The 288358-nt window shown below is 44.5% G+C and overlaps 1 protein-coding gene and 3 long non-coding RNA genes across 6 annotated transcripts; 2 read left to right on the top strand and 2 right to left on the bottom strand.

Annotated features, from left to right (window-relative positions):
* Positions 1-45614: 45614 nt before the first annotated feature.
* ASRGL1 (asparaginase and isoaspartyl peptidase 1) lies at positions 45615-136032 on the bottom strand. Of its 3 annotated transcripts, XM_029595636.1 has the most exons (8): positions 135339-135521; positions 134287-134371; positions 124456-124677; positions 90446-90588; positions 81623-81777; positions 71177-71295; positions 62387-62497; positions 45615-46393 (listed from the first exon to the last, which is right to left on the bottom strand). In XM_029595636.1, the coding sequence occupies exons 2-8, from the start codon at positions 134351-134353 to the stop codon at positions 46170-46172; spliced, it is 1041 nt and encodes a 346-aa protein (XP_029451496.1). In that variant the 5' UTR covers positions 134354-134371; positions 135339-135521; the 3' UTR covers positions 45615-46169. The 3 variants fall into 3 exon arrangements, with proteins under 3 accessions (XP_029451496.1, XP_029451498.1, XP_029451497.1); XM_029595638.1 differs by lacking the exons at positions 134287-134371; positions 135339-135521 and adding an exon at positions 135878-136032; XM_029595637.1 differs by lacking the exon at positions 134287-134371.
* On the bottom strand, positions 76103-77191 carry LOC115087908. The gene is made up of 5 exons (XR_003855655.1): positions 77162-77191; positions 76909-77073; positions 76730-76810; positions 76467-76570; positions 76103-76272 (listed from the first exon to the last, which is right to left on the bottom strand). It is a non-coding gene; the product is annotated as an uncharacterized LOC115087908 (long non-coding RNA).
* On the top strand, positions 77301-77953 carry LOC115087909. The gene is made up of 4 exons (XR_003855656.1): positions 77301-77330; positions 77419-77583; positions 77682-77762; positions 77922-77953. It is a non-coding gene; the product is annotated as an uncharacterized LOC115087909 (long non-coding RNA).
* On the top strand, positions 135625-284494 carry LOC115087910. Its single transcript, XR_003855657.1, has 3 exons — positions 135625-135826; positions 255480-255779; positions 283974-284494. It is a non-coding gene; the product is annotated as an uncharacterized LOC115087910 (long non-coding RNA).
* The last annotated feature ends 3864 nt before the right edge of the window (positions 284495-288358 follow it).

Here is a 288358-nt window from a genome sequence, read left to right as displayed (position 1 = left end):
GTCCGACGCCAGGACTCAAAATGGCGCCGATAGCCTTTGCCCATACTATGTCACAGGGGCTACCGGTGCCATTGGTCAGCCCCTGTCACATGGTAGGAGCACAAGATGGCGCCAATGGCCATGTGACAGGGGCTGACCAATGGCACTGTAGCCCCTGTGACAAAGGCTATCGGCGCCATTATGAAACTAGCACCGAGGGTCTGAGTGAGTTCCCGGACCCCACCGCTGGACCACCAGGGAGTTTTGGTAAGTCTTGGGGGGGTCAGGAGGGTGGGGGGGGTTTAAATTTATATTTAGGCCGAATAAAATAGAAATCTGTTTAATACATGGGGAGTCGCGATGCGTTTCGCCTCCCCACGTATTTAACAGATAGCAAAAAATAAGTTGCGGATTACAAATACGTGGAAAACGGATGCACACCTCTATGCAGAGCCCTCTCCCCTGGATGTGAGTGGGGTTTAGGAAAGAAAGTAGGCAAAACTATGGATTGATTTAAATGGAACTCAGAGACAACTTTTGGTAAAAATTTAGGATGAGTGCGAAGGACCACCCGATCATGAAGGAATTTCAAGTAAGGTGGGGGGGGGGGGGGGGGTAAGTAACCAGCACTTGTAGCTCACTGATCCTGCGAGTGGATGTCAAGGCAAGAAGGAAGAGCCCTTCCAAGTGAGATGCCGTAACTCGCAGGAGTGCAGAGGTTCAAATGGAGGTTTCATGAGTCGCGCTAATACCACATTAAGGTCCCAAGCAGGGGCTGGTGGACGGAGAGGGGGTTTGAGGTGAAGCAAGACCTTCATAAAGCGCACTACTAAGAGTTGCGTTGAAATAGAGACATCCCTTATACCCTTATGGAAGGTGGCCACTGCACTGACATGTACTCTAATGGAGGAAGTTTAGACCTGACTCCGAGAGATGCCAGAGGTAGTCTAGAAACTTTGTTGTGGGGCAGGTAAAGGGATCTAAGTCCTTTGAAGTGCACCATAATGAAAACCGTTTCCATTTAGAATGATAAGATCTTCTAGCAGAAGGCTTTTGTGAAGCTACTAAGACCTGGGATACAGAATCTGAGAGGTTGAGAGGCCGTAAAATTAGCCTTTCAACATCCAAGCTGTCAGTGCCAGAGCCTGGAGGTTTGGATGGCGCAGGAGCCCGGCGTTCTGGTGGTGTGCTTCTGCTACAGACCAGGTTCCCTGAGTTTGCAGGTTGTTGATATGTGCTCCCCACCCTAGAGTAGAAGCATCTGCGCCCACCCTAGAGTAGAAGGATCTGCGCCCAGGCGAATGTGCGGCCGGACTGAGGTTGTGAAGGATGGGGAAACCACACCTGTTGCGGCCAGTATGGGGCTTTGAGAATCATGAGACCCTTGTCCCGACATAACTTCACGAGAGCTTTGCTTATGAGCGGAAGCAGGGGATAGGCAATGGGCATGCAGTCGTACATTTCAGCCCCACCATTCGTGGGGCTGAAATGTATGACTGAGTTTGTCTGCTAGTACATTGTCCACGCCTGCCAGATAAGCTGCTCTCAGTAGCATGGAATGAAGTAGAGCCAGAGCCCAGATCTGCGCTACCTCCTGACATAGTAGGTAGGAGCCGGTTCCACCCTGCTTGTTGATATACCACATTGCTACCTGATTGTCTGTTTGGATTAGGATTGCCCTGTTGGATAAGCAGTTCCTGAAGGCTAGAAGGGCATACCTGATAGCCCTGAGCTCCAGAAGGTTTATCTGGTGGTGTGCTTCTGCTATAGACCAGGTTCCCTGAGTTTGCAGGTTGTTGATATGTGCTCCCCACCCTAGAGTAGAAGCATCTGTTGTGAGAATTATCTGAGGTTCTGGAGCTTGGAAAGGTAACCCGCTGAATAGGTTGGACTCTTAGATCCACCAAGCCAGTGAGAGACGAAGCTGCCTGGTGACATGGACAATGTTGGGACATTGGATGGTGGGCCTGAGATCACTGGGATTTTAATGTCCACTGTGTTACTCGCATGGCAAGTCGAGCCTTCGGTGTAACATGGACCAAGGATGCCATGTGGCCCAACAAGATGAGAATACAACAAGCGTATGTGCTAGTTCCCTGGGAAGAAAAGCTTTTGCTTGGATTGTGTCGAGAACTGGTCCAAAGAAGAAGAGGGATTGGGAAACAGGATGCTGGGCTTGATGGACCCTTGGTCTGACCCAGTATGGCATTTTCTTATGTTCTTATGTTCTTGGATTTTTGATAATTGTCTAGAAATCCCAAGGTCAGTAGTAGTCACAAGGTGAGATGGAGGAATTGAAGAATCACCTCTGCAGACTGAGCCCTTAATAGCCAGTCATCTAGATAAGGGTAGACGTGAGTGCCTAGTCACCTCAAGTATGTGGCTACTACTGCCAAGCATTTTGTGAAGACTCGAGGGGCTGATGCCAGGCCGAACGGAAGCACTCGGTACTGGAAGTGCTGGTTTCCAACGAGGAACCGGAGGTATTTCCTGTGAGATGGGGTAATTACTATGTGCATGTACACATCTTTTAGATCTAGAGAGCAAAGCCAATCTCCCTGTTGGAGCAGAAGGAGGAAAGAGCCCAAGGTTACCATTCTGAACTTTTCCCTTCGAAGATGTTTGTTTAGAGCACGAAGATCTAATATCGGTCAAACCCCTCCCGACTTTTTTTGGTATTAAGAAGTATCGGGAGTAGAAGCCTTTTCCTCTTTGCAGAGGGGGAACTTGTTCTATGGCATTGACCTGAAGAAGGGATGTGATTTCTTCTAGAAGGGAAGAGTGATCGGTGGAACTCCACGTCGGATGAGGTGGAGAGTCTGTCGGGATTGAAAGAAAGTTGACATGGTAACCTTGAGATATCACCGATAGGACCCACTGATCTGTGGTGAGGGTGTACCAGGTGCTGATGAAGTGGCCGAGTTGGCCGCCCACTGGTAGATGTGGTAGTGGCGGAGGTGGACATTTGCTCTCTAGTGGGCAGTCAAAAACCGGAAGAAGGACCAGGCTGTGGAGGAGGCTGCATCTTCTGAGGCCTAGGCTGGTGAGGTTGAGACTTTTGATATGGTCTAGACGAGTGAGACAGAGTCTGGGGTGGGTAGTATCTGCGTGCCTTAAAGGTGGTTTGTTTAGCCTCCCTTCTGAATGGGTGTTTAGAAGAGGTGGAGAACTCTATATGCCCAGCCGAGAGTTGCCGCAACATCTCGTTATGATCTTAAGTTGGGCTACAGTCTCCTGAATTTTCTCACCGAAGAGGTTATCTCCTGTACAGGGGAGGTCCACCAACCTCTCCTGAACCTCTGAACACAGAACCGAAGATTTAAGCCAGGCCCATCTCCCAGCACTTATTCCAGCTGCTGACACCCTGGTGGTAGTGTCAAAGATATCATAAGCAGAGCACACGTCATGCTTACTAGCATCTAGACCTTTCTTAAGAATGATATTGAGCTGGTCCTGGAACAGGTCAGGAAGGGAATCAGAAAGATCCTGGAGCTGCTTGAATAGGTTCCTGTTGTATTGCGAGATGTAGAGTTGGTAAGCTACAATACGGGAGATTAGCATGGCCCCATGGAAGACCCTACGACCAAAAGCGTCGAGGAATTTCTGCTCCTTTCCAGGAGGCGCGGATGAATGAGGTCGTGGTCTTCTGACTTTCTTCTGGGTGGACTCAACAATAACTGAATGGTGGGATAGTTGAGTTTTGTGGAAGCCAGGTGCTGCTTGGACTAAATACGTAGCATCAGTCTTACGGTTAATCTGGATGCTCCCAGTTGCATTGAAGAAGGTCAAGGAGGACCTCATGGACAGATATGGACATTACCTCCTTAGGTGCATCGACAAACTGAAGGACTTCTAACATTTTGTATCTGGAGTCTTCTTCAGTCTGGAGAGTGAATGGTATAGTCTCAGACATCTCTTTAATGAAATTTATAAAAGAGAGGTCCTCTGGCGGAGACTTCCTCCTCTCCTCTGGAGGGAAAGGCTCAGATGGGATATCACTGGTGTCTTGGGAATCCGAAGAGTTATCAGACCAAGGCTGATAGGGCTGATCTCCAGCAACCAACGGTTCTCAAGAAGGTAAAAACGGACCTCCTCTGGCCGGAGGAGGTTGGGGCACAGAGGGCATCGGTGGCGGAACCGGTAGCACCGGCATCGATATCGGGGGAGGTCAATGTGGCATCAGTGGCAAAAGCGGTCCCAAAGGGCTCGGTGACCTCGGTGGATGCCTCAGTGGTAACACTCCAGAAGGGCCTGGCATCGGTGTTTCCCCTTCCTCTGAGGAGAGATGGATGGGTGTTGATGGACCAGGAGGAAACGGCGTTTTCCTCGGTGCCGAAGGCAAAGCACCAATGAGGTCATCGAGCCTGTCAAGTAGCGGTGCGAGCATCGATGGCATCGGATCCGGTGTTGGAATCAGACTTGGTATCGGTGCCGATGGAACCGGCTGTCCATGGAGAGCCTGCACCACCACCTCTTGAACCATCCAGTTCAATTCCTCATGGAACGCTGGTGTTAAGGCCAGGTCAGGAGTGGGAGGCTGGATGGGTGCTGCCGGAATGACCACCGGTATAGGTGGAGTCTCGGCCGCTGCTCCCACTGAGGACGCGGAACGCCTCGGTGTACCCGGCATGGAGGAGATTTGGGGCTCCTCAGCACGGGCCTTCTTCCTCGGTGGCTCAATGGGAGTGGAAGTTGAGGCCACCAGTGCACCTGGATCGGACGGCAAAGCTTTCCGATGTTGATGGCTATGTTTTTCACGATGCTCACCTTTACTTGTGTCCGTGCTGAAGAAGTAGAAGCTGAAGTCTTCAATGTGGATCGAGAGTCATCGGTATCTGACCGATGATGGGACTTGGCTGGTGACGGAGTCGATTACTTTGAAGATTTAGCTGTTTGAAATGAAACAATAAAGCCATCTTTTCCAAATGAGCCCGACACCCCTTAGGGGTCATTTGGGCACAGTTGGTACATGTATCCACATCATGGGAGGGCCCAGGCACAACACACAAACCTGGTGAGGGTCGGTGATGGACATTGTCCGAGGACAATCCGGGCACCTACGAAAACCCGTCGTTATCGTTGAAAATTTAGGCCATGACGCAGTCAGTGATCTCCGGGCCTAAAACTTGGAACCATCGGTAACCATCCGAAAAGTTAGTAAAACTTACCGAATGGACATGGGTATCGACAGTGTACAAAGGGGACCCCAGCCGGGGTGAACATTTTTTCAAAATTCAAAACTATTTCCTGAAGAAAAATTTCCTGTCAGGAAACCATGGGAGAGCTCCTCACTCCGCATGGCAAAAGCTGCACGGAAAAAAAAGAGACTGAAGGCAGACCCCTGCTGGATGCAGAGTTGGTGGCATGCTTAGTAGTGCCAGTCAAAGTTCTAGAAACTTTGACAAAAGTGTTCCATGATTGGGCTCCATCCTGATGATGTCACCCATATGTGAGGACTACCATCCTGCTTGTCTTGTGAGAATCATTATTACCTCATTGTCCTGCACCCTGAAATTCCAAAGGCTGCCAGGGCTGTAGTACAAGTATGCTGCTCCTGGTGGCAACAGTTGTTGCCTTGACAGCAATGCTGATAACATAAGCTATCAGCATTGCTATATGATTATTACTCCTACAGCAATGCTGGTAGTTTATGCTGCGAGCGTTGCTGTCAAGATAATGACTGATAGATGTGCTATTATGGATGTGCTTCTGTAATCTGCATTAGAATCAATTAATATGTGTTAGGCAGAACACAAATCATTTTAAATAAATAAATAAGATGGTCCTCACTACTTAAAAGAACTGTTGGTTGCTCATCTCCCTTTCCGACAATTGTGTTCAGCAGAGAAGATGTTATTGGTGGTTCCCTCTTTTAAAACTTGCAGATATCAATCCACATGGAGGCATGCATTTTTTGTTATGAGGACTGTACAGTGGAATGTGCTTCCACAGGATCTTAAGGAGGAGTGGGTCCTGGCAGTTTTTAGGAAGAAGCTGAAAACCTATTTGTTTAAACAGGCATACTCTTCTTTGAGTTGATCTGGTCATGTTATGAAATATGGTCTTCTTGTGTCAGGGGATTTTATTATTTCTGTTTTTATATGATCATTATTGTGTGTGTTTGTATGTTTTTGTTTTCAGTGTTTTGTGATTTCATATATTGATCAAAAAATAAGATTTAATTATTTGGGATCCACTCAAAACAACTATTATTGAATTGAACAGAATATAAATCTTTTAAATAAATTAGGACATTCCAATCCAGTGGACATCAAAATGTCAGGATGCATTCAATACTCTCATTGTAAAATAAACTTCGGTACCAGTATTGGCCTATCACATTTTTTAGTTGCCTTTCATTTTGACTACTAATGCAAGCTCAGAGGATTGGGAGCATTGATAAGCCAGGTACAAGGACAAGTGAGAGTAATCTCATATGCCAGCTGTGTCTTAAGAAAATCAGAGTGGAATGACCAAAAACTATAGCACCTTTAAACTGGAACTTCTGACACCGAAGTGGGCAGCCATGGAGAGATTTAAAGAAGACCTGATGAATAAAACATTTACTGTCTGCACAGATCTTCTTAAATATTGAGAAACTGCCAATATTCAAGCTGTTGTGCAGGGGTGGGGGGAAATCATTGTTTTGGTTTGTTTTTTCATGTCAGTGGTGGATGGTATTTGGGTTTTGGTTTGATTATTGATAATTCTTTTCTGTTTATTTGCTGAACTAAAATAAATATTAAATTAAAAAAAAACTGAATCTGAGCCTCCCTGGGTACCCCTACCACTGCCTCAAAGCAGGCCCCTCTGCTCTCCCATCCCGATTCACAATAACATAGCCCAACTTAGCTCTCCACTGCCTCCTTGCCTTCCCCTCCCCTCCACCACAGCCCTAACCTTCCCTTCCTCCTGGTATCTTGCAAATCTAAATCCACTGCCCGGATTGTGGTATGCTGATACTGTGAACTAGCAATTCTAGCATTGCTATATGAGCAACGCTGGCCGTGTAAGCAGTGGAAGAAGCCAGACTGCTGTACATCATTTCTTCAGGCAATTTGCCTTTGTTACTTTTCTACAGGATTGCCTAGACCAATTTATGCTTTCCTTATCATTTTTTATATAAAGTCCTTCACTCAATTAATTTTCACTTTTGGATGTTACAGGACATGCTAATGGCTTATTTCCAACAGCTGAGCTATTCATTTCACTATGTGCTCTTAATAAATATGCATCAGATGCATTTGCATACAAATGGTCAAAGAATAAAACTGATTTGCTTAAAGTGATTACCTAAGAAACAAATTTGTTTGCAGCCTTGAACATGGCATTGAGAACCCTGATCTAACCTAGAAGGTAGAAGATCAGTGGAAGGCAGAGCATCCCCTTGAATGTTTGAGAGAGAGAGAGAGAGAGAGAGAGATCTGCAATTATAAAATTAGACATTAGGTGTCACTGCAGAGTTGAAATGGGCTGATCTGATTTTCTTAATTTGCAATAAATATATTGTGTTCTGGGGTCCTAGTGACTTCTCTGAATTCTTTTGATTTGGCTCTCAGATCACAGAATAGTACAAAACATAATGAATCATAATTCACATCTGAGACATAGAAGTACTAAATTATATAACAGGGTTAATCCTACTTTAATAGATAGAGACAAATATATCAAGCCTGTTCAGCTACTAACCAGGCATGAGAAGAAGTAAAGCTACTGGTATTGCAACCCATCTTCTGAAGCAGACAAAATGATGACGTGCTTATAAAAGCTGGGACTGATGTTTCTCACTATGGTTAAATGTCGTTTCATCTTTCAATACAAAGATAGTAACACAGCAAATGACCACAGATAAAGAGCAATCCTGAATGCTCAGTTGTCTTCTTCTCTGGTTTTCTACCACTTTGGATAGATAAAAATGGGAAGGACAATTTTCAAAGCCATTTAAGCATATAAAAAGTAATATAAAAAAAATATACACATGCAAATCAATTGCCTGGAAATCATCGTCCCTCCGTGCAGCTAAAAGTACATGGATTATTACACACAAGCCTGGTACTTAAGTCGCATTAAGAGGACTCATTCCAGAGAAGTGTTTTGGTCAGGGAAGGAAAGTAATATGCCTAGATTACATTTTCAAATGTATGCTTGTTAATTTCAATGAAAAAAGGACCCCACAGAAAAAGCAGGAGCACAGGTCTAGGAACCCAAGGCAAGTTTCAAAGTGAAAGTACATGCATACTTTTACTTTGAAAATTGGAGAAAATTCTGTGGATAAAAAGGATGTGTGGTCTTTCTTCCAATGTGCAGAGTTTGAAAATGGCACCCTAAAGAGGGCAATTTTCAAAGGAATTTGCCTAATTAACAAACCACTTACCTGGGTAAATTCCCTAAGCTGAAAATTGCCCCCATCCCCAGCAGCCAAAAGCATAAGTGGTCAGAAACAGTATGCATACTTTTCACAGGCTAGGCTCTCACTAAAGGGATCAAGGCAGGATGTGCTTCTCCTGATGACATCACTGCCTTGGGCCTTTAAAAGTCCATTTCTCCAGTTCCTCGTGGCCTTCCCAATCTGTTGTGAATGATGTGAGCGCGAGTCCCTCTTGCTGCAGTGCACCTGGTGCAACCTCGAGGGCAGGCCCTAAGGTTTGCGCTGATGGCAGGTGAGCATATCCAGGCATGGGCTAGGCTGAAGTGAAGAATGGAGACTTAGAACAGGCTGAAGACTCAAGCCAGCCTCTGTTCCTTGGGCTTCAGAGTCTTCAGCCTTTTTCATGTCCTCAGTGTTCAGAGTCCTCAGCCTTCATCTGTCCTACGCAAGCCATTCCTAAATGGTAGTCTAAAAGGGCTTTCAGAGTGGCTGGAGGGATACCCCAGAGATCAGCATGGGTTGCTGGTTCTCATCTGAAGTTTCCTAGTTCCTGGTTCGTCTGCAAGTGTTTCTGTTCTGGGTCTTCGGCTCTGCTTGAACCATCAGCCTATTCTATGTCTCCAGTCTTTGCTTCAGCCTAGCCCATGCCTGGATACACTCGCCCGTTATCGGTGCAAAATTTGGAGTCTGCCCACGAGGTTGCACCAGGTGTCCATATGGGGCTCTCATAAGAACATAAAATATACCATGCTGGGTCAGACCAAGGGTAAATCAAGCCTAGTTTCCTGTCTCCAACAGTGGACAATCCAAGTCACAAGTACCTGGCAAGTACCTAAACATTAAAAAGATTCCATGCTACTAATGCCGGCAACAGGCAGTGGCTATTCCCTATTAATTAATAGCAGTTTATGGACTTCTCCTCCAGGAACTTAATATCTAAACCTTTTGTAAACCAAGCTACACTAGCTGCCTTAACCACATCCTCTTCTGGCAATGAATTCCAGAGCTTAATTGTGCATTGAGTGAAAAATAATTGTCTCCAATTTGTTTTAAATGCACTACTTGTTAATTCATAGGGTGCTCCCTATTCCTTGTATGACCCAAACAAGTAAATAACCATTTTACAAATGTCAGCAGCGGAGCTGCCAGTACTTGTCTAAGTTCTTTTAATACTCTTGGATATATCCCGACTGGCCCCATTGCTTTATCTACTTTTAGATTAGCTAGCTCCACAGTCTTTTGAAAATCGTTTGTAGTTTACTATTCCTATTTGTCTCTGTTTTCTGTGGTCCTACTCCTGGCCCTTCCTCAGTGAACACCATACAGAAATATTTGTTATCCAATTTTGTTTCTTCCTCATCAGCCTCTACATATTCTCTCCCTTCACTTAGGAGTCTCACAAGGTCACTTTTGCACTTGCTTCTATCATTAACATGTCTGACTCTCCCCCTCCCCCTTTCTACACTATTAGCTATTTTGGAGTCTAAACACAAGCAGACCTCAAACATGTATAGAAATTTGGGGCTTCCCAGATATATATGGCCTCTCAGCATTTTTTTTTCCATTTCAGGGTATGGTTAAATTTATTTACTGATTTGCCAGAATATTTTCTAAGACCCAAGCAGCAATGAATCAACCCCTATCATCATGTATAATTCCAAATGCTGTACCATATATTAAACTCGTGCTATTTAATGAATTCAAATCATGCTTCATCTTTATATATTAAATCATAAGTAACACAGGACTACTTTGAAATTCTGAATTTTTGTTTAAAAAGATACTGGCATGTAAAGCACCAAACTGGCCATTCAAGTCACCAAAGACCCTATTTACTTAACATTTTTTCCCACAGACTGTAAAATGGGAGAAACCTTTTAGTAAATAGGACATTTCTAGTTTTTTTTTTTTGTTGCTTTGACATTTGTCAAAAGAATATTTCTTCCTTCTCCAGTGATGGTCTAAAGCTCTTCTGAGTTAATCAAGGGATCAGCTTTCTTTTCCATTGGTTTCCTGATAGGCCTTTCGTGAGGTTAGAGCACAGCCAATCCACTGACATCCTGAAGACAGCCACAAATTAGTAGATACATTTTCTGTCTTTAAGCTTGTACAGTGGTATATTCTAGAATCTAGTGCTAGAAACACTCAAGCTCTGTTTCAACCCAGCAGGCTTGTTGAGATGCTTTATTTGAAATTTCTCTTTAAAATGATGACTGAACTTTTTTTTTATTTTGAATGAGTGCCTCTCTCCCCCTTTCATTCAAACTCATTGTCTGTGTCCTGACTTGTTCTCTCTTGTCACCCTTCGAAACCTAATACTTTCTGTCCAGTGTCTTTTAAAGGCCCAATATTTAGAGAACCTGCAGATCCATAGCTATTTATTGGGTAGCAGATCAGATGTAGAAAGAATACTTGAAGAAGTAGGTTGTGCTCCGCAGCAATGGGTGAATGAAAGCACAACCAGCAACAAGAAAGAGAACAGCAGAGAGAGAGATTGTGCTGTGTGTGCTCCATCACCCATAGATCCAGTGGTGATTTTCTTTACAAAAAAAAAAAGATATTGGGGCAGGGATAGTGGTCACCTCTACTTTCCAATCTGGTTGGAGTGGGGGAAGGAAGCAATTTGCTGCAGTTCAGAAAAGTTCCAACCAGATTGGTGACCTGGGATGACCCTAGTCGAAAACCAGTGCTGCCCAGGCTGCTATAACATGAGTGCTACACAGGGATGGGGCAGGCAGACCCACGGTTAATAGTTTACAGATAGAAAGCTCACAGATGCTGGTGATTGCAGGTTGCAGATCAAATCAAGTCTGTCCATGATCTCTCTCACAAAGTTCTCTGTGGTTGGAGTGAACCTTCACATTTTTTTAATTTACTTCCCAATGTTTTATTTTTATAAAGTACTTACCTTTATTTGCTTACTTTAAAGCTGTCAGATAAATAGCATGAGTGGAACTGTGGAATTCCTTAGTTTATCCGCTAAGTTTTGTAATTGTTTTTCTTCTCAATACAATACTAGCTGCTTTAAGAGACCAGAGTGCTATACCATCTCACAGCTGGTCAAGGATAAAGGGTTGCCAGCTGGCTCCAGATTTTCAGGACAGGTTGATCCAGTCCTGGTTTTAAACCTCTGCATGCAGGTACTTGTAGTCTTGCTTTTCTTAGGGAATGCAATAGGGAAAGCATAAGTCCCAGCATGCAACGGGGCAAAACCAGGACTGCATCAACCTGTCCTGAAAATCCGGAGCCAGTTGGGAACCCTATGCCAGGGATAGTGCTGTCAATGCATGATTAACGCCATTAATTTCAGTGGCTTGCCATTTCCGTGGGTTACCCGTGAAATGCTGATGATGTGCAGTGACAGACACGTTTAAGCTTCCCCTCACTTCCCATTCTCCACACCCCTCTACACCTAAAATGCTATCTCTTGTGACGCAGCGTGTTCGCAAACCTATGTCTTGCTTGCCTCAAGTGGCACTCATGTGCCATTTCTAACGGGGGGGGGGGGGTGTCAAGAGGCATAGTTTGCAACTGACAGTGAAGCGGCTCCTGCAATCATGATTGTTCTAGATATTTGGAACTTTTGTGGTAGCTCAGTTTACAAAAGTTCATGCTATCCTTGCAAAGAGTTGCTGGAAAGATTGTAAAGAGATGCTGCAGAGATGAGAACCAGTCTGAAAAAAAAAATGCCATGGTCAAAATATGAATGTTCATTTTTTTTAACCAAGTGAAATATACAAAAATGATCCCAAATTTCTCAGCAGAAAATACCAATATTATGCATCATGGTAGGGGTCTTCAACACAGTTTTTGAGGAGTAAAATAATACAGAGTGAAATTAACTGAAACCTTGCTCAAAGCACAGTCAACTACAGGTTAAAGGAAAAAAGTCACAGCCAAAGCACATTTTCATCCTCTCATTGCCTGCAGATTTCAGGAAGTAGCTGTCAGTCACGGACAAACATGAATCTTGTCTCATATATACAAACACGGTCATTTGGGAATCGGTGTCAGAGGAAGAGACTGAGACTGATGAGCGCCATCAAGGTTTAAGTTTAGTTTGGCAGTTTCGATGCATGGGAGGAGAGTGGAAACTTGGAAGGCGCTTTCAGTTTGGCTGTTTTGAAGCACTTCCTCCTGGAGGAAGCCTAGAGTATCTTTTCCATGTTCAAAATGTAAATTCAAATAAACACAAACATCAATTTAATACATTCTGGTTTGGTGAGAAAACCTTTTAAAGGCTGGACTGGCTTTAATCGCGTCCTTTCCCGCCTCTTGTTCTAGCTCAAATCAAAACAGCTCAGTTTGGATTTTGCTCCCCATTTTCAGAGCTCGGATCGCAATAGTTATTTTGACCTTGCTTGGCTTGGGGGGTAGGTTGGAAGAAGCAGCAAACATGTGGGGCTGAGTAAAGGTGGTTTTAGCTTTTTGCATTTCAGCCCGAGAGCAGGAGTTTTGTGCAAATTTAAAGATTGGAGAATAGCCCAAAGAAGAGAAGAGTTTTTGTGCTAATTTCCTTTAACTCTCCTGTCGGTATCCTTTTCCTGTTTATCTATGCCAGTCTCTGGTCTGTGCCTCTCTGTGGTGACCAACAACTTAGTCACAGGCAAACAGTGGCAGCAGCTTCTGGGGAGGTTTTCATCTGCCAAGGAGTGTTTTGACTTTTTCAGAGGTTATACTCAGTGGTCAGAAGAGGAAGTTCTGGTGAGCAATAGCAGTTTTGTACCAGTACAGGTGGAGTAGCAGAGCATGAGGAAGGCAGTCATAAAGGCACAAAGGAAACTGAGGTAATGTTCATACCTGAGAACACTTGAAGATTCCAGGATTTCGATGAAATCACTGAGTGGGAAATCTCTGGTTGCTGCCCTGCGAGCTAGAGGGAAGAATTTAGAGCAATCAGCCATGTGGGCTGACGAGTGGTGGAGACAATGGCCAGGAAGGAAGGCAAAGGCAGCAACCTACATGGGTTAGGAGGAGGGCAAAGACCAGCTCATGCAGACTAGAAGCAGGGCAAAGACATTGCTGAATGTGGATCAGGGGGAGGGAGAAAGCAGCAGTGGTGATAGGGACTGAATTGGCCTGTGTGGGCTGGAGGAAACAGTGGCAGTGACTGAATCATCAAGGAGAGCTAGCTACAGGTGAGTTTCTGAGGTGGGTTAGAGGCTGGAGAGGTCCGGCCTGGGATGAAAGGGAGGGATATGTTGGGGTCTGACATAAGAGGAAAAGTAGAGAGGACTGGAGAGTGCCGGAGTCCTGCCTTGTTAGGGATACTGACCAGAGGAAGGGGGAAGAGGGCTGGGATCCAGACTGGGAAGGGGAGAGTGTTGGACTGGGGAAAGGGGCAAATGCTGGGACCAAACCTGTAGGGTGGGGGAGTGTTAGAAAATAAGAACATAAGAACATAAGAAAATGCCATACTGGGTCAGACCAAGGGTCCATCAAGCCCAGCATCCTGTTTCCAACAGTGGCCAATCCAGGCCATAAGAACCTGGCAAGTACCCAAAAACTAAGTCTATTCCATGTTACCATTGCTAATGGCAGTGGCTATTCTCTAAGTGAACTTAATAGCAGGTAATGGACTTCTTCTCCAAGAACTTATCCAATCCTTTTTTAAACACAGCTATACTAACTGCACTAACCACATCCTCTGGCAACAAATTCCAGAGTTTAATTGTGCGTTGAGTAAAAAAGAACTTTCTCCGATTAGTTTTAAATGTGCCCCATGCTAACTTCATGGAGTGCCCCCTAGTCTTTCTACTATCCGAAAGAGTAAATAACCGATTCACATCTACCCGTTCTAGACCTCTCATGATTTTAAACACCTCTATCATATCCCCCCTCAGTCATCTCTTCTCCAAGCTGAAAAGTCCTAACCTCTTTAGTCTTTCCTCATAGGGGAGTTGTTCCATTCCCCTTATCATTTTGGTAGCCCTTCTCTGTACCTTCTCCATCGCAATTATATTTTTTTTGAGATGCGGCGACCAGAATTGTACACAGTATTCAAGGTGTGGTCTCACCATGGAGCGATACAGAGGCATTATGACATTTTCTGTTTTATTCACCATTCCTTTTCTAATAATTCCCAATATTCTGTTTGCTTTTTTGACTGCCGCAGCACACATGTGTGAATGTATGAGTTCATGGTGGGTCAAGGAGGGAGAAAAAGTTCATGCCCTTCACCCCCTCCCAATCTTGGAACTGAAATGTTCCCAGGTATGGTAATGTTGTTAGATGAAGATTTGGATAAGATGGAGAGAAAGAAAAGCATGTGGTATTGAAAAAAAACCTCTTCATTCATGCTGGAATGTTCCTTGTGGTAGAGGATACCAAGTCTTTGGTCACTGTTCATTTTGAGGTGAATATTAAAAGCCTGGGGTGTGCCAAAATTGGGAGATATGCGTTGCTGTAGCATATGCACACGCCCAGCAGATTTTAAAAGCCACCTAGATGCACTCGCATCTCCCGATGCACAAATATCTCATTCTGATTCAAAAAAGGGTGTGGTGCGGAAGTGGTTTGAACAAGGCATGGGCGTTCCAGGGTGGGGCCAAGAGATGTGTGTGCAAATACTTACATGCCAGGTCCAGTACTGCGTAACTTTACTTCTGCTATGGAAGAGGTGTAAGTTTTAAAAACAAAAACAAAAAAAACCCCTCAGCTATCTCTGAAAGGATTGGATGCGTGCCGGTTATAAAATTCCTCCACTTGCATGGCTCATACCCAGATGTGCACAGATGTCATGCCCAGTTGTAAAATAGGGCATACACACACGCATGCCCAGGCGACTTTATAACATACTCTGTCCTCTATTGATCATATTGTAGAGACGGGTCTCTATCAGCTTCCTCATTTCTAGGGAAGCTAGATTCTTGCGTCCCAGTTATCCTCAAACACCAGTCTTTTATTTATTGTCAAAGATTCATAAAATTGTCAATAATCCTCCAGGAAGACCTAGTGTATCCAGTCATGGTTCTTTACTAGAACTGCTTTCTCAAACTGTAGACAAATTTTTGGTTCCACAGTTTCCATCATATGCAGAGACTCTCAGGCTCTGATTAATATTTTAAATGAATTTACCAACACTGCAGATGTTACTTATCTTGTCCCTTTGAATGTTGAAGCTTTAGATTCCAATATTTCCCAACAACGAGTATTAGAGATTATAGAACGACATCTAGATATGAGAACATATCCACATCGGATTCCCTTGCAATTTTTATGTTCATTAACAGAGAATGCTCTAACCCAAAATGTTTTGCATTCCACGGGCAGTTCTATCAACAAATCTGTGGCACTGCGATGTGTGCCACAATGGCCCCAGATGTCGCAAATTTCTATGTGGATGATTTTCAGTCTAATTGGATTTGGGATGGTCCATACTCCTTATCTTTCCATCTATGGAGAAGATATATAGATGACATCTTCATCCTTTGGGGGAGATACTCGGACACGTTTAGATTCATTTATAGTTTGGATTAATCAATGTGATCCATAATTACGGTTTACTGCCACCAATCATGACTCTAGGATTTCTTTTTTAGATATGGTTATTTTAAAAACACCTAGAGGTTTTCACATAACATTTTATAGAAAACTCATGGATACAAATTCTTATCTTCATTATACTAGTGCACATCCTTTCAACTTGCATAAGAATTTACCAATGGGACAATTTTTTCATCTCTGATGGATTTGCATGGATTTGGAACAATTTAAGACTTAAACCACTGTTTTGACTACATGTTTTATCTCACATGGATACCCACGGTCGCATATCCAAAAAGCCTATTTACATGCCAGGTTTTCTCAAAGAGAATGGCTTTTGACTCCATGAGAAAAGGAACCTTTAGATTCAGACTGTTTAACTTGTGTAATTCCATTTTTTCTGGGGATCGGGACCGCCTGTAAGATAATTTGGAAATATTGGTATTTATTACAACTGTACCCAGCTTTTAAGGAGTTACCCCGGTTTACTTCCACATGGGGGAGAAATCTTCGCGACCATTTGGTTCATTCTGATTTCCAACAAGAAACCCCACGAGCCCAGACTTCTACACCTGGGTATACACCATGTGGGCATTGCTCAGTATGCCCTATGTCAATGAATATGGCTACTTTGGAAGTGCCCTATACAGACCGAGTGTTTCAACTTCGTTATAGCTCTACCTGTCAATCTCAGGGGAAAGTACATTTAATCAAATGCCCATGTGAAAAATTTGATGTTGGTAAAACTACTCACAAACTTTGTAACCGCATGATTGAACATCACATTTGCTTGAAGAAGAACTGTCTTTCTGCACCTTTAGTTGAACACTGTTCAGCGTTAGGACATGCTTTTGAAGATCTCCGCTTTTGTGCACTTGTTCAATTAACTGAATCATGCTGGTGGGGGGGAGGGGGACTGGAGCAAAAACGGATCTATCTCTTACAAACTCTAGCACCCACAGGATTAAATTCAGAACTGGAGTTTACAGTTTTTCTCTAATGTTTTCTTTAATATGTTTTCTGGCTATGCTTCTCACTTATTGTCCTTGTTAATAAAGTTTTTTTTGTTGGAGGTCTGTCGTCATATGTAAGATACAGCATCTCTGTACATTGGCACCAACTTTAAACTCTAGTTCGGGACTGGATTGGATTTATGCCATTTTTAGAAAAGAAGAAGGAGATCGGAAGATCCTATCAAAGCGCGCTTCACTATAATTGAAGACTTCATTATCAGATAAGTCCACCCCAATGCAGGGAAACCAAAACATCGGCTGATGTCGGGGTTTGCTCTGTTCTCCACAGAGCATTTTCTGTTATAACAACATGGGGCTTGGTTACAAATGCTGGGGCTATTTTGTTGAATGATTGATTAGGATTTGTTTATACATACAAGTTAAAAATTGTTAAAAAGAATACTTTTTGTTGTACATTTCTAGACATTTCGTTGGGTGGATGATTGAAGGGACCGGGCAACCACCCTAGTGGTGGTCTTACACTAGCTTCCTGGCTTGCTGACACCCTTTATTAGACAAAAAATTCATGCACTTTCGATAGATGTGGTGATTTGGTGTCTTGTTTGGGTTTGTTGGGACATTTTTTGACACAGGATCATTTGGGATTTGTAGTTCTTAACTCAAAAGTTATCCAGGTACATATTCAGAGGCACAGCCGTACTGCTGAATGTTAGCAGGATAAGTTTATTTGGCTATCTTCCCTAGCAGGCGAAGTTTTTCATATCTACTTTTTAAAATTTAATTTACTCCTCACGAACACACTTTTCTGAAAATTGATTGAGATTCATTCAGTTTCAATCCTATTTGTGTTATCTGGTCCTGCGCCTTTGCCCTTCCACAGTGAACACCAAACAAAAATATTTGTTAAGCAATTTTGCTTTTTCTTTGTTAGTCTCTATATATTCCTCTCTTTCACCTCTTACAATGCCACTTTTGAACTTCTTCTTATTAACATATCTAAAAAAAGGTCTTATCCCCCCGACTTACCATATTTCCTACTGTTTTTTCCATTTTCTTCTTTTCATTCCTACTTTCCCAGCTTCTTTTAGCTTTTCCAGATAGATGCCTGTCTTCCTCTTTCTGTAATTTCTTGTAGTTTATGAACGCTAACCTTTTTTCCTTAGATTTTCATCAGCTTCTTTAGAAAATCATAGTGAACTCTTTTTTTTCTCTTTCCTTTATTTTCCTAACAGAAAGGTTAGTTGCCCTTATAAACCTTATTTTTTGTTTTACCCAGTGCTCTTCTACTTCTCATAGATTCTCCCTTCCAGCTGGCTCCTCGAAGTCAGCTGGATGAAATTAATTTTCTTGAAGTCTAGGACACTTGCCTTTGAGTGAACCTTCATTTCGTCTGCTCTAATAGTGAACCACACCATCTGGTGTTCAATGGATCCCAAATGATCATCCACTACAACATCAGAAGCACTGTCCCCATTGGTAAGCACCAAGACCAGTATCGCCCCCTCCCATGTGGATTCCTTTACCAGTTGATGGAACAGTTCTCCCCATAGAAAATCTAAGATCTCCCTTTTTCTAGAAGACACCACAATCGGGATGTCCAGGGCAACATCAGGCAGATTGAAATCCCCTTTCATAGCAATTTTGTGAATATCCTTCATTAAAACTCTATCCATTTCTTCTGTCTATGATAGAGATATGTATATTACACCAATATAATAGATGCTCCATTCCCTCTTTCCAAAATGCCTCCTCCATATTTCATAAGCTCAGAAATTCTGTTGTTTTATTATTTTTTTTATATAGTGCCACTCCTTCTCCCTTTGTATCCATCTGGTAATTTCTTATTAGATTGTAGCCCAATATAACTATATCCCAGTCATGGTTTTCCACATACCACATCTTCGTAACAGCCACTACATCCAAGTCAGCTTCTTCCATGACTACCTCATGTTTCGCCTGTTGGTCACAGATGGCTGCGACCTCTCATGCTCACCTTTTTTTTCCCCGCTCCATCAAGACTAGGAAGAATGGCGGTGTCTGCCAGTTCACGCCAACCTCCCCGGCATTCCCGGGACAGCATGGGCGCTGCCAGCTGCCATCTTGGTCCCGGAGTTACCTAGGCACGTGCACGCACGCAAGGGCCTTATTTGGGGGCGTCCCCACCCGATGACATCGTATTTAATCGAACCAGCCCTTGCCTTCCTTGAGTTAGCAAGGAGTTCTGTCTTGTTGTACTCTGCTCATTCAAGGACTTCCTGTTCCTGATTCAGCTTTGGCAATTGGACGCTCTGAGTACCCGCTCCTCGGGGGCTCCTCTGCATTCCTGGCTATCCGCTCCTCGGAGGGCCTTCCTGCCTGTCTGCTGCTGGATCTGCTTCTCAGATCTTACCCTGCTCCAGGAACCATCAATTGTGAGTACCTCTACAGACATCTTCATTTCTGAACTACACTGAGGAGCCTACGTGGTGTACCCAGATCCTCAGGCCACTACCGCCTTTCTTTAGTGAGAGCCTTTCATCATTCCTGCTCTACAGTATTCCTGCTCACCATCTGCACAGAATCACTTCCGGGTTTGGTCTTGCTACCAATATCAACTGTACAGATTTCCTCGGCATACCCCGCTCCGCGGGCCACCACCGGATCTGTATCCTGAGATGCCTACTCTCGCCAGAGGGGATCCACGGCGTACCCCGCTCCATGGGCACTACTGGATCTTCTCCACTGTGTCTCATTCTGGGTAATTCCCATTGCCCAGGACTGTACTTCCATATTGCTAATAATGTGGACATTACTTTCCTTCCTATATAATAAAGCCTCTTCCTCTAGCTGTGTGCCACGCCACTGAGACAGTGCCTGCTGACGGTGAGGCTCACAGGGCTCCTCCCTATAGGCGGAGACATCACTTATCTCAGCCCAGGGGTTCACATTCTTCCTTACACATAACACCTCAAGATCTGGGAATTTTTTTCCCCATATAATGAACATTAGTGTACATAGCTTTTCAGACATTGCTTTTGTTTCCCATGTCTATACAAGCATACAATGTTTTATGTACCTGAGACCTTTCTCTTACCTTAGGGCTTTGTTCACCATTCTCCAATGATCCTAGTTTAAAGCCCCTCTTAGTAGGTTTGCCAGTCTGTGCTGGAAGATGCTGTGCCCCTTCTTTGACAGGTGGGACCCATCTCTGCTCAGCAGTCCTTGAAACATCATCCCATAATCCCGGAAGCTGAAACCTTCTCGTTGGCACCATTTATGCAGCCATTCATTCATCTCCAGAATTTGAGCTTACTTGCCTGGGCAGGGAAATTAATTCTATTTCTGCCAACTGTGGAACAGGCACAGCTACAGACTTCGGAAAGACATCCAGATCTTTGTCAGCATATGGTTAGGCACATATGCAGGTGGAACCCTTTGTATAAATATGAGAATCTTCTAGAGGAACATCACTCCATCCAGGAATTATATCATAATATTTTTTGGGTTTGACTTGAAAAAAAAAAAAAAGATCTTTGAGAGGAGAAACACTGACTGCTTGATCTGTCCATTCCAACCTCACCTCTTTCCTTTCTGTTCTTTTCAGGACAGAAGGGGAGGTAAGGAGCAACAGGAGGGGAAAGATGGATTAAGGAGTAGGATGGCTGACTCTGCTCTGTGCCAGCCTCAGCCTTCCCATCTCGTCTCCCCGCTTACTACCTGGGAGGGGAGGGGCTGGAGACTGAAGCAGAGAGATTCCTTGCAAGCCTGAGGCAGAAGGCCCATGTTGAATCCACCCTCTAGGCACTGTTTAGCTTCGTGAAGTTGATTGAATTTGGGATTGGGTAGCTTTATGTCTGTTAATTATGAGACAGATTGTAAATTGTGTAGCAACAGGCAAATTATTTATTTAATGTACTTGTAACCTGAAAATTCCAATTACAAATTGATCAATGTGCATAACAATACAAATGTTCATAAATGAACAATCCACAATCCTACCCACAATCATAAAATAACAAAAACATTTCACAAATCAACATCATAAACTTATTTGAAAAAGATAGATTTAAGTTGCTTTCTAAAGATTTAATTATGCTGTTTCTCCACAGAGCTGTGGAGTCTGGGAGCACTGCATATAGCAAAGCACCTCTGTTTATGATCAGTCATTCAAAGCATGCGCCTTGCTAGTCAATACGGATCATGCTCATTATTAGCATCGTATCTGCACCTATTCATTAGCTCAGCTATGTCTTCTGCTAATGAGCAATTCCTTTGTTCTTATATTAAAAAAAACCAAAACAAACCAATCTTTGCTTCTTAAGGCTGCAGGAAGCAACATGTATCTGCTTTTGCTGCCCAAGGCTACTTCTTTGTATTTGAACAGCATGGATAAGCACAGCTCAGAAATGACCTTTGAATAACTGTTCAGAACTGGACTTACTTATACTAACAGGGCTTTCCTTTTGTACCAGTTTGTGAAATATGGACAATAATCTTACAATAAAATTACGCAATCAACCCATACCTGCACAACTCTACTTATGTGTATAGTACATTATGTAATATAAGCTACAATTGGAACAGGTTTCCTTTTTAATAAAGATCTATTCCTTTCTATATATTGAATACAGAGAAGGTACATTAGAATTTGTTTTGGGGTCAGCACTTTTGCAGAACTGGCTATAGATGCAGGGTTTCTTTTTGTCTTGCCCTTAATGTGGGCATGCAGGACTCCCATAGTATTCCTGCCCTCTCCCCCTGAACAAAATATACACCACACTGTAAAAGGATTTAACCAAGGCCATGGTTTATTCACAATATACCTAACCCGAGCCAAATCTTAACAGAAATAGGAAAATAGCCCCCCATTGCTCCCCCCTTTATCTCCCCCCCAACCCTCCTTGCAGGATGACTTCTGACCACCACTGCTCCCCAGTAGTGGCCCACCCTGCACTTCCTTCCCCTTCCCCTCTTCTGCTACCAGCATGGGCCTCTAAGCCAGTTCCCAGTCGTAGGGACCCAGCAGTGCAAGTGGTGAGCTCATGCCATCCAACATCCCGTGCAGCAGCCCCCGCAACTTTCTCACTTTCTCCACCAGCAGATGGCATTCCATGTCTGACACATATAACTCAATGCCCAAAAACGTGAGCCTCAATACCAGGCCCTCTGTTTTGCTGTGCACAATCAGGACCCCAAAATCTCCTGCCACCTCCAGAAAATCTTGCAAGAGCTCCTGGCAATTCCTCCCGCTCCTGGGCCCCACAAATAAAAAATTGTCCAAGCAATGCAACATGGAATCCCACCCCAAATCCTGGACCATCACCCAATGAATGAATGAGCTAAAAGCCTTGAAAAACACAAACGATGCAGCACAACCCATTGGCAAGCAATGGTTCACAAAAACCTGACCCTGAAAAACAAAACCCAGCATGGAAAAACTGTCCAGATGAATTGGAAACAGCTAAAAAGCGGATTTGATATCTGCTTTGCCAGAAGGACACCACGTCCTGCCTTCCTCACCAAAGCGACTGCTTCGTCAAAACATGCATACCGCACTGAACACTGCTGTTTGGGCACAGTCTTTAACTGATGAACCCGAAGGAGCAGACAAGTTCACAATCAGCCTAAATTTGCCTGCTTCTTTCTTAGGGACAAATGCATGACCTCAAAAGGCGGGGCTGCAAAGGGCCCACAATCCTCCCCAAACCCAATTCCGATGCTACCTTCTCCTGAACCCCCCCCCCCCCCCCCCCCCCCCCCCCGAAAATGACTAGCTGACCTAGCATTCCTCACCCCTCCCCTAAAGTCAGGAACCTCATAAGGGATCCGCAAACCTTTATCGAATCCCTCCCTGAAAAATACCGCTGCTGCAGTATTAGGATATCTTCACAGCCACTTAATCATCCTGTCCAACTTGACCAGCATGGGAGCCCTACTGCACAAAACTTCCCTATTTAACATCCTCATCGGCTTTCCCTCCAACCCTGTTACCATACTTGGAAGCTGAATGTGTTCCACCACATACTGAACAAGCATGGCAGAACCTGCAGTCCGGGAACAAGGAGGAAGACTTATTGAATCTCCAGTAAACATCCAAACTGATCTGGGATTTTCCCTGAGTTCCTGTTTTGAAACCCAATTCTCTTGAGGCAAGTCATTGCACTCCTGGCTCACAAAAGGAACTGCCCTGCTGCCCCGAACCCCCTGCCTTATCGCTCCCACAGGGAGCTTTGTTAGTCATCTGGGTTAACTAGAGATTAATGTCCTGAGTGCCCCAAGACATGAATTGGTTCTCTTCCATCTTGTCCCAGAGCCGTTCATCATAGTTCAAACATGTCCACCATTCATAATCCTTGAGCGCGCCTATGATAATATCCCCATATGCCAGCAAAGCTCTGTACTGAGATGGATCGAAGTGCCCTACATACTAGCCAATCACAAAAAACAACGAACGCAATTAGCGATATTTCTTGGCAGTCTTTTATGTGCAGAACCCTCCTTCACTCTGCTCTTCTTCCTCTTCCTACCCCCTTTCTTGCCCCCCATCCTCCCTTCCAAAAGCTTAAAAATGTCCAAGTACCTAATCCTCCTTCTCAAACACTGTGGCACCCACTCCCATAATTCTGTTAAAGCCACCAAAGCGGGATGCCTCATGTCTTGCCCCGGGCCACTCTCCCCTGACCACCTTAGATCCCCCTCGACTGGTCAGAGGAAGAAGATGAAGAGGAGGAAGAAGACAATGCACTACTCACCCTAGACTCTTTCTCTTCCCCTTTTTTTCCCTTTCCTGACCCTCCTGACTCACCTTGTGCTGGACCAGGCACCAATCATTCACAGAAGAGTTTGCAGTTGAAAGTGCTGCCCTAAAGAGAACACTTAAAAAAATGCGGCAAATCTATATATATATATATCATGCTCATCACAATCCCAAAAATAAAAAGTGATATAATGTTCCCATATAACCTTTACTATTATTTATATAAAGAAAATTATTTAATTATTTTGGAGTAAATGGGATTTTTTTCTCCACTGTTTAAGATATGTTTTTGTATTTTGTTTTACTTGTTATATAATTTTAATATGTATCATCTTGAGACCACATCTAAATCAGAAATAGAATCCCTCTTAAAGAAACTCAAACCTGCCACACACCCAGCTGACTCCATCCCCTTCAAACTTTTATTAACCATCCCGGACGTAATAGCAAAACCCCTTGCCAACATCCTCAATTGCTCCCTCACTGCTGGCAAAGTCCCCACCACACTAAAACAAGCAATCGTTAAACCCATTCTTAAAAATGCAAACCTCGACCCTGCTGAACTTGCTAATTATCGCCCAATATCCAACTTGCCTTTTCTAGCCAAGATCATGGAAAAGGTTGTCAACATCCGTCTCTCTGATCACCTAGAGCAACATAAAATACTATCCTCGTCCCAATTTGGTTTCCGAAAATACTATAACACTGAAACACTCTTAATCACCCTCTTAGACACCCTACGCAAAGGCATGGACAAAGGACAATCTTACATCCTAGCCATGCTCGACATCTCAGCTGCATTTGACACTATTAACCATGAAATTATGCTACACCAACTAAAAAATATTAGGATCTCTGGAACTGCCCTGAGCTGGTTCAATTCATACCTTGAAAATACACAATTTCCAAGTTTAATCTTGAATTGTCTATCAGACTCCCTCAACTCAGCCAGAGGAGTCCCCCGAGGCTTATCTCTATCCTCCACCTTGTTCAACATTTATATGTTACCCATCTGCCAGCTCCTAACCGACCTAGGCCTCACTCATTTCATTTATGTGGACGATGTCCAAATTCTTTTCCCTGTAACGGACTCCCTCCCTAATGCATTAAAAATGTGGGACAACTGCCTCACATCAATTAACATCCTCCTCACGACTCTTATTCTTGCCCTCAACACCGCAAAAACCGAGCTCGTCCTCATATCACACAACTTATCAACTCCCTCACAAACACAACCTCTAACCCCAATGCACCCCATTTCTCCCAAAATTCACGAAACCTGGGAGTCATCATAGATAATCAGCTTAACTTAAAAATTCATAAATACCTCCACTAAAGAATGTTTCCACAAACTTCATGAAACTCAGACCCCTCCTCTACTTCAATGACTTCCGCACTGTTCTCCAGGCCCTCATCTTCTCAAAAACCGACTATTGTAGCTCCCTCCTGCTAGGCCTCCCCAACTCGTCCATCAAACCACTCCAAATGCTACAGAATGCCACAGCCAGAATCCTCACCAATACACGCAAAATGGACCATATCACTCCCATCCTAAAAGACCTCCACTGGCTCCCCATCTCGTTTAGAATCCTCTACAAAAGTTTCACTATCATTCACAAAACCCTGTACAACCAGGACCTCAACTGGATGAATGGCTCTCTCTTTTTTCACTCCTCCAACAGACCTACCAGGTCTGCCTACAAAGGGACCATACATACACCTACACCCAAACTCATACACCTCGGCTCCACAAAAGATCGGGCGCTGTCTATTGCAGGACCCACAATTTGGAACTCAATGCCTCCTAATTTACGTTTGGAACCAAACTCACATATGTTCAAAAAATGATTAAAGACCTGGCTCTTCCAACACGCATTTAACTAGCTTCCAAATTTCCCCCCTCCCTCTCTCCTCAATCAGCTTTTTTCCATGTATACTGAATGCCTGCTTTACCACTTGCCGCCACCTCAAGCTACTTAAAATATTGATATATGACCTGTAATTAGTTTTGCACTGTTATGTTTCTCCCACTTTATTTCTTTGTATTAGTTCTATGATAACTTACTTATGCCTCTATTCCTTTCCATTATGCATATTACGTTCGCATCTCCCAGTTTTCTGCTCCCTGTTTTTTGTAACTGATTTCTCTATGTTGTTCCCCCTTGTTCGATGTAAACCGACATGATGTCCCTGACGAATGTCGGTAAAGAAAAGCCTTAAATAAATAAATAAATAAATGTATGGTATTCTTGTAAACTGCTACAATGGCTTGAGTAGCGGTATGGAAATCTTTTTTTAAATAAATAAATAAACAATCCGGATCCCATCTCTCCCATCACTGCAGTTGTCAAAAGCCTCAGCTCGAGATCATCAACTTGCAGCTTCATACCCTTTCTCTTTCCCGAACTACTTCCCCGACATCTACTGCTTGCTGACGCTGATCTCCATCCTGCACTGTACTTCTCGACACACCTCTCGACACTTCCTAGTTGATCATCTGCCTCAGTGACACCTGCAAAAGCTGAAGGGAGAATAGCCAAAACCCTCCAAGTTCCCTCCCCTTCCGATGAGACCCAAGAAGAGGTCTAACAGAGCCAGCCCTACCCCGACTGCCCAGAGGTCCATACCTCCCTCCCTCTGCCCACACCCCAATCTCACTCGCCTGATGACCCACCCTGCCCCACACTTGGACCCTCTCGCTCCCAATCAACACCCTCCGAACAACCTGGAGTAGATGGGCCCACAAGCCCCCACCCCCAGGCCCACCCCATCCCAGCATGGTCGATCCAAAACCTGGATGGCATGACCCTGCAAATCTAGTTTGATCCCTCATCCCCCTAGGGGCCCCACACGCTAGTGAAAGACCCCTGAGATTGCCCTTCTGAACCACTTGGTGCTGCCAGCACAATGGGGGAAAAATGCTGGAAAAACAGGAGGGATCAAGATGGGCCCCTCCCCTGCAGCCTCACTATCCCCAACTACTGCTGCTCTGATGCCATCCACATGTGCAAGCAATCCCTTGGGGAGCTTTAGATGTGGATTTGCCCTCACCTTTGCCTCCTATCGATGACCCTTTGGATTTACCTTTGTTTGAACTTCCCCTTGCCACTCCCATTAAAGCTTCCTCCCCCTGACCTTCAGCCCTCTAACCCACCATAGAAGAGGCTCCAGCTGATGAGCTGCCTACAACCTGAGCCTGAGCCACAGGAGCTTCCTGGACCCCAACTGCATGGGCCGGCACAGACAGGTCAGGGCCCGCCTCAAACTTACCCAAGATCAGTGACGCAGTGCACCACTCCTCCCCATCACTCGAAGTGCCCATTTCAGAGCCCGCCTTGATGAAAGCAGAGCCCCTTCCTTCCTCCCTAGCCCGCAAGAACTCCAGGCCCCGAACCTCTGGAGGGGGGCGAACCCACCTAAGGCACACTGACAGGATGGCAGCGATTGGGCCTGAATGCCGACCCCAACGATGCATGCATATCACTCCCACCCGACGCCACTGAGAGTGGACACAAGTCACTGCTAGCCCACCCAGCACCTGGGGGACATAACTACAGCCCAACCTAAAGAGGAGACCCCCCTGCCATGAAAAAAAACCACAAAAAAGAAGAACCTCAGCCCAGAGGACCCAGCCATAACAAGAACGGGGAAAAACCGGGGAAGCAGAACCTACCCAACTGCAGTCCCTGAAGATCTGAGGTATCCTTCAACAGAGACCCTTACCGCCAGAGTTCCTGCCTAACACTGGTTCAGCTGGCATGGCCAATCAGGTGGCATCATTTAAAACTATGTTGCCCTGGGAACCCTCACTACTCCCGATGTACTCCCCCCTCCCATTCAGGCAATGAGGGAATTATCGCTCCGTCACCAAGTTAAGGGCGGCAGATTGAACAAGCCACCCTGCCTTAAACAAATTATCACTTAGTGATAGCTGTTAGGCTATTAGAAGAAGGCTGGACTTAATGGATCCAGAGTCTTCTTTCAATCTAACCAACACTGTAAAAAAATGATTTGCCAGTACCCATGTACCTATATAACAACAGGCTGACATAAGAACCAACTCATTAACACTTCATTTTCACTCATAGTACTAACAATGGGGCCGATGCAATAATTGTGCGCAGAAAACTGGCGCTTAGTGTTCAGCACCCATTTTCTAGCACACGCCCAGCACCTCTCCTGAGCACATGATCCAATATTTAAATGGGTCACGCTAAGAAGGAGATGCTATTGACAAATGTGCGTCCCTAGTGCCTCCTCAGCATCGGGCATAGAGGAGAGATGGCTATCAAGCGGGCTATCAAGCAGGGTGGGAAAACAGATGCTCAGTCCACGAGTATCTGTTTTCTCCCGCTCCCAGCTTATATACACACACACAAGATACATGGCTTGAACTGTGTACCTTGTATGTGTATATTGGATGTCCAGAATTTTTTTTTCAAAGACTTTTTTTTTTTTTTAAGTAAATACTGCTTTATTTGATTCCACTTATTTATTTATTTATTTATTTATTTAGGTTTTTTATATACCGGCATTCATGATAAAATCACATCATGCCGGTTTACATTTGAACAAGGGGTGCAGGATAACATAAAACTGAAACTCGTGTATAGGAAATGAAGTTACAATGAACAAGGGTAATAGAACTAGGAGAAGAGAGAGAAAGACATGAGTAGGATTAACATCATGGTTAATTATTTACAGTGCCGCTAGTATCGCTATGATACTATTAGGAGGAATCACAGAAAAATGATTTATCTTTTTTTTTCAAAGCACCCTTGAACGTGGCATACCTTTACGCCAGTCCTGGGGTGGCATAAAATTTGCCACACTGCAAGGGTACATTGGCTGCGCAGAAAATCTATTGGATTGTGGGGATTAGCTAATAGGCTCATCTATGAATTTCCATGTGATGAGCATATAGCGCTATTGGCTACACGGTGATTTGGACGTGAGTTTTGGACGCGCTAATCTCCGTTTTGGATCAGGGGTTATGGATGTGCATCCAATTGCGTGCTAAGCCATGTGCAGCAGCTAGCACATGGTATTGCATCAGCCCCAAGGAATCATTTGCTATTTTACAACAAGAAAAGACTTTAGTCATTATCCCACAGTAGGATTATAATTTGGATACATAATCCATACAGTATACAATGGACATGCCAATAAAAATAATTTTTTAAAATACCCTATTCAACAGTTTAGAAAGCAAGGGAGAAAACCCTATTACAATCTACATCCATCAACTTTACTTGTGCAAATATATCTAGAGTTTATGAGTTTCAGGGAGGTTTAACACTCATAGTCCAGCCACCGAAATGACTGAGCTACAATAGCTACCGGTACCAAAAGATAATCCGCACTGTTAGCAGCTTGGAGACCCTGCCTTACAAAATAAAAATCCCCCCTCCCCCTAGATGTAACCTACTTAAAATGTAAAAACACATTGTAATGTTGTTGTACTGACAAAAACTGTGGATTATTATTTTAATTACAATTTGCACATTAAAAAGTTTGTTTCAAGTCAGTAATAAGCAGCAGATTCTACTTCTTATGAACTAGCAACATGAGTCTTTTCATCATGAAGAGTTAATGAAGTTTAACATATGAGTTATATGCTCAAGTCAAATCCAGTTAAACAATAAAAACAATCACTTCTCTTGGATGGTTAGTGAATGATAAACTAATTTCATGGAACAAGTAATTTGAGGGTCACTTACTTGAAAAAGAATAAGTGGAATGAACACGAGATGAAATATACTGCCTTATTCTTTTCTTAGTTTTGGGACTAGTCATTTTAATTCTATGGCTTTGGTGAATAATAAAATAAAGTTTAAAAATACCGATTGAATTCTTCCCCGATTCGGTTTACATTTTTCTCTCTTCACTTAGTCTCCCATTCTCTGACAGCAGAGGATCCTTCAGCTTGCTCTCTCTTAGAATGACGTAATAAGACGCGCTGCTAACCCAGGTATGTAATATGGGTTTAGTGCTGAAAAAAAAACCGCATAAAGAAACCTGCGTATGATTATCATGGGTATATGCAAATCCCATGAAATGAAGGCATTAGCTATTACAGGGCTACGCAGGGAGCTGCATTACCGGGGAAACATTTTAGCACATGTTTTTTTAACAAGGAAAATTTAAAAACACCTGGGTCAGGGCAGGAGTAAAAGTTAATCCACATTTCTGGTGGCCATTTTAATCTATTGTGTGTCCCTATGGTTATGTGTATAGATGCTTCTCTGTGGAAATATAGATTGTATACTTTTTTTTTTTTTGATGGATTAGTACATTTTCCATGTGAGTCGAAGGATTACTATGGCAAATGCTGAAGGACAAAGAAGAGAGGTAAAGAAAACAGTTTATTGCTGAAGAAGAAAGGAGGGTCCAAGAGGAGCAGGCTGTCCTGGCTCAAATTGTCCAGGCATCGGATATTTCACCTGAGAAAAATACTGCTGGGGTTACTGGAGACAGATGTGGCCTGGACATAGAGACTGAACTCCAGGCAATTATTTCTCTCCATGAACAAATCAGAGATGATATTGACCCCGTAACCAATTGCGACATGGTGTTCCAGGCTTGGTCAAGCTTCTCAATGCTTGGGCCACTTGAACAGTGCCAGCTTGGCATTGGCAGCTGCTCTGGTGTCCTGCCAGTGATGCTTCAGCTGAACTGCTGTCCTGGTCATCACTGACAAGCTGCTGACATCCTTGGCGATGCCCTTCCAGATCTACCTCTTGATCTTCGAGGATGTCTTCTGACCGAGTGCACTGTGCTTCTCATAGACCCACCACACCAGAAGGTGCTTCTCTTCCTCCATGAAGTGCTCATCATGTTTTGTTTTTTTTAATACTCTTTATTCTGCATCTGCACAATGCAGTAACACATGAAGTGTATCAGTATACCAACACTGTACATATCATAATATATTGATGCCGCTTCTCGTCCAGCTGTTGGATGCTGGTTCCCACCTGCTCATTGCTCTCAGATGATGAGTAGTGTGAGTCCCAACGTCCCTGAGCGCTAGTCCCACTCTCTGCTCTCCTGCCACCCTACTCCTCCTGCTCTAACATCTCCACCCACTTTCTTTTCTCCCCCCACTTCTAACTGCACCCTCTTGCTGCTTTTCCAGACCAGTCCTTGCTCCCTGTCTGCCCTCCCTCTCCTCCTCCTGAATGACACTCTCCTGTCACACCATCTCCCTTCCTTGGCTTCACTAAACTAACCCCCCACCATAATCCTCTTATCCTCTCTGTCACCACACACCCTCCTGCACATTTGCTCCCTCACTCACACCTCCTCTATCACGCTTCATTCCCTCCACAGCCACAAACACCTACTCAGCTCTTTCAGGAACATTAAAAAAAAAAGTGGACAAAAAGGCAGAAAATCACAGACCAACAATGAGAGGCACTCAAGAACACAAAGATAAAAAGATGGGGAAAGAGCATGGGAAAAACAAGCACAAATGACACCAATCAGCAATCGAAACTGAATAAACACCACCACCATCTCCGACATCTAAACCTCCAACTCCCTCGTCCAGAGCTCGCCTAACACCACCCAGCACTGACAAAATGGCCTTGGGAGAAGCTGCCTTTTATTACCCTGAATGGACATCTGTGCACCACCAATTCCACCACAGATCTACCTAGGTCATTTATATCAACCATAGGGAACACTGCAGCATTACTCAAACTTAGGGGGTTATTTTCCAAGTCACGTTATGGCCTTTTCGCATGCGAAAAACACCATAACGCATGGTGTGATGCTAATTTGGAAAAGGGGGAGGAGTTTGAGGCAGGATTTCTGTCCAAGTTGGCTGGGTAACATCAAGCTAGGTTGAGAGAACATTGTACAAATTTCATCTTTGTGAAAATGGCTCCAAACATTAAGTTGACAGTATTGGGAGAAAAAAAAAATGTATATCATCAGCATATAATCGGTATTCCTCCCAAAGCCCAGCCATCAGTTTACACAGAGGGGCCATGGAGATATTAAAAAGAGTGGTGGAAAGGACTGAGTCTGTGGAGATACCAGTTTTCAAAGGATGCCAAGAAGATCAATTTCAAAATTCCTGATCCTGCAGAGTTTCTGTAAAATGCAGTGAAGGGCCCACCCCCAGCTTCCCTCCATGTGGAGTGTTAGCGTTTTGAGGTGTTGGTGGATTCTTGGGTACTGCGGTGATGACCACGCCCACGGGGAGGAGCCCCATGAGGAACCGCACTACTAGGCTAGACTCTATACACGCAGACACAGAGAATTTGTATTTATTATACAGCTTGATGGTACTGCCCGGGGCGGGCAGCAGTGAAGGTAACCCAGTAGAAGCAGTCCAGGGGTCCTCAGCAGAGGAGACCAATCTCACACTCAGGTAGATGATAGACAGTGCAGGGTAGCAGAGGCAGGTCCCAGATGTAGACTCCGAGCGCTGAAGCTGAAGGTGAGACAGACTGAAAGGGTTAGTACTCACTGAAGTAGAAAGCTGTATTGATGGAGATCCTGGCAGGCAGAAGCAGTTCAGATGCAGGCACCAGAGTAGGGAGTGCAGGCCCTCGAGGAGCGAGTACCCGGTTTCCCAGATAGGTATCTGAAAGAGAGCAGAAGGGCCCCTGAGGAGCAGGTACCCAAGTTAGCGATGAATTATCCCGAAGGGCAGAGAGAGAGAGCGCTTCCTGCAGCAGCAGAGAAGCGGTAGAGCAGCTTAGACCGGAGGCAGTCCATTCCAATCCAATCCTTGCTAACTCAGTTTGTTAGCAAACGAAGGGCAGGCTAAATACCAGGATGTGATGATGTCACTCGGAGGGGACGCCCCCGAGGTTCCCACCATGACGTGGATATAGACGTGGGTGGCGTGCGCACCCTAGGAGGCCCTCAGGAAAATCATGGCGAACACCGTTGCTGATCCGGGGACGCTGGAGAGAGCGGCATGAAGACGCGACAGCAGCCATCTTCCCAAGGCTTGAGGAGAGAGAAGGAAGAAAGATGAGGCACAGAGGTCAAAGCCATCTGAGACCGACGGACGGAACATGGAGATACCTTAGGTCTCCTCACCACTGAATCCTGTGGGTGTCAGGATACAGTACTTCTCTGACAATAATACACTCTCCTATGAGCTCTCTTCCTGTAACCTTTCTTTTTGTACTCTCATTCTTTTTATTTATAGTGAATATAGGGCTATGGTGATGGCACAAAAGCAGCAGTGAAGAGATAGGACCAGACAAAGTTTTCTTTGAGACTCAGACATGAAGGGAATCCATAGTCACTGTCACAGGATGGGGACAGTTGAGGGATTACAAAATGGGGAAGGGTAAAGAGCTTACAAAGGTTTTGGACTGACTGCATTGGACTCTGCGGTATGCCATTTATTCACAGAACAAGTACAGCATAGGAAGTGATTGGTTTGAGCTTCTCCCACACAGCCTTGCCACTACGTCTCACCCTTGCTGTTAAGAAACCATCACCAAGAATCAGAAGGAAATTCAGTCTTCTTGCCTGTCCAGGCTTTGGTCTCTCAGCTGCAGATGCACATTGAAGAGACCATTTTCAGAATGAAATGTATTTCTCATTTGCAAACAACATTTAATGCAGTAGGAGCAACAATGCTCATGATATAACTTGCCTGACTGAAAACTAATTTGAATGATGAAGATTTATTCTTAGGTCTTGAAGCAACAAAGAAGCTGCTAATACACAGCAAAAAATCAAGGAATAGGAAATGATTCCATTGGCTGGATTCTGCGGATTAGCCAAGCACTAATGAATATATATATATATATATATATATATTCCTATTCTTAGCACTTCGGCAACCAAAGTGTAAAATAGAAACACTGATCTAAATTGAGAGTAAAGAAATGATGCTGTACATCAATGAATCAATTCTTTAAATGCTGACTTAATGATGCTGATTTATTCCAGGCACAGGATTTGTTTTTTTACACATCAGTTTTTAATAATTTCATCTACGGCACTATTTGTCATACAAATAAATAACATATACCATTAAAATTCTAAAAATCATAGCTTTCCCTGGTGAGTTAAATAATTCCAGAGGTACAACTGTTAAACATGGTTAGAATCTTTTATTCTAGGTATCTTGGCCTCAATTATACAAAATTCTAAGATGTGCAAAAAAAAAAAAAAAATACACAAGGGTAAAATTCTGCAGCACAAACACGCATGTCTTGAGCTGACCTAGCCATCTCATTTTTGGCATTAAAAAAAAGTCTATGGGGGTCATTTTGTAACGCTTATCACGTGCGATAAGTCGCTATCGCACGCAAAAAGTCCATTTTCGCGTGCGATAGCTTGCTAGGGGTGGAGTCAGGGCAGCGAAAGGAGGAGTCGGGGTGGCGAGGAGGCAGACTCCGCGATGTCTTTGCTGGCGGCGATAAGGTAAGCCGCTTTATTGTCGTCAGTGGCGCTATTGGGTGCGAAAGCCGGCAGTGAAAACACCGTGGTGGTGTGATGGCTGCCGGCTTTCGCAGGCCTGCCTTCCCTTTGCCCCCCCCCCGCCCCCGCTTTTGCTGGCTTCACCATTCTGTGATAGAATGATAAATCCAGGCCTATGTGACTTATGTCTTTAGATACTTGGCAGTTTACAAGGCTCAGAAATTTAGAAGCTGTTGTAGTTAAAGGGATTAAATTACTTGACAGTTATTATTGTCCTGGGTTCAGAAAAAATCTTTTTTGCTTTACTTATTTATATGCTACTTAGCTTAGAGCTGGATGAGAATTATTAAATTACAGTAAAGCAAACATCCTAGACAGATATTTTAAGTTCTATTGATTGTAATAACATGATTATTAACAAACTTACAAAATAATAACAAATAGTAACCAAATTACTGTCCATATGGATAGACATGACTTAATGGGGAAGAGCCAACATGGATTTAACAAAGGGAAGACTTGCCTTATACCAACTGACTACATTTTTTTAAAGGTATTAATAAATATGTAGATAGAGTGAGCTGGTTGATATAGTGTATCTGGATTTTCCAAAGGCATTTGACAAAATCCCTCATGAGATTCCTCAGGAAATTATAAAACCATTGGATAGGAGGCAATATCCAACTGGGAACTGATAACTTATTAAAAGACAGGAAACAGAGTGAAGGATCATTGTTGTCCCAATAGAGAAAAGTGAATAGTGGTGTGCCCCAAAAATCTGTACTGGGACTTATGCTGTTTAACATAATTTTTTTAATGATCTGGACAAGGGGGCAGTGAGGTGATCAAATTTTCAGACAGCACACACTCAATCAACGTTTTTAGAATATGAGCAGATTGTGAGGAATTACAGAAGGAGCTTGCATGACTGGGGAACTGGGCATCTCTATGGCAGATGACATTTAATGTAGACAAGTGTAAAGTGATGCACATAAGGGAAACTTAATCCCAACTATAGGTACACAATGCTGGGTTCTGGAGTCGCCACCAAGATAAAGGATCTTGGACTCACAGTGGACAATATGTTGAAATCCTCAGCTCAGAGTATGGTGATGGTAAAAAATGCAAATGGAATGTTAGGAGTGATTCGGAAAGGAATGGAGAATATCATAATGCCTCTGTATCGATCCATCGTGCAACCGCACCTTGGGGTAGATCTTTAAAAAATACGCGATCGCGTACTTTTGTTTGCGCACCAGGCGCGAACAAAAGTACGCTGGATTTTATAAGATACGCGCGTAGCCGCGCGTATCTTATAAAATCCAGGGTCGGCGCGCGCAAGGGGGTGCACATTTGTGCAACCTGCGCGCGCCGAGTCCAGCGCGCGCTGCCTGTTCCCTCCGAGGCCGCTCCGATTTTGGAGCGGCCTCGGAGGGAACTTTTCTTCGCCCTCCCCCCACCTTCCCCTCCCTTCCCCTACCTAACCCACCCCCCCCTTACCTTTGCGTGCGTCGCCGGCAGCCCCGCTCCGTCCTCCAGTCCCGGGGGCTGGTCCGGAGGCCTCGACCACGCCCCCGGGCCGGCACCACGCCCCCGGGCCCGCCCCCAAAACGCCACGGCACACCCCCGAAATGCCGCGTCATTTCGGGAACACCCCCGGACACATCCCCTCCTGCCCCTTTTCGAAAGCCCCGGGACTTACGTGCGTCCCGGGGCTTTAGGCGCGCAGGGCTTTTAAAATCCGCCCCCCTTGAGTTTTGTGTACAGTTCTAGTCACCCCCAAATCAAAAAAGATGAAGCATAACTAGAAAAGGTACAGAGAAGGACAACGCCAATGATAAATGGGATGGAATAGCTCCCTTATGAAAAAAAGCTAAACAGGTTAGGGCTCCTCAACTTGGAGAAGAGGCAACTGAGAGGACAGATCAGAGGTTATAAATTCATGAGTTAAACAGGGAATGGTTATTTATACTCTTACAAATACCACCAAGACTAGGGGACATGCTATGAAACTAACAGGTAGCAGATTTAAAACAGAGAATACTTTTTTTTTTTTTTTAATTTTCACACAATCAAGACTAAGGGAAATTTGTTGCTGGAGGATGTGGTTAAGACATCTTACATAGCTTGAGTTTAAAAGGGGTTTGGGCAAGTTAGTGGAGGAAACGTTTATAAACAATGGTTCCACTTATCCCTGGGAGTGAGCAAGGAATGGATCTACTCTTTGGGATCTACTAGGTAACTGGATTCCAGACTGGTCACTACTGGAGACAGTATGGTTGGTTCAATTACCATTTGGTCTGACTCAGCATGACATGCAGTATCTTATGCTCTTAGGGGCGGATTTTCAGAGCCCTGCTCGCGTAAATCCGCCCAAAACCGGGCGGATTTACGCGAGCAGGGCCCTGCGCGCCGGGAAGCCTATCTTACATAGGCCTCCCGGCGCGCGCAGAGCCCCGGGACTCGCGTAAGTCCCGGGGTTCTCAGAGGGGGGCGTGTCGGGGGCGTGCCCGGTCGTCGCGGCGTTTCGGGGGCGTGTCGGCAGCATTTTGGGGGCGGGTACGGGGGCGTGGCTACGGCCCAGGGCGGTCCGGGGGCATGGCCACGCCCTCCGTACCCGCCCCCAGGTCGCGGCCCGGCGCGCAGGAGGCCCGCTCGTGCGCGGGGATTTACGCCTCCCTCTGGGAGGCGTAAATCCCCCGACAAAGGTAAGGGGGGGTTTTAGACAGGGCCGGGTGGGTGGGTTAGGTAGGGGAAGGGAGGGGAAGGTGAGGGGAGGGCAAAGGAAAGTTCCCTCCGAGGCCGCTCCGATTTCGGAGCGGCCTTGGAGAGAACGGGGGTAGGCTGCGCGGCTCGGCGCGCGCTGGCTATACAAAATCCATAGCCTTGCGCGCGCCAATCCAGGTTTTTAGCAGATACGCGCGGCTCCGCGCGTATCTACTAAAATCCAGCTTACTTTTGTTTGCGCCTGGAGCGCAAACAAAAGTAGGCTATTCGCGCGCCTTTTAAAATCCGCCCCTTATTGTATTGCTTCAGGCATACCTAGGTTACCTCCACAGTTTTGCTTTATATTTTTTACATTTTTATTGAATTAATGTGTTTGCTATTAATCCACTAGGATATGTAGAAAGAAAGGTCAAGAAGCAAGTTGTGAGTGATACCTTTTTATTGAGCTAAAACACTTTTCACTAGTTTTTAAGACCTATGCTATCTCCATCAAGTCAATGCAGAATGTGTTAAGGATGGTTGCAGGCTAGATTACAGAATACAAAACATTATCCCCTTGGTAAAAGCCAGACCGAGCATTACCACATTTAAAAAAACAAAACAAACTACTGTCCACCTCTCTTGACATGGTCAGACCATCAACAGTGAAGGTGAGGAGAGGGAGATGGAGAGGAACCTGGGGGGAGGAGGGAGGGATGATAGACAGGATCTTGGAAAGAAGGTGTAGATAGAAAATAATTGGGGGAGATGGAGATGAAGAGAAACCCAATGAAAAGGTTGAGAGAGATGGAAACATCCTGGGGGGAAGAAACAGAGGAATCTAAGGGCAGGGGGGAAATGAAGATGTTGAGATGTTGGTGTGTGTGTGGGGGGGGGGGGGGGGGAGTGGAAAGGAAACTGTAGGCACATGAAGAAGAGAGAAACTTTGGAAGGAACTATGGAAAGAAAGATGGGGTGGGGGGGGTGTAGGAGATGATGATGAAATGAAGAGGGGTGGAAAATAGAAAGAAAAAGGAGGGTTCAGGTGGAAAGGAAGCTGGAGCCAGCATAAAGAGGGTGAAGCAGGGAGAGGGCATAAGGAAAGGTGAGAGATGAGGTGTTGGCAGATGGGTAAGACGCAGGGGGGGTGATGATACACAATAATCATCTGTAACCCCCTTTTTAAAATCCTACATCTATATCTGTCACATATGAAATTAAATTTATTTTTTCATATATAGCCAGACTGAAAAAAAAAGCATAATCATGCATCCTACTCTTGCTTAAGCAGGACATAGAATAGTTACTTAAAAACAAACAAACCCCCAAACAAACAGGATTGTCCTATACAAAGCAGTGAAACTGCTCTCTTGGTGGCAATATTTGGTGATACAAAATGTCTGCTTCAAGGGCTTTCAAGATACAATCCTGAGACCATATAAATAAAAAATTGAATTAAAGAGAGCTTCCATGTAGCCAGGCGATAGCACTGCGAGCTATAGCACAGGAAAGGAAATCTATAGTCAAGTCCCCTATTGAATAGGGCTTGCAGGACTATTATGGCATAGATGTAATGCACCTTACCTCTGGCTGGCAGGGAAGGCTGGCAGGCAGCTGCCACTATAGTGTTGAACTTTGCTACCACAAAAGCAAGACTGATGAGACAGGCTTCAAAAAGTCATCATCACTGGTGCTTAGCTGAGGAAAGCTATGGCCCAGGGTTTCCCAGATCTGTCCTGGGGACTCCTCAGCCAGTCACATTTTCAGAATATCCACAATGAACATGCAGGAGATAAATCTGCGTACATTGGAGACTCAGTCTATGCAAATCTATCTCCTGCATGTTCATTGTGGATATCCTGAAAACCCGACTGGCTGTGGGGACCCCAGGACAGGTTTGGAAATCCCTGTTATAGCCACCTAGATTGTCAGAGGAGAGAAGAGGGTGGAGGTGCTGGGGACGGTGGTTAAAAATGAGATGAAAAATGGGGCAGGAAAGAATTTATAATCATCAAAACTATATGGATTATGCAGAGTATCTGCTTTATATCTTAGCTCCTGCAGTTCAGGTTCCTCTGCAAATTGGTGACCTCATCTGCCCTGCACAGAAGCCAGTGCATCTTTTGAGTTTCTTGAATGGTACTGAAAAAAAAATCCTTTTCTAATTAATTTGCCTATTAATAACCCCCCCCCCCCCCCCCCCCCCAAAAACAACAAAACCACACAACCAAACCATGATCTTTTTTATACATCATTTCTTTTTCAACGTAGTTTTCCCTTGGAGACAAGCCAGGAACACAATGGGCAATCCGACACTCAGGATTATCTGAAGCCTGAGCAATTTCATCGACATAAAGATAAACACAGCTGGCTGAAGATGAACTCCAAACTGAATTCCTTCATCAGACTTTTACTTTTAAAAATGTAGAATGCTGTAGATGTCAATGTCAGTATCATTCACTAGGAGTACTTAAACTATCAGAAACTACAAAAGTGCTGAGTATCCCTTTAAGTGGCAGTCATTACTGTCAGGAGGTGAGTTCACATGCAGGGATAGCACCCTGACATTGCTGAGTAGCAGCGATATTCTTATCACAGTTCATATAATGTGTTACCTATTCTCTGTGAGCAATTAAAGAAAACACACCAGATGTTACTAGAGTGCCTCATCAACAGGACCAGCAAAAATGAATTGGGAAAATCAGCAATTACTGGAGCTCAAAGACAAGATGGAAGGAAGTGGTGAGCAAAAGAAGAGATGCAACACTGTGCACATTTGATAAGCCAGCCTTTGCAGCTGGGGATTATTGTGCAAAAAGAAACATTTTCAAGTTTTCTGTGATATAATAGATGCAGTACAGGCACTAAAAGCATACATCGGTATATGGAAACAAAATATGATTGCAAATAATCCTAAGGCCCACCTATTTTGCCCCATTTCCCTTCATGGGGCAATAATGCAGATCCTGCTTGACCTCCAACTTTACCTGCAAATGAGGATCCTCGAGCTTGTCCCATACTTTCCTGAATTCAAGAGAAACATTAATCTGCCCAACTAATTTGGCTTTACAATTGCCATTATTCCCTCAGAGAATTATAATGCTAAGTTAATTGGATCGATGGGCAGACTGGATGGCCTATACAGTCTTTTTCTGTGTCTATGTTACTTCTGAGGGATATGGACTGGCCACTTTCAGAGAGAGAATGCTGGGCTCCATGGATCACTGATCTGACCCACTTCTTTTGTTCTGGAGGACTGGAGATGGGCAGATATGATCCCCCTTCCTAAAGGAGGAAATAAGGAGAAGGGTAGTAACTAATAGGGATGTGAATTAGGTGCCCGATGGTTCCTGCTTTCGGAATTGTCTGGCCGCGGGAAAAAATAGTTTTCCCGCTTTTCCCTGGTTTTTTTTGGTTTGTTTTTTTTTTTTAGTGAAAAATCATTTTTCGGGTTAGTGCGCCCTAACTCATGTTAGTGTGCTAACAAAAAAGGTTTTTTGTTAGTGCACACTAACATGAGTTAGGGCGCACTAACCCGAAAAACGATTTTTATGAAAAATCGTGGGTAAAATTGATCGTTTCTTTCTTTTAACCGATTTCTAACTAATTTAGAAATATCGTACGATATTTCAATTCATTAGAAAAACGATTCACATCCCTAGTAAATACAGATCAGTTAGTTTGACCACAATCATGGGTAAATTAATTGTGTCCCGCGGCCATGGCAGGCCACGACCGCGGTCCCCTACCTCGGCTGCAGCGGCGACCCGCCGCGGCAGCCTCCGGGGAAACCCCTGACCGAGTGCGCGGTGCCCCGGCACGGGCCCCCGGCCTGACCATCGCGAGGAGAGCTATCCCTGCTCTTCCCCCGCGCCGTTCTGCAGTAGTTTCCTCCGCGGAGGAAATCAAAGATGGCCGCTGCCATCTTTAGGCACGAGGCCACGCCCCCTTCACCAATTTAAAGGGACCTGATCCCTTTAACGACCTCACCTGTCCTGGATCAGCCTGAGCAGAGGAAGTATTTAAAGGAGCTTCCTCTGCTCATTCTCCGACTTGGCAACGTCCTCCAGCGTTGTCTTGTCTGCTTACCTTGGTGAGTTCTTGAGCTTGGATCCCTGTTCCTGTTTCGGCTTGGTCTTCTCGGTTCCTGACTTTGGATTGGCTTCAGTACTTCTCTGGTGTGCGACTCGGATTGGCAAGCAGTAATTCTCTGGTGTGACCTCGGACTGGCAAGCGTTGATCCCTTGGTGTGTGACCTCGGCCTGGTAAGCGATGACTCTCTGGCACCTGATCTTGGACCCCTCATGGACTCCGTCTTCAAGGGCCCGCCTAAGTCCCAGCGGTCTGGGTCCCTACGGGCTCCTCCTGGGGGGACCGCAGACTTCCAGGGTGAAGCTCCAGTCAGCCCTTGCACCGATACCGCGACTTCTCGGGGTCCACCTAAGTCCCAGCGGTCTGGGTCCCTATGGGCTCCTCCTGGGGGGACCACAAACTTCCAAGGGTGAAGATTCAGCTCCTCTTCTAGTCTCTTCATCTGTCTGCAGTCGTCTCTGCCTCCAGAGCCGAAGGTCAACTGCGCTCCTCTTCCATTCAGCCTCGCCACCTGACGAGAGAACCTACGGAACCTTCGCAAGGTATTCCATCCTCTCATCGGCCCAAGGGTCCACAAGCCTGAGCTTAACAAATTAATGGAGTCACTTCTAAAGGAAAGGCTAATAGAATATCTTGAATCCAGAGGCATGAAGGATCCAAGACCCCATGGTTTAAAGACAGAGATCATCTCAAACAACAAATTTTATCAATTTCTTTGATTAGGTATGCAAAGAAGTAAATCCAGGGAGGGCTCCAGATGTGGCATGCTTGGAGTAGGACCCAAGATTAGAATCTGATTGCGTGATAAACAGCAAAAAGTAGTGGTAATGGGAGTTCGCACCAAGAAAAGTGAGACTATCAGTGTGGTACCCCAGGGATCAGTCCTGAAGTTAGCTTTGTTAAATATTTTCATAAATGATTTTGCAAAGGGGTTAATAGGAAACATTTGGTTCTTTGCAAATGATACTAGGAATTGCAACAGACTGGACACTCCTTATGAATTAGATAAACAAGAAGCAATCTAAGAAAGCTGAAGGAATGATTAAGTACTTGGCAGCTAGGATTCAATGCATTTCGGATGCAGAACTCCCAAGGAGCAGAACAGAAATGGGGGAGAGGGTAAGAGAGGTTGATGTGACTATTATTACAAAGCTTTTAGTGGTTAGATATGTGAAGGGAGGATTGCTGACTGTGAACTAAATGGGGAATCCACACCCACTCTTAAATCCTCCTTTCCTTGGAGTGAACTTAATTTCATCGCTCCCTATCATTCAACCTGTTTCTAACCATATATACCGGCATGGTACCCACCACTAGGCATTTAGCTTTTGCTGTGGAAGTGTCAAAAGCCTAACTGAAATCTAAATATAGCACATCAGGCACCCACCCCAATCCAAATCCCAATCAAATAACCTGATCGGATTTGTTTAAAGCCTCACTGCCTAATATCTTGTTAAGCTGATGAGTTCTGAACATTCTACTAATCTTTCTTTTTCAATGATTTCATTAACCTCACAACATTTGAAGTATGGCTAACTGGCCTGTACTTTCTAGTCACCGCCATACTTCTTATTTAATTAGTCACCTATCCTGCAAACAGTCATGTGCAACAAAAGCAAATATACAAATAATGTAAAAAAAGTTTCATACTGTAGAATAGACTTTAAAATAATACAGGCAGTTCAATACTATAGGTACGATAAACCAATACGCAATAACTCTATATGAAAGACAAGCATATACAAAAAATATAAAACTTGTCCTAAACAATGTCAGTTCCTGTATCACTCTCTTCCCTCCCCCACAAAACCCGTCAGTACCACTAAAGACATTATCATGAATAACAAACATTAATCTTTGTTTCCCAATTTTTTTATTTTTATTATGCATTTATAAATTGTACAAACCAGTATTTCAAAAAATAAAGATGATTACTAATGCATACACATCTATACATAACACAGAAAGGTGAATTTTCAAAGGGGTCTGGGTGTAAAAATAGCACATATATGCATATATGTTTTATAAATGTGGAGAGTACGCATGTATTTTCGATTTCATGCGTACTGGGGGGAAAAAGGGGAGATGTAAGGGTGTTCTGGGGCAGGGTTCAGAAGTATGTGCAATAATTGCTATTTTGTAAGAGATGTATGCATATACATACACTACCAAACTTATTTGTACACATTTATGCCTGCTAATTTACTCATGCAGGTGAAATCGGATTGGTTCTGTTGTCTGCAATTTTTGGGTGGGAGGTCTGGATGAACTGGCGGGGTTTCAGAGTGAAGTCCTAGAGGGTCTAGGTGAACTGGAGAAGGACCGGATAAACTGCCCAGTACGCATGCAAGTATTTTCAAAATGAAATGTGTGTTTAATTCTGGATCTTTATTCAGTGTCTTGATTATTTCATACGTAAAATATATGCACATATGTTTATAAAATAGGAAGAGAACGTATGCATTTTCTTGCATTGGAAATATATTCATATTGGGTGCAAGACAAAATGGAGCTCTGATTGTACCAGACAATTTTATGCTCTGGTTTGTGTACCACAACCTATGACTGCCCCTTATCTAGAAGTACTCGTGTCCCTCCCTTAGCATTTTATAAGAGAGTGTACCCTCATTAGTAACCACCTTTATATTTTTGAAGTTTCTTTATCTGATCGTTTATCAGGATTTTTTTGTTTATATAAAATAATGTTTGACAGAAATATGACAAACCATAATTAGAAATAAGAAACCAGTCAATTTTAAAGACAGCAAGGTCAAGAAATCTAGTTATCCTCAGTAAAAGAGGGAAGGAGATCCCCAACAGGAAAAACAATTTTCTACATCACTCTCTCACAATGACCATGGCCTAACCAAATATGTGATTACTGTGCATCCAAACCCCCTGAAACCTGAAATGGGATCCCAGAAGAGTCAGGAGCAAAGGACAATGCTCCACCCACTTTCTCTCGCAAGAAACCCACAAATTACTGCAGATCAGAAAACGCAGTGGCCCATGATATAATTTCCTCCTATGATTCTTCAAGTAACCATGCATAACTAAACGGTCTAAATACAATTGTGGACTTAGTGCTGTTATGCCTCCTCCAGGCCTTTTCCCTCTCCCAAGTCACCTCCTAAATTCTAAAGTTCCAAGATTAATCAGAGACCTGTATCAAAGAGTGACCAAAAGCAATATCATAAGCATCTAAACAACTACGCCTAGGATTCAAATAAATGCCTTCTTAAATAAGCATGCCTTCCAAGGTCACCTGAACCTGAGGTTCTCCCATTCCTCAAGAAGAAGTTCCTTTGGGAGTTCCAGAGAAGCAGCACTGCACAAGAGAAAGCTTAATGTTCAAGAAGAGACCAAGTGAAGGATTTTATTTAGAACACAGAGCAAAAATCACCACATGACCATAAATAGCATCCTGGGTTATACTGTTTAAGTCTTCTGGCAGGTGGTAGAGGGCCTACTCCATGCAAGGTCGCTTTGGTGAATGGGAACAGCATCTGCCCATCTTCCAGTCTTCTGTAATTATGTCTGCCTCCACAGAATGACTGACAAGAGCTCTCAGTGGATCTGTTAGAATTTTTCTGAGCTCTCTCACTATCCAAAGATGTTTCCCAGCTTGTGCACACTCAGTTTGGCTAATTCCATGCAAAGATCACTTCTGTGTATGAATTGGACTGTTCTTCTCTTCTGTTAGTACTTCTTTCATTTATCTGTGCCCCTTCTCCAACCCCTTTTTTCAGTGAATACAGCACAAAAAAGTGCGTGTTCAATATATTTTGTTGTCCCCGTCACCCTCCCTTCATCTCTCAGTCATCATCTCCCACCCTTACAGTTCCTCCATTCACTGACATATTTAAGAAAGGTCTTGCCTCCTTGCTTTACTTCCTTAAACAGACAAACAGCGCAACAGCAGGAAAATACAACTCCCCTCCTTCCCTCAGCCTTTCCAGATTTTGCTCCTGGTCATCCTTCTTCTAGGATCCCTTGTGCCTTCTGAATGCTAACTTTTTTTTGCCCTTTCCCTATGAGGAAAGGCTGAAGAGGTTAGGGCTGTTCAGCTTGGAGAAGAGACGGCTGAGGGGGGATATGATAGAGGTCTTTAAGATCATGAGAGGTCTTGAACGAGTAGATGTGACTCGGTTATTTTCTCTTTCGAATAATAGAAGGACTAGGGGGCACTCCATGAAATTAGCAAGAGGCACATTTAAGACTAATCGGAGAAAATTCTTTTTCACTCAATGCACAATAAATCTCTGGAATTTGTTGCCAGAGGATGTGGTTAGTGCAGTTAGTGTAGCTGGGTTCAAAAAAGGTTTGGATAAGTTCTTGGAGGAGAAGTCCATTAATAGCTATTAATCAATTATACTTAGGCATCAGCCACTGCTATTAATTGCATCAGTAGCATGGGATCTTCTTAGTGTTTGGGTAATTGCCAGGTTCTTGTGGCCTGGTTTTGGCCTCTGTTGGAAACAGGATGCTGGGCTTGATGGACCCTTGGTCTGACCCAGCATGGCAATTTCTTATGTTCTTTTCATATACTTCTTTCAAAAACCTGCTGGTGTCTTTATTCTCAAGTTTACATGTAGCTTCCTAACAAAAAGTGTTTGTCTTTTCTATGGTTCCCTATCTGTTCTATTCACCCTCTGTCAACGCATCCTAAAAGTAAAACTGGCACTGCTGAACTCTAGGACCTTTACTTGACCCATCTCTTCCTTTACTTTTATATTAAACCACACTGCCGAATAATCATTTACCCCAGTGATCACCTACTTTTGCAATACCTGGCAAGGTATAAATGCCTTATGTCACCAAAATATGACAACAAAGAATAAGATTATTGAAGGTAAAATGATCTGAAAACCTGTAATCGCACACATCCACTTTCATGTTTTATTATTCAATGAACAATTTTACAGAAAATCATGTATGAAATTAACAAATATTTTATGTGGCTCGCTAATAAGCTGTTCAAAAGAATGTTGTGCACATATCATAGCCAGGGCAATAAACCTGAAAATTACCATAACAAGCTCAAGCTAAGCATTCCAACGAAAGAATATGATGCTCAAACCCCTATGAATGCACACATTGAAATATTGCTGTAGAGAGTAAACTATATTTCTTATTTTTCTTTAAATAGTTGTTGGAATGGCTAGCAATTTGTTGAAGATGCAAGGAACATGAAAACATGATTTGCTTTCCTAACAATGTCTAGAAAGGTTTAATCGAAATATCACATTGCACCACTAATTTCTGTCCATTTACAGTTTATCAAAACAACATCTTCATGTTTTATTTTACCCTCTTAATGCATGGTGTCCCACTGCACCTGGTTACGTCTTCAATGACTCCTTATAAATCTCTCTCAAAATGAGCTACAAGTGGATCAGGCAATATCCACAGATTGGTTTTAAGTGGAGAACTAGAGGCGGACACGTGCTTCTTCGATAGTTGTAGCTTGATTCTCTCCATGATAAATACCACACTGCATCTGTTCATCTTTCACTGCAGCCCAAGACATCTGATTGGTGGAGAACTTTGCTGTCCAGTCCCCTGATTTGCTGATAACGATAACACCTCCAAGACCATTTACTCTTTTCTTCATGTAACTTAGTGCAGTGTCTGCAGCCTCTTCTGGTGTCATGCCTGGTGGGGGAAAAAAAGTCCAGAAACTGTTATGCTATAGTGCAAAGAACTTCTGCTTCTTTACATCCTGGTTAAAATTAGTTGTCAAGATACTGTATGTGTACTCATTGGAGAGATGGGAGCAGATTTCAGACAGCTGAATGGCACACCATCATTGTTAAATCACCACTCTCCAAAGCAATACACCCAATGTTCAAATTCCAATTGGACTCGCAATATTCATTGGCCACCAATTCACTGGGTTTATTCATTCAGAGGCAGATTTATGTTCATTGTAAACCGCTAACTTGAAGCGATAGTTACTGTTCATTGTAAACCGGGGTGATATGTATATTATACAGGAACCTCCGGTATATAAATCCTTAAATAAAATAAATAAATTTAAAAAGCCTTGCACGCGCAAAAGTGGGCTGTGTGGGTGCTACAGAAATTTTAAATATCCGGTAAGGACACGCGTACATGAATGTATGCGCGCCCGGAAAAAGTAGGCAGAAAAGGGGCAGGGCATGGGCATTGTAGAGACAGGGCCAGCACTGACACGCGTAACTTTAATTTTCCTTAGCCAGTGTGCGTATGTTACGCATGTAAATTTTGAGAGACAGAGAGACTCTTTAAAGGCTCAGCCTGACATTGTAAGGGGGGGCACTTTGATTCGGTTGAGTTTTTGGGAGGTGGGTTGGGGTTTGGGGGAAGGTAGTACAGAAACATTCAGAGGTATTCATTGTAATATTGACATCATTAAAGATTTTAAACCTTATAAACAATGAAAACTCTAACAAGAGGAGTTGATTTGTGCACTGCAGTCTCTGCTAGCTGCATTGTACAAATCAACTCCTTTCCACTCTCTCTCTCTCTCCCCCTCCCGGAGTGCATGTAAGATATGTATGTAAAGGCTGCAGACATGTGTGTGTAGGTGTATACTTTATAAAGTAGCCCATATCTTTGCCCGCTAGATTCTTGATCTTATTTATATATATTTTTTCTTTTATCATTTTTTCTAAATGTATTAATTATATAAGCTCCACCATTATATATCAAAACTCTATTACCTGGCACACCTGCTAATGAAAGGGAAAACCTCAGCCAGCACGAGCACCAGCTCTCAGGAGCCCCTCTGGCTATCACCACTGCCTTCTATGTCCGTGTCTTTTGAAGGCGCTGTCAATAGTGACCGCACACCTCTGCACAGAAGCACCAGGGCTTGCGCAGTCCAAGTGACCACAGCCATGTCCTAAAATGAGAGTTCGTCCCAGAAAAACATACGTTTTTTGCTATGCACAAACATCATCTGTTGTAAAAATGCACCTTCACCCATGAAAATTTCTTTGTATCAGCATGTTCCTTTCTTCTACAGCCTAGTGGTGAGCCTGCAATTCCTCTTCACTCAGGTTGTATGCCTCTTCCTCCTCTTCTTTATCGTGGGGCCTTTAGGATGCACATCATGCCCCTCTGGAGAAGTAAGGCCTCTGCTTTCTCGCCAGGTTATGAAGCATGCAGCAGGCTAGAAAGATCACAGACATTAGTTGGGTTGTAGTGAAGTCATCCTCCTCATCTGTCCAGGCAATGGAAACGTGAGCTTTCTGTAGGCCAAAGCTTCTCTCAATGATTGTATTGGTCTGCCGGTGGACCTTGTTGTAGCAGACATCTGCTACAGTCTATAGGCAGGTCAGCAGGATCATGAGCCAGGTTTCGAATGGATATCCTCCTTCAGCTGTAGGGGAGAAGGCAGAGAACAGCAGGCTGAGATATCCCAAGCTTATAGGCAGCACGGTTGTCCCCTGGTAGAGGCTGTAGCTGCCCTCCTCCTCTCCTAGGATAAAGCAGTAAGACCACTTAGAAAAACGAGGGAGAGAAAAGTTCAGAGGTTAGTTGCTGTATTACTGTAGTGATGTTAGGGCTGACTGGTCTGGAATGAGGGAACACCATCTGGAGAGTGCCACGAGATGGCAAGGCAGGACTAGGGCCGGTCTTCTGCCTAGCCAGCCTCCTCCCTGGTGGGTTGAGCCCTTGGGATCTGGGAGCCAGTAGGGCTTTGCTGCAGCACCGGTACATCTTGGTGAGTGCTGGCAAGGGCAGAAGCTGATACTGGAACAGAGTGCTGGTAAGAGCTGGAACTAGGCTTGAATGCAGGCTAGGGCTGGAACTGAAATAAGCCACAGAGCCAGAGAAGGCCAAGGTAGGCCACAAGGCAAGGCAAAGCAAGGCAAGAAGGCCACAAGGCAAGGGATCAAAGCAGGGACAGGCAGAATTATGTAGGGCTGAAACTTGGATGTGGTGCAGGTAAGGAAGAGGAGACTGACAAGGCTGGAGACAAGGTTCACCAAGGACTCCTGGTGGCTAGGAGGCTGCACCACAGGCTGAATTGGATGAGCTGTGAGAAGCTGACGTGGACAGCACAGAACGGAACTTCGAGAAGACCTCTGCTGGCAGGGAGACATCATAGTCAGGGTACGATGTTGAAAGAGTGGAAGCTTTTGTGGTTATGGCAGGTGGCTTGTTGCCAGCAGGTGCCCTTACAGGGATGCGAGTGCAAGCGATAGCCCCCAAATCAGAGGGAAAACATTCAGTTCGGTAAAAAAAATCAGTCATAATTTGCTGCTGTTGCTGTCTGCTCTCAGGAAAATATATATATTAATGTGTTTTGCTGAGAAATGCAGCCAGAAACCGATCAATGCATATGAAAATGGCAGACTGACTTATTCCAGCTGTGAAACCTAGAGGTGTCTGGAAGTTGCTGGTGGACAAAAAGGCCAGGGCTGTAGTGCATTTGAGGTATACTGGCAAGGCATAGCCTCTCCACGTGGAAGGGTATAGGGCTGTTATATGTTGGCATAGCTGTGCCCTAGTCTTGTATAGTCTCCAAAGAGTACCTCATTCTCCTCTGTTCTCTCTCCCTTCTCAAATGTAGTGCTCTGAGTATCCATAAGTTTGTAATACTCGCTGAATGTCACTTCACCACAATGAGCAAACAGCCCCAATCCACTCCTGTAACACTCAACCCTCCCCCCCCAGTTATCACCAGTGACACCCCCTTAGTAAGCCCACGTTCACCTCACTGACACTCCCACACCCCCTAATAGGTCCAGTCAGCCTCAGCGACACACACACACACACACACACACACACAGCGCCACTGACCCCCACCAACACCACCAGAAATGCAGTGCCATCCAGTGAAAGGTCCCTCCGCTTAACGGAAGCAAACCTTGGATCAGACGGAAGGTCGGACAGACAAAAAGTTACAAGGGTCAAACTTATGGGTACAGATAATTTTTCCATTGGTCCCCCATGCTCTCTGCCTCGACTCCTAACAAGCTGCCCTTTTCACTCATCAGACACCAGCATGATAAACACCAGGGTCACAGAAGACAAAGAAAATTTGATTTCGGTGTGTTAAATAGCTGTAAATGTGCTTGCGCATTCTTGATGATATTTGCACATGTGGTCATTCTAAAATAGAGAAGTATGCATGGTCATCCAAACCACGCCCAAACATGCCCTCTTTGTTCGTGTGTATTTTTCCGCACGAGTACTTGGCTTGTACTGAAAATCGCTTATGCATGCATACATCTAATGTACATACGCACGCTTACGGCATTTTTATATGTAGAACTTCTTTAAAAATTAACTCCTAAACATATTTAATATTCCATTATATCAGTAAGAAATATGAGTAGATTGGGTTAGTTAAATAAAAAAAAAAAATTGGTTAATAAAAAATCATGAGCAGAGCAGCAGTGTTTTAACCCAGTCAATTGAAATTTGATGTGGGTACATTAGGTTACTTTCTCAGCGAGTTATGGGTCCTGTTCTCAAAGCTCTCCCCCATCCATTCTCATCCCAAACCATCTGATCCTATCGCAGAGCTGGTCAAAGAATATAATCCCCCCTTAGACTGCTGTTCCAAAAGGACCCAGAAATTCCTTGTGAGTTTTATTTACAAGGAGAAAAAGAAACACAAAAAGAACTTATGCTCCTTGCAAAGATGCGTAATACTAGACCATCCACAGCAGGGCACTGCAACACAGCCAAGCCTGGGGATTATCGTTTGCTCTGTTTAAGTATTCTGAAGGTGTATTTCTTGCAAAAAAAAAAAAAAGGCTATAGTGCTCCTCCCACCCCTAGTGCAAGTCACACTTTAAAATGTTTGCACTGAAAAATGTCACAATGAAGGGATAAATATGTAAAGAGGCCAGAAGCACAAAAGCAAGATGTGAACATTTCCATAGCAATAAAAGCACTGAAGTGTTTTTGTTTTGCTTTTTTTTTTTTTTTAACTTGACCTGGCAGGAACTGTCACAGCAATGTTGGCCAACTAACAGGATTAACAGTACCTGGTGAAAATTAACTTATTATTCTACCAGACTTTGTTTAGACTTTAATCACTATTCTGGTTACAGGAAAAAAAGAAGAACCTTTAACAATTACTTGTACTTTAACAAAATGATGCCGTTCTTCAGCTGGTGTCACTCTGGCTGCTGCTAGCTGAATAGCTTTTCATACAATTTCCTTGTCTTTGTGTTATTTTTAGCACTTTAGCTCTGTGGCATAATGCACGTCTTTAAATAGAGCTACTCCTTTTTTTCAGGCAATTGCTTCTTTTTTATGCTGTCAAGGTAACAGTTTTACCAAGAGAAGAGGCACACAAACTGCGGTACATATAAAGCCAAGCATAATTAGAAAAATCTGGTTTTGTTTTATAGGCCCCCCCCAAAACAGAAATAAAATTTTCCCCAAAACAAAGCAGATTCCTGAAATTTGTAGTTTCTACTTTTACATAAAGCAAAGGGTCTGTGGTTTATGTACTCTTTTTTTCGGTTACAAGTTATGGTTTGTTACTAATGTCAGTTTTGTTCTTAAATCTTTCCTACCTGTTTACAAAACAGTTTTGAGAAGCAAGTGATAGTAATATGATGTCTAATTTAAAATCTGATTTTTCTCAGATGGCTTATATTACATTCCGTACATTTCCCATGTCTACAGTTGGACCCTGGAGGCCAACATTAACTTTTAGTTTATCAGTAACCTATGAAACTATTAGGAAATGTACTTTAAACTAAAAATTGGACAGGTTAAAGACCCAAACAGAATTAGCCAAGCCTAGAAGGTGATACAACAAAAGGATGGGGATAAGGGAAAGACTTTGCATGATTCTTTCTGTGTGCACACACTGGAATGGTGTTCAATATTTTATTTTAATTTAAAATGTTATGTATTCAATTTTTGCATTTTGTTTTTACAAAATTAATGATCAGCACAGAGAACAGCATTTGAGGCAGTCTTTGTACAGGAGAATGAAAAAAGCAAATGTGTTTACTGTAAATAATGTTCTCTGTAGATAACAGGATTATTTAGGCAGGAAATGGACCCATCTCTCTAACTCATTAAAATTTTACTACCGAGCCCATGCAGGAGTTCCCAAATGTATGTTGCCTCACAAGCCCCTCAGTCAATAATAGAGCTTAGCTTTAGCTAACTTGCCATGAATGTCCTTGTACTGGCTCTCAACCAGGCCATCCAGCATGCCCCACTGGCTTGCATAGAGCATCTTGTTATGATGCTGAATGATTCATACAACCAGCTGGATGAGGTGGTGCTCACACTCTTCAGCTTCTAGAACCGCATGCTGATAACCTTCCTGCTCTCTGTCCAGAGACTCTACCAGAGGCTTCAGCTTATTGATGCAGTCATGCAAGTACTGCACCATGTAAAGTTGATAAGCTGCAATGCAGGCACTGAGCACTGAACGTTGGAAGACTTTTTTTTCCTGAAACTGTCCAACAATCTAGGGACCTTACCAATGGGGGTTATAAAAAAAATTCTGGTCTTTTTACCTTGTTTTCAAGCAGAGTCCATTACCACTGACTGGGGCAGTAGATGAACTACTACAAATCCAGGAGACTGTTGGACTCTGTATATAAAGGTCCAATTTCCTGGCTATCAGGGAGAGGGAGGCACCAGCTCTCCCACATTCTCATTTATTTATCCCACAGGATTTCATTAGCTGGGATCACTGCCAGTTCAGAAGGCACTTCCACAATCCAAAGCAGTTCAAAAACTTTGATGTGGGGATTCTTTTCTTTATGGACATAGACTCCGATTGCCTTACTCAATTTGTCCAGTAATTTAGAGTAAGAGAGGTGGAGATGAATACTCCGGCATATCAGGAAAGGAGTTTGAGGGGATCGCTGTAGACCCTTCCTCAGAGTAGAGAGGTGGAGAAAGACTAACTCACGACCTAAATGATGATGATGACGATGTTCTTACCAATACATTGTTGCCATTTCTAGTGTCAGATTTATGTCTATTTATTCTTTTCCTTAGGGATTGACCTGGTTATCCTATGTAGACAGCAGAGGGACACAGCTGTGATGACATATTACACTGGAAGAAGAGCAGGTGAATGAGCCCCTTATGTTGTAGTTGATGTTTTTGGGTTTTGAGATGGTGTTGCCTGGATTAATGTGTGGAGAGAGTTGGCATCTGGGTTTCTGGCAGGGTCCGGTTCCTGAGTTGGTGTCACTGGTATACAATTTGTGGTTGCTGGTGAATATCTGTTTAAGGTGGGGGGAGCTGGTGGTAGGCCAGAATAGACTTGCCATTCATGGCTTCTGAGAGGGTGGTATTGTCCGAGATGGGCTGTAGATCCTTGATGATATGTTTCAGTGGTTTCAACTGGGAGCTATAGGTAACAATCAGAAGTGTTCTTTTATTTTCTTTCTTGAGATGAATCCTGTAGCAGAGTGTTCCTGGGTGTTTGTCCGGCTCTGTTGATCTGTTTTCTTACCTCATTGGGCGGGTACTGTAATTCCTGTTTGACGCAGCATGGAGGGAGCCCAAGGAGACCCCACTCCAAAAGGAAAAATGGCTCCAATTTCACACAGACCTGCGAAGTTTCTCCATCTTCCAAGCTCTGTTCTGCTGGGATCTTGGTAACATCCAGTTACAATCACAGCAGTTTGCTAAGTCATGATTGGATCCCAGGCTCCTGTATCAGATACAGTGGCAGTCTGTGATGGACATCTTGCATCAATAAACACAGAGCAAAGCAACTTGAGAAACGAGTAGGTTTGAAGAAAAATGAAGAGATAAGAAAAAACAAAGAGAGAGAGAGGGTACACATTCCTGTGGAAACTCAGACAAAAAAAGGATTGAGGGGCTCACAAAGCAGTGCACAAGCAGAACTCCAAGCATACTCAGTAATAAAACTTTACTAAGCTAATGAGATAGGTCATGGTTAATTCAGCCCTGTATGTCGATGGAGAACAATTGATTTACAGTCAGTATTCCTGTTAGTTCAGAAAAAATATATTCTCCTCTCCCCCCTCCCACTGAAGCATAATTATAGACAGATCATGGATGCCAATGCCCAGGTGCAGTTTAGTCACAAATCCCATGGATATATGGGCCGAGGCACTGGGAAAACCTGTCCACTGGATTACAAACAACCTCTACTGGTGCAAGTCCTGTTGATTAGGGCTGCATTTGGTTGAAAGGGTCACGAACAAAAGAGAAGGTGATGAATTTTTGCCAAATCCCCACAGTGCCTCCAGATTGTTCTGGCATCCTAACTCAGAAAGCATAGCAGTTTTCTCCCTCTGAGCACAGAAAAGAGGATGCTGCATCTTTATCCTTCTCCTAGAGAAGTCTTTGAAGATCTCTCCAGAATCCAAGTAAACTCGCTGGCCAAGATCATCTCATATGCCATCATAAGGGTGATAGGACCATACAATTTCCCTAGGCTAGGATGATAGATTTGTCCAGATATCAGTAGAAACCTTCATTTTCGGTTTTTACTTTTTAAAATTTTTTCCTGGGAATTTATCAGGGTTTGTTATGACAAGGACAAAAACAGGAGAAAATTAGTGGGAAAAATGTGACATTTTTCTTGGTAAATATCGGATTTTATGCTGGTGGGCAGAAGACTGGACAAGAAGACAATATTGAGCAGATTCTCCCACTCGGCAGCATCCCTGTCTCTACCCTTATCCCCTGCCTTGCATGATGACCCTCTCTCTCTCCCTCTTCACCCCCTCCCCCCAATTGCAACAGCATTCACCCTTACTAGTGGAGGGTTCAGGCTTCCCTTCTCTCCTTCAGCAGCAGCTTGCTGAGGCTCCTGCCTGCTGCATGGGGCCAGGGAGCCTGCAGGGACGTGCTTCTGCTGGACATGGCCCGCTTCAAACGCTGCACTAGCGGCGTCAAGCAGCAGGCACCATGGCTGCTTGGGGAGAGGGGGAGGTGGGACTTGAGACACCATATCAGTGGCACTGGTGAGCAGCAGAATTTGAAATGCTGCAGGTGCTTAGGCCCATACTTGCTTCCAGCAGTTGCTGGAGGCCCTGCGACACTACATCTACAGCTCTGGAGCTGCTTTTTAATTGGCCTAAAATTCTTGTGATTTTTAGCTTCACTCCCTGAGTCGGTTACCCATTTATATTGCTTTTTTTCTTTTTTAAAACGTGCTTCTCTCTTCCTCACCTCCTCTTTCCCATCCACCCCTGGATAGTCACATGTCCCTGCAGGCCACCACTCCCCACCGATTTCAATTTCCTAATAGCAGTCATTTTCTTTTTTTTAACCAGGCAGTTTCCTCCTGCTCATTTGGGCACCCAGTTTGGAGCCAGGACTGAGATCTGGTGCCGTGAGCTTTCATTTGCAATTATCTATAGATTTTTTCCCATATTTTATAGCCTCTCCCAATTTACTTTGCCCGATTTATTGTGGCAAAGGTCCTTAGCCAGAAGACCATGCACTAGCATTCATTCTAGTACCCTGTAATCATGAGCACTAAATCCGGCCACTGGGTATCGCCAGTGCACATTGACTACGACTCTCTCCTCCTCCTCCTACTAATCTTTTTTATAGTGCCAGACGACACACACAGTGCTGAAGAGATATAGGCAAGAAACAATCCCTGCATCATAGAGCTTACAATCTAGATGAGACACAATACAGGACAAACAGGAATCTTATATAAAAATGGTAAAAACTCCCCCCACAAAAACCCACAGCAGCCATCATTGGCAGAGTTGGGATTTAAGATTTAAAGGTAGCCTTGAAAAGGTGAATGTTTAGGAGGGATTTGAATATGGCCAGACAGAGAATATGATGCACCAATTCAGGAACTCCATTCCCACTAGGATCTGTGAGTGCTGCCGCTACAGCATTTGTTACAGGTTTACTACGTGGGTGTGGTAAAAACATAAGGCCAGAGTCAGCTCCCTTGGCAAGATCCACTATCCAAAACACAAGATTGGTATCCTGCAGGTTCCCTTCCTGACAAGATCTGCTTTACAAAGCACTTTACATCACACTCACATTCTGAGTCTGCACAACTTCCAGGCTAAGCAATGTTTTATTACTAATGCTAAGTTATGCTCCAGAAAGCAATGCAGAAAAGGTAATATCACATCACAATCACAATTTAGACTATCCCTCCAATTATTCAAGATATTTATTCACGCTTTAAACATTCCTGATATTGATCTTCGTCCTGTCGACGAGTTATTATCATCATTATTATTATTGTTTATGTAATATTCAAGTTGTATTTATATTTAAGTTAAGTTGTATTTATACTTATATTTAAGTTGTATTTATAGTTATATTTATATGTGATATGTTAAGAATATATGTTAAGAAACGCTGTTTAATGTAACGCCTTTATTGCGACAGTTATTGTTCTATGTAAACCGACCTGATTCGATACTTGTATTGAGAATGTCGGTATATAAAAATCCGAAATAAATAAATAAATAATATACAGACATAGCAAAGACAGTAGTTGCAATAATGTAGTTTAAATACTTTTTCTTAGGTTTATTAGGACGGCTGAAGATTTGTGATATTTTCTCTTTGTCTATTCCTCTCCCTTCTCCATCACATGCCTCTGTTAATTATACCCTTTTCATATGCACATCTGAAAACATGTTTTGAGAAATGTAGCAATTTCCCAAAATAAAGTCCAAGATTTAATGTAAACCGATGTGATATGCATACGAACAACGGTATATAAAAGAGTTAAATAAATAAATAAATAATAAACTGACACTCCACCCACGACGTTGCCTGCACCCTGGTAGAATGCGCCCACAACCCCTCCAGAACTGACCGACGCTTACAGATAGATGTCAGCTGTACTGATCATCTCTCTCAACCATCTTGTAATTGTGGCCTTGGAAGCCTTATTGCCCTTCTTTTCCCAGTAAACAAGATAAAAAGATAATTGGATCTCAGAAAAGGATTTCTGACCTTAAGGTACCGCAAAAGAATCTTCTGCACTTCCAACAAGTGCAACTCCTGTGCCATAGGAGCATCAGGAGCCAACTCTGGAAAGGCCAGAAGTTTCACCATCTGGTTAAGATGAAAAGACAAAACCATTTTAGGCAGAAAGGAAGGCACCATACGCAACAACACTCCATCCTCTGAAATCCTTAAAGGATCCCTACATGACAAAGCTTGCAGTTCTGAAATTTTTCTAGCAGAACATATAGCCACCAGGAAAACCGACACAAAGGTCAGGTCCTTCAAGGATGCCCATCTAAGTGGTTCAAAGGGAGGACCACACAGAATTCTAAGAACCAAATTAAGGTTCCATGTCGGACGTACCTTCTGGATTGGAGGACACATATGCTTAGTCCCTCTCAAGAAACACATCACATCCAAATGGGCTGTCAGCATCCTTCCCAGTACCTTAATTTGAAGACAACCTAAGGCTGCCACCCGAACCCAAAGAGAATTATAGGCCAAGCCTTTAGCCAATCTGCTCTACAAGAAGGATAACACTTGTGGAACATAAACCTTCAAAAGTTGCAAGTCATTCTGTAAACATCAGTACTCAAAGGTTCTCCAAACTCCGACATGAGACAGCGAAGTGGAAGACTTTCCTGCCTGAGGCAAAGTAACAATAATAGATTCTGAGTATCCCTTCATGCGAAGCTGCTGCCTTTCAAAAGCCAGGCTGCTAGTCAGAAGTGATTCACCCGGTCTGAAAATGTGGGTCCCTGCCGCAACAACCCTGGCAGATGAGTCAAGGTCACGGGGCCATCCACCACCAGAGAAACTAAATCCGCAAACCATGGGTGATGCGGCCACTTGGGAGCCATCAGAATCACCCTGCCCAGATAAAGCTCAATGTGGCGCAACACTTTCCCTATGATAGACCATGGGGGAAACTCATACAGTAACAGCTCTGTCAGCCATGGCTGAAAGAGTGCTGATACCCTCAGAGCTGACCTCTTGCCAGCGACTGAAGAGGTCGGAATTAGACCACCATGAGGTCTAATTCCAGCCCCATCTGGACTGGATTAGGGCCAAGGCCTCTGCAGACAGCTCCCATTCCCTGGGATGCAAGTGCCTTCTGCTGAGGAAATTGGCCTGCACATTGTCCACCCCGGCTATGTGCGATGCAGCTATTCTTGCCAGATAGCTCTCCACCCAAAAGGAACAGATCCTATGCCTCCTGAGCTACGTGATAGTTCTTCGTGCCTCTCTGATGCTTGATGTACACCACAGTCATTGCACTGTCCGAAAACACTCGCACTGATTTTCCCTGCATGAGCGGGAGAAAAACCAGCAACACCTTGTGAACAGCTCTGGTCTCCAATTGATTGATGGACCAGGACACCTCTTTTGGTGTCCTGGTCCATCAATCTGCCCCTGGGCTAATCTGCCCCTGGGTTAATCTGCCCCTGGGCAGATTAGCCCCTGGGCTAATCTGCCTTGACAAATCGCCCCTATCCTTTGAGGCTGCCATCAGTGGTCACCTCCAAGTCCATTCCTCTCTTCAGATTGCTTCGAGACAGCCACCATGAGAGACTGGACCTGGCATTCCCCTGAAGCGGCAAAGGAAGATGAAATTCTTCTGAAAGCAGATTCCACCAGGATAACAGAGCCCTCTGTAATGGCTGCATATGAGCAAAGGCCCATGGAACTAACTCCAGTGTAGAAGCCACAGAACCCAACACCTGCAAATAGTCCCAGACCCTGGGCACTGCAAGCCATGGAAGACTGAGTACCTGACTCTGCAACCTGACTACTCTCTCCATGGTTAGAAATACCTTCCCTAACCGGGTATCAAATTGAGCCCTCAGGTACTTCAAAGACTGGGACAGTTCCATATGATTCTCTGCCAGTTTCGTCACCCAGCTCAATGAGTCCAGGAGCTGCATCACTCATCAAACCGACCGACGACACTCCACTTCTGACTTTGCCCAGATGAGCCAATCATCCAGGTACGGATGGACCAGGATTCCCTCTCTCCTGAAAGCAGCCACTACCACTACCAGCACCTTCATGAACGTCCATGGAGCAGTCGCTAACCCAAAGGGAAGGGCCTGAAATTGGAAATGCTCTCCCAGAACCATGAACTTCAGGAATCTCTGGTGATTGACCCTTATGGGAATGCAGAGATAGGCTTCTGGGAAATCCAATGACTCCTGAAACTCCCCTTTGCAAACCACCACTATCACAGTTCGCAATGTTTCCATCCTCAAACATGGCACCCGGAGGGATACATTGACCTTCTTCAGGTCCAGGATGGGACGAAAAGTCCCCTCCTTCTTGGGCACCATGAAATAAATGGAGTGCCTTCCCTGCCACCTCTCCTGAGGAGGCACCGGAACGATTGCTTGCAGAAACTGCAACTTTTGCAAGGTGTCCCACACCGCCTCTCACTTGGCATGAAAAACACAGCGGGAGATTACTACATCCAGCACCCACTGGTCTGTCATAACCCTGGTCCACTCCTCATAATAAAGGGACAGCCTCTCTCTGAACTGTGCTGAGGAGGAGCGGACCAGCTTACCTTCATTGGCCAACCTTACTTCTGCCTACCCCGGGTGCCACCATCCCGGGGAGATTGACCTTGCGTTCAAAAGGACTGCGCCTACTTGAGCCCTGCTTTTGTGCTATAGCCACAGAGCCTCTGCTTGACCGAAATCCCCTTGTGTCTTGAAAACAAGCCCATGGCAGAAAGGACTTAACGGTCTTCTTGTCCTCGGGCAACTTATTTCCCTTCGACTCTCCCAACTGCTTCATCAGTTGCTCTAGGTCCTCTCTGAACAGCAACTTGCCCTTAAAGAGAAGATTACTTAGCAGGGCTTTCAACCACACAACCGTGGACCAACTTTGCAACCACAGAAGTCTCTGCATCGCCACAGCCAAAACCATATTCCTGGCTGATATACGAACCATGTTGTACAGGGCATCTGCCATTCAGGCAATTCTTGCTTCCAAACGGGCAGCCTGAGTGGCCTCACTAGACATCCCTGCCTTCTTCTCATGAGCCTTTTGGGCCCAACACAAACAGTCCCTTTGAATCAAGCTTCCGCAGACAGCCACACGGAGCCTTAAGGCTGAAAGCTCAAACAATCTCTTCAGCAAAATTTCCAGCGTCTGATCCTGCACATCCTTCAACATGGCTGTGCCTGCCACCGGGATGGTCATCTTCCTGGTCACCACTGACACGGCCACATCAACCTTAGGAATTTTCCATGACTCTAAGGTCTGTTCTGGCAAGGGATATAGCTTAGCCTTCGTTCTGGCAACCCTGAGTCCTGCCTCGGGAGATTCGCACTCCCGATCCACCATTTTTACCTTCTTCGGCAATGGAAATGCCTTCGGAGGACCTCGCAGCTCTTCCAGGACTGGGTTGACTCCCTCATTGTCTGAGTCTTCCTCAACAACTTTAATCCCTAACTCCTCCAGAATCTGGGGAATGAGAGGATGCAGCTCCTCCTTATGGAAAAGCCTGACCACCCAAGGATCATCCCCCTCAGCCACTAGGATGTCCTCAGAATCCTGCACTGGTCCCCCAATGAAGCATCAGGATCCCTATCCAGGTCTCCCAAAGCAGCATTAGGGTCCTTATCTGGATTCACCGGACCTCCCTGAAGTTGCTCGGAGCCATCTGTGTCATTGGTCATGTCCCCAGCGCCATCTGCAGATCTTCCGAGCCCCAGCTGCCGTAGAATGCCACCAGATCCCTTAGATTTCTCTTTCCTAGGTTTCTTAGGAGCCAGAGCCTTTCTAGGGAGCGTCCGTTTGGATCCTGCCTCCTATTTGGCCAAGTAGGTTTTGTGAAGGAACAGGACAAAATCAGTGGAAAACTCCGAAGAATCTGTCGAATACTGATCGGGGTTCATTTCTCCCTGGTTCCCCTACACCCCCTCGGCACGGGCAGGGATCTGAATTGCAGAAAAAAATGGGGGAGGGAAATCCTGAAGCTCCCCTGCAGAAGCCATGCTTCTAGCACAAGGAACTAAGATGGCTGCTGTGTCCTCAGACCCCCCCCCCCCCCCGGGGCCTCCTGCACCAGCTCTACTGTACCCAGGCACCAAACTCCCCGTAATCCCCGCAGAGGTTCCTACTCCCCCAGAGACGCACTCAGGGCAAAACGCGGTCGTACTGAGGCAGGGGCCACTTCTCCCCACAGCCATGGCAAACTTTCCTGCGCTAAGCGGGAGGCATCATGTCGTGCGATCGGGTCTAAAAATAGCCCCTGCCTGCAACGCGGTTGACTGCGTTGTACCAGTGCTGACAGCCGGCCATGATAAAGTCGGCAATCTCACCCCACTCACCTCAGACTGCATCCTGCAGCAGCATACTGTAATTAGCTGCCGGAGCCCTGCTTCAGCCTGAACTCAACTCCTTCCCTTCCCTTTTTTTTTTTTTAAAGAAACAGACACCAGCAAAAAACCCAAAGGGGAAATAAACAAAATACTTCCCTGCTTTTGGCTGGAAGAGGCTGATCACTAGGGGAGGCAAGGACCCAGGAGTGGCGAGGGAACCAGGATCCCCGGTTGTCATACCCCCCTGCAGACAAGAGCCGAGCTAGGACAGGGATATACAACCCCACTGCTCGCCCTGTTCCACCCGAGGGTTGGCCCATGAAGGAACCTAACACCTCGGGCAGCCGTCCTCTAGGAATCTTCCTTCTTCTCCCTGAATTTCCTTCATCATCTCCCTAGGACTGTAGACTGCAGATTTGCACTTCTGCCATCTGCTGAAGACAGAGAAATACTGAGGGACTGCAGGTGGTACTCTCGGATATGTAGCAATGCCTCAAAGTTTTTGTTCTCTACCTCCATCTGCTGGTAGGGATGCAAAACCCACTTCTCTGGATTGATCTGGGGTATGAACAGTAAAATATTTATATCTTTTCTCAAGGCATAATTAAAGTCTGGAATTCATTGCCAGAGGATGTGGAGAAAACAGTTAATAGAGTTGCAATTAAAAAAGGTATGGACAAGTTCCTGGAGAAAAAGTCTATAAACCAGTATTAAGGTGCAGTTGCTGAAATCCATGTTTTATCTCTGGAATAAACAGCATGGAAACTATCTACCCCCTTGGGATCTTGCCAGGTACTTGTGATCTGGATTGGTTACTGTTGGAAACAGGTTACTGGGCTTGATGGACCTTTGGTCTGACCCAGTATGGCAAGACTTATGTTCTTATGATACACCTTCAGGAGGTGCAGAAGCATGTATTTTTGGTTGTTGGGCCAGTGCTCTGGAACAATTTAGGAAAAAGTTAAAGCTTTTTACTTTGCTCGGGGTTATGAGTGATGAACAGATTTATTATAGAGAATGCTAGGAATGTGTGTATAATATAATATTTTAACTTAGTTTTTAATTTTTATATTGTGAATTGTGCATTTATATTTATGTGCTTTTGATTTTATAATCTGCTCAGAATATATTGTTAAATGTGTAGAATATACATGTTTTAAAAATGTTTTAAATAAATACAGCTGGTTAATGTTACACACAGCTGGATAACTCTCAACCTAACCAGTTATATTCAACTATAGCTAATGAGGTTTAAAAGTTATCCAGGATAACATTACCTGGATAGCTTTAGTTGAGTGTATTCAGCAGGAGACTTGGCAAATTATTCTATTAACTTTAGCTGGATAACTTGTCCTCTTGCCATCTTACTGAATATGGACCTCTGTGTGTCTTTAAATTGTTTTAAAAGATTTACTTGTACCTTGTTCCATATGATGCATTATCAGTCTGGCTAAAACCACCTTCATTATGCTCTCCCCATGTCCTGTAGTAGACGTGGCACCAACCAGATTATCAGCATATCCTCCACTCCCTGCTCAAAGAGAACAGGCAAATGACATTTCTGTAATCAAGCTTTCAGCCAAAATTCCATTTCAGTAATGAATTATGCCCAAATACACTAAAAGAAAAAAACATTTATTTATTTATTTATTTATTTCTTTTGTATACCGACATTCGATCGAGATATCACATCGGTTTCCAGAAAACAGGTTGAATAGAGCCGGAGCTGCCCTATTTTACATTGTAACAAGAGAACAGTTGATTAAACAATAAATATAAGGAACATTGTAACATATGAATAAAATTAGAATTAAAATATTAGTGGGTATATAGAAATGGCAAATAGCCTATATACAATATGTACAATATGACTTGGTTATGAGTAGGGTGGGGGACAGGGAAGAGGGAGGTTACGAGAAGGAAAACATGATACAAGTTTTGAAATAAAGGAGAAATTAGTTCTTACCCAATTTCCTTGAGTCCAGCCAGACCATTCCTGACACATGGGTTATGCCTCTCAACCAACAGATGGCGACAGAAACTAACAGGTTTGCTGACATCACCCTTATAGGCTTCTGTGCTCATCTCAGCCTGACAGTATTCTATTTAAAAAGCTAATATAAACATTTTTAATACACTAAATTTTCCCTCACCCTCCCCCCCCCCCCCCCCCACCCAAGCGAAACAGAGAGCTTCTCAGGAAGAAACAAACAAACAGATATAACCTGCATTCCTTGATAAGGTGTGACTAGCGCACAGTAATAATGGCAGAAAAAGACCAAAAGGTCTATCCAGTCTGCCCAGCAAGCTCATGTTAGTAACTGCCTCTCTGTTAAGGCAGTTACTGTTAAGGGTAGTAACTGCTGCTTTCTGCAGGTACCCCCTAAGCCTTACATTACGAGTAGTCACAGTAAAAATCAAAACCAAACAACTGTCAAACCCATAACAAAATTACTACTAGCAACATTTTTACAGAGTGAGCAGCCTTCCTCAAGTCATACAATGCTGCTGCTTGAAGTAGCTATTCTGAAAATGAATCAGGAAAATAAAACACTTGGCAGAACAGGTTCCTGGACTAGTTGGCTAGACTCAGGAAAATAAATCATCAGTTAAGAACTAATTTCTCCTTCTTCTTCATCCAGCCAGACCAGTCCAGAAACATGGAATGTACCTAAGCTATCCCTCTACTGGATGGGAGCCTGCCAAGCCTACTCAATACTTCCAAACCAAAGGAAGCCTCTTTCCTAGCTTGAAGGTTAAGATGATGATGCTTTGAATAAGTATGCAAGAATGACAAGGTCACCACTCTACAAATCCCCTGTGACAACATCAGATGAAGTTTTGCCCACAAGGTTGCTTTGGATATGTAAGCCTCCCTATCACTTTCTTATTTCAAAGAGCTATTGATGCCTTTGAAGTTCTTCTGACCCTTCTAGAACCACTAAACTGAACAAATGATACTGTGAGGTTATGAAACTATTAGTTACTTTTAATTACAGCAAAAGAACACTAACATCTAAATCTGTGGTTCTCAACCTTTTTTTTGGCTGGTACACACCTGACAGATTGTTCTCCCATGCGTGACACACTGAACATGTGACCATCATGGGGCTAAATGTAAACATGCACTCTGCATCCACAAGAACCCCCTCAACCCCCAACTGTGAGTGCAGAGCAGATCTAGGGCATTACTCTGTACAACTCACCATACAAAAAAGATGTTTTGGTTCTGATGACATCCCAGTAAAAGCAAAACAAACTCCTTTTACTATCAGGCACAATAGCCTTCCTTATGAAAAGACAATAATTTACCACTAATGCATATCCTATTGAGAAAACACAACAAATAAGATTGATACAAATGCCTACATGCTAGTAAAATACCTCACCTCAGTCACACACCCTTCACCAAGTACAGAAAAACCACAAATTATAAATATGGAGACAGAAACTGGAATGGAAAACCAAAAAAGCCACTCTGCATGCAGTGCGAACCTGGAGAAATGGAAAGAGAAATATAGCACCTAACAGACTCTCAGGATTTGCAATAATGTACACAAACTAACCCGCACAAAGTTACACCTGTATTATGGAACACACTCAAACAGTAACAACCCTATCTAAGAAATACAAGTATTAAACCAGGCCCTAAACACTAATATATTTCCTATTGGGAAAACAGAATAAGCCAAGCTACTATAGAGCCCCACACAGAAATAATTGTAAAGCTATACTAAAAATGTTACAAAACAGCTACTGAACAGAATAATATAAAACAATTAAAAACTCATAAAAATGATTAAAACATATCCAAATATCAATAAAATATTTCAAAACAGCAGACATCGCATAATACCCAATAATTAAAATGGCAGTCAATCAAGAAAAATAAATTTAAAAAGCCACCTTTAATAAATTTTAAAAAGCCACCTTTAATAAATTTAAAAAGCCAGCCTCTCCAGCAACTCTCCTATTCCTTTCCCTTCCAGGCCAATAGCACTTGGCAGAAGCAGCAAGGCCTGCTGAAGCTCTGTCCTCACAGTCCTTTTCCTTAGCGCCCACAACCAGTCGCACAAACACACACCCCCAATTAGACCCCACAACTAGTCTCAGTGTCTCTCACACCAGTCATTTTCCTGACCAGTCTCTCTCTCGCATACGCACACTAGTCATCTTCCTGACAAGTCTCTCTCTCACACACAGAAACACGTCACCGCCCTGACCAGTCTCTCTCTCAATCACACTCATGGTCTCTTTTATACAAGCTCTCAATCACACACAAATGCTCTTGCACCCATACACACCAGCTCTCACCCAGGCTTCCATTCACACCCACACACATAAGATCTCACCCAAGCATCCATTCACACAAGCTCTCACCCATGCATCCATTCATACCCACACACACAAGCTCTCACCCATGCATCCATGCATCCATTCATACCCACACACACAAGCTCTCACCCATGCATCCATTCATACCCACACACACAAGCTCTCACCCAGGCACTCATTCACACACAGACACACCAGCTCTCACCAAAAACATATTCTTCCTTCACTGCAGGGATGGGGTCCAGTTCCGCCGCGGCTTTACACTGGCGGGCCTTCTTTTTTCGCTGCCATGGGAATGGGCTCCCGTGGTGGCCTCGGTCAGGGTCAGGTTTCCTCTTCGCTGCTATGGGCTGTGGCGGCCTTGCTTGTTCGGGGTCAGGTTTCCTCTTCGCATCTTTGGGCTGTGGTGGCCTTGCTTGTTCGGGGCCGGGTTTCTTCTTCGCCGCCATGGGCTGTGGCGGCCTTGCTTGGTCGGGTTTCCTCTTCACCGCCACGGGCTGTGGCGGCCTTGCTTGGTCGGGTTTCGTCTTCACCGCCACGGGCTGTGGCGGCCTTGCTTGGTCGAGGTCGGGTTTCCTCTTCGCCGCCATGGGAATGGGCTCCCGTTGCAGCCTTGCTGCATCTGGGTCGGGTTTTCCTCTTCACTGCCACAGGAATGGGCTCTCATGGCGGCCTTGCTTCGGAGTTCAACACTTCTATTCCTCCCACCCCACCCCTGGGCTTTGATGCCTGCCTCACCGGCCAATCAAAGGCTTCCTCTCTTCTTCCTACTCCCACTGGCAGGTAGAAGGGAGGAGGCTTCCAGTTGGCCCGTGGGGGCTGGAAAAAGGGAGAAGGAAAGTACAATGGAGCAGTGGGACACCGGGAGACGTGACACACCGGTTGAGAAGCACTGATCTAAATGATGAAATTGAGCATATGCTTATCCACCCGAGTCTCTCTGCAAGGAAGGGAGATTATACCATCGGGTAAGATGAAAAAATGCAAAACTATCTTATGAAGGAAGAAAGGAACCATGAGAAATCTACACCGCTTCGCCTAAAGAACCCCAAAAGGGAAATCTACATAATATATCATGCAGCTTCAAAATTCATCTGGTGAAACAGAGTGCTACCAAAAAATACCACCTTGAGAATAAGCAGCTTAAGAGATGTCTCTCAGAGGCTCAAAAGTTTGACCAACCAGGTATGACAGTACCAAATTCTGATTCCTGGGAGATACTGATTCTCTAATTGAAGGCCAAATATACTTCACTTCCTGAAGAAAAAAAAACCACATTGAGATGAGACCATAAAGGTCTGCCCACTGACCAGCTTCTAACAGCCAACAGCCACCACCTGAACTTTAGGGAGTTATGGGACAACCCTCATCCAATCCTTAATGCAGGAATTCTAAGATAACTGGTACCAAAATTCCTCTAGCAAGATCTTCCTAATCAAACATCATCCTCAAATAACTTCCAGATTCTTACATATGCCAAGGATTAGAAACCTTTCTTGAATCACAAAAGGGTATTTATAACCTTCTGAGAATATTCCTTCTCTGACAGAAAAGCTCTCTCAAAGGCCAAGCTGAAAGACAAAACCAAGATGGATCCTTGTGAACTACTGGCCCCTGAACAGTAGGCCCCTGCCCTGAAGCAATAGCGGATCCCATCCAACATCCTCATTAGATCTGCATAATAAGGATGCCTTGGCCAATTGAGAATTATCAATATCACCAGCCACTGATGCCTGGAAATCTTCTTGAAGATTCTGACCACCAGAAACCATAGAACCAGCCAGTCTTGAATCAAGGTATCCAAACCAGATGAACCTCTTACCCTTCCCTTCAGCTGAAAAATCTTCACATGTATGCATTTCTGCTGACCTCCTACAGTATATCACTGGTTCTCCCTACTTGGATACAATATGGGAGAATGCTTTCTGGGACAAATCCTATCCGCATGTACATTCTCTACTCCCGCTATAAAAGAGCGGTGGAGATCCCTTTTACGTGCTTCTATGCTATTACTAACTACAGACCTACCTCTTTCACCTCATGCCGACACCTGATCTCACCTCGGGCAATCACGTATGTCACTGTTGTAACTGACAACCTGACCCTGAAGCATGGAAGCAAACTAAAAGGAATGCTTTCCCTATCATTCTTGTTTCCAACCAATTGATGAACCACTTGGCTTCTTCTGGATTCCAAGTGCCTTGAGCCACTATACTGTGAGTGTATCAGAAACTGACATCAGAGGTTACAATTATCCAAATGGGAGATTCAAGATCCACTCCCACTGTCAGTTTCTTAAGTACTAACTACCAAAGCAAAATGCTCTCTGGCTTATGTCAGAGGAGTCTCATGAAATACACCTGGAACGGAGGAGACCAGGTGCAAGTCCCTCTGCAAGGATTTCATGTGCGCCTTTGCCCAAGGCATTAAATCCAAGGTAGCTGCCGTGGAACCTAATGCCTGAAGATAAATCCACACCGTGGTTTTCTGAATCCTCAACAAACAATGCACTTGGTTCTGCAACTTCCAGATTTTTATGTCTGTCAACCAGACCTGGCTTTCCCTGGTATTGAAGCAAACCCCCGAATACTCCAGGGATCAAGACAGAAGCAAGGTGCTCTTGTCAAAATTAGAAACCCAGCCCAGATCCTTTAATAACTGCATCACTTTGGCTGTCACTGATTCACTTTCCTGGGCCAACTTCAGTTGGATCCACCAATAGTCCAGATATGGATGCACTAAAATACCTTGTTTGTGCAGGGCCACCATCACAACCATCACCTTGGAAAAAGATCATAGAGCTGTGGCCAACCCAAAAGGGCCAGCCCGATACTAAAGATGCCATCACCCCATCATTGAAAGGTGAAGATATTTCTTTTATTGGAATTTGCAGATATGCCGGCATCAGATCTAACATTAAGAATTCTCCTTGATGTGCTGCTAATATAACAGGCTTCAGAGTCTCTATCCTGAAATGGAACTCCTTCAGAGCCTTGTTGAGCTGCTTCAGGTCTAGTATAGGGCAAAAGTTACCTTCCCCCACCCCTTCTTTGATACCATAAAGAAAATTGAGTAAAGACCTGACTCCATTGAGAATACAGAATCAGAACACTGCCCTATACAGAGCTGCCACAAAAATGTCATCTGTATGGCTTCCCCTTATGAATGGATTGATAAGACGAAACCATAAAGTGTATGAAAAAGAATAGAGACACTCCAGAGTGAAGTCTTTTTGATGACTCCTAAGAGGACTCAATTCCAGTAAAAGGCTGACAACTGCCCACCTAGCCTTTGTACTGAACAGTGGCCTTCCACACCTTCATTGGAAAGTCTAAGAACTTCCAAACCACCCCAAGACCCATCCTTACCTTTCTTCTTGGAGTTCCAAAAGACGTTCAATCTATAAAAAGGTCTAGACCACTGGTCATGTGCCAACTTCCCCTGCTTTGCATGCTTGAAATCCCTAAAGCGGCTTTCACCAGCTTTTTTAAAGAATGTTTGATCCACCTTGCTTTAGAAATTGAAATACTGACCACCTTTGTAGCTACAGCAAACTGGTGAGCAATTTCAATGGAAGCATCCACCAAAAAGAATAGCCACTGGTTCCATTTGAATTGTAACCTCCATATTCCAAAGATCTTTCCTATAGGCGATGAGACAATGCATTCCCTCCCTAGCAACAATACTGCTGCATCCAGCAGCCTACAGCACCAAACCAGCAGCTCAAAAGCCACTTAAGCATGGCCTCTATCTTCCTATACTGAGCATCCTCGAGGACAGAGCTCCCTTCCACAGGAATAGAGGTCCTTTTAGTGACGGCACAAATAAGTGCATACACTTGAGGAATTTGCAGCTTTTCCCTTTCCTGAGCCAGAACCAGATACAGCCTCATCATAGTCTTACACCCTTAAAATTTGATCTCTGTGTAATGGGATGCCCCAGAGTTAAATTTTAATCTATACTACAAAAACACTTTGAATGGTTTCCTTAAACTCAACATTATAGGATCTTCTTCTGAATTAAAAGACTCCTATCCTCTTTCTTTTTCACTATGTCAAGCATTCTTAGGGACTGTAAATCTATGGGAGAAAGTTCCTCTTTGTGGAACAACTGAACTGTGGCTGAATTATCCTCTTCCCTAGGGGAACATTCCTCTTCCTCAGACTCTCCCTCACTGCCACTTTCACTTAAAATCTTAAGGTCCACAAATGACCGATCTGAAACTACAGGACTTTCTCCCCTCCCAATTCTCTTCTATTTTTGTTCTCATTCTTTTGCTCTGGATTCCCAAGAGTTCCTGGGGGTCCTGCAGAAGAGAAAACTGGAGCTGCACTCTGCTGCATAGAAAAGGGCCTGATGCAAACACTTTCACAAAATCTGTAGGAAGAGAGGCTCAGGAAGAGGAAGGAATCATATCTCCACTGGAAGATATGAGAGCTGCTCCTCTTGGAACTCCACCCGGAGGAGCCACGAACCAGAACACCGCAGCATCAAACACCGCCAGAATCAGAATAGAAGGCCCCCTCTCTGAGCTACATCCTCTTACAGTTCCAATATGGCCACTATTCCTGCCATGGCAGCAAACACGCTGGCGGGAACAGCCTGCAGATGATCCTGCTGATGTCACCCTCCCAGGGCAGACAATTCCATGTGCTGCCCTCTTTTTCTCTACCCCACAAAATTTACAGAAGCTAATAAGTGATCCACATGCACTGCAAAGTAATGAGTGCTTCCTGCACTCCTCAAGAGATATCATTGCTTCCTCCTTTCTGATGGCAAATCGCTCTGCCTTTTTTTTTTTTTTTTTTACAACTTTAACAGGTAAGAACCAGGCACAGCCATAGGAGTAAGAAGGAAAAATAGAGGGGGGAGCCTTGTCTAGTCTTTTTTTTTTTTTTAAGGGGAGGAGAGTCCATAGAAGAGGAGAGAAAAAGCATAGGGAGGGAGGAGGAAAGAGTAATTCCAGTAACCAAAGCTGGGAAAAACCCTGTTCCAACAACTGGAAGCGCTCTGGTCCACAGACTGTGTTCAACCGGGAGGGAGTACAAGACTTTCACTTTAGGAGCTTCCATCCAAACTTCTACTTCTTCACCAGGCCTCAGCTCACAACATGAGATGCTTGCCTACCATCTGCTGGAGACAGAGAATACTGGCAGGCTAAGGTCAGCATGGGATCCTATAAGAGGCGATGTCAGCAAACCTATTAGTCTCTGTCTCCATCTGCTGGTCAAGAGTCATATCATATGGACTGGTCTGGCAGGATGAAGAGGAAAGTACATTTCAAGTTTAAAGATTAAAAGCATGGAGTTATTTTATTTCATGTTGCAAAATGTTTATTATGTTATTCAAAAGGTTTAAAAAAAAACTCTGTAGTGCAGAGTTCAAATGGTTATACCGGTCCTGGAGAAAAGTTGATTCTTTGTGAGCTGTGACACCATGTTTTAGTACCATGTACCAACGTCAGAATAATCAAAAGATTCTGTAGTACATGAGCTTTTGAGACCATACAGATCCTGAAGAAGAGATCTATGTGGTTTCCAAATCTCATTAACTACACTTTTCATTAGTCCGTATGTTGGCCCTACAAAGAAGCCAGTTTTGTTTTTATTTTTTTAAATTTCACCATTTTCTATTGTTCTGGTAGCTTTCTTTCTATTTCTCCGCACTTCCAGTCCTTTCAGGATTTTGTTTAGTTCTCTCTGATAAGGTTTCTGAGGCTCAAGATCAAATATAGAGTTTCCACCCCACAAATAAAAATTCAGGAAAACGGGTTTGAACCTCAAATATAATTGGGAGAGTTCAGATTTTCATCAACCGTGACCAGAGTACAGCAGTATCCTCTTTAAAAAAATAAAATAAAATAAATCCTGCTTACCTATACATGCCGTGTCCCCAACTCGGCCAACCATTTTATTAGTGATGCCTCCAGTAGATGTAGCACAGGCCACATTACCTTCACTGTCAATAGCGACTGCACCCACAGTTCCTAGGCCTCTGCCAAAATGTAAAAATACAAATACATTTGATTAAAAACTTTGAGAATTAATGTGAAAAGTGCATTAAATTTTTTTTCTTCTGATTAGGACCCTTCCAAAAGCTCTAACAAAACTCCAGGACCCCACCTCAGGGACAGTGCTGAATGCTAATAAGATTTGTGCATCAACAGTACACATTGAGCAGTCATAAGCAGCATGACCAATTTCAATGCAGCTGGGTCTATGTTGCTCATGAAAAAAAAAAAACCTGATAAACTAAAAGATGAGTCGAGTAGGTTACAATGATTCTCTCTCTGTGAAAAATCATCTATTTCATATATACAGCTAATTTGTTAAGAGCTTATAGCAGAGCTTTCCAAACATTTCATGTTGGTGACACACTTTTTAGACAAACAATTTCGTGACACAGTAATTCAGTCTACTAGCAAACCAGAGGTTAAAGGTTAAATGAACAAGATGTATTTCGACAATTTATGTATGTTTCTTTAAATATATACATAATAAAATGTTTCACGACAACCTATCTTGTGAAAACCTTTCATTTATATTAAATATATATATAATATTCCAAGATTAATGTTATTGTTATAATTTATGAGTAAAAATAATAAAACAAAGTTTTTGTGTTATTCAATTTACCTCTTTAATGAGATATATGAGCTTGATGGGATGAACACAGCTTTTGAATATTTGGTGTTATTAAAAAAGTCCAAAGGGTCTTCTGCATAATTTTAAAAAGCTGGCCAGTTTCACACTATAAAATTATTTGATAGCCTCATTCAACTAATTCTATATGGCTATGAGAGTGAAGTCTGGAATTTATAGGAAGGGACAGAATGTCAATATAAATCCTGCACCTCCAGTTCTGTAACTCTGTGCATCCACTGAAATTCCCCCAAACAATGGAGCTTGGATGTTTCCCTTACAGCTCATCAGACTAAAAGATATTTTCAAATTCTGGTGTCACCTCACAGTAATAGCAGCACAGACACCTTCCACTGCCAGGCACATTGTGAACTAACACAAAACCCCGCAAAAAAGATACTCAAAATCTATACTTCAATCCCATTGTAGCATAACAGTAATAACACCAAGAACTCAAATAACAATAACCCTACCTGTGAAAAAGCAAGGGAAAATATTACACTGGGTCCTAGAATACCAATACACCACCTTCCGAGGAAACAAAACAAACCAGATTGCTATAGATCCCTAAGCTAGCAGAATCTCTCATCATTGTCACACACACAGAGCAGAGACAGACTCTCACCAAATACAGAATAAAAGAGCACAAATCAGACAAAAACTGAAATGGAAACCCCAAGAAGCCAGACTCTGTGTATTAACAATGGAAAAACAGAACCACCATTCCTCTTAAAACAAATAAAATCAAGAAACATAAAGCATCAGTTATAATAGTAAAACCATACTAATAAAAGAATATTTTAAAACTACTGATAAATAGAATTTCTATTAATAAAAATCATATACATTTTTTACAATTTCCCAAACACCAATAATATATTTCAAAACAGCACATATATCAAACACCACCCAATGATTAAAACTAATAAGGATTTTAAAAAGCCCCTGCTGTCCATACGTGGGAGCTCTTGATTTCCAGTCACCCTGATATTGTCAAGGATTAGGAGGTTATCCTCTCTCTCACACACATACTCACATGTCCATTCTCTCTCACACATACACTGTCACATACATACACATTCATGCTCTTATACCCACCATAACCTCTCGCTCTCACAGACACTCTCGCTCTCACAGACACTCTCGCCCCCTCCACACACACCCCCCACACAAACTCTTACTCCCCTGGATTTTCTCATACACACTCATGCTCTCACTCTCTCTGGTTCCCTCACATACACACAAACACACACCCCCAGGCAAGTTCCCAATCATTCTCACACAAACACACACACCCAGGCAACTCCCAGTCATTCTCACACACTGAAACTGACCCCCAGGCAGGCTCCCAGTCATTTTCACACCACTCCCTCACCATCCCCCAGGTATGCACACATTAATTCTCACACACACAGACCCCCAGGCAGGCACCAATTCATTCTCACACACACACATACACCACACACAGGCAGGCACCTATTCTCACAAATACAAACCCCAGGAAGACACCCATTCATTCTCACACACAGACACACCCTCAGGCAGGCACCCATGCATTCACACATATACACCCCCAGGCAGACTCCCATTCATACAGACCCCCTCTCTTTCTTTTGCCAGCAACCTCTGAGCCTCTCTCATTCCTCTGCTGCCACTGTCACTGCTGCCGCATGGCTATTGGGGAGGCGCCGTTTGCTGCTACTGGTACTGAAGCCCATTCTGCTGCCTCCTCTGTGCAGGCCCCGTGGGTTTCCATTTCCTCCATGTTGGTCTTGTACATTGTGAGATCCGCATAGAGAAAGTGCTTATCTTGCACATTACTAAAGATTACATGTGCCAATCAGTAAAAAGTAATTTATTTATTTTTTTACCTTTGCTGTCTGATCTTGGTTTTCTAATCGGTTGGTCACAGGCTTTTTTGTTCCACCTCCCCTTTCTTATTTTTTTGCCAATTCCTTTCATAGTCTTTTTTTCTGTTTCTTTTCTGTCCATCAATCTTCTTCCCTCAAACACACAGTAGGGTTCTCATTCTCACATGCATTCTCTCTCTCACACACACACAGTCTCTCTCTTGCGCATGCTGTCTGACTCACACACCCAGGCTCTCTCTCACTCCCACATGCTGTCTTGCTCAAGCACAGGTTCTCACTGTCACATGCTCTCTCATACAATCATTCATACACACAGGCTCTCACTGTCACATGCTGTCTCTCTCACACACACACAGGCTCTCACATGCTGTCTTTGCAAACATTCAGGTCCTCACTCCCACACACAGTCTCTCAACTCACTCTCACACACAGACACACAATCTCTCAACTCATCTCATATACGCACACAATCTCTCAACTCATCTCATACACACGCTCTACAGGCCCTCAGCCTCTCTTACCTCTGGGACTCCTCTTCACGGGTTGCTGCAGGATGGGCTCTGCAGCGGCCCTGAACTTCTAGGGCTGATCCGCGGAGGGGCCCCTGCTACCGGGCCTCCTCCTCTTCTCAGCTCGCTGCAATAACGCTGCTCCTCTTCTGCACGAGGCTGATGTTCCTCCTCCTTCCTGCCCGTGCGGCTCCAGCAACATTTTTCTTCTGGGGCCGCGTGGGCAGGAAGGAAGAGGAGCACCTACACGTGTAGACGTGACCTTCTTCTTCAGGCCGTGGTGTCGTGAGCTCCACCACGGCCCTGCCGATCTTCCTGCTGTGTGTCTCCGGCACAGCACAGCGATCCTTCACTACTCAGCCGCCAGTGGGATGAGGTCCACCGGTAGCTGCATTGGCTCCCCCTGACCTCTCCTCTGTATACCACTTGCTCCACCCTGTCACGTGCACCGGGCTTGTGCGACACACCGGCATACTGCAGGCGACACACTAAAGTGTCGCGACACACTTTGGAAAGCTCTGCTCTAGACTTTATGGATCCACAGTGTTTATTCCACGCCCTTTGAAACCCTTCACAGTTTTGGTCTTCACCATTTCCTCCGGAAGGGCGTTCCAAGCATCCACCACCCTCTCCGTGAAGAAATACTTCCTGACATTGGTTCTGAGTCTTCCTCCCTGGAGCTTCAAATCGTGACCCCTGGTTCTGCTGATTTTTTTCCCGACAGAAAGCATCCACCACCCTCTCCGTGAAGAAATACTTCCTGACATTGGTTCTGAGTCTTCCTCCCTGGAGCTTCAAATCGTGACCCCTGGTTCTGCTGATTTTTTTCCCAACAGAAAGCATCCACCACCCTCTCCGTGAAGAAATACTTCCTGACATTGGTTCTGAGTCTTCCTCCCTGGAGCTTCAAATCGTGACCCCTGGTTCTGCTGATTTTTTTTCCCCGACAGAAAAGGTTTGTCGTTGTCTTTGGATCATTAAAACCTTTCAAGTATCTGAAAGTCTGTATCATATCACCTCTGCTCCTCCTTTCCTCCAGGGTGTACAAAAAGAAAAAATGCAGAAAAAATGCAGAAAAAAATGCAAAAAAAATGTAGAAAAAAAACAATTAAAGTCACTAATTACAACCTGATAAACTTATTATGGAATAGAAGCAGGAACAACAATTCTATTATCAAGAAAAGGTGACTAGGTTCAAAAGAGATATACTGACTGCCAGAAGTTCTAATTAAACACTTACCCCTAGATTCATCAAAATGCTATAAATATAGCAGAAATAGCTAGAGACTGCATTGTACAAATCAACTCCTCTTGATATTCTTCAGTGATTTCAAATTTGCAGTTAATTCCTCTGACTATGTATGTAATACTACCTCCCAAACCCACCCTAAGTTGAATGTGCCCATCTACAGATATATCTATCTATCTAATATATATATATATATATATATACCAACAAATTTCCCAACAAATTCTTGTTAGGGTATAAAGCACTGTTGTAACATGTAATAAGATATTTCAAAAGATATGGCTATTTTTAATCCTATAAAAATTTATTTATGATTTCAAACAAATGTATGTTTTACAAATTATGAGATACAATTTACTAAAAACCTCACCACAAACCTTAATATTTATAAACCCTCCATCCTATTCTAGTATAACCCTCAAGCTGACCCTGATTAGTTAAATAATCCCCCCTCTGTCATTGACGTTAAAGCAGATCAATGGAAAGATACACCACTTAGTACTTCAACTATCTTCAATGTTGTATCTTCAATCACATTCCTTAATAAACAGTTTAATCGACTACTAGTGGTGTATGTTCTTTAGATGTCATTACATCCCATCCCGACAAGGTCCTCGTTTCGCCAAGATTGGCTTCTTCAGGGGAATACTTTAATTATGGCCAAAACGTCAATGGAAACACATGACTTTCATCATTTATATCTGAAACATAAAACTCATATAAGGTCAAAAACTACACTTACCCTCTAATCCCTAAATATTTATTAATTAATCACATACATCCCCATAATAATACCCATCCCACCTATCAACCTTTCCATACATAATAAAACTTCAATTAAATAAATTTTACCATTAAGAATTCAAGAAAGCATTACCCTAATACCCCCTCCTACCTGCACTCTAAGCGGAGAGGATACAGGAAAATACACATCCCATTCACTCTGGCTCAATGGCTCCTATGTTTTATGTGTGAATTCTCCCGAATGTGAATGTGAACCTATATAACGATTTCAGAAGAATGAACATTTATTCAAATTTCAATATGTCATTTAAAGAAATAAAATTCATATATTGATATTTCAAAATATGTAAATCCAATATTTTTTGTCTGGTATAATCTTATGAATCAACCACTGAGACACCCCTATGTTATTACCTCTATGCCGCCTCTTCGTTCCCTCCACACATGCTTCTAATCATGAACGCTCCGTTCCCGGTTTCAAACGTATCACCACATCTGCAAAAACCACAGAACGTCAACCCTCACTCCTCCTACAAACATATTAAGCTTACCCCAACTACTCTGCTTACCAACAAATAAACTTCATAAAGTACCTTATGTGAGGATGAAGCCGCTGTCTTCAAAATGGAGTCACCACTCCCTCAGTCTTAACAAACTTTCAACCAGTGCAGCGTTCAACCACACCGGAATCTGTTTCTTATCCTCTCAAACTAATTCAAACGGCTACTCCTCGGTCACTTTACCTCACATATATTTTCCTAAACACAAAGGAAACAAGAAGCCTCAACTATATCTTCAGTATGATACTCTTTTCATGAAGAAAAAGAAAAAGACTACAGCTCTTACCTCACTCTTCAATGACCATGTATATCCTCCAGGAACTCTATTTGTAAGCTCCAATATTGGAGCTTACAAATAGAGTTTGTATATCCTCCAGGAACTCTATTTGTAAGCTCCAATATTGGAGCTTACAAATAGAGTTCCTGGAGGATATACATGGTCATTGAAGAGTGAGGTAAGAGCTGTAGTCTTTTTCTTTTTCTTCATGAAAAGAGTATCATACTGAAGATATAGTTGAGGCTTCTTGTTTCCTTTGTGTTTAGGAAAATATATGTGAGGTAAAGTGACCGAGGAGTAGCCGTTTGAATTAGTTTGAGAGGATAAGAAACAGATTCCGGTGTGGTTGAACGCTGCACTGGTTGAAAGTTTGTTAAGACTGAGGGAGTGGTGACTCCATTTTGAAGACAGCGGCTTCATCCTCACATAAGGTACTTTATGAAGTTTATTTGTTGGTAAGCAGAGTAGTTGGGGTAAGCTTAATATGTTTTTAGGAGGAGTGAGGGTTGACGTTCTGTGGTTTTTGCAGATGTGGTGATACGTTTGAAACCGGGAACGGAGCGTTCATGATTAGAAGCATGTGTGGAGGGAACGAAGAGGCGGCATAGAGGTAATAACATAGGGGTGTCTCAGTGGTTGATTCATAAGATTATACCAGACAAAAAATATTGGATTTACATATTTTGAAATATCAATATATGAATTTTATTTCTTTAAATGACATATTGAAATTTGAATAAATGTTCATTCTTCTGAAATCGTTATATAGGTTCACATTCACATTCGGGAGAATTCACACATTAAACATAGGAGCCATTGAGCCAGAGTGAATGGGATGTGTATTTTCCTGTATCCTCTCCGCTTAGAGTGCAGGTAGGAGGGGGTATTAGGGTAATGCTTTCTTGAATTCTTAATGGTAAAATTTATTTAATTGAAGTTTTATTATGTATGGAAAGGTTGATAGGTGGGATGGGTATTATTATGGGGATGTATGTGATTAATTAATAAATATTTAGGGATTAGAGGGTAAGTGTAGTTTTTGACCTTATATGAGTTTTATGTTTCAGATATAAATGATGAAAGTCATGTGTTTCCATTGACGTTTTGGCCATAATTAAAGTATTCCCCTGAAGAAGCCAATCTTGGCGAAACGAGGACCTTGTCGGGATGGGATGTAATGACATCTAAAGAACATACACCACTAGTAGTCGATTAAACTGTTTATTAAGGAATGTGATTGAAGATACAACATTGAAGATAGTTGAAGTACTAAGTGGTGTATCTTTTCCATTGATCTGCTTTAACGTCAATGACAGAGGGGGGATTATTTAACTAATCAGGGTCAGCTTGAGGGTTATACTAGAATAGGATGGAGGGTTTATAAATATTAAGGTTTGTGGTGAGGTTTTTAGTAAATTGTATCTCATAATTTGTAAAACATACATTTGTTTGAAATCATAAATAAATTTTTATAGGATTAAAAATAGCCATATCTTTTGAAATATTTTATTACATGTTACAACAGTGCTTTATACCCTAACAAGAATTTGTTGGGAAATTTGTTGGTATATAAGCCTTAGCACTAGGGGAGACATTATTGCCAAATAATTTTTTGGTTTATATATATATATATATATATATATATATATATATATATCTAGTACTATCTATCTATCTATCTATAGAGTCCTATTCTTCTTATTACAGTGCTTGCTTGCTCTCTCTCATGGCTGAGGTTGTGAGATAAAAACAGATTTCCCCCTACAAAAAAAAAAAAATCGGTGTAGTTATTTGTCGTTAAATCCCGCATTACTCTGTGTTAATCTCCCGCATTCCACAGTAGAAGACCCCAATTTGTATTAATTTCTCCTACTTGCATAACAAATTTAAAATTTGCATGCTAACTTGCTTTACGATATTTATTGCATTTATTAGCCCCATTTAACGCTCGTTTGGGCCCTAATGTATTTTGATGAATGACCCGGTTAATTGGGTAACATAGAAAAATTCCCCACTTAAATCCAATATTCTTTCATGCATCTGAAGGAAAGATTTTCTTCTAATTTGGGTCTGCTTATAGACATCTGGATATATCCAGACCTACTGACCCAAAAAAGGAGAATCTCTATTACAGAAGAATAATCTCAGTATTAAATTTTTATAGATCTCAGAAACACATGAAATCAATAACGTATCTCGATCCTTCACTTCCTCATTAGCCTGTTCCAAGAAACCAGTTAAGTCCAAACTTCCTGCGGACATCAGCAAAACATCCAGAACCCCCTTTTTCCTTTTTCTTATATGGTAAATAGAAAATCTTGTTAAAGGTGGGCATTGAATCTTCAGAGATACACAAAATCTCCTTCAAAAATTCCTCAATAAGTGCCTGAGGGCCAATTAGGGAAGATCTAGGAAAATGAATAATTCTATGATTAAGACATCTCTACCAGTTTTCAAAAATTTCCATCTTCTTATGTATTACGGCACTATCTTGAGAAGAAACAGCTCTAAGTTCTTGACAAACCAATGCGTGAGATTCCAGTACTTTAAGATTCCCTTCATGGCCCACAATTGTATTGTCCAGTGTCCATGTTCCCCCTCACAGTCTGCAATGAAGAAAAAAATTCTCAAGCTTCTTATTATGCATTCCTTCGCAGAATTCACATCCAAACTATTTCAATCACCTTCATACTCCCCGCATTGACGCAAAAGGGGTGTGTCTCTACAAGATGGTGTAAGGCTGGTTCGTGAAGAGAAATAAAGACAGTGTTTAAGATTCTGTGTCAGGATGGAGTGACAAAGCGCTTTGCAGCGGTGTTAGTGGTACAATTACTGAAAAGAGAAGAGTGATGAAGCATTTTCGTATAATGGCAGCGTTGTAGCTTACGGAAAGAGGAGAGGATATGGTCAAGTGTTAAGTAGCAATATCAAAAGAGAAACATAACCAGTCTGATGCGGGAGTACAACGGTGATTGAAATAGTTGCTTGTGAATTCTGAGAAGGAATGCATAATCATCTCTAAACCCAACGTCACTATTACACATTGGACCACAATTTACAATTAGAACTGTTAGCTTAAAAACTGGGCAACAAGTTGACGTACATTCAAGAATATGAGAGATTAATGTTCCTGAGGAAGCCCTGCGAGACAGGGTGAAACTAGGCTCTCGTTGGACAGCACGAGGACAGTATGATATAATAACTATTGGAGTGCTTGTGAATACTATTGGTGTATCATGTAAGGTACATTGGATGAATAGGGTATACTTTTAGAACCAGGAGATACTGATCTTTGAAGTATACCTGAATTGCCCGATAAATGATATATGTACTATGAAAAAACAGTATTACAGTATAAAAACATATATCGTGTTATAAGTAGATGTAGTTAAATTGAAACAACTGTGGTTGTACTTTGCAAAGTATGTTTTAGTATGGATACGGTTTTATGTGAGGTATGTGTGAATGGTATGACTAGAATGATTGGAGGGTAAAGTATTGATGGGGGATATGATATGGGATTTTAGGTAAATATGTAATGGCATTATAATAGGTGATATATGGTAATGTGGTCCACATGTGTAAAAAAATTGTGTGTTTGAAACATTGTTGTTAAACAGATTGTATAAAATAAAAATACAGTATGGCATGTAAATTTGCCTAGGACCTCTGATTCAATATATTGGTCCACTTCCAGCAGGCCAGATGCCATCCCTCCAGTGATGCCTGCAATGAGGAGCTCTCCAGAAATAATATGCTCTAAATCAGTGGTTCTCAACCCTGTCCTAGGGACCCCCCAGCCAGTCGGGTTTTCAGGATATCCACAATGAATATGCATGAGAAAATTTGCATACACTGCCTCCATAACATGCAAATTTTCTCATATGCATATTCGTTGTGGATATCCTGAAAACCCGACTGGCTGGGGGGTCCCCAGGACAGGGTTGAGAACCACTGCTCTAAATCTCTCTGTAGTAGCTAAGAAATAGTTCATTGTGAAGGGGGAAGGAGAAGCACAGGAAACTCCTCACAACCTGCCTTTCCTCTTCACTATTAAGCAAATTTAGTCTGAAAAAGGTTCCAGCTATCAGAGAGAGGGCTGGAGACATAGTCCGTGCCATCTTGGATCCCCCAATAAATTTCTGTTTGTTTGAACAAAAAAAAGGTCACATTTTTAATTTTTACCTCAGCTTCTGTCTTCTGATGTGTATTTTTGGTACTGGTACCTGCCACATTTGTGATTGTGTCTGAATCACAGTACATACCGCAGGCCTAACAGAAACAAGGACTAACTCTGTGTGGCCCAACCTGCTGACTTGGAGTTGCATTAAAAAGCAGATTAAAAATATCCATAATAGCCCAGGAACTGTAGTTTAAAAACCACAACTAGCTCAGATTCTCCTTGATAAAACAGGAATTAATCAGTAGGTCTGGTACCAACTAAAGAAATTTCACTTGATGAAAACTTACATTTGTGATACTTTGGGGTTTGAATCTGGTTTCAGGTTTGCCCTCCATCTCTCTCTGGACCTGTCTGTTACCAGCATTTCTCCTGGAACTTCAGAAACACCCTGTGCTTTGGCAAAAAGGGATGCACCTCGATCAGTTAATAGCAAGTGATCAGTCTAAGGAATGAGACAAAGATAAGTAAAGATTTTTGTTTAGCAGTCTTCCTTCTAACACACAATAACCACCAATGTCAGTCAATGAGAATCATTTGGCCAACCCCGTCTGACCAGTTGCCCCTGCCTATATTGCTTTAGCTCTGATAATCACTCTTCCTTGTCTTTACTATGGCATTCTGCACTAAGAAGACAGTCATACAAGCTTGGTTACCTGCAGAATGAAGTGTGGCCAAGCCAACCTGCCACCTCCCCCTCCCCTATCTTCCAATTATACATGAGTGTACTGAAGGCATTTGTTTCTTTATTTATAAACATATGATATTCTGCCTTTTCCTAAATTAATCTCAAGGTAGATTACAACAAAATTACAGTCCAAACTACAGTTAGTCAAATGAAAGACATTAAACATTAGGTAATAACAGATTATGACTAAAGGCATGAATCAGATTATAGGTAGTCATCTAGGTTGTAACAGAATTTATAGTAGATAATAAAGGGTCTATTGGATAGAAAGAATACAGATGCACATTTAAGGCAAGCATTTGATGCAGAGATAGTACGAATATATTAAGTAGGAGTAGTCCAGTGGTGAATGAGGTGGTGGGCTCATGAGCAGGAATTTCTGGAATTCAGGTAGGAGTAGAAATAGGAGTCTCTGCTGTGGAATCTAGGGAAAGGTATATATATTTATTTATTTATTTATTTTTTGGAAGAAGTAGGAAATATAAAAGAACAAAAAATGGGTCATAATGGGTCACACCAAAGGTCCATCAGCCCAATATTCTGTTTGCAACAGTGGCCAATCCAGGTCATAAGTACCTGGCAGGATCTCAAAAGGTAAACAGATTCCAAGCTGCTTATCTCAGAAATAAGCAGTGGATTATCCGTCAATCTTAATAATGGACATGTGGACATTTCCTCCAGGAAATTGTCCAAACCTTTTTAAAACCCAGCTACACTTATAACTATCACCACATCCTTAGGCAATAAATTCCAGGGCTTAATTTTGCGGTGAGTACAAATAATTTTCTGTTTCTTTTAAATGTGCTACTTAGTAACTTCACTGCATTTCCCCTAGTCTTTGTACTTTTTAAGAGAGTAAACAACCAATTTGCTTTCATCCATTCCATTCCGCTCATTTTATAAACCTTTTTCATATCCCCCCTCAGCTGTCTCTTCTCCAAGTTGAAGAGCCCTCACCTCTTCAGCCTTTCCTTATATGGGGAATTGTTCCATCCCTTTTACCATTTTTGTTGCCCTTCTTTGTAACTTTTCTAATTCTGCTATATCTTTTTTGCACACAATACTCAAGAGGCATTATGATATTTTCTGTTTCATTCTCCATTCCTTTCCTAAAAATTCTTAGCATTCTATTTGCTTTCTTAGCTGCCACTGCAAACTGAGCAGAGAGAGTATTTCAACATATTATCTACAATGCTACCTAGATTCTTTTCCTTCATCATGTAGCTAAAATTTAGAATGCTCTTCCCTAAATGCATCACTTTGCACTTGTACACATTAAATATCATCTGCCATTTGCATGTTCAGTCTCCCAGTCTTGCAAGGTCCTCTTGCAATTTCTTATAATCCTCTTGTAATTTACCAACTTTGAATAATTTTGTGTCCTCTGCAAATTTGATCATTTCACTCGTTCCCATTTCCAGGTTATTTATAAATATGTTAAAAAGCAGTAGTCTCACAACAGATCCCTGAGGTACTCCACTATTCACCTTTCACCATTGAGAAAACTGATCATGTAGCCCTACTCTCTATTTTCTATCTTTTAACCAGTTCCTAGTCCACAATAGGACATTGCCTCTTGTCCAATGATTTTGTAATTCCCTCAGAAGTATGAGGGACTTTATCAAATGCTTTCTGGAGAATTCAAGGGTGGAAGTTATAAACGTACAGCTTCTGCTTGCAAGCTAGCTGCCGAGAAAAGGGAGGATTGCAGTAGGCAGATAACACAGTCAGTAGTAGAGGAGGACTTCACTCGTGAGCCACAGTTTGTATTCCAGAGAGTTACGTGTGGCTCATGAGACGCTGGTTGGCCACTGCTGGTCTAGAGTTAGCACCTCAATTTTGCTGGAATTTAATTCGAGTTTATTGGAGGTGAACTATTTAACAATTGTAATGCAGTTTATAATCTTTTGTACAGAATCATCTCTGCCAGCTCCCAGTGACTTAAAAAACAAAGCATTGGATCCAGTATTACCGCTTCCCTCATTGTTTCTGTTACCAGTTGCCTGATCCTTTCACCTTTCTTTCATGCTGTCCTACACCATTTAATTCTTGTGGTTAGCTGTAGCAATATTGATGAGAACAGACTAGCAGCTCAGAGGCAACATGAACAGTAAAATCTTGCCTGTGCGCACAGGAGCAGGAGTGGCTGTGGACAGTTTTTTTTTCTATATTCTCACTTACTTCCTGGCAAATACTCAACTGGCCTGTGCCAAACAACTTCAATGTTGTCTGCAATCCTGTCCCCAGTTTCCCTCTCTATCCTGCAGTAGATTGTCATCCGAAACTCCACTCCTCAAGTTTTTGGGCCAATGCAGTAAAGTGTGTGGAAGGGCTGGCGCTCCGAGGCGAGCGCCCGCTCTCCCGACGCGCGCCCAGGCCACTCTCTTGGGTGCGCGATTCACTATGCAAATGAGGGCCTGCGCTACTAAGGAGGCGGCGGCTGTCAGCGGGTTTGACAGCCGACACTTATTTATTTATTTCAGTTTTTTATATACCGGAATTCATGATACAATCACATGCCGGTTTACAATTGAACGAGGGGTGCAAAATACATTAAAACTGGAACAAGTGCAAAGGAAATTGCAGTTACAAATAACAAGGGCGGTCGAACTGGGAGGAAGGAGAAATACAGTAGTAGTTTCACTTAATTTTACCGGTGTCTGTTGTCGAACCCGCTGACAGTCACGGGTTCAGAAAACGGACGCCGGCAAAACTGAACGTCCGTTTTCCAACCCGCAGACAGATTTTTTAAAAATTTTTTTTAATTTTTGGGGCCTCCAACTTAATATCGCTATGATATTAAGTAGGAGGGTGTTCAGAAAAGCAGTTTTTTCTGCTTTTCTGTACACTTTCCCGGTGTCGGCCGAAATTAACTCCTGCCTTTGGGTAAGCGTTAATTTTAGAGAGTAAAATGTGCGGCTTGGCTGCACATTCTACTTTCTGTATCTCGCGGGACTAATAGGCTCATCAACATGCAACTGCATGTTGCGGGTGCTATTAGTTTCGGGGGTGGGGGGGGGGTTGGCCGCGTGTTTTCCACGTGCTATTACCCCATACCTTATAAGGGGTAAAAATAGTGCATAAAAAACGCGCGGCCAAATGGGGGCTAATGGTGCACTTGGCCGAGTGCACCATACTGCATCGGCCCAATTGTGAGCAGGGAGATGGTGGAAAGGCAGCTGGCAGAAGATGCCGGCAGTCATCAGCCATGTGTGCAGCAGGGGTAGAAAAATCTTCATGACCTATCTGTCCCCAGTATCCCTCTCTCCATCTTAGGAGACTGGCATCCACTGTCTGATGTTGCACTCTGCGCAACATCAAACAGTGAAAAAGGCAGCTGGCATCTAGCAGCTTGCAACCAAGGGGGTGAATCTAAAAGGGGTTTCTCTCTTGGGCCATCCCTTTGAGTGCCCTGTAAGAGAAAGGGAAGCTTTTTCCATTGAGTACTAGAGCAGTAATGCCAGTTTACTAGGAGTTGCTATATTCTTGGACATCTGTCGGGAATGGGGTTGGGTGAATTGAGGACAATTCATAAGTGAAAAAAATATGTTAAGATGTATTAATAATTGTATTGTATTGTAGAATATGGGCTTGAAAATTCCTAATGAAAGCAGATATGAGGCTTGCCCATATATTATGGGGGGAATGTTTTATCTTTACCAACGTGTGGGTTTGGGAGGCAGCACAATTGTATTTATTCAATTTTATTGTCTGTCTTATCACGAATGCCCAGACCAGATATTATTGTTTTAATTTTGTTATGCAATCTGTTCCAGCTACCCAGTGAGTTGGGGGGAGGGGGCGGGGAGGGACCAAATTTAATAGGGATTTTTATGTTGATGAATTTTGCTTTTATAGATTTTCTGATGATGCTCTATTTGATGATTTACAATGTTGTACTCTATACAGTATGTGTGATATTCCATGCATTTGGTGCAGATTTGTTCTGTGTAAAGGTATAGGTAAATCGAAATTGCATTAAATTACGTTACACTACAACATTACTTATTCACATCATTCTCAGTAGTTAAAGCAGGCAAGTTAGTAGACAGTTTTATTTTTATTTATTTTAGTTGATTTAAAGTAGTTGATTGAGGGAAAGTCACGTGATGTGATGGAGGAGTAGGATGTGCTCTTACTGCACTCCGGGTCCTCTCCCTCCAGATTAGTTAATATCAGTTAATTTTTTCTCATTTTCGCTAGATTTTGGACTTGCTTTTCATTACAGACTGCAGTGTAAAACTTTCAAGAGAAAAGTAGATGAAACTGTTTGAATGGCAGCAAAACTGCAGTGTCGCAGCCTCGAAAAACTAAGGTGGCTGATGGTAAAATGGCGATGGAGCAGAGTGAGCCTCTGTCCCCAGAAGCCAAGCTGCAGGACCCAAAGGTAATTGACATGACAGCGGTGGTGGTAGTGACGCTCAATAAAAGATTTGACAAATTTTATGAGAAGTTTGAAGAAATGAATCAAATGTTGGCAGATTCAATCAAACGGGATCAGGAGGTGGAGAGCAGTGTTTCGGGCTGGAGGACCGGCAGACTAACTTGGAGCCACAACTAACTGTGCTGAAGGCAGAAAGTGAAGAGCAAACACTTAAATTACACGATTTGAAAAATTGTTCACGGTGAGGAAATATATGGTTCGTTGGGTTTCCAGAAAAAACATTCATGAAGTTAAGTTGGCAGATAATCTTGGAGTGCTGGCTGCCATGTGTGTCAATCTGGATAGTAAACATGGTGATCTAAGAATTGAACGAGCTCATCGTTTGGGTCAGAGACAGGCTGCAAGGAATAAGCTGCATCCATTGCTAAATTTCTAAATTCAGCCCATATAATGGAGGTTTTACGAGCCTACAGGAAAACCAGAAATTTTGAATATGAAGGTAGTACCATTCTGATATTTCAGGATTGTTCCACATTGATATCGGAACATTGCGCCAAATTGATGAACAAAAATATTTCTTTTGTCCTGCAGTATCCAACAAAACTGAAGATAATTCAGGGTAACAAAAAACTTCGCAGTTGGAATCAGCTGAGGAAGCAATGACATTTTTGCAAACTTTGGAGACTGAGTCAACAGGATAAGATTGCATGGGGAACAGCCAAGTTGGGTATCTTCGTGGAAGTAAGAAGTAGGGTATGGATGGCAAAGAAAACACAGAGGGAAAGACTGAGAAAAGAAAAGGAAAAGCAAGTATCCCGATGCAAACTGACTGGTTGCTACACAACTGTTGGTATAAGTTTTGAATTGTTGATGCGACATAATCGAAAGTTAGGCTGGTTTTCAACTACCGTATTTTTCGCTCCATACGACGCACTTTTTTTCCCCCAAAGGTGGGGGGAAAATGTATGTGCGTCTTATGGAGCGAATATAAAAAAAACCCCAAACAAAAATCTAACAAACCCCCCCCCCCCCCCCGACTTAATTTCCTACAACCCCCCACCCTCCTGACCCCCCCCCAAGACCTGCCAAACGTCCCTGGTGGTCCAGCGGGGGTCCGGGAATGATCTCCTGGGCGTGGGCCGTCGGCTGCCAGTAAACAAAATGGCGCCGACGGCCCTATGCCCTCACTATGTCACTGAGGACCGACCGCTGCTATTGGTCGGTCTCAGTGACATAGTGAGGGCATAGGGCCGTCGGCGCCATTTTGTTTACTGGCAGCCGACGGCCCTATGCCCTCACTATGTCACTGAGACCGACCGCTGCTATTGGTCGTTCGACTGCAGGAGGTCGTTCAGCGGGGGTTCCGGACCCCTGCTGAACGACCTCCCCCGCTGGACCCCCAGGGACTTTTGGCCAGCTTGGGGGGGCCTCCTGACCCCCACAAGACTTGCCAAAAGTCCAGCGGGGGTCCGGAACGACCTCCTGCAGTCGAATCGTGTTGGTCTATGGCCGCCGCCATTTTTCGCCGCCATTTTGAAAAATGGCGCCGGCTGAAAACAGGATTCGCGGCAGGAGGCCGTTCCGGACCGCTGCTGGACCCCCAGGTAATTTAAGGCATTTGGGGGGGGGGGGTTCTAGGGGGTTTTAGTGTGCCGGCTCACGATTTTCACGATACTTTAAACACCCAAACGGCAACAATACGATTCCCTCCCCCTCCCAGCCGAAATCGATCGTTAAGATGATCGAGGACACGATTCACATCTCTAGTCTTTGGTTTCACAGATTTTGGGAGGGAGATGGTGGGTGATGAGGATTTCTGATGGATGGAGACAAATATTTGGTTATATGTGGGGGAAGAAAGAAGGCAGGGAGGGGGAAAGGAAAGGAAAGAAAGACAGACATCACATGGAAAGGGTAGTGCTGAATTCATGCTATATAAGGATGAGGCTTGGGTCTAGGATGGGGTCCTGAGTTTGATAAGTTTTCGAAAGTAGAAACGAAGTTGATCATTGTCAAAACGTTCCTTGATGGAGCCCTATACTAGGCACTGGACATGGAACATGTCTGGCATAGGGTCAGTTTACAAAAGGTATAAAGATACTGCAATCATCATAGAGCAAAGTACATATAGCTCTCCTTCAAGAAACAAGATTAGATAAAGTGCAACATCAAAAGTTACATAGAATGTGGGTGGGACAGATTCTCTGCACAATTCACTGACTAATTCAGCAGGGGTGGTGATATTAATTGGAAACAAGTGCCATTTCACGTTAAGTGAGTACTTACAGATGAGGCAGGGAGGTTTGCTATACTTGTTGGAGACTTATATGGGCCTCTAGTTACCATTTGTAACATTTATATACCCAGCAACTATCAGCATACATTCTTCATGAAGACAGCAAAGCTAGTGGCTGAAATGGCTCAAGGAATCCTGTTGGTAGGGGGGATTTTAATTGTGTATTAGATCATAAAAGGGATAGGTCATCTGGATGTCCGGGAAGAGGAGATTTGGAGACCAGAGGGGTTTCATACATTTGAAATAGCTTAGGTCTATTGGACGCATGGAGGACTCTCCATCCTATAGACTCTGAATATACTCACATTTCTCGTGCGCATAGAACACATTCCCAAATAGATTATCTACTGGTAAGAGATCAGGACTTCTCAAAATTATTGAAGGTGGAAATTGGTCCGCTATAAATTACAGACCATACACCAGTGTGGTTTGATATCCAAGATTTCACTTTTTAGGATCACAGTCAACATGGGGATTACCTAAATATGTATACAGGAATGTGGAGTTTAGAAGCTGCTTGATTAAAAAATGGGAAGACTATAATGCTACTAATGCAGAACATAGAGGGAACTCAGTCCTGATTTGGGAAACAGCAAAAACAGTATTAAGAGGCAATATCATTGCCTTGTTTTTTGCTGCTACAAAAGCAAAGTTAACCCAAATTCGACAATTATAAAGCCAAATGAGAGCAAGTAAACAACTTTTTGAGAAGGTCCCTACAAAGATAAACAGGGAGAAATTGACAACAGTACAACATACGCTTAATTCATTTTTGCACCAGAGAGTCTTAAGAAAACCCTTTGGTATTACAAAGCTAGATACTATCATTATGGCAACAAGGCCAGCAGTTTGCTTGCTAATGCAACAAAGAATTGGGGTAGGAAAATATATATCTCAGTAACGCAAGCTTTGCAAGGTACATTTACTAATTCACCTAAAGGAAATCAGTAATATTTTGCAGGAGTATTATAAGACTTTATACACTGCTTCCCCTGTAGCTACAGAACCAATTCAAGATATATACGGCATTCTAAATTACCAAGGCTTATGGAATTGCTTGGATGTAACTCAGAGGAGTGAAGCAACACCTCTCCTCCAGGTGTTTATCTCGCAATGTCATATGTTATTCTGGAAATGCGATAAAAATTTTGAAATATAAAGGAGTAGACTGAAGAACCTTGTTGCACAAGAAAAGTGAGTGCTCTGAAGGCTCAAAGAAGATATATTGGACTCCCTGGAGTGTCAAGACATTTAGAAGGAAATTTCAAATAAAATAAAACAGCACTGGAATGTATCTCTTGAAAGTTAATTTTAAAAATGATGTTAAAAGAAAGGCATATTTAAAAAGTACACATTTATCTGTCTGCTGGGCTTTATTCCTCTTTAGACAATTTTTAAGTGAGGGCCATTTGCAGACTAGGATATACTTGCTGGCTATAAGTTGGATGACAGAACAGTATCTATCCCCCTCTGTTGGTCTGTTGAGGACATCAACTTAAAAATATGAAATACTAACCCACCAACTATCATGCCAACTACTCTAAACAGAACAGCTCTAAAAGAGATGACACAAAACACAAACAAAAAAAATATATATTTTTGGAGTTCTTATTCTAAATTAGTAGCATGCTTAGAACACTCATTTCTCAAGTTCACTCTCCACCAGCCTATAACAGTTTACAAAAGCCACATCATTCACATCTAAAGGGGTGAGCACTTCCTACGTAACTGCATGTTCCACATACCTTTTCCATGACAAGACGGGCAAGTTTTATTGGGTTGGCTATACATCTGACTGCAGATACTGCTCCTGAGGCTAGATTTCTTCCATCCATGATAATGGCATCCATTTCCACATCACCCTTTTCATTAAGAACTGATCCACAGCCTAGAGAACCAAAGGAAAAATACAATTAAAAGCAAAAAAACAAAATTCTGTTTGACAGATTCTTTCCCTAGACAAAAGGGGGGGGGGGGGGGTTCTGTTTTTTTCAGTGTGCATTCTGGCTTGTGATAAGTTTCTGCCTATGGTGCTAAATTGTCAAAAAGCAGGCAGCAAGACTTACTACAAAACCTAATCCTAGAAAAAGAAATTGCTCTGCAATAAACATTTGCAAACCTGGCTCCTCATTTCACAACCTTTACAATAAGGCTCATGCTGTTAAGTGAATACAGTTGCAGGTTCATATGAAAGTGGACTCACAGATAGGCCGATTCAGTAATCTGTGCACTAAGCACCTATGCACTGGATTTCAGCACAATTTTAACGTGCAGGTTACAAATTTTGTAAACTCTCCAAAACAGTAAGTTAAGGCATCTGGAAGTTTAAAAAAAAAAAAAAAAAAAAGCACATTCTCTGTAAAATATGCGTTTGGCACAAGCAGAATACACATTTTAACTCAGGAAGGGGGGGGGGGAGGTGTTATTGGTGACCCTTAAAACTATTAAAAAAAAAAAATGGGAAAAAAAAAATATTGTACTGACTTATCTGGTGTAGTTAGCTGGATAAGTACTCTCTTCTCCAGGTCAGCGATAAAACTCATTTAAAAATGTAAAAGGAAAAAAAAGAAGTTAAGTGCCAGTGCACTGGCGCTGAATACTTAAGGAGTAAAGTTTACAGTGCTAAGCAAACCAGAGTTAGGCCAATTGTGTCCCTCTGCATCAGGGAGTACTGCTTAAAGCCCTGATTTGTAGGGAATTTCCATGCAAGGGCGCTAAGCAGTGCTCTCAGTTTTGAATGTTCATGTTGTGAATCTAAAACTCCTTGCTGCATTAGTAGTAAGGCTTATGTTCACAAAATGACCCTTCAAGTGCAGGTCAAATTGTGCATTGTCCTGAGTGCCCTGGGATGTTGGTGACTGGAAGTTTGGGGTGCTGAAAGGAGAGAAATCTAAAGTTTTCAAATGTAGCCATACAAGCACAACTGCATTGCTTTCTGCCAGCTGACGTTACATTGGCCACAAGACTGAATTATCCGATGTTTTGGTGGATCCTGTGTTAATTCATTGCGTGTTATTCTGTGGTCAGGTCAGTAGTACTTCTTCAAAATGCGGCAGAACCAGGAAAGAACAGGCAGTGAGGCATCACAAGGACATTCAATACCTGAAGCTCACTCAGAATGTAAATCAGTTCTTGGAAAGGAATACCTCCTGATGAAGCTTGGATCTTGAGCCCCTGTTATCTAGCACTCCCATGCACAGCTGATAGAGAGATTCCATGTACAGTATCATAACAGGTCATGTGTTTTTTTCTTCTGTTAATTAGTTTTAACAGAAAAAGCAGATTCATTTACTAAACGTGTGCGGGGGAGGTGTGGTTAGGGAAAGGCATGTCAGAGTAATGCACTTCAGGAGAATTCCCGAAACATAAAATTAAGATTCCCCTCTGCAGCTAGAACTTGCGCAAATCACCCCCTGTACTTTCTGGTGCCCATTTGAAAACCAGGCAATTGTCTTAATCTGGCTTTTCCAATGAACACACTAAATGGTGGATTAATTGCCATTTCAATAGCTGGTCCGATCTTGTGGAACTCCCTTCCTATTGAATTAAGACTGGAATCCTCTACTAAAACTTTTAAGAAGAATTTAAAAACTTTACTTTTTCTAAAGCTTTTCCAACATGATCAATTTAGTTATATACTACATTTTTTTCCTCTATTACTTTTCCTTTTCTCTTTCTTCTTTCCCCTTTAATTCTCTCCGTTATATTGTATAATTCCATTATCTCTATTCTCTACATTGTAACTTTTTATCATTGTTATATGTGAACTGCTGTGATGGCCATGGTTGAATATCGGTATACAAAATAAATAAATAAATAAAATAAATGGATCTCTGAAGAATCAGGATGTGCACACAGTAAAAATACACAGTAAGCAATGGAACTGTGAGAATATTAACTGTGCAAGATACTTAGTTTTTCAAATATCTACAGCAAATTTTAAAATTTCACAAATTTGTATATTGACAAAATGTTTATTTCACAAACGTTAAATCAGCATATGCACAAGATTGTTTTCTTCGGCAAATGTAATCAAAACTGATCTGTTCTTCAGATTGAAAATATGACAGGTAGAGCTGTTCAGATGGCCAAGCCATAATGTTTTTACCAAATGCCAATCTTCTAAAATATAGAGGTAAAACCTGTTTAGGGATACATGCTGGCAGCAGAGAAAATATCTCCGTAAACCCACATGATTTTCTACTATTACTTCTAGCAGTAGCCAGCAGGATAAAGTATTTCACAGCCACTGTTCCAAATATCCAGTTTCCCTATCTCATCAACATGCCACTACGCTAACTTTATTTAGTTTAGTCTCTCTTTAATCCTCTTTATCTACTGCATAAAAGATGTCAACATTTCAGCAGTTTTCATTTTGATTTGGCACAAGGATTAAAAAATCTACTTAGAAAGTACAGGGCAGGGTTAGTGAGCTTTGGCACATGTGCTACCATCCACCATGACCGAAGAAACTGTTTGGCACACTGGAATGACCTTCCAGTCACCTTCTCTCCTGCTGGCCAGCCTCTGATCCCTCCTTCCCACATACTAGGGGTGGTGGTGGCATGTGTACACGGTTCATGGGCCTCGGGGCGGGGTGTGAAATACCACTGCTCCCATGTGGCTACATGGCAGGAATGGGAGAAAAAGGTCTACGGCGGGTGAAGGAAGGGTTTGGAGGCCCATGGGAGGAACTGTGTCCCAAGGTCGATCTTAGGCAGCATGTAGGGATGGATTTAGGGCAAATGGCGCCCAAAAGGTTTCCTTTCCCTCACCCCTCCCCCCTCTTTGGCTGCAGTGGGATGGGATCCACCACGGCTTAGTGGCTCCTCGCTTTGTCACCACAGTGCTCAAGGGACCCCTCAGCGGAGGGTGCCCGCCCACTCCAAAAACTGGCCCTGGCGGCATGAATCGCTTAGCCCTCCCCACCCCCACAGGACACGTACAGTGCTTGAATGTAATCCTCTTTGAAGTGTTGAAAAGCAGACTATGTGAAAAAAAAAAAAAGGATTACATGGTGAAGGATCCTCCTCCTGGCAAAAGGATAATAAAGGGGGGGGGGGGGGGTGGAGTGGTGGTGGAGGACCAGACTTCTCCTAACTTGGCACATCAACATCTCTTCAGGAGACTGGAGGTGTGGGGGGGAGGTGTTGGGAGAAAGGGGCTTTGGCATTTGGCCAAAAATCATTGTTGACCTTTCCTTGCAATTCATGGTTTTGAATCTGTAATATTTACCAACAATTCTGTGCTTTAATTTTTGCAAAAGCACAGACAACATGAAAATGGACCTTATCTGTATGTCCGGAAAGATGTCATCACAATGTAGTAAGCAGAATAAATGAGATTTTTGTATTTGGATTTATAAAGAGCGAGAAACATGATAGCACTCTAAGATCTGGCTTGGCTAAAAGAGGGAATATTTTGCTAACAGTATTAAAAAACAAAAAAATCACACAAACAGACAAGATGGTAAATTGCTCATAGGGCCAGATTTTCTAACCTATGCGTGGGCGCAGATTTGTGTGCGCAATCCGGCGCGCACAAATCTACGCCCGATTTTATAACATGCGCGCGCAGCCACACGCATGTTATAAAATCCAGGGTCAGCGCACACAAGGGGAGCCCCGATGGCTTTCCCCATTCCCTCCGAGGCCGCTCTGAAATCGGAGCGGCCTCTGAGGGAACTTTCCTTTCGCACCCCCCCCCCCCCCCCCGGCCTAGCAGGCCTTCCGAGGCCTCTGGCCACGCCCCTGCCCGCCCCTTTTTTCAAGCCCCGGGACAATCGCGCGTCATGGGTTTGCGCGCGTCGCCGAGCCTATGCAAAATAGGCTTGGCACGTGCAGGAGCGGGTTTTCGGGGTTACGCACGTAACCCTTTGAAAATCCGCCCCATAATGAATTGTGCTTTTTTTTGCAACATAACTGTGAGATTTTTCTAAAAGTCTCTCACCCTCTTAAAGCAGGCCAAGCCACAGAAACAAACCACAGAAACAAAATGACAAACAGGCTGGGGATGAAAACGGAACTTCCAGACTGTTAATAACTGCCACACTATTACACGGACAAGCGATAAACCCATATCTCCCTCCTCTCCCTGCAAACACACCATTTTAATTGGGTGCTAACTCAGCTTGAAGCCTTCTGCACCTGCAGTAAGTTCTGGGACATTCCTCTGGGAATTGGGTCTCCTCCTCTCTCACCACAGTCCTTCACTGCCCTCCAATATCTCTCTCCCTCACCTAGCCCTATCTGATGGGACCAGCTATGCATTTTTTGGGGTGAAGCATGGCTACGGCTCAACCTCCTCTTGCTGTTTGGCCATCTGATCTGGGCACGGTGTTTATTTTCACGACAAGCTTGACCCAGTAAAAGTAATTCTGAAAATCAACACAAGCGGGTTGTTATTTTTGTGATGATAAAAATTAACAGTACAGTGCACAGAGCTAATATGTCATTTTGAAAAAAGGAGCCAACTACAAAGGCTTTTTTTTCTGCTTTTAGGTCCAAAAGGAGGGACGCAAGAAAACTAGAACTCTTTAGCTTGGAAAAGAGAAAAAAAAAAAAAAGAGGGGGCTATGCTAAGAAGGATATCAAATCATGAAAGATATGGAGAAATTAAATAGGGGGGGGGGGGGGGGGGGGGGAATCAAAGAGGGAGTCCTGGCTTGTGCCAATTCCTCCATCTCTCCTTAGACCCTGGGGGCTCGAGATGCCCAGTCCCTTTGCTGAACTTGCGGCCTCATAAACTTGCATGCCAGCCTTTTTTTTTTTTTTTTTTTATAGCAACAACCCCTGGTTTCTTTTTTTTTTTAGCCCTTTAGATGCTGTAAAATTATTTTGGAAATAAATTTTAATTAGCAAACCTACAGTACTGAAAGCCACCCCTCAACCACCCCTGCAGGGAAACATGAATTCCCCTAACAAAGCGTCTGCAGAAACACAGCGAGCTCTTAAATTAGTTAACAAATGAATTCACTGTATCTCATCGTACATGAACTAGAGGATACCCAAAGAATCTAATCAGGCAGCAGGTTCAAACAGAAAAAAAAAAAAAAAAAGAGAACTCCTTCTTCCCGTAACCGTTACTGTAATGAATTCACACAGGGCATTGTGGATACATTTATAAAGGACAGATCAGAGACTATTTAACACAACAGGGATGCCCACCCTGGGTTCCAAGCATCCCCCAATCACAACTACTAGAAAACTGGAAGGCTAGCTCTACACCTGCCTTACTTCATAGCACCCACTGTCAGAGACAGGTTACTGGGACCTTTAACTCGACTCAGCTTCACAATCTTTATTGCTCTGATAGAGAAAAGGTACAGCCTGAAGGTAGTCAGTTCTGGGATGGAAACATTCAGTACGTCATCAAGCCAGGCACAACAGGAATTCTTCTTGCCAACAATGTTGTTTCTATCAGCCCTACTGTTTTTAGTAGGGACCAAAAAGGATACTCTTTGGTCAAGGAATGGAATATGTTGTGTCCTGCCACCAGGCCAGAAATGTAGTTTGACCGGGGCCAATATGTATCAGCACCAAAACCTGGAAATTATCCTTCTTATGCTTATTTCTGTAATACTGTGATTTAATTTTACTGTTATTACTATCCGGTCAATTTTTTTTCCTTTTTTTTTTTATCACTTTGAGATCAGGATTCAAAAGGACAAACCCTGAGGTTTGAATTTCCCACCCCATGGAAAGGCTAAGTGGTCTTATCTCTCCCCTACCCACAACACCACATTTTAAAAATATTCTAACTGCAAATGTAGTGAGCCACAGCAGCTCAATCCTCCTGCCTTCCCCTCAGATTTATTTATTTTTATTTTTTTAAGGTAATGGCCATATCATTCCCTGTCCTGTCCCCCAATAAGACAATATTATGGAATGTACATCCCACTGAATTACGACTACGATCGAGCCTAAAAACATTTAAGAAGGTGTTAAAAACCTGGCTTTTTACCAAGGCATACCGAGGTTCATAATAACCCTCGCACATTCTTACCCTTCCAACACTAACAGTGAAAGACCTTATTCTTTTATATGCTTTTAATATTTATTTTTCTTTTATTATGCAATCTATATTTAAATTTTTTTATCTTGAATGTTATTGTACTTTACCTTTATTACACTTTGTTTTATTTGTATTTGAATTTGTTAAACTGTTATGATGGCTACACCGAATGACGGTATACAAAACCCAACAAATAAATAAATAAATAAATATGTAGTGGGCAACAGCTACCTAGTCCCCACTCCATCTTTTCCCCAAAGTTAAAAAAAAAAAAAAAAAAAGTCACAAGCTAACAACCCATTCCCCCTTTTTAAAAATATGGGTGCCCATCCCTCATCACCCGAACCACCAAAATCCTCCCACTACGCCAGCTGACAGATTTCGGCCCTTACATATTCATTTATTTACCACACTCGAGCTGGAACTGGAGAGCTGGGAGCTCGGGCGGGCGCCCCACGTTTTAAAAAAGGAGAAAGGGGGTGGGTGCTGACCTGTAACATTTTTTTCAAATATTCAGTAAGCAGCAAAGCTGTCTGGATAACTTTATCTGAGTAACTTTAACCCAGTATATTCAGCAGAACTTATCTGGGAATCTTTACCCAGATAACTCTGCCTCTCTCCTTACTGAAAATTGAGCCGTTGAGGTGTTACTTGGCAACATGTAAAACTGTTATGCCAATAAAGTTATCCGAGTTCAGACTCGTCTCTTTCAAACTTTGCCCCCCGACTCTTCTTCCTCTGAAGCACAGTCCCTTCATGCTGAGTACTTCCTCACGTATCTTAAGATCACTACAAAGACTGAGGCAGAGGAGAAATTAGTACACAACCCTCCCTTAATATGGATAGAAAAAATAACTGACCAATACATGGTAAAGTTCTTCATATGTAGCATTTTGCCTGTTTCATAACAAAATGTAAGGTTTAACACAAATCTTGTAAGTATATATATATGCATAATTTCAGTATCAGAAGGAAATCAGAAAATGGTTGGGCTTGGCTATTGCAGAAAGAACTGGTAATAGAAATAATTTTTCAGGAAGCAAAGTTCGTATTATTTTGCACTCAACAGCACCTCAGAGGCCAGGATTAATACAGCCTGAAAAACTACTTCAGGTCCTCTTGTTCACGCTGTAGGGTCTCATTAAAGGTATGTGCAGAACTCCATGTAGCAGCTTTGCAGCTTTTCTGCATAAAAAAATGTAGAGGCTGCACTTGTGGAAAGCGCTCTAGTGAAACCAGAAGGGATCTAGAGATCTTTCATGCACACTTCAGTGATACAACATATCCCCTTTGGCAACACATATTTGTGGCTGGTATTCTCCCCAAATAAAGCAAAGAGTTGCTCTACCTTTATGAAGAATGTAGACTTTTCTAAGAGGAATTTCAGTACTCTTTCAACATCTAAATAATACAATTTCCTTTTTTTTTTTTTTTTTTTACAATTAACACCATGGACACAATGGACAGAGAACTAATTCTTGATTTATGTAAACATTTGCATTCACTTTGGAGGAACAAAACTGGGAGCAGCTCTTAAATACAGAAAAAGGTAGCACCAAGGATAATTTACTTTTTCTGCTGAGCAAAGTGCAATAAAAAAAACAATACCTAAACAGAGGCTCCCCATGAGAAGGCATTTAGCACAACATTCAGGGTCCATGAAAGTAAAGGTTTTAAAAGATTGCTTCTCAAAAGTTTTTCTCCTGTAAAGGATCTCATTATGACTGTATGAGATGAACTATAACTGACTATTAATCATTCCTTTGATATTTGAGATAGAAGCAACATGTATCCTCAGGGAAATCTTGCTCAAACTAATAAATATAGGCTTTAGAACAAAAGTCTCTGTCCTTGTACCAAAGAGCAGACTTGACTAGCATGCCATTAGTCAAGGCTGTCTAGCCTTGAGTAGATTCAAAATCACTATCTGACTAGCTCTTATCTTTCATGGCTTTCCTTTCAACCTTCAAAGCATCAGACATGTTGTCCAAAAGTTTAGAAATGTGATTTAACCTTGCCTACTTATGTCTTGTCACCGGAACAAAAAACCATACTGAAACAGAGCCAAGTCTGGAAACCATAAAAGCCTGGGTCAATAAGGGGCCACTAGTATAACTTCTTCCTTGTTCATTCTTATTTTGGACAGCTCACTGTCGTCGTGCATTACCCAAGAAAAGAAAACATATAGAGAAGAGGTTTTCTGCTTCTCAGCTACAGCATCTGTGGCCAGGTCCTAATCCTCATGGAACTTTTCCAAACCCAGTTACACTAACTGCTGAAACCACATCCTCTGGCAATGAATTCCAGAGTTTAACTATGCGCTGAGTGAAAAAGAATTTTCTTCAATTTGTTTTAAATGAGCTACTTGCTAACTTCATGGAGTGCCCTGGTCCTTCTATTATCTGAGAGAGTAAATAACCAATTTACATTAACTTTCATGATTTTGTAGAAATGCTGCAAGCTGGCCGGTTTTGTACTTCTATCATGTAATCTCCAAGGGGTGCATGAGGTGGAACAAAATTCTTTACCTTGAGTAAGATGATAGATAGATGGGTCAACACCAACATGGATTCAGCCAAGGGGAGAGAGAGAGAGCGAGAGCGAGAGAGCGAGAGAGAGCGAGAGAGAGAGAGAAGAGACTTACCATAGTGCCTATGCCCTAGACAGGTATTTTAATCCCTATGGGAGGGCCACCTACTAACTCGGGGTGGGGATTAGGTATGAGCGTCGGGGGTTGGGGGCCACTTTCGCATTCCACATGAGACCTACGGAAAGAACAGTGGTCTCTAGTGAAGATTTGCTGGCCGGAGTGAGGAAACTCACTCCAAGAGGAGATTTGGGCTACATTCTCTCCACCTAGCTTGTTGTTGCCCAGGTAGAGTGTCCAGCAAGCTAGGTGGAGAGAACGTTGCCCAAATCTCCTCTTGGAGTGAGTTTCCTCACTCCGACGGCCAGCAAATCTTCACTAGAGACCACTGTTCTTTCCGTAGGTCTCATGTGGAATGCGAAAGTGGCCCCCAACCCCCGACGCTCATACCTAATCCCCACCCCGAGTTAGTAGGTGTCTCTCTCTCTCTCTCAAAACAGGCTGTCCGGAACTATCGTGGACCGCGATAACCCTTTACTGGCCCGTAGCGCAGGCTGTAACGCAAATTTGAGGGTTGTAGTTATCAGCCGCGCTAACACTGCGGCTGTTTCGCCGCACACGATAAACAGGTTCCTGCTTTACATATACTCCGCCCCCTGAATACCAAATTACTAATTTGCATTCGCAAATCACGTTAACAGCTGTTAACGCGATTTGCGATTTTATCGCACGCGGTAAACTGCTTGGAAAATGAGGCCCAAAGTCCTTAATGATAGACTCCTTAGGAAATTAAAAAGTTATGGGATGGGGGCAGTGTCCTATTGTGGATTGGAAACTGGTTAACAGATAGAAAACAGAATAGGGTTAAATAGTAAATTTTCTCAATGAAGAAAAGTGAATAGTGGAGTGTCCCACTATTCTGGGACTACTGCTTTTTAACATATTTATAAACAACCTGGAAATGGGAAAAATGAGGTGATCAAATTTGCTGATGGCTCAAAATTAAGTTGTTAAATGACAAGAGAATTGTGAGAAATTGCCAAGAGGACCTTACAAAACTGGGAGACAGGGCCTGCAGGTGGCAAATTAAGTTTAAATGTGGACATGTGCAAAGTGATGCACTGGTGGAAGAATAAAATTATGGCTACACAATGCAAGATTCAACATTAGCAGTCACCATTTAGCAAAAGGATCGAGGCATCATAGTTGATAGAAAGTTGCAATCTTCTGCTCAGTGTGCAGCAGCAGCAGCCAAGAAAGCAAATAGAATGCTAGGAATCATTAGGAAAGGCATGGAGAATAAAACAGAGAATGTCATAATGCCTCTGTATCGTTCCATGGTGAAACTTCATCTTGAGTATCATGTGCAATTCTGTTCACCACATCTCAAAAGAGATACAGCAGGATTTAAAAAGGTACAGAGAAGGGTGACAAAATAAGGGATGGAATGGTTCCCCTATGAGGAAAGGCTGAAGAATTTAGTTCTCTTCAACTTAGAGAAGAGACATGATAGAGATCTATAAAATCTAGGGTGGATTGGAATGAGTAAAAGTAAATTGGCTGTTTATTATCAAAAAGTACAAAAACTAGGGGACACACAATGAAGTTACTAAATTGTACATTTAAAACTAATAAGAAAACATGTTTCTTTTTTACTCAATGCATAATTAAGCTCTAGAATTTGTTGCCAGAGGATATGGTGAAAGCTGTCAGTGTAGCTACATTTAAAAAAGGTTTGGACAAGTTCCTAGAGGAAAAGTCCATAAACCTTTGGGATGCTGCCAGGTACTTGTGACCTAGATTGACTACTGTTGGAAACAGAATGCTGGGCTTGATGGATCTTTGGTCTGACCCAGTATGGCAGATCTCATGTTTAATGATACACATGTTGGAGAATGATGCTTACTCTAAAAATATTTTGTGAACTTCCCAAGGAATTTCATCAAATCCTGAGGCCTTGCTTGATTTCATAGACTTGGTTGTGCTTATAAAGTTTTTTCAATACACTGAACTATTTGAGTGAGATAATATGGGGTGAATGTTCAAGGTAGCCAGACATCTCTGTAAAGTCTTATCACACTGGCCTGCACCCAACCATACGGAGTCAGACCAAAGATCTGTCTAGCCCAGCATCCTGTCTCCTACAGTGGCAAGGAAGAGGCAGTTAGAGGAAGAGCATACGATGGGAGGTATAGTATAGTAGGTACAGAGTAGTGCATTCCATGCTGTATTCCTCCAGTTACGAACAATACTGATTAAGAGAGGAACGCAGGATGACATACCTGACAGTTATGTTAAAAACAGCCCCAGGTTGATCCATCCTCCATAAATGTGTCTAATTCCTTTTTTAACCCTGTTATAATATTTGCCTCTAACACTGTCCCATGGAAATAAGTTCCATATATTAAGTATTTGTGGAGGCAGGGCCATCACAACGGGTGAGCAAGATGAGCAATCACCCAGGGCACCAAGCCAGCAGGGTGCCATATCATCCTTTTGAGTCAGTCTGGGAACATATGAACTTGAAAGGGAAGGAGGCAACACAATCATCCCAGTCCAGCAACTGCCCTGTGTAATGGAACATAAAGTTTGAAAAATAAATTTATTAAAAAAAAAAACAAAACAAAAAAAAAACCCCCTACCCAAAAACCATTTTTATCGTGGGTTGTTAACTTGTATTTTTTTTGTTCAGATGAGAAGAAATCAGTCTCGCTCTTTTCTTCTAGCTAACCATGCAAAACTGTTCCTTCCTTTATCTCCCTGATCATATTATTTGCTGGTTGATTTAAAAAAAACAAAAACCACTACTTTCCCTGCAGTCCAAGTATTTAATAAGTCTTCTTTGAATTGCTTTTGTTTAATTTACTCAGATATGGAAGACTTTGGTGTCTCTCCATAGATTTTCTCTAAATCCTGCAGTTCCATTTCAATTTGTTTGTATTGATCCTGCCATGTAGATTTATGTTTGGTGGGTGTATGCAATTACACGCCCTCAAGAGTAGCTTTGAAAACCTCCCATCTAACATATGGCTTGCTAAAGGGTACAAGTGGATTCAAAAGCATCCTTTCATTTTATCAGTGACGGAGCACTTTGGACCTAGCAGGGCAATATTAAAGGGGGAAGTTGTACCAAATACACAAAATCCTCCAAAAGTCCTCACAGCTCAAGCTACCTGAAAAACAGCTGCCTGCCAAATCTTAAGTGATTTCCTTGCTTTAGGTTTAGTGCAAAATTGCAGATTTCAAAAGAGCATCTGGAGCCACTTTCTGGCAGCTGAAAGCATGCCTAGTTCCCATGACATTTAATTTGTTTCTGGGCAGATCAGGAGACCCTGCTCTTATAGGAGTGTGCAGAGACATGGACCCCAAAGTAGCAGAAAATGAGCTTGTAATTAGCTGCAATTCAAAAGCTCTCTTTCCCCCCCCCGAAATCATAATCGCAGCTAATTCCCTGCTCTTACAAACTCCATTCTCACCAGACTCCTATAAATTAAAGTTCCTAGGTTAGCTGGACTGACTTGATTCAAAGGAGGTGGTGTATTTAGCCAAGAGGTTAGTATGTGATTGTATGTGTGCCAACAGCTGGCAAAGCAGGGGCACAAGCAGGTTCAGCCTTATGTACGCACAGAATTAAATACTTGGACTGCAGGGAAAGTAGTGTTTTTAAAATGAACCAGCAATAATATGATCAGGGAGATGATTAGGAACAAGAATATCAAAAGGAAAAGGGAACCTCAAAATATTAAAAAAAAAAAAATATTACCACTTTGCTTACAAACTGCAAAATCCACATCAAGCATAGATATTTTTTAAAAAGGAAGCAAACTGCTGCTTAAAATGGCCTGAATTCTTCTTTAAGTCCACCTGTGAAATTGCAAAATATCAAGAAAGCATTCAGTGTGGTAGAAAATCTGGGAAGTTATAAAGTATAGGAAAGCTACAGCAAAAAAAAGATGCATGAAGAGAATGAGGAAAAGTATCTTTAGTGCAGTAGTCCAGCGGTTTTCACACATTGGGCAAGAGTACGCCGGTGACTGGGTTGTAGTTCTGTTCCTAGCCCTGCTTCCATTCTGGTTTCACAGCCGTTTCGCTGGGTTGGGAAGAAGCATGCATGACACAGCATCCTGCCACCAACTCACGGCCCTGGGCGGTTCCCAGGAAGTTCAAGCCACACGGTACCCTTGCTTTTATGCTGTTCCTGCAATGCTTACCGAGAGGCACGAGAATACAGGCACCATGTGGCTTAAAGTGACCTGGAGCCATGAGGAGGAACTCAGAAAAGAGTAATGAGTTGGGAGGTGTTTAAAGATGGGAAGGTAAGTGGGCAAAGGCAGCAGAGCAGGAGAGGCATCAGTAGCATGGGATCTACTTAGTGTTTGGGTACTTGCCAGGTTCTTGTGGCCTGGTTTGGCCTCTGTTGGAAACAGGATGTTGGGCTTGATGGACCCTTGGTCTGACCCAGTATGATAATTTCTTATGCTCTTAAGTCAGGATGGCTGTGTGTGTGTGGGGGGGGGGGGGGGAGGAGGGAGCAAGTGACTGCAGAAGAGGGCCGCTACGTGGGCAGTACTTTCATCTTTTGATCCAGACTGGAAGGAGATCAGGTCCAACCATCAAATTAAGCACAGGTGAAACAGCTAGATTTATTTTTACCATATTTAATTTGCTGTTTAAAATGGTTTATAAGTAACAATATCTAATTTTAGTTATATTTAGACACAAAATGGCTACAGCTAGCAATTACTGCTCTTCAACTTTATTTAATGAAAACTCAAGTCAAAGGCACTATTGTTTCAGTCACGGGGATTAAATATTTTTCTTCTACCAGGTCCTGAGAAAAAATAAAAAAAAGTTTGGAAACTACTGCTTAATCTTTTGGATTTCCTACTCAGTAATTTGATGATAACCAACAGAATCATAGTCCTATCTGCAAAGAAGTCATAACCTATGTTTACTTTTTCCCAGCATCCAACACTAGCTACGATCAGGCTGTCACGGAACCATGAGGTGACATATGAACTTTGCAGCACTTTTCAGGCATCTCTTGGCAAGTTTCCAGTTTCCAACTCGCCTACCAAGGCAGGTCCAAAGTTACATTAGAGAAAATTCTTAAGGGTAGATTTTAAAAGAAGCGCGCGCGGCCTACCGGCACGCACACATGTACGCCCGATTTTATAACATGTACGCGCAGGTGCACGCAATGTTATAAAATCCTGGGTCAGCGTACGCAAGGGGTGCACAGTTATGCACCTTGTGCGTGCCGAGCCGCGCTGCCTTCCCCCCGCTCCCTCCCAGGCCGCTCCGATTTCAGAGCGGCCTGAGAGGGAACTTCCTTTCCCCCTAGCCTGACCTTCCCACCCCTTCCCGACCTTTATTTTACCTTTTGCGCCTGCCTCTGGGCAGGCGCAAGTTGTGCGCACCAGCTGACTGCCGGGGCGTGATCCCAAGCACAGCAGCAAATGGCCGCTGTGCCTGGAGCCTCTGACCCCGCCCCCGGACTGCCCCGCCCCCTTTCCGCAAGCCTCGGGACTTACATGCGTCGCCGGGCCTTTTTAAAATAGGCCCGGCGCGCGTAACCTTTTTAAAATCCGGCCCTTAATATTTACACGGTATCTCCTGAGTGCAGTAGCTGATGGTTAAGTTCCAGGAGTAAACGAAGTAACACAGGTAGAAGCAAGCGTGAAAAAAGCCTGTTTGGCCCACACAGTTATCTGTGGACATCTATTATGTTTAATATTACAAACCCTTTTTCTTCAGCTTGTCTTTCTGGTGACTGCTGAAGCTTAAGCAACCCTTTCCTAGCCTTCACAGTTTGGCCACAAATCTCCCTCTCTTCACTTTTCAACATGTTTTCAGGGCTATGACTGCAGGTGACTGGATGGAGGGAAAAGAACAAGCTTTTGCTTTTTTGACATGCCAGAATACAATGAGATTTACTGTCCTACAGTGCAGACTTCATTAGACTTTGCTGCCCACGCTCTGGAACTGAAATTGCAGGCAAGTTGGAAACTAGTTGCCTTCAGATTACATTACCTTTTTATACCAGCTTAATTCACAAATATGAACCCAAAGGGGCTTACATCAGAGAAAAATACAATAAAACTACAATAATCAATACAATATAATCGTTAATGTATAGAATATCCTCATCCCCGACTCTCACTGGGGGATAGGCCAACTCTGTAATACAAAACTGAAAAACTAAACCAGTCATGCCAAATAAACCCACAAAACCCCATCCTACACCTGTCCAAATAATGCCAAAAGTACAATACACTAAACAAGCAAAACCTCAGCAAACCTAATTCTTTCACCCAAAAAACAGAGAATGCATACCCTATCATATTTGAAGTCACAATCTCAGATATCCCTGGTTGCCCCAAAGAAGCCCCTAACACAGGCCAGGCTCATTCTTCCAGTCTGCCATCTTTTGCCTTTCATGGTCTGCATTTATTATGTATTTAAAGTTTTTCTATACCGGCATTCGTGATACAATCACATCATGCCGGTTTACAGATAACAGGGGGTGTAAAAAACAGAACATTGAACATGTGCATAGAACCGTAAAGTTACATTAAAACAAGGTTTATCTAACTGGGGGAGGAAAGAGAGTTAGATGAACTGAGTAATTGTAAGATTAATTATTTACATTATATTGTAGTGTCTCATTGAATTTGTAGCTGTACTTCAGTTCAGATCTGGGAAGGCTTGTTTAAACAGCCAAGTCTTAAGCCTTTTTCTAAAAGTTAGTAGGCAAGGTTCTTGTCTCAGATCCGAGGGAATAGAATTCCATATCGAGGGTCTGGCTGTGGAGAAAGCCCGGTCTCTAAAAGTTAGATGGTGTGTGGATTTGGTTTGGGGAATGATTAGTGATCCACTGTAAGCTTCTCTGATGGGTCTGGTGGAGGTATGTCGTCTGAGAGGGATTTGTAGATCGAGTGGAGCATGGTGATGGATTGCTTTATAGATGATGGTGATGGACTTGTGAATGACTGAAGTGTATTGGCAACCAGTGTAAGTTTTTGAGAATGGGGGAGATGTGATCTCTTCTCCTGGTGTTTGTCAGTATTCTCGCGGCCGAGTTTTGGAGCATCTGAAGAGGTTTAATAGAAGCGGAAGGGAGACCAAGTAAGATAGAATTACAGTAGTCTATCTTAGAGAAGATTACTGCTTGAAGGACCGTTCTGAAGTCTCGTACATGAAGGAAAGGTTTGATTCTTTTCAGGAACTGAAGTTTATAAAAGCCGTCTTTTGTTTGACGAAGGATTTTAAGTTGAGATGGTTGTCGATTATTACTCCTAAGTCCCTTGTTTGAGTAGTGGGTAGGTTGGTTGGTGGACATAAAGAGAGGTTACTATTTTCTGGGGAGATGAGAAGGAGTTCCGTTTTAGCTGTATTTAGTATCAGATTTAAACTGGCAAGAAGGAGATTGATCTCTCTGAGGCAGTCTTCCCAAAATTCCAGTGTTTTAATGATGGATTCTTTGATGGGGATCAGGATTTGCACATCGTCGGCGTATATGAAGTGCATTAGTTTCAGGCGGGTTAGGAGTTGGCAAAGCGGGAGAAGGTATATGTTGAAAAGCATGGGGGATAGGGAGGAACCCTGCGGAACTCCTAAAGATGAGGTGTAGCTGAGGGATTCTTTATTGTAGATTTTAACCTTGTAGCCTCTGTTGTTGAGGAATGTTTTGAACCAGGAAAGTGCAGTTCCTGTTATTCCTATATCTGACAATTGATTGAGGAGGATGGAGTGGTTAACGGTGTCAAATGCAGCAGAAAGATCTAGGAGAATAAGTAAGAAGGATTTGCCTTTTTCAAGCCCCATGATGATGTGGTCTGTCAGGGATATGAGAAGGGTTTCCGTGCTTAATGCTTTACGGAATCCGTATTGTGAGGGGTACAGTATTTTGTGGTCTTCAATATAGTTGGAGAGTTGCGTGTTGACAAGCTTTTCCATGATTTTGGCTATAAACGGAAGATTGGAGATCGGGCGGTAGTTGTTAGGATCCTTTGGGTCTAGATTGGGTTTCTTTAGGAGTGGTTTGAGAGAGGCTAATTCAAGGTTGTCTGGAAAGAGTCCCCATGATAATGAACAGTTAATGATGTCAGCCAGTGTTTTGGAGATGGTGTCCGGTATTAGCAGGAAAAGCTTTGTTGGGATTTGGTCGAGGGGGTGGGAGGAAGGTTTCGTTTTCTTTAGGAACAAATGGATCTCTGAGACAGAGATGGGCTCGAATGATTCGAACGAGATTCCTTTATTTAGTAGCTGAAGTGAATTAGTAGGAAAGGTGGTGCTAGGGGGCAATCGCGTTAAAAGGTTGGAGATTTTGCCTTGGAAGAAAAGAGCCAGTTCGTCAGCTTTAGATTGTGCTTGGTCATTGGGTATATCTGGTGCATTGGTTTGTGTTAGGTTGTGCATGGGAGGGGGGGGGGGGTTGTTTTGGGGGAAGATGAAGCAAGGCAATGGCATAAAATCTGGTGGAGTTTCCCAGGCCCCACAAGCAGAAGAGCAGCTGACCACTCCACGATGCTGAATGGAGGTGCTGACACAGGCTTCAGGCCCCAACAGCAGAACAGAAGCCGGTCATCACATGCTGTTTAATTGAGTCACTGGCAGGAAGGCCTGGCCCCATCAGCAGAACAGGAGTCAGGCAACCTGCCAATGAATTCAGCTGCGGATAGAAAGGTTAGGCCCCCATCAACTGAAGATAGAGTGGAGGAGAGCCAGACAGAAAGAGGAAAGGGGAGGGGAAGGGGAAGGGTGCGTGAGCGCTACGGTAGCTAGGAGGAGGGAAGGGCAAATGTAAGCCAAGGAAGATGAGCATGAGAGGAGGGGGGAGGGGATGGAGGGCGAGAGAAAAGGAAGGAAATTTTGAGTGAGGCCAGGGTGTGAGGAAGTGAGTGAGGCATGGGGCTAGGAGGTAAAGGAAGAGAGGGGGAAAAAAGGTGGAAGAAAAGGTTGAGGAAGGGGAGAGAAGTAGAGCGAACCAGGAGTAAATGGGTTTGGGAGAGAGTACACCGCAAACGCCACCCTGCTAATAACCTCCCTATGCCCCCACTCTCCCAATGGGGCAGATGAGGAAGGGGAAGCAAGTGGGAGGGTACCCCAGGTGATAGGGTCACCAACTTGCTAGAAATATTTTTTTGACACTATCTGCCATAGCTCTGTGGGAATCCTGCCTCCTGTCTTCCCCTTCAACAGCATTTCAAATCACTGAAAGGGCCAGACTCTAGAGGAAATGCCTTGCCCATCCCAAACTCATCAAAATCTCCAAATGGGATCCCAGTCCTCTTTGTGATTTGAAATGTCGCTTAAAGTTTGGGAACCCCTGGTTTTAAAGTCTGCTGCGGGTGACATAATGAACAGATAGAACCACCATTGAGGCCTGAATCTGGACAAGCATCAGATAGGGCAGGCATGCAAAGTACATAAGAACACAAGAAATGCCATTGTCCATATAGCCCTGCATCCTGTCTCAGACAATGGCCATTCTGGGTCACAGGTACTTGGCAGATCCCAAAAGTAAATCCATTTCTTGCTACTTATCTCTTAGGGGATCTTGTCCAAACCTCTTAAACCCCAGAGCTAGTCACCTTAATTACATCCTGTGGCAACAGATTCCACAGCTTGACAGTGAGCAGAGTGAAAGCAGTGAAACTGGTGTTTTCTGAGGACAGCAGGATGTTGGTCCACACATGGGTGACATCATCAGATGGAGCTCCTATACAGAAAACTTACCGTATTTTCCGGTGTATAAGACGACTGGGCGTATAAGACGACCCCCCCTTTTTTATACATATTTTTAAGAAAAAAAATAATTTTACACTCAAACAGGAGCAACCCTATCTATGAAAAGGCAACACTACAAATACCGTATATCAGGCCCTAAAAACTAATATACCTCTTATTAGGAAAACAGAACTAGCAAGCAGCTATAGATCCCCACACATAAATAATTGTAAAACTATACTAATAAGCAGAATAAATGTTTCAAAACAGCTATGAACAGAATAACATCCAACAATTAAAAACTCATAAAAACTATTAAACATTCTCCAAACACCAATAAAATATTTCAAAAAAGCAGACACATCACATAATATTAAATAATTAAAATGGCAGTCAATCAAGAAAAATAAACTTAAAAAGCCACCTTTCCTTACCCCCTCCAGCAGCTCTCCTATTCCTCTTCCTCAGGGCCCATGTCTCTCACACACACACACCATACCAGTCATGCCCCCATGACCAGTTTCTGTCTCTCACGCACCAATCATTTCCCAAACAGTCTTTGACACACACACCAGACACCTTCCTGAACAGTTTCTCTCATGCCATACACACACACAGGCTTCCCACTCCCGTGTTCTGCTTACCGTACATATACGGGCTTCTCACTCTCATAATCACTTTCTCTGTCTCACACACACACACACCAGTCTCTCTCTCATTTCCATGCTCACTCTCCACGTGCACAGGCTTCTCATTCCCTGAATCACATTCTTTCTCTCACATTCACACACAGCAGTCTCTTTCTCTCACACACACCGTCACCTTATCAACCAGTCTCTCTCTCATGCACGCGCACACACACACACAGCCAGTCCTCCCGCTCCCATGCTCTCTCTCACATAATCAGGCTTCTCACTCCCATGCTTTCTCACATACCCAGATTTCTCACTTCCATGCTTTTTCTCTCTCTCACACTCCCATACACATCAGTCATCTCTCTGAGCAGTCACTTTCATTGTCTCTCACACACATGAGCTCGCTGACCAGTTTCTCTCAATCACACACATGCTCTCAATCAAATGCATTCTCTCACTTACACACAGGCTGGCTGCTTCTCTCTCTCTCTCACTTACACACAGGCTGGCTGCTTCTCTCTCTCTCTCACTTACACACAGGCTGGCTGCTTCTCTCTCTCTCTCTCTCACTTACACACAGGCTGGCTGCTTCTCTCTCTCTCACTTACACACAGGCTGGCTGCTTCTCTCTCTCTCTCACTTCCACGCCCCCCCCCCCAGCACAAATAGTAGCTGCAGCAGCCTCCTCCTCCAGCCCCCGCAGGCCAAGAAAGAAGAAACCCATCGGCCGCGGGAGGCTCATGCTGCTCTCTCCTTTCCCGATTACCGGCTCCTTCGACTGCTCGGGGGCCGATGCTGCTGCGCCGCTGCTATTTTTTCACGCGGCACGGCTCTTTCTTCCCGCGCATCACTTCCTGTTCCGGTTCAAAGGGGGGGGGGGGGGGCGGGAAGAAGACAAGGCCAGCCGCGGATGCCACAGCTTTTTTTTTTTTTTTTGCACCGCTGCCGTTCCCGCTGGGCTTGAACGTGCTGATAGCCCAGCGGCAACGGCAGTGCGGTGCGCGGGAAGGAGAAAGCCGTGCCGCATGAAAAGATAGCAGCATCGGCCCCGAGCAGTCGAAGGAGCTGGTAATCGGGAAAGGAGACAGCAGCATGAGCCTCCCGCGGCCGATGGGTTTCTTCTTTCTTGGCCTGCGGGGGCTGGAGGAGGAGATGATGCAGCTACTATTTGTGCTCGGGGGTGGGGGTGGAAGTGACAGAGAGAGAGAGAAGCAGCCACCCTGCCTGTGTGTAAGTGCGAGAATGCATTTGATTGAGAGCATGTGTGTGTGATTGAGAGAAACTGGTCAGAGAGCAGGTGTGCCCGGCGTATAAGACGACCCCCGACTTTTGAGAAGATTTTCTTGGGTTAAAAAGTCGTCTTATACGCCGGAAAATACGGTATATCAAAGTTTCTAGTACTTTGATTTGAACACGAAGAGATGGATCGGTAAAAAAGGACTTTACTGAATCTTGCCCGACTCTGGCAGAGTTTCGCTCTTCTAGGAACTGCCTCAGGGGCTTGACAGCCACATACATACCCCCTTGCCAAGGAGCCTTGGACCATTATTTATACTAGCTTCGGTGTGCAGCAGGCTCTATGCGATATAAAGTGTCTTTTTTTAGCCTTGCCGCTGTCAAAGGAGTGTATATATAGTGGCGTTTTCACAACCACAACAATAGTTTGTTTTCAACCAATGAATAGTCTTCTCATACACAACTGCAGCATATGAGACAATCATATTTTCAGAAATAGTGTGCTCATGAATGTGCCAATTGATGTGGCTGTCAAGCCCCTGAGGCAGCTCCTAGAAAAGCGAAACTCGGCCAGAGTCGGGCAAGATTCAATAAAGTCCTTTTTTATTGATCCATCTCTTCGTGTTCATTGCTACTAGCCATCTTGGATCGGCTTCCGCTTTGTTTCTTGGGACCATCCCTAGTACTTTGATTTGCCACACTGAGCATGCCCAGCATGCCCTATACCACACATCCTCACAGGGTCCCTCTTCAGTCCTATAACATAGAATTAGAAACCCAAATCCACAGGGTGGCAGGTGGGTTTCATGAGGACTAACATCCTACTGTCCTTGAAGAACACTTGTTATAGGTAAGCAACTCTGCTTTCTCCGAGGACAAGCAGGATGGTAGTCTTCACACTTGAGTGAATCCCTAGCTACAGGCTGTCCCCCAACATAAAAGGGGACCAATCACCTATCCAGGTGCCAATGAGCACAACAACAATAGTGTTGTTGGTAATACAAGAGGGAGACAGTTTGAACCCAAACAATGGGCCCTAGGCGGAAGAGAGCTAGGTTCCAACATCAAACCGATTCAGAAGGATAGATTGGATAAACCTACTATCACATTGGTCATCTCTATACAAGCAATAGTAAGATGTGAACATGTAGAGACAATGCAGCTTTGTGGATCTCCTCCATAGGAACTGCTCGCAAGTGGGCCACAGACGCTTTCATGGCTCGGACAGAATAAGCCTTGACTTGACCCCCAAGATGCAGTCCCACGTGAGCATAACAGAAAGAGATGCAATCTGCTAGCCCAGTCAATAATGTCTGTTTGGCAATGCCTAACCTATTTCTATCAAAATAAAAAGTTGGGTGGACTGTCTATGGGCTTCTGTCCATTCCAGATAGAAGGCTAAGGCTCGCTTGCAGTCCAAACTGTGCAGGGCTCGTTTCCCTTCGTGCAAATAGTGCCTGAGAAAAATGTTGGCAGGACGATGGAAGTCAGTCACCATCTTAGGCAGGAACTTAGGGTGCGTACACAAGACCACCATCATGATAAAACTTAGTGAAAGGTGGATAAATCATTAAGGCTTGGAGCTCACTGACCCTGCGTGCTGAGGTGACCACCAAAAATATGACCTTCCAGGTCAGATACTTCAGGTCACAGATGCGCAACAGCTCAAAAGGAGCTTTCATCAGTGAGCTAACACCATATCGAGGTACCAAGACACAGAGGGAGGCCTTAGGGGAGGCTTCAATTGAAGCAGGCCCTGCATGAAATATACAACTATAGGCAGTACAGAGATGGGTACATCATTTACACCATGGTAGTATGTGCCAATTGCATTCAGATGAACTCTAATGGAGTTGTGGGGTTTTTTTTGTTTTTTTTTTATTATTTATGCATATATCAATTTACATATCAAGAACAATCTTGATTAATAGATACATTCTGAAGTACTAAGTAACATTACAAAACCAAGACATCATATTAACATAAATCGTACTCCAAACTTTAAGTCCACCATTATTACTGGATCCAATACCACTATAATATATAATACGAATGAAAAGAAAAATAAATCTGCACCTCTAGAGGGGATTTTAATTATAATGAGGAGAGATAACTCAGCCAGTTACTGAGAGATATCCATATAATTATCCATCATTATCCTGAATGGAATAATGGAATTGGTTTTTAAGCCAGCTTCCGATAAGTGTAGAAGGTAATCAAGCAAATTTTTTTTTTTGGGGGGGGGGGGGGGGGCAGGAGAATGGATCTAGGGCCTTCTGCTCACACCACACAGAAAACTCCTCCACTTCAGTCCATAGGACGTTCTAGAGGAAGGCTTTTTAGAAGCCACCAGGACCCGAGACATCTTCTGAAAGATCAAGTGGTTGCCAAACTAATTTCTCAACATCCAGGCTGTGAGCAACAGGGTCAAAATCACTGTGAGCACTCTGGACCCACTTCAATGTGGGCACATAGTACCCAGGCACTTTATACCCGTGCTGTGAGAGGTGGCAGGATTCTTCAAGGGAAACTCCACCAGGAGCTCCCCTTTGAAAATAAGCTTGCAGTTGGCTCCACATTGCCCTGTAAACTTCCCTTTTCTTCTGAGTAAAATTAAACATAATTTAAGTGTAGCTCTGTCCCTTGGTTCCTGCACAAGGGAGAAAAACAATTTTTTTTTATGCCTTCAACCCCAGTTTTCATGGGCATTTATCAACCTTTCCCTTCCCACTTATCCTATTATAGAAGAATCAAGATCTCCCTGGGTACTTTTCCAAAATTAACTTTTCCTTTTGGAGAGCCCTGAGGGCCAATACAACGGGTCAGGATTTTTTTTTCACTTTTTTGTTAACAAGGCCTTTATATCTGCTTCCAAGTTCAAAGAAAAATAGACTCAGGGCGTCTTGAGTTTTCATTTTTTTTGTTTTTACAATTACAGGGTATGTTATCAAAAGAAATGCATACACTGGGCTGTGAGAAAGGGTTCATCCCTTATGAAAAATGTTGGTAAAAGTGCCAGATAATAAAGCAAAGTTGCTTACCTGTAACAAGTGTTCTCCCAGGACAGCAGGATGTAGTCCTCACATATGGGTGACGTCACCAGATGAAGCCCTACTATGGAACACTTTTGTCAAAGTTTCTAGAAACTTTGACTGGCACACTGAGTGCACTGAGCATGCCCAGCATGCCATGGATCCCTGTGTCCACAGGGGTCTCCCTTCAGTCTCGTTTGTAGCAAAAAGTGCAAGCGAAAAAATAAAAGAAACATAAGCAAACCCAACTCCGCGGGGTGGCGGGTGGGTTTCATGAGGATTACGTCCTGCTGTCCTGGGAGAACACCTGTTACTGGTAAGCAATTCTGCTTTCTCCCAGGACAAGCAGGATGGTAGTCCTCACATGGGTGATTAGCAAGCTACAGGCTGACTCATACTACAACAGGCCAATAGCAGACAACTTGTGCAGCAGGCACAATAATTGGGGTGCTATTGGCAATGATGAGGCAACCTGAAATCACAGCAGGTGGTTGTGGAAGGAGTTGGGGATTATACTGGAACAAGTTTGCCAAGACAGAATGGCCAAAGGCAGAGTCTTGATGGACTTCCTTCCGTATCTCAGCAGTAGAGGGCTGTGAATGTATGAAGAGAGCTCCATGTTGCAGCCTAGCAGATGTTAGCAATTGGTACTGAACGATAGTATGCTACCAATGTTGCCATGGCCCTTATAGAATGTGCCTGCACTCACCCCTGGAGAGGAAGGGCTGCTTCCTCATAGCAGAATTTGATACAGTCTGCTAGTCAGTTGGAGAGCGCTTGTTTGCCCACTGGAACTCGCAGCTTGTCTTTGTCAAGGAAGGAAAAAGAGTTGGGTGGATTTCCTATGGAGTGCAGTGTGGTCTAGGCAAAATCAAGTGCACGCATACAGTCCAAGGTATGCAAAACCCTCCCGCCCTGGTGAGAGAGGGCCTTGGGAAAAAGTGGGCAGACTATAGACTGAGTAAGGTGGGAGGCTGTGTCCACCTTAAGAAATTTAGGGTGAGTATGGAGGACCACTCTGTCATGGAGGAACCTAGTGTCGGTTGTGTATGCAAAAAGGGCTTGTAAGTCAATGACCCTTTTAGCAGAAGTGATGGCTACAAGGAAAAGAATTTTCCATGTTAGAATTTTAAAGTTATAGGAAGGCAGAGGCTCGAACGGGGAACGTATGAGTCTTGTAAGCACTACATTTGGGCCCCAGTCCGTAACCGGTGATTGTAGAGGAGGCTTAAGTTGTATAAAACCCATGATAAGCCGACTTATAAGGGGTTGAGCTGTTAACCGAGCATCCCCTACTCCCTGGTGGTACGCTGAAATGGAACTGAGGTGTACCCATGCGGAGGATGTCTGGGGACCAGAATCTGAAAAGTATCCTAGATAGCCTAATAGAGATGGAGTGGGGCAGACAAAAGGGTTCAATACTTTTTTGTGCACACCATTTGGTAAAACTTGCCCATTTCGAATGGTAAGAGTTACGTGTGGAAGGTTGTTGTGAAGTTACAAGTACCTGAGAATATTAGTAAGTCCGTGTTATGAGATTGACCTGTGGGAAGGCGAATCGGTTATTGGAGTGATAGGTCGAGAAGTGTGGGGAAGCATACTTGTTGAGGGCAGGACGTGGTTATGAGAATCATTGAAAACCTGTCCTGTTGTAGCATCAGGAGAGTTTTGGCTATGAGCGGTATCGGAAGAGACGCATATAGGAGGCCTTTGTTGCAGGGGCAAGCAAAGGCGTCCATGGTAACGCATTTTGATGCACGTATAAGGAATAGAATCTGTCCACTCTGTGGTTCTATTCAGACGCAAGTGGTCGATGGTTGGTTGACCTCAGCGCTATAAGATTTTGCTCGCTACACATGGATTCAGAGACCACTCGTGAGGATGGAGACATCGATTGAGATTGTCTATTAATACGTTCGGTATGCCTGTTAGATAAGTGGCCCGGAGATGCATGGAACGTGCAAGGGCCCAGGTCCAGAACTGCGCGGCTTCCTGGCACAGCAGATAAGAGCCCGTGTGTCACTGTGTGTTCGAGTACCACACTGCCACTATGTTGTCTGCCTGTATCCACAAATCTTGTGTGAGAGGCAGTGTTTGAAGGCATAAAAGGCATAAAAGGCACAACGCATGGCTTGAAGCTCCAGGAAGTTGATCTGAGACTTTCCATGGAGCAGAGTAGACTTATTTTGGGTTTGGAGGGTGTTGATATGAGCTCTCTAACCCAAGATGATGCGATTGTGGCCAAGATCATCTGAGGATTTAGTACTGGATCGGTGACATGGATCAGGGACGAAAGCAGTTGAACGGCTTAGAGCCACCGAAATATGAAAATCCACTGAGTTTTCCTCATGGCTAGTCTGGCCATAGGCGTGACATGGCTAGTGGAAACCATGTGGCCCAACAATGAAAGAATTGATGGGCTGAGGCTATGTTGCATGCACGCAGAGATGTGGAGAATTTGACAGGTTGACTGCACAGTTGTTGGGCAGGAAGTCCGTTGAGACTGTAGTGCCCAGAACTTCCATATGGGATTTATGGTAGTTTATCAGAAATCCCAGCCAAATTTAGAAGATTTATAGTGAGTTTTGGAGAATTTAGAACTCCTTGCTTGGATTTACACCTATTAGGCAGTCGTCCAGGTAAGGAAAGGCGTGAATGCTGTTTTTCTCTGTAGACAAGCGGCAGTCGCTGCTAGGTATTTGGTGAAATATACAAGTTGTCGAAGCTAGTGCGAATGGCAGAACTTGGTATTGAAAATGTTGACTCACAATGAAGTGCATAGAAAGACCAGAGGATAGAGGCAACCCACTTATTGTAGAAAATGAAGCATGGTGGCGAGAGACACCATTCAGAACTTTTCCTTCTGAAGAAATTTGTTGAGATTTCGGAGGTCCAGGATGGGTAGAGAGCGCCTGCTTTCTGTTGAAAGAAGGAAATAGCAGGATTAAAATCCTCCAACCTTGTTGCGTCCAGGGAACAGTATCCCGAGCCCTGGTCCTCAGTGGGATGGCCGCTCTATTGTCTGGCAAGGTGGAAAATCCAGGAGCCTGCCCGACTGGTGGAGCTGGTGTGATCTGGATATCAGTTGGTCTCACGCAGGAGTGTGAGCGGTAAAAGGTCCTTTTAGCATCTCTCTCTGCTGTGCAAGAAACGTAGAGAGCTGTCACAGTATCTCGCGGTGGTCTTGCAATTGAGGTACTGTCTGCTGGACCTTGTGCATGACAGATCAGCTAGGTCATCTTGGACTTCGGGCTATAAATCAGGGGCCGGAAGCCAGGTTATTATAGAGTACGGAGTCCTGTTGCTGGCAACGGGAGGACGTCTCGAAGCAATCCCATGTGCTGGCAGAGAGGTTCCCTTGGTGCTGTGTCAAACATAGTTGGTAAATAGCAATATGTGATACCAATATGGTTCTTGGAAGATGTTACGACCAAGAACCTTCCGAAAACATCTGGTCCATTTTAGTGACCAGGTCTCGTGGGATCGGTGCCGAAGCAGGATTAGAGTGCCCATCACCCTTCGTGGTGGAGGTTCAGAAGGACGAGTCGGCAGCGATGACTTAGGCTGTCGTTGGTATGTGTCGCGATGAGGCTGTGGCACAACGACACAAACATCGATGGCACCAGTGGTAGTAGATTCCAGAAGGCATAGAGGACAGCCTGAGGGACAAAAATCCAGGTCCTCCCTGTAAGCTGGTATGGGTAGCACAGCTACAGGGGGAGACAGGCTAGGCGTTACTGGCACTTCAACATGAATTTGTGGTGGCTCAGTATCCGGCACCGGTGTCTGTGGGGAACACTTCAGTGCCTCAGGTGCAGAGGAGCATGGAGACTTGTGTACCCGGGCCTACTTCGCAACTGGCTCAATGGACATTGATGCCAGTGCGATATCAGTGCCGGCACTGAACGTGGAACCACGTCGGTGCTGGCGACGATATTTCCCTCGGAGCTCGGCCCGGTCATTCTCCAGCACAGAAGAACTGCAACTGATGTCCAGAACGGCATCTGTGACGGTTGTTTACCGTGGCAGTAGCGATGTTTCCCCTCGGTGCTCGGCCCTGTCATTCTCCAGCACAGAGGAAGATGCCCTCGCTGTCTCGGATGGCATTGGTGACGGACTGTCACCGTGCCTCCACTGCTCCTGGCATTGTTTGTTGCCCAAGGATTACACGAGGCTCTGGTTTAGAACCCAAAATATGGAGCGTTTTCTTTAGTCAAGGGCATTGATTGAGGTATAGATGCTTCGGTAGTATCGACAGCATCGATGGGAATCGATGGAAGTACTGATGGAATCGATGAGGGCATCGATGGCATCGACATGAGCATCGATGGCACCGATGGAATCAATGAGAGCATCGATGGCATCGGCGGCGGCCCTGGTAGCAACGGGAACCATGGACGTCCCTATCCCTCTAGCCCCGATGAACCCTGTGGAAGATCACAGTAAGGACACTCATGGGCATCGTGGGGCGGACCGAGGGTGACAGACATAGGGAGAAAGAAGGCCACAATTCAGTTGGTAACCCGGGGAAACAGATAGTGAGGTGACAGGAACCGACCGAAAATAAGGGCATAGTACTCAAACATCGATGAAATGTACGTGAAGGGAGACCCGTGTAGGGATAAATTATTTGTGAAATAAAACTTCAAGTGTTTCTGTGAGGAAAAGTTGTGAGAAAATCTCACAGAGCTCCTATACATGAGGCAAACTGCATTGCAGAAAAAAAAAAGAGACTGAAGGGAGACCCCTGTGGACACAGGGATCATGGCATGCTGGGCATGCTCAGTGCACTCAGTGTGCCAGTCAAAGTTTCTAGAAACTTTGACAAAAGTGTTCCGTAGTAGGGCTCCGTCTGGTGACGTCACCCATATGCGAGAACTACCATCCTGCTTGTCCTGGGAGAAAGGGTTGTCTTCCTTAATTTACAGAACACTGATTGAGTCAACTGCTGATGATATGAACAAATGCAAATCTTCCTCAGAGAGGAGATTGGTTTTAGGAAAAATAATCTAATATGTACATATGAGTCTGCAGAAGGGGAATTCTTCAAGTGGCAAAAGAACGTTGGTAAAAATTTTAATCACTGTCCGTGCACACCTAAGTGACTACATGAAAATGAAGATTACGTGGTCACCTGTGTTGCATGACTATGGGGCGAGAACAACTTTTTTCACATCTGGTAAGCAAAACCGTTCTGCGCTGGGAATATTTCATGGACTCATAAGCTGACTAGAATTATATTCAGAGGAACCAGCTGTTCTGCAATGTGGGCATCGATTAAACTCTGTAGCCTATCTTTAAAAGGGGAATTCAGTTAGTTAACCATCTTTTGGTAACAGCTAGGCACAACATTGTTAAGTATTGGAGTTCCCCTAGTAATCCTCTTTTGCAGCTAATATCACAATTTCTGAAGTACATATGTCACGGAATTACTCATATAAAAGGTTAAAAATAGCTACACAGATGCCAAGTGAATCTGGAGGCCTTTTACAGATTCATTTTTTAAAAGTAGTGCCTGGTCTTCAGGTTACAATGAGTATGGATCTTTTATCTCCATTATTTAGAACTCTTTTTGTACTGTTTTGTCTAGAAAGAATGACAGCGATTTTCCTTTTGTGTTTTTAAGTCCTTGTGTTCTGCATTGGATGCTCAGAAGGTACAGGTGTACAAAGCCATATTTCTATTGTATTATTTCTTGTATTGCTTGCTCGATTTTGTTAATAAAGTAAAAAAGAAATGAAGGTGTTATAAGAGAAAAGAAGCAACTTTTGAATAGCAAATTACAGAACAGACAACCTGTACACTAAACTAAACTATAGAGCCATAGGAAACCATATAGACTACAGAATACACGCATTACTCAGTGTAGCCAACCTAATGTAGACAAAATATTAAAGCATTCATTCATAGCCATGCCTGCTTCTTCACACCACTGAATCCATTTTTTTTTCTCTGACTGTGGCTTTCATATTATAAACACCATAGTATAATACCATAGAGCAAGATGTATGAACTAAAAAGTCCTGCAGCAGATTTACAGATACTCTTTCATCGCCATTCTTCATCTTATTGCAAACTAATAATATACAAAAATAATGTACAGTATTAGCCCAATTATAAGACGAGAGGTTTTTGCACATTTTGCATGCCCAAAATCCTGCCTTTTCTTACAAATCACAGCCAAAATGTCTCCAACCAAGCACTGCTGCCGAGGAGGCCTGGCAGAGCCCAACCCGCTGGGTCAAAGACAAAAGGCAAGGGACAACAGCACCCTGCCAGGTCAGGTCGGGGAACAATCAGCAGTGTTTCACTGGGCCTACTGAGAGAGGAAGAAGCAAGTCTCTACCAGAGAAAGAGGCGGCAGCACCAGCGTCCCACCAGGCCTGGCAGGGGGAGGAGACAACAGCCAAAGCAGCGTTTCACCACATCCAGTAGGGAAGGATGCAAAAAAATGCCATGCCCAAGCCTGGTGAAGGAAGAATCAGCAATATTCTGCCAGGCTCAGATAAGAATGGAAGTTGGGTCACCTACTGTAGTGCCGAGAATGTATTTACCATAACAGTCCAAATATAAGAGGGTTGTCATATGCAGAACTCTCTTATAAATCAGATCAATATGGCAAATCTTTGATTCAGAATCCTTATACCTCAAAAAGTTATGACTAATGCTTTTTCAATGGAAAGGAAGTTCTAGACAGTCATTCCTTGAGGCTCAAAAGGGGACAGATTCAGGAGTAACTATTTCTTTGCAGAAGAAACATTGAGCAGCCTCCCAATGGAGGTGAGGGAAGTCAAAACAACAGAATTCAAAAGCATTTTTGCCATGCTAAGAATCTTATTTCCAACAGAGGCCAACTCAGGTCACTAGGAGATACCCAGCAAATTCCAAAGTGTAGATCCATTCATTTTTGCTCTACATTTTTAGCTTTCACAAGTCTACCTGGTGATAATGGGTTTATGGAACTTGTCCAAAACCTTCTTAAACCCAGCTATGCTTGATGCCTTGACATCTTCTGGAAACAATTTCCACAAATGATTATGTTTTTTCTCTTAATGCACACTCTGATTTGTATTTTATTTTTTTATTTGCTACCAGTGTCCCCCAGTTTTAGTATTATTAGAAAGGTTAATTAACTGTTCCCTATTTATCTGTTCCACTACATTCATGATTTTGTTAACCTCAATTATCTCTCTTCTTAGTCATCTCTTCTTCAAGCTGAAGAACCCTAACCTGTTCAGCCTCTCATCTTAAGGGAGCCATTCCATCTCATTTATCATTTTTACTATGATTATTATTAAAACTTGTAATTCACCGACTTCCAATTCATCACCTCTCAGTAGCAAACAAAACTGAACTAATTACAGCGCAGGTACATTTTATTTGTTTTATATTATAACAGTTCAACACACACATGCAGAAACAAACAGCATTAATGTTAACAACAAAAATATATCTGAACAATAAAATCTAAGAAAAATAAAATACTTAGATAATCAAATTAACATCACACTTCTCAAGTTCCACTATATTGGTGCTCTGAATTTTTCTGATTGTTTTCAGTAGCATCTTTATTCTGACTCCCCCCCAGATCTACCTCTTTACACCAAAAGTGTTGAAAAGCAATCCCAAATCTCTGTGTCTGTCATTGCCGCATGGATGTCCCACCACTATTTAAACACACAAAGACAGAACTTACAGTCTTCTCCCCAAACCCATTTTCCTCTTATTTCTCCCTTTCTGTGGGGAAACACTGCCATCTTCGTGTTCCTTCAGCCCTATAAACTTGGAGTCATCTTTGACTGTTCTCTCTCTACACACATCCAATACACTTTTATCACATGTCATTTCTTGCTTCATATAAATCACTAAAATTCATCCCTTCCTTCCTATCAAAACCCTATCCATACACTCATCTCCCACTTAGACTATGGCATCCTGCTCCTCACAGGTATTCCCAAAGAACCACCTCGCGCCACTATATTCTACTCATAATTCAGCTAGGAGACTTATCCTCGCCAATGCTGCTACACCCATCTTAAGTCACTACATTGGCTCCTTTCCATTCCTGCATATAGTTCAAACTTTTCTTACTCACCCTCAGTACCCGCATGCAAACCTCTCTGAAGTGTCAGAAAAAGCAGAATATAAATAAAATTAAAAAAAAAAAAATCCATTCATTCCACAGCTCTTCATAACTCTTCACTTTTATCTATTCAGCTCTCCATACCCATAGGTCATCATGCTCTTTCTGGTAGGTCTGCCAATGTTCAACCATCCAATTTGTGAACACGTGGCAAGGCTACATAATATCTTCACTGATAAATACAGGGGAAGAAAAGGGAAGGAAGGAAAGAAAAAAGAAAGAAGGATGGAAGAAAGGAATGAACATTTGACTATCTGGAAGCTGGCTGATCAGAGTGGGTACCCAGTCTGCACTGCACCATAACTGGGAGGAGAGAGGAGGAACTGACCTGCCACACTGGTACAATGGCGGAATCCACACGATACAGCACAGAGAAGAAAACTGGAGATTTCAGTATCAAGCAGTGGATCCCAGGTATCATTGGGGGAGGGGGGGGGGGAAATCTGAAATTGGGAAAGGTACAGTTTTACCCAGGGCAGCTTCAAAATCCATCCCAGGAAAAGGAAGGGACCATGAATGAGAAATTAAGGGTCTGAAGATTCACCAGTCTACTATTTGAAATTCTTTTATGGGGAAACGAGAACTGCACAAAACATGAAATAAGCACAGAGGTTCTTCAGATGCCTGTGGTATTGCACCAAGAAGGAGCAAAAAAGAGATGGGCCTCGCAATCTTTATCTACGAGCATTTTCTCCATTACTCAAAACATATTACCAATTTACTGCCAGGGAAAGTCTCTATATAAATTATCTAAGTGTCTAATAGACCTTGTTATGTGATGAGAGTCAACAGAAATCATTAAAATGAACTGTCTTGGAACCTGTTTAGTTAATATTACTAATTATAAGGTACAGCACTGGTCTGCTTTACGATTTTAAGAACGCCAATTTAAACCTATAATCAAGATGTAAATTTCCATTTGCCAATTCACAAATGGTGACAGAACTAATGCTTTGCAAGTGCAAAGAAACACAACTGGAGGAAACTTTTGTTCCTGTTCTGGTGCCATCTGAGGAGAAGAGCAGAGCTAGAAGCTGAGGAATATTCCAGGATTAAGCTGACCAGAGGAAACATGTCAAAGCCTGGCATTTATCATAAAAAACACAGTCATGCCTGGTAATCCCAGAGATTTGGCACTTTACAGCACTGTTCTATTCTGTGTACTACAAAAAAAAAAAAAAGTCCACCCCTTACACAAGGTGCTTCAAATTCTAGGTATAACAAGTGGAAACTCATGAAACTTCATGGAACGTTTACTGTAATTAGTGAGGAGTAGAGCTTACAGTAATAAATCTATGGAAAAGGTGATGAGCCCAGGAATACGCTGAGAATCACTGGGTCCATGACTGTCTCTCTGCAGTCAGAACTAACCTCAGGAGCTCTGATCCCTCTCCCAGGGATCAGGGCAGCTCTTCCCCCAAAGTCTTAGTACTTTCCCTGGACATCACAGCAGCTGATGCAGATCCCGTCCCCTCTTCTCTGGATGTCAGGGCAGCCAGGGTGCACCCCTTCTCCCCAGAGACCTTTAGTGGTTAATGTAGATCCCATCACCATCACCACCACCCATCATCTCCTCTCCCTAGACATCAGGGTGGCCAGTGTGGCTCCAACCCCCAATAGCTGGCAGCCACTGTATTTTCTTGGATTGTTTTTCCCACTTTAACTTGTCCAGGCTCTTCATTTTTCCAATTTTAATTCTTGGGGTGTATTCAGTAGCATGGCCAAACTGCTGAGTATCCCAGACAAGTTATCCAGATAGCAGCTGAACATCAGGCCCTATATATGTTTTGTACTTTAAATCTACTACCTCAGTTATCTCTCATTGATAACAAGTATTCTACAATGGTGTTCACACATCCCAGAACTTCCTAGTAGTATAAGGATGAGGGTTCATAACTGATTGGCAGTAGTTTGGGCTTGCTACATGACTAATTACACACCACCCAAGTTTGAGATCATATATTTCCACTTCTAATGAGAGTTCTACCATGGGACTGAATTGCAGTTTATGGGAAGTTTGGTAACATGTAAACAAACCGTTTTCTTCTTAAATTGGCAGGCCTGACTGTTTTTTGTATTGCAGTTCTATGCACAGACAACATTTATCCTTTTAGTTTAGTTCATCATTCCCTGGGCAACTTCTTTATGATCTAAATACACTGCATGTTACTGAATGATTGCACATTAGATAAGTGTCCACGGACTTTAAAAGAAGCCACAGTCAGACATTTAATTTTGATTCCTAAAAGACTTATTAACAAAGACGTTGGCCATACCGTCTCTCTCTGTATCCTGCCTTCACATCGCAAAAATGTTTGTATCATCTTTTTAATCAAAAAAACGACACAAACATTTTTAAATAGGTTAAGACAATTACCTGCATTGAAGTAAGGATTGTCTTCCAAGACTACCACAGCTTCTTCCACTGCATCCAAGGCACTGCCTCCGTTCTTCAGGATGTTATAACCTTTCAAAGCTGCTTGCTTAACTCCTGTACGGTATCCTTCCTCTTTTTCTTTCACAATGGTGCCCGCACCTCCATGAACCACAATAACAGGCTTCATCTTGGTAAGTCTTACTGAATTAGGGTCCCTGGAATCTGTTCAAAATGAGTAACAGTTTTAGAATAAATTTAACAGTAGAGTTACACTGAGGAAAATTATATCAACACCGTTCTAAAATCATAGGGGTAGATTTTCCAAAAATACGCACGCGCGTCCATGTGCGCGTGCTACCCGGCGCACACACATGGATGCGTGATTTTGTAACATGTGTGTGCTGGCGCGCGCATATTATAAAAGTCTGGGTCGGCGCGCACAAGGGGGGGGAGCTATAATTTAGCAAATTCACGTGGCGACGCATCGGGGCCTTCCCCATCTTACCCACCCCCTATCCCTATCCTAGCTATCCCTATTTTTTTTATTTTACCTTTTGCTCCTGCAAAGGAGCAGGAGCAAGTTGCGCGTGCCGGCACCCTGCTGGTGCGCGATCCCCCGGCACAGCAGCAAATGGCCGCTGTACCGGGCGCCTCTAGCCCCACCCTGCTCCCCTTTAAAGCCCTGGCACTTACACGCATCCCAGGGTTTATGCATATGGCCATGCCCATTTGAAAACTGGCCCTGCGCGCATAAGGCCCAGCCATGCGCGTAAACCCCGGGATTTACGCGCACCGGGGTTGTAAAATCCAGCCTGTATTGCCTATTAGAGAGAACCAAAAGTCATCAATTATTTTTTCTCAACCTTACCCCCAACCTCCTGCTTACAACAAGAAGTGTTTTGCATCTCTTTTTCCATTTGTAAAAAAATGTTAGGTTATATTTCCTGAACAATCTTACTAAGTTCCAGGGCTGCCCAGTTTTATTCTCTGCTCTTCCTGGCAAATCTGCAATATCTCTCGCTGTATCCTCTCATCCTTCTGGTTCAGCCAAAGGGAAATTACTTTCCATAATATTGAAGACAGGCTGCAAACTAGAAAAATCTCAAAGGATTAAGGACCTACAAAAAGACTTAGAAGATCTAAATATGTATACCCTAGAAGGGAAGATATAAGACATTCAAATACCTGGAAAACAGATTTCAAGTGAAATGGAAGTTCAAAATAAGAGATCATGATATAAGGCTCCAAGGAAGAAGACTTAGGAGCAACATCAGGAAACCTATTTTTTCACAAAAAGGGTGGTGGATGTGCAAAACACCCTCCTGGAGTGGGAGGCTGTAACAATAACAGAATTCAAGAAGGTCTGGGATAAAGCATACTTGCAAAAAAAAAAAAAAACAGCAGACGAGCAGTGAAATGTTAAGAGAAATTAGGGAAGCTAACCAAATTGGTAGTGCGGTAATGGGAGAATTCAATTACCCCAATATTGACTGGGTAAATGTATCATTGGGACATGCTAGGAGATAAAGTTCCTGGACGGAATAAAATGACAGCTTTATGGAGCAATTGGTTCAGGAACAGACAAGAGAAGGAGCAATTTTAGATCTAATTCTCAGTGGAGCACAGAACGGTGGTGGGGCCGCTTGGCAATAGTGATCATAATATGATCAAATTTGAATTAAATGACTGGAAGGGGGACAGTAAGCAAATCCACAGCTCTCGTGCTAAACTTTCAAAATGGAAACTTTGATAAAATGAGAAAAATAGTTAGGTGTGAAAATTGTTAAAAAATACCATCCTAGAAGCACAGTCCAGATGTATTACACACATTAAAAAAGGTGGAAAGAAGGCAAAACTATCACTGGCATGGTTAAAAGGGGAGGTGAAAGAAGCTATTTTAGCCAAAAGATCTTCATTCAAAAATTGGAAGAAGGATCCAACAGAAGAAAATAGGATAATGCATAAACGTTGGCAAGTTAAACGTAAGACATTGATAAAACAGGCTAAGAGAGAATTTGAAAAGAAGTTGGCTATAGAGGCAAAAACTCACAGCAAAAACTTTTAAAAATATATCCGAAGCACAAAGCCTGTGAGGGAATCAGTTGGACCATTAGATGATCGAGGGGTTAAAGGGGCAATTAGAGAAGATAAGGCCATTGCGGAAAGATTAATTGATTTTTTTGCTTCAGTGTTTACTGAAGAGGATGTTGGGGAGATACTCATATCAGAGAAGGTTTACATGGGTAATGATTCAGATGGACTGAACCAAATCACAGTGAACCTAGAAGATGTGGTAGGCCTGACTGACTAACTGAAGAGTAGTAAATCACCCGGACCGGATGGTATACACCCCAGGGTTCTGAAGGAACTAAAAAATGAAATTTCAGACCTATTAGTAAAAATTTGTAACCTATCATTAAAATCATCCATTGTAACTGAAGACTGAAGTGTGGCAAATTTAACCCCAATATTTAAAAAGGGCTCCAGGAGCGATCTGGGAAACTACAAACAAGTTAGCCTGACTTCAGTGCCAGAAAATACAGTGGAAAGTGTTCTAAATATCAAAATCACAGAACATTTAGAAAGACATGGTTTAATGGAACAAAGTCAGCATGGCTTTACCCAAGGCAGGTTTTGCCTCACAAATCTGCTTCACGATTTTGAAGGAGTAAATAAACATGTAAAGGTGAATTGGTAGATTTTCAGAAGGCATTTGACAAAGTTCCTCATGAGAGGCTTCTAGGAAAAGCAAAAAGTCATGGGATAGGTGGTGATGTCCTTTCGTGGATTACAAACTGGCTAAAAGGCAGGAAACAGAGAGTAGGATTAAATGGACAATTTTCTCAGTGGAAGGGAGTGGGCAGTGGAGTGCCTCAGGGCTCTATATTGGGACCTGTACTTTTCAATGTATTTCTAAATGATCTGGAAAGAAATACGATGAGTGAGGTAATCAAGTTTCAGATGATACAAAATTATTCAGAGTAGTTAAATCACAAGCATATTGTGATAAATTGCAGGAAGACCTTCCGAGACTGGAAAATTGGGCATCCAAATGGCAGATGAAATTTAATGTGGATAAGTGCAAGGTGATGCATATAGGGAAAAATAACCCATGCTATAGTTACACAATGTTAGGTTCCATGTTAGGTACTACCACCCAGGAAAAAGATCTAGGCGTCATAGTGGATAACACATTGAAATTGTCTGTTCAGTGTGCTGTGGCAGTCAAAAATGCAAACAGAATGTTGGGAATTATTAGAAAGGGAATGGTGAATAAAACGGAAAATGTCATAATGCCTCTGTATCGCTCCATGGTGAGACCGCACCTTGAATACTGTGTTCAATTCTGGTCGCCGCATCTCAAAAAAGATATAGTTGCAATGGAGAAGGTACAGAGAAGGGCGACCAAAATGATAAAGGGAATGGAACAGTTCCCCTATGAGGAAAGACTAAAGAGGTTAGGACTTTTCAGCTTGGAGAAGAGATGGCTGAAGGGGGATATGATAGAGGTGTTTAAAATCATAAGAGGTCTAGAAAGGTTAATGTGAATCAGTTATTTACTCTTTCGGATAATAGAAAGACTAGGTGGCACTCCATGAAGTTAGCATGGGGCACATTTAAAACTAATTGGAGAAAGTTCTTTTTCACTCAACACACAATTAGACTCTGGAATTTGTTGCCAGAGGATGTGGTTAGTGCAGTTAGTATAGCTGTGTTTAAAAAAGGTTGGATGAGTTCTTTGAGGAGAAGTCCATTACCTGCTATTAATTAAGTTGACTTAGAAAATAGCCACTGCTATTACTAGCAACAGTAGCATGGAATAGACTTAGTTTTTGGGTACTTGCCAGGTTCTTATGGCCTGGATTGGCCACTGTTGGAAACAGGATGCTGGGCTTGATGGACCCTTGGTCTGACCCAGTATGGCATGTTCTTATGTTATGTTCTTAGAAGGTGAAATTATACTTACCTGATCATTTTCTCTCTGAATATTACTAGATCAGTCAATACAATTGGGATTTCCCTCCTCCTCAGCTTGATGGAAACAGAGGACACACTTTTTTCATGAACTCACTTGTAGGGTTATAAAGGAGGCATGGCCCTGGCCAAAACCAGAAGCCTACTGCCAAAGACAATGTGACCACTAGGAATCCCCTTAACACTCCATTCTTGAAACATATACCACCTGGTACTGGGGCCCGTTCTGAGGAAGCCACAAATGTAACATGAGGAAAGAATATAGGCAGCAGAAGAAAGGAGGGCACTGGCAGTCACCTCTCATTTGATGCCCTTAGTTCCCCTGACCCTCCTCGCCCTTGTCTTCTTGGGCAGGTTCTTGACTGGTCTAGTAATATTCAAGGAAAGAAAATTATTGGCTAAGTATAATTTCACCTTCTGTATCATACTGATAGATCAGTCATTACAACTGGGACTTTCCAAAGCTTCCCCTTGCTGGGGTGGGGAAGACAGGGATGCCCTGTCAATCCTTGTCTCAAAATCAGTGACTGACTTTGACTGTTTGATCAATTTATGGAGTTCAAAATGGTGCAAGGATGACCACGCTGCTGGTGAGGCTGATGTGCCTCCACCTAGGATGATGTCTGTACCCTTGTAGGGTGAATCCAGAGCCCTACTGCGACCTGCTATCCTGATAATAGACAGGCCAGTGCAACTGCCTCCTTGATCCTTCTGGTATGGTGGTCTTAGGGGCCCATCTACCTCATTTTGGGCACCAAATATCAGGAACCACTCATCTGTTCCTCTATAATGTTAGGTAAGTCAAGAGAATCAGATGTATATTTAATAATTACAGGTTTTAAATTTTCCCCACCAGCCACCATAGCCGAGGTCTGGATTGGCCTTTGCTTTCCATGGAAAGCAGATACTAGCTTGAGTAGTAAAATGGAACCAGATCTTGAGAAATTCCTGGTTAAGTATCTCTGCAGAACTAAGCCTGCCGCTCTAAGATGTGTCTTAGTCAAGCAAATTCCATTTAAATGGCCTAAGGTGCCACCTGCTCAAGGCCTTTTAGAATCCGGATGACATCCTGCTCTGTACCCCACCCAACCTGACTGACAAAGGAGGTGTGAAATTATTTTGAGCCTGCTTGGCACTTACAAGCCAAACACCTACGTATATGTGCGGCCTTGTACCCTGCATGTGCCGGGCTGCTGGCATCACTACCACAAACTTAATGAAGGTTTTGGGGGCTTTGCTATGTCAAAATCCACTTTTGGGACTGGGCATATTTTCTCCATAGACATTACATCTGATTACATTTTTTTATATTATTTTTACCATACCCTGTTTTAAAAAGGTAGCAAGACTGTTCTCTTCTTGAGGACTCGGACCTCAGAATCATTGAAGATATCCTCCCCAGGTGGTACCTATTCCCTACCCAGAACACTAAGGATATTGCCCCCCCCATACTGAGTAGCTTGGGCCCCATTGCCTCCACAAATGGAGGCTTGCAGAATCCTTGCTTAAAGGGGCCTGTAAGGCAGTGCTCCTATGTTCCCCCTTAAACCAGTGCAGAACCAGGCCTAGTCTCCTTTAATTCTGGTGAGACAGAGCTCTGTGGGTGGACCCAACAGGAGAGGAATAAGAGCTAGGACCCAGGTGGGTTAGTCAGACCAGACCCAAGACTCCAGGAGGAAGGCAGCTCCTGTAAAGTAGCACTGTCCAAACACTGAGCTGTAAGTACTGAGGGAAGCAGTACTGAACTGCGAGTAATTGAGTACAATATTCTGAAGGGAAGACAGCCTACTGTTGTGCGATTATGAAGTTGTAAGAAAGATAAGTGTTTTAAGAAAGGCTGGAGTCAGATTGCATGTGTCTCCAAGCCTGGGGGGGGGGGGGAAATCACTGCTTGGTCCCACAGGGCCTGTTTCAGCCAATATACTTACCTTCAGTGCTGATCCCCACCCCCACTTCTACCATGATACAGGTTTGGAGCATGCCTGCTGAGATAAGAGAATCCGCTTGAGAGATTGAGTAGGCTATCCCTCTCTTCCTATTGCAGAGGATAGCTTGCCTAACACTCTTCTTCTCGCAAAAACAAGAGATATCATTCAAGAGACCACTATCCTGGAAATGAGGACTGCTAGTTCTCTTCCTGGGATAGGTCTATTATGGTGGAGTCATCGATATCTAATGCCTGCTACCTTTCTTCCTCCAGGGTGACCTGGGGCTTGATAGTCTGCTTAAAGGGGTTCAGGATTTTACCTCGGCCCCTTGGCAGCTGCCCCAGGGGCAAATGTTAATTCTTAGGGACCAGAAACACTGAAATACGTAGGTTCCTGCATGGCTAGATAAGCTTTGTGCATCAACCTTAAACTCCATGGAAAGGAATCCTTGCTAGGGAACTTTGTAGCCCTCCTGATTTTTTTTTTAATTTTAAGTTTTTTGGTGGGGGAAGAAAAGGAGACTTTCCCCAGACATTATCCTGGGGTTAGCATATCCCCAAAGGGAGTGGGAGAGTCCCCTCCCTTGAAGGTCCTGTGCGGTTCTGATCCTGCTGTTCCTGCCTTGGATCAGACAAAGCTCAGATCTCGATCGCTATTATTTAGCTTAAGGGACAGAGTGATGGTATTTCATCCTAAAGATTCTCCATTAGGCTTTCCTTGAGGCAAAAGGCATCTTTCAGGGCTGGGCACCTGCCGGACCTCATGGCGGGGGCCTTCTCAGATCCTCTCTGTACACCAAATTCATTTAACGTAAGTGAACCGAGCCTGCAGGGCTGTGAACTGCACCCACCTTTTTTAAGGGCTGCTACGGCTGAGATTGCCAGTTACCCCCCAAGGGATGCCCGGTGATCCAGCTGCATTTTCTAAGTGAACCTGATCCTAGCCCTGCCTTACAGTTGGGGGATAAGTAAGTTTGTTAGCAATTGGGATAGGCTGGCTACCTTCTGATTTTTTTTAACTCTCCATTTCAAGTTAGTTTAAAAATGTGTAATACTGTCCCTGCTGTTACCTCTTAAATTTGTGTGGAGCTATTTATGTCTCGGTGAGTTCACCTCACTTTAGTTAACTGAGCCTCAGCTTTTAACCAAGACAACGTGATAGGATGAAATATGCACAAACGCAGCCAGAGGCAAATCCTTTGGGCCATTTTCTAGATAACCATACCTCTTGCCTTCATGTAGTCAGGTCATTCAGTAGCCTGTAGGACTTTGAGCTCTACTATTATAGACTGAGATCTGCAAGCTCTGAGAACCATGCTTTGCTAATTACTAATCAACTAGTGCACTGCAAAAGGTTTGGTGTATGTTCCTTCTGCAAATTTGTGGTGTGCTATCCTTACTGCTGGGCTAGCACTTGAATTGCAAAAAACTACAGCTCTCCCTTTGCACCGCCTGAACTTGGTGGATTTCATAGTGGTATTATACTGCATGGCACCTTGTGCACATAATGCAAGTTACACCTATGATTGCAGTGCCCAGAATCAGCCAAAAAAACAGCACCACCACGAGGAGTTAGGTTTTCCCTCCCCCACAGTAAATAAGCACTCTCAGCTGTGGGCACAGCACAGTAGGCATAAAACCAACATCAGATATCTTAATGGACCCAGTATGGCAATTTCTTATATTCTCAGCTTTGAACTCTTTTCACCCGACAGAATACCCAGAATGGCTCAACATTAATTACCACCTCCAGGCAGCCCCCCACCTGCTGATAAACAGACACAGCTTCTACTTATATCTTCTGTTCCTTCATCAAGGAGAGGGGCAGGGAGAGAGAGCATAACTGCAGCCTCCTTTTTTGGGGGTTTTTCTTTAATACAAGGGCTGCCAGGTTCCAGAGTATCCAGGAACCACTTTCCAGAGGTTCTACAGATCCTCTCAGGGATCTGGGATTACCTTCCGGGGACTCAACCAGGTCAGATCCTGGGAGGAGACTCCTGCTGGAAAACGCAACCCATAATGGTGTTAGATCCAGGGACACCGGGCCTCCCCATCTTTAAGAGGGGAGTAACAAGGCAATAACGGTAGCTAAAGATCAAATAGTCTATCCAGTCTGCCCAGCATGTTGCTCAAGGTAGTAACTACCGCTCCATGCAGGTTATCCCTTTTCTTCATTTCCAATCTCAAGCTTTTAGGAATCCATGCCTTTTTGAATTCATTTACTGTTCTCATCTTCACCACCTCTTCTGGGAGGGCATTCCATGTTTCTACCACCCTATCCATGAAGAAATATTTCCTAATATTAATTCTGAGTTGTCCCTCTTGGAGTTTTATACTAAGACCCCTAGTTCTATCATTTCCTTTCCAAAAGAAAAGGTTGGAAGTTTGTGTATCATTAGTACCTGTCGGGTATCTGAAGGTCTGTATCATATCTCCCCTGCATGTCCTCTCCTCCAGGGTATACATATTCAGATCCTTCAGCCTCTAAGAACATAAAAAGTTGCCATACTGGCTCAGACCAAGGGTCCATCAAGCCCAGCATCCTGTTTCCAACATGGCTAATTCAGGTTACAAGTACCTGGCAAGTACCCACACACTAAGTCAGAGCTTTCCAAACTGTGTGTCGGGACACGTTAGTGTGTCGCCTGCAGTGTGCAGGTGTGTCGCACAAGCCCGGTCAACTCTGATGCGAGTTTGGGCTTTTTTTTTTTCTAGAGATTCACTTTTTTTTTTCAGTTTATGGGTTGCTTATTATTGGGTGATTTTTGCTGTCAATCGCGTTTTGTTGGGGGGCTTGGTGGGTGGAACGAGCCCAGCCATCCTTGCATTGGCTGCTGCTGCCGATGAGGCCTGGCCATGAGGAGTACTGACTGCAAGCAGCAGTGTCTGGTGATCATGGAAGGGAGTGAAGCACTTAACTGGCAACAATCAAAAAGACGAGGTACATGAGTGTGGGGGCCAGACATGTGCTGGGGGGAGAGAGATGAGTGAGTGGGGGGCAAATGTGCTGGGGGGAGGAGAGAGATGAGTGTGTGGGGGACAGACAATTTGTTTTATTATTGTTTCTCATAAATTATAACAATAACATGAACCTTGGAATATTATATATTTTTAATATAAATGAAAGGTTTTCATGAGATAGGTTGTGTCGTGAAACATTTTATTTATGTATATATTTAAGGAAACATACATAAATTGTCGAAATATGTTTTGTTCGTTTAACCTTTAACCTCTGGTTTGCTAGTAGACTGAATTACCGTGTCGTGAAGTTATGTTTGTCTAAAAAGTGTGTCACCAACATGAAAAGTTTGGAAAGCTCTGCACTAAGTAGATCCCATGCTACTGATGCCAGTAATAGCAGTCGCTATTCCCTAAGCCAACTTGATTAATAGCAGTTAATTTCTGTGCTTTCAGTTTCCTTCATACTAAGTTATCCTGAATTCATCTCCCTGTTATATGTAACTCTCATGTTTCGCACTTTTCCCCTTGTTTGATGTAAACAGGTGTGATAAGATATTTTGTCCTGAGCATCGGTATAGTAAAAAGTAGTAAGTAAATAAATAATGGACTTCTCCTCCAAGAACTTATCCAAACCTTTTTTAAACCCAGCTACACTAACTGTACTAGCCACATCCTCTGGCAACAAATTCCAGACCCCACACCATTTAGCTTCACTATAAGAAAGGTGTCAATTTAGAGTAGCAGCAAAAAATAAAGAAAAATCACAATACAACTTGGCAATAAAAAGGTGTGCCTTAGCACTAACTTTAGATAGATCAACAAACATAAGAACAGTGGTAGAGATACTAGTAGTACAGTGTTATTTATTCTTACCGTTAGTCATCAGTGTTTCTGATGTGCTACTGGCAGACTCTAGTCAATGTTTTGTTGATTTAGAAAAGTTAGTCTCTAAAATACACTTTACTTACCAATGCTGTGAATTTGTTTGCTGCTATTCAAATCTGTGATATGCCCTTTCTTATTGGAAAGCTGCATTTGACTTCCACTTACATTCTAGGGGGTCAATGCAAAAAGGTGTGGTTAGCACAGCACTCAGTTTAACCCTCAATTGTGCACACTTTTTTTATGTGCAAATTTTACTGACTGTGCAGCTAAGAGTTTTGGGCACAAAACGTTTGCATGCATAAAATAACATTTAGGAGCATAAAAATGTTTTCAGTACAGAAAGCATGTTTTGTGCACATAAATAATATTTTATGCATGAGAAACACGTTTTATGTGCGCAAAGCTTGTTTACTGCATTGGGAATTTTAAAAAAAGTTAGCTTTAGTGATGAAATTCAGCACACGGTTTTACAAGCTCAGATTTTTGAATCTAACCCCTAATTTGTTGTAAACTGCCTATAGTGACTAACATAGAAAATAAACAATCCAGCAGCAGCACATTAGTTTACAGCAACACGTTTACAGTATTTGAGATGATGCCAGGCAGTTTCCATAGTCAGGTTAGCATTTTTATTTGCTTTTTAAAGCAGTAGTCAGTACAATAACAGACAAGGACGCTTCTCCAAAGCTATATGAGTTAGAGAAAAAGAACCCATGCTATAAACATGCACTTCTGTATTACTGCTCAATTGTCTCAGCAAGTGGGGAAAGCTTATAAATCTATTTTGAATAAAGCAGTCTGATTGCCGTGCGAAGCCACTACTGGCACCTATGAAAAAAGGTCAACAAATAAGGTGTAGGTGACCAAGTGTTATGTAGTATATGAAGCTAGTCCAAGAAAAGGCATTATCCACAGCTCGTTTGTTGACTTTTACGTCTACCTGGAAAGTGTCAAACATTAAATCCTGCTGAGTTACAGAAAAAGACTTCAAAGCCCCTCTGGGGGGCGACTGAATTGGCACCGAAAGAACGGGGGGAAAAGGCGACACGAGAAACAGAGACCAAGCATTAGCACGAAGCAGCGGAAGAAAACAAAAAGGGTCAGAGAAGCGATTGCGCTCCCGAGATTTACTCACGGGTTGGTGCGGTCCTGGGCTACGATCACTGCCGATGCCTCCCAAGTCCGGGGATCTCAAAAGGAAATGCCCCGCGGCAGAAAGTGAAAGTAAAACTCGTCCTTCAAGTGCCGCCTTCCTGTTTGTGACGTTCTACCCCCCCCGGGCTTCACAGCCGCCAAGGCGCCGAATCAAAGCGGAAACGTTCTGCCTCTCCAGGCCGCGCATCTTTAACTCTCGCGGTTGGCCGACAGCTTCCAGTACTGCTGCTACCGCAAACAATAGCCCAGGGGGCCAGCCCCGGCTGCTCTTGCATCCCTCCCAGCCGTTGCCTTCCCGTTCACGTTATTGCCACCCTCCTTTCCTCGTTTTGTCTCCCCCAGTTTGCGCAGCCTACAAGTCCTTCTGAGGACTCCCCAACCAGAGCTGTTCAAAGAAGCCCAGAGAGCAGGTTTCTCATTTGCTGTGTTAAGGCAACAGCAGGAGGAGAAGCTTGCTGAAGCTAAAAAGTAAGCTACGGCGTTTGAGAGCCCGCACCCCAATATACGACGCTTTCTTACCCTTTTCCTTTCCCGGGCTTTTGTGTAAATCACGCACGCACGCCCTATTCTGTTTCAGTGCTGGCCCTTACAGCTGTTACTAATTGGTTTTACACTTTTTAACCGGAGCAGGTTGTAGCTGAGGACTGCCAGGATTTCCATTTCTCTTTGGGGCACTCCCAGTTACGCAGGTTGTATTCGGAGTGGAGGAGTAGGCTAGCAGTTAGACTAGTGGGCTGCAAGCCAGGGTTCAAATTCCACTGTTGTGCCTTGTGTCCTTGGGCAAGTCACTTCATTCTCCATTGCCTCAGGTACAAACTTGGATTTTGAGCCCTCAGGTGATAGAGAAATAACTACAGTACCTGAATGAGATTTGTTGTGACTTGTTTGAAAGGCAGAATGTAAATCAAATACCTTTATTAGTATGACAATTTTACATGTGTGGCCAAAGTAATATGCTGGATTTTTAAAATGGAAAGCAAATGTTGCTTACCTGATGTAACAGGTGTTCTCACAGGACAGCAGGATGTTAGTCCTCACAAATGGGTGACTTCGAGGATGGAGCCCAACCACGGAAAACGTCTGTCAAAGTTTCAGGAACTTTGACTGGCCCCTACTGGGCATGCCCAGCACGGCACCAACCCTGCAGCCAGCAGGGGTCTCCCTTCAGTCTTGTTTCAAAGCTACAGGCAGTGCCGAAAAATAAAATAAAACGAACCCAACACCGCGGGGTGGCGGGTGGGTTTCGTGAGGACTAACATCCTGCTGTCCTGTGAGAACACCTGTTACATCAGGTAAGCAACATTTGCTTTCTCACAGGACAAGCAGGATGGTTGTCCTCACAAATGGGTGAGTACCAAGCTGAGGATGTCCGAACATGCACCAAATGTACCCAACGGCGTGCAACAGGCACAACAACTGGGGTGAAATTTGGTAAAGGGCATCCACACCCTACCGGGAAGGTGGAAGGGTGTTGGTACATCATGCTGGAAAAAGGTTACGCAAGACAGACTGGCCGAAGATGGAATCCTGTCTTCCAGCTTTGTCCAGGCAATAATGGGCTGCAAATGTATGGAGGGAACTCCAGGTGGCAGATATCAGGAAGCGGCACCGATCAAAGGTGTGCTACTGAAGTCGCCATGGCCCTCACAGAGTGTGCTTTGACACGGTCTTGGAAAGGAATGCCAGCTTGCTGATAGCAAAAGGAGATGCAGTCCGCCAACCAGGAGGAAAGAGCCTGCTTACCCACAGGTTGCCCTAACTTGTTAGGATGGAAAGAGACGAATAATTGAGTGCTCTTCCTGTGGGCAACTGTACGGTCTAGATAGAATGCTAGAGCACGTTTACAGTCGAGGGTATGCAGAGTCTGTTCCCCGGAGTTGGAGTGGGGCCTGGAAAAGAAGATAGGTAGTATGATGGATTGATTAATATGAAACTCCGAAACTACCTTAGGTAAGAATTTAGGGTGAGTGCGGAGTACCGCCCGGTCCTGCAGGAGTTTAGTGTAAGGCGGATAGGTAACTAGGGCCTGTAATTCACTAACCCTGCGAGCTGAAGTGATAGCCAAAAGGAATAACACTTTCTATGTGAGATATTTTAGGTCACAGGAGTGAAGAGGTTCGAAAGGAGGTTTCATAAGGCGACCAAGAACCAGATTAAGGTCCCAAGATGGGGCCGGAGGACGTAAAGGTGGCTTCAAATGGAGCAATCCTTTAAGAAAGCGTGTTACAAGGGGTTGTACTGAAATAGGGACACCCCCGATACCTTTATGGAAGGCGGCTACCGCACTGACATGCATTCTAATGGAAGAGGTCTTTAGACCTGATTCTGATAGATGCCAGAGATAGTCCAAGAATTTAGAAATTTATCAGGAAAGGGGATCAAGGGACTGAGAAGTGCACCATGATGTATACCTTTTCCATTTGTAGGAATAAGATTTCCTTGTGGAAGACTTTCGTGAAGCGATGAGGACACGAGAAACTGAATCCGAAAGGTTAAATGGCTGAAGGACTAACCTTTCAACATCCATGCCGTCAGGGACAAGGCTTGGAGGTTGGGATGGAGGAGGCATCCATCGTTTTGAGTGATCAGATGCGGGTCCTTTCCCAGAGGAATGTGCCTGCGGATGGAGAGATCCTGAAGTATGGGAAACCACACTTGGCGTGGCCAGTGCGGTGCTATCAGGATCATAGTTCCCCTGTCCTGACGTAGCTTCACGAGAGTCTTCGACAGAAGAGGAAGTGGAGGGAATGCATAAAGCAGACCGGTTGTCCACGTGAGGGAGAATGCATCCCTGGGCCGAGAGTGCTGGCTCCGAATGAGAGAGCAGTAATTGTCCACTTTGTGGTTCACAGGGGACGCAAAGAGGTCTATATGGGGATAACCCCATTTCTGGAAAAGAGAGGTCGCTACCAAGGGATTGAGTGACCACTCGTGTGGTTGGAAGACACGGCTCAGCTGGTCTGCCAATACATTGTCTGCTCCCGGCAAGTAGGTGGCCCTGAGATACATGGAGCGGGAGAGGGCTTCTGCCCAAATCTGTGCAGCTTCCTGACACAAAAGAAAGGAACCTGTGCCCCCCTGCTTGTTTATGTACCACATGGCCACCTGGTTGTCCGTCTGAATCAAGATGACATGGGTAGATAGGCAATCTTGAAAAGTCCTGAGAGCATATCGTATTGCTCGAAGTTCCAGGAAGTTTATCTGGTGTTTGGCTTCCTCTGGAGACCAGAATCCTTGGGTTTGTAAATTGTTTACATGGGCTCCCCAACCGACGTTGGAAGCATTGGTTGTGAGAATTATTTGAGGATCTGGTAGGTGAAAAGGCAAGCCCCGTAGGAGGTTGGAATGATTTCTCCACCAGGCAAGAGACAGACGGAGTGCATCGGTGATGCGAACAATGGAGGACAGAGGCTGAACAGCTTGGATCCATTGTGATCTCAGAGTCCATTGCATGACTCTCATGGCCAGGCGGGCCATGGGAGTCACATGAACTGAGGAGGCCATGTGTCCCAGCAGAATGAGGAACTGGCGAGCTGTTGCTGTGCATTGAGACTGCAACTGGCAAGCTAGAGACACAAGGATTTGGACTCGTTGATAAGGAAGGAAGGGTTTTGCCTGTAAGGTGTCCAAGTCTGCCCCAATGAAGGATAAGGTCTGAGATGGGATTAAGCAGGATTTCTCATAATTGACAAGAAACCCTAGAGAAAGCAGAGTTCGAATTGTCAGGGTCAGGGAGGACTGAGCGAATTGCTGGGTTGGGGCCCTGATTAACCAATCGTCCAGGTAGGGGTAGACGTGGACACCTTCCTTCCTGAGAAAAGCTGCAACCACCACGAGGCATTTGGTAAAAACTCGTGGTGCGGATGCCAGGCCGAAAGGGAGCACTCGATATTGGTAGTGATTTTGGCCTACTAAAAACCGGAGGTATTTGCGATGAGATTGAGTTATCGCAATGTGAGTATAGGCGTCTTTTAGGTCTAGAGAGCATAGCCAGTCCCCTCTTTGCAGCAGAGGGAGAAGCGATCCCAGGGTTACCATCTTGAACTTCTCTCTGTAAAGGTATTTGTTGAGAGCCCGTAGGTCCAGGATTGGTCGAAGACCTCCTGACTTTTTTGGGATCAGAAAGTACCTGGAATAGAACCCTAGTCCTTGTTGTGATGGAGGAACGGGTTCTATAGCGTTTGACTGGAGGAGAAGGGAAACTTCCTGCTCTAGATGAATGGAGTGATCGGTGAGTTTCCACGCCTGCAGGGGTGGGGAGTCCGAAGGGAGAGTCAGGAAGTTGAGGTGGTAACCCTGTGCAATTATCGCTATCACCCATTGATCTGTGGTGATGTGATGCCATTTTTCTAGAAAGTGGCTTAACCGCCCCCCTACTGGTATGGTAGGAAGGGGGATGTGGCATCTGCTCTCTAATTGAAAGTCAAAAACCCGATGCAGGGCCAGGTTGTGGAGCTGCTGCGGGCTTTTGTTTACGAGACTGGCGAGGCTGCGATTTATGATAAGGCCTCGCAGGCCTAGACTTGGCTAGTGGGGGATAATACTTTCGTGGACGGAAGAATGACTTTTTTGGGTCCTTCTTAAACGGCTGTTTAGAAGGTAAGTCAGAAGGAATGGATGAGAGCTGTTTAAGTGTCTCATGATGATCCTTCAATTCAGCAACAATTTGCTGAATTTGCTCCCAAAACAAATTGTCCCCTATACAGGGCAAGTCAGAAAGCCTGTCCTGAACTTCCGGGCGAAGGTCAGACGACTTAAGCCAAGCCCAGCGTCTGGCGGAGATGGCCGTAGCAGAAAGTCTAGTGGAAGCATCAAAAACGTCATAAGCTGATCTTATCTCATGCTTCCCAGCTTCAAACCCTTTATTTAGTATACTATCTAGGAATTTATTTTCCTTAGTAGGAGGTATGGAAGAATGTGGCTTTATTCTTTTAGCTTTCTTTTGAGCTGATTCTACCACAACAGAGTGGTGGTCTAGCTGTGGTTTCTGAAAGCCAGGTGCTGACTGTACAAGATAGGTAGAGTCAGCTTTTTTGTTTACTGGAGCAACAGATCCAGGAGATTCCCAATTCTTTTTTAGAAGGTCCAGAAAAACCTGATGAATTGGAATAGAGGTGATGACTTTAGGGGCATTCAAGAATTGGAGCAACTCCATCATCTGGTGCCTGTCATCTTGCTCCAATTGAAGCTGAAAAGGGACCAACTCCGACATTTCCTTCACAAAATTTATGAAAGAGGTCCTCAGGGGGAGAACGCTTTCTACTTTCCGGAGGAGAGGGTGGTGAAGGCAAATCATCGGTGTCTGTAGAGGTATCATCACCCCAGGTGTCATAGGGATCAGGTTGCTGACCTGTAGGACCATGAGGGGGCTGAATACCTGAAGGCCCCGGTTGAGGATCCGAGAAACTCGAAGGGATTACCGGGGGCATCGAGAATGTCCTCGATGGAATCGGTGCCGGCATCGGAGGAATCGATGTCAGCATCGAAGGAATCGGTGCCGTCATCGGTGGAGTTGATGTGCGTATTGCCCCCGAGGAATGGATCGGTGGCGAGGGACGACATGGTACCGATGGAACTACCCCCGAAGGGGGAATTTGGTACGGTGTTTCTCCACCTGATGAGAAAACTGTCTGTGACCCGGGTCTTGCCGGTGGGAAGGGCAGTCATGAGCGCTTCCATCCGGGCAAGCAGCGGTGCCAGTGCCGCTGGAATTGGGTCGGTGACCGGTTCCACTCTCGGTGGCGGAGGAGTCTGGAACCGTAGCATCGCTTTGTCGATGGCCTCCTGGACCAGCCGGTCCAGTTCTACCCGGAGACCTGGGGTAACAAGACCCGGCTCAACGGGAGAGGGAGGCTGAGGCTGAGCCGGAGGGACCACCGTCGCCGGTGGAATCGCGGCTCCCAAACCCCGAAGGGGTGAGGGTTGCCTCAATGTCTGCGAGACAGAAGTGGACGGTGCCACTTCTGGTCGAGACTTCTTCGGAGGAGGCTCGGACAGTACTGATGTCGATGACTTCGATTCCTCGACGGTCCGAGACTTATGACGTCGATGGCAATGTTTCTCTTTCCGATCCCCTCGATCTTCGGGGGAAGGGACAGGAGTCGATGGCCGTGAAGTCGTCAATGGTGGACGGTCACCGGGAGGCTGTTGATGATGATGAGACTTCGATGATGCCGGTTCCGATGACGTCGATGCAATCGATGGCGTCGGAGTGTGAGCATGGAAAAGGAGTCCCATCTTCTCCATTCTGGCTTTGTGACCTTTTGGTGTCATTAGGGCACATTTGGTGCAAGTCAGGACATCATGCTCACTTCCTAAACACAAAACACAGACTCTATGTGGGTCTGTGATGGACATAGTACGTGTACAGTCCGGGCACCGACGGAACCCCGACGCCATGGCCGTATGCCAAAAATTTAGCCGCGGGATGGTCGATTGTCAACAGGCCTCGAGGGCCAAACTCGACGGTAGCCGACCAAAACTTATGGTAAAAACTTACCGAAGTCCCGCGGAGGAAAATTTGAAGAAGGGAGACCCCTGAGGGGCAAATTTTTCTTCAAGAATTAGTTTAAAGAATTCCTGTCAGGAATGTGGTAAGAGCTCCTTAACCGCGTGGCAACTGCAACGCGGAAAAAAGAAGACTGAAGGGAGACCCCTGCTGGCTGCAGGGTTGGTGCCGTGCTGGGCATGCCCAGTAGGGGCCAGTCAAAGTTCCTGAAACTTTGACAGAAGTTTTCCGTGGTTGGGCTCCATCCTCGATGTCACCCATTTGTGAGGACAACCATCCTGCTTGTCCTGTGAGAAAAAAAAGTACCAATTAAAAAATAATTATAACCCCATCCCAGTGTGCCTATCCTGCATGGGTGGGGCCATAAACTAATTTGTATTCTCTTTGGGGCAGGGACCCTGGATAGCTCTTTCGGTGCCCCTTTTCCACAGGGTGTGAATCCTTGTAACTTGGGGAAGAAAGGGTTACATTCCAGTGTAGGTAACTACCGGTAACTTCTTTCCTGGAATTCACTGGCGGGCCGATTCAGTAAAGTCCACGGAAGAGCGGGCAAATGCCTGCTCAGGCCACTCTCTTGTGCGCGTGATTCAGCATTTAAATGAGGCCCTGCGGTAGAAACAGGCAAAAGGAGGCGCTAGGGACACTAGTGCGTCCCTAGCGCCTCCTTTTGATCCAGAGCGGCGGCTGTCAGCGGGTTTGACATCCGACGCTCAATTTTGCCGGCGTCAGTTCTCGAGGCTGCTGACAGCCACGGGCTCGGAAACCGGACACCGGCAAAATTGAGCGTCTGGTTCTCGCCCCGACAGCCGTCGGCCCATTTAAAAAATTTTTTTCTTCTTTTTTTTACTTTTTCTTTACCCTTTGGGACCTCCGACTTAATATCGCCATGAATATTAAGTCGAAGTGCACAGAAAAGCAGTAAAAACTGCTTTTCTGTGCACTTTCCCGGTGCCCGAAGAAATTAGCACCTACCTTTGGGTAGGTGCTAATTTCTGAAAGCAAAAATGTGTGGCTTGGCTGCACATTTTGTTTTCTGAATTGCGCAGGAATACCTAATAGGGCCCTCAACATGCATTTGCATGTTGAGGGTGCTATTAGGTTCGGCGGGTTGGACGCGCGTTTTCAGCCCCTTACTGAATAAGGGGTAAGGGAAAACGCGTGTCCAGTGGCGGGTTAACAGTGCGCACTGTCGGAGCGCACTGTACTGTATCGGCCTGTGGCTGAGGTAAAATTCTATTAGTGTGCCCAGATAACACACCAAAGTCACTGAATTAGTGTCCAAAAATAAAATCTTTTCTGTTGAAATCACTGTATTATGGCACAATTAACGCAGACTACAGAGGCACAGAATTCTCATATGTGGTCCTTTTTACAATCTCTTTCCTCTGACTGTGCAGGAATATCTTAAGGCAGGCAAGGGTACTTCTACCCTCCAATGTGTGGAAAAATAGAGTTACCAGGTGGGCAAGGAATCTCTTGAAAGGGCAGGAAACCCTTTCTAAACTGGTAAAAGATGTTACTGTCTCTGCACAGAGAGCTTAAATACTCTCGCTCCCCAGGGGTGAAGACTCGTTTGTGTGGTGTCCTGAGAGATCTTAATTACTTTTACTCACAGTTCATAGTTCTCTTAAACTCTTCTGTTGCTGGGATCCCTTGTGAGAGGAAAGGACTGGAACAGCAGCTCCAGTGGTCTTTTGGATGGGTAGGAAGAGGGGCAGCTAAACTCTTCCCAGATCTTTTAAAAGCACGTCGTTCTTCCCAAAAATGAAGTTAACATTGGAATGTTCTGGTACCAGATCACTACCTCCTCCGACCTCATCGAGGTTAAAAGAAGGGCAGGTTTTCCGTAACCTGTATAGCCCCCAAAACAAGGTTTCCCGTTACCTGAGTCCAGGCGGTGCACAGGGTCTCACCAAGCTTCCTACAAAGTAAAGCCTTTTTAAGCCTAAAATATTCCCAGGCTCCAAAACTTACCCAACAGGGAGCAGAAAGGAAAGGCAGATCCCCCGACCCAACTCTTTAGCTATCTGCAAGGTTTGCTGAAGTTTTTAGAGCAGGCCCAAAAAATTCCAAATCAAGGCAAACACTCCTCCACGCCTCCACTAACTCCAAAAATCAACTTGTACTGCCCTGGAGCTCTAGCCAGAGTGCTGCTATAAAACTTTCTAGCCCTTCTAGACCCCTCAGAGGGTTGGGGCTGTATATGAATGGTACCTCTTCCTCACAACTATCCTGCACTGATCTAACTGGCATAGGAAAACCCAGGGCTTACTAGTGTGACCATAAGGTCCACTAAATAATTATGTAGTAAAGTGAAGCTTCAGGTTTTAATGCTTGTTTCATTTCTGTCCCTGGTCAAATTTTATTTCTGGTCTGGTAGCAGGATACCACATATTTTGCTGCTGTAAATACTCTTTCTCTTGTTTTTTTACTAACTGGTAATAGAATCGCATGGGAGGGGGTCATCCTGGACCTGGTGTTTACCAATGGGGACAGTGATTCTGACATTGTAGTGAATGATCAGCTGGGATCCAGTGATTATCCACAGAATGCATGGGGATTACTACCCTAACATGGGAAAGGTGGGACTCTTGGCATTCCCCTCCCCCCCATAAAATACACACTGATAACAATGGGATACAAACAGGCCGCAATTTATTCTTAGATAAACAATAACCCGAGCCTGTCTGTTAACACATGTCCTCCCCCTTTCGCATCAGCATTGCCATTATTCCACCACATCCCAGTGACATACTGCCGCTGCCATGTACTGATCCTCCCTGGCACGTCCCAGCAGGAAAAACCTACAGCTTGCATAGTAACCCCCACTGTGTGCCCATGTCGTGTAGCAGCCTCACTCCCAGCTACACCTGCCTCGCCATGACCCTCGCATAACAGAGTCTTAAACTTTAACAATGACCAAACTTAAACTCAGGTTACCTGCCACATACAAGGCCCACGCATGTGGATCTTGTTCCCTCCAACTGCGGCCCAACTATCCACTATGTAAAAAAAAACTCTCCAAAGCCTTCTAAAGAGAGTAATTAAAAAGATCTATTACCAGGATTTGCATTCACCAAAAAGTGGGGAGTAGCTTGCTTGTTACGGTGGTTACTACCCCAAACCAAATAAGCCTGATACTTCACGTTCAATACATATCCAGCGTAGCTCTCTGCTTCAACGGCAAGGGAGAATGAAGAAAAGATTATTTATATTCAGACAACAACCAACAAGGACTGAATTACATAGTGTTACCTGCTGGAACTCTCCTGATGGCGTCGGTGTTTCCCTCTGACGCTGGCTTCTCCGTGCGGCTCTGCGTGAATCGGGGCTTGGCCATGCCCCCTTTTGACTTCAGACCCGGCAGAAGTGCTGGGCAGCGCAGGAAGCCTGCCCTATATAAGGGAGCTTCTTCTCTTCTGCGTTGCTTTGGCCTCAAGTGTGTTGGGAAGTTTCTTTGCTGTGTTTCCTGCTGCTTGCTGCCTGCTTGACCCAGACTGCTTTTTGGATTACTCTGCCTGCTGCCTGCCTCTGGATAAGTTGCCTTGGTTCCTGTTGCTTGCCGCCTGCCCTGACCTGGACTGTTACTGGATTGCGTTACCTGCTGCTTGCCACTGGACTACTCTTTCTGGTTCCTGTCATCGCTACTGGATCTACCTGGATTACCAGGTGTGTCCTACCCAATGCCACTCTCCGAGCTTCCGGTTCCAAGAAGCTCAACTACTCAAGGTAAGCGGTCACCGGCCTTGGTTCCACGTACCAGTGTAACACATAGTCTAGGTAAACAAATAAGCATGGGTGTAGCTTGCTTATTGAGGCAGTTACTACCCCTAACCAATTAAGCTAGATACTTCACTTAGATGCAGTTCCAGCATTGCTCTCTACATTAATGGCAGGGGTGGAAGGGAATTGGAACCAAAATGTTACTAAGGGCCAAAAGTAACAGATAAGTATGAGAAAAAAAACAAGTGTGAAAGCTTGCTGGGCAGACTGGAGGGGCCGTTTGTTCTTCTTCTGCCGTCATTTCTATGATTCTATGTAAGTGTATCCCATCCAACCTATACAGGCCAGAACAACTATCCCCTGTCCACTCATGTTTAATCCTAAATTCCACCTCCACTCAACCACCTATCTGATGATTAACCTTCTTAATTCCTTTCTTCCAAAGAGGCTGATCTCTGAATTTGAAATGCAAAATTATGTTCGACCACCCAAATCGGATGGTCAGTATAATATTCATTAAACTGCTCAGATCTTTCCTAGCAGCAGCTAACAAATCCCTATACAACCATACCCTCAAATCATTCTCCCCTAAGTGAAGAACCAAGACTTCCAGGGCCTGGTGACTCCTCACCAAGTCCAGACGTAGTGGTACCATCTGACTCCAGTGCATCTCCTGCTGTCCAAACCAACGGACCTGCTTTTCTGCTTTTCACCATAAGCCTCTTCACAACCCTCCTGTAAGCCCAATGCATGAATGAGAGGCTCACAACCCAGTCACACCCATAATTGATGCAAACCTCCCATAGCTCTGAAAGAAATAAAACAGAATTTACTACCACCCCACCGCCTCATCAAGCTCCCTGGGACACTTTCTACGAATCTGTCCTCATAGAAGAAGCAAACACCCCAGAACGCTATCACCCAATACCCCAAATCTGATCATCAGACAGCTCTACCTCTGCTGCACTAGTGACTACACCGATCCAAAAAGAATGCATTTTATACACATCCACATCCCACCCCACATGCACTGTCACCTACTGCAGCACACTAGCAAATTGATATCGATACATAGGAGAACCATCAGCGTGTACCAAGAAATGTTCCCTCACCAATGGCCTAATTCACATAAATGCTTGTGCACACCTAACAGAGCATGCCGGAACATGCTGCGCACATCCCAAAGTAATGGTGTGTCCCTTTCCTCTCTAATCCACCTCAGACCTGTATATCCAAAAAATAACCTGATCTTCTGATACGGACACATTTGCCTTCATCAACCCCATGTTCTCTGGATGCGCTTCTGATTCAGTCACCGATTCTTCCACTTGCAAATGCAAACATAACCCGAAAAAGCACCACTTCATATGCAGACCAACAAATTTTTGTCAAATGATTCGAAATAATTAATAACGCCACATAACATATCGGTCTGTGTTTGTCCCTCACAACTCTCCCCCCATCTCTCCCAGTCCCTCAACGTATGCTTAACCACGAAACTAACAGTTGGATTTCACCAACCCAAGATCTTCTGAAAAAATGAAAACCCCGCCAACTACACCCTCATGGTTGTAAAAAAGTATCCAGACTACTTTGCCCACAACCCCATCACAACCCTTTATGCAAAAAACATGACACTGCACCTCTACCCTTCATGTAGATGCCTAGGTTGCTGGTGCCACTGATGTTCTAATTCTTTCCCATGCTCCTTCCACCCAAACCTCCAAAGGTACTCCGAAATTGCTGCTCCCCTCATCTGCTTGTGGAGCCAAACTCCAGAAGACATCCCACTTAGAACGAGAGAGAGCATCCGGAATGTGCCTGACTGCAGCCAACACATTCCATTTCAGATATAACACCAATTCCTGCAACAAAGCCTATACCTGCTGATATTTTTCAGACTGCTGATATACCTCCACCACCCCCAGGTTGTCACACCAGAACAAAACGCTTCTGTCCCGCAAATGGTAACCCCACAACGCCAAAGCCACCACAATGGGGAATAATGCCAAAAAAAGTTATGTTCCTGGTGACACCACATTCTACCCAGCAGGCGGCTAATGAATGGAATACCCAACTCCCTGCCAATACCCTCCAAAACCAGGTGCCCCTGCTGCATCCGAATACAATTCAATGTCCCTATTAGATACCTGCTCCTCCTGCATAATGCAAACCCCATTAAAGGATTCCAAAAAAGTTTTCCAAAACCTTCAATTCCTCCTTGACTCTTCTTGACACCTGAATGGAATGACGCACTTGACGAGGAGGTTGATAACCGTCGTATGAAAGTCCTGCCCATTGGAACAACCCTGCTAAGTTCAATGACCTAATCAAAGACTTCATAAGCTTCAGTGTCACCTTCTTAGCCAAGCTCACCAACCTAATTTGCTCCTGCGGTCTCTGCACTTTATCCACCAGTAACCTGGACACCACCACATCTTCTGAGTCTAATTCTGTCCCTTAAAAAGTACGCCTTTCTACCTGGCCTTCCATCTTCTTCCTAGCAATGGGAATTCCAAAATCCTCCGCAACCTCAAAAAAACCCACAAAGCCAAGCTGTGCAAATGCTCGACTGAGCCAGACCCACAAACAAAAAAATCATCCAAATGGAGGTCATGCCTGAGGATTGCACCGTCACCTTTTGTACAAAAGTACTAAGTGTCTCAAACAACAATCCACAAAAAACTTTCCTTGAAAGGCAAAGTTCAGCAATTGAAAACTACTTGGAACGAAAAGCAGGCTCTATGTCCACTTTTGCATCAGGGCCCCTTTTCTTGCTCTCCTACCCAAAACCATCTCTTGGTCAAAAGACATGTAGTACACCGAGCATCTCGCTTTAGGGATAAAATCATCACAAAGTTCCCAGTTGGAAAAGACAAATTCATGATAAGCCTGAATTTGCCTGCCTCCTCCTTCAGGACTACTGCCAAAGGAGACAAATGCATAGCCTCAAATAGTGGTGCTTCAAATGGACCAGCCATGCACCCCAGCCCCAATTCTCCCTCTAATGTATCCCAAACCACCACCTCCAAACAACCTGCAGACCTGGCATTCTTGACAAAACCATCCCAAACCTGGGGCTTCATAAGGAATTACAACCCCTGCCCCCTTCTCTTAACATATCAGCAGCTGCCCTATTAGGGTAACTCATCAACCATCCTAACATCGCTTCAGGTCTAACAGTGTTAGGGCCAAAGAACTCAGGACTTCACGGCTTGGCTCAATTACTGACACCCCCAGCTGGGCACTTAGCACACTTGTAGCGGATTGTGCTGCTCCACAGACTGAGCACACATGCCGAAATTTGCAATCGGGAAAGAGACAAACTATCTTGTTAAACACCAACACAAGTCCGAATTGCCCACCTGCAACTTTGTACTACTACCCTCCCCTTCCCCCTGCCCCCGACTCACAAAAGGAACTTGTCTGTGCCATCCCACCGCCCACCTTACTTCCCCCATGCCCCTTATTTGTCATTTGCGTTAACCACACATTAATATCCTGTGTACCTCACATCATGAAGCAATTCCTCTCCATTTTGTCACAAAACTGCTCATTGTAGTTTAACCAAACCCACCCCTAATAGTCCTTAAATGCCCCCAAAATGCTGTCAGCATAATGTTAGTAAAGTGACCCACCACACTAGCCATATGCAGAAAACACCTTATCTAATTAACTGTATTCCTAGTAGGGATGTGCAGACAAAATGTTTATGTTCATAAGTCCATAAGTCGAAAAGGGGGGTCAATTTCGGTCAATATGGACATATGGAGAATTCCATAAGTTGAGTCTATGTCCATACGTGCACCGGTTCCCTAAATAAAAATTTAAACCCCTCACCCTCCTTAATCCCCCCCCCCCCCCCCCAAGACTTACCAGAATTCCCTGGTGGTCCAGCGGGGAGTCAGGAAGCCATTCCTCTATTCCTTTGCGAGGAGCACGTGACGTCCGCGTCACGTGGTCCACCGCGGTTCCGCTCCCGGACCCCTCGTTGGACACAAACGGAACTTTTGGCCAGCTTGGGGGGGCCTCCTGACCTTTTGGAAGGTAGGAAGGGGATTAAGAAGGGTAAGAAAAATAGAAAGAAGGATAAGAGGAGCAAGGGATCTAGGAAGGTTCCTCCTGACCTCCCCAAGCTGGCCAAAAGTTCCGTTTGTGTCCAACGAGGGGTCCGGGAGCTGAACCGCGGTGAACCACGTGACAGCCGTGTCACTCCGACGTGACGCAGACGTCACGTGCTCCTCGTAAAGGAATAGAGGAATGGCTTCCTGACTCCCCGCTGGACCACCAGGGAGTTTTGGTAAGTCTTGGGGGGGATTAAGGAGGGTGAGGGGTTTAAATTTTTATTTAGGATCAACGATTGCGATTTCCAACGTATTCAACATAGCTATGTTGAATAAGTTGGAAATCCGATCGTTTTCGCCTCATCACTTTTTTAAGTTAAAAAAAAAAAAAAGTAGCATTTTACATATGTTCAAAACGAATGCACACCCCTAATTCCTAGGAACCTTCCTAGATCCCTTGCTCCTCTTATCCTTCTTTCTATTTTTCTTACCCTTCTTAATCCCCTTCCTACCTTCCAAAAGCTTAAAAATATCAATATAATGATGCTTCCTAATTTTCTTCCTTAACATTCTTGGAGCACCTTCCTACAGCTCAACGAGGGCCACCAAGGCCGGATGCTCCACTTCCTCCCCTGGACTCTCCCCCACCTCAGCCCTCTTATTCAGCCTAGCTGCCCCCTCTGAAGACAAAGAGGACAAAAGTTGATGAAGAAGATAAATTACCCCCTTTTGACCTCTTCCTGTTTCCTTTCTGTCACTGAACCCCCCCCCCCCCCCCCACCAGCATCCATTGTTTACCTTTTCATCCTCCAAAGGTTTGTCACCATCTTGCCTCGAGCCACCTGCAGCTGACCCCTGAGGGCGCACTTCATGGTCCACTGTCTCTGGAGGACGCTTTGCTACTCCAGTCCCTACATGCTGCCTCCTGCTGAGATGTTCCAGGACCCATCACCACCATCCACTGTATCAGAAATAACAAATCAAGAGCATGCACTGATACGAGCACCCACCACCTGTCCCCTACCTCTCCTTATCGCCTGCTCTTAACAGCCTGTCGTTGAACTGTATTAACACACCCCTGCTGCCCCCCCCCCCCCCCCAATGACCCCGGCACTTCCCATGGCCCCACATGCCCCATCCCTCCCCAAGTAGTACTTCTTGCACCTGCTAACCATCCCCCCACACCCTCCCCCCCACTTCCCAACCATCTCGACATTACCTGTGACCCAGCCATAACCCCCATAATTCCACCCTTGCCACCCTGCACCTGGCCCCTAAGCTAAATGCCAGTCAGACAACCCTTCATAACAACCACCCTTGGATCTGCTAATCCCTATACCTCTGCTAAAGCTGCCGCTTGAGCATCTATACCACTGCCCACAGCAGAAATAGAGCAGGCGGCTAGAGCCCTGAAAGCAAAACTCGGCACAACTTTTCCCCCCCCACCCCCCGCGTAATAACTCCTCCAAAGGCACTCACCTGACCAGAGCCTTACCTTTTCCTTTCTTACCCCCTTGCCCTCCTTTGTAAACCCCTTTTGCCCCTCCTGCACTGCAACCCCCAAGACCGGTCCTGAAACCCAAAGCTCTTTCCCCATCCCCCGCTTGCACTGAAACCCCTGTTCCTCCTGAGCCTGCCCCCTTTTCACCCATGGCGCGATGAACAATTGCGCCATCAATTAGAAGCCTAGCATCCACCACATGAATGCCCCCTAAGGACAACGCCATTGACGCCCCCTCCCCACAGCCTCTGTGGTCGACTCCTGTCTCCTACCTGCACATGTCCAATCTCTCCCATCTCTTGAACCTCACCAGTAACAGCTCCAACACCCTTAGCCACAACTGACCTAGGGACAATCGCCAACTGCCACGTACCGATTCCCCTTCACTCACTGCAACCTCCACGTTCTCTGCGGACTCCACCTCCTCGCTTCCCAGCAGACCAGCCACTACCGCAGGCCTCCACCATTTCACCGTCACCTCGGCCAGAAAACAATGAAAAAAACCCGTCACGGGCTATCGGGAGACTTCGATGACCACCAAGTAAGCCAAGCTCACGCTCGCCACCCCCCCCCCCCCCCAATCTCCCTATCTCACTTTACACCTCTTGCGAGTACCAACCAATCCCAATTTGCAGCACCTTCAAAAAAGCCCTCCCCAACCGCCCTGAATGCCCAGAAAATCGAAAAGGCGACAAGGGGGGAGGGGAATGACCTCCAGCCACCCTACCTTATACTTAACCAATTAGCTTTCATGTTTTTTGATGCAACTGCAACGTTGCTCTCTTCTTGGATAGAAGAGGGGAAATGGGGGAACTGGATTCAGATGACATCCAGTTCTGGACCCCACCTTTTATGGTCCATGATATTGTGATATGCAGACATTATGGGTAAAGCAAGAACTGCTTCTACGACCAAGTACAAAAGCAAAGTACATTCAAACAGCGTTGTCTAAATTATCAATAAGGCTGCTTACCCCAGTAAAAATGTTGCTAGCAGTAATTTTGTTATGATTTGACAGTTGCTTGGTTTTGATTGTAAATATTACTATCTTTAATAGAAACATGGGGGTAACCTGCACGGAGCGGCAGTTACTACCATAAGAAACTTGCTGGGCAGACTGGATGGACCATTTGGTCTTTTTCTGCCATCATAACTGTTACTGTGTTACTGGATGGTGTGGTCAGTATTAGAGTGCAGGGGATGAAGATTCATTCAAAGAGGAAGTAGAGAGCAATTTGGCAAAACTAAAAGGAGATATAAGGACATCTAACCTTTTAATTGGAAAGCAAATGGAGGAAAGAGGAAGAAGAAGCTACTTTGGTTTGCTAGAGAAGTAGCTGAAAAGGTAAAGAAATGTTAACATTCATAAACTATAAGAGATCGCAAAAAGAAGACGAAAGACAGTATCTGGAAAAGCTAAGAGAAGCTGGGAGACCAGTCAAGCATGCAAATGGAAGAAAAAATGGCAAATATGATAACATGTGGGGGGGGGGGGGGAATATCTTTTTTAGATATGTCGGTGATTGGAGAATGTGCCAAAGTGTTATTCTGAGTGGTGAAAGGGGGAGTGGGGGGGGGGGAATATGGAGAGGATGACAAGGAAAGAGCAAAATTGCTTAACAAATACTTCTATTCGGTATTCACTGTCAGGCCGATACAGTAAAAGTCGCGGGAGAGCGGGTGAACGCCCACTCTCCCGGCGCGAGCACAGGCCACTCTCCTGTGCGCGCAATTCAGTATTCAAATTAGGGCCAGCGGTAAAATGAGGCGCTAGGGACACTAGTGCATCCCTAGCGCCTCTTTTTGGACAGGAGCGGCGGCTGTCAGAGGGTTTGACAGCCGATGCTCAATTTTGCCGGCGTCGGTTCTCAAACCCGCTGACAGCGGTGCTGGAGCTGCATCTAAGTGAAGTATCAAGCTTAGAGGGTCATTTTTCAAAATGCGATAAGGCGTTTTTGCATGCGTTAAGGGCTTATCGCATGCGAAAAGCCCCGTTAACGCATGCGATAGGCCCTTACCGCGTGCGATCGCACCATATCGTATGGTGCGATGCAAATTCCGAAAATAGGAGGAGTTAGGGGTGGAGAGTGGGCTGGGTTAGCCTGTCTGCGAACAGCTATTGCACAGTTGTAACGCCGATTTTAACTACACCTCTTTGGATTGCGTTACGCTGTGCGATAGCTGCTGTGACCGTGCGGTAAGGTTTCATTGCCATTTGCGATGTCTCCCGTAAGTCTGATTTCAGCTGAATTGACAGGTTCAGAGCCTTGGGGGGGGGAGTGAGAGCGAGCGAGCCTGGCCATAATATCATGGCCCATAGGTAGGTATTTGTATCCCTATGGTAGGCCCACCTAGTATCTCGAGGTGGGGTTTAGGTAAGTGTGTAGGGGGTTAGGGGCCACTTTGACATTCTACGTGACACCTACGAACAGAACAGTGGTCTCTTGTGAAGATTTGCTGTCCATCAAGCTAGGTTGAGAGAACCTTGCCCAAATCTCATCTTGGAGTGAGTTTCCTCACTCTGAAGGCCAGCAAATCTTCACCAGTGGTCCTGAGAGGGACCACTGGTCAGGCTCAGAGTTAGAAGACAAACACACACTAGTTCTTTTATTAGACAGTATACTGAACCACCAGAGGTGGCAGTAGTGAGCTGGAATGCCCGGCTGGGCTGTAGTCCCTCAGACTCTGGAACAGCGATCCCTGAAGGCTGAGCTGTAGAGAAACTGAAATATAGTGAGTAGGCAAGGTATGCAGAGTTCATGGACAGAACCTGATGGTAACACTCACCCAGGCTCACACAATATCTCATAGAAGCCCAGGAGCTGGAATGAAGTAGGCTCTCAAGGAACGAGTACCTGGTTCCAGGGAAAGCTCTGAGAGTGTGATGGTAACTCACAGATGTAGTAGGCAGCGATGACTTCCAGGCAGAAGTGAATTCTGAAGAAGTCCGGGAACGAGGGCCCTCGAGGAGCGAGTACCGGTTCCAGAATGCAACCTACAAAGTAAGAGAGAACGAGGCCCCCGAGGAGCGGGTACCCCTGGTTAGTCCGAGGAGGCAGAGTAGCGTAGATAGAAAAAATCCTTATCCGTATCCTTATCCCATCCTTGCTAACTCGAGTTGTTAGCAATTCAGAGACCTTTAAATATCTGAAGCGGATGAAGTCATCTCAGGGGAACGCCCCTGAGATTTGTGCCACTTCTGGTACTTGAGGCGGGCCGAGCTGCGCATGCGCCCCTAGGCATCAGGTCAACATGGCGGATTGCAGCGTCGGGCTGGTCCAGGGACGCCGGATGAGGACGACCAAAAGACGCTGCGGCAGCCAGCCTTCCATCAACCCCGGAGGCAGTCGCCAATGCGGTAAGGTGGGCGGAGTGGAGACCAGCAGCGACGGTTGCAACAGTACCCCCCTACAAAGGGCGATCTCCTTTTCGGGTACCAGGTTTAGGTTTTGAAGGATGTGCGAGATGGAACTGAAGAAGCATCTCTTTGTCCAAGATATTGGTCTGAGGCTCCCAAGAGTTTTCTTCGGGGCCGAAACCTTCCCACTTTAGAAGGTATTCAAAAGTCTTGCCTCTTTTACGAACATCCAGTATCTCTTCGACTTTGTATAAGTCGTCTTCTGCATTGATGACAAGTGGATCTTGAGTCTTGGAAGAAAATTCGCTGAGTATGTTGTAGATATCAGCAGTGATGGATGCTGCTGGGGACGTCACTGAGATCTTCAGTGGAAGTGGCGAAGTTGGGGAACGTCCAAAGCCCACTGTTATACCGGTAGGTGGAACCAAGGCCGACGGCCGCTTGAGTAGAGGTTCTCGGCACTGGAGGCTCAGCGAGTACGTTGGGTAGAAGACTTCAGATAGTCCAGGTAGACCAACAGCGAGACTGGATCCAGGCAGGGTGATCCAAGGGGCAGGCTGAGAGTAGCGCAATCCAGTCACAGTCCGGGTTGAGGCAGGCGGCAAGCAAGCAGGAACCAAGCCAACAAATCCGAAGGCAGGCAGCAGGCAGAATAATCCAGTAACAGTCCAGGTCAAGGCAGGCAGCAAACAAGCAGGAACCAAGGCAACAAATCCGAAGGCAGGCGGCAGGCAGAATAATCCAATAACAGTCCAGGTCAAGGCAGGCAGCAAACAAGCAGGAACCAAGGCAAAAATCCGAAGGCAGGCAGCAGGCAGAGTAATCCAAAGGGCAGTCTGGGTCTGGCAATCAACAAGTAGCAGGAACACAGCAAGAACTCTCCAAACACAATAGTGGTCAAAGCAACACAGAAGAGGAGAAGCTCCCTTAAATAGGCCAAATCTCCCGCGCTGCCCGGTGGCTCCGTCGGCGTCTGACGTCAAAAGGGGGCGTGGCTAAAGCTCTGAATTGTGCAGAGCCGCGCCGCGGGAGACACCAGCATCAGGAGAACGCCGACTCAAATGGGAGGTAACACCCACTTCAAGTTGTAACACAATAGTGGATCTTCTAATTTGATGAGGGGACTCCTCAGCTCTTCCACTAGACATCTGAGAATGAAATTGCCTCCTGCCCCTAAGTCCACCAGGGCAGGAGTCTGAACCGTGATCGGTCCGTAGGTCAAGGAGACTGGGAGAGAGAGTGGAGGAAATGTCACTGTATGGCCTAAGAACAGTCCTCCTGCAGGACTTAGGCCCGTCCGTTTCCCAGACGAATGGAGCATGTAGAAACATCATGGCCGGGTTCACCACAGTACGTGCAAAGGCCGCGCTTCTTCTGAAATCTTCTCTCCTTTGAAGTCAAGCGTCGATGACCAAGTTGCATAGGTTCATCTATATCAGTAGCAGGGATTACTGAAACCATCCGAGGTGTACAGACAGCACTGGCCTGTTTCAACCCGGGTAACACCCTAGGCCGGAGTTCCTTCACCTGGTCCCAGAGCCGGTGATCAATCCGAGTGGCCAAGGCTACTAATTCGTCCAGCGAGTTAGGTGTTTGGCGAGCAGCCAGCTTGTCCTTTAAACAGTTCTCCAGGCCTCTGCAAAAGAGAGTCTTGAGACATTTGGGGTCCCAGCGAAGTTCTGCCGCAAGAGTTTTGAACTCTATGGCGAATTCAGCTAATGATCTGTTGCCTTGCTTCAAATCCACTAACGCAGAACCAGCTACAGAAGTTCGAGCAGGGTCATCGAAAACGGATTTAAACAAGTCCATAAATCCTTTTATGTCCTGCAAAATAGAGTCCTTGCGTTCCCACAAGGTGGATGCACAAGACAGGGCCATACCATCCAGGTATGAAAGGATGTAGGTAGTCTTGGAGAGAGCTGTAGGAAATAGAGACGGCTGTAAGGCAAAGTGCATGCAGCACTGGTTCAAAAGTCCTGGGTCTTCTGGATTTCTCCGGAAAAGCGGATTGGAGCTGCCAGTGGTACAGCAGTCTTCAAAGTTACCTCTGATAACTGACCTTCTTGGTTGGAGGCTGTGCCTTGAACCTTCTGTGTATGTAGCTGATGAAATGCTGAAGTAAGTTTCTCCAAGGCGTCTTGCTGCTCCACAATGCACTGGGCCAGGCCTAGTATGGCCTGCAAGGCATTGAGTTGTGCCAGATCCATGGAATTAGCAATCTGTTATTATTTAGGAGAGTTGTGGGTGGATCCTTGGGCCGGTGGCAGATGACCACACCCCCAGGGGAAGATCTCGAGAGGGACCACAGGTCAGGCTCAGAGTTAGGAGACAGACACACACTAGTTCTTTTATTAGACAGTATACTGAACCACCAGAGGTGGCAATAGTGAGCTGGAATGTCCGGCTGGGCTGTAGTCCCTCAGATACTGGAACAGCGATCCCTGGAGGCTGAGCTGTAGAGAAACTGAAATATAGTGAGTAGGCAGGGTATGCAGAGTTCATGGACAGAACCTGATGATAACACTCACACAATGTCTCATAGAAGCCCAGGAGCTGGAATGAAGTAGGCTCTCGAGGAGCGAGTACCTGGTTCCAGGGAAAGCTCTGAGAGTGCGATGGTAACTCACAGATGTAGTAGGCAGCGATGACTTCCAGGCAGAAGTGAATTCCGAAGAAGTCCGGGAACGAGGGCCCTCGAGGAGCGAGTACCGGTTCCAGACTGCAACCTACAAAGTAAGAGAGAACGAGGCCCCCGAGGAGCGGGTACCCCTGATTAGTCCGAGGAGGCAGAGTAGCGTAGATGGAACAAATCCTTATCCATATCCTTATCCTATCCTTGCTAACTTGAGTTGTTAGCAATTCAGAGACCTTTAAATATCTGAAACGGGTGACGTCATCTCAGGGGAACGCCCCTGAGGTTCACGCCACTTCTCGTACTTGAGGCGGGGCAGTGCCGCGCGCACACCCCTAGGCATCAGGTCAACATGGCGGATTGCAGCGTTGGGCCGGTCCGGGGACCCCGGACGAGGACGGCCAAAAGACGCTGCGGCAGCCAGCCTTCCATCAACCTCGGAGGGAGTCGCCAATGCGGTAAGGTAGGCGGAGTGGAGACGTCTGGCAGCGACAGTCGCAACACACCACATGCTGTCTGTTACACATACACACACACAGTCTCTCAATTCACTCTCACAAACTCTGTACAAGACTTCAGCTTCCCTCTTGCCTCTGGGCCTCCTCTTTGTGTCCCTTTAACCCCTCGACCATCTAACGGTCCAACAGACTCCTTCGCAGGCTTTCTACTTTGGATATATTTTTAAAAGTTTTTATTGTGAGTTTTTGCTTCCAAGGCCAATTTCTTTTCAAATTCTCTCTTAGCCTGTGTTATCAATGTCTTACATTTAACTTCCAGTACTTATGCTTAATCCTATTTTCTTCTGAAGGATCCTTCTTTCAATTTTTTAATGAAGCTCTTTTGGCTAAAGTAGCCTCTTTCACCATCCTGGATAAAGGTAGGTAGAAAGTCACACTGAATTCTCCCAGTATCTCTCCCAATTCCATAGAATTTTAGGAGAGCTAGCAGGTAGTGGATTGTGTTCAGTTCTGCAAGGTTCAATGCAGCAACTGCTTACAAGGAGACTTTCTAAAAACCACACAGGAGATTACCTCTGCACAATTAACTTTCACCTTCAAGGGTAGTCTTCCACCCCCTATAGATGACATTCATCCCACATACAAGTTCCAGTGGGATATACTGAACTATATTGTATCTCTAAATGGAGAAATTAATTTTTCTAAGGGCTGCTGAGCATATAATATACAGGCTTTAAAATATATACCGTATATATATATACATACAAATATAAATAACACTTTAAAAAGTTGTCCCATTTAGTCACTCCATGGAATAATCCTGCATGCTCCCTTCTTTGATTCTTATTTTGAAAATAAAAGGTGGGCCCAAGCAGAGAAGAAATATTCTGACAAAAATCTTTAGTGAAAATCTGTTCCATTCTCAAGATTTCATGTACTGTGAAATAATAATTAAAGACCAATGTGCATTTTTTAAAATGCATATTAACCTCTTTAAAGAAAAAACAGCAGTTCTGCTGTTTATTTTTTTAGATAAGGAGTGATGACTGCCTGGAATGTGCCAAGCAAGAAAGTATAAAACTTTTCAGTTTGCAGCATTTGACATTTTTTGCTTAAGAGATAGTTTTGTGATTTTGTGAAAGATTTTAACTGTTTCATCAAAAAAATGTCCCAATTAAATTCTAACTGGAAAAATTTACCAAAAGCTACTTTTCATAATGCTATTGCAAGGGCAAACAGCACAATGTTTTTGTTTTTGCTGTAAATGTTCTTGCACATCTCTGCTATCAGCACCAGCAGTGGCTCTTCCAATTGTACTATTAGTACACCAATAGAAAAGGTGACATCTAGTGGTTACAAGAGTAAACTTGAGACTTGCAAGCATAACTGCCACTGAAATCTAAATTTGACATGCCGGAGTATAGTCCTGGGCTTTTAATCTCCCTTCTAAAACTACTGAATTGATGAAAATAATTTTAATGTTACATCTCTACACCTTTTTCAGAATACTCCGACCTTTTTATTATGCCCATATTTAAAGAAAAACATTCCCCAAGTTGTTCATGCTTTATATACAGTTGACATGCAAGCATTATCTTAAATCCAAGATTTTGCATAGCAGTAACCATCTCACAAGAATGATATAGTAGAGCAGTTGGTGAAAACTATGGCAAAAAAAAAGAATAAATCTTTTCCAACTTTCTGCAGCTCTGGTCTTTCCCTCTTAATTCTCTACTATTCAGTTCTGTCTCTCTTCTTTGGCTTTTCATACATCCTTTCTCACTTTCTTTTCCCTTTCATCTGTCCCTAACCAAAATATTCCTACCTGTTCTTTTTTTTTCCTGTCACTTCTCTCTCTTCCCTTTGGAGCCAGCCTAGCTTAGCAGCACTGAGTCCCAGCTCCCATTACAGTCACTGTCACAAGCGCCTTGCGGTCCCACCGCTGAGGACTGTGTGTCTTGCCAGCACTAGAAATGGAACCTTTGTAGGCTCCGCCCCAACTCTTTGGAACTCCTTGCCTCCCAATATGAGGCTGGCCCCCGACCTCCTAGCCTTCAAAAAAAAAGAAGCTATTAAAAACTTGGCTGTTTGAGGTAGCTTTTAGCCCCAGCCATTAACATAAGCAACAACAAGCACAGTATCCGACCTCTACCACAGACTCATACCCTTGTCAGTTAAACTTCTCAAGTCATGCAGAAAGCCCTTCTTGCCTACACAGGTCACCCCAACCAAAAAGAACCATTAAGCAAGAAACAAATTTCAGCCCACTGTATCCCCCTCCCACCTCCACCTCAGGACACTGTACGACCTCCCAGAATCTATGTTTAAGTGTTAACTAAGTTATGTTATTACTCTGCTTTGATTATTTCTCTTGCTATTGGATCTGAGGTAACATATCTGATTATTAATTGTAACTCACTTTGAACTCTCTTAGTAGAAAAGCATGTCATAAATAAATGGATATTTGCTATCATCTTATCGTTGATGCTTGTGTCAAACATGCATTAACATGTGCCTGCTAATTCCCTTACATTATCAGCATTAGTGCAAAATATGATGGTATCTTTAAAATGAGCGTGCGAGCTCATATACACATGCATATGCGAACATCCATGCGACCGGACATACACTGGAATTTTAAATCATGTGTGCAGTTACATGTGTATGATTTAAAATATACCCACTGCATGTATGTGTGCTCCTAATTTTAAGCCATTACTTGAGCTAACATACTTTGTGTATCTTCCTTAGGACTTTGTTGGCTATAACATGCGCAGGTAAGCAGATTTTAAAACCTGCTCGCATGATGAACATTCCCGTTTTACCAATTAGTTTACCAGTTTGCCCAGTCTCTCTTGAAGTCATCCAGACCCCTCTGGTTCTTCAGCCTGCATTCCACCCAGCTCACCCAGGCCCCTTGCCCTGTCGTCTCTGGTCTCAACAGAAATTTCTGAAACTTGCAGCTCATCAGGAGCAGCAGTAAAAGTATGTGACTAACAAGCTGCCGCGGCTGCTGGAATTAAAATACGGATTTAACTTTTTGGCCTGCCCAGGAATGCCTCATCATGCCCTGACACGCCCTTACTCCGCCCCTTTTTCTTTTTCTCATGCCTGCATATATAAACATGTAATTTGTGGCTTTTAAAATATGCGTTGCTCATGTGCAGTCCAGATATTTGCATATACGGGCATTTTAACATGAGCAACATTTTTAGAATTTACCCCTATGTGCATGAATGTTAGCGTTACCATTTTTCTCCAACAATGAAACCTGACCTGCATGCAGATCGGAATTATAATGAACCTGTTTTTTAAAATAGATTTATATATTGCCCTACTCCAGTAAAGGACCCAGGCTGGTTGACAATATTTCATAAAACATACATCACCTACAGCAGCATATGTGTCAACATATTGTATACAATAATATATCAAATACAGTACTATATAAAATAATCAAAAACGCTATAATGCTCCTTCCTTTTCCTCTCTCTCATAAGGGAAAGGGACAAAATCCTATACCATTCCCACTCAAACACTTTTAAAAAAACAAAACAGAATCCCAAAATAAACAACTTTCCTACCTTCCCCCTTGCTCCAGGTTGCCCCCTTCAGGAGTGAAGCCCCTTTCCCCGACGCCTAGCCAGCTCTTGTAGTGACATCAATGGGAAGGGGCACAGTTAGTCATGCAGCACGGAGGGGGGAGGGAGGGGGCAACCAGCAACACAAGCCTGCAACATTGCAGTGGGAGACTAGATGACAAACATTCTTTCTCCTTGGCTACTTGTAGCTCCATTTTGTCTCAGCAACACAGAACTCCATCTTGAGAATCTAAAGATAGAAGGTAGACTGCTTTATTTATTTATTTTTTTTGGGCTCTGTTAGCTTATGGAGTTTCAGGCATTGGACCAGAAAAGTCTGAATTCCAACATTTACTTAATTATAATGCTTCTTATTGTTCTTTATGCAGTCACATCATGCCTTCCTGCCTTCACAACAGTACAACCTTGATGCTGTTGGCTTGCTGCTTCTGGGACATCTGCAGTGTTCTCAATATTATGGTGCACTAATTAGATATTAAAACATTTTCAAGCATTAAAATGCATGAGGTCCACAGGACCAAATATGATTTCCAGGAAAGGGTAGGGAGGTACAGGGTATGGGACCCAGAGGTCCCAAGTTCACTTTCCTGAGATCAATTTTTTTTTTTTTGCAGGGGAAGGGTTGAATAAACGTTTGGGCTGTGAGGCCTGATTGCTTCTGCCCCTCCTAACACAAGCCTTTTAACTACATCCCCTGAGGTGTAGTTAAAAGTCTCACATTGGAAGGATTAGTGGTGGTCAGGCCTTTCACCCCAAATTCCCAACCCTCTCCCCACTGCCACAAGAAAAATCGGACCTCTGAGCACAAAACCCTCCCTCTCAATAGTCAAATTGGACTGGGCCTTTATGCTCTGAACCCTCTGCCCTCCCCTGAAACTCAAATTTGAGCCTCTAGATCCATACTATTTTTTAAATCCCCTATCTCATAAAAGGCCCCAGGTCTTTGTTCAACCTCCCCCCCCCCCCCCCAGAACTCAAAATTGGCCTTTGGACCCCTGTATTCACCTCAAGATCCCACTGATCCCTAAAATGCCCTGGGATTTTTCATTGGCAGGTGGGAATCAGTTTCCTTCCTGTTGGCAGCAGCACCAAATCCAAAATTGCATTGCTGATACTCTGACCCACAAGTCAAAGCAAAGGTGTATATGGAGGCCTAATTTGAGTTCTGAATGGGAGGAGGTTTGCATGAGTCATCAGAGAAGCATCTGGAACTTTCTAAGATGGCTTTTTGGATGTACACAGTAGAAGACCTGCACAACTGCTGGACCACTGTTTAATTTTGAACAAGGAAAGAGGGAAGGGTTGTTTAATTACTCTGTTGCTGATATCTGAGAACAAATGTAAGTCAGTGACAGGAAGATTTACTAATTTAATTATTTTCTCTCTGTCAGCTAAGTTGGATACTTTCCTAAGGTTTAATTTCTAGTTACGGGTGAGGCATGAAAAGAGGTCCCTAGAACATTTTATTTCTAAAGTGTGAAAAAAGAAATACTTTACAGTAGGATGGGACCAAATGCCCTTTTGAAAGACATAAAAGTCAGGAATATCCCTGGTTTATGGCTGGCTAGCCATGGCAGTGCTGGCCAACTTAGAGATCTCATCTTTCCTTGTGAAATTCCAGAGGAGGAAGAGATTTTGAACTTCTATAACTTCAAAAAAACTCTATGGAGAAGTAGGTTATCCTACTGAATGGCAATCAGTACCACCAGGAAAATGTTACATCATGAAATGGGATATTATAATTAACTCATCTCTGGGAGCCTATCAAACCATGTTGAAATTTAAGCTGGAGAATGGTAAACGTCTGTCTCAGAACTTAGTTAAGCAATACATTAGCTGTCTGTTTATTTAATGTATATGCCCCTTTACTGGCCATATGACCATTCAATAATAACGCTCAAACAGAAATAAATAAAAATAATTTAAAAAAAAACTACAGAAACAATACATTCTTAGTTAACTAAAAATTAAGTAAGGAACAAGTCACTAACCTTACAAGTCACCTCCCAACTGTCGCAAATTAATCTCAAGTTATCCACACCCGTCAGACCATCCTGCCATCCTTATTAAAACTATCCACCAAATTCAATTAACATCCACATCACCTCAAGCAGCTTGCTTCTCCCTACCAAGACCATATTCCCCATCCAGCTATTCAGTAAACCCAATTACTTTACAGATACAAAAAGGAATAAATAATTCTTACAAATCATCTTAAGGAAAGAACAAAGTTTGTAGCTTTTTATGATACATTGTTTGCTTCTCTAATCTAACATCAGCCGGCAAACTATTCCACAAACTGGCAATTGCAGGTGAAAAGTTTCTTGCCCTGCTCTGTGTCAAATGTATCTCTTGCCTAGTAGGCGTAGGACCCAAGCTGGCTTATGTCTCTGTAATTTAGAAGATTAAATAAGCAGGGCCCAAACATATAGGGCCGGATTTTAAAAGGGTTACGCGCATAACTTATGCGCGTAACCCTTAAAAAAGCCCCTTGCGCGCGCCGAGCCTATTTTGCATAGGCTCGGCGGCGCGCGCAAGCCCCAGGACGCGCGTAAGTCCCGGGGCTTCACAAAGGGGGCATGTCGGGTGGGCGGTGTGAATTTCGGGGCAGGGCAGGAGGCATGTCGGGGGCATGACGCCGGCCCGGGGGCGTGGTCGAGGCCTCTGGACCAGCCCCCGGGTCGGGTGATGGCACAGAGTTACACCTGCGTAGGGCTCGGCGTGCACAAATGTGCACCCCCTTGCGCGCGCCGACCCCGGATTTTATAAGATACGTGCGGTTACGCGCGTATCTTATAAAATCCGGTGTACTTTTGTTCGCACCTGGTGTGTGAACAAAAGTACGCGCACATGTAAGTTTATAAAATCTACCCCATAGTGCTTTAAATTAAAATTTCACTTTTTTTTCCCCAATGATAATGAATGTAGTTGTACCAGAGGCCCTGCATTTATCCACTGGGAGATTTCTGTAACCACCCCTGCCACCAGATTCTGGAAAACCTCAAGCTTCAGAATAGACTTGGCTGATAGATCCACATATAACACATTTCAATAATCAAGTTGTGAAGTCACAAGAAGATGAACCACTTTTTTAAAAGCCGTAGCCAGTAACAGGCAAGGGATTGTGTATTAATGCTATATATATATATATATATTTTATTTTTTTTTACCAACCGCATCAGTCTGTGAATAATTGGAAGACTTATCACAGTTTTATTCAGACTGGAGAGGTAGTTTAAATTTAATTTTGGTTAGAGTGTGTTTTCCATGAGTTGAAGTGAGCTCCTGGTCGACGTGGAGCTCTTAGAAGTCACCGTGGGTTCTCAAAGCATCCAGCAACTGCATCATCACCCAAGGACAGCAGAGAAATTGCACTAAAGCATTCGGCAAACACATGAGATCGAACTGAGAAATCGCCTACTAATTTCTGGCTAAAATTTCGCTGGGGTCTTAGGGACGCACTTTAAATTTGACTGAACTGAGAACTGAAAAGGAAAGGGGTGGGGGGGGGGGTCTATGGTTTTCTGTTTATAAGCTGTGAAAAGCAAATGTTTCTGTCCTTTCCTATTACAATAAATGTTTTTTTTACTATAAGGACATGTGTTTGTCTCCTATAGTGTATGAGTCTAAATGTATACTTTAAGGGGTAGATTTTAAGACGCACGCATGTTATGAAATCGGGGGTCGGCGCACATAAGGGGGTGCACGATTATGCACCTTCCGCGCACTGAGCCTGCGCTGAGCCGCGTTGCCTTCCCCCGTTCCCTACCCCCACCCTACCTTCCCTTCCCTTCCCCTAACTCCTCCACCCCCCAGCCCTAAGCTAAACCCCCCCCCCAAAAAAAATTGTCCTACCCTTTTTCGCCTGCCTCGGCTCAGCAGCAAATGGCCGCTGTGCCGGTAGCCTCTGACCCCGCCCCTCCCCTGCCCCCTCCCCTTCCCTTTTTGAAAGCCCTGGGACTTTACGCATGTTGCCGGGCCTTCTTAATCCTCCCCTTAATGTACATGGACTGGTTTTTCTTGCATTTCTTGTAGTAGTAATTTTTATTCAATCCACCTGTACTTCTTGAGAACCTTTAGATGGGTTGGCATGTTGCCCATTCTAAATCACACAGCAGAGGTGTGGAGTTCTTTTTATGTACACCCCCGCTGGGAGATGATACAAACATTATAGGAAATTAAATTTCACTTTATCTGATAAAAAGGTAACTTTATAGACAAACACATGCAAGACTAGATAAGGATCACTTCATCCAAAATGGAACAAAACAACAACAAAAAATGCCTACAAGCAGTGGCGTACAGAGGGTCTCCGGCACCCGGGGGCCAATGCATTTGTGTGTGTCCCCAGCGCCCCATCCTTCTTACTGTAATGCTTAAGGTCAAAGAAAATCAGTGGCATCTCTAGACAGAAAATTTGGGGGGGGAAGGGAGCCAAAATGACACTTCCTCATATTACACCCACCTCCATAACATGGCCCCCTGCTTTAAAACTGGCTATAAAAAAGTCTTAATAAGAAATTCCAAAGGGCCTTCTGCGTAATTTTAAAAAGCTGGCTAGTTTCTAGAGATGTGAATCGTGTCCTCGATCGTCTTAATGATCGATTTCGGCTGGGAGGGGGAGGGAATCGTATTGTTGCCGTTTGGGTGTGTAAAGTATCGTGAAAATCGTTAAAATCGTGAGCCGGCACACTAAAACCCCCTAAAACCCACCCCCGACCCTTTAAATTAAATCCCCCACCCTCCCGAACCCCCCCCCCCCAAATGCCTTAAATTACCTGGGGGTCCAGCGGCACACTAAAACACGGCACACTAAAACACGGCACACTAAAACCCCCTAAAACCCACACCGACCCTTTAAATTAAATCCCCCACCCTCCCGAACCCCCCCCCCCCAAATGCCTTAAATTACCTGGGAGTCCGTAGCCTTAAATTACCTCCGTAGCGGTGGTCCGTAGTTAAATCGGGGGAAGGGGGAGAGCAGGAAAAGCGGCACACTAAATCGTGTAGTCTTCAGCCAGCGCCATTTTGCAAAATGGCCACCGCAAAATGGCGGCGGCCATAGACCAAAACGATTCGACGCAGGAGGTCGTTCCGGACCCCCGCTGGACTTTTGGCAAGTCTTGTGGGGGTCAGGAGGCCCCCCCAAGCTGGCCAAAAGTTCCTGGGGGTCCAGCGGGGGTCCGGGAGCGATTTCCTGCCGCGAATCGTTTTCCGTACGGAAAATGGCGCCAGCAGGAGATCGACCAGCGAGGGTTCTGGACCCCCGCTGAACGACCTCCTGCAGTCGATCTCCTGCCGGCGCCATTTTCCGTACGGAAAACGATTCGCGGCAGGAAATCGCTCCCGGATCCCCGCTGGACCCCCAGGAACTTTTGGCCAGCTTGGGGGGGGCCTCCTGACCCCCACAAGACTTGCCAAAAGTCCAGCGGGGGTCCGGAACGACCTCCTGCGTCGAATCGTTTTGGTCTATGGCCGCCGCCATTTTGCGGTGGCCATTTTGCAAAATGGCGCCGGCTGAAGACTACACGATTTAGTGTGCCGCTTTTCCTGCTCTCCCCCTTCCCCCGATTTAGCTACGGACCGCCGCTACGGAGGTAATTTAAGGCTACGGACCCCCAGGAATTTAAGACATTTGGGGGGGGGGGGTTCGGGAGGGTGGGGGATTTAATTTAAAGGGTCGGGGTGGGTTTTAGGGGGTTTTAGTGTGCCGTGTTTTAGTGTGCCGCTGGACCCCCAGGTAATTTAAGGCATTTGGGGGGGGTTCGGGAGGGTGGGGGATTTAATTTAAAGGGTCGGGGGTGGGTTTTAGGGGGTTTAGTGTGCTGGTTTTCCTGCCCTCCCCCTTCCCCCGATTTACGATTTTTTGACGATAAATCGGGGGAATTGGTATTGTATCGTGGCCCTAACTATTTTTGACGATTTAAAATATATCGGACGATATTTTAAATCGTCAAAAAACGATTCACATCCCTACTAGTTTCACACTTCTAGTAAAACTACTATTAAAATTATTTGATAGCCTCATTCAACTAATTCTATATGACTATGAGAGTGAAGTCTGGAATGTATACAGGAAGGAAAAGAATTTCAATATAAATCCGCACCTCTAGTTCTGTAACACACTGTGCATTCACAGAAATTCCCCCAACAATGGAGCTTGGTTGTTTCTCTTACAAACCCAATTGCTATAGATCCCTACACAGACACTACACTCTAGCAGAATCTCTCACATTGGTCACACGCACAGAACAAACAGACCCTCACCAAATACAGAATAAAGGATCACAAATTAGAGCCAGCAATATGCAGACAAAAACTGAAATGGAAATCCTAAGAAGTCAGAGTTTGTATGTAACAATGGAAAAACAGAACCACCATTCCTCATAAAACAACTAAAATCAAGAAACATAAAGCAGCAATTATAATAGTAAAACCATACTAATAAAAGAATATTTTAAACTACTGACAAATAGAATAACTTAAGAACATAAGAAATTGCCATGCTGGGTCAGACCAAGGGTCCATCAAGCCCAGCATCCTGTTTCCAACAGAGGCCAAACCAGGCCACAAGAACCTGGCAATTACCCAAACACTAAGAAGATCCCATGCCACTGATGCAATTAATAGCAGTGGCTATTCCCTAAGTAAACTTGATTAATAACCCTTAATGGACTTCTCCTCCAAGAATCTATCCAAACCTTTTCTGAACCGGGTTACACTAACTGCACTAACCACATCCTCTGGCAACAAATTCCAGAGCTTTATTGTGCGTTGAGTGAAAAAGAATTTTAGCTACTTGCTAACTTCATGGAATGCCCCTTAGTCCTTCTATTATTCGAAAGTGTAAATAACCGATTCACATCTACCCGTTCTAGACCTCTCATGATTTTAAAGACCTCTATTATATCCCCCCCAAGCACCATAAAATATTTCAAAATAGCACACATATCAAATAACACCCAATAATTAAAACTAATAAGGATTTAAAAAAAAAAAAAAAAAGCCTCTGTTGTCCATACCTGGGAAATCTTGATTTCCCATCACTCTGAGATTGTTGAGGATTAGGGGGGTGCACAAACTTTATTCTCTCTCTCTCACACATACTGGCAGGAGATTAGAAGTCCTGGTTCTCACAAAAAAACATAAATTACCTCTCTACTCTTTATAAAATCATGACAAATCTTCTGAATTTCCCTGCAACTAAGTCAGCCTGATACTGACTATATGTAGATACAATTCTAAATACTGTCCTTCTAGCTATAAATGAAAGAAAAGGACAGGAAATAGTTAAACTCACACTCTTTTTCCTCACTACAAAATAAACTACTGCTTTCTTGGCACTGCTATATAATGACTATTCTACAAACTATGGGGCAGATTTTCAAAACCCTACGTGCGGCCTCCAGGCACAGCGGCCATTTGCTGCTATGCCCAGGATCGCGGGCCGGCCATCGACTGGCGCGCACAACCTACGCCTGCCTGGAGGCAGGCGCAACTTATAAAATAAAGGTTGGGGGGGGTTTAGGTAGGGCTGGGAGGCAGGTTAGGTAGGGGAAGGGAGGGGAAGGTGGGGGGGGGGGGCGGAAGGAAAGTTCCCTCCGAGGACGCTCCGATTTCGGAGCGGCCTTAGAGAGACCAGGGAAAGCCAGCAGGGCTCCCCAAGGGCTCTGCGCGCTCAAGCTCCACTGTTGTGCACCCCCTTGCGCGCGCCGACCCCGGATTTTATAACATGCGCATGGCTGCGCGCGCATGTTATAAAATCGGGCGTAGATTTATGCGCGCCAGGTTACACGCACAAATGTACGCCTGCTCGTAGGTATTAAACTCTGGCCCAAAGGCTATGAAGAACCCTCCCATCTATCTGCAACTGTTCTTTCCTTTGTGGTAGCAGCCATGTGGCTGGGGTATGAACCTCACCTCATTGCTATGTCCTTCTGTCTTTTCCTCGATCTGCCTGTCCGTGTACACAAAAGACAACCTTTCTTTTATACTTAATTTAAAAAGTTCATTAGCAATTGATCCCCTGCTCCTTTAATGGCTCTGGTCTGGGGATTATACCTCCTTCCCTCCAAAGTTCTGATTCCAAGAACTGCCAAAGTTCCATTCAACTCAAAATTTTCCTTCTGCGGAAATATCCATTTAATCTTAGTACTTGTAGTCAGGTACTTGTAGTACTTGTAGTACACTGCAGTACTTGTAGTCAGGTACTTGTAGTACTTGTAGTACACTGCAGTTCAGGGGATAATACCATTGCCTTCCAGCCATGGCACCCCCCCCCCCCTTGTAGTGGAGCCAGAGGGTAATTTAACATTTGCATAGGTGAGAAGGACTTCTGTAGGCTTCAAAGGAAAGACTATGCATTGTCCTCTCTCTGTCTCGATCAATAAAGGTACTGCAAAGTAATTCACATGTCACCACTTGCCTTTACGGTTCTCTCCTCTGCAATTTAATTCACCTTTGCTAGTCGGAGCAGGAATAATATCTCAAGTTACAATGGGGATTGGAGAAGACTGGGAGCTGCTGCCCCCACCCCCTCCCCTTTAGCCTGGCACCTGCAGTTAGTGTAGCTGTGTTTAATAAAGGATTGGATAAGTTCTTGGAGGATAAGTCCATTACCTGCTTTCAATTAAGTTGACTTAGAAAATGGCCACTGCTATTACTAGCAACAGTAACATGGAATAGACTTAGTTTTTGGGTTCTTGCCAGGTTCTTCTGGCCTGGATTGGCCACTGTTGGAAACAGGATGCTGGGCTTGATGGACCCTTGGTCTGACCCAGTATGGCATGTTCTTATGAGACAAGACTGAAGAACCTAAATATGCATAATCTAGAGGAGAAGAGAGACAGAAGGGATATGATACCTTTCAGATATTTAAAAGTCTGTATTAATAATCTACAAAAATCAAACTTTTTTCATTGGAAAGGAAGCTGTAGATCTAGGGGTCATGATATAAAGAACCAAGGGGATAGACTCAGGAACATCAGGAAATATTTTTTTCACAGAAAGGGTGCGTGGCAAGTACTTCCAGAAAAGGTAGTGAAGACAAGAATGGTAACGGAATTCAAAAGGGAATTGGATAAACAGAGGTTCCCTTTTGGTTAGAGGATGGAAATGAAGAACCAGAGTAACATAATACGTAGAGGATGAAAATGAAGTTACAACACTAAACAGAAGGCATGGGGGTAACCTGCATGGTGTGGCAGTTATAACCCAAAACAGAAAGCATAGTGGTAACCAGAGTGACAATTACAACCAACCAGTGATGCATTCTAGGGATCCATCTGGCAGTTAATGTATGAATTAGCACTCTGTCTGGTTACATTACTTCAACAGTTTGATCAAGTCACTCCTGACGGCAGTAGTTCATGCCAGTCCACTCTTGTGCTTCTATGGCTGGGACTGGCCCTTTGTGCCCTGCAAGAAAGAGTGAATAAAGTTGGAATGGAGATGTCTGGCTATCACTTACTTGTATAGCTGAGATGGGGCCTTCTTTCCCTTTCTATGCATATAGGCAAAAGGGGGGAAGGTTAGGCCATTACATGCATTTATGGCTTGACCATACGGTAACCTCAACAGAGAGGCAGTTACAACCCTCACCATCTTGCTGGGTAGACTAGATAGAAAATTAAGGTCTTTATCTGCTGTCATGTACTATGTTAGACCCTTAAATTTACTATTATCTAAAAGAAAATTTTGCATGAGCAAAAGGAAGAAGGAATGAAGGGAATTGTCACCATGACAGAAGGGTACAAGATGTGCATGTTTAACCACCATAGAAGTCTTAATCTCACTGAGGTTTTTTTTAGTCTTGCAGTTTTACACTGATATCTTTCTTGTTAGTTTGTCTTTGCTGTGTCTGAAAAATCTGGGAAGGTGCTAGAGTAGGTGGTAATGATCAACGTGCCAAGCTGGGGAAGTGAGTGATGTTATTTGATGTGACTAGAGGCTTAGTATGATATATAAATAGTTGGCACAATTTAACTATGTGCAATGCTAAAGATTTAAGAAATTAAGCCTTTCATTGGCTCTAAATGTTTGATGGCTATATTTTTTTCCATTAGAGGAAGCTTCCCAAGCATCTATTACATAAAGTATATATATATCATAATAGGAAGTATATCCCATTCCTGGTACCCATTAAAGGCAAGGATCTGGGAGATACAGGGAAAGGACAGGAAACTGTTGAGAGAGGGGAATCTGATAGCTCCTTGCAGCATGAGCTAAACTGATGGGGAGCAGAGCCCAGGTGCAGACCTCATTAGGAAAAGGAGGAACCACAAGGGAGGAGGAGAGCCTTGGTACCAAAAAGAAAGGAGATGTTGAGAGAGGAGAGGGGGCTCAACAGGGACCTCCCAACTACCAGGTAAATGGCAGTATTCAGTTTTATCTTCATGACCATATGAAATAAGGATTGCTGAGGAGAGGTGCAGGGACAGTCTGCTACAAATCAAAAGGAGTAGTGTGAAACTATCAGCCTGTTTGTGCTGCAGGTGGGTGGTGGCAATCCTTCCCCAGCTCCATCTTCTAGGTTCACCATGATTTGGTTCAGTCCATCTGAATCATTACCCATGAAAACCTTCTCCGGTATGGGTATTTCCCCAACATCCTCTTCAGTAAACATCGAAGCAAAGAAATCATTTAATCTTTCCGCGATGGCCTTATCTTCTCTAAGTGGCCTTTTAACCCCTCGATCATCTAATGGTCCAACTGACTCCCTCACAGGCTTTCTGCTTCGGATATATTTTAAAAATTTTGTACTGTGAGTTTGTGCCTCTACGGCTAACTTCTTTTCAAATTCTCTCTTAGCCTGTCTTGTCAATTTCTTACATTTAACTTGCCGATGCTTATGCATTATCGTATTTTCTTCTGTTGGATCCTTCTTCCACATGACTTTTGGTGCAGACTACATACCCTTTTTATTTGGCTTTCTCTGGACTACTTTGCTATGTACTAACTAATGTCAGGGTTAACTACCTCATGTTTAATGCACATTAATGACTATTATCTAGCACTCAAGTCCAACATGTATTAATGTGCCTGCATTATCATCGTGTGTTAACACACATACATATGAGTTGATTAGCAGAACATTTTATGCTAATCAACTTACTACGCATTAGTGCTCAATAGTACATCCAATGTTAAGAGCTAATCATGTTAACACAGATCTTATAACATAGACCTGTACTAATGCATGCTAACAGACTCAATGGACCCCCCTTTGGAAGTGCCAGAGATGCCCCATCCAAAAAAACCCTCTTTTCTGGTGACCTCTGGACCCATTCTTCACTGACCGCCAGCTGCCTTCAACACAATCAGACATCTAAGGTCATGATTCAGAACTGCCAAGTCTCCTGCACTCTTGCAGGGGCAGACTAAATCCCTGTCCACCCAGCAGGGATTTATTGCCAGTGCCTGAAATCTCAGACAGCAGAAAACAACTATTATATTTACTGTTCTGACACCTTTCCTCCAGGCAGCCTACAGGGGGCAGGAGCAGAGGGGGCTGGAGAAGGGAACAGAGAAATGATTTTATGCACTGCTCTAACCAGCTTCGCCCCCCCCCCCCCCCCTCTCTTCCTGTCCATTTGTCAATAGACAGCATTGGGGGGAACAGGAGAGGGAGGGGTTGGAGCAGTTCCCTGGGATCCCAGGACTGGGGCTCATTTGAGGGCAGAGTGGAGGAGGAGGAAGGCAGAAACGAGATACCCTGGAACACAAGTCAGAGAACAGTTACAAGCCCTCTCTGGGGTAGGGGCCTAATTACTGTACATAAAATGTAACTCATCCTGAGCACGTTAGGACAGTTGATTAATTAAAACCAAATTTCATCCTATTTATTGGGAGGAAGAGGATGTAAATGCTAAAAATGGATGAGAGAAAAAGGAGGAGAATGCTTGGGGAATGGGTCATGTGAAAGGTTTGAGGGGAAATGAGGAAGGTGTTAATGCTTGGAGGATGGTCCAGGATGTGATAATTAGCGATAGTGAAACTTCTCCGGCTGTTAGCCAGATGAGTTAGACCTGCTCTGGAGCAGGTCTAAAGTTAGCTAATTAAGCTTATCTAGCTAACTTTATTTTGGTATATTAAACCACACGGCTGAATATCCCAAACAAGTTAGCCAAATAAGTTTATCTGGCTAACTTGTTCAGCTGGAGAGTGGCTGAATATTGGACCCTATATTTCCAAGTATGCATATGCCTCGTTCACTGGATCCACTGGACTGAGTTATGACCTAGCTAATAAAAATAAATAAATAAATCTGCATTCTTATCTAGTTTGGCAGTGACTCAAACTTACTTTTCTTTTTCTGTTTATTGTTACAGCTTCTGGGTTTACTATCAGCTTCTAACTGAACAGATCTTTTGAGCTTGATTCCAAATTCACATTCAAGTAGATTTAATTTAATTTCTTTCATTCCAAAGTTAAAGGATTTTCTTCTGTCAAAAACATTTTTTTCTCTCTGACAGAAACTTTTTTTTTTTTCACTAGCTGCAACAGCTACAGTCGTATGCTTCTTCTCCCTTCTGTGTTTCTCTCTGTCTGCCCCCAACAGTCTCCTAAGTCTATCTGCTTCTTTCTGATTCTGGATAACTTTTTTTTTTTTTGCAAGGCTGAGCCAGCTCAACTGCTTGCTTTCTTTTTTCCCCCTGTCCTCAGGCTCTGTGGGTCAGCAATTCATTTAAAAATAAAACACAGGTTCTGTTAGAGCTAATGCATCTCTGACTGTCTCTCTCTGGCCCCAGAACAGCCCTGCTTTTAATTCTATTATAATAACAGTGTCCCTTTAAGAGCAGTTTTGGTATTTAGGAATGACGGATTGTGCAACAGCTGTCCAAGATGCCCCTGCTTGAAGTAAGAGCGGTGTGAGTAAGGTATGTATTTTGGTGAATCTGACACCAGGAGGCAGGTCGGTGGGCAGAGTTTACTTTACCTACATGGCACAAATAGTTTTTTGTTTTTTTTTTTTCAACCTGCTGGAAATACTTATTTTTAGTATGAATATCTGAGATTTCAGCAGTTGACATTCAGTATAACTTGAATATTACTCTTCCTCCACTTAATCCTCCCATTTGCCCCCCTCCCATTCATAAATAACTGGTTGAATTGAAGCTTCCATTTTTAAAGCAGTTGCATAGTATTTTCCTTGGATTAAATCAACTTTGCTCTTCTATGGTTAAGTTTGTCCCCAGGCATACTGAATGCCAATGCTACTAGTTTACCTGCTGTTGTATGCCTGATAGCTAGCAATAGTTAATACACAAACATTCTGGTTTGTATAAAACAAGAAAAAAAACCTGTTTTCCTGATACACTATGCAGATATTTTGGTTTGTCACATAAAATTGAATGCCAATGTATAATTCCAATTAATTATTTTGATGCCAGTTGCATTGAGATTATCAAGGAGAATATTTCTTCACCCTTCCTTCCCCTCTCATCTCTTTCTCCCAGTAGTCAGCTTTGCTCTTCCTTCTCTAAATGGCAAATCCAGGCAGTCTGGAGATTCTCAAAGGCCCAAGGGCTAGAAAGAAACCTCTGAGGTGCATCTCCAGTGCCACTTGTTGGCTGGCAGAGACTGGCACAGTAGCAGCAGTTGTCTTTCCTCCCCCCTCATGCCCAGCCGTTACATCTCCCTGGAGATGAGAACACATCTAATGAAAAAAAAAGATGACTTCAGCATTGTTATTAGACTCCTATATAAACCTGTATTTGTTTGGCACTCCCATACTCGTGAAACTGGCAGATCAGCTTCTGAGTGGCACAGTGCCTGCTTAACAGATGGCTGTGAACTCTTACAGCAAGACACATTGAGCACGCTTTAAGTATATCAGCCAAGAGTAGGAACATCCTAATTGTTGGCCAGTACCTTATAGTTTTAGAAGTGCCATTGCTAACATTTAGGCCGATACAGTAAAATCGCGGGAGAGCGGGCGAATGCCTGTGCCGCTCTCCCGGCGTGTGCACAGGCCACTCTCCTGTGCCGGCGATTCAGTAAATAAATTTATTTAAATTAGGCCCGGCGGTAAAAAGAGGCTCTAGGGACACTAGTGCGTCCCTAGCGCCTCTTTTTGGACAGGAGTGGCGGTTGTCAGCGGGTTTGACAGCCGACGCTCAATTTTGCCGACATCAGTCCTCGAGCCCGCTGACAGCCACAGGTTTGAAAACCGGACGCCGGCAAAATTGGGCATCTGGTTTTCAAGCCGCGGGCCTATTTTAAATGGTTTTTTTTTTTTTACTTTTTTTACCCTTCGGGACCTCTAACTTAATATCGCCATGATATCGCCATGATATTAAGTTGGAGGGTGCACAGAAAAGCAGTAAAAACTGCTTTTCTGTGCACTTTCCTGGTGCCAGCAGAAATTAAAGCCTACCTTTGGGTAGGCACTAATTTCTGAAAGCAAAATGTGCGGCTTGGCTGCACATTTTGCTTTCTGAATTGCGCGGGAATAACTAATAGGGCCATCAACATGCATTTGCATGTTGCAGGTGCTATTAGGTTCTGGGGGGGGGGGGGGGGGGGGGTTGGACGCGCTATTACCCTTTACTGAATAAGGGGTAAAGCTAGCGCGTCCAAAACGCGCATCCAATCGCGGGTTAACAGTGTCAGCCTGATTGTTTTTGACGGAGTTAACTTTAAAAAAAAATTATAAAAACGCATGCTTCGGCAGAAACACAGAATTTGTGTTTCACTGTTGATCTTGGTGATGTGGGATAATTTCAAATTCAGAGATTGAGACATTACTGGAGTCTCTAAGCTTCCTATTTGACCACCTGTCCAGTAACTAATTGTCTTCATTTCTTGTGGCTACCACTGTATAATGCTTCTGTAGAGCAGATCCTAGATTTCACCATGTGATAGGTTAGCTGTGCATGACACTGGGGGACAAGCTTTGGTCCACAATATAACTTCTGTGAAATTGTTTTATTTGGTTTCCAATATGAGCAACAGCTCTTAAACACAGAGAGATCCATATTCAAAGACCATTTAAATGGATAACATAATAGTTATCTGTCTAAATGGCTTACCTGGCTATATTCAGTCCATATCCCATTAAATTCTAGCCAGTTAACTAGTTACCGGTCAGATAAGTCGGTGGCATTTCGAGGAGGCATTTGGGGAGGAGCAGAGTTAGTCAGATAAGTTAACCAACTAACTCTGATAAGAACAAAAGAAAATACCATACTGGGTCAGACCAAGGGTCCATCAAGCCCAGCATCCTGTTTCCAACAGTGGCCAATCCAGGCTATAAGAACCTGGCAAGTACCCAAAAACTATGTCTATTCCATGTTACCGTTGCTAGTAATAGCAGTGGCTATTTTCTAAGTCAACTTAATTAATAGCAGGTAATGGACTTCTCCTCCAAGAACTTATCCAATCCTTTTTTAAACACTGCTATTCTAACTGTACTAACCACATCCTCTGGCAACAAATTCCAGAGTTTAATTGTGCGTTGAGTAAAAAAGAACTTTCTCCGATTAGTTTTAAATGTGCCACATGCTAACTTCATGTAATGCCCCCTAGTCTTTCTATTATCCGAAAGAGTAAATAACCGATTCACAATTAACTGATTAACTTATCCGGCTATACCTACAGTACCTGAATGTAATCCACTTTGAAGCGCTGAAAAAATTGCGAAAAGCGGAATATAAAAAAAATCTAAATAAATAAAAATAAATAAATAAATCCAGCTAACTCTGGTTGGGCGGTAGAGCTATCCTAAAGTTAGCCAGTTATACATAAGATAGGTGGGTATATGATCTTTGTTGTTCTGATCCAGTATGGCAAATCTTATGTTGAACAGGCACCAGGGTTTAGCAAACAGTGGCACTGTAACTCCTTGTGAGTTGCAGCTGGTCTTGTCCCAACTTGTGTGCTTTTTTCCTATTACATAGAAACATAGAAATGATGGCAGAAGAAGACCAAACGGTCCCATCCAGTCTGCCCAGCAAGTTTTGCACTTTTTTTTTTCTCATACTTATCTGTTACTCTTGGCTCTTAGTAACCTTTTGGTTCTATTTCCCTTCCACCCCCACCATTAATGTAGAGAGCAGTGTTGGAGCTGCTTCTAAGTGAAATATCTAGCTTAATTAGTTAGGGGTAGTAACCGCCGCAATAAGCAAGCTACACCCATGCTTATTTGTTTACCCAGACTATCTAATTCAGTCCTTGTTGGTTGTCTGTATATAGATCCACTTTTCTTCATTCCCCCTGCCATTGAAGCAGAGAGTTATGCTGGTTATGCATTGAAAGTGAAGTATCAGTCTTTCTCCCCTGCCGTTGAAGCAGAGAGCTATGCTGGATATGTGAGAAGTATCAGTCTTTCTCCCCTGCCGTTGAAGCAGAGAGCTATGCTGGATATGCATTGAAAGTGAAGTATCAGGCTTATTTGTTTTGGGGTAGTAACTGCCGTAAAAAGCAAGCTACTCCCTGCTTTTTTGTGAATGCAAATCTTTTTTTCCACATTCATTCACATCCTCTAGACTTTATGGATCCACACTGTTTATCCCACGCCCCTTTGAAGTCTTTCACACTTCTGGTCTTCACCACTTCCTCTGGAAGGGCATTCCAGGCATCCACCACCCTCTCCGTGAAGAAATACTTCCTGACGTTGGTTCTGAGTCTTCCTCCCTGGAGCTTCAAATCATGACCCCTGGTTCTGCTGATTTTTTTCTGACGGAAGAGGTTTGTTGTTGTCTTTGGATCATTAAAACCTTTCAAGTATCTGAAAGTCTGTATCATTTATTTATTTATTTATTTATTTACGTTTTTTATATACCAACATTCAAGACAATAGTCCCATCATGCTGGTTCACATGAAACAGGAGTGCAAAATAAACTTAAACTTGAACAATAGTGCGGAAAAAGCAGTTACATGTAACAAGGAAAAATAGAACTTGGAGTGAGAAGGAAAAAGGAAAAGGAAAACCAGCTAATTACATATAATTACATTGTAAGAGGTAGCTAATAGTGATATTGATGGTGATGTGTGTTGATTGTTAGGAGTTAAATAATATTGGAGTTAGGAAAAGCCTGCATGAACAGCCAGGTCTTGAGTCTTTTCTTGAAGGTTGAGAGGCTGGGTTCCATTCTAAGATCTGGGGGGATGGAGTTCCATAAGGTAGGACCGGCTGTGGAGAAGGCCCGATTTCTTAGCGTAATGTTTCTGCTCCTCCTTTCCTCCAGGGTGTACATATTTAGATTCTTCAATCTCTCCTCATAAGTCATTCGATGAAGACCTTCCACCTTTTTGGTCGCCCTTCTCTGGACTGCCTCCATCTTGTCTCTGTCTCTTCGGAGATACGGTCTCCAGAACTGAACACAGTATTCCAGGTGAAGCCTCACCAAGGACCTGTACAAGGGGATAATCCCTTCCCTTTTCTTACTCGATATTGCCCAGTGTAACTGGGATATCACTAAGTAAATCCCTGCAGGGAACAATAAGCCTAAAGGGCAGAGTCACAGCAGGCCTGCTATTCTCTCCATCACTACTTAATTGCTTCTCCCAAAGCCAAGGCAGATTTGCAGGCCTTCTCCTCTTAGCATTCTCATTGGTCAATTCCTCCCTTGTCCTTCATTGGCTCTTAAGAGTCTTGTGTTCTAAAGCGTGATGCAGTCACATGATGCAATGGTAGGTTGAGGCAGCCATGTTGTGAAGGTCTGCAATATTCTCAGGAGCAGTACTACATCATTAGTGTCCTGGCTGCTCCTTTGTGACAGGCATGAAGATATAATGTGACTGCACAAAGAGCAAGGTAAGAAGGTAGTACGGCACTACAAGTTATTGAAATTTTTGTGGTAAAAATTGATTATCCCTGGTTGTGTCCTCCACACTAGTCATTAGGTAATCATTTTTGTAGTTATTTATGTTTTCTGATTTCATGGTATTTCATGTTTTGATTCTCTTCTGGAATTGAATAAAGAGGTTATGAATTAATGTGTTAAAGGAAGAGTAACTAATTGTTTGGCACTAATGTTGGGACCTGCTGTTTGAAGTTACAGTGCTATGAGCCAGTATGTTGCTGTGCTTTCAGCTTCTCTTACCATTACATGGCATTCTCTGCCTTGTGTTGCCTCCTCATTAGATTGCAATAATGGGCTTGATGCAACCATTAACCATACTGAACCAATTGCAGGCTACTGTTTGAGTGTTTTACATACCTCTGTTGTAACTGCATTTTTCCTCTCTCACCTACATGTAACCCTTACTGGGGGGGAAGGGGGGGAATTAAGTCCCAAAGGCACACAAACATATTTGTTTTCTTCGGAGCTGTTCCGGCTAGCAGTTAACTCCCATGCTTGACTTTCTATCCCAGGTGGAATTTTATTTATGGAGGAAGCTCATGCTTATTGCCAAGACCAGGGTGTCTTGCTTTCAGTGTGTGTAGAAAGTAGCTGTATCCCAAGGGGTGAGATGCTGGTACAAATCAGACAGGACCAGACTTTGGGTGTTAAAATAAAGCTTACTGATTTGGCAATGATTAAATAAAAATCCCATTTGTCCATAATGTTGAAGTTACATCTGATTGCTGGTACCTATGTTGGACTTGGAGGTGGACCCTTGTCCTGGAGCAGTGGAGAACGGCTCCCTGATAGGGACCAGGAAGCACCTGCCCCCAGGGGGCAGAGCACAGGAGGAGACAGAGGCTAGGATTAGCTTCACCACTGGAAGCCCAAGGTCCCCCCCGGGTGGAGCTCATAGGGACCCGGGTCCCTTGGACTTAGGTGGGCCTCGCAGGATCTCCCAGAGAGGTAGTAGAGAGGCGTACCCACGATCAACAAGGGAGCGCGGTCGGACTTCATGCTGATGGCCTGGAGAGGCAAGGAAGGCCCAACAGCGCAGGCGATGACAAGGCAAGGGACAGAGCCAGAATCAGGAGACGTGGTCAATGGCAGCCAAGAATCCAAGGAGTAGTCAACAAGGCAGAGGTCAGGTTCTGGAGGGTAGACGAGGTCACAAAGCAGGCAGAGGTCAGGATGTAGGTAGCGGACAGGAAGGTGAAGGAACAGGCTGAGGTCAGTACCAGAGAGACAGTCCGAGGGTACTACCTGGGAGAACGGACAGACAGACGGATGCTGGAACAGAAGGAAGCTGGAACAAGACTGGAACAGAAGGACGCTGGAACAGAAGGATGCTGGAACAGCATTCAAGGGAACCTGAGGCAACAAGGAGAAAACCTGTTGCAAAGGCAAGCTCTGACTGTCAGAGCTTGCCTTAAATAAGGCTGGACAAGTGATGTTATCCGGGCGGGCCCAGAGCCCTAGTGTGCTGTGGCCCCTGTAAATCCTGAGAAGAGGGGTGCGCGCGCTAGGGAAATCCCGGAAGTGCAGCGGCCTCGGTCACGGTGCATCGGCCACCAGACAAGCCCCGGGGGACAGCGGCGGCACCTCCAGCACGCCGTGAGGCCACGCGCAGCTGGCAGGGCCGCAGCGAGAAGGTGAGCGGAGCCGGCCACGGAGCCCATGGCCGGCCGTCACAACACCTATATATTTCTTTGTAGGTAGGTGTCCCATGGTAGTTTTAATTGTGCAAAACTCACCCAGCAGCTAACCGGGACTGCTGTTGAAGGGGTCCCCTCAATCACTTAAATCCCCCCTCAGTTCTACCAAAATGTATATCCTTCCTGGACACTCAGCCTATCCTGGTCCTATGAGTGGAGATCCAGTTGGGGGTCTCCTGATCTTGCACATCCTCATTAGTTCAGATGTTGGGGACTTCTCTTGAGGAAAAGACAAAAGGGATCAGACATTCCTGTGGGGAGGGGTGAATTAGGAAAAACCTCCCCACTCAGCAAATGTCCAAAAAATACTTCTAAAGTTATAGTTGGATATATTTTCAACCATCAATGTTCCTGGCACCAAGATCTGTCACTGGTACTTGCCTCACTTAGGGTATAGAGTGGGCTCACAGGTCTTCAGTGCTCTGGGTGAGAGCCCTTTTGCCCCAAAGGGAATCCAGCATAAAAATCTCTCTCTCTGTAATTAATATGAGAATGACTCTCTGGCAGGGAGTGCTTGATGAGCTATCACTTCAAATTGAAGGTGCAGAGTGAGGTTGGGAGGCCTCAGCAGAGAGTAAAACCAAACATACTCATTGTTCAGAGGCTCTCTAAAACTGATCACACTGAGTTCAAAAATGGCTGAGCTAAATAGGGTGAGTCATCTAATCGCAGCCCTCTAGGTAAGTAGGGGCTGAGGGGGCAGGAAGGCTCATGATATTAAAGTTCTCTACAGTGACATCTAGTGGCCAACCTGTAGGGGTGCCACATATACAATGATATTCTTGTGCTCAGAGGAAGCAAAAGAGAAAAACTGGTCTTGCCCAGCTGGCTTACTGGACCCCTTCTGATTACCATTGGATTAAAACACATTTTCGGCCAGATTTTAAAAGGCCTGCACTCGTAAAATTGGAGGTTTACACATGTGGATGGGCCATGCGTGCAGTGCGTACATTTTAAAACTGGCTCAGCCATGCACATAAACCCTCGGTTTTATGCGCACAAGTGCTGGGCCTCTCCGAAGGAGTGGGCTGGGAGGGGGGGGGGGCGAGGTCTGGGGCGGGCTGGGACAGCGCCATCGTATGCTGTCCCAATGACTCGCACACTGGCAGCTGGCTGGTGCGTGCAACTTACTTCAGCTTCGGCAGTGAAGTAAGTTGCAAAGCAAAAAAAAAATAGGATAGATAGGAACGGTTTAGGAGTGAGGAGGAGAGGGGAAGAGGGAGGGAGTTTAGGTAGGAGGGTAGGGAAGTTCCCTCCCAGTCCGCTTGTTAATTGGAGTGACTGGGAGGGAACGGGGGAAAGTCCGATTTTGTTGCCATGCGTAATTTGCAAATATTCCCCCCTCCCGTGCACCGCCTGCACATGAGCACGTGGATTGTAAAATCCGGTGCATATGTGCACTTGGCCACCCGATTTTATAACATGCACGCGCATGTTATAAAGCGGCACATCCATGTGCGCGCACCGGGAACTGCGCGCACATAGACGCACGCTCACATCTTTTAAAATCCACCCCTTTGATTTTACAGGAAGGCCTTAAGAGTAAGACACAATTGTTTCCCGAAAACCATGTCTTGGTGGAAACGTAATTTGGAACGGATTGTCCCATAAGAACTATATTATAAGAGAGGAAATGGTTCCAGCACTATTTTCACTAAAACAAAATGGGGTAGATTTTAAAAGAAGCGCGATCAGCCTACTTTTGCTTGCGCATCAGACTCAAGCAAAAGTACGCTGGATTTTAGTAGATACGCGCGCAGCCGCGCGTATCCACTAAAATCCTGGATCGGCGCGCGCAAGGCTATCGATTTTGTATAGCCTGCGCGCGCCGAGCCGCGCTGCCTCCCCCCGTTCCCTCCAAGGCCGCTCCGAAATCGGAGCGGCCTTGGAGGGAACTTTCCTTTGCCCTCCCCTCACCTTCCCCTCCCTTCCCCTACCTAACCCACCCGCCCGGCCCTGTCTACACCCCCCCCTTACCTTTGTCGGGGGATTTACGCCTCCCGGAGGGAGACGTAAATCCCCGCGCGCCAGCGGGCCTGCTGCGCGCCGGGCCGCGACCTGGGGGCGGGTACGGAGGGCGCGGCCACGCCCCCGGGCCGTAGCCACGCCCCGTACCCGCCCCCAAAACGCTGCCGACACGCCCCCGGAACGCCGCGACGACCGGGCCCGCCCCCGACACGCCCCCGACACGCCCCCCTCCGAGAACCCCGGGACTTACGCGAGTCCCGGGGCTCTGCGCGCGCCGGGAGGCCTATGTAAAATAGGCTTCCCGGCGCGCAGGGCCCTGCTCGCCTAAATCCGCCCGGTTTTGGGCGGATTTAGGCGAGCAGGGCTCTGAAAATCTACCCCAATGGATTTTAGTAATATATAATGCTGTAAAAAGCACAGACATATTTTAAAGCACTACTTTATATTTTTCTGAAGAGGAATGTGCGAAGACATGCCTGCAGGACATTGCATTGACACTGTTTTGAAGAGAGGAAGGCTCTGGTACTCTTTCTTCTGACATCACCTTCCCAGGCCTCATGGGTGCCTGTTGGGAGCCATTCGGGCGTCCTAATATCAAAATAAGTGTAGGAAGTTGGATAATGGGTGTCAACTTAGAAACATTATGACTCTGAATTGTAATGCACAACTCCTTAAGTTGAGCAATTCCTGTATATATTCTCCTGTCATAGGCCTTCTCTCTAGTTCGACACAGTCTATAGTGATGTATATGCACAAGACAGTTACAATGGGATCTTTCAGAAATGTCCTTGATGGTGGATGGAGATGAGTTTGACGGTAAAACTATTGCTGAGCTTTCTATGTATGCAATAGCCCTGTCTGCAGCTATAAATGAAACATGTTCCTGGCAAAGTCTTTAGATGGATTGGTGTACTTCTGACACAGCTACATGTGCAGATTGTGAAGACTGTATTTAGTCTTCAGAATTAAAGGATACATATGTCCCTTAGAGTCTCTAATATTTTTAAGTATCTGAGATGTTGCTTATGTAATAGAGGTTTGCACACACATTTACAGTGGGGCCTATTTACTAAGCTGCAATAACGTGATATTGTCAATGCTTGCGTATGCATTGCTAATATTGCAAAATAAACTGACAATGAAAATAAAATATGAATGGGTAACACTGTACGCAAATGAATGCAAACCAGCTCATTAATATTAAAATAGTTTATCATGACTTGCGAAAAACTTTGTGAGCTGTGATAAGCAAGAGTGTAGTTAATTTCCCCCCAAGAGTATTGGCAGGCTAACACACCTGTAGATGCTCTCGGCGTACCCATCACCCCTCCATTTTTTAAAATAGACACATAGTCCTGAAGACTCCCTTCCCCTTGAATAAATTGTCATTAAAAAAAAATCCCTTCACTAGCCCCAAGCTTTCCCAACATAGTCAGATATAAATCCTGCTCTGTGTCTCAGACCCTACCCCCCCCCCCCCCCCCCCACCACCACCACCACCAATCTTGTAAAACATTTTGGGCCCTCCCTAGCCTCCATCAGCCAAATACATACCGAGGGTCTTCAAGGGCAGGTACCAACATTCAAAAGGCTGCTGGTTGACACAAGACTCACCTTTGCCTCTGTGGAGTGCAAGTTTGAGAGAGTGAGGTGTGTCAAGATAAGTATGAGTTAGAGACAGGTCGTAATGATATGAAAACAAGGAGACAATTCTATTAACTTCAAACTGCAGCTAGCCTTGTACTATAGGGTAGCTGAGGATTTGGCACTGGGCCAAGCGGTTTTTCAGAGCTGATTATCGCAGACCCTTGCAAAAAAGCAACAATGGTTCTTTGAAAGCCATTTTTGCATGGGAAAGGAAAGTTTGGTCAATCTTTACAAACTGAGAAGGCTATTACAGTTTTGCTTTTCATGGTATATGATAAAGAGGAGTTCGTCCAGTTAACTTCTTTTTCTCTTAAAAGCTGGGTTTTGATTTGATTTGATTTTGATTCTGCTTTTCAGGCACTTTTTTAGAGCTGCAAAAATGGTTCTCAAAGAGGAGAGTGGGAACTGTGTGGCTGCAGCAGCATTCAGTATCAGACTTTTAACAGTCTGCAGCAGGGGTAAATCTATTTAGGTTTTTGGGCAACCAAAAGCAAACAAATGGTGTGTATGTATTTGGGTGAATAAGTCCTTGTTTGTGTGTGGACTGGTTGGTAATTAAACAGAATTGTAGATAGTGCCGGCTACAAATATTTTAAATAAATAAAGAGCACATATACTGGCTTCTTCTGCATGCTGTAAATATCTAATTTTTTTTAGATGTTCCAAATGTTTTGACCATGTTGAACATCTCCCAGATATCTGCTTTTATGACAGTTACTAATCTGAAAAACTCAAATGTTATCCTCAATTCTGTTGCTGGAAGCTTCAATAATTTGTGGCAAATCAATTGCATGGTTACAGTCTCCCAACACCAAAGACCTTACAGTCTTAGTATAAGGTAATAAGATATGTCATGTTGGGTCAGACCAAAGGTCCATCCAGCCCAGCATCCTGTTTCAGACAGAGACCAGTCTGGGCCATTAGGAAGTACCACTGCCCAGCAGATCCAATTCCTTGTTGTCCTTCTCTGCACTTTTTCTAGTTCCGCTATGCTTATTTTGAGTTAGGGTTGACCATAACTGCCCACAGTTCACAAGGTGTAGTTGAACCATGGATCAATAACAGAGGCATTATAATATTCAGTTTTATTCTCCATTACTTTCTGAATAATTCTTAACATTCTAGTTGCTTTTTTGACCACTGCCATTTACGGAGCTGAGGATTTCAATGATGTGTCCACAATGACTCCAAGATCCTTTTCCTAGATGCTGACTCCTAATACAGAACCCAGCACTGTGTACCTATAGCTGGGATTATTTTTGCCTATGTGCATCCCTTTTTACTTGTCCACGTTCAATTTCATTTTTTATTTAGATGCCCCTTTCCCCAGTCTTGCAAGGTTTGCTTATTTGCAAATCTGTTATCCTCGATATCCAAAGGTCTTTGCAAATCAGGTAAAGCATTCATAAAAGTTCTTATTTATTTAAATAGATTTATATTCTGCATTTCTATACATTGTATTCAAAGCGGATTACATATATGTACATAATAAAAATAACTATTTAAAGTAACTTTAAAACAAGCACGTGGGTGCCCATATAGGTGCAGTTCTGCAGTTCCTCACAATATGCTTGTGTGTTAACTATTTTGAATATTTTTGTTATCTGCAAATTCGATCACTTCACTCATTGCTTTCTTTTCCTGACTGTTAATAAATAAGTTAAACAATACAGGTCCCAGTGCAGATCCTGGGGGCACTCCACTATATAGCTTTCTCCATTGGGAAAACTGATTATTTACTTTTTGTTTCTTTTCTTTTAACCTATCAGTCCATGGTAAGACATCACATCATATCTCATAACTTTAGTTTTTTAAGGAGTCTCTCATGAGGTACTTTATTAAACACCTTCTGAAAATCCAAATACACTATGTTGATTGGTTCACCTTTATCCACATGCTTATTCATACATTAAAAGAATTCTAATAGATAAGTAAGACACAACCTCCTTTTCTAAATCCTTGCTGGCCTTTGTCGATCAAGTCATGTTTATCCATCTGACCAGTTATTTTGTTCTTAACAATAGCTTCCACCATTTTACCTGGTATAGACATCAGGCTCAGTCTCATCCATCTGCAGTTTCTTGGGTCACATCTGGAGCCCTTTCTGAAAATTAGCATTACATCCCCCGGAATCGTCCATACCTGTTGGGCAGAGAAATATGCCGTCCTTTGTGGCTCCATTGGTGGATAAAGAAGGAGAAATCCCCGCTGCAGGCTTGAGAGAGGGAGCTCTCAAGATACATGGGGAAATGACTCTGAGTCCTCCTGATTGTCGGCCCCCACTGTTACCAGCGAGGAACCACGCGGCCTGGAAAGAAGCGTAGGATGATGATATCATCGGTACAGTGACTGCAGGGGGAAGCCGAACTGCTGAGCAAATCCTGCGACCTCAGTTCTTGTCCAGCCTGCTGGAAACTGCAACGCTGAGAGAATTTGAGGGAACCAAGCAACTCCTATCTACAGAGGCTTCTCTGGAGGAAGAACAAAAGATTATGGAGGCGATGACGCTGGAGAACCCAAGATTGGCCACGGTAGGAAACGGGGTGGATATTTTTCAACCACCCCCTAAACCAGCAGTGGTCACTTTGGGACCTTGTCGTAAGCCTGGGTGGTTGGGTTAAGGATTCCCAGAATAAATATGAAAATCTAACTTTAAAGGTAAAAACATTGGATCAAAAATTGGGTGGCCAGATCCAGGAAGTAAAAAAAATCCCTTCAAAAAGTGGAACAAAAAACTAAGTTAATAAAAGATTTTAGGGATGTGCAGCAGGGACAGATTCATCCCATTCGGGATTCGGATTTGTAGGGGCCCAAATCCGTTGCATCCATTCTTGGGGGCCCCCGATCCGTTCATATGTAAAAATACATTCGTTTCCCCCAAAAAACCCCATCCCAACCCTTTAAAGTTATTTATCTACAACCCCCCCCCCCCCCAAGACTTGCCAAAAGTACCTGTTGGTGCAGCGGGATTCCTGGAGCGATCTCCTGTACTCGGGCTGTCAGCTGTCGGTATTCAAAATGGTGCCGATAGCCCCTGTGACATAGTAAGGGCAAAGGCCATCGGCGCCATTTTGAATACTGGCAGCCGACGACCCGAGTGCAGGAGATCCCTCCAGGACCCCCGCTGGACCACCAGGGACTTTTGTCAAGTCTTGGAGGGGGGGGGGGTCAGGAGTCCCCTCCCAAGACTTGCCAAAAGTCCCTGGTGGTCCAGCGGGGGTCCTAGAGTGATCTCCTGCACTCGGGTCATCGGCTGCCAGTATTCAAAATGGCACCGACGGCCTGTGCCCTTACTATGTCACAGGGGCTATTGGTGCCATTTTGAATACCGGCAGTGATTATTGAATATCGGCGCCATTTTGAATACTGGCAGCTGACAGCCCCCGTGCAGGAGATCGCTCCAGGAACCCCGCTGGACCACCAGGGACTTTTGTCAAGTCTTGGGGGGGGGGGGGTCAGGAGGGTGGGGGCCTATTCGTTGGTGATTCATTGTATTCGTGGGGGTTCACCATACGTTTATGAACCCCTATGAATACAATGAATATGGCATATACGTTGCAGATTCACAATACGTCGAAAACGAATGCACATCCCTAACCTTAGGATTTTGGATATCTCTCCAGGAGAGTGGAGTATTTGGAGAATCAAGCAAGACACTTGAACCTCCGATTATTGCACTTTCCAAGAATACTGGGGAAGAAATCTATGGAACTCTGAAAAGATTATTTGTTGAGGTTTTGAAGTATGATAATGAAAAAATTCCTATGATAAACAAATTCTTCTTTAGTCCTAATACTAGTAAAAGTGGTAAATCTGACCAAAATGAAGCTGTGGTTAATCTAACACAATTTCTTGAAAATTCCCAGGCAGAAATTTTTAGAAAGATCTACCCTTCTAGTATCTTTTGTAATTGAAAGTGATGTAAATGATATCATGAAAAGAAACTTTAAAAATATCAATTTACAGTTTCATGATCAAATTGTAAGGATATTCCCGGATTTATCTAGGGAGACCCAATTAATGAGAAGGGATTTTTTTAACGATGAGACCTCAAGTGGTATCCTTAGGATACACATTTGTGTTGAAATATCCCTGCAGATGCTTTATTAGAGGTAGCGAGGAAAGTTTTTATTTATCCGGAACAGCTGAAATCCTTCCTGAACGCCAGGTCAGCAAGGGCTACCCCTGAAGAATGACAATCATTGAGTTATTAACTCACCAGTGACACGTTAAGCCAGTTTCTCTTATGGTTTTTCTTTTCCTCTAGACTCCCATGAATGCTGGGCCCCTTTTTAATTTTGCCTGATTTGAAAAATGATTACATTTATGGGATTTCTTGTATTATTATTTCTGAAATTCACCAATTTTCGTTTTCTGTATGAAGTGAGTTTGTGCTTGTTTGAATTGAAAAATTAATAAAGTGTAAATTTTATAAAAAAAAACAACAAAAATTAGCATTACATTGGCGATCCTCTAGTCCTCATGTATATAGGCAGTATGATCACAGGTCACAAGACTTGCTCAAGGTCACACTAGGAATGTGGTGTAATAGGAGAATCAAACCAGCTGCAGCTTTGTATTCTAGCTGTGCTGCACTCGCAGCCCTGCTAAGAATCTTTTCAAAGAGTTTATTTTGCAGCCTCCTCTCCAGACTGCCATTGTAAGGATTTCAGAGTGCCCACGTAAGAAACGTGAATGGCTACAGAGCGCTGTGCCAATCTAACAATTAAAAGCCATAGGAGTAAAATATCTATAAGTAAAGCCTTGATCTGACTTTCCTCTTTAAAAATATTAAATGAAACCTACTTGATGCTAAGATTGTTCTCATTGATAAATTTTTAATGAACAAGGATTTGATTTGTACAAAATGCACACGACAAGAATATTACAATGCAGAGGGTAAGAAAACAGCAGGTTTAGTAGAACCATTGTGGCTATACATGAGATACATGGACATTAAACTCCCTTTAACAATGAAAACTTTTGTTTCACACATAAAAATAGATCACAGTGGCACAGATCATATAAAAATACTGAGAAAAGTCTCTACAAGACAAACATTACCATAGCTTTTATATAACTTCTGACAGGGTTTTTCCCACCGTCAGGCTAAAGTATCAGAAATTCATTGTTTGTTAAATTCTTTGGACTACCATAGACTGCAGAACTAGTCCAGCATCCTACAGGGTTTGAAAGATTCCTTACAGGAATATTTGATCCCTTTCAGTCAGGTGGTAAGTACAGAGCTATTGCTGTATACCTGTAAAATGCTGCCACCCCAGGCTGTTACACCCCAGTTGGCATCCTGTATCTTAATAGCCCTGGGCCTGGCATGACGCCATGATTTCTGTGGCGATGTCCCGGCATGGTTCCCGATGTCATGCTTCTGGGTTGCATTCTGTGGCCTAGACTAAGGGAATGCAGCACTCACTGGATTCATAGGCCCAGCATCCAGGACTTCCTGTGGTGCACACTATGACATCACTGCTACTCTAAAATAAAAGGAGGCTAAGTTTCCTTGATCCTGTGCCATTGTGGTTCCTGATTCTGTTGCTCAGTGTTCCAGCCTTGCCACACTGGAGGCTGCTGATTATTCTGGACCAGCTTCTTCCCGGCAATTAGCTGCTACCTATTGGAACCTAAGCAGTGCTGTGTGCTGGATAGGCTGTGTCAATCCAGTAGTGGATCCAAGGGTCCACGCACTCTGAATTGTGACACCAGCACAGTCCATCTGAGAAAATCAGTCACTCAGTTTTCGGGCTATGGACCCTGCTAACGTCCCCGTACCAGAGTTTCTGTGTGACCTCTCACAGATGGGTCAACAACAACAAATGAAGCAAGATCATATTATTGGTATCCTACAAAACCTTTATCTGTTATTGAATAAGCTACAATCGTCCCTAGTAATGATTACCCCACCTTTAGCCATTCCACGACCAGTCACTGGTTCTACCTCTTTGCAGACCACCACTGCACTACATCTACCCCTGCCACCCTGGTATGAAGGCAATTATAAGACCTGCAGGAGTTTCATTAATCAATGCTTGATCCAGTTTAAGCTTCAGCCAACCAGCTTCACATCAGAACAAGCCAAGGTGGCTTTTCTAATCTCCCTACTGCCTACTGCCAAATGAGGCCCTAGCATGGGCCTCTACCTTGTGAGAGAGAAACAACCCCAGTCTAGCCTCTGCCTCCACCAGCATCCACCTCCGAGGCCGGACTCAGCCGGGTTCCTTCCTCTGCCTCCCACAGCGTCCACCTCCGAGGCCGGACCCAGCCAGGTTCCTTCCTCTGCCTCCCCCAGCGTCCACCTCCGAGGCCGGACCCAGTCAGGTACCTTCCTCTGCCTCCTTTCCACCAACGTCCACCTCCGAGGCCGGACCCAGCCGGGTTCCTTCCTCTGCCTCCCCCAGCGTCCATCTCCGAGGCCAGACCCAGCCGGGTTCCGCCTCCCCCAGCGTCCACCTCTGAGGCCAGACCCAGCCGGGTTCCGCCTCCCCCAGCGTCCACCTCTGAGGCCGTCAGTGGACGGAGCCCTGTCACGGAAAATTTTTCTGTCAATGTTTCTAGAAAGCTTTGACTGACACTGGCGCACTGAACATGTCCAGCATGCCATTATCCCTGTGTCCACAGGTGTCTCCCTTCAGTCTCGTGTGTAGCAAAAAGCTCAAGCAAAAAATAAAATAATAAAATGTATGTAGACCCAACTCCGCGGGGTGGTGGGAGGGTTTTGTGAGAACTAACATCCTGCTGTCCTGTGAGAACACCTGTTACAGGTAAGCAACTCTGCTTTCTCACAGGACAAGCAGGATGGTAGTCCTCACATATGGGTGAGTACTGAGCTGAGGATGTCCAAGCAATGCACCATATGTACTCAGCCATGCAACAGGCACAACAACAGGGGTGAATTTGGGTAGGAGGGCATCCTGAAAGCCACGAACGGGTCGCTGGTAGGATGTTGGGTAGTTACGCTGAAAAGAAGTTACGTAAAACAGACTGGCCAAAAACGGAATCTTGCCGGTCAGTCTTATCTAAGCAATAATGGGCTGCGAAGGTATGGAGAGAGCTCCAGGTCGCGGCCTTACAAATATCAACAAGTGGCACCGACCGAAGGTGAGCCACTGAGGTTGCCACAGTCCTAACAGAGTGTGTTTTCACACGGTCTTGTAGCGGAATGCCTGCTTGCTGGTAGCAAAAGGAGATATAGTCCTCCAACCAGGAGGAAAAGGTCTGTTTGCCCACTGGAACTCGCAGCTTGTCTTTTGCCAAAAAAGGAAAGAGTTAGGTGTAATTTCTATGGAGTGTAGTGCAGTCTAGATAGAATGCAAGTACACTCTTACGGGTGGATTTTAAAAGCCCTGCTTGCGTAAATCCGCCCGGATTTACACGAGCAGGGCCTTGCGCGCCGGCGCGCCTATTTTCCGTAGGCCGCCGGCACGCACAGAGCCCCGGGACGTGCGTAGGTCCCGGGGTTTTTGGAAGGGGGTGTGTCGGGGGGCGGGACCCTATGACGCGGCGTTTCGGGGGTGGGGCGCGGCGTTTCGGGGCGGGACCGGTCCGTGGTGCCAGCCCGGGGGCGTGGTCCAGTCCTTCGGACCTGCCCCCGGGTCGGAGCACGGCGTGCCAGCAGTCCGCTGGCGCGCGTAGATTTACGTCTGCTTCTCGCAGGCGTAAATCTATGGACAAAGGTAAGGGGGGTTTAGATAGGGCCGGGGGGGTGGGTTAGGTAGAGGAAGGGAGGGGAAGGTGAGGGGAGGGCGAAAGAGAGTTCCCTCCGAGGCCGCTCCGATTTCGGAGCGGCCTTGGAGGGAACGGAGACAGGCTGCGCGGCTTGGCGCGCGCCGGCTGCCCAAAATCGGCAGCCTTGCGCGCGCCGATCCAGCGTACTTTTGTTTGCGCCTGGTGCGCAAACAAAAGTACGCGAACGCGCTTTTTTTTAAAAATCTACCCCTTATAGTCCAAGGAGTGGAAAACCCTCACGCCCTGGTGAGAGAGAGAGGTGTTGGGAAAAAATGGGCAGAGTATATTCTGAGTAAGGTGAGGGGCTGCGTCTACCTTAAGAAGGATATGAGGGTGATTATGTAGGACCACTCGGTCATGGAGAAACGCAGGGTCGGGTGAGTATGTAACAATGTGTGTAACTCACTGACCCTGTTGGCAGAAGTGATGACGACGAGGGAAAGAAGTTCCCATGCCAGACTGTTAAGTGATAGGAATGTAAAGGCTTGAAAGGGGAACGTATGAGTCTTGTAAGCACTAAATGTAGGTCCCATTCCGTAACCAGTGAAAATAGAGGCAGCTTAATCAGTGGATAAACCATGGTATGCTGACTCAGAAGGGGTTGAACCGTTAATCAGGCATCCCCACTCCCAAGTGGTACGCCAAATTGGAACCGAGGTGTACCCATGCGGAGGATGTCTGGGGAGCAGAATCCGAGGAAGTAGGAGAAAAAGAGTGGTGTAGAAAAAAAGGGGGAAATACCCTTTTGTAAATCATGCCATTTCAAATGGTAAGATTTATGTGTGGAAGGCTGTTGTGACGCTACCAGTACCTGAGTACATCAGTGATATGCGACTGACCTGTGAGAAGGCGAATTGGTTACTGGTGTGATAGGTTGAGAAGTATGGGAAAGCATACTTGTCGCGGTCAGGACGTGGGTCTGAAAAACAGTGAACCCCGTCCTGTTGCAGCATAATGAGATTTTTGGCTATGAGAGGCGTCGAAAGAGACACATATAAAAGGTCTTTGTTGTAGAACGAGCAAAGGCATCCATGGGAACACATTCCAAGACATGTGTAGGGAGCAGAATCTGTCCACCATATGGTTCGATTCGGACGCAGAGGGCAAGGTCGGTTGACCTCAGCGCTAGAAGATTTTGCTTGCTACACATGTAGTCAGAGACCATTCCAGAGGATGAAAACATCTAAGGAGAAGGTCTGCTAGTGCATTTGGTAAGTCTGTTAGATAAGTGGCTCGGGAATGCATAGAGTGTGCAAGGGCCAAAGGCTAGAGCTGCGCAGCTTCCTGGCAGAGCAGCTAAGAGGTTGTGCGTGCTTGTGTATTGGAATATCACATTGCCATTATGCTATCTGTCTGTATGCACAAAGATTTGTTGCAGAGGCAGTATTTTAAGGCATAAAAGGCGTAACTCATGGCTGGAAGCTCCAGGAAGTTGATGTGAAACTCTGTATGGAGCGGAATAGATACTTATTGGGTTGGGAAGATGTGGATTCAAACTCTTCAACCCTAAGTAAATGCGACCGTGACCAGGACCATCTGAGGATTTGGTTCTAGATCGGTAATATGGATCAGGGACGAAAGCAGTTGAACAGCTTAGAGCCATTGATAATTGAAAATTCCACTGAATCTTACTCATAGCCAATCTGGGCAGATGAGTAAAGTGGATAGTGAAAAAACCCCGTGGCCCATCAATGAAAGAATTGAGGGGCTGAGGTTATGTTGCATGCGTGCAGAGATGTGTAGGAATTTGTCAGTATGTCTGTTAAATGTTTTACTGTTTTTTAAACTGTTACATGTAAAGCCTGTTGCTAATTTATTGTTTCACTGTAAACCGAGGTGATGTATGTCTATACGTACCGCGGTATAAAAGAATCTATAAATAAATAAATAAATAAATGTCTGCACGGGTGTTGGGCAGGAAGTTTGTTGCAACTGTAGTGTCGGGAACTTTTCCATATGAGATTTAAGGTAGTTAAACAGCAATCCCAGGTAGTAGATTTATAGTGAGTCATGGAGAAAATAGAGCTTCTTGCTTGGATTGACTGCTGTTAGGCAGTTGTCCTTGCAAGGAAAAGTGTGAATGATGTTTTACTCCGTAGAGAAACAGCAGTCTCTGCTAGTGATTTTGGTGAAATACACAAGTTGTCGAAGCTAGTGCAACCGGCAGAACTTGGGATTAGAATGTTGTTGACTCACTATGAAGCACATAGAAAGAGTAGAGGAGAGAGGCAACCCACTTACTGCAGTAAGGGAAGCATGGTGACGAGAGACACCATTTTACCTGTCCCTTCTGAAGAAAGTTGACATTTCTGAAGTCCAGGATGGGCGGAGAGCATCTGCTTTCTGTTTAAAGAAAGAATAGTGAGATTAAAAATTCCCCACCCCCCACCCCCGCTCTTTGTAGCGTCCGGGGGACTGTACCCTGAACCCTGGTACTAAGTGGGATGGCCGCTCTGATATCCAGCAAAGTTGAAAGACCAGGAGGTGTCCAACTGGCGGAGCTGATGTAATCTGGATATCAGCTAGTCTCCCACGGGAGAGTGAGTGGTAAAGTCTTACCCGCATCTCTGTCTGCTGTACAAGAAAACGTCAAGAGCTGTCGCCAGGTCTCGAGGTGGGCTTGCAATTGAGGCAGTGTCTGCTAGATCTTGTGTCCAGCAGACCAGCTAATGTATCTGGGACTTTGGATCTTAATTAGGATCCAGAAGCCAGAGTATTATCGAGTACGGAGTCCCGTTGATGAAAACGGGAGGATGTCTCAATGCAATCCCAAATTATTGGTAGAGAGGTTCTCTTGGTGTTATGTCAAACATAGCTGGCAATAGTGATATATGACACTAATACGGTTCTTGGAAGATAACACGACCTAGAACCTTCCTAAACCATGTGGCCCGATTTAGTGACCAGGTTTCGATGGGATTGTTGCTGAAGCGGGATTAGAGTACTTACCGTCCTTTGTGATGGATCGCAGAAGGACGATTCGGTGAATATCGATGGCTCTGTGGATTTTGGGAGGCATCGAGGACAGCCTGAAGGACGTAAACGTCCGGCTCAACTCTGTAATCTGGTGTGGTAGCGCAGCTACAGAGGAGACAGGCTAGGCATGTCTGGTGCTTCCACATTATTTTGTGGTGGCTCAGAACCCCGCACCGGTGTCGGTGGGGATCGCATCAGCGCCTCAGGTGCAGAGGAGCACATGACTCATGAACCCGGGCCCACTTCACAACTGGCTCAATGTACATTGACGCCGGTGTGGAATAGGTATCCCTCGGAGCTCGACCCGGTCATTCTTCAGCACCGAGGAACTGCCACCAATGTGCGGAACAGTGACGGTGGCAGTGGCGATGTCTCCCTCAGTGCTTGGCCCAATCATTCTCCAGCACCGATTAAGATAGCACTGATGTCCTGGATTGTGTCGGTGGCGGACGGTCACCGTGCCGGTGACGATGATTGCCACGGTGCTCGGCCTGGTCTTTCCCCAGTGCCTCGGTGGATACCCTCACTGTCTTGGATGGCGAGTGGTGACGGACTGTCAGCAAGCCTGCACTGCTCCTGGCACTGTCTAGTACCCTAGGATGATAAAGGGATTTGGTTAAGAACCCAAAGTATGGAGCATTTTGTTTAGTCAAGGGCATTGCGTTTAGGTGCTACGGTAATATTGACAGTATCGATGGCGGCATTGAAGGCGGTTTCGAGGGTATCGTCGAAAACATCAATGGAAGCGTCCATGGCCCGGGTGGAGCACTGATAACATTGACGGAAGCACTGATGGCATCTGCGTAGGTACCGATGGAATTGATGTGGCATCGAAGAATCGAAGAGTCATCAATGTCATCGGCAAAATCGATACTGGTATCGATGGAATCGATGGCAGCATCGACAAAATCGCTGAGGGCATCGGTAGAATTGACGAAGGCATCAATGGCATGGACATGGGCATTGATGGCATGGATGGAATGGACACGGGCATCGATGGCATGGATGAAATCGACATCACCATCGATGGCATGGGCATCGGTGGCATCGATGGAATCGACTCGGGCATCTAAGGCATCGATGGAAATGACTTGGGCATCGATGGAATCGATGTGGGCATCAATGGAATTCATGGAGAGATCAATGTCATGGATGTAAATATCGATGCACTGATAGAATCGATGCAGGGATCGATGGCATGGATGGAGGCACCGATGGTATCGATGGGGGCATCGACTGCAACGAAGGTACTGAGGGAATCGAAGGAGGCATGGATTTGACAGCGGCCCTGGTGGCAACGGTAACCGTGGACTTTTCTATCCCACTAGCCCTAATAACCAGGTGGAGGATCACAGGAGGACACTCGCAGGCTTTGTGGGACTAACTGAAGTTAGCATGTGGCACATTTAAAACTAATCGGAGAAAGTTCTTCACTGAACACACAATTAAACTCTGGAATGTGTTGCCAGAGGACGTGGTTAGTTCAGTTAGTATAGCTGTGTTTACAAAAGGATTGGATAAGTTCTTGGAGGAGAAGTCCATTACCTGCTATTAATTAAGTTGACTTAGAAAATAGCCACTTCTATTACTAGCAACGGTAACATGAAATAGACTTAGTTTTTGGGTACTTGCCAGGTTCTTATGGCCTGGATTGGCCACTGTTGGAAACAGGATGCTGGGCTTGATGGACCCTTGGTCTGACCCAGTATGTCATGTTCTTATGTTCTTAGGATGAAAACAGAGGGAGAGGGAAGGCCGCAATTCGGTTGGTAGGCTGTGGAAACAGATAGTGAGGTGACTGGAACCGACTGAAAAACAGGGCATAGTACTCACCGAGTGTTGATTAAATGTACGCGAAGGGAGACCCGTGTAGGGAAAAATTGTTTGTGAAGTAAAACTTCAAGTGTTTCTGTGAGGAAAAGTTGTGAGAATTTCTCACAGAGCTCCTGACCACGATGCTAACTGCAGTGCGGAAAAAAGAAGGGATAGACTGAAGCGATAATGGCATGCTGGGCATGCTCAGTGCACTCAGTGTGCCAGTGTCAGTCAAAGCTTTCTAGAAACTTTGACAGAAAAATTTTCTGAGACAGGGCTCCATCCACTGACGTCACCCATATGTGAGGACTACCATCCTGCTTGTCCTGTGAGAAATCTACAATGGAAGTGTGTCACAAAGTTATGAGGTCCTTTTGATGGATTGGTACCATAACATCTGGTCTATGGGTAGTAACTGTTATACATTGCCCTGGGGAAAGTCCCCAGTTTGATCCCCATGTTGGGTTTTCAGCTTCCTGGTTGGGTGGGGGCTGAGGCTGCTGCAGAGGCAGCATTCACAGCTCCCAGGGGCAGGAGAGGGAGTCATGGTCATTGTCTAAAGGTGTCATCTACTGGTTGGATTCAGGGTCTGTGATTATAATCTAGAAGGCGACCTGGTGTATGGCCTCCACATTAGGCTGTCACTGCAACAAACAGACTAGAATCATTGAGTTGGGGTGAGATAAAATAGGGGGCAAAAATCACCAGGCAGTTGTGAATGAAGGTTCATGGAGTCAAATCCCAGCCCTGGCTCTGACTGAGCTGAAAATAAAGAGAATGAAACTGCTCGGTTAAACAAATGAGTTTGTCTCTTCTGTGGGTCCTGAGCTAAAACAGCAAGAGGAGGCAGAGGCAGTAGAGGAAGAGGATGAATGATGTGACATACATTGATGTTAATGGAGCTAGCAATAATAATGAATGATGTGATGTACATTGTTAGTAGGATTAGTACCTGTATTCCCGTCGACCATGAAAATGCATGAATATGAATTAGAATATGTAATAGATTCTGTAATTTCCTAAAATACTTATGATTATGAATGAGAACATGTATAAAAGAAGTGTCGAACAAGATGGTGAATGCTACCACCCAGTATGTAATCGTTGACTATGAATATGTATGTGGATCTTGTAAACCATTGTGATCTACATTTGGAATGACGGTATGTAAAACACCTAAATAAATAACTTTTACAGAGCATTGTATATTTATCATACCCTTGTACATTTTTCACATTCATATTCTGCTGTGTGAAAAATACCAATGAAAATGCATTAAAGTAGGAGTTTGTTTCACTAATCTACACAACATACGCTACATTTTCCTCATGAAAGGAAAATTATAGAACTATTTTAAAAGTAATTAAGAATGAAAAACAAAATTTTGAGTGTATAATTCTTCACACTTTGTCATAGCAAACCTAAATTAGCTCCAGTTCAAAAAATTGCCTTAATAAGGCCCATAATAAGTTAAATGGAGCCCACCTGTGTCTAATCACAGTAGTTAAGCTGATTTGAATACTCCTGGATGAATCAAGCTGTTTCTGTTATACGAAGAGAATTTGAAGGAAAGGTCAAAACATGCCAAACAGGGAGCTGCCAAAAGAAATCTGTCATTCAAAGGTACAAATTGAGAAAGGCTATTAGAAAATGTCAGTGTTTGAATATCCATTGGTGAACGGTCAGGTCCATCCAATGCAAAGTGGAAACAGTTTGGTACCACCAAGACACTGCCATGGTCAGATTATCCCTCCAAAGTCTGTAGCCAGGGTTAAGAAAATGTTGAGATTTGTGACTGAAACTGGGGAAAATGCTGACTGTTTATTAATTTCAAGATTACTCCATAAGCATGGTATATATGGGAGAGTGGCATGAAAGAAGCCACGGCTGAAGAAGAGCCACATTATGTGTCGGATTGCATTTGCAAAGAAACACTTAGGGGGATACTGCTCACACGTGGGAGAAGGTTTCATGATCTAATGAAATCCAAATGGAAGTTTTTGGACTCAATAGTAAGTGATATGTGGTGTAAAATGAACACAGCACATCATCCCTACAGTAAAGCAAGGTGGTGGCAGCATTATACCAAAAAATAAGATTTCACTCACACAAGTAACGCAAAGATTAGCATTAATAATGGTATGACCATCATATAATGCATTATGTCTGCACAGATATTCGCTGTGACTTACAATATGTCTTATTCAGTGCTCAGAAAGTTATAATCATTGGTCGTGGTTTTTCATGAAGGAACATTTACCCTGTCTTTTCTTTTTATGCAATTAAAATATTCTATCATCAATGTTGTGTTCTTAAAACTTTTGTAGAAATTTAGTGCTTAACTTAAAACTTATTTTTTTGGTATTTTGCATTTTTCACTCACTAGGTTCACTAGCATTATGTCATGTGGATGCTTTGCCGCAACAGAAGGGTTTGTGACGATTGAGGAAAAGATGGATGCTACAAAATAAAGGCAGATCCTGAAGGAAAACCTGTTCTAGTCTGCCATAGATCTGGAACTGGGGAGAAGATTCACTTTTCAGCAGGTCAATGAACCCAAGCACAAAGGAAAAGCAACAATGGATTGGCTCAGCAAGAAGAAAGCGAATGTCCTTGCGTGGCCCAAGTCAAAACCCAGAACTGAATCAATAGAAAATCTGGGTGAAGGCTTGAAGACGGCAGTCCACAGATGATCCCCAGCCAACTTGAAAGAGCTTGAGCTCTTCTGCCGAGAAGAATGGGTAAAAACTGCACCATCCTGCTCCGTAAAGCTGGTAGACACTTATCCTAAATGTTTCATGACTGTTAATGCAGCAAAAGGGGCTTCTTCTATTCAAGGGGTGTGAAGACTTATGAGGTTTCTCCATTGCCAATAAGAGAGCAGGCTTCTTTCCTCCACATCAATAGGATTGATTTCTTTCCCCCAGAACAAAGTCCTTCCTACCAAAGACCAAGTCCCCTTTCATTTTAAAGTGTTTAGGGAGCTCTGCTTCAACAGCACTAATTCCAGGTCGAGGGGAATATTATATCCCAGTATATCATTTACATAATTCTGAATTTTCCCCAAAAAATTCAATACCCTAATATATGACCAAAATGCATGTGTTAGAGCCCCTCTCTATGCAACACGTCATGCAGGTTTCAGTGTTTGATATTTTAAGCACAAAATGCCAAGGCTTGTGATATGCAAACCCTGTGTAAAAATGTAAATTGCAACTCCCACAGATACATTTTAGAGGAAATATTCTTTAAATGTTTAAAGCAAGCGCTCCTTAAACTTTGTGATAGCGTAAAGTTACTTTCCTGAGTCCATCTCTCCCAAACTGGACCCAACCAGGAGCCTTGGTCCAACTTTTATAATTCTTTATGAAATTTGGATAGAGAGATCCTCTCTCTTTCCATGTGAAAAGGTTCTTCAATAGGCAATGTTTAGTTAACAGCAATTCCTCTCTCGTCAGAGAAAACATGCAATGATGCAATTGTATATAGGAGAAAAAATCCTTATCATGAAAGCCAAATTTGGTTTTTAGTGATGGAAAGGGTATCATGGTCCATCATCTGCAATAAAAATTGCTCGATTGGGAAACAGAAGAAAACTCCATTTCTTTCAATAGATAATAATAGAGAGCTAGAATGCAAATGTTTAGCCAAACATTAATTTCTTCCTTGTCCACCTAATTGGAGCTAGTACCCTTTGGCAGCTTGCATGCATGCAGTACCTATCTTAAATCAAGAGGTACTGCTAAAGCTTTTTCCCCTTTGATGTGAACATATTTAGACCCATCATATAACCAGTCCCTCATTATCATTTTTTTTTTTGTTTAAATCTTTTTTATTGAGAGGTTTAATAAAAGTATAAACATAACAAAGTCATTTATAACCATGTTAAGTCCAACACAGTGTACAATAAAGAGACATCTCAGAACCTCTTATTTATATATCGAGAGTGAGGAAAAAAAAGACAGAGGAAATGGAGAAGAAAAGAAGAAAAAAAAGAGTGAAAAGAAGCCATGAAGAGAGAGAAGTAAGAGGGCAGCCAGCTCAAAAAAGAAAAGATAAACAGAGAACATATGTTCTAGAGGTCGGTATGTATTCACCACCCATCTTAACCAGATTATGATGCAATATAATCGTCAAGTGGCTTCCACACCTGACCCCAGGAAGCCAATCTGTGGAATTTGGTTGCCATTGCCTTTTCATATTTGCTGAATAGACATACAGAGTTCCACCATAAGTGCTCTGAGAGCATATCACTGCGCTTCCAATTGGCTAGGATATTATGTAAGGCTACAATTAAATTAGTAGAAAGTCCAGTAGTTTACGTGAGGCCAAGGGAAGGGTAATAGCCGGGTCAGCCCCCCTTAATATAACTGTTGAGTGAGAGGCTGAGATATGCTCAGAATGGCCGAGATGGTGGCCCGAGATGGTGGATGCTTCCAGAAATTAGAAACATAGGGGCAAGAAAAGAGCATGTGTGAGAAAGTGCCCTTGTCCAAGTTGCAGAACCAGCAACTATGAGAGACGAGTAGTCCGGCTCTGTGTAATTTCCATGGAGTCCGTACAGCCCTATGTTATGATCTGGAAAGTGGACCCTTGTTCCAAAGTAGAGTCAGCACTGCCGTGAAGGGAGTAAACCTTTCTCGGTCTCTACTGTCAGAGGGCAAGGCCTGTTGAAGAGGTGGATCTGAAGACTTCACCCTGGAAGCTCGTGACCCCCCCAGGAGGAGCCCGTAGGGGCACGGCCGCTGGGACTTAGGAGACTCCCTGAAGAATGAAGATGGTCTGGATGCAGGCGCCTCCTGCAGGTCATGGTTTCCAGATGGCTGGCGCCTCCAGCAGGTCGTACGAAGTCGGGGAGTATACTTGAAGAATAGTCCCAGTCCAAATCCAAGGGTCGAAGTCCAGAGAGAGGTCGGCAGCCGGTCCAGGAGCAGATGGGAGAATGGTCCGCAGCCAATCCAGGATCAAGAAGGAGAAGGATCCAGAGCCAGTCCGCGTCAAAGCCAGAGAAGTCACCACCACCAGTCCAAGGTCAGGAGCCACAGAATCAGACCAACGGGGAGAAGAGCAGAAGCGGGACGAGAAGCAAAATCCAGAACGCCAAACAGGAACCAGGAACTGAGCCTCAATACCAAGGCAAGGTCTGAGAGGCAGACCTTGCCTTAAATACCAGACAAAGGAGGAAGCAGCCTCAGAAGGGAGCCATGACATTTCCTGTCGTGGTCCCTTTAAATCAATTCTTCAGCCGCGCGAGCAGCCCTAAGGAAGCAGGAAGGGGGAGGAGTCATCGCAGCCCCGCTGGGTTCCGCGGCTGGCCCGGGCAGCAGCCGAGGCCGCGAGACGAACGTCTGAGGGAGCTCCCTGCTCCCGCGGGGGTCTTCGGGTTCCCCGGACATCGCAGGTGAGTCACCGGTCCCGGCCGTGGTCCGTCGCGGCCGGCGGCCATGACGGTCGGCCCCGGTCGTGATTTGCTGCGGCTGGCAGCCATAACAGTACCCCCTCCTTTAGGCCTCCCTCTAGAAGGCTTGGCCTTATCTGGATGCTCATTGTGAAAGTTCTGAAGAAGTGTTTTATCCAAGATGTTCTTTGCCGGTTCCCAGGAATTCTCTTCTGGTCCGAATCCTTCCCAAGACAGCAAGTACTCCCATGTGCGACCTCGTTTACGGACATCAAGCACCTCATGCACCTGATAAATTGACTTATCTTCTGCCCTAGGCGGTAAGGCTTCAGGAATCTTGCGAGTGGGCCAAGTGAGAACCAACGGCTTCAACAAAGACGTGTGAAAGGAATTGTGAATCCGTAATGTTGCTGGCAGACGAAGTTGATAGGTCACGGGTCCTAGCTGTCGAAGCACTGGAAAGGGCCTGATATAATGGGGAGCTAATCGCATAGATGGAACCCTCAATCGGATGTGTCTGGTGCTCAGCCATACTTTTTCACCTGGGCGGAACCGAGGACCAGGCTGACGATGTCGATCAGCAAAGTTCTTGGCAGAGAGTGCTGCTTTCTGCAACATCTGCTGAGTATGGATCCAAAGTCTTTTAATTGTGTAGCAGTGAGCTGGGCTGCTGGGGATGGAACTGGTGATGGTAACGGCAAAGGTGGTCTGGGTTGACGTCCAAAAATGATCTGAAAAGGCAAAGCCCCCATAGCAGTACAGGCATGAGAGTTATGGGAAAACTCAGCCCAAGAAAGAAGAGTTGCCCAATCATCCTGGCGAGAGTTAACATAGATTCGCAGAAATTGTTTTAACGTACAATTCGTACGTTCAGCCTGTCCATTGGCTTGAGGATGAAACGCAGTAGTGAAGTCTAATGAAATGTGAAATTTTTTACAGAGATTGCGCCAATAACGTGCTGTGAACTGGGGACCGCGGTCAGAAACAATATGCTGTGGCAGACCATGAAGTCGGAAGATATGGCGCATAAATAATTGGGCCAACTGAGGAGCAGACGGGAGGGAGGGTAAGGGAATAAAGTGGGCCATTTTTGAAAACCGGTCCACCACTACCCATATAACAGTATTGCCCTCCGAGGACGGAAGTTCCACAATGAAGTCTGTAGAGATGTGTGTCCAAGGTTTCGACGGCACTGGTAACGGTTGTAACAATCCCTGTGTCTTCCCTGGGGGAATTTATTTGCGCACAAGTTGGACAGGAGGCTACATAAGCTCTTATGTCCTTGCACATTCCCGGCCACCAATAGTACTGCTGAAGAAGTGTCTGAGTCCGGGCTTGTCCAGGGTGCCCTGCTAGCTGAGAGTCATGTCCCCAGACCAACACTTTATTACGGAGTCTCTTGGGTACCACCGTTTTACCAGGTGGAACTGTGAATGTAGCAGCCAAGTTGATGCAGGCGGGGTCTATAATGTGTTGGATAGGTTCTTCAATATCCTCTGCAGAGAAGGATCGAGACAGGGCATCTGCCTTAATGTTCTTGTTAGCAGGTCGGTAACGTAATTCGAAATTAAAGCGTGTAAAGAACAGTGCCCATCGAGCTTGGCGTGGGTTCAGACGTTGGGCTTGTTGGAGGTAAACCAAATTTTTGTGATCAGTGTAAACTGTGATTCGGTACTGGGTTCCCTCCAGCCACTGTCGCCATTCTTCAAATGCCAATTTGATGGCAAGGAGTTCTTTGTCACCGATGGAGTAATTCCGTTCAGCTGACAAAAATTTCCTAGAATAATAGGAACAAGGATGAGAAGTTCCAGTGGTGTCATTTTGACTTAGAACAGCCCCCACTCCTTCAGCAGATGCAGCCACCTCGACTACAAACGGCCGTCTAGGATCAGGGTGCCATGCTCATTATTCCAACATTAGAAACCTAACTAATTTAAATATGGTGAATAGTATTTGATGCATGGATATATAAACATTTTGTTTGCCTTGTTTGTGAATCTTTTGATAGTTATGACCTGAATGTAATTTTATTCCACCTAAAATTGTAGACAGTGTGAGATATACATTTTTATAAATATAGCTCATGGTGCCAGGATCCCCATACTGGGTCCAATTAAGCTGGAAACCCAAAGGAGCAGGAGGAAACTACTTTGTCAAAATTAAAAATGGAAATTAAAGCCCCCTACATTTAACAGAGGTTCCTGCCTTGGGGTGGTGTATGTTATGTTCATGGTGAGGACACGCTTTTTCACTTGGCCATAGGTGCCAAATGGCCTGGCTATGGTTCTGAATCTTGCTGTTGATCTTTGACCAAAAATTGCTCATCAAAATCAAGGCAGATAGATTGGCTTTAATGCTGCCAGATTTTATTTCCCAAGGACAGGTGGGCTTTGTCAGGGGTAGATATGCCCTGGCCAATGTACAAATGCTTTTAACAGCCATAACATTATGTAAGGGGTGTGCCACCCCCTTTATGATGGTCAGTTTCAATGCAGAAAAAGCATTTGACAGGGGGGAATGGCCATACCCTTTTTATGTTATAGAATATATGAAGATGGAGGGCCTGTTCAAGAAGGTAATCCATTTAATATATAACAATCCCCTGGAGAGTATAGCAGTGAATGGGACCTGCTCATCTTCATTTCACAGGAGTGCCCTTTATCATCATTATTTCTCTTATCTTTGGAACCGTTATTGAAATCGATACAATTGAAGAACAGAATTCAGGGGTTTCACGTTGGGCCTGGAGTTTTTAAATATGCTGCATTTGCTAATGATCTCTTAGGGGTAGATTTTTAAAGTAATGCACGGGCGTAGATTTGTTCACGTAACCCAGCGCGAACAAATCTACGCCTCATTTTATAACATGCGCGCGCTGCTGCGCGCATGTTATAAAATCCAGGGTCAGAGCGCGCAGGGTCGGAGCCGAGCAACCTGCCTCCATTCCCTCCGAGGCCGCTCCGAAATCGGAGCGGCCTCGGAGGGAACTTTTTTCCGGCCCCCTCCCCTCCCTTCCCCTACTTAACCCACCCCCTGGCCCTAACTAAATCACCCCCCTACCTTTGTTCAGAAAGTTACACCTACCCAAGACAGGCGTAACTTGCGCATGCCGGCCAGCTGCCGGCGCGCCATTCCCCAGCCCAGAGGCTGGTTCGGAGGCCTCGGCCACGCCCCCAGAACGCCCCCGGGCTGGCACCATGCCCACGGCCCCACCCCCGGAATGCCCCCAACACACCCAAGCAAAGCCCCGGGACTTACGCTCGTCCCGGGGCTTTGCGCGTGCCGGCAGCCTATGCAACATAGGCGCGCAGGGCTTTTAAAATCTGCTCCTTAGTGTTCTTAATGAACCTGAAAACATCACTGCTTAACCTTTTGAAGCTTATTGCTTCTTTTGAGAAGATTTCAGGGTTATGGATAAATTGGAGGTATTGGCACACCCTGATTCAGTGCAAAATCATTGGGAGATGGAATTTCCCTTAAAATGGGCCAATGAAACATTCAGGTTCCTGGGGCTAGTCATGACTCCTGATTTGGAACATTTGTATGCAGCAAATATTCTGCTACTAATCCTACATATCAAAGAGAAAGTGGTCATTTGGCGGTCACTACTTTTATCTCTGGTTGACTATATCAGTTCATTTAAAATTGGTGCTATACCTGAAATGGTTGTATGTCCTTGAGACTTTATCTATTCGAATAATGCAGATGGAACACGTGATCCTGGGATATATTTGGAAGGGGGAAAAACATGCATAGTGTTTCAAAGCTTACACAAAGACTGGGCTCAGGGAGACCTGGGAATCCCTGATATGAGAAAATACAACTTAGCTAGTTTATTAAGGATAGTGAAGGACGGGGGTGCTCTTGAGCAGCGACCAGGATGGCTGCCTAATCATATAGCTCTGCCAGATCTTGCTCTTATAAGCTATATAACCCATCTAGAACATTGATATTTTTCACCAGCAACTTGCATCATCTGTTTCTAAAGATGACCACCCCTAAATCTGGGAAGATTGAAGCGGCTTTCGCAGCTGCCTCCGGTTCTAAACGAGCGAAACAGGACCCACCTACACCGGAAAAATCGCCCACACCAAAAACAATGGCGACTGCAGATCTTGTTCTCCTTGAGTTAAAACAACTGAAGGATATGATACAGCTTAACATAGATGCCACAGCGGCTATTAGAGGCGACTTGCAATTGATGGCACAACAGATGGCGAGCTTTCAATCCCGGCTTGATGACGTGGAATCGCAGACCTCCTCACTCATAAGAACATAAGAAAATGCCATACTGGGTCAGACCAAGGGTCCATCAAGCCCAGCATCCTGTTTCCAACAGTGGCCAATCCAGGCCACAAGAACCTGGCAAGTACCCAAAAACTAAGTCTATTCCATGTAACCATTGCTAATGGCAGTGGCTATTCTCTAAGTCAGGGGTCGGGAACCCATGGCTCGCGAGCCAGATATGGCTCTTTTGAGGGGCTGCATCTGGCTCGCAGACAAGTGTCGCCATACTTCGCGGTTCCCCGCTGACCCAGCTGCTCCCCGGTCCTCCGCCGCCCGGGCTTAAAATGCTGTCAGCCCGGGCGGAACGCGGCAGGACAGCTGGAGTCAGCGGCACCGGCGTGCTCTCTTCTTCCCCCCCCCCCACCCCGCGGCCCGGAAGAGGAAGTGGAGAGCATCGGGTGCCTGCGCGGGAAGAAGAGACCACACTAGCGTGGTCTCTTCTTCCGCGCAGGCACCCGATGCTCACCACTTCCTCTTCCGGGCCGCGGGGGGGAGGAGAAGAGAGCACGCCGACTGGAGTCATCCGGGTGCCTGCGCGGGAGTCATCGGGTGTCAGCCGGGTGCCAGCGCTGGAGTCATCGGGTGCCTGCGCGGGTCTTCCCGCGCAGGCACCCGATGCTCTCCACTTCCTCTTCCGGGCCGCGGGAAGAAGAGAGCACGCCGGTGCTCTCTTCTTCCCGCGCAGTGTGGTCTCTTCCCGCGCTAGTGTGGTCTCTTCTTCCCGCGCAGGCACCCGATGCTCTCCACTTCCTCTTCCGGGCCGCGGGGGGGAGGAGAAGAGAGCACGCCGACTGGAGTCATCCGGGTGCCTGCGCGGGAGTCATCGGGTGTCAGCCGGGTGCCAGCGCTGGAGTCATCGGGTGCCTGCGCGGGTCTTCCCGCGCAGGCACCCGATGCTCTCCACTTCCTCTTCCGGGCCGCGGGAAGAAGAGAGCACGCTGGTGCTCTCTTCTTCCCGCGGCCCGAAGAGGAAGTGGAGAGCATCGGGTGCCTGCGCGGGAAGACCCGCGCAGGCACGCTAGTGTCCGACGGGAAGAAGACTGCAGCGCGGCTCGGAGGAAAATGAAAATCTTCAACCGCGGCCGATGGGACTCCGCCTTCGCCTCCGCGAGGGCTGAAAATGAAGGAGGTTAGCGTTGGGAGGTGGCTGCTGCTGCCGCGAGTTCCCGGGGGGGGGGGGGGAAGGGGGAGAGAGAGAGTGAATGAATGAGCGAGCAAGCATGTGGGTTTGAGATCCTGTGTGTGTGAGTGAGAGATTGCATGTATGTGAATGATTGAGAGCCTGTATATGTGAAAGAGAGTATGTCTGTGATTGAGATCCTGCCTGTGAGAGAGAGAGCATGAATGTAAGTTTACCATTGGGAACCTGTATGTGTAAGTTTGTAATTGAAAACCTGTTTGTTTGAAAGAGTATGTGTGTATGATTGAGATCCTTTGTGTGTGAGAGAGATCATGTGTATGTATGATGAAGAGCCTGTGTGTATAAGTAAGAGAGAGATCATGTGTGTCTGTGTCTGATTGACAGCTGGTTTAGGTGATGGAGCATGTGAGTATGTGATTGAGAGCCTGTGTTTAAATGAGAGAGAGAGACCATGTGTGTCTGTGTGATTGAGAGCTGATTTAGGTGAGGGAGCATGTGAGTATGTGATTGAGAGCCTGTGTTTAAATGAGAGAGAGAGACCATGTGTGTATGTGTGTGATTGAGAGCTGATTTAGGTGAGGGAGCATGTGAGTATGTGATTGAGAGCCTGTGTGTAAATGAGAGAAAGAGAGGACATGTTTGTAAGCATGTGAATGAGAGTCTGTGTGTGAGAGAAAAAGACAGCATGTATTTATGTGATTGAAAGCCTGTGTGTGTGTAAGCGTGAAAAGATAGACAGCATGTGTGTAAATGTGTAATTAAGAGCCTATATAAGTGAGAGAGAAAAAACATTTGTATATGTGAGTGACTGAGAGCATGTGTGTATAGGTGTGTCATTGAGAGCCAGTGTGAGAGAGAGCGCTGGTATGTGACTGAGAGAGGAGAAAGTTCCAAGCAAACCACCCCACCTCCTGCTAATTCAGAACAATCTCAGGACACCTGGATATCAAACGTTCCCAGGTATGCAGAGCAAAAAAATTTTTGTATCCTTATTATTTTTCATTACTGGATCTTTGTGTCTGCTATTTGAAATATTTTGTTGGTATCTGGAAATGTTTTATATGAGTTTTTAATTATTGGATATTCCACTCATCAGCTGTTTCGAAATATGTTCTTTTTGTTAGTACAGTTTTACTGCTGATGATTTTATATTTCTTGATTTGTTTTATAAGGATGTGTGATGTTTCTTTTTTCCTTTGTTACACTGCATACAGAGACTCTGGCTTGTTGCAGTTTCCAATTCAGTTTTTGTCTGCATGCTTCTTGTTATGCGTTTTGGTCTCTTTATTCTATGTTAGGTGAGGGACAGCACGTGATTCAGGTGAGGTTTTCTGCTGGCGTGTAGTTTCTGTGTAGGACTCTATAGCAGCCTGACTTGGTCCGTTTTCCTAATAGGAGATGTATTGGTGTCTTAAGGCCTGGTGTAATATTTTCAGAGACTTATTGTACTTTAAAAGTGTGATCTTACATAAAATGCACACATTTACTTGTATTTAGTTTTAAACATATTGTATGGCTCTCATGGAATTACATTTTAAAATATGTGGCGTTTATGGCTCTCTCAGCCAAAAAGGTTCCTGACCCCTGCTCTAAGTGAACTTAATAGCAGGTAATGGACTTCTCCTCCAAGAACTTATCCAATCCTTTTTTAAACACAGCTACTCTTACTATCTACTGTGTCACTGCCGCAGCTAAATTGTGAGTTGGAACAACTACAACATGATGTCGAAGACCTATCCAACCGTAATTGCTGAAATAACTTACGAATTCTGGGGATACCTGAGGGAGTTGAGGGAGCCGACCCAGTGGCCTTTTTGATCGACTTGATCCCGTCCTGTCTAAAGGTAAAGTTTGACCGCCCATTCGAAATTGAGAGGGCGCACTGGGTCCCATCAAGGCCTCTCCGTAACTCACAACACCCTCGGCCCATTATTTTTAAAGTTCTGAGATATCCCCAAGTTCTCACCATAGTGACTGCTGCGAAATCCCAGTCACCTATTCTATTTCAGGACAACAACCTTCTTTTGGTCCTGGATTTCTCCAAAGCCACGGCTGTAAAACGGAAGAATTTCCTGGCTTTATGCCCACGCCTAAGATCTTTGGGAGCGCAGTACGGCCTTCTCTACCTGGCGCAAATGAAGGTTACCTTCCAAAACCAAACAAAAATATTTCATCAACCTGCTGAGCTTGAAGAATTCTTGCAAGCGCAGAATCATGCCTCTGAAATGGTTACTTGACTCTGCAGAAGCCTTTGCTTTATTTTTCTTATGTGCTGCTGTTTTCCCATTCAGGAATCTCGCTTTTGCTGAGGGTTTTTTGTTTGTTTTTTTTTATTGTTTATTTATAGAATTTTAACCATCAATACAGGTATATTTTTGACAATGAGAACCTGTTGAGCATGTATGGGTCAGCCAGTAACAAAGCCTTGATGTTTTTCATCCAAGTTTTTTCATCAGCTTTTTGGCCTCTTCAATTGACTGACACCACTTAACGCCCTCTGGCAGGTCAGCTCTCAGTTTGGCCAGGTACAATAAAGCAAATCGCACGTTCAGCGCATGTAACTTTGAACTGGGTCAAAGTCCCTCCTTTGTGCCACAAGCCTGGTAGAAAAATCTTGAAACACTAGCACATTAGTATTATTGTGACTTAACTTTTTCCGTGATCTCACCACTTAAAGTATCTCCACTATGTGTGTAAAATCCAATATCCTGGTGATCACCACTTTCGGCCGACCTACTCTTTCTGGGCTCTCAGACAATGTGTTTGTTCAATATGCATCAGGCCACATGCAGCTGAGAGGCCTAGTTCTTGAGTAAGCCAAGATTGAAGGAACTGCGATAGCTTTATATCATTAATCAACTCTGATACCCCAATAAAGCACAGATTATTATGACGCAATGTGTTTTCCAGATCTTTGAGCTACTTTTTTTACAGTTGCTTTCAACTTAACTAGCTCGCCTCTTACACCAGAAATGGAGTTCTGGTTATCTGACACTCAATGTTTAATTTCTGTATCTTCATTTCATATGCCATCATCTTTTAAATTACCTCTTCTATTTTATCCACAATCTTTTAAAATTTGGGTTCAAGGGCATCTACAACTGCCGCTTTCAAATTTACATTCATAGCAGCTTGCATGGCTGATTGTTCCGGTGTCTGATGATTTTCTGTCATTTTTCCTTCCCCCAATTTTGTTTTTTTGTTATCCTTATTTTTTTTGGCCAAGTGCACTGACATGCCAACCACGCAGCACTGTTTTGTGACCAGTACACTTTTGCATACTCTTTTGCTAGTTGTTGAGCCAATTTATGCTCAGATGAAGGTGGATTAAGCAGATGGGTGTTTGGAGTGAAGTGAGTCACATCTCACCTGACCCACTGTATCACTTGATCCTCTTGTGGATGCTGTAAGTGCTAAAAAAAACCCCCCAAAACCTTTGAAGACTGAGCAAGTGTCCAAAATCAATCTTTACTGAAAGTGTTTTTGAATGGTAAATGATACAAAGGCAAATAAACTTTTTCCACAGGTGTCTATTACAGTTCTTTCTCTCTGACTGGGCAAGGGTCTCTTTGCCTTGGTCCAGGGAAACACTCCCCTTCCAGGGCTTGAATTAATGAGGTTCCCAGATCGGTGAGGCCTCTTATTTGGATGGATAAAGCCCCTCCAGCTGGCAAAGAGCTAAGTTATGCAAATTGCAATCAGTGCCAGAATGTGGTATTTCCTACATGCAACCACTGGGGGGGACCATGTTTACTGAGAGAGAGAGAGAGACTAGCCATAATGCCCTGATCCTAGATAGGTATTTATATCTCTATGGGAGGCCCACCTAGCTTGATTTAGTCTGGGTTTGAGCGAACATTGCACAAATCTCATCTTTGGGTGAGTTTCCTCACTCCGAGGGTCATCAAATGTTCACAAGAGAGCACTGTTCTGTTTGTACGTCTCATATTGAATGTCAAAGTGGCCCCTAAACCCCTACACTAATACCTAAACCTCACCTCGAGTTACTTGGTGGGCCTACCATAGAGATAAAAATACCTATCTAGGGTGAGGGCATTATGGCTAGTCGCTCTCTCTCTCTCTCCTAGGTGGACACTCTGGGAGCTTCAAACCACCAAAACCAGCATCCACAAAAAACATCACAACAGGCAATACAGCTGTAACACAAGCTGTAACACAAGCTATTGCACAGCTTAATGCTCCTGATAAAAGTTGTAGGTTAAAAACCATGTAATAGGGCTTCACAAAACAGTAAACCCAGCCCACTCCTCTTTTTCAGATTTGCATCGTACCATACAATATAAGAACATAAGAAATTGCCATGCTGGGTCAGACCAAGGGTCCATCAAGCCCAGCATCCTGTTTCCAACAGAGGCCAAAACCAGGCCACAAGAACACTAAGAAGATCCCATGCTACTGATGCAATTAATAGCAGTGGCTATTCCCTAAGTAAAATTGATTAATAGCCATTAATGGACTTCTCCTCCAAGAACTTATCCAAACCTTTTTTGAACCCAGCTACACTAACTGCACTAACCACATCCTCTGGCAACAAATTCCAGAGCTTTATTGTGCGTTGAGTGAAAAAGAATTTTCTCCGATTAGTCTTAAATGTGTTACTTGCTAACTTCATAGAATGCCCCCTAGTTCTTCTATTATTCGAAAGTGTAAATAACCGAGTCACATCTACTCGTTCAAGACCTCTCATGATCTTAAAAACCTCTATCATATTGCCCCTCAGCCATCTCTTCTCCAAGCTGAACAGCCCTAACCTCTTCTGCCTTTCCTCATAGGGGAGCTGTTCCATCCCCTTTATCATTTTGGTTGCCCTTCTCTGTACCTTCTCCATCGCAACTATATCTTTTTTGAAATGCGGCGACCAGAATTGTACACAGTATTCAAGGTGCGGTCTCACCATGGAGCGATACAGAGGCATTATGACATTTTCCGTTCTATTAACCATTCCCTTCCTAATAATTCTTAACATTCTATTTGCTTTTTTGACTGCTGCAGCACACTGAGCCGACAATTTTAAAATATTATCCACTATGATGCCTAGATCTTTTTCCTGGGTGTTAGCTCCTTATATGGAACCTAACATCGTGTAACTACAGCAAGGGTTATTTTTCCCTATATGCAACACCTTGCACTTGTCCACATTAAATTTCATCTGCCATTTGGATGCCCAACCTTCCAGTCTTGCAAGGTCCTCCTGTAATGTATCACAGTCTGCTTGTGATTTAACTACTCTGAATAATTTTGTATCATCCGCAAATTTGATAACCTCACTTGTCATATTCCTTTCCAGATCATTTATATATATATTGAAAACCACCGGTCCAAGTACAGATCCCTGAGGCACTCCACTGTTTACCCTTTTCTACTGAGATAATTGACCATTTAATCCTACTCTCTGACCTTAGGGATGTGCAGAGGGATGCTATACATTGCATTCGTGATTCAGATTCGTCGGGGAGCAGATATGTTGCCTTCGGCCGTATGGCGCCCCGATGCGTTAATACGGGGATTTCTATTTGTGTCCCAGCTAAAATTAAAATTAACTACAACCCCCCACCCTCCTGACCCCCTCAAGACTTACCAAAACTCCCTGGTGATCCAGCAGAGGGTCCGGAAGACATCCCCTGCACTCACACCCCCGGTGCCGATTTCATCATGGCGCCGATAGCCTTTGTCACAGGGGCTACCGGTGCCATTGGTCAGCCCCTGTCACATGGCCATCGGCACCATCTTGTTCTCCTACCATGTGACAGGGGCTGACCAATGGCACCGGTAGCCCCTGTGACATAGTATGGGCAAAGGCTATCAGCGCCATTTTGAGTATTGGCATCGGACGGCCGGAGTGCAGGAGGTCGCTCCAGGACCCCCGTTGGACCCCCCAGGGACTTTTGGCCAGCTTGGGGGGGCGTCCTGACCCCCACAAGACTTGCCAAAAGTCCAGCGGGGGTCCGGGAGTGACCTCCTGCACGCCGGCCGTCCAATGCCAGTACTCAAAATGGCGCCGATTGCCTTTGCCCTCACTATGTCACAGGTACCGACGGTCGGTCCCTGTGACATAGTGAGGGCAAAGGCAATCGGCGCCATTTTGAATACTGGCAGCAGATGGTAGGAGCACAAGATGGCGCCGATGACCATGTGACAGGGGCTGACCAATGGCACCGGTAGCCCCTGTGACAAAGGCTATCGGCGCCATGATGAAATCGGCACCGAGGGTGTGAGTGCAGGGGATGTCTCCCGGACCCTCTGCTGGACCACCAGGGAGTTTTGGTAAGTCTTGGGGGGGGGTTCAGGAGGGTGGGGGGTTTGTTTAAACTTTTATTTAGGTGGCCGTATAATTCGGGGAAGATTCGTGTATTCGTGGGGAATCGCGATACATTTTGCTTCCCCACGAATACTACGAATAGTGTAATATATGTTGCGGATCGCCAATACGGCGAAAACGAATGCACACCCCTACTCTCTGTTTCCTGTCTTTTAACCAGTTTGTAATCCACGAAAGGACATAGCCTTCTATCCCATGAGTTTTTAGTTTTCAGAGAAGCCTCTCATGAGGGACTTTGTCAAACGCCTTCTGAAAATCCAAATACACTACATCTACTGTTCACCTTTATCCACATGTTTATTAACCTCTTCAAAAAAATGAAGCAGATTTGTTAGGCAAGACTTCCCTTGGGTAAATCCATGTTGACTGTGTCCCATTAAATCATGTCTTTCTATATGCTCTACGATTTTGATCTTGAGAATAGTTTCTACTATTTTTCCCGGCACTGAAGTCAGGCTCACTGGTCTATAGTTACCCAGATCGCCCCTGGGAAGTTCACCAAATGCAAATTTTTATTTTTTAAAATGTTTTCCAAATTTTCCATTTTACCAAGTAATGCCAAGTTATCTTTTACCATTAACTCATGTTTGATTTTAATAGATTCCAATAACGATAATTTCTCAGCATCATGTTGATGTAATACCTTAACAGTATTTTCCAACATTTTAATACGAACTTCGTGATTTTTGATATTTGCTACAAGAGGCTCAGTACGTATAATAACTAAATTACCAAGTCTCTCCATTGCTTCCCACAATGATTCCAACGTTATCTGAGGTGGTTTTTGTAATGAAAAAGTAGAAATAGACAAACTTAGCTGTTGGGGTGTCGATGAGCTTTCCGGGATACCCAGTCTTGTTAAACCTCTGTCTGGGCTGCCTAAGGCCGCATCCAGCCCTTCGGGACGATCTTCCATGCTGTCCTCTCCCAAATTGAGACTCCCTGGCCGGTTGCACTCCGCAGCTACTTTGGCCCGCGTTACTTCCGGGTCTCCATCCGGGTTTCGCAGCAACGCCGGGTTCCTCAGCGCCTCCCTCATCATCGGGGATAGAGTGGTTTCTGAGTCCGGCAGGGAACTTGCTTCCTCCAATTCAGTTCCCAGTTCCCGCGACTCACCTCCCGATGTCGAAGCAACTCTTAGAACGTGGGCATCCATTGGGCCAGTTTTCGGTGTCTCAGGGATGTCCCCAGGGATGGCTTTCTCCCTGGCCCGCCGTTTCCTGGCCAAATGGGGCATATTAACAAGGTAAATGCTTAGGAAAAATCCAAAAGTAAGCGCCCCACGCTCTCGATGCTAGCACAATGGATGATTTTAATGATAGGTTACAAATTTTAACTAATAGATCAGAAATTTCATTTTTTAGTTCCTTCAGAACCCTAGGATGCATACCATCTGGTCCAGGTGATTTGCTACTCTTTAGTTTGTCAATCTGGCCTACTACATCTTCCAGGTTCACAGTGATTTCGTTCAGTTTGTCTGACTCATCACCCCTGAAAACCATCTCCGGAACTGATATCTCCCCAACATTGTCATTAGTAAACATGGAGGCAAAGAATTCATTTAGTCTTTCTGCAATGGCCTTATCTTCCCTAAGAGCCCCTTTAACCCCTCTGTCATCTAATGGTCCAACCGACTCCCTCACAGGTTTCTTGCTTTGGATATATTTTAAAAAGTTTTTATTATGAGTTTTTGCCTCTATGGCCAACTTCATTTCAAATTCTCTCTTCGCCTGTCTTATCAATGTTTACACTTACCTTGACAATGCTTATGTTTTATCCTATTTTCTTTAGATGGATCCTTCTTCCAATTTTTGAAGGATTTTTTTTGGCTAAAATAGCCTCTTTCACCTCACCTTTTAACCATGATGGTAATCGTTTTGCCTTCCTTCCACCTTTCTTAATGCGCGGAATACATATGGACTGCGCTTCTAGGATTGTATTTTTAAACAATGTCCAAGCCTGTTGAACACTTTTAACCTTTGCAGCTGCACCTTTCAGTTTTTTTCTAACTATTTTCCTCATTTTATCAAAGTTTCCCTTTTTAAAATTTAGTGTTAGAGCTGCAGATTTACTTATTGTCCCCCTTCCAGTTATTAGTTTAAATTTGATCATGTTATGATCACTGTAGCCAAGTGGCCCCACCACTGTTACTTCTCTCACCAAATCTTGCGTTCCACTAAGAATTAAATCTAAAATAGCTCCCTGTCTTGTTGGTTCTTGAACCAATTGCTCCATGAAGCAATCATTTATTACATCCAGGAACTTTATGTCTCTAGCAAGTCCTGATGTTACATTTACCCAGTCAATATTGGGGTAATTGAAATCTAAACACCACACGGGCTGGATCTGCACTTTCAATATAAGTCCAAACACACAACAAGTGCAGAAGTCTTGTCAGATCCAAAATTTATTAGAATTCTAACACAGTTCATATGGCAACTCCACTGTAAATTTTTTGTGTATAGTTCCAAGCACAGATAGGGGTCCCCCGACACGATAGGGGGACACGATAGGGGGACCCCTATCTGTGCTTGGAACTATACACAAAAAATTTACAGTGGAGTTGCCATATGAACTGTGTTAGAATTCTAATAAATTTTGGATCTGACAAGACTTCTGCACTTGTTGTGTGTTTGGTAATTGAAATCTCCCATTATTATTGCCCTGCCAAATTGGTTTGCTTCCCTGATTTCTCTTAGCATTTCATCATCTGTCTGACCATTTTGTCCAGGTGGACGGTAGTATACTCCTATCACTATACTCTTACCCAACACACATGGGATTTCTACCCATATAGATTCTACTGAGCATTTACTCTCTTGTCTGATCTTTATCCTGTTGGACTCTATACCCTCCCGGACATAAAGTGCCACACCCCTACCAGGTTGATCCTCCCTATCATTGCGATATAATTTGTACCCTGATATAGCACTGTCCCATTGGTTATCCTCCTTCTACCAAGTCTCTGTGATGCCAATTATCATTTGCTGCTATACACTCTAACTCTCCAATCTTACTTCTTAGACTTCTGGCATTGGCATACAGACATTTCAAAGTGTGGTTTTTGCTTGTTTTAACAACCTGCTTTTAAGTTGTTTGGGATAATTCGGAAATCATTAGCTTTGGTGATTTTTTACATATAGGCATATGAACTATGTTTGCTTTTAATGGAACCTATCTGTTGGGATACCCTAACTCTCCTGTTTCATTAGTATCCTTCAAGGATACATTTCTCTGAACCATGCACTGCTGAGTGACTGTCGGCTTTCCCCCTTGTTCTAGTTTAAAAGCTGCTCTATCTCCTTTTTGAAAGTTAGTGCCAGCAGCTTGGTTCCACTCTGGTTAAGGTGGAGCCCATCCTTTCGGAAATGTCTCCCCTTTCCCCAAAAGTTTCCCCAGTTTCTTACAAAGCTGAATCCCTCTTCCCTGCACCATCGTCTCATCCACGCATTCAAACTCTGGAGCTCTGCCTGCCTCTGGGGACCTGCACGTGGAACAGGAAGCATTTCAGAGAATGCCACCCTGGAGGTTCTGGATTTCAGCTTCCTACCTAAAATCATAAATTTGGCTTCCAGAACCTCTCTCCCACATTTTCCTATGTCGTTGGTGCCCACATGTACCACGACAGCCAGCTCCTCGCCAGCACTGTGAATCGTGTGCCCGATCGTCTTAACAATCGGGTTCGGCTAGAGGGAGAAAAAAATCTGATCGGTGGTGATGTGAATCGGTTCCGATTCACATCTTTAATTTTTTTTTAGTGAGGCCCGACCCTATAAAACTAATCCCTTACCTTCCCCCACCCTCCCGAACCCCCACAAAACATTTTACGAGTACCTGGTGGTCCAGTGGGGGTGCGGGCACCGATCTCCTGCTCTCGGGCCATTGGCGCCATTTTGGCTGCCACTCAAAAATGGCGCCGATGGCCCGATAAAAAAAAACAAACCACCTGACCCTTTAAAAATGACCCCTTAGCTTCCCACACCCTCCTGAGTCCCCCAAAACATTTTAAAATTACCTGGTGGTCTAGTGGTGGTCCCGGGAGCAATCTCCCGTTCTCGGGCCGTCGGCTGCCACTCATAAAGATGGCGCTGATGGCCCTTTGCCCTTACCATGTGACAGGGTATCTGTGCCATTGGCCGGTCACTGTCACATGGTAGGAGCACTGGCTGGCCGGCGCCATCTTTAAAGATGGCCGACGCCATCATAAAGATGGCCTGCGCCATCTTTATGAGTGGCAGCCGACGGCCCGAGAATGGGAGATCGCTCCCGGGACCACCACTAGACCACCAGGTAATTTTAAAATGTTTTTGGGGGGCTCAGGAGGGTGGGGGAAGCTAAGGGGTCATTTTTAAAGGGTTGGGTGGTTTGGTTTTTTTAATCGGGCCATCGGCGCCATTTTTGAGTGGCAGCCAAAATGGCACTGATGGCCCGATAAAAAAAAACAAACCACCCGACCCTTTAAAAATGACCCCTTAGCTTCCCCCACCCTCCTGAGCCCCCAAAACATTTTAGCCCCCCAAAAGTTTTGGGGGGGTTCAGGAGGGTGGGGGAAGTTAAGGGATTAGTTTTATAGGGTCGGGGTGGGTTTAGGGGTTGTTTTGGTGTGCTGGTTTTCCCGCCCTCCCCCTCCCCCAATTTACAATTTTTCACGATAAATCGGGGGAATTTCTATTGTATCGCGACTCTTAACGATTTTTGACGATTTAAAAAATATCTGACGATTTTTTTAAATCGTCAAAAAACGATTCACATCCCTACTGTCAATATTCCTATCTATGTGACGCGTGAGGTCTGCCACCTTCGCACCAGGCAGGCAAGTTACCAGGCGGTCCTCACGTCCACCAGCCACCCTGCTATCTACATATCTAATAATTGAATCACCAACTATATGGTGCTATCACATGCATTAAAGGCGTTTTCACATACGTTAACAGTGCTTTTTGCATGCGATAAGCCCTTAGCGCATTTTGATAAATGAGGGGGTTAGTTTGGTATTACAGTTCTCTTTTTTTCCTTCTCGATCTCACTCACTTTTCTCGACTCCCTAGTTGGAAAAGGATTTCCTAGAACACACAGCTCTCGATGTTCCTTCTTGAGGCAGGAAGAAGGGGCAGCAAAACTCTTCTTCCCAGATCTCCTAATCAAAATGTCTCTGTCCCAAAACTTAGTTCAAAACACCAGAAAGCATTGCAGTGGGTCACCACCATTCTTTTGCTTCCTTGGAAATTTACAGCAGGTCAGGTCTTCCCTATCCTGGGCCGCTCAGGGGGAGAGTTCCCTGTGACGTCACCCCAAGCAATACCCAAGAGTCTCGTAGGCTTCTTACAAAGAAAAATCTTCAAAAATACCCAAACAATCCAGGATACAAACCCAGCCAGCCAGTTAATGGACTGGAAGGGCAGATTCCTGACGTTGCCCAGAAAAATTCAGGTAAGTGGTACCTGAGTCCAAGGGTAGACCCCAAATACAGTGAAGGCCAAAACTCCAACACCTCCTCTACCTTCAAAAACCAAACTCCACTGCCTCCAGAGCTCTCAGGAGAAAGCTGCTTATAAAACCTCTCCAAGACGATGGCCATTCCAGTACCCTAAAAGGGAGGGGCTATATAGTAATGGTGCCTCCACCTATTCACTGATCTATACTGCATTAACTGAACCCTGTAATTACCCAGGGCTTACTAATAATGAGACCAGAGGATCCATCCATTTCACTAATATCTATCTTCTTCAGTAAAGACTGAAGCAAAGAATTCATTTAGTCTCTCTGCTATGGTCTTGTGTTCCACAAGTGCCCCTTATACCCCTTGATCAACTAGTGGTCCAACTGACTCCCTTATAGGCTTTCTGTTTTCTGAAAAATATTTTATTAGTTTTTGCTTCCATGGCAAGCTTCTTTTCAAATTCTCTCTTTGCTTCCTAACTTGCCAGTGCTTATGCTGTTTCTTATTTTCTTCATTTGGATCCCTATTCCGTTTTTTTTTGAAAGATGCTCTTTTAGCTATAATAGCCTCTCACCTCACTTTTTAACCATGCCAGTAGTCATTTAGCCTTCTTTCTACCATTTCTAATATGTGGAATACATCTGGTCTGGACTTACAAGATGGCATTTTTAAACAAGGTTCATGCCTGATTATCTTGCTAGCAGCTCCTTTCAGTTTTTCCTAACCATTTTTCTCATTTTCTCAGTCTCCCTTTTGAAAGTTAAATACTATCACAGTAAATTTCTTTAGTGTCCTCCCCCTCCAGTTTTTAAGTCAAATTTGTTCATGTTATGATCACTATTGCCAAGTGGCCTAAATAAATGTTACTTTTTGCACCAAATCATGTGTTCCACTGAGGACTAAGTCTAAAATATCTCCCCCAACCCTTGTTGGTTCTTATACCAGCTGCTCCATGAAGCAGTCCTTAATTCCATCTAGGAACTTCACCTCCTCAGCATGTCCTGCTGTGACATTTACCCAGTCGATACTGGGGTAATTGTGATCACTCATTATCACTTTGCTGCTAATTTTGTTATCTCCCCTAATTTCTGTTAGCATTTCATTGTCTGCTTGTTCATTCTGGCCAGGTGGACAGTAATACACCCCTAATGTTATTTTATACCCCTTTTCATATGGAATTTCTATCCATAAGGATTCTACAGTGCATTTTGTTTCCTGCAGAATAGTTATCATGTTTGACTCAATGCATCTTTAATATATATAGTGCCACCCCTCCACCAATTTGAACCATTGTGATAGAACTTATACGCTGGTATCAGTGTTCCATTAGTTGTCCTCCTTCCATCAGGTCTCTGAGATGCCAGTTACATCTACTTTTTCATTCAGTGCTTTACATACACTCTGCCTCTCCCATCTTATTTTTTTAGACTTCTAACATTTGTATACAGACATTTAAAAGTATGTTTTTTCTTTGAATTAACAATGTGCTTATCAATTGAGAGAAGTAATACGGAACTTTCAGCTCTGTCTGCTCATTATTTAGCACCTGAGCCACTTTTGCATTTATTGCAACCTCGCTGTTGGGAAGCCCTAACTTTCCTGTTGTGTTAGTATCCTTCAAAGATACATCATTTTTGAAGCATGCACTCTGTAGTGAGTGTGGGTTTTCCCCCATCATCTAGTGTGAAAGCTGCTCTGAACACCATTCGGTGAAGGCAGAATCATCATGGTTCAGATCCTGGTTTGTAAGACCTGCTGCATTGCCATTCAGTAGAGATTGGCAGCCTGCTTTCCTTTGCACATTTTCAGAGATCCCTCCGCTTCTTCCTTTGGTCTTCCATGTCCCTGATGTGGCTATGCATGCTGTTAACCTTTATAGTTATCACCTGCCAAATGTATTGGTTTTGGTAGGCATTATATTTTTGTGACTTTGCTCCAAACAAATTCCTTTCTGGCCTCCGGACCTCAGCGGTTTCACCTCCTGGGAGGAAAAGTTGAGGTTATGCAGATGGAAGCTCTTAGGTGAAAGCTTAGTGATGAGCCAAGGTTTGAGAAATACATGCAGTGTTTAGGAATGCTTGTTCAAGAACAAATGCTCTTTTGAAAGTAGTGCAGCACACATGATAATGAACAAGGTATACAATTACATAATTGTCAATTAGGCACAATCAATCTGCATATGTTAAAATTGAAAATGTGACATAAAAATGTTTATTCTGAGGATAGGCATGGGCCCCAGTTAAAGTACATGCACTGATTATGTTGGGCATGTTTCATCCTGCTTTGGTGCTAGTAGCCTCAATAGGATTGGAGTCTGTCTGTGAACATATTCTGGGATCTAGGGATGTAGTCTAGTTGCCATTATCTTAAGTGATTTGGCCAAGACAGTGTTACCACTTAACTGAGGGCTAATAATTTGGAAAAGGTCATGCATCCCTCAGGTGAAGCTTTGTCCCTTGTGACCCCACAGCAGACACATATCTTTAGCCTGCGAGACTGCTTGTGTTTGGACCTTTGTGCTAGAATTTTTTCTCCTTGGGGTGAAGATAATTTTTCCCTGTAGAGAATCGTGGCTGGGATGGGTTACAACTAGCACAAGTCAGACAGAGGCAGGAAGCTGGCATGGTCCCCCCTCCCCCTACCCCCAACCAAGCCATATTCTCTGTTTGGCTTCATTCTTCCCCTCCCCCCCAAAAAAAATTCCAGTCAACTTCCTCATATTTTTGGAAATAAAAGAAAACAATATCTATTTGGGACATAAGTTGATGAAAAATTCATGGAACGGGGGTAGACAACTCCAGTCATGGAATACCACAAACAGATCTGGTGTCTAGGATATCCACAATGAATATGCATGAGATATATTTGCATACAATGAAGGCTGTGCATGCAAATATACCTGATACATATTCATGCTGAAAACCAGACCTGTTAGCAGTGCTCAAGGACCAGAGCTGACTCCCTATGATATAGAACTTTGAAATATCTCAATAAAAGATCCAAAGTATTAACTGATTGTCCATTATAAACAACAGGAATTGCTCTGGGAATAGGCCTTCATAGGATCTTGCTGTGAGTTTTTTGTTTTTAGTATATTTGTAGTTAGTCTTTTAGATCCTTGAAGCAAGACAGCTCAGATCTCTCCATTTTGTTACCTATTCTCGGGGAGATAACTGATAAAATTAATGGTTTGGCACTGTGCAATAGATTGTTATCCCACCATACTGTGCTATTCATCAAGTTGTGGGGATGTTTTTACTGCAGCCTGGGTAACATTTGAACCATTTGTGATGCCTGCATATGATTTTGCTTTGTTTTAGCATCCACTTATCCAGTAGCTCTGTTCTCCAAGACTAAAAACTCCTGCACTTACAGGGTTAATTTGGGTTACTCTGATAGCTCAGCTCAGCCTGAAGAATCACCAAATGAGGAGCAGTTTCAAGATGGCTGCTCCTGGGAATCTCTTCTACTGAGACCGGCAGATCTTTTAAGTTTTTTTTCCTGCTAATCTTTTTTTCCCCGCTAAACCTTTTTTCCCCTTATACTCGATGGGGAAAAGGAAAGGGAAAGCACATACCTTCCCTGAGATTTCCTCATCGACAACTGTCGGCCTGATCAACAAGTTTGTCATTGTTAGCGGCGTGGGAATGGCCCATCATATTGGATCCGAAGATGCTACCTTGGAGGGCATAGCGCGGGATGATTTGGCGTTGTTCCATCCAGACCTTAATGTTTCACTCTTTCCGGATTGCCGTCTTCCCCCTGAACAGCCTATCCCAGGTGCTGGTATTGAGACCGTACGCCATGCTGCCGTGGATCCTAGTCCAGAGGGATTTTTGGGATCTGCCCTGGGTTTGCCAGCTGTGTTGTTGCTGCCTGCATCTGTGGGAGCTGAGGGGCCAAGAGGAGTGCTCACTGGACAACAATGTGAGGAATATATCAAAAGGATATATGGCGTTTCAATACAAAATTGAATATCTAGAAAAGTGGTGAGATCTAGGGATATCCAATTAATAAATTTTCCCAAGCAAAAAACTGTATCGCCATCTCAGGTGTTAAGAAGATACTTTATGCAAGTACTGAAAATTCCAGAGAATATATTACCACCCTTGGCTAAGGTGTATTAATTACCATCAGTGAAGAAGAATCCTTCTCAGGATTTAGAATCACAACCTTCCTTGGATGTCCTGAATATAACTGTTTGGTTTTTTTTGGAAAATTCTGGAACTGTTGAGACTATCACAGCAACTTACATTGGGACTTGGTGATGAGATATTTTTTTGGTAATAAGATTTCCTCTTTTTTGAATTTCCGCGTTAACATATTTCCTGATGTGGCAAAAGCCACCCAGCTTACAACGAAAGGGTTTCTTATGTTGCACCCAGGGGTGTTACAACTTGGAGCATTGTTTTGGTTACATTTCCCCTGTAAATGTGTAAATAAAATGCAAGGGGTCAAATATATATTTTTATGACACTTGCAATTGACCAATTTTATAACTCAGAGGCAATCTTCCATCTCTCCACTGAGCGACTCTTCTATGTTATCTGTCCCTCACATTGATGGCTAAATATGTATTAGCTGAGTTTAACCAGGTATCAGCCTTGTCTTCTTTTTCTTTATAAAATTGATTCTTCACAATCTTTTGATAATTTCCTTAAATAATTGTGGGCTAACATTAGGAAAATATTTCTTGTTTAAATGAAATTGCATTGATACATTTTTCTCTGTTTCTGTACAAGGGTAATCTCTTGGAATTATTGTAAAAGCAATAAATAAATAATATAAAAAATGAATCACCGTATAATTGAACAGTGATTGAAAGGGGCACATCCCAATTTAGATCCTGCATGCAGCAGACAGACCAATAGGGAGAGGAAATGGGAAAAATGCATGCGCCTGCTGGAATTTGCTGGCAACGTGGAGCATAGCTCTGATTCTGATTCAGATAACTTTATTGGAATGACAATTTTACACGTTTTACCAAAGTAATGTACAGAACGATTTAAATAAAAGGGTAGGAAAAGAAATGAAAGAATTACAAAACGGTAATAGGAAAGTACAGCATCAGGGATATGTCTCGTTTTGGTGCTGGTCTGCACTCTGCATTGTCTCTGGTTAGGTTTCATTTCTGGCCTGGTGGCAGGATACCACATATTTTGTTTCTGTAGCTGCTGTTACTCCTCTTTGCCCTCAAAAAATGTTTTGGCACTCATGGGGGAGACAAAGGAGGGAAGCAATGCAGCTCTTAAGAGAGGTAGAGGAAAGGAGCACTACTGATCCAGTTGGAGTGCAGCAGAAAAAGGAGAGGAGCTGCAGTTTGAGAGCTAGACAGGGAGAGCATGCTAACTGACAGCAGAGAAGAGAGGCAAACAAAATATAGAACAGAAAAACTTCTAGCTATTCCAGTCCTGGCCCTACCAGCATGCAAAAGGATTCCCCTGGGAAAAGTTTGCTTCCTAGAGCATGGAGGTAGTATGGTTGGCATGTGTTCTACCTGTTTGCTAAAAAAACTGTCTACACAAAGTATGTGCTGACTTGCTTTCGCAGCGTGTGCTTTTGTAAGCAGGGAAGAGAGGATTTTCAGAGCAGCAAGACTCTTGCTGCAGTTGTCTGAAAACCTAGGACAACTTTACATGACCACAGATATCTGCCTAAGAAACTCATTTGGGATCACTACTGGAAATTGGCCTTGCAATGGCTCTAGACCAGGGATTTACATATTGTTCATATGAGGGGTAAGAGAATCAGGGATGAGAGGAGAAAAGGGCTAGGAATGGGAGGAGAAGGAGAGCAGATGGGAGAGGGGAAGTATTGGGTAAGAGGGAGGTTTTATGATCTTGTAGGGGGCAAGGTGCAAGGGAGAGGGAGAAAGGTTCCAGGATTTGGGGACAGAATCTGGTATACGGAGAGCAGGGGTATGAACTGACGAGGTGGAGATAGGTGTCCAGTCCTGCTCCCACTTCTATCACCACACCCCAATCTAAGATCCTTTTCTATCACCCCCAACAATCCTGTATGTTCTTTCTCACTCATACACATACACCTACACCCTCAGACATTTCTCTTTCTCACCCCCACCAACTCAATCACATCCCTCCCCGCCAGCCAGCTTCTCTGCCAGTCAGTTAGCCATTCATCCCTGGGGGTGGTAAGCTGGGGAGTGACTGACAGGGGGTGGGGGGGGGGGGGGAAGCTGACTGTCAAGCTGGCTGAGGAAGTAGGTAGGCCTTGGGCTGGCTAGTAGACATGCTGACTGAGGGGTGAGGGTGGAAGGGATGGCTAGCTAACTGGTTGGCAGGCTGTTGGGAAGGGAAGCAATTATTGAGTTGTTGGGGGTGAAACAGGGAAAGGTCTGAGGGTGTGTGTGTGTGTGAGAACAAGAATGGGTATGCAGGATTGAAGGTGGGGTCAGGGCTAGAGAGAAAAGGAGCTTAGATGGGGTGGGGATGTATGGGAGAGTAAGACTGAAGTAGGGGTAGAGACACCTACCTCAACCTCTTCAACCTGCTAGCCGGGCTGTCTCTCCCTGCTCCTCCAACCTTGCTTGCTGCAATTGCTATTCCAGAACAGCTCATAGCTTCTGGCAATTCTTGGCTCTTGGGTGCTGCACAGCACACAGTCTCTGAGAGCAGCACAATGCCAGAAGCTATAAGCTGTTCCTGTATTTGTAATTCAAGAGATTTCAGCTTCAATTCATGTTCGGTGTGGCCAGTGAGCCACACAGAAACTAGAGGTGGGGGCTGCATTCCAGCCTACAGGCCATATGTTGGACAACAGTGTTCTAGAAGTAGCTTGTAATTCAATTATTAACATCTACCATTATCAAGCCATGACAAACTAACCCTTCACATTCGTAAGGAACAAAACTCTCTCACTATAATAGCATACAGGAACATTGCACTTTTAATGAGAAGCAGCCTAAGGAGCTTATGAATTTATTTTAATTAAAAGATGCCTATTTTGAAGATAACAAAAACGTGGATATCCTTTTTGGTTCCCATCTGTTTTTCCCCAAAGATTAGATATATGAATAAATGAATTTAGGTTATACAGAAGATATATATATATATATATATATATATATATATATATATATATATATGTGCATATAAATATTGTCCTTGTCAAAACTTAAAAGTGACAATTCAATCTGGTTAAGTTTCCAGAAATGATTGTATGACTCAAGCTTACATGGTGCACAATACATCTTGAGCTCTTCTTCATGATTAATAAATGTGATTTGTTACAGCTGATCTAGTTTATAGCTTTAGAATGCCAGAGCTAAGAATAATTGTGGGGGATAGTGGGGGAGTTTGACTAAAGCTTTTTTTTTTGTGACTGGATGGACTCTGTGCTATGAAGGATCATTGTTTACTCAAAGAAGGAGAGTTGCTGCTTTGCTAAAAATTAGGGTTGTGCACAGAAAAAAAATATTCATTTTCCTTGCTATTTTTTATTGTTTCATTCATTTTGATTCCCAATTTCATTTTCATTAAAATCAATGGAGGAAGCAATACATCCTGTTTTGGACTCTTAACTCTGGGGTTGCATATCCAAGTTTAATGAAATTTGCAAGTAGGCTGTGGTAGTAGAGGGAACAGCACTCCAAGACAACAAGAGTGGAGAAAAGTATTATCAACATAGCATGAACGGTCCAAAGCACTATGAAAGGGACACGGCAGAAAAAAGCAGTACCATAAACAGCCTAAGTACTATGACGGGACAGAGCATGATAAACAATGGTCAGAACACTCCAAGGCACTGTGAGAGATACAGAGTGCCACAAATAGGGACATGGAACCCAAGGCACCAAGAAGGTATAGGACATCAACAACAATTGTTGTGGAGCACTAGGAGAGCAGTCCGCTTACCAGGAGATGTGTTCTTGGGCCACGGCTCGACCCCAGAGGAACTCCGAAGAGGTGCTGCGGTAGGCGAGGCATGCCCGAGCATGGGTTGAACAGGAGCGAGGCTGGACTGAAGACTGAAGATGCTGACCCTCCTCCGGACCTGCACGCTTTGGAAGACCAACAACGCAATGGTGGTCTTATGAACAGTCCTCTGACCGTTCCAAGCCCTTTCGGACCTGCCGCAGGGTACGGCAAGAAGCGGCAGGCCGGATGGAGACCAGGGCAGCGAAGACTGGAACATGGAGATTCAGACGAGACTCAGGAACGAGGTACTTGGATGCACAGACGTAGACTCGGGAATGAGGTACTTGGATGCACAGACAGACTCAGGCATGAGGTACTTGGATGCACAGTCGAGACTTCAGGTATAGGGACAGTGGCGCGATCCCTCAGGGCGCCCTACTCAGCCAGTACTACTGATCTGGTCACGGACCACCATGTCCTACATCCACGGGAGCGGGACTAGCGCAGGAAGGAACGAGGTACTTGGCTTTCAGAAGACTCAGGAGTGAGGTACAAGGTTTTCAGAAGACTCAGGAACAAGGTACAAGGCTTGCATCATGAAGCGCCCTACTCAGCCCGCCCGTGGGGCTGGTCGCGGACCACGACATGGCTTGCCGCAGGGTACCAAGCTTACAGAAGACTCAGGAACAAGGTTCTTGGCTTACAGAAGACTCAGGAACAAGGTACAAGACTTGCGTCATGAAGCGCCGTACTCAGCCCGCCTGTGGGGCTGGTCGCGGACCACGACATGGCTTGCCGCAGGGTACCAAGCTACAGAAGACTCAGGAATGAGGAACCAGGGGTTCAGGAGAGCAAGACAGAATCACGGACTACAGGATCAGGAGAAGCAACATCAGAGCTGGGTCACGGACATCAGGAATGAACATCTGGACTGGAACATGGATTAGGATCAATAGACCTCAGGGCTGGATCAAGAACATCAGGTAGACATCTGGACTGGAACGTGGACATCAAGACAGGACAAGGAGCTCTAACGAAGAACAGGAAACACAGGACCTTGAAGAAGTGCTGGAACAAGGACGACTCCTGGAGCGAAGGACAGCAGGATCCGAGGAGTGACCAACTCCTTGCGAAGGCAAAGCTGGAATGGACACTGAGCCCTTTTGTAGGGTTGAAGAGGACAATACCCAGGGAGGGGTCAGCAGAGGGCCACACCTGGCTGGCCCTTGAAAAGGAGGAGAGAGGCGCGTGCCCGCGCCTTAGGAAGCTGGAGAGGAAGAGAAGCAGGATCCGAAGGTGGCGTCCTCAGCCACATGGAAGACCTGAGGAAGCCAGGCAGGCAGCAGGAGCAGCCCTGGAGGAAGGTAGGCTGCTGGAGCGGCTCCATGCCACGAAGACAGAAGCAAGAAGCAGAAGGTGGCTGCAGGGACAGCCTCCCTGCCGGGCAAAGACCCGAGCAGCAGCAGGCACCAGCAGGGACGGCCTCCCTGCCGGCTGAAGACCCTGGCCTCGTGGAACAGCTGCGGTGACGTCCCCAGCTGAGTCGGGGAAGCAGGAACGGCAGCGGCGGTCCCAGCCACATGGGGGAGCTCCTGGCGGCCCGACCCTGCTGCGCAGTGCCGGAGGCAGCCAGGGAGGAGTCCAGCGACGGCGGCACACCCGCCACGAAGAAGACAGCATCAGCAGCCCAACTGGCCGCATGAAGGTAAGAGCCTGCCCGCACTCCTCACGGGCAGGATCGCAATAATAATGGCATGAAGACCCAAAGACACAGAGAGCGGGACAAAGCATCACAGATAATTACATGAAGACCCCAAGGCACCCAAAGAGGGGAAAGCAGCAGAAACACTGGCATGACGGGTAAGATGACAAGAAGAGTAGCATCAACATTCCCAGGCATAGAGTTCAGAGTGAGGCAACAAGAGGAATGAAATCAATGCCCTCAGGCAGTGAGTGAGGGAGCAAGAGGAATATCATCAACACAGAAAGGCTGAACCAAGAAAGGCAGGGCAAAAGGAGCAGGCTGGGCAGCAACAGTGGACCAGCAACACAGCAAGGCACTGAACTAGAAAGACAGGCTATGAGGAGCAAGTCAGGCAGTGGGCAGCAGCAGCAATGCTCCATGATTCCATGGCATCCAGAGATGAACAGGGGAACAGAGGGGTTTCTTTTCTTTTTTTAATGTTTTTCTAGGGGGCAAAAAAACTCAATATAACCAGGAGACAGACAGAGTATGAAGAAAGGGCCAGGTAGGAACAGCAAGATTAGTAACTGGTAACAACACAGCAAATCACTAAACCAGAAGGGCATGAGGTGCAGGTAGGGCAGCAACACAGCAAGGTACTGAGGCCAAAAAGTGTATGCATTAGTTTGGTGTAGCTGTGCACTCAGTCCTCCTGATGCTCACATAGAAATTCAGCAAAACCCAGCAGAGGGAGGTTTATCTTAAGGAAGACCACATTTTCCTCCAATTCTGGTGCCAGCCATGAATGATGTGGACTCATTATGCCCCCTGATATTAGGAATACCATGGAGACATACTGGTTGGTGAGAAGGAAAGGAAATCCTAGGCAACCTTGGTGAGGTGCAGAAAGACTGTGGCTTTGTGTGCCTATTATGCCAACAGGTCGGTGTCCATGACCTAAATGAGCTGTCTGCAATTGCATGACTGCAATTTGTATAGGGGTCTTCTTTGCTGGGGACAGGGGAAATACAGATCTCTGTTGCCAAACACTGAGGCTATAGCCTATTGTAAGATAGCCCACTGTGTGGTGGCCACAGCAAGGTGGCATATAAAGATGGGGGAGAAAGTGGTAGCTTTTAGGGTGCTACTGATGCTGACAGTATTCTGTGGGGAGTCCACTCTTTCCTCTGCTGCACCCCTTCTGTCCCTCTGATTCTAGTGGTTGCACTATTACATCCAATCCATCAGCCTTTCCTTCCAGTGAATGAGTCCCTTTCACCTGTGGATTCTACAGGATGGACAGCATTTAAGGATACAGTTGAGTGAGGTGAACACTGATTTTGCAGTTGTAGCTGCAAGGAATCCAGGAGCATCAACACCTCTGGTGCCAATTTCTATTCCTGCTAAAAACCCTGTAACTTCTCCTCCAGGATAGTTATTATGGGATAACCTCACCCAGAGTGGCTGCTGAATTTGAACATAAGAACATAAGAAATTGCCATACTGGGTTAGACCAAGGGTCCATCAAGCCTAGCATCCTGTTTCCAATAGTGGCCAAACCAAGCTACGAGAACCTGGCAAGTACCCAAACACTAAGAAGATCCCATGCTACTGATGCCAGTAATAGCAGAGGCTATTCCCTAAGTCATCTTGATTAATAGCAGTTAATGGACTTCACCACCAAGAACTTATCCAAACCTTTTTTAAACCCAGCTACACTAACTGCACTAACCACTTCCTCTGGCAACAAATAAGCATAATTGTGCGTTGAGTGAAAAAGAATGCTCTCCGATTAGTTTTAAATGTTCTACTTGCTAACTTCATGGAGTGCCCCCTAGTCCTTCTTTTATCCAAAAGTGTAAATAACCGATTCACATCTACCCGTTCTAGACCTCTCATGATTTTAAAGACCTCTATCATATCTCCCTTCAGCCATCTCTTCTCCAAGCTGAACAGCCCTAACCTCTTCAGCCTTTCCTCACAGGGGAGCTGTTCTATCCCCTTTATCATTTTGGTCATCCTTCTCTGTACCTCCTCCAGTGCAACTATATCTTTTTTGAGATGCGGTGACAAGAACTATACAAAGTACTCTAGGTGAAGTCTTACCATGGAGCAATACAGAGGCATTATGACCTTTTTCATTTTATTCACCATTCCCTTCCTAATAACTCCTAACATTTTGTTTGCTTTTTTGACTGCTGCAGCACACTGAGCTAACAATTTCAATATATTATCCACTATGATGCCTAGATCTTTTTCCTGGGTGGTAGCTCCTAATATGGAACCTAACATCGTGTAAGTACTACATGGGTTATTTTTCCCTATATGCAACACCTTGCATTTGACCACATTAAATTTCATCTGCCATTTGGATGCCCAATCTTCCAGTCTTGCAAGGTCCTTCTGTAATTTATCACAATCCGCTTGTGATTTAACTACCCTGAATAATTTTGTATCATCTGCAAATTTGAGAACCTCACTTGTATTCCTTTCCAGTCCATTTATAAATATATTGAAAAGAACTGGTCCAAGTACAGATCCCTGAGGCACTCCACTGTTTATCCTTTTCCACTGAGAAAATTGTCAATTTAATCCTACTCTCTGTTTCCTGTCTTTTAACCAGTTTGTAATCCATGAAAGGACATCGCCTCCTATCCCATAATGTTTTAGTTTTCTTAGAAGCCTTTCATGAGGGACTTTGTCAAATGCCTTCTGAAAATCCAAATACACTACATCTACCAGTTCACCTTTATCCACATGTTTATTAACTCCTTCAAAATGAAGCAGATTAGTGAGGCAAGACTTCCCTTGGGTAAATCCATATTGATTGTGTTCCATTAAACCGTGTCTTTTTATATGCTCTGTGATTTTGATTTTTAGAATAGTTTCCACTATTTTTCCTGGCACTGAAGTCAGGCTCACTGGTCTATAGTTTCCCGGATCGCCCTTGGAGCCCTTTTTAAATATTGGGGTTACACTGGCCACCCTCCAGTCTTCAGGTACAATGGATGATTTTAATGATAGGTTATCATTTTAATGATAGGTTATCATTTTTTAGTTCCTTCAGAACCCTGGGATGCATACCTTCTAGCCCAGGTGATTTTGCTACTCTTTAGTTTGTCAATCTGCTCTACTATATCTTCCAGTTTCATAGTGATTTGGTTCAGTTCAATTTACTCATCACCCTTGAAAACATCACGGAAGCAAAGAATTAATTTAGTATTTCAGCAATGGCCTTATCTTCCCTAAGAGCCCCTTTAACCCCTTGGTCATCTAACAGTCCAACTGACTCCCTCACAGGTTTCTTGCTTCAGATATATTTTAAAAAGTTTTTATTATGAGTTTTGCCTCTACGGCCAACTTCATTTCAAATTCTCTCTTCACGTGTCTTATCAATGTTTTACACTTAACTTGACAATGCTTATGCTTTTTCCAATTTTCTTCAGATGGATCCTTCCAATTTTTGAAGGACTTTTTTTTGGATAAAATAGCCTCTTCACCTCACCTTTTAATGATGCCAGTAATTGTTTTGCCTTCCTTCCACCTTTTTTAATGTGTGGAATACATCTGGACTGTGCTTCTAAGATTGTATTTTTAAACAATGTCCATGCTTGTTAAATACTTTTAATGTTTGCAGCTGCACCTTTCTTTTTTTTTTCTATTTTCCTCATTTTATCAGTTTCCCTTTTGAAAATTTAGTGTTAGAGCTGTAGATTTACTTATTGTCCCCCTTCCAGTTATTAGTTCAAATTTGCTCATGTTATGATCACTATTGCCAAGTGGCCCCACCACCATTACCCCTCTCACCAAATCATGTGTACCACTAAGAATTAAATCTAAAATAGCTCCCTCTCTTGTTGGTTCCTGAAGCAATTGCTCCATGAAGCAGTAATTTATGCCATCTAGAAACTTTGTCTCTAGCATGTCCTGATGTTACATTTATCCAGTCAATATTGGGGTAATTGAAATCAATAACAAACATGACTATTTGTCCATAGACCAACGACCTAAGTAACTTCAACAAAATATGTTGTAGCACGAATATTTGTTTTTTATGATATTGGTGCTATGGTTTTTTTTTCATATTTTCACAATTCATTTATGAATTTGGAACCTTCATAACTCCCACGGTGCTACAAGTTTACACTTGTGTTTCACACTGTTATGGGTCCTTTTTAATCATAGGTCCATTAGTCCAGCTTTTGCAAAGAAAGCCACTGCTTCAGGGACGTCTCGTACTGATTCACTTTGCCTGGCGTTCATCCGGATACTTCACAGGGTGCTGCCATGGGAAATCTCTAGGTATTTGTATACAATGATTTTTAGATTCTATAGAGGTCCCTTCAAATAATTTGCCTGCCTTCATGCCGAAACTGAAAATGGTGGCAGGTTCGAATTATTCGAAGGGACCTCTATAGAACTGAAAAATCATTGTATACAAGTACCTAGAGATTTCCCCCGGCAGCACCCTGTGAAGTATCCGGAGGCACGCCAGGCAAAGTGAGTCAGTACGAGACGTCTCTGAAGCAGCGGCTCGTGAAACGCATACGCGTCGGACTCTTGACTCTGGTACCACCTCAAAGAACTAAGGGAAGTACAATTCTTTGAGTTTTTAAGAAAAACGTAAAAAAGTTAAAGATTTCTTTCAAAATGTAGTCCACGGCCGCGGACCCCTACCTGACCTGCAGCAGCAGCATCAGGGGAAGTTGTTGTTATCCGATGCCCGTCGTTCCCGTGCACTGGCGCGGGCCTCCGGGGTGGCCGCTGGGCTGGGAGCCGTCCTTGCTCCTCCCTCGCGGCATCAGGCAGCTTCTCCTCCGCGGCCGAAATCCAAGATGGCCACCACCATCTTAGGCACGAGGCCGCGCCTCCTTACTAGATTTAAAGGGACCTCATCCCTTTAACTACCTACAGCTGTTTCCTTGACTTGGCAACGTCTTTCCAGCATTGTTTGAGTCTGCTTGCTTCGGTGAGTCTTCTTGTGTTCGGACCCTTGCTTCTTGGTTCCTGTCTCGTCTTAGTGATACCTGGTTCCTGACTTCGGATTGGCAAGCGGTGATTCCTGGTGTGTGACTTCGGACTGGCAAGCGGTGATTCCTGGTGTGTGACTTCGGACTGGCAAGCGGCGATCCCTTGGAGTGTGACCTCGGACTGATAAGCGACGACCCTCTGGCACTTGACCTTGGACTTCTTCTGGACCATCGTCTCCAAGGGCCCACCTAAGTCCCAGCGGCCCGGGTCCCTATGGGCTCCTCCCGGGGGGACCGCGGGCTTCCAGAGGTGAAGCTCCAGTTAGCCCTTGCACTGAGCTCTCGATTCCGTGACCTCTCAAAGGTCCACCTAAGTCCCAGCGGTCCGGGTCCCTACGGGCTCCTCCTGGAGGGACCGCGAACTTCCAGTGGCGAAGACACAGTTCCTCTCCTTGACGTCACGACTCTTCATCTGCCTCCCCAGTCGCCTCAGTCTCCAGTGCCGAGGGTCAGCTGGTTGCATCTTCTGCTCTGCCTCGCCACCCGATGGGAGAACCTACGGATCCACCTCCTCTGGTATACCATCCTCCCGTCGGTCCAAGGGTTCACAAGCCTGAGCATAACAGATTGCCAAGTCCATGGACCCGGCGGAGGCATCTGCCCACCAGGCCATTCCTGGAATGGCCCAGCGCCTGAAGGATCAGCAAAAGACCCTGGATTCCCTTGTCTCTGCAGTGGAGGGCCTGAACCAACGCTTCGAGGCATTGGGGCCCATGAACCCCACTCTGCTGTCCCTGCCTGTGGCTCCGGGGGGGCCGCTCTACTCATCAGAGCCCGTGCAGGCCACCGTGGGCGATCTTGGGCAGGTAATTCCCACGCAATTCCCGGCACCCTCTCGATACCCCAGAGACGCGAAGTTGTGTCGGGGATTCCTTAGCCAGTGCCAGGTCCGCTTTTCATTGTTGCCCGCAAAGTTTCCTAATGACCTGGTCAAAACTTGTTACATTATGTCCCTGCTCATAGGGAAACCTTTGATCTGGGCCTCTCACCTATGGGAGAGAACAGACCCGGTGTTTGGCAATCTGGTCCAGTTTCTGTCCGCTTTTCAACAGATTTTTGATGAGCCTGTCTGTAAACCTACTGCTGTCTCAGAACTACTCCGATTGCGACTGGGTACTCTGACAGTGGCCGAGTACGCGACAGAGGTCCGGCCGCAGAGCTAAACTGGAGAGAGGATTGCCTCCACGGGATCTTCTTGGAGGGGCTAGCCCTGCGACTTCAGAATGAACTAGCCGTGAGGGAACTCCCGGACGATCTTAATGGCATGGTAGATTTGGCCAACCGAGTGGATCGTCACATGCGGTTTCACCTTCCGGAAGTAAAGGCAGGAAGGAGGTCCTTTCCTTCTCCGAAGGGTGCATCGGGAGCCCTTCGAACACCGGCCAAAGAGCCCATGGATTTGGGCCGTGGGAAAATTTCTCCACAAGAGCGCTGGCGGCGAATTAAGGAAAGACTCTGTTTGTATTGTGGCGTGGCGGGCCATCAAATAGCCACATGCCCAGCGCGTCCAGAAAACTCCTGGGCCTAGGACCTGAAGGAGGTCTCTTCCTGGGCCTTACCTCACCTGCACCTCCACTTACGCTACCAGTGGCACTAATGTCTGCGAACGGTGAGTTCCACACATTAGCTCTGGTAGACTCCGGCGCCAGCAGCATTTTCATTATGAAGAGCCTGGTGGAGCATCTGAAGATTCCACAGACCCATGATCCAGCTCCATTGGTCATCTCTTCGATCCAAGGTAAACCCCTTCCAGAGTGTGTGACACACATCACGGTTCCCGTCCAGTTGAGGGCTGGAATCCTTCATCGAGAGCGGATGCCATTCCATATCTTGGAGTATTCCATACATCCTATCATCCTGGGCCTCCCCTGGCTCCAGGAACACGATCCCCAGTTCAACTGGAAATCCTTGCAACTCTCCCACTGGGGTCCAAATTGTCACGACAATTGCCTCCAATCGGTGACTCCAGTTTCATGCTCCACCGCTCTCACCAGTCTCCAAGGCCTGCCGGCCTCCTATGCCTCGTACGCGGATGTCTTCTCCAAACAAAAGGCCGAGATCCTTCCGCCTCATCGGTCATTCGATTGTGCTATCAACCTCCTTCCGGGCACTGAGCCTTCTCGAGGGCGCACCTATGCCCTTTCGCCTGCAGAGACACAATCCATGACGCAGTATATCCAAGAGAATCTGGAGAGGGGCTTCAGTCGTAAGTCAACGTCCCCAGCGGGGGCTGGGTTCTTCTTCATTGGGAAGAAGGACGGAACCCTTCATCCTTGCATCGACTGCCGGGGCCTGAATGCGATAACGGTCAAGGACCGGTACCCCTTGCCTCTCATCTCCGAGCTCTTCGACCGTCTGCAAGGTGCGAAGGTCTTCACCAAGTTGGATCTCAAAGGGGCCTATAATATGATTCGCATCAAGGAGGGTGACGAATGGAAAACGGACTTCAACACCCGAGGCGGCCACTATGAGTATTTGGTGATGCCGTTTGGGCTCTGTAATGCTCCAGTGGTGTTCCAGAACACCATGAACGAGATTCTCCGCGATCTCCTGTATCAATGTGTGGTAGTGTATCTGGACGACATTCTGGTATTCTCAGACTCTCTGACTACTCACCGCCAGCACGTCATCCAAGTATTGCAACGCCTGAGAGAAAACAGACTGTATGCGAAACTTGAAAAGTGCCTTTTTGAGCAGGAGTCCCTTCCCTTCCTGGGGTATATCATCTCCAGTGAGGGATTCCGTATGGACCCCCAGAAGCTAAAAGCCATTCAGGAATGGCCGCAACCGTCCGGATTGAAGGCACTCCAACGGTTTTTAGGTTTCGCCAATTATTACCAGACCTTTATTCCCTACTATGCGTCCATCGTTGCCCCGATGATAGCCTTGACCCTGAAGGGCGTGGATCCCAAGAACTGGCCTCCGGGAGTGGAGGCCGCCTTCCTCCGACTCAAAGAGGCGTTTTTGCAGCAGCCGTGCCTTCGCCATCCGGACCCGCAATGGCTATTCGTCATCGAAGTGGACGCATCCTCAGAAGGCGTAGGCGCCATTCTGAGCCAGACTTCAAAGAACCACAAGCTACGCCCGTGTCTTTTCTCTCTCGTCAGTTCTCTCCGGCAGAATGGAACTACGACATTGGTGACAAGGAGCTTCTAGCCATCAAAGTGGCTCTAGAAGAATGGCGTCCTTAGCTAGAGGGAGCACAGCACCAGTTTACGGTCTACACGGACCATAAAAACCTTGAGTACCTGCATCGGGCACAGTGACTCAACCCTCGACAGGCACGTTGGGCGTTATTCTTCACCCGCTTCAATTTTGTCCTTCGTTATAGACCAGCCGGGAAGAATCTCAAGGCCGACGCCTTGTCACGTGTCTTCGAGACTACAGAGTCTTCGGATGACCCTCAGTTCATCATCGAGCCATCACGTGTTCTACTGTCCACCACCACAACCATCCCTCCCAGGAAAACTCTGGTTCCACCGCACCTGTGGAAACAAGTCCTGGTGTGGGCTCATGACTCCCGTTGCTCCGGTCATCCGGGACAGTATCAGACCTTACAGACCCTTCACCGATACTATTGGTGGCCTAAGGTCAATAAAGATGTCCGGGCATATGTAGAGTCCTGTCAGTCATGCGCTCATCATAAGAGGATCCCAGGTGCGACCCCAGGCTTGCTTCAGCCTTTACCAGCTCCCTCGGAACCATGGACCCATCTTGCGACAGATTTCGTGGTTGATCTACCGTCATCCTGTGGAAACACTGTCATATGGATGGTCATTGATCGGTTTAGTAAGATGGCACACTTTGTGCCCATCCCTGGGTTGCCGTCCGCACCACAGTTGGCCCAGCTGTCATCCAGCACATTTTTAGACTGCATGGTCTACCAAGGAGCATTCTCTCGGACCGAGGTCCTCAATTTACGGCCAGATTCTGGAGGGCTCTCTGCCAGACGTTTGACGTTACTCTGGACTATACGTCTGCTTACCACCCTCAGACCAACAGTCTAGCAGAGAGAATGAACCAAACCCTAAAGCAGTTTCTCCGTATCTACATGAATGAGAAGCAGGACGATTGGGCAAGTCTGCTTCCATGGGCGGAATTTGCTCTCAATTCCCACCTTTCTACAGCTACCGGGTCCTCTCCATTCCAGATAGTCTATGGGAAGCAGCCACCCCTGCCACTGCCGGTCCCCATTTCTGTCATGTCCCCGGTAGCCCAACTCTCAGCGGACGAACTGCACCGCCTGTGGGTCTCAATTAAAGCCAGTCAGGTGGCAAAAAGGTATGCTGACCAGTGACGGAGGCCGTATCCGCCTCTGAGACCGGGTCAAAAGATCTGGCTGAGCACCCAGTTTATCCGCCTGAAGCTGCCATCAGCATGATTGGCCCCTCGATTTATTGGGCCATTCCCCATCATTCGAAGAATCGGTACAGTATCGTTCCAGTTGCGGTTGCCACCTTCACTCAAGATACACAACACGTTCCATGCCTCCGTTTGAAGCCTCTGGTACTATCTTGGCCTTCCAGTACGCCTCCGACTCCCCAACCTATTGCCTCCAAAGACAACCTCACCTATCAAGTCCGAGAGGTGTTGGACGTGAGGAAACATAGAAAGCAATGGGAGTACCTGTTAGCTTGGAAGGGGTTCGGCCCCGAAGAAAACACCTGGGAGCCGTTGGCCAACATGCTAGACCGGAGCTTACTTGAACAATTCCACAGAGACCATCCGTCTAAACCCAGGCCTCCAGGGAGGCGCCCTAACGAGGGGGGTACTGTTGTGTTGCGCAGCCATGAACAGCCGCGGACCCCTACCTGACCCGCCGTGGCAGCATCAGGGGAAGTTGTTGTTATCTGATGCCCATCATTCCCGCGCACCGGCGCGGGCCTCCGGGGTGTCCGCTGGGCTGGGAGCCGTCCCTGCTCCTCCCTCGCAGCATCAGGCAGCTTCTCCTCCACGGCCGAAATCCAAGATGGCCGCCACCATCTTAGGTGCGAGGCCACGCCTCCTTACTAAATTTAAAGGGACCTCATCCCTTTAACTACCTACAGTTGTTTCCAATGAGCCAGAGCAGAGGAAGTATATAAGGAGACTTCCTCTGCTCATTCCTTGATTTGGCAACGTCCTTCCAGCGTTGTTTGAGTCTGCTTGCTTGCTTTGAGTCTGCTTGCTTCGGTGAGTCTTCTTGTGTTCGAACCCTTGCTTCTTGGTTCCTGTCTCGTCTTAGGGATTCCTGGTTCCTGACTTCGAATTGGCAAGCGGTGATTCCTGGTGTGTGACTTCGGACTGGCAAGTGGCGATCCCTTGGTGTGTGACCTCGGACTGGTAAGTGACAACCCTGTGGCACTTGACCTTGGACTTCATCTGGACCATCGTCTCCAAGGGCCCACCTAAGTCCTGGGTCCCTAAGGGCTCCTCCCGGGGGCACCGCGGGCTTCCAGGGGTGAAGCTCCAGTTAGCCCTTGCACCGAGCTCTCGATTCCTTGACCTCTCAAAGAAATACCTAAGTCCCAGCAGTCTCTATGGGCTCCTCCTGGGGGGACCGCGGATTTCCAGTGGCAAAGACATAGTTCCTCTCCTTGACGTCACGAATCTTCGTACGCCTCCACAGTCACCTCAGTCTCCAGTGCCGAGGGTCAGCTGGTCGCATCTTCTGCTCTGCCTCTCCACCCGACGGGAGAACCTACGGATCCACCTCCTCAGGTATACCATCCTCCAATCGGTCCAAGGGTTCACAAGCCTGAGCATAACACAAAAGCTGGACTAATGGACCTATGATTAAAAAGGACCCATAACGGTGTGAAACACAAGTATAAACTTGTAGCACCATGGGTGTTATGAAGGTCCCAAATTCATAAATGAATTGTGTGAAAATATGAAAAAACCATAGCACCAATATCATAAAAAACAAATATTCATGATACAACGTATTTTGTTGAAGGTAATTGAAATCACCCATTATTATTGCACTGCCAAATTGTTTAGCGTCCCTGATTTCTCTTGGCATTTCATCATCTGTCTGACCATTTTGTCCAGTTGGACGGTAGTATACTCCTATCACTATATTCTTACCCAAGACACAAGGGATTTCTACCTATATAGAATTTACTGCGCATTCAGGGGCAGATTTTAAAAGCCCTACGCGCGTAAATGGGTTATGCGCGCTGAGCCTATTTTGCATAGGCCTGGCGACGTGCACAAGCCCCGGGACACGCATATGTCCCGGGGCTTGAAAAAAGGGGCAGGGTGGGGATGGTCCGGGGCAGGGTGGGGACATAGCCAGAGGCCTCCGTAGGGCCTCAAGGCCGGGGGATTTCACGCCGGCACTCAGCTGGTGCGTGCAACCTATGCCTGCCCAGAGGCAGGCGCAACTTGCAAAACAAAGGTATGGGGGGGTTTTAGGTAGGGCTAGGGGGCAGGTTAGGTAGGGAAGGGAGGGGAAGGTGGGGGGGGGGGGGGCGGAAGGAAAGTTCCCTCTGAGGCCTCTCCGATTTTGGAGCAGCCTCAGAGGGAACAGGGAAAGCCATCAGGGCTCCCCGCGTGTAAGTATTATGATCTGCCCCTGTTATCTTGTAAGTTTATCCTGTTGGACTCTATACCCTCCTGGAAATAAAAGTGCCACATCCCCATCCAGTTGATCCTCCCTATCATTGTGATATAATTTGTACCCTGATATTGCACTGTCCCATTGGTTATCCTCCTTCCACCAGGTCTCTGAGATGCCAATTATGTCAATCTCATCATTTACTGCTATACACTCTAACTCTCCCATCTTACTTCTAAGACTTCTGGCATGGGCATACAGACATTTCAAAGTATATTTTTTGTTTGTATTAACAACCTGCTTTTCACTTGATAGGGATAAATTGGAAATCTTTAGCTCAGATGATTTTTTACGTGTAGGCTACTACATTTGCTTTTATAGGAACCTCTCTGTTGGGATGCCCTAGCTCTCTGGTTTCATTAGTATCCTTCAAGGATACATTCCTCCGAACCATGCACTGCTGAGTGACTGTCAGCTTTCCCCCTTGTTCTAGTTTGCATCCTCTAAGCATTCTTGAAGGGCTTCAGGACTTGTGTTGCCTGTGTCATGTGTAGATTTAGAAATATGATGGAAAACAAAGACCATATGGCCATTCTGGTCTGCCCATCCATCCAATTTATCTAGCCCTTACAATTCCCAGTACTCCCTCAGAAATCCCCTGTATTTACCCCATGCTTTCTTTCTTATTTATTTAAGATTTATTTTCCACATCTCCAAAATTTTGTTCAGAGCGGATTGCAATGTTTATTTATTTAAAATGTTTTCTATACCATCGTTAAGTTATTTACCATCACAACAGTTTACATCAAGGCACATAAAATATCATAAAATATTTAAAATGGATAAAACATTATAAAAGTGCCAACAAAAATCCAGTTACAAAATATAATCTTATAAAAATCTGTTGGCTATATTTATTTCATTTGTCTTGTCTCTTAAATACATGTACCATAGTTAGTCTACATGTAAATATATAAATCTTTCTGTAATTAATAGTCTATATAAAAGCTATCATTTTAAAATGTACCAAATACTCCAGTGAACTTGAATAGAATAAAAATGATAAAAACACAATAAAAACTAAAGTGCTGAGTTTTGCAAAAATAAAATTATCACTAAAAACTTTACTATGCCCAGCCTTTTATTTACAATGTTAAAAACATCCATAATTTTAAACATATCACATACACATATAACAATTCAAATTAACAAATTTAATAAAAAACTTCTCTTAAAAACATAGATGGCAACTTTCATACTGGCGCGCAGGCACAAATGTTCACACATTCATCGGCCCATGGAGCGGCCTTGGAGGGAACTTTCCTTCCCCCCACCTTCCCCTCCCTGTCCCACACCCCAGCCCTAAAGAAATCCCCCCCCCCCCCGTACCTTTGTTTTAGAATTTACACTGCCGAGTGGCAAATGGCCGTTGTGCCGGAGTCCTCGGCCCCGCCTCTATACCGCCCCCAGACCGTCCCACCCCGCCCACAGACTGTCTGCCCCTGCCCCATCCCTCCCCCGCCCAACCCTATGCCCACCCATTCAGAAAAGCCCCAGGACATATGCGCGTCCCGGGGCTTTACGCCTGCTGCCGGGCCTTTTGAAAATAGGCCCGGCGCGCGTAACCTCCCTACATGCGTAAATCCACCTGGATTTACGCACGTAGAGCTTTTAAAATCGGCCCCCAATATTTACATGCACTGCTGTAGTGCCAGCCAGAAAACTCTGCCCAAAAAACTCTGCCCAAAAAAAAAGCAAAAAGACACTTCGATCCAGTATTATATTTGGCCTATTCTAACACATGTTGGGTATGGGATCGGCTCTCAGCAAGCCTTGAATAAAGTGAATTGCAATTACTAAAAAGTAAACCTCCCATACCAAAACAGCACTAAATGCCAGTACTCAAACAATGAAAATCTTACTTATGTAAAGAAAACCATGTAAATTCTACATCAGGCTCTAAAATACTAAGATACCTTCTATTAAGATAACAGGCTGCTATAGATCCCTACCCAAAAACTACACGCTAGCAGAACACCTCACCTTGGACACACATGCAGTACACAGAAAAATCCTCACCAAATACAAAAGAAAAAGACAATAAAGTATAAATAGAAATGTGTAAAATGTTATGTTTGGTCTCTTTGATGAAAACGCAATAAACAAGTTTAATATAAAAAACACCAAAACCTGAACTGGAGAAACTGAAGAAGCCAGACTCTGTATGCAGTGGAACAATGGAAAAACAGAAAACATCACCATTCCTCATAAAATATCAAACAATGATATGAAGAAATATAAATCATCAGAAATAAGAAAACCATAGTAATAAAAAGAATAAATATTTCAAAACAGCTGATGAATAGAACATCCAATAATTAAACTCATACAAATCTTTAAATATTTTCCAAATACCAATAAAATATTTTAGAACAGCAATAAGTAAAACCAATAAGAATTAATAAATGCCCCGCTTTATATACTTGGCAACTTTTAATTTGAGATTGCTGTGGATTAGTGGGGGTGGGGGTGCACAAACTTTCTCCTCCTTTACATACTGTTATAATTAGTGAGGTTTGGGTGGACCCTTGGACACTGTGGCAGCTGACCACGCCCACGGGGGGGGGGGGGGCAGTCCCGTGAGGGGCCACAGGTCAGGCTCAGCTGAGGACACACAAACACAGAGATTGATCTTTATTTAAACAATGTTGTGTAGCCACCAGAGGTGGCAGTGAGGGGTAGTTGAAGTAGCCCGGCTGGGCTAGTATCCCTCAGGCACTGGAACAGCGACTCCTCCGGTAGCAGTGCTGTAGTGGAAAGAACTGAGATTAATGAGTACAGTGGAATATGAATAAGCCCCAGTATGGAGAACCCCAGGATAGGAAGAGCAGGCCCTCGAAGAGCGATTACCTGATCCCTGAGAGCTGAGAGGCTTGTAGGAGATGTACTCACACAGTGGTTCCACGTAGGAGATGGCACTAGGGCTGGAACGGAGGCAGGCCCTCGAGGAGCGAGTACCTGGTTCCAGGGAAAGCTCTGAGGTGGAGATGGTAGTACTCACTGGTGTTGAAGATAGCGAATCCTTCCAGGAAGAAGAGAAGGTAGGAGCAGGCAGCGAGTCAGGGAACATGGGCCCTCGAGGAGCGAGTACCCCTTTCCTGATAGCGACCTGAAAAGCAAGTGAGGCCCCCGAGGAGCGGGCACCCCGTTAGCGTTAAGAGTCCAATGAAGATTGTAGGCAGAGTAGCTGGGTACGGAGAGCGAATCCCATCCGTAAGAATCCCCTTACTAACTCAAAGGCTAGCAAACACTGTAGGCTTTAAATATGCGGGCAGCATGATGTCATCACAGGGGGATGCCCCTGAGGTTCGCACCAAGTAGGAAATAAGAGCGAGGGCTACACAGCGCGCACACCCTAAGGTACAGACAGAGCATGGGAGAAGGCAGTGCCCAAGCCGGTCCAGGGACGCCGGAGAGGACGGCAGACAGACACTGCGGCAGCCAGGTGTCCATCCATAGCGAGAGGAGGTGCAAATAAAGAAAGGTAGACAGAGTGAAGCCGTCGGGAAGGGACGGTTGCAACACATATATTCCCTAATAACCCCAAGCTCTGACACTCACAAGCTCCCTAATGCACATTCACTCCCTGACATACATGCATGCATGTTTCTTCATGCACACTTGCTGACACACATGCATGCTCCCATGTATCCTAGCACTTGCTTCCACTCACACACATGCTCCCTTGCACATGCTGACACATAAACTTCCTTGCACACACGGCTCTCATGCTCACACATGCACACACACACTGAGATACTCCCACTCTCACTCACTGTTTCCCCCTGCCTCCTCTGAATATATTTAAAAAATATTTTTACTTATATTGGTGGTCGGGGGAATCAAGATATTAATATCTGCTGATGGTGCTGGTGTGGGAAGAGGAAGTAAGGAAGGCCCTGATGCAGGATGGGGTAGGGTGGGAAGGGTTATTATTTTTTTGCAGTCTCAACATAAGATGGGGGCCAGTCAGCGGCAGAGATCAAGGAGTGTCCTTTCAGCTGGCTGATAGGAAGCAGTGGGCAGTCTGTCTGCTCCCCTCCCGTGACAGAGACAGAGTCAAGGCTGGAGTGAGGAGAGGTGGTGGGAGTGTTTCCCGCCTCTGCAGTGAGGAAGGGATAAGCTGATTAGTCCCATACTGCATTGAGGACACCGCGAGGGGTGGGGGGGGGGGGGGGGGAGCAAAAGGCAGACCTATGGAGCCGGGCTGCATCCCATCCACAGGGAAGCCAGAGAAACAAATGACAGGCCCATGGAGTCATGGGGCAATGAAATGAAAGGCAAAACAAAAGTAAACTGAGAGGTTCCCGCTCTGGCAGGAGAGCTGCTACAGGGCCTGGCATTGATCACAGCAACTCCGCAGGCAGGGGGGCTGCTGTGATCAAGGCCAGTCATGTGACTGACCCGACCAGTCCACCAGGGCATGCCTGAAGCCCTGATAGGCCAAGCCGCCCCTGAGCAGGGCCCAGGCAGTGATCTGTCACACTGGGCTTTTGAAAAGTGCTACAATATATGCTACTTTTATGTGTGCAAACACTTTTGGAATTTACACCCATAAAATATTTCCCCATAATGACTTATTTTATACTGTATTTTATTCTGCATTATTATTTTTATATTATACCTTTATTTTTTTTTCAGTTTTATTTTATCAGTTCATACCGTTGTGATGGTACTTTCCAAACGACAGTAAATAGAATTTATAAATAAATAAATAAGTACAGATGGTCAACAATAGTGTCTAGTAAACTTCAGTAAATGTGTCTGGAGAAAGAGGGGCTGCATCAAGGAACACTTTCAGTGGATATTAACATATACTGGGAAAATTTCCATCAACATTAGTAGCAAATGAATTTTAACAAGTACATTGTTGATCTTGTTGTTATGCCAAAGACTAATTGTTGCTTCATCTAAATGTCAAGCAATTGATTTCCATTACTAAGGATATCCTGTAGGAAAAAAAGGAGGCTTGTGAAAGTTAATTATAGAAGTTGTTTTTCTTTTCTAATTGATAAGCCAAGATCTAAAATATTTACTAGACTTAGAACTAGGTTTCTGGGAGTAATGCAATCATGTGGGAATAAGTATTACATAAAAATAGTATTAAAGTTACAGCAGTCACACCTAATGAGAGTTGGTGGGTATAAGGGAAAAGGTCTTATCTTGTCTCACTACAAGCACAGGTCTGTGAATTTACCAAGGGAAGTCTTGCCTCAACATTGTGCTACATTTTTTGAAGAGGTAATAAACATGTGGATAATTTTATTTATTTAAAAATTTTTATATACCATCTATACTGACAAAATGTGAACTAAGCGGTTTACAAATACATCAAGAAGTTAAAGAAGTTAAAAGTAAATAAAATAATTATAGGGGTTAAAAGATACAGTAAAGAAGTTAGGAGACGATGGTGGATGTAGTGTATTTGGATTTTCAGAAGGTGTTTTGACAAAGTCCTTCATGAGAGACTCCTGAGAAAATTGAAAAGGCATGTGATTGAAGGCAATGTCTTATTGTAGATTGTGACCTGACTGAAAGATAGGAAACAGAGAGTAGATCTAAATGGTCAGTTTTCTCAGTGGAGGAAGGTAAACAGTGAAGTGCCCCAGGGATCTGTACTGGGGCTAGTACTTTTAAATATAAATGATCTGGAAAAGGGAATGAGTGAGGTGATCAAATTTGCAGACAATATAATATTTCAAATTATTATATCACAAGTGGATTATGAGAAATTGCAGGAGGATTTGGTGAAACTGGGAGATTGGACATCCAAATGGCAGATGAAATTTAATGTGGGTGAGTGCAAAGTGATTCATATGAGGAAAAGTAATCCAAACTGTAGTTATGTAACCTAACTCCCAGGAAAAAGATCTAGATTTCATCATGGACAGTATTTTGAAATACTTGGCCTAGTGAGTGATGGTAGTGGTCAAAAAAGCAAACAGAATGTTAGGAATTATTAGGAAAGAAATGCAGAATAAAGCAGAGAATATAATAATACCTCTGTATCATCTTATTATAAGACCATACCTAAAGTACTGTGTATAGTTCTGATCATCACATCTGAAAAAAGATGTAGCTGAAATGGAAAAGGTAGAGAGAAGGTGACTAAATTGATAAAGAGGATACAACAGCTCTCCTATGAGGAAAGGCTAAAGAGATTAGGGCTCTTCAGCTTGAAGGAGAGATGGTTGAGGAGAGAGGTCTATAAAATCATAAGTGGAATAGAATGTGTAAATGCAAATCTGTTGTTTACTCTTTCAAAAAATACTAGGGGCTGTTATGACCATCGGTCGCAGACGGCTGCAACCGATTCAACTCACGACATTTGTTGGTCTGCTCTCCTTTCCGGGTCAGCTCGCATCTGGGGCTAGCCGCTATCGCCGCATATCTCTGGGTTCTCAAAGCTCCTCGTGGTGGTCGGGACGCTGACGCCACCCACGCCGACTCCGGGCCTTCCTAGGCGCGCATGCGCTCCTCCGGACCTCCCTTTGAAGGCCCAATGGCGGGAACCTCAGGGCGTCTCTGACTGATGACATCACAAGGTTGGGATTCTTAAGTACCTTCTTTGCCCCTTGTTAGCTGACTTGGCAATGAGTTCCTTTGCCTAGTGCTTGCTCCTGTCTTCTCGGACCCGTGGTTCCTGCATCGAATCTGCCTGCGGCTCTGGACTCTAGCTCGGGTACCCATGCCTCGGGGGCCTGCTCGCGCTCCAAATGGAGACCTGGCCTCCAAGCTTCCCCGCTCCTCGAGTTAGCCCTGCGCCTTCCAGAGACCCTGCCTGCCGGCCTCCCTGCTTCTCAGGGTTGCCCCTTGGACCACCTTCCTGCTTTGGAGACTGCACTCCGTGCTACCCCGCTCCTTGGGACAGTGCTAATGTTCTACACTTGGGACTATACTCCAAGCTTCCCCTCTCCTCGGGGCAGTGCCTATGTTCTACACTTGGGACTGTTCTACATAGTGACTGTACTCCGTGCTTCTCTGCTCCTCGGGGCAGTGCCTATGTTCTACATAGTGACTGTACTCCGTGCTTCCCCGTTCCTCGGAGCAGTGCCTTATTCTCTACCAGAGATTCCATTGTGCGCAGCACCGTTCCTCGGGGTGGCTTACGTCACAGCCTACGTCATCACACCAGAGCCTCGCCTGCTACGCTGTCCTGCCCCTCGGGACAGTCTCTGCTATATTCCTCCTGCAGTTCCTGTCTCACACTCCCCACTCCTCAGGCCCTGCCTAGCACTCCTCTGTCGGAGGCTCCTGCTCTGGTACTTGCATATCCAGTCCTGCCTGAGTACTGTGGGATCCCTCCTAACCGTGTCTCTTACCCTCTCCTTGGGACATAAGAACATAAGATATGCCATACCGGGTCAGACCAAAGGTCCATCAAGCCCAGTATCCTGTGTCTAATATTGGCCAACCAAGTCACAAGTACCTGGCAAGTACCCAAACATTAAATGAATATATCCCAATCTACTAATCCTTATTGATTAATAGCAGTTTATGGACTTCTGCTCCAGGAACTTACTTACTTACTTATTTATTTATTTATTTATTTATTTATTTAAATTCTTTTAATATACCGATGCTCAAGACGAGGTCTTATCGTACTGGTTTACAATGAAACTAGGGGAAAACCAATTGACAATATATAGAAGGTAAAAGTTACATTGAACAGGGGGAATAAACATGGGCTTTGGAAGAAAGGAAACTTATCCAAACCCTTTCCAAACCCAGCTACACCAACTACCCTAACCACACCTTACAGTATTCTCTCTACAAGCTCCTGTGATCACGTGGCTGTGACACAGGATGCCCTATCTCTCTGCCACTACTACCTGACCTCCTGCTACAGCTGGCCTCGCCTCCCAATGGTGAGGACCTGCGGGGCTCCTCCCCACAGGTAGTATCAACCCTCACCTTGGGCCAAGAGTCAACGAAACCCACAAATCCTAACAGGGACATGTCATAAAGTTACTAAGTAGCACATTTAAAACATCAGAGAAAATATTTTTCTACTCAATGCACAACTGAGCTCTGGAATTCATTACCAGAAGTTGTGAGAAAAGCAGTTGGCATAGCTGGGTTTAGAAAAGGCTTGCACAATTTCCTGGAGACAATGTTCATAAACGGTTATTAACCAGGTAGACTAGGGGAAAGCCACTGCTTATCCCTGAGTGTTAGCAGCATGGGATCTACTATATAGGTTCCTGCCAGGTACTTTTGACCTAGATTGGACATTGCTGGAAACAGGATACTGGCTTGATGGATACTTGGTCTGTCCCAGTATGGCAATTCTTATGATTTTACGTTTTTATCCCCATTTTACTTGGTAGACTCCTGATATGCCGAGTTGTATATAATGGTCCATTCCACCAATGCCCCTTCAGAAAATTGCTGAATTGCTTTGATACCCATGATAATCCCTATGGCAAGATCTTTAAGTCGCACCTGTCGGATAAAGGTGAGCCTTGAGTCAGTCTGTACCATTTTAAATGATGATGATGCTGACAGGGCAGGAGGAAGAAAGAATCACTCTTGCCCCTGGGGGGGACCCACAGTCCTCTCCATTGGACAGGGGGAAGCAATGTGGTGAGGATAAGAACATGAGAAGCCATAGGGGGGTCATTTTTGGTGAATTTGGTAGGGCAGGGTTTCAGCATGGAATGTATATTAGGGGACTGGTAAGGGGGCTTTCGAATTTGGGACTGAGAGTTTGTACCAGAGGAGTTTCCGCTCATATAAAAAGAATGGGCATTGTGCGAGAAAGGTGTGCTTTTCTGCAGCCACAGCAATGTGCATTCGAGGCATCATAGTGAGATTTATTGAATTGCAATATTCACCTGTCTCAGTTTAACAAATTCTAAAGGAATTTATTTGCTTTAAAAGGGCACATAGGCTTAGCAAATAGGCACCATAATGACTTGTGAAGAGGTAGTGACAACATTGATCCTAACAACATTTGAGGAAAATAAATCTAGGTTGAATAAACTGAAGTGGAGATAAAGGGAAACTTGTTAGCAGGAGATGATGAAAGAATGAATAAGGCTTTTGACAGTGTATTAAAAAAATGAAAAGATAGATTTTGATAATATTATAGAGAAAGAAATACTAACACTAATATAAAGAACCCCCGCGTTAACAAATTATAACTCCTTAAGTATTAGCCAATTAAAATAGGCACTACCGGCAAAATGGCACTTTCATTGCCTTTTTATTTAATCATAAGCCATGGTGAGTATAGTGAAGTCAGATTTTTTTAAAGAAATTTTTCTTATGCAAATAAAATTTGACTTATCTTAAAGCCATTTGAATGAGTCCATCTGTAAGTCTCTTTTCCAACCTTGCCTTAAAGATTAGGAAAAACAATGAGAATTCTCTGCTGGCTAGAACTTAAAACAGGTGTGTTACAAAAGTGGGTCTAACTTTGAGCCAAGAACCTCTGGCTGGATATTACCCAGCCCAAAATACCAGGGAATTAACAGCACTACTGCTTCCCCAACTTTTCACCTTCGGCACCTACATAGCATCAGTAGCATGGGATATACTTAATTTTTGGGTACTTGCCATATACTTGTAACCTGGATTGGCCACTGTTGGAAACAGGATGCTAGGCCTGATGGACTCTTGGTCTGACCCAGTATGGCAATTTCTTATGTTCTTATGTTGTTATGTCCTAGAGCTGGTGGTTCAGTTTGTTGTATTTTAATTGATACACAATAGCTTGTTAATATTAAATTGTACTATTGCTAATCATGTTAACACATATTTGTGTTAAATCATCTGGTAATTTAAAAACAAGGTCAAGTTAAGTTTATGCATTGTCTACTGGTGGCTAATGTGAGCCACCTGGGCTCCAATCTCCCCCCTTCCCCAGGGACAAGGCCCTCTGGGATGAGAATCCCAAGTAGCCGCCTGAATGGTGAAGTGGTTCCCCCGACATCCAGCAACCAATTCAGTCCTGAGCTCCCATCCCACTCCCTGATATCCAGATCGAGTTACTCTGGAGCCCTGCTCCATCCTTGACCCCCAGTGCCTATCCCTTCAGAGGTCTTCTACTATCAAGTTAGGCGCAGGTGAGAATGCTCTTTCCTTCCTGATTTTTGTGAATGAATAAATGGTGCCCAATGACCTCATACTCTTTTTTCTTTTTTTTTTTTTGTCACACACAAGCTGGGTCATTAAAGCCCTGTGGCCCTTCTTATTGGCTCAGAGGCTGAAGGGATTACTGCTCGGGAGGCTGTTTCAGCACTCATGGGAGGCTAAGGCCTAGGGAAGCCATTTCACTAATTTAGGATCTAGGGAGGGCTGAAGGCTTGGGGTTTACACTTCAGCTCTTGGAGGAAGGCGTGTGGTTGGAAGTACAGCCTAGGAAAGAACCGATTTGGGATGGGGGGTTAAGGCCTAAAAGGCTGTTTCAGCACTTAGGGGTGGATTGGATCCTCAACTTAGAGGGGCCTTAACTGGGTAATGGGGGATGGAGAGGAATATAGCTGCCACCTGAGCTCACATCACCAGAACTGAAAACATGCCTCTTTAGAAAAGCTTACAATTTAACATAAAACACCAGTATACCGATAACTTCAATGTCAGTACAAGAGACAATGGTAGTGAAGTGAGCAATAAATAATGAATGATGTAACGTATATAGGTAGTAGAATTAGAATCTACAGTTGCTGTAATGCCAACTTTAAAAATGTACAAATATGAAGTATATAAATCTGCTGCCATGTTGACCAAGAATATGTAAGAATATGAACAAGAACATATAACTGTTGTGATATTGACCTAAATTATAAATACTAACACAGAATGTGAATTTCAACCAAGAATATGAATGCTGATTTTGTAAACTGTTGTGATCTTATTCTGGAACAACAGTATATAAAATGAAATAAATTAATAAGTGTTAATGCACATGCATTACCAGAGGCATTAACAGTTCCATATTAATTTCAATTTTATTGTAGGATTCACTAAAGCTTTAAAGACTATTAGTAAATCAGGCATTAAATCAAAACTCACATCTGATTTTAACACAACTTTGAATATAGATCCCTAAAGTACAAGGGAGAGAAAAGAGGAGAATCAAAATACAACAGAATCCTGAAATCTAAGGAGGTAATTTTCAAAAGGATTTATTTGTGTAAAAGGGCTTTTGAAAATTGCTTTCATGCTCATAATTCCTTTGAAAATTCATTCCATAGGGCTGAATTCTCAAAAGGTTTTATCCACGTAATTGCACTTTTGGAACCTGAAACAATATATGCTACTTTTACATCCGTATCTCCTTTGAAACTTACCTCGATAGAAGTCAATTTTAAAACAAGTATGCGTGTGCTGAAACATGCAGGTATCGGCGTGTGAGCAAGGAAATGCAAACATTTTTAAAATTACACACATAGGGGCAGATTTTAAAAAGTTGCGCGAGCGCGTACTTTTGTTCGCGCAGCAGGCGCGAACAAAAGTACACCTGATTTTATAAGATACGCACGTAGCCGCGCGTATCTTATAAAATCTGGGGTCGGTGCGCGCAAGGCTGCGCAAAATCGGCAGCCTGTGCGCGCCGAGCCGCGCAGCCTGCCTCTGTTCCCTCCGAGGCCGCTCCGATTTCGGAGCGGCCTCGGAGGGAACTTTCCTTCGCCCTCCCCGCACCTTCCCCTCCCTTACCCACCCCCCCGGCCCTATCTAACCCCCCCCCTTACCTTTGTTGGCAAAGTTACGCCTGTCGGCCGGCAGCCCCGCTCCGTCCTCCGGTCCCGGGGGCTGGTCCGGAGGCCTCGACCATGCCCCCAGGCCGGCGCCACGCCCCCGGGCCCGCCCCCGGAACGCCGCGTCAGTATGCCCCGCCCCCGACACGCCCCCTTACAAAAGCCCCGGGACTTATGCGCATCCCGGGGCTTTACACGCGCCGGCGGCCTATGCAAAATAGGCGCGCCGGTGCGCGGGCCTTTGAAAATCCGCCCCATATGTTTTAAAATGCATCAACCGCCCGCAAGTATGCTCCTGATTTTAAGGGTTTATTCTAGCACAGCTAGAGGGCATGTGACTTCAATAAGACCATGTTGGCTTTTACATGCATATGTCAGCGAAAGTTAAAACATGCTTGCGCGAGCTACTTTCCCAGTTTTCCCATTAGTCCTTCAGTTTGTCCACTTAATAGTGAGGTCTTGCAGACCCCTTTCATTCTTCATCTTGCATGTCACTTAATTGACCTGGACCCCTCATCTTGTACTATAAGCCCTAAAATTTGAGATCTACAGACTTGCTCCTCATCAGGAGCAGCAATAAAGTCTGTTATATTGGTGAAGCAACATTAATGAAAGATAAGCCGTGCAGCTGAATTTTGAATAGATTGTAGTGGACAGAGATGGTTCACTGGGAGACGTGTGAGGAGCAGGTTGCAGTTATCTAAGTGGGACGTGATAAGAGATGGATATAGGTTTTTGTAGTGTGTTCAGAAAGGAAGGGATGGGTTTTGGCAAAGTTATACAGAAATAAATATGATTTAAAAGTGGATGTGTGTGGAGAAGGAGAGAATGAAGTCAAGGATGTCATCAAAGTTAGGGGCTGAGGGAACTAGGAGAATGACACATATCAACAGTACTAGAGAAAGGGGAAAGAGGGGAAATGAAGTCACTGTAGACATTGGCAAGGACTGTCTCTGTTGACCTTGTACATGGGCTTTCAAGGTGACACAAGTTTGATATATTTTTATTAAATATATCAAATGCTTTTAAATATTAATCAGAATTGTCACATAAGCAATGCTTTAAGTAATTAGCCTTCTGAACAGGATTCTAAGGGTTTTTTTTTATCCTGACAATACACATCCTGTTACAAAACCTACTTGATCTTGGTTAATTAATTTAGCTAGAATAAATTCCAGACAGAATGTTGACATGTTGGCAATGATCTGGCAATCTTTGTTAATAAAGGAGTTGGCTCACAATCTCCCTTATTACTAGCACAGTTCAAGGGGCCAATGCACTTAAATCATATAAGATATTGCTGCTATACTTAATAGGAGCAAAGAAAGGTAAATGTTAGAATTAAGAAATGTAATAATTGCTCCGAAATTCAATAGGAAAGCTATCATTTTTGGATTATTTTTTCAAATTTAATATGTTTAATTGATGTTTCAGTTTACTGTGAGATGAAGCTTTCACAACAGGTGAAGATGATAGAAGACAATATCTCCTTTGAATAATTATCAATTTCCTCATTAGCTTATACTGATTTTTTTCCAGAACTTTACAAATGATTTCTCTTTCATTAAGCAGTGTTACATTAAAATAGTTTATATAGTGACAGAATAAATTTCCATCTGCCTTACACAATCTATCAAATAGTTTCCCAGACTTGCCCAGTACAAAAGAACATAAGAAATTGCCATGCTGGGTCAGACCAAGGGTGCATCAAGCCCAGCATCCTGTTTCCAACAGAGGCCAAAACCAGGCCACAAGAACCTGGCAATTACCCAAACACTAAGAAGAACCCATGCTACTGATGCAATTAATACCAGTGGCTATTAGAGATGTGAATCGTGTGCCAGATCGTCTTAACGATCAGATTCGGCTGGGGGGGGGGGGGGGGGGGGGAAATCTGATCGTTAAGATATGTGAATTGGAATAGTTTCCGATTCCAATTCACATCGCTCATTTTTTTTTTTACGGAGGCCCGCGCTGCTAAAAAAAACAACCCACCCAACTCTTTAAATTGACCCCCCCTCCCCAAAACCTTTTAAAATTACCTGGTGGTCCAGGGGGGCCTCGGGGGGCCTCGGGGAGAGATCCAGGGGGCCTCGGGGAGAGGAGAGATTTCCCGTTCTTAGGCATCAGCTGTTCTAAAAAGAAAATGGCTCCGATGCCCCTTTGCCCTTACCATGTGACAGGGTATCCGTGCCATTGGCTGGCCCCTGTCACATGGTAGGAGTACTGGATGGCCGGCGCCATCTTTAAAGATGGCGCCGGCCATCTTTACTCATCAGCCATTTATTTTTAGAACAGCTGATGCCTGGGAATGGGAAATCTCTCCCCGAGGCCCCCCTGGATCTCTCCTCTCCCCGAGGCCCCCCTGGATCTCTCCCCGAGGCCCCTCGAGGCCCCCCTGGACCACCAGGTAATTTTAAAAGGTTTTGGGGGGGTGGGGAGGGGGGTTCGATTTAAAGGGTTGGGTGGGTTTTTTTTAGCGGCGCAGGCCTCCCTAAAAAAAAAGGGTCGGGAGGGTGGGGGAGGCTAAGGGGGGGGGTCGATTTAAAGGGTCGGGTGGTTTTTTTTTTTTATCAGGCCATCGGCGCCATTTTAATTAGTGGCAGCCAAAATGGCGCCGATGGCCCGAGAGCGGGAGATCGCGCTGGGACACCCCCCCCCCCACTGGACCACCAGGTAATTTAACATTTTGGGGGGGTTCGTGAGGGTGGGGGAGGGTAAGGAATTGATTTTAAAGGGTCGGGGTGGGTTTAGGGGTTGTTTTGGTGTGCCGGTTTTCCTGCCCTCCCCCAAATAATTCCCGTGCCCTATTTAACGATACAATACAAATGCCTCTGATGATAAATCGGGGGCATTTGTATTGTTTTGTGCAGTCTAACGATTTAGGACGATTTTAAAATTATCTGACGATAATTTTAATCGTTCAAAAACGATTCACATCCCTAGTGGCTATTCCCTAAGTATAATTGATTAATAGCCATTAATGGACTTCTCCTCCAAGAACTTATCCAAACCTTTTTTGAACCCAGCTACACTAACTGCACTAACCACCTCCTCTGGCAACAAATTCCAGAGCTTTATTGTGCGTTGAGTGGCATAACCACTTGTCTTATTTGTCTAGCTCATTTACAGGTCTCCATCTTCTGTGCATTGGTACAAAAAAGCACATGTTGGAAAGTATAATGGAGATCTGGCTGAAGACATCCAAAAGGTGGGAAGGAAGAGAGACGTATTCCTCATTGGAGATCTTAATATGTTGGATATGGATTGGAGCATCCCTGCTGTGGAATCTGTAAGAAGTGGAGAGATTGTGGATGTCCTTCAAGAGTCTATGCTCAGACAAATGGTGATGGAAGACATGAAGGGAGGAGTGCTATTGGATTCTGTGCACATAAATGGAGACAATATCTCAATTGTCCAGGTAGGTACCTATGTAGGCACCAGTGATCATCAGATGGTATGGTTTAATATAACAGCCAAGAGAGAGGGAAATCACGCGATGATCAAGGTCCTAGATTTCAAAAACACAGACTTTGGCAAAATAGCAATGTACCTCGAGGAGGAGCTAGAAGGCTAGGAGGAGATGGGTTAAGTAGAACAAAAATGGGCCAAATTAAAAGGAGCTATAACAAAGATGACAAATCTTTATGCAAAAAAAAGTAAATAAAAGTAGGAGAAAAAGGAAACCAATATGTTTCTCCAAGATGGGTGAGAAAATAAGAGCAAAAAGATCAGCAGTTAAAAAGTACAATGGAACTCCAAAAAAAGGAACATGGGGAAGAATATCTAGTGAAGCTGAAGGAAACGAGGAAAGAAATCAGGATTGCAAAAGCTCATGTGGAAGAAAAGATTGCTAAAGAAGTAAAGTATGGTGACAAAACATTTTTCAGATATAGCAGAAAAGGGAGAAAGTGAAGAAGAAGAAGCATTGTAAGATTAAAAGGAGATAAGGAGCAAGGTGTAGAGAAAGATGAAAAAATAGCTGAAATAATTAAACAAATACTTCAGGTCGGGTTTTTATTAAGGAAGACATTGGTGAAACACCATCACTGGCTAGCAAGAATACAGATGAGAGTGGGGTAGATACATCTCCATTTACAGAAAAGTGTTTGGCTGGAACTTGAAAGACTGAAATTACACAAGGCCATGGGGCCGGATGAAATACATCTCAAAATACATAGGGAGCTCCGAGAAATGCTGTCAGGTTTGCTGCAGGACCTGTTAAATAATCCTTGGAGTCAGATGTAGTGCTGTGGGACTGAGGAAGGTCAGTTGTGGTCCCCCTTCACAAAGGTGATAGCAGGAAGAAGCTGGAAACTGCAGTTAAATTTGCTTTACCTTAGTGATGGAAAAATTAATGGGGAAACTGCTAAAGGAAAGCTGCAATACAATGGGTTACAGGATCTGAGACAATATGGTATAACTACAGGAAGGGCCTGTCAAACAAATCTGATTTTTTTTATTGGGTGACTAGAGAATTGGATCAAGGAAAAGCACTCAATGTACTGTACTTGGATTATAGCAATTTTAAAAATGATTACAGCAAGGCTTTTGATACAGTCTCACATAAGAGGCTCATAAATAAAATGAGAAGCCTGGTAGTTAGCTCCAAGATGGTGAGATAGATTACAAATTAGCTGACTGAAAAGACCTCAGCGAGTAGTGGTAAATGGAACCTATTCTGAAGAAAGAAGAGTGATAAGTGGAGTTCCTCAAGGATTGGTTCTGGGACCTCTACAGTGTTCAATATCTTTCTGAGCGATATTGAGGAGGGATTAGAAGGTAAAATTTGTCTCATTGAGGATGAAAATGTTTTCCAACAGAATGGATACACATGAAGTATCCATGAGTAGAGAGAATGAAAACTGACCTAGAAAAGCTTGAGAAGTGGTCAAATGTTTGGCAGATGAGATTCAGTGCCAAGAAGTGCAGAATCATGCATTTGTGGCACAGCAATCCAAAGGAGTCATATATGTTGGGGGCTGAAAATCTGATGTGCACAAACTGGGAGAGAGACCTGGGGGTGATAGTGTCTGATGATCTGATGGTGGTGAAGCAATGTGATAAGGCAATAACTAAGGCCAGAGGGATTCTGGGCTGCACCAAAAGAGGCATAACCAGCAGGAAAAAGGAGGTGATAATGCCACTATACACATTGTTGGTGAGGCTTCACCTGGAGAACTGTGTTCGGTTCTGGAGACCTCGTCTCAAAAGGTATAAGAACAGAATGGTAGCAGTCCAGAGAAACACAATCAAAATGGTATGGTGTCTGTACGGAAACCATATGAGATGAGATTGAAGGACCTTAGTATGTATACCCTGGAGGAGAGAAGAGACAGGGGAGACATGATACAGATATTCAAGTACCTGAAAGGAATTAATGATGCACAAAAATCAAATCTTTTTTGATGGAAAGGAAGTTGTAAAACTAGAAGTCATGATATGAAACTTCAAGAGGGAAGCATCAGGAACAATGTCAGGAAATAGTTCTTCATGAAAGGGTAGTGGAGGCATGGAATGCCCTCCTGGAAGAGATGGATCTGCTATTCAATTGCATAGATTTAGGCCCCTAAATTAGGTGCTTAGTTCTGAAAATCAGTACTAAGTTACAAACTTGTTTCCCTGCCCTAACTCTACTCCAGTAGCCACCCACATTTTAGGATTCTAAATTTAGGACCCTAATCAAACTAGGACCCTATATTTAGGGTCTCAGCTCAAAAGGGCAATTTAGGAGCCTAACACTGAAAGTTAGGAACCTAAACTCTTTGAAAAATAGTCCTTTAAAATGTCTGCATGATAAAATATTGTACAATGGAGCCTTGTGCAAAAGGAAACCCAACACCCTGGTGATTCAGCACTAAATAGTGCCTAGTTCAGGGGCAAATATATTACCACTATATGTACATCTGTATCAGACAAATGTCTCAACTAGTAAAGGAAAATTGGTTCTTACCTGCTAATTTTCATTCCAGTAGTACCACGGATCAGTCCAGACCGTGGGTTGAGCCTCCTGTCCAGCAGGTGGAGACAGACCAAAACCGTGAGGGTATCCTATATCAGGACAGAGCCTACCCTACACTCCTTCAGTATAAAGTACTTTCAAAGCAGATATAACTTCCCAAAGATCAAGCAAGCAATAAGAAAAAAACTAACAAATTGAACAAGTAAACAATTGAAAGGATTCTGTATGAATAAAAACACTCTTGCATACAATTTTATTTTCATCTGTTAGATGCTTCCGGTGCCTTTAGTAATAGTAGACAACAAATCAGATAATTGAAAAAACCTGTAGAAAAAGACAGAACATTCGAGCGGACGAATCAGATCTAGTATGGGCGGGTGTCTGGACTGATCCATGGTACTACAGGAACGAACATTAGCAGGTAAGAACCAATTTTCCTTTCCCTGTACATACCTGGATCAGTCTAGACCGTGGGATGTACCAAAGCTTCCCTAAACAGGGTGGGACCGAGATAGTCCAGCTCGAAGAATCTGCTGCCCGAAGGAGCCAAAAACTGGAGCCTGCACATCCAGACGGTAATGTCGAGCAAAAGCATGCAGGGATTTCCAAGTAGCTGCCCTACATATTTCCTGTGGAGAGACCAATTGACTCTCCGCCCAAGAAGTAGCCTGAGACCGCAAGGAATGAGCTTTTAAGCCTTCCGGCACGGGCTGAACCTTACAGATGTAAGCCGACACAATGGCCTCATTTAGCCAATGTGCGATAGTGGCCTTGGAAGCTTTATTACCTTTATTTGGCCCACTCCACAGAACAAACAAGTGGTCAGAGACCCGGAACCCATTTGTAACCTGAAAGTAATGCAGCAAGACCCGTTTCACATCAAGGCGCCGCAGGTCACTCCCAGCTGTATTTGCTACTTCTGATGAAGAAAAAGCCGGAATTTCCACGAACTGATTGACATGAAAAGAAGACACGACCTTTGACAAGAAAGAGGGTACCGTCTTAAGGGATACCCCTGAATCCGAGAAACGTAGAAAAGGCTCTCTGCACGACAACACTTGGAGCTCTGAGATTCTTCTGGCTGAACAAATGGACACCAAGAAGATGGTTTTGAGAGTCAAATCCTTGAGCGTAGCCTTCCTTAAGGGTTCAAAGGAGCTTCGCAGAGAACTCGGAGAACCAAGTTAAGACTCCCCGAGGGACAAGTAACCTGGACCGGAGGATTCAAGTGCTTGGTTCCCTGGAGGAAACAGACGACATCCGGATGAGCTGCCACTGAATAACCATCAATAGTGCCTATGAGGGAACTGAGAGAGGAGACCTGCACTTGCAAAGAACTAAACAACAACCTCTTGGCGAGACCGTTCTGGAGAAAAGAAAGGACCTGGGAAACCCAAGGCGACACATGCATTTTCAAAAACCTTCCATACTCGGACATAAGCAAGCGAGGTATTCGGCTTCCTGGCCCGCAATATCCCTTCTTTCTTATAGCCCTTCTTTCTCAATCTCCACCGTTCAAAAGCCAGGCCGCTAGACAGAAGCGATCTGCCTGATCGAAAAATACGGGACCCTGCCGAAGAAGATGGGAAAGATGACCGAGGCATAGGGGAATGTCCATGGCTAGATTCACGAGGTCCACAAACCACAGTCTGCGAGGCCATTCCGGAGCCACTAAAATGACAGGCCCGCAATGAAGCTCAATTCTTCGGAGTACTTTGCCCACTAACGGCCAGGGAGGGAACACGTACAGAAGAGTGTCTCAGGGCCAGGGAAGGACCAGGGCATTCACCCCTTCTGCGCAATGTTCCCGTCTGCGGCTGAAGAACCAAGAAGCTTTCGCATTGGTCATGGTGGCCATCAGATCCAAATGAGCGGGACCCCACCTGTGGATGATCAGGTTCATTGCTGCATCTGACAATTCCCACTCGCCTGAGTCTAACCTCTGGTGACTGAGGAAATCTGCTTGAACGCTTTTCTTCCCCGCAATATGGAACGCCGCTAAGCACTCTAGGTGACGTTATGCCCATGCGAAGAGCCTGCTGGCTTCCAGAGTGACTAGGTGACTCCTGGTGCCCCCTTGTCGATTGATGTAGGCTATAGTGGTGGAATTGTCTGACTCCTGGTGCCCCCTTGTCGATTCATGTAGGCTACAGTCGTGGAATTGTCCAACAGGACCCGCACTGCCTTGTGGAGGAGTAGGGGAAGGAAGGCCTTGAGAGCCAGTTGGACAACTCGAGCTTCTAGTCGATTGATGTGCCAGTGAGATTGGACCGGAGACCAATATCCCTGAGCAGACTGGGTCTGGCATACAGTTCCCCAGCCAGAGAGGCTGGCGTCCGTTGCTACCACGATCCACTGCGGTGTCAGAAGGGACATCCCCTTCTGAAGTTGGGCAGGTGATAGCCACCACTGCAGTTCTGCGACAGTAGACTCAGAGAGCAGCAGGGGCATCTGAAACTGTTTCGATACTGGTTTCCAGCAGGATAGCAAGGCTTTCTGTAACGGACGCATATGTGCAAAAGCCCAGGGGACCAGATCGATAGTGGGGGCCATGGACCCCAGAACCTGGAGATAATCCCAGCCCGTTGGCAGAGCAAGAGAGAGAAAATTGCACACTTGGCCCCTGAGTTTGAGCGATCGTTCCTCCAGAAGAAACACCCTGCCTACTCGAGTGTCGAATCGTGCCCTCAGGAATTCCAATGTCTGGGAGGGTTGAAGCTTGATCTTGGGAAAGTTGATGACCCACCCCAGAGAGGTCAGACACGACAGGACCTTGCTGACCGCCAGCTGTCAAAGAGACTTTGATTTGGCCCAGATGAGCCAATCGTCCAGGTAAGGGTGGACTAGGACTCCGTCTTGAAGCAGGGTGGCCGCCACTACCACCATTACCTTGGTAAAAGTGCGTGGCGCCATGGCAAGACTGAAAGGGAGTGCTCGAAACTGAAAATGTTGGCCCAGTATCTCAAACCAAAGATACCGCTGGTGATCGCAGCTAATCGGGATGTGTAAGTAGGCCTCCATCAGATCGAGTGAGGCCAAGAATTTTCCGGATCGAACTGCTGCTATCACCACCCTCAAGGTTTCCATCTGAAAATGGAGAACCTTGATAGCTCGGTTGACGCGCTTGAGATTCAAAATTGGACGAAAGGAGCTCTCCTTTTTGGGCACGACGAAGTACATGGAATATTGGCCGGACCCTTGTTTTTCCACTGGGACTGGGACTATAGCCCCCAGTTCCAGCAGCCTACGCAGGGTTTGTTCGACCGCAGGCCTCTTTCGACTTCCACAGGGGGAGACCATGTGAAGATCTGGTAGGTCTCGAGCAAATTCTAACGCTTAGCGTTTTGCTATCACCTCTAAGACCCGCTAGTCCATCGTTATGGTTGTCCATTCTCCGAGAAACTGGGACAGTCATCCACCTAAGTCTCGAATGGAGGAATGAGCCAGCCCCATCTCATTGAGAGGAGGACTTGGTGACCTAGTGTTGCTGGCTACTATCCTTGAAAGGCCGAGGTCCCCGAAAGGAATGAGGCCAGGACTGAGATCGGGAAGCATTACCCCTCGGGAACGAGCCCCTTGCCCTAGCGGAAAAACGGCGTTGTCCCCTAAATCTAGTGCAAGAGGGTAAGAAGAACTTAGACTGTTTCGGGCGGTCCTCCGGCAACTTATGAACCTTATTTTCTCCCAGGGATTTGATGAGTTGCTCTAGGTCCTCACCAAAAAGCAACTAGCCCTTGAAGGGAAGGGTTCCCAACTGCACTTTGGAAGAGGCATCCGCAGACCAATTTCTCAGCCAGAGGTGGCGCCTGGCCGAGACCACGAAGACCATTGCCTTGGCTTGCACTCGCAGAAGATCGTACAGGGCATCCGCCCCATATGCAATCGCTCCCTCCAAGCGATCCGCCTGCTCCGCCTCTGCAGATGGGAGGTCTTGGGTGCTGAGTAATTGTTGAACCCACCTGAGGCTTGCCCGCTGCATGAGACTGCTGCAGATTGTCGCCCGAACTCCGAAGTGCAGGACCTCAAATATGCATTTGAGGTAAAATTCCAACTTGCGGTCCTGGACATCCTTTAGAGCCATAGCCCCAACCACCAGGATGGTGGTGTGTTTGGTAACCGCCGTGACAGAAGAATGTACCTTGGGCATCTTAAGTAGATTCAAGCAGTCCTCAGGAAGGGGGTAGAGCTTGTCCATAGCCCTCCCCACTCGGAGTCCCGCCTCAGGGACTCCCATTCCCTAAGGAGCATCAGCTTATGCATAGGGTGAAAAGGAAAAGTACATGGAAGAGCCCTAAGTCCCGCAAGGACCAGGTCCATGTTGGCAGGCATTGCGGCCGTAACCGTATCCTCCGAGGACAACTCAATTCCCAGTTCCTGCAAAATGAAGGGAATGAGCGGTTCAATTCCTCCTTTTGAAATAAGCGTAGTACCCGAGGATCATCCCCCTCAAGGAGGGGGTTAGGAAGCAGTGGGTCAACATCCGGATCTGGAATAGGGACCGGCGGCGGCTGTGGTGGATCCGGAGGCGGCAAGACCCCCGGGACCACCCTAACCCTAACCGAGCCCTGGCCCTCCGCCACCTTCGGAGGTTGCGGAGGAGAAATTTGTGGGCTTTTTGGTGACTGGGGGGGGGGGGGTCCAGGGATGGATCTTCTCCTGCTGTAAGCTGGCTAAATAGGACTTGTGCATAAGAAGAACAAACTCCGCGGAGAAACAAGACTTAGACTTCCCGGGGGAGGGGGTAGGGAAAGGTCAGGCATCCCCTCTGGGGCATGAGGGGGCTCAAATCCGGAGGAGACACTAAAAAATTGGGCTCACCTTCCTCCTGCACATCCGATTCTGCATTTAAGCCTGCTTCCAAGATGTCCACCGTTCCTGCAGTTTTCCCGGCCGGGAACGGCCTGGCCATGCAGCGGGGAACTCGCAACAGGGCCTGTGGGCGAGGGAACTGATGAGGGACCCTCCCCACCCGGTAGGCACCCTGAACAGAGGCCTCCATGGGAAAAACGTGTGGCAGACTCTCCACATGCTTTACAGGCGCTGGAATGGGGCATCAGCGTGGAGAAAAAAAATCGCTAAAAAAGTAAAAACAGCTGAGCTGTGCAGGGCTGAAGTCGGTCAGCGGAGGCAGCGACTGAACTCTGCACACTGCTGGAGCTGTCCACAGTTCTTAAAAAGTAGCAAATACAAGTAATAAATACAGCCCTGCTTGTACCCTTTTTTTTTTTTTTAAACTGCTCAGCTAAGCTAGGGGAAAACCACTCCCTGAGAGGGTACTGTTTTACAGTGGACAGCTAGATAATGGGGGAGGGACTGGACCACCAGTATCACCCCAGATGGTCACTGGGATAAAGGGGCCTAGGATGGGCAAGCCCCCCCTCCCCCCCCAGGCTCCCAGCAGAGCGAAGAGACCGAACTGTCTCTGTGAGGAAAAAAAGAGAGAAAACTTTCAAAGTCCTCTTTTTTTTTTTTTAAACAAGAATTTAATACTTGCTTGATCCAGACCAAAAGTAAAGAAAATCCCCTCAGGGAAACTAAAGGAAGAAGAAGAAGGGGAACCATAGGTTCAGCTGCCTGTACCTGCTGGAGACAGATGAATACTGAAGGGGTGTAGGGTAGGCTCTGTCCTGATATAGGATACCCTCACAGTTTTGGTCTGTCTCCACCTGCTGGACAGGAGGCTCAACCCATGGTCTGGACTGATCCGGGTACATACAGGGAACAACAATTAATTGTCATATCCAGCAGAAGGGTTACATAGCCTGTAATCTGATATCTATAGGCATGTTTATGATACCAGATAAAAGAAGACAACCTTAATTCTCACAGCCCACTTATTAGGCTGTCCTGGATTATTTTGGTTGATGGATTAGTTTGTTATACATAATGGATATGATTTTCAAAAGTTTTGAAAGGAGGTTGGAAAGTACAGGCCAGTAAGCCTTATGTCAGTGGTAGAAAATTAATGGAGACACTTCTGAAGAAACGATAGTGAACTAGCTTCAATACAATGGGTTGCAGGATCTTAGACAGTATGGTTTTACCAGATGCAGATTGTATGAAAGAAATCTGATTAATTTTTTTCTGTTGGGTGACTAAAGAATTAGATTGAGGATGTTTGCTGAATGTGGTTTACTTGGATTTCAGCAAAGCTTCTGTCCTGTATAGCAAGCTCATCAACAAATTGAGAAGCTTGTTGGTAGGTTTCAAGGTGAATTGGATTAGAAATTGGTTAAGTGATAGATGACAGAGGATGGTAGTAAATGGAATTCACTCTGAGGAAAGAAAGGTGATTAGTGGAATGCCTCAGGGATCAGTCCTGGGGCTGGTTCTGTCAATATCTTTGGAAACGATATTGCAGAAGTGTTAGAAGGAAAAGTTTTTGACTTTTTGTGGAAGACACTAAGATCTGAAACAGAATGGACACACCTATGGGAGTAGGCAGAATTTGAAGTGATCTAAGAAAACTTAGTCAAAGTCTTGGCTGTTAAGATTCAAAGCAAAAAAAGTGCAGAATGCAGAAATCCAAAGGGGTGTCTGTTGGGGGAGAGATGCTGATGTATATTGATCAGGAAAGGAGACCTTAGGTAGTGTCTGATAATAGTGTCTGATTATCTCAAGGTAGCAAAACAGAGTGACAAAGCAGTTGCTAGAGCCAGAGAGATACTAGACTGCATAGAGAGATGTAACCAGTAGAAAAAAAGGAGGGGATAATAGTAAATTCCTGTACATGTCATTGGTGAGGACTTGCTTACAGTACTTTGTTTTGTTGTGGAGGTTATATATATCGAAAAGGATAGAAATTGGCTAAAGGTAGTTCATAGAAAGGCAATCAAAATGGTTTGGGGTGTGCACCAAAAGACATATACTGGATGAGACTGGAGAGCCTGAACATATATACCCTTGAGGAGAAGAGAGACAGGGGGATATATGGTAGAGATGTGAATCGGAACCGGTATCGGTTCGGATTCCAGTTCGGATTCACATCGTGAAATTTTTATCTTGCAGTCCGATCGGGTTTTTTTTTATCGGCTGCGCCCTAGCCGATAACCAAAAAATACAGCCGACTCTTTAAAATGAGTTTGTTAGTATCCCCCCACCCTCCGGTCCCCCCCTCCCAAATTTTTAAATACCTGGAGGTCCAGCGGAACACCAGTAAATAGGGATGTGAATCGTTTTTTGACGATTTAAAATATCGTCCGATATATTTTAAATCATCAAAAATCGTTAGAGCCACGATACAATAATAATTCCCCTATTTATCGTCAAAAAATCGTAAATCGGGGGAAGGGGGAGGGGAAAGGGGAGGGCGGGAAAACCGGCACACTAAAAAAACCCTAAAACCCACCCCGACCCTTTAAAATAAATCCCCCACCCTCCCGAACCCCCCCCAAATGCCTTAAATTACCTGGGGTCCAGAGGAAGGGTCCCGCTGTGATCTTCCACTCTCGGACCTCCGGTGCTTGTAGAAATGGCGCCGGCGCTACCTTTGGTTTTTCCGTAGGGAAAAACGATTCACGGCAGGAGATCGCTCCCGGACCCCCGCTGGACCCCCAGGGACTTTTGGCCAGCTTGGGGGGGCCTCCTGACCCCCACAAGACTTGCCAAAAGTCCAGCGTGGGTCCGGAACGACCTCCTGCAGTCGAATCGTGTTGTCTATGGCCAGCGCCATTTTGCGCAAAATGGCGCCGGCCATAGACAACACGACACTTGTCTGCGAGCCAGATGCAGCCCTCAAAAGAGCCATATCTGGCTCGCGAGCCATAGGTTCCCGACCCCTGGTATATACCTTTTTCTGCCTCCCTTACATTTTTGCAAGTACAATTTATACATTTCCTTGGTGGGGATACCATCAATTTTTTCCTTTGCCACCCCCGCGGCTATCAGAGCTGCAAACATATCTCGTCTAGATATTCGTGCCTCAGTGTCTCGATTTCATAAATCACGGAACCCCTTTTGGGCCCCCTTGCTTCTTTCACTTCTTTCACTCCTTTGAGTGCCCTTACCTCCCACATCATATTTCCAAATCCTGTACCTCCCGAATTGAGACAATTAAGTCTCCAATAGTTTTCCCAGCATTATTAATGAGCAAAGTCATCATTATAGATTTATAGGTGGGGAATACATTTTTCATAATCTCTGCACGGGCAGTTCCAGGCAACTTTAATTTTAAGAAGTCACCCGCTAAATCCCCCATACACCACACTTGCATGGTCAATTCCTTAATACATTGTATAATATCCGTGATAGTATACAGGGTACGATTGCTCTGTGGCCAATCAGTGATGGTAGCATATCGCCGCTTGGTAGAGGCAGAGATGGCATCGAATAATGTAGTCATCTGCCCCCCTTGCCATCCTAGCGTGCGTAAGGCTGCCAGTACCTCTGGGTCAGTACTGATCATAGTAAATCGTTTAACATCAGCCTGGTCTACGTTAATATCTCCTGCGCCAGACTCATATAGCCTTACTAGCCATCTATCAATCACCTCATTGGGCTTTTGTCCCATTCATTCTAATATTTCGCTAATTTCGTGCTGAGAGAAATCTTCCATTACTTGTGTGCCTTCTTGCTCCACTACCTATCCATCACTTCACTGTAAAATGCACCTCCGGACAATGGGACATGTTTGTTCTACGGGAGGTGGTTCTGCAGCAGCCTCAGATTCACTGTCCATAGAATCCCATATATCTCCGTCCCATATCTCCGGATCCCAGTCTGACTTTGTAATACACGCTCGTATTTTAGTATGATTTATTTTTCCCTTACGTTTCCTATATTTGTGTTGAGCCACCCTTATGGCGGCCCATTCAGCAATAGACTGAACGTGCTCTGCCTTTTGCTTGTAAGTTTCTAAATGACATCGTAACATCACATTATCTTTTAGCAGGTCATCTAGTTCTTTTTCTATCCCGGCTATTCTTTCTTGTAGTATGCTTTTCTGTTCATGGCAGGTACGATAGCCAGATAGCATTACCCATCCTTGTCTCCCAACACATCCCAGCTCTCTTCCTGCTATTACCGGTTCCTTTTGTAATTGTTTTACAATATCTAGTGGCTCACTCCCTATATCCCATGCTTCCGCTAGTCCGGTATTTGTTGCCCATTCCTGAGCGAGCATTTTGTATGGCATTTTTTCCCAGCCGGGAATTGCCAAATCAACCGGACCAGCCACTTCATTTTTGTCTTTGTTATTTTTCTTTTTAAATATAGACATCCTGCTGACAGCGTCAAATGTAAGGAATATGGAATACTCCTTGTCTGAGACCACTTTACGAGGTCCCAAAAAGAATGCAGTCAGGATATATAAAACAAGAATTTATATATAAAGGATTGAATTGACATACACACACATAATCATCATATCACAAAGCAATATAATAGACCAGATGCTTTACCAGCAGTACTTGTTTCAGGACCTTATGTTTATAAAGGATTGAATCGACATCCACACACAATCATCATATTTCAAAGCAATGTAATAGACTATACACCAGCAGTACTTGTTCAAGACCGTACAGTCCAATTTCCTCAAGCTGAGAAGCAGGGGCTGCCATCAGGCGCGGTCAACTGCGGGAACTCCCGAACGTATGTCTACGTTGCAGGATCTGCTTCTGACTTTGCCCAGGCTGCTCTCTGAATTTAACCAGGTGTGTTTGCGAAGAGGCTCGTGTTTACTAATCCCTTAGGGGAGTGATAGCATTGTTACTGGAAACTCGAGCTGGCTGCATCAGCAGGATTACACAAGGAGGCCATTCTTGTCAAAACTGCCCCTGCCCAGCACAAAGCTTTCCTGCACAATGCTTTGAATTTCCCCTTCATAAGGTAAAAAAAGAAAATCCATTCATATGTACATTGATGTGAATTGTATTGTAGTTAGCTATGATTATTTAGGAGCCTTGTATTGGAGTTTTATTATTATTTTGCCTATATAATGGTACAAATTGTTAGGATTTAAACATGTGCAATCAGATCATTAATTCCTGAGCAAGACAGAGGAAGTTCTCTGCTTTGCCCTGAAACTAAAAGAAAATTGTTTATTTTAATTAAGGATCCATGCTGTGAAGGATTAGTAATTTGAATTGCCAGAGACTGAGGGTTCCCTTTGCAAGGAGGGTTCAGGGTTAGGATCAAAAGAACTATTGATGTCATCTCCCGCCCTTCAGCATTCAAATGGCTTCATAGTAGGACACAAGCAGGGACTTTGAAATAAATGCAAAGACTGTGTAAAGATTGGAGATAGCTGCTGAATTGTCACCAGTTGAAACCTTTGAGCAGTATTTCATGTCTAAGCTACTACAGTTTGCATGTGTTTGCAGAGTGAGCAGAATGATTAAGTCTACTACTTATTCAGTAAAGTTTAATGCTGTTATATGTTAATGCAGTGTGTAACTTCATTATTGGTGCTGGGCTATCAGTTGAACTGTAGGTCTCTACAGCCTTAACCTTGTATAGTATGGTTAACCCTGAAGTAATAAACTACAAGAAACCAGTGCCATACATATATTACAAGGTTACACTTATCACTATGCATCCAGTTCATAATAGGCTGCTTAACCTTTAAAGCATTTCAGTATGGCATTGCCCAGTACCTCACTAATCTTCTTGTACCTTATCCATTTCCATACTTCCCTCCCCTCAGCAGGAGCTACAAACTTTTCCCTCTTTGAAGATGATAAGGCTAGAATACAGCCACGATTAAGTTTGTCCTACTCACTCCTAGTCTTTGAAATTCCTCTCCATTAGCCTTACACTTAGAAAAAGATTATATCAAGTTTAGAAAATCCTTACAGACATTTCTTTCTTTTTTTTTTTTCAAGCCTTTGTTGATTAGTTTTCAAACTTTTGGCAGCAGCCACAAGCTTTCCCAGTCCAGTAGCTTCCATATGAGCTATTATTATTGTTATTACTTTTTTCAGTTTTAGGTCTTCATTTGTTGCTTTAAGTACTGTTTTATTGATTTTCATACCCACTTATTTTATCCTTAGCTTTGCTACCTGTTATTATGGGCTTAGAACCAAAGCTTTTGCCTTTATTTTATACCAGCTAGCAATCCTCGATTTATTTTGTACAATTAACTAATAGGGATGTGAATCGTTTTTTGACGATTTAAAATATCGTCCGATATATTTTAAATCGTCAAAAAATCGTTAGAGCCACGATACAATACCAATTCCCCCGATTTATCGTCAAAAAATCGTAAATCGGGGGAAGGGGGAGGGCGGGAAAACCGGCACACTAAAACACCCTAAAACCCACCCCGACCCTTTAAAATAAATCCCCCACCCACCCAAACCCCCCCAAAATGCCTTAAATTACCTGGGGGTCCAGCGGGGGTCCGGAATGACCTTCTGTAATCGAATCGTGTTGTCTTCAGCCGGCGCCATTTTGCGCCGCCATTTTGCAAAATGGCGGTGCAAAATGGCGCGCCGGGAGAGCGGATGTTCGCCCCCTCTCCCGCGTTTTTACTGTATCGGCCCGTTAGCTAGATACACTTGATATTTGGCTAAGTTAGCCAGTAACCGGACCCCTCCCGGGAACATCCCAAAATGCCCCTTTTATATCCGGCTAAATTATAGCCGGATAACAACATATCCAGCTATAATTTAGCTGGATAATAGGAGGAGGTGTAGGAGGAGATAATAGAGGAGAGATGGTGAGGAGCTGCACAATTAATGCACTTGTAGGTGAGTAAGAGAAGTTTAAACTATATGTGGAAGTGGATAGGGAGCAAATTAGTGACTTGAGATGGGGGATGTAGCAATAGATGTAGCAATGCTGGTGAAAAATAAGCCATATAGCTGAGTTTTGAATAAATTGTAATGCAGAGGGCTGGCTTACTGGAAGACCTGTGAGGAGCAGTTTGAAGTAGTCTAAGTGGAAGGTGATAAGAGAGTGGAAAAAGGGTTTTGGTAAGAGTGTTCAAAAAAGAAGGCATGGTTTTGAGCCGAACAAGGATCCCGGAAGCGACCCCGCGGGGAATCACGTGACGCCGCGTCACTCCGACGTGACGCCGACGTCACGTGCTCCTTGCAAAGTTGGTCAGAAATGGCTTCCTGACCCCGCTGGACCACCAGGGAGTTGTGGTATGTCTTGGGGGGGGGGGGGGGGTTAAGGAGGGTGAGGGGTTTAAATTTTTATTTGCACATATGGACATATACTCAACTCATTGAATTCTGTTTATATCCATATTGACCGCAAATGGGACCCCCTTTGGACATATGGACATATGAACTTAAACTTTTGCTCTGCACATCCCTACTGCTCCCCCATGTAGAAGCTGGTAACGGATGTGTCCCTCTGCCATATATAGCCTGACCACCATTTTACCATATGGATTCCCTGTTTTCAATTGTGAAGGTAGCATGCCTTGGCTATCCTCTGAATTATTTTATTAATTGAGTTGATGCCTCCATGGAGCTTATATTTGGATGGGAGTTTCCTTCTATCTTCCCAATCCACCTTTTACACTTCACTATTGCTTTCTGTAACATATTTTGTTTTGAGAGAATTGGACCAAAAGTGGGAGGTAATGATTGTCTTTTTAGACATATCCTTAGTGTTCAACTTCCTATCCCACAAGATTTTTATTGCAGAGGTTGGAGGAGGTCAGGATGGTGGTGTGGTTCATCAGTGATTTGGTTCGTTTTTGGAGGATCGGTGGCAACAGGTGCGTATTGTTGATTCCAGTTCAAATTCAGTTCCAGTGAGGATAGGTCCTCAAGGATCATACTTGTCTCCAGTTCTCTTTAATCACTTTGTGCTTCCCCTTTGTCACCTGCTCCAAAGTCTTGGGGTATTTTTTATAAGTTATGCATGTTACGATTCTGCTTGTGGGAACAAGTCCACAAGCAGCCTCTTACCTTTCTCCTCTTCTGCCAGCCAGCCGCGATGTTGCTGCTGTTCCCTTGCAGTCCGGAGACCGCCCTCGTCCAGCTTCCACACAACAGGCCTTGCCGCCGTGTCTCCATGTGGCCCAGAGGCCACCGCTGCTCTCCGTCACGGCCGTGGCCTGGAACCGCCGCCACTGCGCTCTCTTATGCGACCTGGAGGCCGCCATCGGTGAATCCTCTTCGCAGCCTGGAGGCCGCTGCTGACCCTGCTGCTCTCCTGTGGCCTGGGCGCCGCCTCCTTCTTCTCTTCATGGCCTGGAGGCCGCCACCGAAGCCACGCCTCTTTGCAGCCTGGAGGCCGCCGGTGAACAGTGCCATCCTCCGCAGCAGGAGCCGCCTCCAGTTTCCTCTTCTTGCGGCCAGGATGCCGCTCCGGAGCTCTGCTTCGTTTCCCGGAGTCCGCCAATGCCGTCTTCTCCCCTGTGCAGGGAGTCTCTGTCTTCAATTCTTCCTTCTATGCAGCCTGGCGTCGTCCCCAGCTTCTCTTCGCAGCAGGAGCCACTTCTGACGCCTCGGGCCTGCTTCAGCTCTTCTTCACAGCATGGCCACTGTCCGAGGTCCTGCCTACTTCCTTAGGCATGGGGCCATGCCTCTTCAGCCTATTTAAAGGGCCAGTCCTTCTGGTTCCTCCTTGTGATGTCACCGAGGCATTTCCTCTTCAGCCCTACAAAAGGGCTCAGCATCAGTCAATCTTCGTCTTCACAAGGAGTTGGTTATGGAGTTGGACCTCTCCTCGATCTTCAGTTCCAACTCTTCATTCCAGGAGTCCTCCATGATCCCTCTTCACTTCTTCAAGGCACTCTGTTCTTCGTTGGTCCTCTTTGTCTTCGTCCATGGTTCTTGAACCTCCATCGTCGTCTTCATTCCATGTTCTGGTCTCTCGTCGGATCCCGTCCTCTTGTCTTCAGTTGTCCCGATGTCTCCATGTCTTCAGATGTCCTGATGTACTGTGTCTCCAGATGTCTTCTCATCTTCAGGTGTCCTGACGTCTCCCTATCTCCGGATATGCTGACATCCCCTTGTTTTCGGATGTCCAGACGTCCCAGTCTCCTGATGTCTTCGTCCGTCATGTTCCAGTTGTCCCTGTGGTCCTCCTCTCTAGAAGTCTCCTGATGTCCAGATGCCATAGATGTCCTGATGTCCCAAGGTACTGGTGTCCATTCATATCTGATGTCCTACATTCCAACCCTGATGTTCCAAGTCTCGGTTCTGATGTTCTTTGTCAGGTCCCGATCTTGAAGTACCGTCAGTCCTTAAGTTACGGGTTCAGCTCACTCGCCCCGGACCTCATCTTCAGCTGACCTTCCTGGGAGTAAATCCGTTTCTATCCTGTGTCTGAGTTTGGTGGCTGGAGTCCTCTTCTGGCAGGATCTATCTTCGAGCACTGCCCGGATTTCTCCTAGTTCCTGAGCCTCTGTCTTTGAGAATCCTGAGTCCTTATCCTCGTCTGCCAGTTCCAAATCCTCATTGGAGTATCAGGAATCCTCGCCTGTCTCTCTAAGAATCCACTTCTGATCTCCACCTTCATCTGAGCATCTTGCATCTGAGTTCCAAGCCACCTCATGTCCTCGTCTCATCTGAGCTCCGAAGTACCAAGTATCTTCGACTCGTCTGAGTCTTCAAGTGTCCTCATCTTGTCTGAGTCCCAAGCTCCACGTGTCTTCATTTCATCCGAGCCGCCGAGCTTCCTCGCCTTCTTCAAGCCATCAGCCTAGTCTAAGGCCGAGGTCTCGTCTTGTTCCAAGCTTCAGTACCATCGCCTGTCCTTGACCTCTGTCCATCCTCCCGCATCTTCCACTACCCAGTGGCAGGTCCGAAAGGGCTATCGAGTGGCCGGAGGACTACCCCAGAGATGAGCATTGCATTGTTGGGTCTCTACCGGTGCGTGCAGGTTCGGCAGAGGTGGTCAGCCTGCTCCTCCCATGCTGGGGCATGTCTTGCCTGCCTCAACTCTTCCACACAGCTCCTCTCTGCAGTCGCGTCGTGGTCCATGGGCACACATCCCCCAAGATCAGGAGCGCTCCTTAGCGCTCCCTCCCACAGATTCCAACAATGCAGATGATTTTCAATTCGTGTTCTGTTTGAGGTTGGTGTTAGAAGTCACTTTGAAACAGGTTGAGAATGTTTTGAGAAAGGTGAGGGACTGGATGTGTGAAAATCACTTATTATTGATTGTGATGAAGATGGAGATTCTCTATATTTCGAGAGGTCCTGTGAAAGGTTGCCTGTTGCATCTGTATTTTGATGATATAATGATTCCAATTTTGTCCTCAGTTAGGAATCTTGGGATAGTGATGGATAGGTAGATTTTAAAAGCACTGCTCGTGCCAAACACAGCCACATAAGCGCGTATGCGGGCCGTGCGCAAGCAATGCTAATTTTAAGAATCCGCTTGTATACCCATTCACGTGTCAAGAAAAAGGGGGTGAAAAAGGGGCAGGGCATGGGCATTCTGGGGCAGGGCTATGACTTACATGTGTAACTTGGAATTTTAGAAAAGCTGACCATGGTGCGCACCCGTGTGTTATCCACGTAACTTTGCTACAGTCCTGATGAGGAGCAAGTCTAGAGATCTCCAGTTTTAGGGCTTTCTGCAAAGCGTGAAGTTTCCAGGTCAAGGGGGGGGTGGGCTTACAGGATGAAGAACCAGAGGGGTCTTGAAGACCTCAGTATCAACTGGACAAACTGGTAGACTAATTGGAAAAACTGTTTTTTCCCTCATGTGAGCATGTTTTAAAATCCGCCAGCGTATGCGCGTAAAAGCTGCTAAAGTCCTAATGGAAATAAGCACAGGACATTTACTTGAGTTGCCTCTTAAGATTACACACACACATATGTGCAGCAGGGGAATTTTATGTTCAACAGTTTTTATTAAGTGATGATGGTGAAAATATACAGACATAACTGGCAACAATACAGAACCAACAAACTTCGGCAAAGTTATCAACTCAAGCCATATGCAGACATGTGTGATCACTTATTTTCTAATATGAATCACCACCTCTCTTTACCCCTTGACCCATGTGATCAATTTGAGAGGTACACCCATCAAGCTTAAGTAGAGTAAGATCCTAGGTGCTGTGTTTCTTAGCACTCCAGGATCTGGACTTCGCCAAATCCAAAACGAGGGCCTCTCCACCTCCCGCCAGTGAATAAGAATAACCTTTTTGCCCACCAGTCCGGCCTTTTTTAGGAGATTTCGCATGCCCGCGTCTTGCACCAGAAATCGGGTAACACAGTGAAAAAGCCATAAATAGGGGGACACTGGAAGGCATATTCCAACCAATTTCCCCATATAATTAACAAATAGGCACCAGAAGGGCTGAATGGATGGGCAAGCCCAAAATACATATAGGGAAAAATAACCCATGCTATAATTACACAATGTTGGGTTCCATATTAGGTGCTACAAACCAAGAAAGAGATCTAGGTGTCATAGTGGATAACACATTGAAATCGTCGGTGCAGTGTGCTGCGTCAGTCAAAAAAGCAAACAGAATGTTGGGAATTATTAGAAAAGGAATGGTGAATAAAACGGAAAATGTCATAATGCCTCTGTATCGCTCCATGGTGAGACCGCACCTTGAATACTGTGTACAATTCTGGTCGCCGCATCTCAAAAAAGATATAATTGCGATGGAGAAGGTACAGAGAAGGGCTACCAAAATGATAAGGGGAATGGAACAACTCCCCTATGAGGAAAGATTAAAAAGGTTAGGACTTTTCAGCTTGGAGAAGAGACGACTGAGGGGGAATATGATAGAGGTGTTTAAAATCATGAGAGGTCTAGAACGGGTAGATGTGAATCAGTTATTTACTCTTTCAGATAGTAGAAAGACTAGGGGGCACTCCATGAAGTTAGCATGGGGCACATTTAAAACTAATCGGAGAAAGTTCTTTTTTACTCAACGCACAATTAAACTCTGGAATTTGTTGCCAGAGAATGTAGTTAGTGCAGTTAGTATAGCTGTGTTTAAAAAAGGATTGGACAAGTTCTTGGAGGAGAAGTCCATTACCTGCTATTAAGTTCACTTAGAGAATAGCCACTGCCATTAGCAATGGTTACATGGAATAGACTTAGTTTTTGGGTACTTGCCAGGTTCATTTGGCCTGGATTGGCCACTGTTGGAAACAGGATGCTGGGCTTGATGGACCCTTGGTCTGACCCAGTATGGCATTTTCTTATGTTCTTATGTTCTTACATGAGACATATTTCCCACTGACATCCGGCAGCGCAAACACTTATCATTTGTGGCTAATCCAGCATGAAAAGCAATTTGAGGGGAGACATAAGTCCTATGCAAAAATTTTAACTGCATTTCTCTGAAGTACATATTCCCGATAACAAGAAGCACACTTCTTATACTGGACGAAAACACAGAGGTGGTCATCAAAAAGACCCCATCTCGGTTCCATCGCTCCACTGACACCTTATAAGTATCCAGGGGAGAACTTCGCACTAGCCACCTGTAATGAGAAAGTGGGACTGTTCGAATGGTCGAATTGCAAAAGCTCATCTAAGGCTGTGAACGCTGCCAGATGTTGAGCGGGTGGTCCCCTAGACAATACATAATGACGTATTTGCATATATCCAAACACATGGATTATCGACAGCCCATACAGCTCCTGCATACATTCAAAAGTTAGAACAGAACCCGTATTGTCTAAGACATGGTCCAAATATACAATTGCTTTGTCCCACCAGGTCCTAAAGCATGCCAATGTGGAACCTGGGGAGAAATACGGGTTCCCTCGGATGGATGAGAGATAGAGGCATACTCTAGGAATCCCCAAAAGTTTTGTGAGATAAATCCATGTTTTCCTGAGGGGTAATATGAGCGGGTGTTGGGCTAGAGTGGAAGGGATTCCCGCCTTCGGGCTCATAAGAACATAATCCAGAGCTAGCGGGGATATCAAAGTATTCCCTGCTAGTATATTAACATAGGAAGACTGACCCAAAAACCAGCCCCTTATCAAGCGAAGATTAGCCACCATACCATAATGGTTGAGGTCAGGTATCCCCATACCGCCTTTAACCCAGGGAAGTTGCAACCATCTCAACGGTATTTTGGCTTTTTTATCTTTCCAGATGAATTTGCGTATCAAGTGTTCTAACCGTGATATATCACAAGGCATTAACAATAAAGGAAAATTCTGGAACACATAAAGCCATTTCGGCAAGAGCCCCATTTTAAACAAGTTGACCCTCCCTCCGACCGATAAAGGCAAATCTCGCCAGGTTCATAGTTTATCCTGAGTGGCTTGTAGTAACGGATGGATATTAAGCTTATATATGTCTCTTAAATCAGTGGCCAAATTAATTCCCAGATAGCTAATGTAATCCGGAGCCCACTTCAGGGGGAAGGGCTCTCCCCAGTGCTCCCGAAGGGTCGCCGGAAAGGCCAATGCTTTGGACTTGTCCCAATTAATTTCCATACCAGAAAACGTTTCATAGACTTGAAAAAGAGCTAAGAGGGCAGATAAAGATCTGTGCGGAGTTGTAAGGAATAACAAAACATCATCAGCAAAAGCCGCATACTTAAACATTTCTTTATGCCCTCCCCGTTGGAATTGGATTCCCCTTATGGCCAGTGTGGCTTGAATAGCAAGCAAGAGCGGTTCTAAAGTCAGAAGGAAAAGCAGTGGTGAAAGCGGGTACCCTTGCCTGGTTCCCTGTCCAACCAAGAAAGAATCAGTAAGCCCCCCGTTCTCCGAATGCGAGCATCCGGGTTACTATATAAAAGTTCTATGGCTCAATAAAATGGACCCCCATTGTGGAGAATCGTCACATGGGCCTGATTCCCACCCTCAGGAAAATTCACCTCGGCTAATTAACAAATTGTAAACCTTAGGAAATAGTTTAGTGACTGGGACCACAAGGCACTTAAAAAATTTGGCACTATACCCATCTGGGCCCAGTGCTTTCAATTTGCGCATATTATGGATAACCCGTTCCACCTCTTCCTCAGCTATGGGTTCATTTAAATAAGGACTAAATTCCAATGTCAACGAGGGAAGTTGGATCATGTCTCCAAAGGCTTCCCATTTATCCACATCCTAGCCCTCGGTTTGATAAAGAGTAGAATAGTAAGTATGAAAAGCTTTCTTAATCTCCTCCATATCTGTGACTATGCAGTTCTGGGGTGTCTTAATGACATGATTGTAAAGAGATCCTCTTACCAATTTAATTAAAGTGGCCATCAACTTACCAGATTTCTGTCTGAATTGAAATAGTTTATGTTGGTAGTAGAGAAGGCTCTTCTTGGTGCGTTGGTGTATTAGTGAGTTACTGGCCGTTTGCAGGGACAAAAACTTTTCCCGATGTATGGTAGAATGACAGCATATTAGATCTTGTTTAGCTCTCTGAAACTGAGCACTCAGGGTGAGTAACTGCTTATCTAAGGATTTCTTACGGTATGCCACAAAGGAGATAATGTCCCCTCTGAGCACCACCTTAGCTGTGTTCCAAAATAAAATGGGTTCATCCTTATGCTGTGAATTCTTGGCCTCAAAATCCACTCATTTATCCCTCAGATAATTCTGAAATGTGACATCTTCAGCTAGGTAATACGGGTATCTCCAGTGAAATTCAACCAGCTTCAACAGGGGATTGGTTAGCTCCAACTTAATTGGAGCATGATCAGAAATGACAATATCCCCAATCCTTGCATCAGCTATCCTGAAGAAACTGTTAGAACTGAGTAGAAAATAATCCAACCTGGAGTGCGTTGCATGTGCATTAGATATATGGGTAAAGTCCCACTCGAGAGGGTGTAACGTCACCATACATCAACCAAATGCAACGTTTTCTCTAAGAAAGGAATCTCCTTACTTGGCACCCCTGAGCTTTGGCTGATGAAGACCGATCCCATGCTGGGTTTTTGGCGGCATTGAAATCACCCCCCACAATTATCATATTATCTATATAAGAAAGAAGTAAGGCTTGTAACTCTTGAAAAAATGAAGGTTGATACACATTCGGGGCATAAAGATTGCACAAGATAAGAGACGCATGATTAAATTCAGTCTCCAGGATTAAAAATCTACCTTTTGGGTCTTTAATTTCTTTCAGAATTTGTATGGGAAAGGACCATCTAAGGACTGCCAAGAATAGTACTGGATAAAGGTTCACATAGTCCAGAAATCCGAAAGTTTTAATCAAAAACTTTTTTATTTTTACATCTGGCAACTCCACTGTAAATATTATTGTATTCCAAAAGGGTCCCCCGTCACGGACCCGTGTTTTGCCGAAGCTGCAACTGACCTCACTAGCACTGACAAGGAATTTTTTTCATTTTGAAGACATATTTTACCAGCAAATTAAGGGCATGGCTATGGGGGCAACAATGGCCCCCAGCCTGGCATGCCTGTACGTGGCAAAATTTGAAGACACATACATTTACCCGTCTTGTTGGTCTAGTCTCATACATTCTTGGCTTAGATACATTGATGACATTTTCCTGATCTGGCTGGGCACAGACGTCCAATTCTACATGTTTTTTGATTGGATAAACCAGTGCAATCCCCACTTACAGTTTAGTTTTAGTATGCACCGCTCTCAGATATCGTTTTTGGACATGTTGATAACCTTTGAAAATTTCTCTTTCTCTACAACAATTTTCCGTAAAGACACAGACCGCAACAACATCCTCAAATTTGATAGCTGTCATCCTAGGGTATTGAAGAAAAACATACCCACCGGACAGTTTCTGCATCTATGTAGACTGTGCTCATTGAAGGCTGACTTTTGGGCCGATACAGTAAAGTCTGCGGGAGAGCGGACGAACGCCTGCTCTCCCGGTGCGCGCACCGGCCCTTCGCCGGTGCGCACGATTCTCTATTTAAATTAGGTAACGCGGTAGATCCAGGTAAAAGGAGGCGCTAGGGACACTAGCGCGTCCCTATCGCCTCCTTTTTGACAGGAGCAGCGGCTGTCAGTGGATTTGACAGCCGACGCTCAATTTTGCCGGCATCGGTTCTCGAGCCCGCTGATAGCCACGGGCTCAGAAACCGGACACCGGCAAAATTGAGCGTCCGGTTTTCGGCCCGATAGCCGCGGGCCGAATTCAAATTTTAATTTTTTTAATTTTTTTACTTTTTTTACTTTTCGGGACTTCCGACTTAATATCGCTATGATATTAAGTCGGAGGGTGCACAGAAAAGCAGTTTTTACTGCTTTTCTGTGCACTTTCCCGGCACCGGAAGAAATTAGCGCCGACCCAAAGGTCGGCGCTAATTTCTGAAAGTAAAATGTGCGGCTTGGCTGCACATTTTACTTTCTGTATCCCGCGTGCATACCTAATAGGGCCATCAACATGCATTTGCATGTTGAGGGCGCTATTAGGTGCCGCAGGTTGGACGCGCGTTTTCCTCCCCTTACTGAATAAGGGGAAAGGGAAAACGTGCGTCCAAGAGCAGGCTGTACTGTATCGGCCTGTTTGTTATTAAAGCTAAGGAGATGTCCTCTCGGTTTAGGCTGAGAGGATACTCTCCTAAAATCCGCTTTTAAACGAGCTTTGTATGTGAACAGAGATTTGTTATTTCTCCCATCACAAAAAAACACGGATAAAATTTTGAACTGTATCCTACCGTTTTCACCTCTGAGTAACCCTATCTCTCAAATTATACACAGACATTGGCACGCTTTGTCCTTTCAGAATTTATTTCAGGGTGCCCTAAGGTTTACTTACCGCAGAGGTAAAAATCTGCGGGATTTATTAATACATTCCGATTCAACGTTGAGACAGCCCATTAGATATACTGTCAGTACACATAAATCATGTGGAAACTGTTCCGTCTGCAAACATACCACTACAATGTTTCAGTTTATTCACCCTGCTTCAGGTAAATGTTTTACATTACATGATAATTCTGACTGTAGTTCAGAAGGGGTTGTTTATGTCATACGATGTCCTTGTGACAAACTGTACGTGGGAAAGACTAGGAGACAGGTCAGAACCAGAATCATTGAGCACAGATCAAATATAAAACATCCCCGTGATTTGGCACCATTAGTGGATCACTGGATTACATCATCACACACCGAGTCCGATTTATTTCTCTTTGTTCTGGAGGTAGTTGTTACACCCACTAGAGGTAGTAACTTTGATGAGCATTAGATCCGACGTGAGCAGAAATGGATACATCTGCTGAACACTGTTACCCCCGCTGGCTTAAACAAGGAGATAGAGTGGTTTTATTTCACCTGACTCTCATTGGTTAACCCGTCCCTTGCCCTGATTGGTGGGTCTGTCTGATAGCTGATTGGCCCGCGATCTTTTGGCGCCTTTTTTGATAGCGTTTAAGAATACCTGAATTACAGTACAAGACGCACTCCCTGCCATATCACCTTTAAAATCTGACGAAGATACGATTCATTGTTGTAAGTACATATCTGTATATGATTTCTGTTCAGCACATTTCCCATTTTTAACATAGTCCTTTTGATGCTTTGTTTGTAGAACTGTTGATACTACCTGTGTGTCTCTCCCGACGCAGTCTCGGCGAAACACGGGTCCGTGTCGGGGCACCCTTTTGGAATACAATAATATTTACAGTGGAGTTGCCAGATGTAAAAATAAAAAAGTTTTGATTAAAACTTTCGGCTCTCTGGACTATGTGAACCTTTATCCAGTACTATTCTTGGCTGTCTATATATATATTGAGTGCTGGCTTTGCTCGCGTGCTTTCAAAGGACCATCTAAACAATATGGCTACCCTTGCCGATCTTGTACTGGCAGAAGAAAAATGTACAGAACCCACCAACCTTTGGCTCAGTTTACTATGTTCAGTATCAGTCAAATGAGTCTCCTGTAAGAATGCTATGTCTACTGACTTTTTACCAAGAGCAAGCAAATTCTTAGATCTTTTAATAGGGGAATTAATGCCACCTACATTCCAGGAAAAAATGTTAGTATTACGATTACTCATGGACAGTGTCTAACGATATCTGAGAAACACTAGTGAAGAATTCTTTGGGGAGGAGTGGGCCTCCCAGCTGAGCCTCCTCCCCCGATCTACCACAATATTTTGCTTGAGCAAGCCAATCTAGAATAACAGAAGTAGAGCATTTGGATCTCTCCCCTTCTCCCCTTCCTTTTCCCCTTGTGGACTCCCTCCCCCCTTCCCTCCACAGCAATCTCTGCTCCCCCTCATTCATTCTTCCCCCAATCCCCAATTAACCACGACCCTCTGCCTGCTGTCCTAATGATAGCAGGTGGAGATCACATCAATACAGTGCCCAGCCCTCCCTCCCCCCCACCCCACCATTGTAATACAGTAACTAATAACAGACTGAAAATTGTGCTAGTCAAAGCACCGAGAGGGCCCCCTGCCAGATAGTATCCGGTATGCCATACCACCCGACCCTCCAAAGTGTTCCACAATGACGCCATACACGTCACTCCAGAAAGTGAGACAGTCCGGGTGGAAAGGACCTGTGGTTACATCCAGGGGATCATGGTGAAAGTGTGTTCCGCCAGTCTGGGAACCAGACTTACTCACAGGAAGATCAGAGGAAGCAAAGAAACATATTATGAATGAAAAATCTCAGTACTACCAGGCATACACTTCATGTCTTAGGGCACAAAAAAAAAAAAAAAACCCAGAAAAAAACCCCCAAACATCAAATCCAAACTGCCTGCTCAGAAAATGGTGAGAAAGGAGTCCAGTCACAAAGTATCTCCTAACTAAATAAGCATTGGAACTGAGAAAAAAAAACTGGCCTACTAAATCCAAGACATATGTGGGGTTTACATAGGCCAAAGCCATCCCTCATCCGCATGGGGATGGACCATGATGTCTGACATCCCTGAGGAGTCCATCCAATGCAAGTCAAGGAGCAGCGAGCCCGATGGTTGGAAGTGTTGAAATAAAACATTGAATGGCTGCTGTTCCTGTGAACCACCGGACACCAGCTTCAGTCTGGACCCTCATTTGTGCTGGTTATACAAGAACTGCCCGGATGCCTCTCTCATACAGCTGAGAGCAGTATGGTGCCAGGGCACGCCGCTGCGTAGATACCACCGCTGAAAAATCTTGAAAAATTAACACCTGATGGTTGTCATATTTCAGCTTGGCGCCCTGTCTGAGGGCCCGCAGGACTACGGCTTTGTGAGCATAGTTCATAATTTTTATGATCACAACACGCGGTTTCTCATTGTCAGTGTGCTTTGGACCCAGCAGATGGGCTCTTTCCACAGTAAATGGCCCTTTTAGATCTATGAGGTTGAGCGCCGTGGGGAGCCACTCCTCGATAATGTGAGGGAGATTATGTTCCGCTATGCTTTCCGGAAGCCCCACTAACCTCAGATTTGATCTCCGGGAACGATTTTCTAAATCGTCGATTTTGAGCGCTTGTTTTTCCAGCGCTGCTTTCAGTTCCACGATATCTGCCCGGGCCACTTGGAGGCCATCTTGGTTGTCCGAGACTCGTGTCTCAAGCTCGGAGAATTGGCGTTCAAACGTTGCCATGCAACTGGGCCGATATTTTCTGGAGTTCTGGAGAAATCGCGGCTAGAACCGCCGTGGTCAGTTCTGAAGTGGAGCCCTGCGAAATGGCACTTGCTTCCACCATGCTCCTAGCTTCTTCCGGTGACGATTCAGGCACTCGGGCCTCATCTAGCTCCTGTTCCTTTTCCTTTTTCCCTGCGCTGGCCGCCATCGGGAGTCCAAAGTACAACCAGAAGAGGACAGTGGCTTCCTCAGACTGCCCAGCTCAAAAAAGAAAAGGCACAGGCAGTCGGATGTGGTGGGATAGCGAGGGCTTAGGCTCAGCGACAGGAGATCACATCCTCTCCTGTCAGTGTATCACGTGATCTCGTGCAGCAGGGGGATTTTAAATGATATGTGCGTACTTGCACGCACGATATATAATCATAGCATATTTCCACTCATGCGTTGATATGCGCAGTTATGGGTACATCCACGTCCCTTTTAAAATTAGCCAGTTAGGGAGCAGCTGCTTGCAGTTTTATGGGCTGGATTTTTTAAGCTTCTTAAATTGCGGCGCTTGAAATATATTCTAGATAAGAAAGATATTAGAGTGGTAATCCAAGGATCTGTTTTTTTTGGCCTTGGATTATTGCAATGCCTTATATATAGATTATCCTAAGTGTCAGGTAAGGGCACTGCATTTGATGTTGAATGCTGCGGCTCATTTGCTGATGAGGATTCCTTTGAGGGACCACATTACTTTGGTACTGAGGTCCCTGCATTGGCTCCCTGTCAGTCAAAGAATTAAATTTAAGAATTTATCCCTGACTCATCGGGCAATTCATGGGGAGGGGCAGGATTATTTAAAGGCACAAGTGTCTTGGCATTCTCCGATGCAATCGTTGCATTCTGAGGAGGCTTCATTATTAGCAGTCAAAGGAATCACCAAAGTTAGGTTGCAGGAGACCAGGAATAGAGTTTTCTTCTGGGTTGCCCCTTCTTTGTGGAATGAGTTTCCTTTGGAAATCCGTCAGTTACAGGATTATAAGATCTTTCGGAAGCAAGAGAAGGGTCATCTGTTTCAGGAGGCCTTTGGGGGAGTGTATGGTTTTTTGTTTTTTTTTAATTGTTATTATGTTTCTGATTTGTGTATGTTAAATTGTAAGCCACCCAGAAGAGATGTCTAGCAATTGGGCGGGTAAGAAATAGATGTAAATAATTAACTAACTAACTAACGAAATAAAAAAATAGAGAGATTTAAGTTTGGAGAATACAGTAATTTAGGATTCAGTTAAACTAATTTAATTTCTGTTCTACAATCCAATAGGAAAGAGTCCTTTCATGAAAGAGGAATCTGTGATCATCAAGATCCAAGGAGAAGGATGACTTCTAGCCATCCTGCTGAGATGAAGAAGGAGAAAGGAGAGAGCGGAGAGCGGAGAGGAGATGGACCCCATTCAGGGCCCATGTACATCTACTGGAGATTTGGAGAAGAGGAGCAAAAGGTATTACCTTGATACTGAAAAGGGGAAGAGGAGAATGATTTGTGCCATCCAGGTACAATGAGGAACTTAAGTAAGGAGAAGGAGACAACATAGAGGAGATAGGAGATAAATGACTGTATTATGAGTTCCACCTTTGATACTTCACCTATATGGAGAGGGAAGCCATTAGCTTGCCCTATATCCAATGGGAGGGAAGAAATCAATAGCTTAAAGAGCTGAATCAATTGCCTTTAAAATCATAGGCTTTATAAAAGACTGTAAGAACTCACAAACTTACTTAAAAGCACTTATAACATCTGAAAGTGAAGTATACAGCTGTAAAGAACTTTATCTCATCAATTACACACTGTCAGTAAAGAGAAATGTTGGAAACCACCAAAACTCTCATGAGTTTCATTGAGTAATGACTTTAATACTCATCTGTGCTGTTATCAGCACTGCACTATTCAAAGAACTTTCAAATGGGAATTAACTAAAAGCAATGTGAAGGGTCTTGAAAGAGAACTTTTTATCCTATGCGGGAAACCCTGGAATTACATTTCTTGACATATTAACAGATTTCCATCTATGGTCTCTAGAATGACTATCTGGGTTCAACCATCCCAGGGGTTAAAAATGAAATTGTCAAAGTCTCTTTTTTTATCCTGTATTTTTATTTTTTGTTTCATTTATTTTCTGCTTTTCGGCACTTCAGAGTGGATTACATTCAGGTACTGTAGGTATTTCCCTATCCCCAGAGGTCTTATAATCTAAGGGCCCTTTATTAAGCATTTTTCTCATAGTCACAAAATGAGAGAAAATGTTTAGTAAATAATCTCCTGAGCTTGTACATAGTAACGTACAGGCCGATACAGCTGTTTACCTGTTTACTGTTTACCTGCTATTGGACGCAAGTTTTCTCTTACCCCTTATTCAGTAAGGGGCGGAAAACGCGCGTCCAACCCACCGAACCTAATAGCGCCCTCAACATGCAAATGCATGTTGATGGACCTATTAGGTATTCATGCATGATTCAGAAAGTAAAATGTGCAGCCAAGCCGCACATTTTACTTTCAGAAATTAGCGCCTACCCAAAGATAGGTGCTAATTTCTTCCGGCACCGGGAAAGTGCACAGAAAAGCAGTAAAAACAGCTTTTCTGTGCACCCTCTGACTTAATATCATGGCGATACTAAGTCGGAGGTCCCGAAGAGTAAAAAAAAGTTTAAAAAAAAATAAAAAAAAAATTGGAAGTCGGCCGGTGGCTGTCAGGTCGAAAACCAGACACTCAATTTTGCCGGCATCTGGTTTCTGAGCCCATGACTGTCAGCAGGCTCGAGAACCGACGCCGGCAAAATTGAGCATCGGCTGTCAAACCCGCTGACAGCCACCGCTCCAGTCAAAAAGGAGGCGCTAGGGACGCGCTAGTGTCCCTAGCGCCTCCTTTTGCCCGTTTCTACCGCTGGGCCTCATTTAAATACTGTATCGTGCCCACAGGCGAGTGGCCTGTGCATGCACTGGGAGAGCGGGCGTTCGCCCGCTCTCCCGCGGACTTTACTAAATCGGCCTGGTAGTAATGATGGCAGAAAAGGACCAAATGATCCATCCAATCTGCCCAGCAAGCTTCTTATGGTAGTAACTTCCACTCCATGCAGGTTATCCCCATGTTACTGTTAAGAATAATAACTGCCACTCCGTGCAGGTTACCTCCACAATTCTCTTAAGGTAGTACCTGAGGTAATGGAAGGTAAAGTGACTTGTACAAGGTCACAAGGAGCAGTAATGGGATTTAAACTTTGACTTCCCTGATTCATAGCCCATTACTCTCTAGTCGATAACCACTAGGCTACTCCTTTGTTTGGTTTGACTAGATTGTAAGCTTTATGTAGGAGGGATTGTTTCTTATGTGTATTTTTTTTTTTTACAGTGCTTCATATGTTGAGTTGCACTATAGAATTGATAAGAAGTAGTAGTTTACTTCACCTATTTCCAAATATTATTGATATTATCAGATATTGTATATTCACAAAGGGATAACAAGCCTATACATATTGTAATGAGGCAAACATTACATTCCACACCTCAGGGAGGGGGTTGGAAAAAATCCCTCATTCTGTGCTCATTATCAACCCAATCACTGTTATTCAGGCTTCTAAGGATTTTTGTTTCAGACTTAGGACAAATAGATTTTATCTACAACCTCTTTTCTGACCTCTAAATATGTAAATCAACCACTGCGGTGATGCAACAGGACACCACATTCTGCATAATCCTTGGGGAATAATTTTCCCAATTCATTTTTGCTATGTTTTTCTTTGTTGTTGATTTTTTGCAGTGGGATGCAAAATACTGATGCAATTCAGATTATGCAATAAAACACATTTTATTTTTTATTTTGTGATTTAGCCAATTTTAAATTTCAAACTTACAAAGAGAGTCAAACTAACAAAGAGAGTCATTTTACAGCTAATTCATACCTGACCTTTACTTGCTGAAGTTCACAAACACAAAGGGGTAGATGTTCTAGCGATCTGACTGGCAAATTTAGTGATTAATCCTAAACTGCTAGCCACACAGATGCTATTTTCTTTCCTGCCTTTATAGAACAGAGAGGTTAATTGGAGGCTATGAGAGTTTATTTAAATTAGTCTATCCTCTCCTATTTAGTTTGTCAACTGATCCAAAGTCTGTAAAAATTAAAGCAAGCACATGCTGGTTAAATGGATGAATTGTTTATTAAAAGATGTTTGTTAAAAGAATGATTCATACATTTGGCGGGTGCAAAGAGAAAGGGAAGACTGGCAAGTGACCAGATGGTGACAGCAGGAAGAGTGTGGGAGGAGAAGCCAGAAAATTAAATAGCTTAGGTTGTGAGGAAGAAGGAGAGTGGTAGAAGGAAGCATATGATATCTTCCAAGGTTAAGGATTTGTGCAAGGGTTTATTGTATTTGTATTTTAGAAAAGAGAAAATAAGAAGGTGGAGGTCAAGATGACGGCTGCTTAATATTAGCCTGCAGGTATGACTTGACTGAACAGCTGACTAAGGGGCCGATGCAATACAGTGTGCTCAGCCGAGCACACTGTATAACCCACAGTCAGATGTGAGTTAAATAGGCGCTAATTCACCCCCTAATGTAATAGGGGGATTAGCGCCTATTTAACGAGCGTCCGACACGGAGTGAATGAGATAGCGCTCATCACATGCAAATGCATGTGAATGAGGCTATTACACATTCAATCCAAATACAAAAAAATAAATGTGTGTCTCAGATGCACATTTCTCGCTCAGCTATTAACGCCTGCCTGGAGCAGGCATTAATAGCTGAGTGCATTGAAAAGAAGTACGGAAAAGCAGAAAAAACTTCTTTTCTGTACTTTTTTTAAAAGTTAAAAAAAAAATCCCTCAGCCGGCCGCAATAAGAAGGCCGATGTGATAACGTGACCCCCTAATTATAATATAGCATGGCGCCCCCCTTGCGGGCGCCATGCACACATTAAGAAAGCGGGCACTGACTTTTCAGCGCCCCACTTTCCATGTTTTTTTTTTTTTTGCATTGGCCCCTAAGGAAACAAAATCCAGTGCAAAATAAAGCTTTAGTGTGCACACTAATGCATAACCATTAATATTCAGCCTGTACTATATAGTGAGTATTTACAATTAGCATGCATGCTACCCAAAAAAGTTTATCATGCATGAGTTGCAAATAAAATGCCCTGTGCTAACCAGCCTCTTCACTTTGGCTAGTTATCACACATGATTTCATCTCCTCCCCTGACCCCCTTGATTGTAGATTGACATCCCTGCCTATTCCTCTCCCAATACCTGACAGCAAGAATAAAGGATACCCCACCCTTAAACACAAAAAATAATAGAGATCTCAGTGCCCTCAAACCCTGACACCAAGAACATAGAGATAAATTTTGTCAGATGAATCTGATCAATTTCTTTCATTGAGTGACCAAAGTGTTGGATCAAGGAAGAGCAGTAGATGTACTGTTCTTGGATTTCAGCAAGGCTTGTGACACTGTTTTACACAGGAGACATAAATAAATTGAGCTCCTTTGGTATGGAAACTAGAGTGAGTGATTTTGTTAGAAACTGGCTGAGAGGGAGACAACAAAAGGTAGTAATAAATGGAGTTTATTCCAAGGAGGGAGTTTTACTAGAGGTGTGCTTCATGGTTTGTTCATGGGCTGGTTCTTTTCAAAATGTTTTTGAGTGACACAGC

This window comes from Rhinatrema bivittatum, chromosome 3 (genome assembly GCF_901001135.1).
Source record: "Rhinatrema bivittatum chromosome 3, aRhiBiv1.1, whole genome shotgun sequence".
NCBI lineage: Eukaryota > Metazoa > Chordata > Amphibia > Gymnophiona > Rhinatrematidae > Rhinatrema > Rhinatrema bivittatum.
Note: the sequence above shows the minus strand (reverse complement) of the source record. Positions and strands in the feature narration are given on the sequence as shown.

Excerpts from the sequence above, each read along its gene's own strand:
- ASRGL1 (XM_029595636.1), bottom strand. The coding sequence starts at position 134,353 with ATGCAGCTTTCCAATAAGAAAGGGCATATCACAGATTTGAATAGCAGC. Across the intron at positions 81,778-90,445 it reads CCCGTCTTGTCATGGAAAAG|ACTGATCACTTGCTATTAAC; the intron begins GTATGTGGAACA and ends CTCATTCCTTAG. Across the intron at positions 71,296-81,622 it reads AACCCCAAAGTATCACAAAT|AGGCCTAGGAACTGTGGGTG; the intron begins GTAAGTTTTCAT and ends ACATTTTGGCAG.